Source organism: Equus caballus, chromosome 8 (assembly GCF_041296265.1).
Source record: "Equus caballus isolate H_3958 breed thoroughbred chromosome 8, TB-T2T, whole genome shotgun sequence".
Taxonomy (NCBI): domain Eukaryota; kingdom Metazoa; phylum Chordata; class Mammalia; order Perissodactyla; family Equidae; genus Equus; species Equus caballus.
In genome coordinates, this window is record NC_091691.1 from 95,979,121 (window position 1) to 96,267,478 (window position 288,358).

Genomic DNA, 288,358 nt, shown 5'->3' on the forward strand with positions numbered 1-288,358 from the left:
CTAACACAATTCTGATATTACAGACAAAGCAAATATAAGAAGATCCTGACAGGTGGAGAGAGGAAGGCAGACCACCCAGTGACCTCAAAACCTAAGGAAGGAGTTAACGGGGCTGAGGTTTTCTTTTTCCTCATATTTCCCAGGCTTAGAGCTGAGTAATGATACCAGCATCCCAGAATCATGAATGGGCATAGTCAAAAAAGACCCTGAGGAAAGCCAGCTCTCTCTGGTGAAAGGATCTGGGAAGGGTCATCCTGGAAAATTCAGAATATTTTTGAAAATAACCTCTCTACCCCAGCAAATACCACAGGAAAAAATGAGGCCCCATCCTACCACTGCCATCAGAGGGAGTAGGGAGCTTTTTCTGCCCTAGTGAGACTCCAAACTCCTCACTGGATGGTGTCATCCCAGCTGGACAATGACAAGGCACCCCCACCCAGTGGCCTGTAAGGACAGGCCCCTCTGCCTCCCTGCTGAGCTCTGTCATCACTGGACAATGGCCCAGCAGTAACGAGGTCAACTCCTCCACTGCTCTCAATGTCACAGAGGCCAACGGGGAGCAGTAACAAGCACCCCTGCCCTCCAAGCCCTGAGGCTCTACTAGGGAACCGGAGTAAGGAGCAGCCTATCCTCCTCCCAGAGTCAACAGAGATTGAGTGGGAACCTCAATATCCAACCCCACGTGGCGGTAAGGAGGTGCTGCTCCCTCCTCCTGTCTAAGGCTGTAAGGGGAGGCCAGCTAAAAGAGAAGATTGAAATAAGACCCACAGTGTCACAATGTAATACCCAATGTGTCTTGGTTTCAGTTAAAAATCACTCATCATACCAAGGACCAGGAAAAGCTAAATTTAAATGAGAAAATTCAACCAACAGACTCCAAACACCAAAATGATACAGATGCTAGAATTATCTGAGAAGGAATTTAAAGAAGCCACAGTAATAACGCTTCCACATTGTAAGCACGAATGAAAAAAGATAGAAGGTTTCAGGAAAGAAATAGAAGATGTAAAGAAGAACCCAATGGAAATTTCGGGACTGTAAAATATAATAACAGAAAGAAAAATCTCCTTGGATGGGCTCAACAGTAGAATGGAGAAACAGAAGAAAATCAGTGAACTTGAAGATAGAATAATACATATTACCTAATCTGTAAAAAAGAGAAATGGACTGAAAAGAATGCACAAAGCAACAGGGGCCTGCGTGATTATAACACTGAACATGTCATTAAAGTCCTAAATGGAGGTAAGAAAGAGGGCAAGACTGAAAAAATAGTCGAAAAATCATAGCTAAATAGTCCCCCATTTGTCAAAAGATATAAACCTTCAAATTCAAGAAGCTGTGCAAACTACAAACAGGATAAACCCAAAGAAATCCATGACCAGATACGTCATAGTCAAATTTATAAAAACCTAGGGCAAAGAAAAAAATTTGAAAGTAGTGAACGACATCTTATTTATTAGCAGAAAAAAATTTCTAACTACAGGATTTCTCATCAAAAATCATGAGGCCAGAAAGAGGTGTCACAAAGCTTTTTTAAGTGTGGAAAGAAAAGGGATATCAACCTCAAATTCCATATACAGCAAAAATATCCTTCAGTAATGAAAGGTTAGTCAAGATATTCACAGATGAAGAAAATGTAAATGTATCTGTTGCCAGCACACTTACCCTAAAGGAATGACTAAAGAAAGTTCTCTAAACAGAAAAGAAGTGATAAGGAAGCCATTTTGGAATGTCAGAAGCAAAGGAAGGACAAAGTAAACAAAATATGGGTAATACAATAGCCTTTCCTTCTCCTCCTGAGTTTTCTATATAGCACTGTCTGATGTGGTTTCAATGCATGTAAATGAAATATTTAAGATGATATATTAGAAACAGAGAAGAGTATAATAACATAAAGATAGGGGAAGTTTCTGTATTTCCTCAAACTGGTAAAATGTTGGCAAAAGTAACTGTGCTATTAGATATAAACCTAGTGCAACCACTAAAAGTTGTATCAGGAGATCCACCCAAACACCAGAGATAAATCAAAATAAATTCTAAAAGTTCTTTAAGTGAGCCCCAGGAAGGCAGAGAAAGGAAAAACAGAGAGGACAAACTGAAAACAAAAAATAAAATGGTAGACTTAAGTCCTAAGGCGTCAATAGGTCGTTATATCTAAATGACCTCAAGAGACCACTTACAACACAGAGATTTGCAGAATGGATGTATTAAAACAAACAAGCCAACCCAACTATCAGCCGTTTACAGGAAACTCGTTTCAAATGTCACGATATGTGATATGGGGAGGTGGAAAAGAAAAGGAAGGAAAAAGTTATCCCATCCAAATATTAATAAAAAGAAAGCAGAACTGGCTCTGTTAAAATCAGTGCAGACTTCACAGTAAAGAAAATTGCCAGGGTCGGAAAAGGGCATTACGTAATGATCCACCAAGAAGCAGCCACAGGAACCCTAAAGGTGTGTGTGCCAAACAACAGACCTGCAAAACATGATAACGAAGAAAAACTGATCAAACTCAAAGGAGAAATAGACAAATCCATGGCTCTAATTGGCGATTTCAACATCCCTCTCTAAGCAGTCGCTAAAACAACTAGACAGAAAATCAACAATATAGGAGAACTCAACCCCACCGTTATCCAACAGGATTCATCCGTGATTATAGAACACTTCAAACAACAGTGGGATACTACCCATTCTTTTCAAGCTCCTGGGACACATTTACCAAGGCAGGCCATACCCTGGGTCAGGAAACAAACCTCAGTAAATTAAAAACACTGGATATCATATAGAAGGAGCTCTTTGGCCACAGCGGAACCAAATTAGAAATCGATAACCAAAAGATAGTGGAAAAATCTCCAACACTTGGAAACTAAACAAGATACTTCTCAATAATCCTTCGGTCCAGGAGGAAGTCTCAAGGGAAATAAAAGCAGCACTTTGAACTGAATGAAAATACTGAACTGAATATTTTCATAGGATTTAGAGAATGATTCCTAGAGCATTTTTTTAAAAAGCCAGTAAACTAAGATGTATAATAGCAAGCTAAGGTTGAATCACTCTCTCCATCATAAAACGTCAGTTTCTTAAAATTATGATGTGATTGTCCAATGTTTTAAATTGTCATTTTTTTCAGTAATTAGTAATAATAATTGCCATTAAGTACTAGTTTTTGTGGTGGTTTAAATTTTTTATTATCTGCATAAAGAAGAATTTAAATGGAAAGTAAATACCTACCGTACTTTAAAGAAGTAGTTCAACTTGCAAGACCTTGCGAGACATTCCAAGTAACTAAACTGTTGTGTCATGTGAACTTACCTCCGTCACATCAGAAATGCCTTCCTTTTGTGAAGGGCTTCATTGTTTAGAGAAACAACAGGCTTTTAATTCCACAACCCTGATGACAATAACAATTTAACTTCAAAGGGGAAAGGAAGGGAGTTGACGTAATTTCTAAACATCTGGCAAAACATTTTAAAACACTGAGTTAACACATTGGGAGGGATTACAGAAGCTGTCTCTTTCGTATATAATATCAGATGGGATAATTACTAGGTTCTTTCAATTTAAAGACAAAGTTCTGGCAAATTGATGTGGGCGTGTGCCCTGAATAACTCCCACTGACCCACTGTAATTTATTGGTTGGTATGGCTCATGGGTACCTGAAAACCCTGCTACTAATTGTTAAATAAGAAAAAGAATGAATATGCCATCTGCTATTTCCTAACGGCACGTGAACACCATGAGCTCTACTTAATGCTGTTGATGTAAAATGCAAGGGAGATGTTATAAAACTCACTGGCAGGTATGAATACACTTCAAAATATATATAAGATCAATCAACATAACATGCTTCTTTCACCAGCCAGCTGCTCCGTGCAGATGAGACAACTGTAGAGGCCCAGCAGGAGCCATGCCAATAAAGTGCCTTCTCTTTGGAGCCCTCCGCAAGGGAGCGGCCACTGCTGCCCTTGCCTGCACCCAGTCCACCAGTGAAAGCACACCCTCATTCAGGTGAGAAAACAGGGCAAGCAGAGAATGATTTTGAGTTATGTGATCCATCAAGTCGGCAGTCAGTGCAATAGATAGGATAATTAGTATATAATTAGTATATCACTAATCTAAAATAAATGAGGGAATGGGGAGAGACAGAGAGAGAGACTATTATTCTCAAATTGCCTTAGGCAGTTTATTTATTGGAAAGTAGTTTATTGGGAAACTGTGAACAATATATTAGTGCCTTTAGGCAGATACTTTCAATTTGAAATATAAACTGGATCTTAGAGCTAGAGGGGCCTTGGAAATCATTTGGTTCTTTATTTTACACACGGGGAAATCACGGAATTCCGTGATTACTCAAAGTCCCAGCAAGTTAGTAGCAGATCTGGTGAGGGATTAGTTACCAATTCTAATTTGTGTCTGATCAGACTGCTTATCCTTATTCCCAGGTTGCTAGTGTCAAACAGAACTCTGATTGTTTTCTGCAATTTTGATGCACAGGCATCTACTTCCTTGGGCTGACACATGAGCTGGTTCAGGCTTTGCGGAGAAGTAGGTGTCGTCCGCCAGCCGGCGAGAAGCCAGGCACTGGGTACTGGACCATAAAGACCTGTGGAGTCTCCGTGTCTACTGAGAAAACACTTTGCTGTGTTGGGGACAGAATATGCACTGGGTCTTTGCTTTTCCATCAACAGGCATGGCAAGAAGACAAGGACTGCATGCGGAGGCAGGCAGGTAATAAAATAGAAACAAAGAAACCCTGGCTTTCCTTTTTGTTCTGCACAAACTGTGCATCTCTCGAAAACTAAGTTCTAGACACTTTATGGTCACTAATTAGTTAGGCACATCGTATCACCACTTAGATTCTTAGTTTCTTACTCTTTGAGATGATTAGATGTATGTATGTTTATGTATCTGATTCCTAAATCTGCAAAATCAGGAATTCATTTACCTTTCTAGAGCCATGCGCAGGAAACCATGATAGACCGCACAGAGAGCATCCCCTATGATAGGACAATGTCAGACAGTAGGAGGGAAACCCTCATGAGGGCCTGAGCCAGGTGGCACTCAGCCAGGGCATTTTCTCAGGGCTTCATGATCATCCATTGAATGCCCTTAATCCGTATCCAGAGAACAGTTCCAAATGCTGGATCTGGTGTATCTGCTCCTCCATTCAGCTGTTATTATTGGAAAGACTGTAGTGTGCAGGCACGGTCCTCTCTCCTGGGAACAGAGCCGCGAGTGACACAGGCAGGGCCCCTGCTGGGAAGGGGCTACCCTCCTATGGGGGTGAAAGGGACAGATCACATAAACCAGGGAGCGAATGCCAAGCAGTCAGAGTGACAGAAAGCCAAGGTTTCAGGTGGAGACTGGGAACCGTGTGGACAAGAGTTTTCTCTGAGAAGGAAATGTGAGTGAGATCTGAGTGACAAGACAGAGATCGGGGGGAAGAAATTTCCAGGCAGAATGTACATGTCAAAAGAAGTCCCACTAATGGAATTATACTATTTATGCAATTCATTACAAATAATTACTATGCCAATATATTTACTTGGTATTTTAATGTTTGTAACCTAGGAGTTATGGGTTGAATTGTGTTCCCCAGATTTATATGTTGAAGTCCTAACCCCCACCACCTCAAAATGTGACCTGATTTGGAGTGAGGGTCTTTACAGAGGGCATCAAGTTAAAACGAGCTCATTAAGCCAGGCTGTAACACAATATGACTGGTGTGCTTATGAAAAAGGGGCAATTTGGACACAGAGGCAGACACACATAGAGGGAAGACAATGTGAATAGCCGTAGGAGAGGGCCACCTGCAAGTCAAGGAGCGAGCCTGGCACAGATCTGCCCTCACAACCCTCGGAAGGAACCAACCCGGCCAGCACCTTGACCTTGGGCTTCCAGCCTGCAGAACCATGAGATGATAAATGTATGTTATTTAAACGATCCAGTTTGTGGCACTTTGTCATGGCAGCCCTAGCAAGCTAACACACCGGTGTGACAGGAAAATTAAATCTCCCCAAATTTGTTTTTTTATACCAACAATAATAAATAATAAAGTGACAAAAAATTTTGAACTGGAGAATAAAACAACAGAAAATGAAGGTGAGAAAGATTTTGGGGAAGCGTGGCTCCCCATTACCTTATGTACAATAGCTATTTCATTATTCAAACCTGGCCAGCAATGATTACGGGCTTAAGCAAAGCTGAGTCAGAATGCACCACTTGGCGAAGCTACAGGATTCGTAGGTTCTGTATAGAGATACGTGTATATGCTGTAAACACGAACACACATCCTAAGCTCTAACCAGCTAAGCCTAAAAGGAAATTAGATGGCCCCCTGACAGTTCAGTTCTTGTAGATAAGGTAGTTTGGAATTGAAGGTCTGTAGTTAAAGCCGCCTGCAACTGGGCTCCCACGTTCTGCCATCACACCCAGAGGAAGTGCTTGGCAGGCTTTAGCGCTCTCTCCCTGGATCAGGAATAATCTGGCGGAAAAACAAAGTCCTGGGTAGAATTTGGTGCTCTGATGCTCAGGCCTACATTCTAATCCCATTGCAGCCTCTTACCACCACTGTGGTCTCTTACAAACATTTAAAACTTCTCTGGCTCTCTCTTTTCTCAGGGGTAAAATACCACAAGGATATAATTTTATGATATGTGAAAACCTATCCTAAACAACTAAGCATAAAAACACAGAGCTGGGGGCTAGCCCCGTGGCCAAGTGGTTGGGTTTGTGCACTCAGCTTCAGCAGCCCACGGTTTGCCAGTTCAGTTCCTGGGTGCGGACCTACACAGCACTCATCAAGCCATGTGTGGTGGCATCTCACATAGAAGCACTAGAATGACCTACAACTAGGATATACAATGATGTACTAGGGGGCTCTGAAGAGAAAAAAAAAAAAAGATGAGGAAGATGGTAGAAAAGAAAAAAAAGAGGCAGCAGATGTTACTTCAGGGCCAATCTTCCTCACCAAAAAAAAGAGGCATACCTTTAAAAAAAAAACCAACACAGAGCTGGTGTTATTCTCATAGCACTTTCTAATTGGTTCCCACACATCCAAACTTTTCCAATTCTAAACAGTATCACAATAGTTTGCAGAATAACTCTCTTAAACTGTAGCCCTGATGCTCTGATCCCCTGTTTGCATTGCTCCTCTTGCACCATCTTCTCTTACCTTCTAATCATCTACAAATAAAATCTAAATGTCTCAGCATTCCATAGCACGGCTGTGGAGACCCTTCCAAGTCTGCCCCCACACACACCATGTGACAGCTATGGTGGCCTGAACACGACTCCCACCTTATCAATTGCACATTGTCTCCCTGATCATCTCACCCCTTCCTTCTCTGCTCAGCTGCAGAAACCTCCACTTCTTTAAATGCCACCTGTCCTGTGAAGCCTTGTTGGGACAATTGCAATGTCAACATTGGACATAGAAGCATCATGGCAACATCACATTCGGGTACCTCATTTGGGAACTATTTTGTAATTAAAATACATTGAACAGTGACTTTTCATCATTTATTAAATGTCCTAGCATAGTTTTCAAGATGATTTCACATTATATTGAATAAATTCTGGAGGCTGGTAACAACCAGCCTCCAGAATAATATCATAAACTATTTTGAGTTATGATGACAGAAAACTCAAGATTTAACAAAATCTAAATTTAACTGAGGACATAACTTAGAGCAGACTTAGTCACATTAAAATAAAATTCATCGTTTGCTTCTTGCAAACAGCGATTTCCCTGAGTGGCTTTAAAACACCATTTGATATGTATTGACTTCTTCAGGGGCATGGCAGTGCATAAAGCAAGATCCAGATTGTTGATTCCATATTTTAGAGACAGTGGTTCAGTTCTTAGAGCTGGCATGGCAGAAGTCAACATTTTAGAAACTACAGTGGTCATACTAAATTGATATTTCAGGAAAAAATTGCATTTTCCCAAAAGCTTGGTACAGCTTTTATTTGTAAATTGAGAAGTATTGTTTCTGCTTTGTGGGTAGCTCAACTAAGTTAACAACATAAACCCAATAATTCTCTTAAATATTACAGTAGTATTTGTACTTAATGACAATGCAATAATTAGTAAATATACCTTGGAATCATGAGAATCTATGGCTGTAGCTTTTTACTAATGATAAAGGACATAGCTACAGACATAGACATAGACATATCCCAATGTCTTTGTGTACAATACCATTCTACCGAAAATATAAAGGACTAGACAACCTGGGACATAATACATACACTATTATTGGTCATCAGTTGGCATTTCGTGGAGTCAAGGCACATTATCCCATGCCCTTTGGATGCTAATAATCAATTAACAAATCACTTGACTTCTGATTATAATAATGGTAACCCACTACATTTATATAAGGAGTTACAGCACATGATGGCAATGCAGCTTTCCTGAATATTATCCAATAGAATCTCCCAAATACTCTATGCAATCGGTAAGACAGACTCATATAAACAAAAGCAGGCTGGGCCACCAGGAAAGTAGAAAAATATATCAAGAAGGAGCCAGTGAATAGATGGCCATACTTACAGTTTGAATTTGAAGAGCTACTATTGTTATTTTGAAACCAGTGACACTGGAGCTGTAAACCCACTGGGAGCAAAACACACAACACGTAAGGGAGTGTGCATTTGCTGAGCACGTGTGTGTTTCTTGAAAACCAGTGAGTCTTGAGAGTCTACACCTGGGAAGCCCACTGCTTCTCAGCTGGCCCAGTCCCTGGAATTCGGTGATTTCTAACTGCTGCAAGCCAAGGGCATTAGCGCCACCTATAGGCTGGAAAGGATGCCTGCAACTTACATTGCAAATTTTCCACGCAAAACTGTAAGGTACATTATTTTTCTCCGACCACAGAAACATCTGTTAATTGCTAATATTTGTAATTCTTATTTCATATAGTAATAGAGAACATAGAAAATTGAAGTGATATAATGAGATTGGTTGAGAGAAAAATCGAAATGGAAAAAATAATGCATCTAAAGGCAAATATCCTTACTGGTTTTAGCTTACTTTTTATCATCAGCTAATGTTGCAAGTGATTAAAACTAAAAAATTAATAAAATATAGATAATCCTTAAAAGAGAAATAAGGTATATGTGGTGGTTAGGCATAAAATATATTTTTATAATTTTATTTTACTTTAATGTTTATTTCACAATATTATCCTTGTTTTTATTCTTCTTCTCTTCCAAAAGTCATCACAGATAAGTAAAAGTTAATAAATGTATCCTAAAAAGAAAATATTTGGTTACTATAAATATGACCGTCTGGAGACAACCAGTCTTAACCTTTTAGTGTATATATTTCTCCATTTTTCCATGCTGATTGTACACATACAAATGCATATACTTATGTATACAATGTGAATTACACACACTTTTTACAAAAGTATGATCTTACACCACTACTTATTTTCTAACTGAATTCATCAAGAATATCTTCATATAAATAAAATACAAATACGCAACAAAATTTTGAATGCCAGCATTATATTTCAATATATGGAAGTAACAATTTAATCAGTTAGTTATTTGGGTTGGAATTAGTGCCTCCAAAGGAGAAAAATTTGTTCTTTAACCACTGCCTTCAAGCTGTCTGCTCTCCCTTCCCTATCCCATAGAAGGAAGATACCAAAACTTTTTCAGTTAATTTTCATTTTATAATTGTCTTATTTTCAAGTATTAAAAAATTCAGTGCAATTATAATAGAAAATTTCAATTACATCTGTTTCAAACCTTGTCCCCTCGTCTCTGCTCCCAGATTATGTCTAAGGAACGCTGAGAGAAGAGGAACTCTTCTTTCATTGTGCTTGTTTCTATTCTTTTCCCCCTCCCTGACTCCCTCTACTGACTCTGGCTCCCCTGGGCCCCAGTGACCAGCTAGAGAGGAAGGAGGAGACGACAGAGACTGGCTCGCCAAAACCTTGCTGACTGCATTCCCAGCCCCTACAGAGGTGGGACCACATGAGCGCCAGTGGGGTGCAAATGGAGTGATGACAGCCTTCCAGGATGCCCTCCAAACTGAGTGCAGAGGGTCCAGGGAGATCCTCAAAGATGGACAAGGTGTAAGGTGAAAGAAACCTGGGTCTTGAATGACTGTGTTGCATGGAGCCCCTTCCCTCAGACCTCAACAAGATTGCACATATTAAACCGTGAAGATGTGGCACGCCTGTTAGAGCAGTCAGCTTATCCTCACTAAAGAAGAAAGCAAATCGCTTACCTGATCCTTTCTATACATTTCAGAATACAAATATAGTTTGTCTTAGCAGGTGTCAAATAGTTGTCTTTTCCTTTGGGATGGTATCTTTTTTCATGTGGCATTTTACCGTTTTTTTCCCAAAACATCACAGTCCACCCTGCAAGTGGGAACTTACAAGGGAACACCTTCTCCAGGCCCTGCTGGATCCACACTTGCCATCCTGGCCCAGGAATCTCTGTTGCGCAACCCATCTCCAAGCAACGGTTTCCTGCAGCTCGGTAAACATCCTGGAGGCAGGAGGTCAAGGCTCTGTTTCTGTTTTATTGTTATTGTTTGTTTTTGATTTGTTTTTCTGCAGAAACCCTGCTGTCTATCAATAGTTTTCTTGTTCCCACCTGACTTGGCTTGGGGAAGTAAAAGAAATATCCCTTTTTTCTATCCCAGATAATTGGGAGAAGGCAACCTTTCTTGCAATCCCTAATGGGTGATAACTTTCTTCACAGCAAACCTAACCTCCTTCTGATCGTTCCCTTCAACATTTCACCCTCTCTTAGATCAGCGGGAGATGCATGATAAGGCTGAGGATCTCAGGGCCAGTGTTTGCATTAACACACTGGAGACTCCAGAATAAAGGACCAGTCCCCTTACCTGTTTATTGCAAACCAACAATATCCTGTCATTTGGATATTTAAAATAATTTAATGATTATTTAGCATTTAGTATTAACATTAGCTATATTAGAGAAAACATCTTTAGAGCTAAATCTTTGTTCACATCCTTAGTAATTTCACTTGGATAATTTTTAAAATGTAAAATTGTTTTTTTGAAAAAGTTTGAATTATTGGATTCATATTGGATTCATATTTTCTCTCCATTAAGACTTTACCTGCCTACCATCAGTCTATAAAGAACCTGTTTCTGTATCCAAAGCATCAATAATAGATATCAAAATTGAAAGAAAAATATTTTGCTTATCTGATAGATGAAAAATACTTCAATGTTTTGTTTATTTGTTGAATACTAATGAAGTTGAATATTAATCTATGCATATGGGCCATTGGATTTCTTCCTTAGTGAACTGCTTATTCATAACAAAATAAGAATTCTTGATTTTTCTCCCCAAATTGCTCATACATCTTCTCTATATAAGGAAATGATACCAGTAAGCCATTACTGAAGTTAAAAGTTAAAACCATGTGAGTCATTCTTGATTTCCCTCTTTTCCTCCCTCTCCCCATCAAACCTTTCAGCCTGTTGTCTCCGTTCTATCTCCAGAATATATCTGCAAGTCATCTTCTCCTAGAGCTATTCATCACTTGTTTTGTGGACAGCTGCTATGGCTTTCCATCTGGTCTCTGTGCTTCCCAGAAACTCTCTATATAGTCATTTGCTTGGAGAGTTTGGCCTGGAACAGTGTCAGCTTGGAGGACGAGCTGCCGTTTTGCAATGTGTCCTCCCAGAGGGGAATCTTCCTGTGATTTTTTCCCAAAAGGACAGCACATGCCAAGAGTGTTAACACCCTTCCACTATCCCACTCCCCAAATATACTTTCCACAGAGCAGCCAGAGTAACCTTTTAAAGATAAAATCTGATTGTGTTACTACGAAACTTGCACCTTCCAATTATTATCCAGTATTTAGAAAAATTCTAGCCTCTCTTTTAAAAACTACTTTTATTTTGAAACAATCTCAAGCTTACAGAAAAATTGCAAGGATGGTACAAAGAACTTCTGTTCCCCAAATCATTTCAGAAAACGTCAATATGTCATCCATCATCCCAAATATTATAATGTGTATTTCCTACAAATAAGGACTTTCTCCTGCATAATCACAATATGACCAGCAAAAGGAAGAAAGAAAAATGAATATGTTACTACACTATCATCCTCAGACCCCATTCACGTTTGTCAGTTGTTCCAACACATACTTTGTTTGTTTGTTTGTTTTGTGCCTCAGACAGACCAAGCACTTGGTAAATGTTGGCTGTCATTTTTGAGAACTAATCCAAGCTACTTATTTTACAGAAGCAGAAACTGAGGTCTGGAAAGGAAATTTGATTCCAATAGCATTCTTTATAGGAAAAAGATCCAAATAAAAATCACCCCTTAAAATTAGTAATGTCTCAGGGCGCTGGCCCCATGGCATAGTGGCTAAGTTCGCATGCTCTGTTTTGGCAGCCTGGGGTTCACAGGTTTGGATCCTGGACATGGACCTAGCACTGCTCGTTAAGCCATGCTATAGTGGCATCCCACATAAAGTAGAGGAAGATTGGCACAGGAGTTAGCTTTGTGGCAATCTTCCTCAAGCAAAATGAGGAAGATTGGCAACAGAAGTCAGTTCAGAGTCAATCTTTCTCCCCAATAAATAAATAAATAAATAAATAAATAAATAAATAAATAAATTAGTTATGTCTCTTTCTCAATCTTTCCTTGACTTCATGACCTTGATGCTTCTGAAGATTACAAGCCAGTTATTTTCTAGAATGTCCTTTGTTTGGTTTATCTAATGTTTTTATATGATTTGACTGAAGTTATGCATCTTTGAAGCAAGTATCACAAAAATGATAGTGTGCTCGTTTCACTGCATCCTGTTGAGTTTGATTTGTCTCATCTCTGGTGATGTTAACTGTGATTCCTTGATTAAGGCAGCATCTGCCAGGCTTCTCTGTAAAGGTACACATCTGTGTGACCAACACCCTATTTGAGAGCTGGGACATTTCCCTCACTCCATTCTCTCTCTCAATTCTTGCTGCCACGTTAGCTAGAAACCAGAAGTCAGTTTTGTCTTCCTTTTCCTCTCATCCAATCATCAAAGAAGTACAGTAAGAAGAACGACTTTGGGCGAAACGATGGTCCACTTCTCAACGTTATTGGAGGCATCGAGGTGGAGCTGGCAGCGCCCTGACTGAATGTAGGAGCCTGAATCTGAGAGGAGAGGGCAGGGCTTGGGAGCTGTTAGCACCTGGATCATGAATGAATGGAATCATTCATTCATCCGCTTGGGGGAAATGCATGGGACAGGAGAGTGATGGGACGAGAACAGTCCTTAGAAACACTAATATTGATGGCATTATTGGAGGACTGAAAGTTGAAGAGCAAATAAAGAAATTATTGCTGAAAACTTACATGAAGAATCATAAGAGTGAGGAAGTTGGTAGCAAGAAGAAAGAGCCTGTCAGAGCTTGATCAACAGCAGGTGTAACTGCAAAGTATCTAGAGGTGACTTAGTTAGACATTGAAAGGAGAAAAATTAGAGATTTAAAACATTTGCTGGTTTCCTGGATAAATAAAAACGTATACATCTTGCTTTGTGAAGAAAGAAAACTAACATATTGGCTACCCAATGTACATCTGTCATTTTGCTAGATGTCTTAGAATAATCTTATTTAATAAACTCTCATGAGGAAAAATTTAAGTAGGCATTATTATTCCTAATTTATAGTTCAAACAGTGCTCAGTTGGCAGCTGGCTTATTCATATTGCAACTCAGGTCTATCCGAACCTCAGATCTACACCAGACCGTGTGTCCCAAGGAGAGCTTAAAATGAGCTCAGAAGTACATGTACATGATTAGACTAATACTAAATCAGAGACCCATATTTCTGCTGCCCTCTCTTCAGGTGTTTATACGACAAATTAGAATTCTATTTTCTTGAGTTATAATTGTTTTGTAAGATTTTCTGAAGGACAAGATTTTTCTCTACCTTATAAATGTCAAAAATCAAATGTAGACCACATTAGTGATTACTAGAAACAGACACTAGAGAAATAAAGAACGAAGAATGTATAATGCAGGAATATTCCCCACTTATTTATCCACTTGGTCAACATGTATTTAGTGAATGTCTAAAATGTTCCAAGCACACTTTTGATGTTGAGAACATAGTAATAAGCAAAACATACAAATCCCCTGCTCGCAGAGAGCTTACCTTTATAGAGTGGTATGATAGAGAATAAACAACCAAAAATAAAATGCTAAGGGATCATGATCATTATGAAAAAACTAAGGCAGCGTAAAGGGCTAAAGACTGATGGGGATGGGGTGCAGAAGAGGATGGAGTGATGCTCCTTCAGGTAGAGATGTCCTGGGAGTTGTCTCTGTTTGGATGACAATTGAGCGGAGACCTGAAGGCAGTGAGTCACTGCTGTGGATAGCTTAAGCAAGAGATCACCTGGCAGAATCAAAGGGCTTTGCTGTTTGAGTGCCAGCAAGGAGTCTTTCCTGCTTGAGGTGGAGTAGATGAGAGATAGAGTGTTAGGAAGGTGGGGAAAGATTGTGTAAGAACGACTATAGTAATGATGAAATATAAATAAGTGATATTCAATAGTGAATGGCCTAATTTGAACCAATCAGACCTTGTTTTGTGTTTTATTCTACTTGATTTCCACCAACAAGGACACTCTTGTGCAGATGTTCAAACTCTTTGAAGACCAACTGCTTAGAACAGAAGAGACCCATTAGCTCATTGCCTCCATCCCTCTGGCAGGACAGAACAGAGGTTAAAAAGATCCTCAGCAATTATCTATGACTTTACCAAGCCAAACCCTTATAATTAATCATTCACAACATCCCACTGTGGTATATCTAAGCATTATAATTTCCATTTTCTAGATGGAGAGCTGGAGACAGTAATAAAGCTGAAGGCAGCTGAGGAAGTTATTTTCAAGCCTAGCTTAAATTTTGGGCTTACTAACTTCATGATATGTTATTAGACTGGAAAACCCCAAATCATGAATTGGAACAGATGCAAAACCCACATGACTCCTTATGCACAAAGACACTTAATAGCTTTTAAGTCAGAAGAGGGGAGTTACAATCACAGGCTCCTCTCCTGGGATTTTTGCTTCAACCAGATGTGCATGAGTTTAAGGCAGAAAGGCCAGCCCCACCACATCAAGAATTTCACAGTATCATTCCTACAAGGCATGTCATTTTGAATGCAAATTCAAGGATGCGTCTCTGTAGGATTACCTTGTTTGAATCAAGAAGTAATTTCAAACATTATGTTCTTATCACATAAATTTCAGAAACCATTTTTAAAATAGTAAAGAAGAGTATTAGCCAGAAGCACAGAGAAAAAAGTCTTGTATTAAAAAGAAATAAGGAAATAAAACATTGACAGGACACTGCAGGAGAGCACCCATATCGCTAAGAATATGAGTTTTGGAGTTAAACAGATGTGGGTCTAACCTCAGCTGAGCAACCTTGGGCAAAATTCTCAGTCTTTCTCAGCCTCAGAACTCTTGTCTTTAAAATGGGCAAAATAATAATACTTATTTCATAGGGTTGCTGTGGGTGTTAGAAAAGATAATGCCTGTGACTTGGTGAGCACATTTCCTGGCATATAGGAATTCCTGGCATTCCTTGACAATGATTCACTTAATAAACAGCTATTAGAAAAAATATTTAAGTGATTACACCATTTTGTACATTTAAGTAATAAAATATTATTATATTATAATAAAATAAAATATTACGTAAATGTATAAAATAGTGTAATCATTTAAGTATTTCTTATTATTTAAACTTTAAAATATGTTCTTAATGTATTTTTATGGAATCATACAATGTGGGTTTTATATATTATAAAAGTATAAAAATACTTTAGCAAAACTTCTTTCGTAAAGAATTCCTGCTTTCAAAAGACGTCATTATATCTGCACGATGTTGAGTCATCAGCTTCCACCTAACATTCCACCATAAAGGACACCTTTCGGGAAATAAGTCATGAAATAGTAGACGGTTTTCATGTTTAAGCTATTTTTTTCGATATGGCATTTCAGCATGTGTTACTGGGATTGGAAAGAGACGTTCTGCATGGTGAGAAGAAGGCTAATATGACCACCGAGATGTGTGTTTTTTATATCAAGAACATTTTAAATCCAAAATTCCTAAAGCAATATACACGCCTCAAATATAGATTACTCCACATCTCATACCAAAATAATTGGGTAGTAAAGGAAAAAAAATAGCTTACCAAACTGGAGGAAGATATAAGAATTTCAAGATGAGATTGGAGTTTTCTTTCTTGCAGAAATTTAAAAAATGTGAGAAACATTTATCTATTTTTATCTATTTGTGTGATTGTCTGTTACTTCTGGAAAATAAGCACAATCAAGCAAACGCATTTCTTCTTTCTGGATTATGAGGGTAATCTTGACCATGATTCTAAAACATAAAGGCTCAACCCTTCCAGAGGGATCAAGTGATAGAAATTTACATCACATGGTAGCATAAGCTCTAAAATCTAAACAGGAAAGCTTCCTGGTTTTGTTCTGCTTGCTGTCTCTGTGGGCTGGTGGGTGTTAATTTAGGTTAATGATTGTCAGCTGCATTTCATCATATTTTCATTTGCTTCTTCTCACTTTAACTATCTACAGATGATTCTACTTGCAGAAAAAGGGAGAACTTTAAAATGAGTCATCCTGAAGCTACTCCGGTTAGGGTGCTGGTGGTGGTGCGTCACGTGAAGAGTTTACAGCACAAGAAAGCTCCATTTTGAGTCTGTTTGAGAGTGCTCCTTGCCCTTCGTGTTCTAGTTAACTGTAATCATCATATGGTCACGTGCTGCCAAGTGGCGTAGTTATCAGGACCTGGGATAACACGCCCATCTCCTGAATGAATACTCAATACACTGTATACTGCAAATTCAAATTTAAGGCAAATGGTAACTAGCAAAATTCAGATCTAGTTTTGCTTAAAACGTTATAGAGTCCACAAATCTGAAAACTAAGATTTCTCGTCTTTCTCAATAGAAAATCAACCACAACAACTCTGCCATTTTACAGCATTTCTTTGTTATCTCAGGCAGCCTATATTTATAGTCTCCTTAATCTTGGAAGCCATATAGTGACCACAGTGTCGTTATGTCTGTGTAATAGATGAAAATTCAGGGAGATGCAGAGATCTGAGCGGTTACACAACAACTGAGTGCCTGCCAGGCTGTCTGAGCTTCCCACTATGCAACACTTCCTGCCTCTTCAAAGTCCGCTGAGTTTCTACTGATATTTAAGAAGCCATTTATAAAGACTATATCTGCCCTCTGAAGTAGAAATTTAATTACTAGGGCCCTCTTAAATATACATGTTTAGAAATATAAAATGACACAAATCCATATGAAGATGTATGCATAAATTGTTTCTTACAACAAAGTAAAAACAATCCCTTTGTTTTAATGACTGCTACCAATATGCATCTTAGCAAAATAACAATAAAAGTTTTCTGAATAAATATAAACAAACACATAACACTTTAATGCACAGTTGAGGTAGAAAGTCAGGCTTTGTGTTGGTATCATGGCTTCAGAAAGAAAAGAGTCAAACCTTTGCTCATGAGATAAAGAGAGAGAACGGCTTTTAAGCTTTCAAAGAGAAGCTATATAAAAACATAAAAGTGAGAATTGAGGGATGGAGAAAAGATCCAATGGAGGGTAGGACCTAGTCCTTACAAGGAAAATTGTCGAGAAAATCTCCATTTTGTGAGGTCCAAGACAAACAAATTAAAAATCTCTCCTATGTGATTTTGAATATGTGTTGGGGTTCAACAACACGAAACACTCCCGGGGATCCTTAATTGTTCAGTAAAGTGTTCTTTTTTTTTTTTTTTTTTTTCTGGAGGAAGATTAGCCCTGAGCTAACTACTGCCAATCCTCCTCTTTTTTGCTGAGGAAGACTAGTCCTGAGCTAACATCCATGCCCATCTTCCTCTACTTTATACGTCGGACGCCTACCACAGCATGGTGTGTAAAGTGGTGCCATGTCCACACCTGGGATCCAAATGGCAAACCCCGGGCTGCCAAAGCGGAACGTGCGTACTTAACCGCTGTGCCACTGGGCCGGCCCCAGTAAAGTCTTCTTTATTCACAAGTGAGAGTAGATTGTGGGTCTGGTGAGCAGAAAGTGAGAGGCTGGATTTTCTCACCTGTCTGTTCAGGACAGTGAGCAAACTCATTATCACCTGCAATTAAAGGTGACCAATAAAATACAAGACTTTTTTGACTTAATTGACAAAAATATTCCAAGGAGAGCTTAGACATCCATGGGGTTTGAGTATTAGCGAGGAACTGCTTAGCCGAACGAGGCCTGGAGTCTTCAGTTACAGTGGCCAGCCCAGAGCGGTGCATGGAGGCGCGAGGCCATCCAGTCTTGGACTCTGTCCATTTTTCTGCTCTGCCACCATCATCATGGGGATTTTGTCCTTATGAAATCAAAATAATCACTTCAACTTCAGACACCATGTCAACAGTCCAAGTGAGAAGAAGGAAGAAGTAAAAGCTATGGGCCACCTGAGTTGTGTGCTTTGTGGTCAAAAACAACGGTGTTCGCAGAATCCCTGCAGCAAACTTCTGCGTGCATGTCACTGACTAGAACTGGTTCATGGGGCCATGCCCAGCTGGGGAAGTGAAAACTTAACTAGGCACATGGTCTGAACAAAACTGAGACCCTGTTACTAAAGAGAAAGGATGAAATATGGGCGACACTCTAAAGGCCAAGAGACTCTAGATGGTATTGGGGCTATTATTCCTTCTCTTAAAAAAGAATTCTTAAATTTGAAGAGTCTAAAGGTGCAGAGAACTGAGAGTTTGTCATTCTCACCTCAATGTTAACAATCTTCTAAATGTTTCCCATATTCATACCATAGAGTTAATTAATGCCAATGGTAGTTTCCTGGAATAAACTCATTAGGTAAATCCCAAATGGATCTCAGGCTGCCAGTCAGGAATAAAAAGAAGTAGGCTTGTGTACAGCTGCTGCATTAATTAGAACCCATCTGGTTTCATGAAACGACTCCAGAATCTCCACAAGCCAAAAGGATGTGTTTTATCTGCGGTGACAATAGCAACACCTAAGGCTCTGTGTTAACTGATTTGATCATTAGTATGCCAAAGTGGCTGCAGCTTACATTTCCTCTGGGCCTCCCAAGGTTCTCCACCTCCAGCATGTTTCACGAAATCATAAAATTCCATAACCTTATGACTAAAGAGACCTAGTATTTCTTTTTTCTTTTTTTGAAGAGACAATGTCTTCCCCTTTTAGATTTTGTTGGTATTGAATAAAATATGGTTTTAGAAAATGAAATCTGCTTCGCAGACGCATTTCGATCTATCTTCTTTCTTCCTAACAGAGTTTACTTTGTGGGATGCTATGCAAGCAGCACCAAACTAGTAATTAGAGAATGAAATTGTATTCTCTGATCTGTTGAAAGACCTTTGAGAAGTAACGTGACTGTTCTGGCCGTCAATTTGTCATCTATGAAGCCACTAGCCTGCACTAGATGATCATTACTTTCAGCTTGCACACTCTCTCCACCAAAAGGCAAGACCCTGACTATATACTCTCTAATACATTTTTTAAAATGCCCACATTTATGCGAGGTAGGTCATTTGATATCGTTTCCTTTTACTAGAAGGCAAAAGTTGCTTCCCCTTCACTTCCAGTCAGCGTCATTCCCAAAGAAGACTGAGAAGGTAGTAAGATTTTGGCAAAGATGAAAAAACAGAAATAATGTAAAAATGTTAGTTTACATCTGGATCTGATACTGGGTGCAACCTTAATAATGATTAATTAGAGCCGCTCACTGGCAGTTTACCTTTTCTGTTTTAGCAATTAGATCCCTCCAATTATTTATAAATATGTATAAATAATTAAATATTTATTCCTGATAAGAGAAAAAGTGCACTACATACAAAAATGTATTACATACAAACTTTCCACTGACAAAATATTTGTAACTGTGGTACCCTGATGTGGCGGTGCCTGGAGGAAAGGAGTTTCTTTTTCTGGTGCGAGGGAAGCAGTGATGGGGTAGAAATGAAGAAGTTGAAAAAAATGACAATAAATTATCAATATAAGTGCACTATGTTTAATAACATAAATTAATTAAAATAGTGATCTCCATCTTTCTTTCTGAAAGAAAGAAATATCCTTATATCTATACTGTTCCATTTGTTCCATAAATAAGCTGCCAAAAACATAAATAAATAATGCTAATAATTTAAAGAGTTGAAGAAAGTAGAAGTTAATAAATAAATATGATTCAAATGTGCTAAATTCTATATTAAAGTTTTACTATGTTGCTTCATCTTACCCCCTTAAATCTGCATTCTCTAAAACCACATATTTTCATTATCACCTCCAACACCTCAATTATCTTTATAAAAAGGAATACTATAATTGCTATAATTAATATTGGTTAACAATTTAGTTATTTAGGGAAAGCTTTTTAGTCTAAATTCTCTCTGCTATTTCTCCTGAAGGGTACTGCTTCAGTCCCTAGGTTCTAAAAGGGATAAAAAAATCTCACAGCATCCACCTTGTACTTGGGAAACTTTTACAGCAGAGAAACAAACAGACCCAACCACTCTGTCCCTCTCAGTAATGCAGTTCAAATGGGTTAATTGATAGAAACTGTCTACTTATTCATAATGCATGTTAGTTATTAATAAATGAACAGTAATTTTTGGAGAAAAATGTAGGAAATCATGACAAGAATACTTGGAAAAATTTTCTTGTAAGACTGGGGTGAAGGACGTTGACTTTCTCTTAATGTGTCATCATTTGCTCATAAATTCTACACACGTTTATTGGACATAACCTACACCAGAAGTTTTGCTGGGTTCCAGTGGTAAAACATAAATAGGACCATCTCTCATCTCAATATTCAAATACAATGGAGAGAAGTAACCAAGGAAACCTGTCATTGCAAAACACACTATGGAGGATGAATTCAAACCTATGGGAGTGGAGTAGAGGGGCAGCCACACCAGACTGATAAAATCAGGTATTCTGGAATGCAGGAAAGACACAGAATCTCATAAGGGGTTGTCAAAAGTCAATCTGAAAAATGAAGGAGGTAAGATGACACTAAAGACGTCAGGTTAAAACAGAAGTTGTAAAGCAAACCGGGTCTCTGAAAAGCTAATTTGGTACCAAAGAAATGCTTAGGCTGTCAGATTAGGAAGTTTAGATGTCTGAATGTCAGTAATGGCAATTGATGGAAAATAATATACATGGTGACTGAGAAAGGAAAGGCCAGAGAAACTTCAAAGATACTGAGAGTAAAGAGGAATTTATTTTGTTGCAAGTTGATCAAGTGAAGTCTGAACGGATTGAAGCTGTAGGGAAGGAAGAAATATTCCTCTACCCTTCTAGGTTATGTTGGCTGGTCTAAAAGTTAAGTCTACATGAGACAGAATGACAGGAGAAAACCAAACAAATTTAATAACATGTATACATGGGAGAAACCCAGGAAAACTGAGTAACTCAACAAAATGGCTGAAGCTACCACCTTAAATACTATCTCCAGCTAAAGACAAAGGAGGATGTTGAGGGTAGTGACTTGGGACTTCAAAGGAGAGGAAGGCAATTCACGTAGAGATGGAAAAGCAAAGGTTTGGTAAACAAATGTTTGCCATGCCTTGCAAAGACAATGAGACATGGAGAAGACTTGGATCAAATGGGCCTTACTAGGTTCTCCCTGCCTACCACACCTGGCTCATAGTATATTATAGTTATGTGTGATGATAGTTCCTTCCGGAAACAGCTCTTCTATCCTAAAGTCTTTTAGGGAGTTAGGGAGAAGGTCAAAGTTTCTTTTGTTATTCAAAATAATTAAACCAAAGAGACACATTTTTGGGATGGCAAATTCTGATCCCCCACAAAGCTAAAACAAACATTAGAAAATCTTTGGAGGTTGCAGAACAAGAGATGGTGATGGAGGCAGGGAGCATTAACAGCATACAGATAATTTGAAAATGGATCCAGAAAACCCTGCCCAGCAAAAGTCACAGAAATTTCAGAAATTTCCGAGAGCATCACTGACATACAACTGGTTCAGACTAATTAGGTTTCTACTTTCTGGTCTCAGGGTAGTTTCTCTCACACCAACCTTCCAAGAATGAGAGCTTGTCCTCCCCATGATCTTGCATTGGTTTGTGAGACTATTTGATGACTTTCTTCTCCTCTGCTAGTGACTATAAGGCTCTCAAAGTCAGAGAACCATTCCCTTTTTGTTCATGATTGTCCCTGCACATCCAGTATGTTGTCCAGAAAAGTTTGAATTGCAAGAGTGAATGGTGAGTGGATATAGTGATTTACAGAAAGGTAACCTGAGCAAGACCATCACAATGAAAATTAGACAACCTGGCCTCAACCTACTTACTGCCTGGTCTCACCTCCCAGGCAGAGCACCTAGAACATACTGTTCCCTTTTACAAACTCCAGCAACAGTCCCCTTCCTTGGAGGGCACTTAACAAGCCTCGTCACCAGGAAAACTCCTAATTTTCCTTTGACTCCCAGCTTAAGAGTCATTTAAGTGGCACAGGTTTTGCAGCCAGGCAAACTGCATTTGAATGTTACCTCTGCCAGAGAAGATGATTGTCATTGTGTGATCATAAGAAGACAACATATATAAAACATATGTAAAACAATCAGACCGGTGTCAGGCATATTAGAATATATCTTTCTAGTTTTCTTAGGGAATTAGCTGCTTTCACAATACTCAATTTAAATTATATTATGTATTTATATTTCTGTATGGTTGAATCTATGGTACTATAATTAAATTCACAATACTCAATTTAAATTATATTATGTATTTATATTTCTGTATGGTTGAATCTATGGTACTATAATTAAATATTCATTTGTCTTTCTCTTGAGAACATGAATGTTCATATTTACATTTCTGGATCTCAATATAAATGTCTGGCACAGATCCTACACTTTATAAATGTTACTTTAATGTGTGAAGCCATGATTGAAGAATTAAATAAACATATATTTTTTGAAACATAAAAATGAGAAGGCTTTTACATGAGCATAATTAAATTACTTTATGGCAAAACTTTATTATAAAGTACAATAGCTACATATATCATTATGCATACATTATAACACTTCAAATATTTACCATAAAATTTATTTTTTGTTGTTGCTAGTCAAAAGTCAAACTAATAAACACTCTTGATTTCTACAAAAAGCCTGAGAACCAGCACAGCTAACCGTCAAATTGTCACGAAGCTAGGTAAAGCCTATGTATACAGCGTTAGTTCTATTTGTTAATTTAAGTTTCATATTTTGATTTTAGTTTAGATTCGTTTCAGAAGCAATCTGTCAAATTATTTCAGGTTGGAAGATGGCACACACAGACACTTTATTCTGAGATGCTTTGAAAGACTGTGGGTGGAAGAGAGGGGAGATTTTTCTTCAAGAAGGAAATTGAAAAGTTGAATTTCTTGCTGCTGGTAATTACACTCTTATATAAGTTTCTCAATACTTTTCTTATGAAGGAGGATATAGGGAAACACTGAAGGAATGACAGACGCCTAGCTGATCTCTAGAGTTAAAAAGGAAAAACAAAACCACTCCTTTATTTGTTTCTAATATTGTAGGTTGGAAGAATAGATTGCCTGAAGGAAGACAGAGAAAGCAGCTGAAGCCCCAGGACCTGGAGGTGGAGAACAAATCCCAGCTTTCAATATCAATGCCAGTTGGTGATAAGTTAGCTAAGGTGTTAAAATGATAGGAGAAAGATTTCACAGAGTCAAAAGTTACCGTGCAAAGCGATGAAACTAAGTGTTCATTCCAGCATAAAGATATTCAAGAGAAAGGAGCGGGAGGAAGAAAGAGACAGAGCAAGAGCTTCTCTAAGTCTGGAGCTGTGCTTGGTACTTTTTTACATGTTATCATACCATTTCCACAAAAACTTTCTAAGGTGGGTATTTTAGCTCAATTTTTTGCATATACTGACGCTAAGATTTAAGGAGGGCAGGTAACCATGAATCTTAGAAAGATCACAGATATTTTAATTGTAGGGCTCAAATTAAATGTGTTGGATGCCAAAGACCTTTCGGATTTCTACCATTGTAATTAACAAATTCTGGTCCCTGAATGTCATACTTAAAATGGAAGTACCTTTCTGAAAGATACCTCCTTTACAGGATCAATTTTATGGAGAGGTGAGCTGGATTGTATTATTGTCTCTAACTGTTTGCTTCCCCTTTCTTTATGAGACAATTTTACACCCCTCCCCACTGATTCTGGGTTCGGCCATGTTACAGGTTTGGCAAATGTGGCGTAAGCCGAGACTAAGCAGAAGCTTCAGAAATATCACTTGAGTTTCCTCTAACTCTTGTTTTTTCCTCCCCGATGGGAATAGCATGTCGTCAATAAGGTCTTCTCCTTCAGACTAGCTTCTGTAATAAGAAACATGGGGAGCAGAGCTGTTGGAGCCCCTGACATGTAAGGAGAGTGAGAAATAAATGTTTGTACGTATGAGCCTTTGAATCCAGGGGTCACATCTTACTGCTGCCAAGCTCACAACTATACAATAAAAATGCACTGGTGTTGGAAACCACAGACTAAAGTTAAATATCTTGAAGTCTTCCTAGAATATTCAAAATGCATGCTGATCTCTCGACATGAAAAACAAAAAAAAAGAAACTGAACATAAATTATTATTTTTAAGCGTATTTTCTCTAAATCACCTATATATTCATTACCAAATACACACTGAAAGCCTGCTGTATTCCTGGAGCTATATTAGACACAGTATATGGAGCCAGAATTAAAAGGTATAAAGCGGGGCCAGCCCTGTGGCCAAGTAGTTAAGTTTGCGCACTCTGCTTCGGCAGCCCAGGGTTTTGCCATTTCGGATCCTGGGCGTGTACATAGCACCACTCATCAAGCCATGCTGAGCTGGCGTCCCACACAGCAGAGCCAGGAGGACCTACAACTAGAATGTACAACTATGTACCGGGGGGCTTTAGAGAGAAGAAGGAAAAAGCAAGAAGGTTGCAAACAGATGTTAGTTCGGGTGCCAATCTTTAAAACAATAATGAAAGAAAAAAAAAGGTAAAATGCATGGTGCCTGCCCTCTATGGAGTTTTCGGTCTAGCAGGATGGCTATTTTCTATCCTAATTGCTGGCTCATTGGACTAATGTTTAGCTCAGTAGGGCGGTGGACTGAGGAATGCAGGAGTGAGAACCACCCAACAGGAATACACGCAACGGGGTACTGAGAGTGACTGGAGAGCAGAGACAGATAGTGTCTTAGCCAAAATGAAGGTTAAATAACACGATAAGCAGGAAAAGTGGATATTATAGAAGCTTTAAATTATAAAATTAAGTAACCAAGATAGAGTCTCCCAAGAACACAACAACAACTTTTTTGAGACAATTGTTTTATTCTCTGGGTTTATACATTAAAACTTGGCATAACCTTGTTGAACATACACGGAGGCAAACACCACCAGGTAGGTTTCCTCCTGGGCATCTGTGCAGTTCGTCCCCACTCCTTGTGATGGTGTAAGAGCTTCAGCATTTCAAGCAAAAGAGGCAGAAATTAGGTACTTTGTTGTCATTGTAAGTGATAGTCTCGATTGTCATAGGCCTCAGACATGTTCTCTGTGACACAGTGCGGGAAAAGTTCACTACACATTTACCATATTATAGATCTAGTTCTTTTTCATGCTGTTCTTGGAGCATGTATTATGCTTAATAAATTAGATTTTGAATTCACAAATCAGTATTCACTCATGTTCACAAAACATTGTCTAAAATCTGTGTTATTCACAGATTGGCAGCATGGCATGTAACTGTTTTGATCAAATTATTGAAAGTCAAATAAAATATTTGTAGATACATCGATAGTAATGCCATTCAATAGCAAATTCACAGCAGTCCCATGAACAAAGATTCTTTATCCATATCCCTCAGAGACACAGAGAGAATAGAAGTGAGTAACACCTGTAACAGAGAGCAGGCTGTTAATCTTGATTTACTGGCTACTGATGGATGGGGCTAGATCTCATAATGGTAATTGCATCGAGCACTTAATAGCAGGACTTGTTTTCAAAGGACTTCTTCTGCATTAATCTTTATGACTGCATCAGTAACAGTCCTATCATTTTATATGTTTAGGTTTGTATACTGTTCACACAAGTTGTTTTTTTCCACCGTATATAATTTAATATGCTGCCACTTGCTGCATAGTTAGATCTTATCTTATGATCTATGATCAAAAACTCCAGGCTTTTAAAATATATGCTTACCTGAAAATGTTGTTTTCTTAATCTTGCCCTACATTACCTATCACAAAAAATATTATATATTTTTATATATAAGAAATTATATTTCTTATAAACTTGATTGGCTCAAACTTTGTATACACTCAATAAATGGTAGCCATATTAATAATAAAAAGTGAAATACATTTTCTAGAGTACAAACTTTTAAAATATAGTCAATATATAATATACTAATATCATTATGCATATCAATAGCACATGAAATCCTTAGTCTCATTCCTAGATAGTAAGACTACTTACTATTACTATAATAAGACTACTGTTACTATTTCTGTTTTTATGATCTCAAAATCCTTTTGCACATGCGTGTGTGATCCACCTCATGTCAAAGCCAACACACATCATTACTCTTCTCTCGACAGCACCACTTGGCCTGTAAAAGCAATTAGGGTCATGCATTCACCTTATCATTTCCACAGGCTTCTTGGTACATGTTGATTATTTCTCTGATGCCTTCTATCTTTTTTTCCCCCACAATCAACCAGGTAGAATTAAGGAAACATTGCGATATATTTAATTTTTTAAAATTTCAAGTGTGTTCCACCAAGGACAACTCTTTTTCTTTCAGGAAAGAATCACTGCCCCTATGATGGCAACACCACAATCTGGAAGAGGCCATGGGATATCTTCCACTGTATTATTCTGTGCTTAGTCAGGAAAGCAGAATAGCATTACAAGAATAAGGAATTTAATATAAGACTTGGAGATTCCATGGAGAGAAAAGTCTGGAAGGCAGCAGCTGAAGGATTGGAGAAGCCGTCCAGAAGGACTTAAGACTGGAGCATGGGGACTGGAAAAAAGCCACAGCTCACTGAGGTGCTTGGAGTCTCCACGTCCGGTCACCACAGTGGAGAACTGTGAGTGGAGGCGGCCACGAAGCTGCTGCATCCGCCCGCCGTGACTTCCTGAGAAGAATGACTTCCACTCCATTCCTCCTTCCAAATCCTGTCTGAGTGCCCTTCATTGACAAACTCTAACCCAGAGCCAGAGAGGGAAGGAACACCACAAAACCTAGTTTCCGGTCCTGGTAAAGAGTGTTGGTGGTGCTTCATTAAAAACAGACAATCCAACAAAATTCCCATAAAGAGAAACCAAATAAATAACTCACTGTTGATGAGAAAAATAGTTTTTATAGAGATGAGGATGCTTGCATATTATCATTGTTGGTTTTTTACCCTCCAAATGGTTTTAAATCCTAATTAAATTAGTCATTTAAAGTCACTGAACATCAGTTCCCTCAGGAAAAGCATGAGATTATTTATACCAACCTGATAATGTGGTTATGAGGACTGAATTAGATAGTGTGTATTATCAGTATTAGCACATCTCAGGGGTTCAATATGTGAAGTCATCCTTTTGGCAGGAAATGAGTTTGTCATCGGGAAACCTAGATTAAAGCCTGGGAGTCCCTCCATTTATTGGCTCTGGGAATTGGATAAATCAGTTGACTCCTTTAAGACTCAGTTTACTTACCTGTAAAATTGAGAATGTCATAATATCTTCCTTCAGAATTACAACGAGGATACAATTAAGCAAAACAACATGTGTCCAAGAATCTTCGTTATAGTCAACCTGATTTTATTTTGTAGAAACGTGTCATTTTCACGATGGACACTTACTCTGAGACATGAGAGAACTAGGTGTCCATTGTTGAAAAACCAGACCCTTCTAACAGATGTGTGTGTTGTCTGCCTTTGCTGTGACTCCAGCTGCTGCTGTGCTCTCACCTGCCTGGGACCATGAGGTAAACTGAGACTGCTCCATGGAGAACAATGGCATCAAACCCAGTTCGAAAAGGGTTTTGTTGTGTTTGCACTGTTGTGTTTTAATAAGTACAATTTCCAAAATATTTTATAGTCTTTAGATATATCCTTTCAAAACTTGACAAGAAGATTGAGCTGTCTATCTATAACATATTGCAGCAAGAAATGTAATGGTATCTGAAAAAAAAACAAGCATATCAATTCAATTATACTTGGTAAGCCTTGAGGAGCCTATATATCTTGAATCATTTTTTTCCCAAGTCTATCATGAATATTTGAAAGATTCCCCTGATTAAAAAAAAATACTAATAGAAAAAATAAAATGGTCTATTGAAAATGTTTTGTAGCTGTTTTAAGCCTGGCTGTGCTCTGCACACATTTTTACAAAAAATTCCTGCTGCTTTTTCTGCTATTTTTCTGCTCTTCATGTCCTGCCCGTAATGTCCAGGACTTCCTCCACAAACTCTCCCAAATTCGAATCATAATTTTACGTGGATCATTTCTCTCAGTGTAGATCACTTTACTATATGCCTTTCTACTTGCTCATTGTGATTCTCTTAGCATATTAGCATTTAATTTGCCCTATGATGAATCTTCTTATTATGGAAAGGTTTTTCATTCAACCAAAAATTGTTTATCATGCATCCAATATATTTCAGGAAAGACTCTATATTCTGGGGATACAAAAATGAAAAGGATTTCTACTTCCCTCAAGAAGCTGGTACACTAGTAGGAAAGAAAGATACAAAAATAAACAATTTAATTATTTAATTAGTTAGGTACATTGGGGTAGACTTCTACTTCCAGAGGATAGACTATGACCATATATTTAGCTTCCCTCTCTACCAAGCCATTGAGAAATGAATGACATATAAAAAGATTACACTGAAAGCAATGCTACAAACAAGTAACGATTCTGATTTAGGGAATTGTAGAAAATATAAATTAGGGATAGAATTTGTCAGTGATAAGCACTCATGTAAGATTTGGCAGACGGAAGAGGTGGAGAGGGCATTGTTCTCTACAGGCACATACAGCCAGAAGCATGGGCACATATGACATTCACATATGTGTAGGCATGTTCTTCAGAACTACCCTCCCCACTCCGTTTCTGTAGACTCAAATAGTTCTGTGGAGTTTTCCAGAGAATCTTGAGAATTGCAGAATCTTCTAGGCATCAGACCTACTTCAGCCTGATCCTTCTCAAAGCTTCTCTGGACCTTTGCTCCTTTAGGTTTTCAAAGCTTATTTAAGCCCTGAATTCCTAGATATCTTTCTACTGCCCTGATATTTAGAGTGGCTTGGATTTTTCTGACTGCCCCTGACAGGTGTGCCACACTTCCTTCATCTCTCAGCTGCACTATTATCCCTCTCGTTGTTCTCACTGATGTCACTCTCTCTCCTTTATAGACTGATCCCAACCACAGCAGACAGGGAAAACCAGGTGAAGCACAGCCATACCGTCACCGCCCTATTAAAACCCTTCAGTGGCTTACCATTTCCATCAGAATAAATTTTATTTTTTTAGCACTGCTTGATCATCCCGACCACATCTCCTCCCCATCTACTTCTCCCTTTATCTCCTACAGCTATCACTCTCTCAGTCCATTCCTACCACTCTGTCTTCTCAAACACATCAGGCAGACTCCTTTTGCCAGGAAATCCTTCCCTGAGATAAAACACATGTCTCAGTACTTTCCTTCATTAAACTTCTGGTCAAACATCACACTATCAGAGATGCTGCTCTTTTCCACATAAAATATCAATTCTGTATCTCATCACTCTCTATTCCCCTAATATGCCTCATTTTTTTAATCAAGGCACATTCATAACATGACATACGATTTTTCCCAACTCTCCAGGTCCTTTATAGCTGCAGTAGCAACCCTGCCCCCACCGCTTCCCCTCACCCTAACAGTTTAAATCTAGGAGCTCTCTAAGTGGTGTGTGTCGGGCATTACTTATACAAAGAGAGATATTTCAGTGATGAAACATTGTCATTTATTACTTATTCACATGCTGACTCTAATAGTTTTAAATAGGCCTTATACCATAAATCCATGACTTCTAAATTTATTTACCATAAGCAACCTATACAGACTAGGTACATCATGCTAAAATCGTTCCATAGACAAAGATTCTCCATTATTTTTCTCCAATAATTCCCAGCAGGAATTCCTAAAGCATGTTTTCAAGGAGAATTGACTATCTTTTGTTCCTTGTCTCTCTCCTCTGTCTCCCTGTGTGCTCAGTAGTTTAGGAAGCGTGGGTTTCCAATCAGTGGCTAAGACTTTCCTTCCCATTTATTAATTTTAATAAGTGGGTAATCAACTAGAAGCAGTATGATGCTTGGTTAAGTCTATAGATCCTGTACCCAAACTTGCGAAGTTTACGCCCAGGGCTTACAGTTGATTAGTTACATGATCTTGGGAATGTTATTTAATATCTTTGGGTCTCATTTTCTCACCTGTAAAATAAAGCTAATAATAATTACCTTATAAGATTGTCATGAGGGTTAACTGGGTAAATACCCGTAAAATACTAAGAACAGTGTCTTAACAAAAACTGAACATTCAACAATGGTTACTTATTTTTAATACTTCAATGCAGAGCTACTGTCTCACAGGTTATCTCTGTTTTGAAATGAAGCCCATTCTTCTTTTCGTCCCTTCAGAAATGGCAAAATTTGTTAGATTTACTAGGAAAACAGGAATATACATGTGAATGTTCTGGTAAAAGTCCAAATTTAAGTAGTGTCAAGAATATTTTTTTGTATGAAACGATTCTATCTTAACAAGCTAAGCTTTCATCTGATTAAGGCAAAAAAGCCCAGATCTTTCCCCCTGTAAAATCAAAAACTGGAGGGAGTTACAATTTAAACAGAACACAGACTGAGTCAAAATCACTCAGTTCACCTGTCAGCCTCATTTAGTTGTCTCCCTGTTCCCTTGAGATAAAAGTTTGATGATGGTTGACTTTAGAGGTATTAAAGTTCTTTTCACCAGTGATTAGATCTGAAGTCATTCCCTGTAAAATTAAAGTTATAAAAATTTAACTTTCCAAGCTCTGTGGCTGATTAGGCAGAATTTAAGTCATTAACCCTCCTAGGAAATGCTCTGAAACTTCTAATAGGCCGGGTCGGGGTGCCTAGGCTCTCCTGAAGGCATCAGCAGGCTCATACTGGTCAACCATTTGAAAAGAACTTTATTTCTAGAGAATAAAGTAAAACTTAGAGACATGCAAGAATTAATTGTGGTCCTCATAAATGAATTATGAAGTTGCCTAGAGCTGGCTAGGTCAGGAACGTAAATTGGAAAGAGGATCCACGATGCTTTTTCATTTCAATATAAATGATATTCCCCCCTTTTAAATCCTCATGAGAATTGAGAAATACCCACCCCACAAAATGAACACCTGCTCACTAAAGGTATGTATCATAGTCACACAAAATTTAATGTCTCATGCTATAGAACTAATATTCAAGAAATAATTTAGCCAAATATTTCTTTCTAGTGTGAAACTTAATTAGGCAAAGGTGTCAGAAGTTAAGCAAGAGTCTCAGGGAGGAATTTTAAAATGCTCTTAATGAGGAAAAAAATTCCAGTTAAAGTCCATCATAATCTTCTGGTCAGTAAAACAGAAAACAGACTCGATCCGTCAACAGAGGGACCATGATAAAGGGAGTCTGTTACACGGGTTGGAAGGCTGACAAACCAAAAGGGAATTAGGAGGCAGCATGTAGATAATCAGCTTCTTTACAGAGCCTGACCAGCCTTGGGACTCAGGAAAAACTTGGAATAAATTGGGGTTTTCAGAATCTAGAACCTAGAAATTGTCCATTAGTGGCAAATCTGGGAGCTTCAAGGAGGACACAGCTGGCTGGTGCAGATACCTCTGAGGGGTGGTAGGAGGCTTGGTCTCCAAGTGCTAAAGGAAGCTGCAGGCTACTTGAATCCAAGTGCCCTTTCTTGGATGATGCTGACAAGAACAGGAAGCGAACGAAAAAGCAAGTCCTTTATGTCCCCTCTGTCTTTCCGTCTTCCTCTACTCCCCTCTGTTAGGAAATCTGAAGAGGGATCAGCTGGCAAAGGAAATGATTAGTTTGCAGAGTCCCAGCCATAGTAATTCAGAGCACAATCGATTAGAAAGTGAGATACAATATCTTACCAACTCACACAGTCCTTAAAAAAATGATGCTTATTTACAAGTGACCAAAGGAGAAGCATGTAGTCAGAACATAGCTGTAGATTTTATGAAAGTATCCAAATAGTTGGGAGGAAAAGCTCTGCTAGAGCAAAGGAGTAGAGAGAGAAAGTGTTCTCCCCCAAGTTCATTAACATTTTATAAAACATTTTAATATTATATGACTATTTTCCTATCAACAATTTAATATTATCAATTAATAAGAATTAATTCATCTTTTTAACACATAAAGACTATCCTTTCAGAAAATTGGGTAAGTATATTATATGAAATGTGTTCATAGGATGCATCTTAACAATAGTGATCTACTTGGAAAAGCTGCTTTTTAGAGTGATATTTAAAAACGACACTTTTATTCATAAAGTTAGCAAATGAGAAAAGCTAAAACTCTGGAAGGATCGATAGTTCCTAAGTACACTAAATTGATATTTACTTCAAGTAATTCTATTTAAATGTTATTCTAAGCATTTGTGCTTTAAACTTAATATTTTGTGCGTGTTTATTTTGAAAATACAACCTGAGAATTAATTTTTTTTAAAAAAATGAGAAAGATAATGTTCCCATAACAATGATTGTTAAATGGTACTTATTCAGGCTTACTTTAGAATCTGGCTTAGTTCTGTAGTTTCTAGAAGGAAGGACTAATACATATAAGCCAGGTGTCAGGTCAGGACAGTGCTTCTGTGACAAATAAAGGAATTTATTTACTTGTTTAAATAAAATTCTTCTGCTCATTTCCTCATTTAACAGACCCGTATTGACTCTGCATTTAGTTATTTTGAAGGATACGGAAATTGGTCATTCGGATACCCAAACTGTCTTCAAACACTTAGGTTCTAGAGATTAGCAATTCTCACTGACACATTATTAATAGCATATCTGTGTTGGTGCCTCTTCCAGTATCGCTCTCATTGATGCCAAATGGTGGCCCATTAAGATCTAATAGTTAGTGTCTGACCCCTATTCTTCCACACCTAACACCTACATTCCTTCCATTTGGTCCTGTGGTAATAATCCCTCATACACTGATGTCAGCTGACTCGTGCCTATGAAAGGTGAGGTCTTTTCCTGGGTTGTCTAGACCCATGGGGATCACAGAGATGGCGTGCTCCACTTTTGTCAGCAATGCCTGGTTCACAGATATAAAAGCATGGCATATAGGAGACACTATTCCCTCTCCGAAGCAAAAACTGGTAAAATACAAATGTAAAAATTAGAGCCCCCAGGTTGGCATCACTGATTTCTTGCTGTTTGTTTATGGACACAGTCTCTCACTGTCACACAACTTTCTTCATCAGGTATAGGCTCTCTATTCTACAGATAAAGAAAGTGAAGCTCACAGGAGCCAAACAACTATTTTAAGAGCACATAAGCAGTATCAAGTGAAATTAAATTTGAATTTGTCTTGTTGAACAGCTCTTTTTTACTGCATTGCACCACATTTTTACGTCATACTTACAGTTCTGAGATTACGGTTATCTGGATAACTATAGACATACTTGCTTATCCAATATTATGACATCATGTGAATTTGTACCAAACAATTGTCTGGGATTGAAAAACAGGACTTTCTTTCCAGTGTTGGTATTTCTGTGTACACCTGATGGCTAGGGCTTTTGGGGTCACCCAGGAGCATTGGAGTTCAACGTTGTTCAATAAGATGATGAAATAAAATAAGCATTGGTGAAAATGTCATTCATTTGAAACAAGAATTAGTAGGTTCTGGAAGTCATACATTTCACTGTGGACAAGAGAAGGCTGGAAGTTATTCTTCATTACTGCTCTTTGTAGACGATGTGTTTGCTCCCTATCAATTATAAAATGAAGTTTACACAGGACTTAGGAAAAATTGTTTATTTATAATGTATTATAGGGTATAAAAAATATCTTCCAATGCATTGTCATTTGATCCTCAAATGCCATAGGGTGGAGAGAAGTTGCTATAATACATATTTTTACAGATGAGAAACACAAAACCATGGGGTTACTATGAGCAAGTATCAGCTTCTTTCAGTGAAACACACTATGTTGCGTAGTCAAGGGTTGTACTGCACGTCAGTGAGGCTGCTGGCTGACTCTGGGGTTAATCGGCTCGGGTTCAGAGCAAGATTTGTCACACCCTATTGTGCAGTCTTAGAAAAGCTAATAAAACTCTCTTCCGTTTCCTCATGTGTACAATGGAATAACAACAACAACAGCCATAACAACTAGTATTATTATTATTAGCCACAGAATTGCTAAGATGACTAAGGAATTATTTACATGTAAAACACTCAGAATGGTGTTGAGTGTGTAGCACTCAACATGTTCACTAGTTAGCCAACCATAATCTTGAAATAATAAAACATGATAGAAAATAAATAGAAAAGCAAGACAGATATTTCTGGATATCTAACAACCCATCAGTTATTCTTTCTTAATGTCTTTTTTCTGTATTGTATTGATTTCTTTTATTTATTCCAGTCTCATTCAATTTAGCAAACACACTGCTGTCAGAGGATTCTACTAAAGTATAATTTTTGAGCCATACTCTGCTAAGAGACATGAAAATACGCTCCTTTGAATAAAGTGTGAACTCTTTTGGATGGCATTACATGCACTCAGAAATCATGATGTAACTGCCAACCTATTCTTCCAACTACATTTACTATCACTCCTTTTGTCTACTCCTGTGCTCCAGCCAACTCAAATACATGGTCTTCCGAGACTGCCCCTGCTCCAGGTTCTCAGGGTGCAATGCTTCCCTGAGACACTATTTGACAATGGTCTCCAAACTTCCAGACCTGCTTAGAAGGGTAAGTGTTCATTAAGCCTCTCTTGAGCTACTTGAGAATATATTTTTATCCACATATTTCTGCTTCTAACTTCTTTATTATAAAACATCATCTGTATTATACTCTATTGAAAGTTGAATATATTTTATCTTCCATACAAGTTTGTGAAGGAGGTAACTAATTAGCTTTTCAAGATGGAAAGCTTAGCAAATAATTTTGGACTTTATATTCCTTATTTAGGGCCTTCTAAGCGCCCTTCCTTCTGCGAGGATCCAGGATTAAGCTCCCCACTGGACTGCTGCCTTTTCTTTTTCATCCCCAAAGCACTTAGGAAGAAGCCTGTTATATATAGAGATTGAACAGGCTCAAAAAAGGCTGGCTATGCTGCTATTAAACTTAACTCATGGGAAAGTGAACAAAGAGTACAAATGTTATAAGGTGATATAATAAGAATGTTTTCTTTTGAATAATTTACACATCATGTTTTCAGGTCACATTTACATTTTGTGTTTATATCTGTGACTACTAAGAGGAGGGCAAAAAACTTCATAATTTTTCAAAGAATGAAGCACTGTAAAGTGACTTGACTCAAAGTCCAGAGAGGTGGTAGATGTTGGGGAGAAACAAGAACATGTTCGTCAACATTATCGGTACAATTATCATGGATATAAAAAGGTGGTTTAACTGTATGATCATATTGGTTCAGGAATAAAAACCTTCTGGAAATCAGCCCTAGTAAATGCCAGAAGTCTGAACCAGGTTGAGTTTACTATTCCTACTTCTGAGGAATTAAAGGCAAATTAAGGGGACATTTACTTCTTTAGTCACACACAAGGAAGTACAGAACCAGAAGCCACAATAAAAAATGATGAGATGTTATGAGCGACACCTGACATCGGTTGCCTATATTTACTATTTTATTTATTTTATTTTTTTAAAGATTGGCACCTGCGCTAACAACTGTTGCCAATTTTTTTTGTCCTTCTTTTTCGCCGCAAATCCCCTCAGTACATAGTTGTATGCTTTAGTTGCGGGTCCTTCTAGTTGTGGCATGTGGGTCGCCACCTCAGCATGGCCTGATGAGTGGTGCCATGTCCATAGCCAGGATCCAAACCAGCGAAACCCTGGGCCTCTGACGGAGCACGTGAACTTAACCACTCGGCCATGGGGCCGGCCCCAATATTTGTTATTTTTATTATACTGTTGGATTTACTTGAATGGTATAATTCAGTTAAAGAAATTTGCAGTACAATTTTAAAAGATTCATTAATAAAATTAATCAGGATAATTCTACATTAACAAAGGGCATCATACTTACTGAACAGGATTATTTATAAAAACATGTCTGGTGATTTAACATTATACTTTATTTTGCTAATTTATTCAATCTTTATGAGAGAAATGGGAAATATGAATTAAATGGATGAGATTAATAATTATTTCAAGTCCTATTTATTTTATTCTTTTGTATATTTAACAATTTCTTGGCTGACCCTCTGTAATAATAGAAGTGAGCACAGGGAGGAAAGAATTCATAGGTCGACATGATATAGAAAGTAACTCGCTTCAATGAAGTTGGACAGAACTGAAACTCACTCTTCAGATCAGATGCATTTAGGATCCAGAGGATTTTAAAGATTTTATTTAATCTGCCTCCAGAGTTGGAAACTGACAGGACTCATTTTCGTCATTGAAATATACAAACTTCATAATAAGATAAAATGCTATTATTTATTCTATCAACAAAACATCAATAAATTATTTGCCATTATTTTGATTAAGGTAACAGGAACCAGTATCATATTTTGCAATTTATTATGATATTCTGAGGTCAAGGAAAATCCATTTAAGGAATTTTTTTAAAAAGCTATCAAATTAGAGGAAAACCCAAATTCTTAAGGGACAAGTGTAGAAAAAGTTGATGCAATAGCTTAAGTGAATAATCAAGTAATGTCGAAGACCTAACTTTATTAAATATCGGGAATAACAGCTTATGGAGTCGGTTAGACTCAGTGAAATCATTTTCACAGAAAAAAATAATGTGAAACAGAAAAACCAGCATCTCTACAATGTGGATTATCCTCCTTTAAAAGCCCAAAGACATTGATCTCCAATTAGATTTATAGCCACATTTTAATTATCTAATCAAGTGGAAGTTAATTATGTCAAATCAAACATTATATATGTCTATTTTGTAATATGATGTGTAAAATGGCATGTATATAAAATCAGGTACAAAAACTCCTATTTCCAAATCGCCACACCGACCTTGAATTTGGCGGGTAAACTGCACTTGGACAGAAGTAAAAAATTTAATTCAGATTTCATAGGTGTTGCCCATAATCATGATACGTCTCCCAGACTTGGAAAGTGAATTCAAACAGAGAGAAATGAAATGAAAAGAGCTATTTTCAAATTAACTTACATAGTCCGTAATTATGCCATTGGAAAACATCTTATGGAATTAATAAAGCACTTGTGTCAGTAAGATTTGAATTCACTTTATCAAAAATATATTTATTTATTAAAATAACTTGATTTGAAAGTCTTGAAGCATCTCATTCCTTATCTACATGTATCGCCCCGTGTGAACGTAAATCAAAGACTGATAGTCAGGTGATATGATCTGACGTAACCAGTAGATAGAAGTTTTTAATATATTGATAGATTTCCACACTGGCTGTTAAAGAGCCTCCTCCAGGGGCCTCCCAGGTATAGTGGAGCCCCACGTTCCCAAGATCCAGCACCCAGAGTTACTGCCAGGGACGACAGATGCCTCCCGCTCCCTGCCCCAGCATCAGCACTGTCTTCTTTTCTGATGAGTCAATGCCCATTTTTACATATTTTTGGTATTGCCACTGAGGAGGCCTATTTCTATTTGAAATATTTTTGTTTACCCATGGAGCTGTTGTCTATTAAATACATGTAAGCAATCCGTCTTTATCATTATACTTAGTGAAGTTGGATTTGGTTTTAAAAGTCTCCATTAATGGATCTCTGGTGCAAATATCTTTTAAGCAGTGAACCAGCAGATCAGAAGCACTCTATATATTTAGGAAGAGCTGGAAGAGATGGAAGGCTGTGGACAGCTACAGGACAATAAGCGGTTCACCTAATTTATTTTCCTGTCATAAATAAAATGTCTTGACATAAATATCATACTTTTTTGAGATTATTCCTTCAAAGTGTAAGGAGTCCTATGAAGATTTCTAAATAGAGACAGTAGTATAAAACATAACTAGCACTTCAAAAAAAAATCTCTGGATGCATTAACTTTGAATTAAAGGGCATAAAAGTAGGCATGGCAATAAATAAATCAGTCAAGTCAAACAAAAAAGGCTAAATTTTAACATAAGCAATGTGTATAAAAATATACAGCAAAACAGTAAAAATACCATTTCTTTATCATGTTCAATATATTTTTTCTGTTCACCAGTTTATCAAATTCATGCAAGCGATTCCTTCTGTAGATTAATATTTTTTCAATATATATTATTCAGAATTGCTATGGTAATTCTTTAATTTTTTATCATAAAATTTTCTTTCTCATTTATTTGTTTTTGTAACGTGTATGAAATTGAATTCCTAACAGAGGTGTATGTGAGCAATTCACCTAGTGGATTCATGAAGCCTGCTGGAGTTACGAGGTTTGGATTGTGATAGACCAGACTGCTTTGCTATCTAAAGGACAGAACCTCAGAGAATTCAGCAGTTTTGGAAATGCTGGTAAGCAGATTTATGCTAATTCTGATTTTTCAAATTTATTTTCTAAGAATACACATTCAATATTTTAAAAGTGCCCACCCACTAAATCAAACTTTATAGAGTGTATATATAATTCAACAGCAATTAAACATATTATATGATTTTACTTTATTTATATTAAACACACCATAATTAGTAAGCTTTCAGGTATTGTATGTGTGCCTGAGTATGAGAACAACTCAGAATGGTATAATTTGGGTCATAAATTGGCCTGGTTTTTTAAAGCATTTAAAAAGGACTTTCCTATTCTAAAAGGAGAACATATTCCATAAAATTTTAGAAATCAAATTTTGGAGAAGTAAGCCTCCATACTAAAGGACATCCTGTAGCCTAAAATGTGGAAACAGTTGATATAAAGTGTGTATTTATGTGAGTGAGTTTTTATCACTCTAATAGAAGAAAACATTTCTCTTAACTCAAGTTAGGAAATTATTATACATTTTTATATATCTTTATATAAAAAGTTACAAGTAGCAAGCATGTGACACAAAGAAATGGAAGAGTTAACAGCAGTATTCAAGAATGCATGCTTTTTACAATGTGTCTAATAAAAAGGATATTTTTCCAACTCAAATATCCAGTACTGACATGCAATTCAATCCTATCGCTAAGTATTTAATCAAAAAACATTTCTATTCAAGGGTATGAATGGTAAAATACCTAATTTCAAAAACTACTTCTGAAACTCGGTATCTTCCTTTGATATAAAACAAAAAAGAAATCGGGGGTATATAGGAAAGGCCAAAAAAAGAGATTTTTCTTATTGCAATCTAGCAGTTTTACTCGTTACTTTTGGCTGCGTTTAATCATAACACAACAATAGATGCTTCTAGTCCATGAAACCTCTAGCTGGTGTCTCCATGGTCCATATTTTCATTTTTCACTGGAGCATGTTCAAAATCACTCAGGAACGCACTATTCTCAATCAGTCTATATAATGAAAACAATGTACATGTAACATAAAGTTCATCCCAAATTGTGTTTTTTCACATATCACACAATGTACAATTATCTAACAAAGACATAAAACAACATAGAAACAAAGTGAAATTGACAGTAAAAATAAAGTTGGGAGAGTCTTAATCAGGAACTAATTTCTTCTTCAAGTTTCCAGTAAATCTCAAAATGTATTTAAAAACTAAGGAGCACTTGGTGGCCAGCAACCAAATTACGAAATGAACATATCATTGTGCAGCGGGGATGTCTTGCCGAAGAAATAACAAATGTCTGTAATTCTTAAGTTTGGATAAAGGCAGTGGAATGAATTTAGAAATATGTCCACTTTTCACAATTCACTATAGAATTTTCTTTTCACAGTCCCCATGTTTGTATAAATAGTTCTTCTCTGAAAATAAAACACAGTTAAAACATTTTCTCCCAATGAAAAATGCATACAAATACACCAATTTATCAAGGTAATACAGAGCATGGAAATGCATTCACCTAATTCAAGAATAGTTGGTAGGCTTGAAGAGTTTTGAAGAGATTAGCTGTCAAGCAAATTTAATTGGAGACGAATTAGTCTAATATAGATATAGACTTATCAAGTGGTAAAAGTAAAGCCATTATGATATCCGATGACAAAATAGATGTACACATAGACAACTGGTATTTATGGAACATTGTACATTATCAAGCATTCAAATTTTATCTCATAAAATTTGACATAACATGCTGCATTTAATTTTGATGAAATAAGCTACATATTCATGCAAAAATAAGAGTGCGCAAATTGTAAAAGTACCACCAAATACTTAGTGTATGAGTTTTGAGTAAAATATTGCCAAGTTAAATCAATAAAATTATTACCGGTTTTATATATTGACTCCAGTTATATTGAGACAATATTCAGATTTTTTATTATGAAAACCTTGGGTTTATTCTGGTATTTCTTTGAAGAGTTCACTAATTTTTTCCTTAAAACACATAAAATTTAACTTGTTAATTGAACATCCCTCTTAATGACCTTGCAGTACAAGGCCTGATGGTAAGAATATTAACATTTATTTTAAAGATACATCTACTAAAAGGCATCTCTCCATCAGCATTAAATCCATTATATTTCTAATTATAAAATGTTATGAAACACACATCTCAAGAAATGAATAAATAGCACATTCCCTAAAAAACTACAAGACATTGCAACAAAACAAAACATAACAGAATACAACAAAGGGAGAGAAGGAACCGAGGGCATTGGCTTACCTTGAATTTTCTTTTTAGACCCTAGTTGTGTTGTATTCAGATTCATGTTTGCTTAGAGACCCAATGAGGCAGAACCTGGAATGTTATGGCTATTTCATTCAACAAAGTAATATTTGCACAAAAAATAAATATGCATACAAACATTTACTTAAAAGCATTCTTAAAAATTCATAGAACTGAGGAGATAGATTTTTTTTCCATCAGCATGCAAAAGTACTAAATCAACTAAAAATAGTTTAGGCTTGGAAGATGTAGAATGAATTGAGAAAGTATGGACATTTATAAAACAAACTAAATGCTAGGAAACATGCAAAACAAAACACAAGTAGATTGGATTGGGAGATTCAAAATAAATTTTTTCTAAAATTAAATTTTCGTTCCTCAAAAGTTTATTAATTTTAGGGCTAATAATACAATACAGATAACATTGTCTTTATATTAAAAGGAAAACGTTTCTACTAATTCTTGCTATGTTTAAATATAAATGTTTAGTATTTTAGCATACTATGTTGTCATATGCAATTTGTAATGTAAGTATTATGCGATATGTGGAAAAAAAGTTTTTCACTTTCATACCAAAAATATAATACATTATATTGCAAAATATGTTATTTTTACATTAAAATTATTCAACAAGATGGCTTAACCATCTTGGTAAGGCATTTATGTCCAAATATCATTTCATATCTTAAAATATATAAATATTGATTAGAGCAACATTCATGACCATGTGGAAGCAAATTAGCAATATAAATTTGTGATATAAATTAAAGCCATGATTTCTATATAAATGTTACATATATAGAAATAAATGAACTATCTTTGGTCTGTGTGTGCTCACACACATACACATATATACATATATGGGATTTAGGAAGAGTATGGATAGCACTGAAAAGGAAAAAGAAGAGGAAAAAGTTGAGACACTATGGTTTAAATCATTAATAAAAAGAGAAACTGAAATATGAAGACAAAATACAACACAATATTCTGGAAGCATTTCAGTCCTCAGGTTATAGTTGTCATCAAAAAATCGATTGATACTGACCGCTGGACGGCTTTATCATGTCGGGACAGCCTGTGACTTGTGGTGGGCACCTCCTCAATCTCATCGATGTCACAGGCATCTGCAGCATCTTGTGAGTAGTTGTGTTTCATGACGAGGATATTTCTTCTGTTCATGGGCGGGATGAGGGGTTTGACGGGCTGGGGGGGCATCTCTGTCAAGACAGAAGCATCTCTTGTGCTGAGGTTACTGCGGCTGCCTTTCGCACTGGACAGTTGTGATCCACAGTGATGGTCATGAACGCATTTGGAAGAGGACCTCCGCAGTTTATGGTAGTTTTCAAAGTCATCTGCCACATCTGCAAAGTCAGCTGTAGCTCCTGTCCCTCTCAGTGTGCATAACTCATAATGAGGAGGTTCAAACACCTCCTGGAAAACTGTCTGGTCAAAGTCCGATTTCCTTTGGACATATTTTTTACGAGGCTGTTTGATCTGCACAATGACAGAAATGATAATAAGGATGATCACAATGCAGGAAGTCACTCCAATGACAGTCCCACTGGTGTTGGTCAGCTGGTCCAGCAGGCTGGCTTTCCTCTTTTCTACAGGTCGAGGAGAGTGAAAACAACAAACAAAACAAGAAACAACCCACCACGTATTAATATGGCAGTCAAAGTGTATACCGAGAACTTTAAAATGAAATAGGCTGAGCACAAAATTTTTATAGGCTTAAAGTAACATAAAAATAATCTTTAAAAATATACAAAAATTTTCACTTTTCACAAAGGCTTATCTTCTAGCCTTAGAAACAGCCCTCCCATTGCCCAGCATCCCTATTTTAAATGTAAATATATGTTTGGAGAAGATCTTGTAAGACCTTTAGCATGACATTTGGGAAGGAACTGGCAATGTTAAAAACAGTAAATTCTTTCTTCTCATAGGTGTAAGAAAACCTCCAAACTCCACTATTGAGGGTGCTAATATACCTATATTGTTCTGATTTTCTTCCTGATGCAGATAAGTCAAAGTAGCAACAATATCCTGATACCAAAAGATAATCAAACTTTATGACAGACACTTCTGGAATGGTGGCCCGAGGGCTTCTGTGGGCCTTTCCCCCAACGAAACAACCATAACTAGTAAAAAGCATTTACAAAAAAAACCCCAACCATTTAAAGTTTCTGGAAATTGTCCTAATGGCATACAGCTAATAGAGGTACAAGAAAATCTACTAAATTTTTTTAAGAATAGTGAGAGTTTGTGGCTTTTGAGCTCCCCCAACTCCAGTTTATCATGATGGAATGTCTACTCAGGGAAGTTTCACACAACACAGGCCTCCTCTCCCTGCAGCTCCCAGCCTAGAGTTACAGTATCTCCCCAGGAGGACCAAGCCGCCAGCAGTTCTCAATGCCCACCAAGCCCAGATCCATACCGCAGATGCTCTATTCCAGACAAGAGTGGCTGAGATGTCAGGGGCTCCCTTCCTCCTCCCAGCCCCCACTGGTAGGGCAGAGCGTCTACACCAGGCACAGTAGGCTGAGAATGCTTGGCCGCAATCACACTTGCCCCAGCTCACTCAGAGAGCAGAACTGCCTGGAGAGGCAAGCTGAGCAAACCAGATGTTGCCACCTTCACCCAGTGCCCTATTCACAAAGCAAGGGTGTTACTCTGAGAAACTGAGTCACTTCCCTGCCCCCTCTTCACCCAAAGCAGTAATGCAGACGTCATGCCCATGAAGAGAGGCAAGTCACAAAAACAGAGAGCACTATAGCTTTCCCTAAACAAAGTTACTTTACTTGGAACAGAGTGTAGAGAAGTTCAAGCCTAAGGAAATCTCAAAACAATGGAAATTTTCTGGTAAGCAATTAGGAGGAGGTTATTAGCTCCTTAGTAGCCACAAGCCAAACCTCAGAACAGCTAGAAGGTTAACATAATAAACCAAGAAAGTAACAGCCAAGAAGAACCCTCTTGGTTTGGAACAAACCAAAAGTTTGGCCTCAAAAACTACCCCTGCAAAGAAACTGAATCTAACTGGATCAGATCATAGGACAATTTATGTTTCTGGGCATTGTCAAAACAAGAGAGCAATCATCCAGCAACTAGTGGAGAGTAATAGCTGGGTGTGATACCAACAGAGGCAGACATCTAAAGAGAGAGAACAGGGAGAGTCTTGTTAAACCATGGTCACCTGAGGGTGAGAGTAAGGTGCTCAGGGCCATGGTCTTCACGGAGCAACATCAGGGACAGAGTCACCGAAGTAGGCCAGCCAAGTCTACTTGTTTATACAAGTAAATAAGAAAACAATGATAAGGAGCCCTGGGGAGGGGGGAATCAGTATCCAGAGTTGTTACAATATATTATCCATGTCCAGTTTTCAACAAAATGTTACAAGGCATGTAAAGAAACAGGAAAATACAAGCCTTTGAGACTTTGCAGACAAAGATTTCAAAGCAGCCGTTATAAAATAAGTTCAAGGATCTAAAGGAAAGTATGATCAAAGAAGTAAAGAAAAATATGAGGATAATGCCTCATCAAGTAGAGAATATCAATAAAAATAGAAATTATAAAAAAGAAAAATGGAAAATCTAGAGTTGAACAGTACAATCACTAAAATGAAAATTTCACTAGAATGAGGATATTTCAGCTGGAGGAAGAAAGTATCAGCAAACTCGAAACAAGATAAATGAAAACTATGCAATCAGAAAAAGAGCAAAAAGCCTCAGAAAAATGAGGCAAAGTATCAGATGCACCAACATAAGGTAATGGAGTATAAGGAGAGGAGAATGAGAAAGCAACAGGAAAAATACTACAAAAATAATAATAAAGGATGAAAACGTCCCAAGTTTGATGAACAAATTCACATCCAAGAATTTCAACTAACTCCAAGTAAGCTAAAGGCAGAGATCCACACTTTAACATATAGTTGGAATGTTGGAAGACAAGGAGAAAATCTTAAAAGAAACGAGAAAAATAATCACGTAGACAGGAACCCCAATCAGATTAACAGCTGATTTATCATCGGAAATTACAGAAGCCAGAAGGCAGAGGATGACATACTCAAAATTCTGCAGGCAAAAACAAACCGAAAACTGTCAACCAAAAATCTAATATTCAGCATACCTAACTTTCAAAAATGAGAATGGAATAAAGATATTTCCAATAAACAAAAATAACATAATTTAATGCTGAAAGACTTGCCTTAAAAGAAATATCAAAACAAATTTTAGGGATTGAAAGCAAATAACTGCAGACAGTAATCCAAATCCACATGAAAAATTTAAAATGACAATAAATTAAGCAGGAAAATAAATGTTGCCAATAAAGGCAATTATGTAAATAATGACAAAGGACAGTATAGTTGCATATTCTTCTGCATTCTTCCCTTAATTTTTTAAAAAATCAATATTATATGTATAAAATCATATTGTTGTGCTTATAGGTTATAGAAATGTAATATAACAGTACAAACGAGATGGGTGGGAGGAAAACTCCCAGAGTAAGGAAATGACATTGGATGGTAATGTGAATCCACCAAAACAAATGAAAAGAATCAGAAATGGTAAATAATAAGGGTTATATAATGAACTATATTAATATATATACTTGCTCTCCTTTCTTCTCTCACCTTCTTTTAAAGACATAAGTTTACATAAAATAATAATTATAGCAATGTATTCTTGGATTTGTAACACACATGGATATAAGATGTATAAAGTAATAGGTAAAAAAAGAGATAATAGAGCTATTAGAATAATGTTTTTATATCTCACTGGAATTAAGTTAGTATAAATCTGAAATATATTTTGAGAAGTTAGGCTCTCGCCGTAAAGCAACTACTCAGGAAATAACTAAAAAGATACACTGAAAAATCACTGAAGGAATTAAAATGTTACACTAAAACATATTCACTTAATGCAGAAGAGACCAATAAAGGAAGAAAAGAGAAACAAAAAATACATGAAACATATAGGAAACAGAAAGTAAAATGACTGACGTAAACTCAACTCTCTCAATACCAGCATTAAATACAAAAGGGTTAAACACTCCAAAGAAAAGGCAAGGATTTTCAGAATGGATCAAAAAATAAGATCCAACTAATGCTACATACAGGAGACACACTTTATATTCAAAGAGACAGATAGACTGAAAGCAAAAGGATGGAAAAAGATTGACCATACAACTCACAATCATAAGAAAGCTGGAGTGGACAGGCTAACATCAAAGTATACCTTAAGACAACAAAAATTTACTAAAAATAAGGAGATAGTTTTATAACAATCAATAGAAGAGTCAATCCATCAGGAAGATGGAACATTTTAAAATATATATGGATCCTAACAAAAGCTTATGCAATTGAAGAAAGAGTCAAACAATTCAACCAGAATAGTTGGAGAATACAATAGGCACATTTAATAATGGATAAAACATGGTAGAAAATAAAAATAGAAATAGAAGAGCTGAACAATCTCATAAACCTACTTCTAGAACAATTCACCTAACAACAACAAAATGCATTTTTTTCAAGGGGACGTTTTTTAGGATCCGCCATGCTGGGCCATACCTATGCTAGGCCATAAAACTAATTCCAATAAATTCAACATGACTGAAATCATGAAAGGTATGTTCTCCCATCACAAGACAGTGAATTAGAAATCAGAATAGCGGTTGTGCCACCTGGAACAGATGAACATGGGAGTTCATGATGCACCTCCATTCATATCTTCTTGATTACTGTCTCACGTCAAATGTTCCTGATACGTGTGGGAACAAAGCCACATTAGCAAACAAAGCTGCTTGTGACTACTAAGCATTAGTAGTGCTGTATTAAGATTCTGCACAAAATATTTAATTTCCATCCACTCCAAAGGGTTTCCTTGGACACAAACTGATCATTGCCCATATCCCACCATCAAGATAGTTGATCCAGGATGTGCCTTTCTTATTGACTGTATGAACCAGGGCTACTGTGGCAATGCCTTTCATCTTCTATCCACAGAAGACATTTTAGTAGATAATATTAGACTTGCATGAAAGAGTTATTTGCCTGTTTCTTTTCCTTTGCAAATTGGCTAATATTGGATCTGAATAAAAGAGTATATTGGCATTTTCAACTTAACTAAAAGATGCAACGTTTATAAGCAAGCCAAAGATTGCTGTCTACATAAAGAAACCTTTGTGTACAGTCTACCTAAGGGACTGAGGGGCGCTGCAAGCTATTTTTATTGGAAAGGAAGAAATGCATTTTGGTAACAAAATTTAAGTCAAGTTAAGTGGCTGGAAGTACTTGAAAGCACAAATGTTCCTTCAATCTGCTTTATCTTTAGAGTATGTGCACAATGTCCAATGAAGACAAACCAGAATAAGTGAGAGGTGCAGCCACAGATTGAGGGGCACCGGGTCTGAGAGGAAACAATGCACTACACTGAAAGATGCGACTCCCTTTCCATGGCTCTGCGGGCTCGAATAAGGAGATGTCTGGGTTTTTTTTTCTTGGAAGACGGTTTACGTTTTTTTTTTTTGAGACATAAGAGCAGTTTATTTATTTATTTATTCATTTTATTGAGGTCACATTGGTTTATAGTATTGCATAAATTTCAGGTATACATCATCATATTTCGGCTTCTGTATAGACTGCATCGTGTCCACCACCAACAGTCTAGTTTCCAGCCATCGCCATATATATGTGCTCCTTTACCCCTTTTGCCCACTCTCCATCCCCTAGGAGATGTCTTTAATGAGCATTCAAGTGTTAAGGATAGTCCACTGTGTATTAACGAATGAGGAAACAGCACAAGCAAAAGCAAAGAAAAAAGCTTATAAATGGATGACAAAACATGCATGAAGTTCATAAAAGCCACTCTACAGTCTGACTCTCTGATACATATAAACATTGGAATCAACTTCTTCCCACCCTACAGGCAGAGCGATTTTTAAAATTTCAAGGACTCATCATTACCTTTACAATGATTTTCATCCCAAGGATACACACAGTTCTGGAGTCCATTGCAGACCAACGTATTGTTAATACACATGTTACTATGGCAGAAGAATGTATTGCCTTCACAGGGAGCTAAAACAAGAAGAAAAAGACAAAGAAACAGTGTTGCAACTGAGGCGCAGTAGTAAATCACTCATATTACAAATCGAAAAACAAAAAGATTACAATGATAATTTGCTGTCAAATCAAATGATCCGACACCCCATTCTCAGAAGTGCTGCTGTAGTGATAATTACTTCTTGTGTTACTAATAGAGCTGGCATTCCTCTGGCTGTGCTCAGCTTATAAAATTGGCACGGGGATGTTTTCAATCGTAAAAATGAAGTATGTCATCCATACGGGGTTTTTTTTCACTTGGTGCACTCATTCAGCAAAACTTCCGTGCCCACCACATGCATAACAGTATGCTTTACACTGAAATTCCATGTGTATAAATTTAGTTGTACTGTGCAAACATACTTAATTGAAATACTGAAATAATTTTGAAAAGTATATGCTTACAAAATACTAATGAAGAAGATATATATGAAAGGAAACTCTATAACATTATTTAAGCGTATGAAAAAAACAAAGAATGCCATAGAAATTCAGAACGGGGAAATTAATCCTGAACAACCTAAGAAAAACACATATCATTTTTGTCAACATTTAACATATTTGTGGTGATGAAATTAGCCTACTTTGTATGTATTTCACACATTATGGTAACTTTAGGTACGATGATCCATAATCTCCAGATTATGATGCACATTTAGGGCACTGGGAGGTAAAATAAGAACTCCAAGAAGGTGGACAATTTGGCTACACGAATATGAGAAATAGTGAAGAGTTCAAGATAGCAAAGTACGATGTTAGATATGACTTCAATATTAGGAAAAAGATTTCTTTCCTTATCAGAGTAAGAGGATACTTAGAATAATCAGTCTTAGGGCAATACTGCATTAGGATTAGAGTTTCTGACAGTGCTTTAAAGCTAAGCTTTGTTTTTGCCTTTGTAATCACCCCACATATCTCATAAAATGTAATTTTAGTGTTTATTTTTTTCAATAATAGTTCTGTGAGCCTTTTAAGGATAGGCATTCTAGAAAAACATGTTAGACACAAAACAAAATTTACAGTGGTTAATCAATCAGTAAAGGTTTATTAATGATCAATATTATCTAAATACAGCAGTCACAGTATAAAGGATTTTTCACTTTCAAAACCATATATGGTAGACATTTTAGAAAGCTACCTTCTTTAAATGTATATCCGATATTAACCAAGATGGTCAGGAAAATGCTTTGCATAAGGCAACTTAGTTTATTTTAACACACCTACAGGAATCCCCAACAAAAACCCCCAAACACTCAAGTTTTGAAAATCAAGGTACGGCAAAGATGTAGCTAACTCAAGCAAAGTGAGTCTTGCCGGCTCTCTACACCCGTCTCCTCCGCCCACCTTCCCGAAAGAACAGAATTTCTTCTTCCCTTCACTTGGTTTGACTTTAGGTCCCTGGTTAAAGAGTGAAAAAGTTCTAACAGTCATTTTGGAAAAAAAAAAAATGCATTGAAGAGCAGAAAAGGGGGCCGGCCCGGTGGCGCAGCGGTTAAGTTCCCTCACTCCGCTTCTCCGCAGCCCAGGGCTTGCCGGTTCAGATCCCAGGTGCAGACATGGCACTGCTTGGCAAAAGCCATGCTGTGGTAGGCGTCCCGCGTATAAAGTAGAGGAAGATGGGCATGGATGTTAGCTCAGGGCCAGTCTTCCTCAGCAAAAAGAGGAAGGTTGGCAGCAGTTAGCTCAGGGCTAATCTTCCTACAAAAAATAGAGTAGAAAATATACAGTAGTCATTTTGAAATGGATAATGCTTAGCATTTTATTGGGCTAGTGATTTGTCAAGCATTGTACAAAACTTCCATAATGTAAAATTTAATTATTTGATAAATTATTGAGAAAATCTGCTTTTTAGTAAGGAACTAAATTCAAATTTCTGTAGCCCACCATAATGGCTTTTGCGGAATTGATATGGTCTGTTAAACAGATAAAAACTGTTGTCAAAATGTGTACACAGAACAAAAACGTGTTTTCTGCAAATAGATTAGAGTGACTGCAACATGCTTTAGTAAAAAATTCAAAAAACATTTAATACCTAATAAATTGTGGCGGCTTTGAAGTTACAGTTAACCATCAAGTACAGAATATCTTTAAAAGAGCATATTTAAAAGAGCAATATTGACTTTCCAGAATGAATTGGAAAAGTTATTATAATTACTATTCAATAGGATGGGTTAGTTAAAAAAAATTAAGGTGGTTAAAGTTTTGCACGCTCCGCTTCAGCAGCCCAGGTTTGCGGGTTCAGATCCCAGGTATAGATCTACTCCACTCACCAGCCACGCTGTGGAGGTGTCTCACATACAAAAAAAAGAGGAGGACTGGCAGTGGGTGTTAGCTCAGGGCAAATCTTCCTCAGCAAAAAATAAATAAATCAATATGTAAGTAAAAATAAAATTGCACTCTGCAGTTGAGTGAAGTACAATAATATGTTGCTAAAAGCATTGAGATTTGAATTCCAAGTTCTCCAAATGTGATTTTGTTTCTTATTCTGCTGCTTAGTAGTCATGAAAACGTCTTATAAACTATCAGTCAATGTGCCAGAATCAGTTATCATTAAATATTGGTGGTCTGGGTAGGAATGTACCCAATAATCCAGGACTGTCAATAAATCACATTCCTGAAACCTCGTGACACTAAATAATCATGCAAATGTGCCAGTTAACTGAAATAATTCTTGCTTTTTAAAAAAATTATTCCTGGTACTATTCTGCATCTCTTCTCCCTTACTTTCCTTAATATTTATAGAATTGCTAGGCAAACATCAACAACAACTAAATAAACAAGCAAATCTTGCAATGGCTAAGAAACAAATCTATAACGACTTACATTCTTTGAACAAGAACACATTTTGTTGCATAGACGCTAAAAATGAAATCTATTGTATTCTGAATTTTCTTGGTATGGTACGTCTTTAACCTCTTAGCATTTCTAGGCTTGTAGTAAATATTCAACAGGTATTTTTAATTGATTAGTATTACTGAGCAAAAGTTTAGCTCTGGCCAGGCTGCATACCTGAGTACCCCGGAGAACGGAAGACTCGACAGGTGTGTTTATTGATGGAGAATGCACCTGCAATGCCAGAGTCTTCAAACACAGTACATATTGTGATACTCCCAGAAAAGAAAGCTCAGCAGCATTTTTTTTGGCTCTCTTACTTTTGCTGAGAAAGCACATATTCCACCAATTTATAGAGGACTTACTCTGCTCAGAAGTTCATATGCATTGTCAAAAGCCATTGCCTCTTAAAAAGCAGCTGCCTTATTTACTAAGGTTATCTAGAAGCAGCCCAAAGTTGAGGTTTACTTATAATAAGGTTGCAGCTAATGAAGCAATACTCAAAATCCAGAGTACCTCACACGGGCAGTTTCCATGATCAGAAGAATCTACTTATTTCTGAAACTAGGTCTTCTGTTGCTTTCAGAATAGCAAATATAGCTTCACATTGATGTTAAAAAATTAAGCACACAGAAGAAACTACATATTTGTCACTGCTTTTCGTCTCCGAACAATTTTAAAGCATATTTAGACATGATGACCACAGCTATTGCAACTTCTCTTCATTGGAGGTTTATCAAACATCACTATTTTATTATCCATATCTAATGCCAAGTGTTTCTTTTTAAGAAAAAAAATGAAAATTGAAGGTAGGGAAATATTCTAGTCAGCCAAAAGAATGTCATATGTGCAAGCACAGCCTTGCTCTGGATTTAAATCTTTCATGGAATATACGAGATGGAAATGATAACAGCAAAATGAGTCTTGCCTGACTGTCCCTTCCTCCCTCGTCACCAATACAAACGCTTTTGGCCAAAGCATTCTTTTCTGGCTGTGTAAGAGACTGGACGTGAAAATGAAGCTTAGAGAGGGCTTCTGCAGACCCTTTGTCCCGGGATGGTAGAGTCCTGGCAACACTATGGAGGGTGGAGCTGCATCTAGGCCGATAAGAGCGATAATCCCCAAGGACAGATCTCGACTTCCATGAACACATACTCAGGTACAACATGTGTAAAACAGGGATAAAAGTAATACTTACCTAAATGATTTAATTATGCAAAGACTGTAGGATAGTGCCAGCCGTACCATGCAGCTGTAATTGTAAACTGTTCTAGAAGGAGAGTATTGCACAGGGGTTTCGGAGTCAAAATGTCTGAGATTGAAACCTTCGTCCGCCACTTCTAAATTGCGTGACCTTGAGCAAGTTTTACTTAAATTTTTCCAGTTTCCGCTTGCCTCTATATATTGGGGATAATCTTAACTACTACATAGAGTCATCATGAGAATTAAATGTGATAAACTTTAAAAAACCATAACACAGATATTGTCATATGGTTTATGATAAATACACGTTAACTGGTTTTGAACTACTACAGTTACAAAAAATCTTACAATGTTTGAGAGATATGAGATATAAAACTTGAGTGACTTACTATTAAATTTCCTAATTTATAAAGTAAGGATTGTCATTCACAGATCTCTTGCTAAAACTAAATGAGAACGCAAATTTGAAAGAACAGAGTAGACACTTCATACATAGTAGTGTGCAATAAATGCTGTCTAAAAAGATGAGTTATACATAGAAGCGTTCACTCTCTCATGTAACAAAAAAGCATAGTTCTTCTCTAGTTAGCACAATATTGTAATAAAAACAATATAATTAAATGGGTTTCAATACATAGATCTATTAACTATTGTGTCTAGCGGTAATATTTAAAATATTTAACGATCAGCACTTCACCGAAACCCAGCAATCAGAACAGATAGACGCTGGCCAACATGCCATCCAGCGTACTGCACCACACCTGAATGCACCAGCTCTAGAACGTCCCACGTTACAGCCACTTGGAAGAAATTGGAAAATAAAGGAATCTGTAATGACACATCTTTTTTCTCAAAAATGTCTGGAGGAATATTTACTTTAAATTTCCCTAGGATGTATTTCTCCAAGCCCTTATGCTAGAACACCAGGCATTCATTTCACAGAGCTTCAATCCCAAGTGCTAAGCTGATAAATCCCTTCTCTGATTCGAAAATGGTTTTAAATTAATTCTGATATTACGTGAAGTAACACAATGAAAGGCAATACAAATAGTTAACCTTACAACTTGCAGAAATTGAAGTTTTTACCCCTTCTCTCTTCTGAAAGTAATTATATGAATTTGTAATATATTTAATGTGAAAACAAAATATATTTAATGTGTAATGTATTTAATGTGAAAACCAGAGAGCTGCAGCTCCAAGCTCTTTGCTTCTGTTTTGCTGTATTATTTACATGTAGAAGGAAAAAACCAAGTCAATAACCAGTCTCCATTTTTTATAGCCAAGTACACAATAAACACACCTTTCTAAGAAATGTCCAGAACTTTCCTGAAACTAAGATGTCCTGACTAAGTTATTTTAATATCTTGGGGAGTATATTCCTTTGCTACAGCCATGCTCAGTGTACAGTATCATTAAAAATCAATTCTAAAAAAGAAACAGAAAACAGAATTTATTAACGTTAAATACAATGGCAAATGCAGATTTTAAAGTGTGTTTGTACTAGTTTATAGAAGCACGGCTTAGATGTATATGATAGTTGTGATATTCCTTTATTCACAGGATAACAAGACCATCAAGGTAACATGCATTTTCTAACAACAAGTTGTAAAAAGAGATATTCAGTTTCCATCCTGGAAAGTCAAAACAAACACTGTGTAGAAGAGAACAGATCTTAACCTTTTGGCTACAATATAAAGTCCACGAAAGCTTTTCTGAAGGTTTTAGTGATCCTATAAAATTGAGATTTGGCCGAAAGTGACAGCATTGTCCTACAATTGTAGTAACAAAATTTTCAGAACAGAGAAACACAATACACAGATGCAGATTTTGAGATATCTACCGGTACTTTAAGCTCAATTTTAAAATTCCAATTTAATGCCTTAAGTGAATACTTATCCAAGTATTTTATAATAAATTTTTTTGAAACACAAATTTAATATAACATTTTGTTCTAGCAAGGAAGAAGTGTACTGTGTACTAGCTAGACTGAGAAATCCCGTGTGCTCCTACATGTCACCACTCTGGTGATTTTCAGGGTGTTGTCCAGAGAAGTTGCATGCCAAAGAAGCCTGTTTAACTTTGCTTAATCCAAACATCTCCAATTTTATTTGTTTAACACTTAGACAAAACAAAAACAAAAGCTTGGGAAGTATTGCCCCAGTGTTCAAAAATCATTATAGGGAAAGAATTGCTAATTCTTAAGGTATCATACAATACTGTGGGAAATTATAAAGTTGGGTGAAAAATTAGGGTACAAATTATTTTACATTATAAAATCTCACACACAAAGACACACATGGAAAATTTTACCAGAAATACTAAGCCAGAATGTTAGTGATGGCTATTTCTAGGATATTTAAAAGTTATATTTAAATTTTATTGATAAATTTTCCATGTATACACATACACGTAAAAGTATGGCTATAGACATATGTTTCTATATACATACACATACACACACAGTTGCTTTTTATAATAGGGGAAAATATAACTTTTCATGAAGAAAACCAAATATTAATCTAAAAAGAGTCTATTTTCTCTTTCATATTTTAACCAGTAAAAGAATAGATTTTACATAGCATTTGTATTTTATTTAAAAATAATTAACGAACTTAGTATGTCACTGAGTTCATTGCCTTCTTTGGAGTTCCATTTTTAAATCCTCATATATTCCCATTCTTACCACTAGGTGGCAAGCATGCACCATACTCCTGTGAAACAGTGTTTCAATGCATCAGGATGCTTCCATCATGAATGCATCTGAGACAAACAAACCTTTACACCTATATTGCTGATTCTTAATAAATAACGTCAGCAGAAGATAAGCATAACAATTTTGAGCATAGTTGAATTAGATAAGGGAGGACAAGAGAAAGAACAGCAGCCACAACATAAAGGAAGTTTTATTTAAAATTTTAATAAAGAATCATAAAACATACGTTATAATCTAAAAGTTTAATCATAGATATATCATCATTTTTCAGTACTGTGTTACGTTTGTAAATATTGCTCCAATTCTGTAATTAAAAGGTTTTTAATTTATAATTGCTTTTTAATGCTCGTCACTAGCTCATTCTATTAGGGTTATCACCCACCCCCCCCCCAACCCGCCCCTTGTCCCCCGTGCCCTGTCCCCTTTCTTTTTAAATCCAGAAATCTTCTAAATACCTCTCAGGAAATATTAAAACAAAATGGAACTAAAACTGGCACCTCTCTGACACATTGATATTTCAAATACTTGAGCTTTGTGGTTAGTAAAACTAACATGGGTAGATTAGTTCAAAGTCAAAGAACATCGTGCTTTATCAAGAAAATTTGGAAATAGAAGTGATGTTTGATCTTATTTTCCTTTAAAAATCCTTATATTATCTAAATAACAGCTTGGGGCTTAAGATCAGATGCTTCCCTTCAAGTCTCTCAGCCTCCAGCCCAAATCTTGTTCTTTCTCACACATTCTCCTTGCTCCTTGCTGCCCTCAAATTCTTTCCTTTTAACTTTAATTTGATGTTTATCAAAAGCTCCCCAGCTCTGTGCTGGCCTGTGTGGGCACAGCCTCACAACACACGCGCGCACACACACACACACTCTTTCACTCACATCTTTGGTTCTTCTCCAGCTCTTTTTTATTCTCCATTTTTCCCCCCATCTTAAATTGTAAATGGTCACAGAAATGTGTGGAGAAGCAGCAGGAGGAGGAAATCGCTTGGAGGACATTTACATGTCCTTGCTTCATTTTCTGAATTCAACTTTCATCAGCCTTGAAGACACTGATTTATTAAAACTTTCTGACACTCAAGATGCTCTAGAGTCTATCACTTTCCTTGCCTGAGAGATGGAAATAAAGCTTAAATTTATTGTAAATATGTAAATATGATAGATATTTACATTATATATTTAGGTAAAGAATTCATACTAAATAGCAAAATCCAGCATACTTAAAAACTCAGATGCTTTTTTTCAATAATACTTTTAATCAATTCAGGTGACAAAGACAATAATTTTCCCCTGACTTCTCAGACACCCCCTCCCGCCCCCCGGGTCAGGTTCCTGGGGCCGTGGGAGGTCCCTTCTCTTCTCTATCCACAACCTTTTCCTGGGGGATCTCAATCAGACTTAGAGCCTCTGACATTGTTTCCTTGTGGGCTCACACTTCCCTCTCTGACTCCTGTCTGACATCCGGATCTATCCCGCACTTTCAAATTCCTCTATAACATCTCCACGTGGACTTCTAATTACCATCCCAAATAGAATATGCTTGATGGGCTCACAGAAAATCACCCTACTCATCTTAATCACTCCTTCACCCCACCTCAACGCTCCCCCGACACACCTTCCTGATGTTAATATGAGGCACGACTATCCCCATCCTTTCAGCTGTTCAGGCTAAAGGCTCAGGATCATCCTTGAGTCCTTTCTCCTCGACACCCATATCAAACTGGCCTTCAGTTTTGTCAGCTCTATCTCAACTCTGAGCTCTTGGGAACGTCTCCATTGGTATGAATGAGCCAAAACTACCTTTCACCTACTGGTCTCCTACATGGATCCAAGGACACAGCGGCCAGAGGAACCGCGGTCATTTTTAAGTGTGAATCAGACTTTGTTTCACTCCTGTTTAAAATACTCCAAAACCTTCCTGGGTAAAGTTAGAGTAAATCCCCAGCTTTTTAGTATCCTTTCTGCTTGCCCAAAATCTTTACCCAGCTTCCTCCTGAACTCCAGTATCACCCACCACAACCCCAGGGCACTCATATCTGCATCCTTTTCCGCCACACTAGCCCATGTTGGGTTTTTTTCCCAATACACTTATTAAGACTTGAGTGCGTCCTCTTTAATTAACTAACCTGTAAATCGTTTGCCTCCTCTTATAAGAATGTGAGGCAAGGGAGTTGTTCTATCCCCGACTTTATCACTAGGGCTTAGAATAACACATGCCATTTTGTAGGTGCTTAATAAGTGTTTGTCCACTGACTAGACATCAGAACAAAAATACTTTAAGCAGTAAAAGGAATATGACACGCCATCTTCTCATTAAATTCTGACAACGATTTTAATTTCTAAGGAATAGATAAACTTTTCTCAATGAATTTGATGGAAGAAAATATGTAAAACATCAGAGATCTTGGTGATGAGTAAGCATCTCAGTAAGGTTTCAAAGACTTTAAAGACTAGATTCAAAAATGGATAGCTTTTGCTGCTAAGTATCATTTTTAATCATAGTATTCTAACTACAGAAAAAGAAAATGTAAAAAAAATTAAATATATTTGGCCATCAGAATTGCCCCCAAAACAAATGTTTTGTTTTGTTTTTCCCAAAATAAATGGAAAATGTTCCCCTACCACCAAACTTTAAACTTAAAATGGCCCTTGGGCTATGCAATTAGAGAAAATGTCATTTTATTTGAAAAGTGCTGACCAGATTTGAGGCCAGAAATAGATTTGTGTCTCTTCTCTTCATCGCCTTTATCATCTTCATATATGTTTGCAAAGATCAATATCTGCTTCAAAAACTCTATGTTCCAATGTTACTTAGTTATCAGTCAAAATATCCAGTATTATTGAGTAAGACATATTTTAACCTTTTTTAATACAAGAAATTCTTGTTCACAAATTTCTATTTAATCCCATTCACATTTATTGGATTCTCCTCTTTCTGCTAAAATTGCACATTCTACTGTTCCAAAAGACATCATATTAAGCAAAGAGACACATCTTCATGAGAAAATTATATTCCATAGATAGACCATTTCTTTCTGCACAAAGAGCATGAACCACAGCATGATTTATGCATTCGATTTGATTCTAAGAAACTATCACACATTTTTATACTATGATTATGTCTGCCTTGGGTCAGCTACACAATGATTTATTCATTGTATGCAATTAGACAGGACGCCAATTACAACAAGGAGGAGATGACGCTTCTTTGGGGTCTGTACTCTGATCATTAATAGGACTTGGACGTGTGGCCCGGGGTTTGCTTTCATGACTGATGTACACATATCTGCAAGAGTTGGTTAGTTTAGACACTCTGTTCTATTAAAGTTACTATATTTGGTTTCATTGTTGAACATGCCAAGTCCCAAAAGGGAGAATTGCAGTAAATAAAGATTAGAGTTGAGAATAAATTGAACACCGTAACCTCAAGCTTGTGATTCAGCTAGTTCAAATGCTAACTATTCAGAATAATAATTTTCTGTCTCCATGCAACAAACATATACTGCCTACTTTCAGTGACAGACATTAACTACAGGAGCTATAAAGTCAAAATCAAAGAGATTAATATACATTATCCCCAAGGATCCTACCAAAAATTACAAGGACTTTGCTGCCTTTCTTCTTGTCCACAGGATCCCTGGCAGACCCACACTTTAAAGACACTGTTGATCTAAAAAGTTCAATGAAAATCCCACAAAATTTTCTAAGTAATTCAACAAACACACATAAAAGTCAAAATTATTTAAGACAATTGTTTTAGTCTAAAAATTTACCTGAGGAAACTAATTTTATATCTTAATTATTCCACTAAACTATATGTCTATATGCATAAATTTTTTCAATGTTTTGAGTTAAACGACCAAGTCAGTAATCAATGTCCATCACCTTCAATTTTAAGATATTTCTGACTGTTGTTTTCTTTATGGTGCAATTGGACTCAATCAAATGCTTAAAAAGAAAGAAGGAGGAGTGAGTCCCTGGCAGATTATACAATTTTGTATCACTGTCCTTTGCTCAAAAACTGTCATTATATTTGAAAGTGAGAAACAACTGACTAAAAAGTTTCTGTATGTTGCTTTCCCATTAATAGACACAACAGTAGCCATCACTTGCTCTGTTCCAGACACATGCATTTAAAACTTACAGCTGCCATGTAGTGTCTCCTCCATTTTCTGGGAAAGGAATTGAGGCTTAACGTCAAGGTGTTACAGGTAAGAAAGTGGCAGAATTAATTGACCAGCACCAAATGGGTACTCTTACATATTTTCTCACCCTATTTCAATTTTTTTTAACAACAAAACAATTTTTTCAAGTGACTTATTTGTGGTTTCATTTCTGAAAATGTTTAACACGAATTTTAAAATTCTAAACACAGATATACTTGCCAAAAATTATATATTTATGTTTCTTTGTTACATTCCCTTTCTGTGTTTTTTCTATCGTAATAAAAATATTTTATTTTTAAGTAATTTCTTTATATAGAAGCATATTTATTCAATAGCAAGGTCTATGTTATAATTGGTAACATTTCTCCCTCTAGCACATACGATTTTCTTTTCTTGGCAAAATTCACAGTGAATACAATGTCTTTTGATCTTAGCATTTACCCCAAAATTGTAAATGTGTTTGGCCTTGCTTTTTCCAGAGGGAAAACTAAATTTATTGCGAGTTTATTATTATCAATATTTTTTAGTGTATATTCTCAGCATTAGTGAACTCTGAGCACTTTTATATTAATCATCAAATTACAATCTATTTTTTCCCCTTAGGATCCATCAAGTTTACTTTATTAAGGTGACAGATATGACAATTTTACTTGTGTATTACAAAATAAGGAGTTTGCACTCTCCAGGACAGAAGGCATACTGTATACACAAGAGGCAGATGGCAGGCCAAAGCATGTCCAGACAAGACCAGATTACAAAACTTAAGAGTGAAATAACAATCAATCAGTGTGTTCTTCTCGCAGAAGAGCAAAGATCCTACTAATATAAACAAATGATAGAGAACAAAAACTCTGCAAGAGAATTGGGCTCCTTAAAATACAGCATTTCAGTGGACAATTTACTAATGCAAATGAGAAAGTTTGTGATGGCAGTGTGGGACACGGTGCCAGATAGAAATGAACATCTTCTGAAGTGAGAAACACACTTGAATTTAATTTGAACGAGTGTAGTAGCACCTTACGAGGAGCAGCCATCTTACTCATCCTTGTGCTGTTAGAGCCTGGCTGCTTACATGTTTACTGAAGGACCAGAAGCATGAACGGAGGACTACAAATAAGTCTCAGAATGAAAACTTATTGATGACTAGGTTAATAAAACATTAGTAGATACTCAACGTTTAGGGTCAAGCTGAGGTTTGGAGCGACTATTTTTCCTATGTTGCCTACAATTATTTCTTGCCACATCTCCTAAACTACCAAATTTAGGAATAGTAATTAAAATATTAATAAATAATACTATATTAATTAATATATTTTAGTGATATCTTAAGTAATCCATTGCACTAAAAATCACAAATCATCACCACAGAAATATGTTTTAGCTTTCTATCACTGAATAACAAATGACTACAAACTGACTGGCTAGACAACACCCATTTAATATTTCACAGTTATGTAGATCGGAAGTCTGGGTCAAGTGGGTTCTCTCCTTAGGGTCTCACAAGGCTAAAATCAAGGAGGCAGCTGGATTGAGTTCTCATCTAGAGAATGGAGGCCTTTTCTGAGCTCATTCAGGTTGTTAGAAGAATTCAGAACCTTGAGGTTTCAGGACTGAGGTTCCTCCTTTCTTGCTGGCTGTCAGCTGGGGAACATTCTCAGCTCCTAAAGGCCACCCACCATTCTCTGCCACATGGCCCTCCTGATAGCACGGCAGTGTGTTCCTTTAAGGCCAGCAGGAGTATCTGCCACAGCTTAGAATATCTGACTTCTTCCACCCCTGACCTTTAGACCTTCTTTGAAAGGGCATAAAGATTATTATCAATATTTGTTGATAATAACTACAATTCTATCTACTGCATCTTATGTCTGCATATTATGCTTACATGCTATAATCATACAGTATACCACTTTCACATGACTACAAGTATTAGAATAAAGTAAAATTATAATGAGGTTCTTCTGTTCTGGAACATACTAATCTGGGGACTAATGATACAAATAGGAATATATTTTCAAATCATCATATTTTTACATTTGTATCTGAATAAGTTACAGAAAAGGGAAAGAATGAATATACATGAGAGGCACAGAAATTCTTATTACAAATGTCACCGGACTTTTAGGTTTCATATGTATGTTAGAAGCATTTTGTAAAGTCTGAATTAAATGCCAACATTTGCGGGGCCGGCTCCGTGGCCCAGTGGTTAAGTTCTTGCGCTCCGCTGCGGCAGCCCAGGGTTCGGATCCTGGGCGCAGACATGGCACCGCTCGTCAGGCCACGTTGAGGCAGCGCCCCACATCCCACAACTAGAAGGACATGCAACTAAGACATACAACCGTGTACAGGGGGCATTTGGGGAGATAAAGCAGAAAAAAAAAAAAAAACATTGGCAACAGTTGTTAGCCCAGGTACCAATCTTTAAAAAAAAAAAAATGCCAACATTTGCAACAACAAAATATATTCTATAATACTGATAATAGGAAGAATATAAGATCACTGAATAGAAGTATTTCCCTTCAACTGAGACTTGAGGAATGCGTCCTCCCACTATTGCTCCCATAAATATCATACTTCTGCCTCCTACCCTTGCTAACTCTTCCCCTCAGCTTTGTCTGAGCTCTGCCAGAGATCGCTGCCCTGATTAATGATATCATACTGTCTGTCGTTGGCTGCTGCTAAAAAATGTTTGCTTCAGACGAATAATATCCAGACTGCATCTTATAGAGAAATTTTGAAACCTAGGGACAAGGGAGAAAAATCACTATTACCACCAAAGGGGCACTGTCTTATTTAATTAGGTTATAGTCTTTTTAATTTCCTAAATGGCACTGTGCACTTGGATTATTCAAAACGCTCAGTTCACTCTTAAACAATTTATCCAATGGAGATGAACTCACATATATGGGTACCCCAAGAAAGACTTCACAAATTAAGTATTAATTTTGGCTTATATACTCTAAGAAAGATGACATTTAACATCCAAATATATTTTTAGACTAATGGCAAAACTTGTTAACCACTGTAACTAATTTGCTTTCTTGGAGCAAAAATCAACAAATATTAGGGAAAATCAGGTTAAAAACATACTTGCAGATAAAGAAGAATAAATCCAACTTGAGAAAGATAAGTGATACATTGAATAATTCCTACACTGATTATAGAAAGTGTGCTGTATTTTATTTTAGTTACTCAATCTGAGTGACTATAATATAGTTTTACTTATTTGCATCACTTTTTATAAAGTCGTTGATCTTGCTCTAAAGAATTACCCAAATTTTAAAAGATTTTGATTATTTTTAAATTGATTATATTTAGTTTAAATTTGACTATATTTACTATAATTTCAATTTTGAGTATACTTATTATATATGAAAATCCACAATCAATTATGATAGAACTGAACATGGAAGTATTGAATATACAGAATGAAGACATTAGTGAAACGTGCTGTTCACATTGAGTCTTCTGCCAAATTCCTGCCAAATCTTTTTTTGGGTTACAGGAATTTGCAGTACCTAGATGGATGAATAACGTGAGTAATATCTAGTTTTGACTTCTGAAGTCATACCTTCAGCTGCTCTTCTGCTCTCATTCAGAGCTTTTGCACAATAAAGTCTTGATCACTTAATATCTGATTAATGAGCAGCAGACATGCAAATAAACGGAGACGAAAAGTAAATTGTCCACTTTAAGGTTGTGGGGAAATTGTCTACAATAATTTGCTAAAATGAGATAATTTATTTAGTTTCATATTAATTTGTAACCAAAGCCTATTTATAATATAGACATACACACACAGTAACATTTAAGTTCAAAGAGGAATTGAGTTGGAGGATTCTGAGGAAGGGAGAATTCTGAGATGAATCAAGATTCCTGCCTCTTGGTGTGGAAGTCTCTTAAAACCCTCTCCCCTGGAGATAAGCAGAACCTGTGACTAGCTTGGGATATCATTCAGTGATTAAATTACGTTATATGGCACAAGTTATTTTGCAGATGTAAATAAGGCCTTTAATCAATTGACTTTGAGTTAACTATAAGAGAGATTATCTTGGGTGGACCTGACCTAATCAGATGAGCTCTCTAAAATAAAGTGAAGTATGAGTCAGAGAGACTGCAGGCCGGGAGGAAGAAAGCAAACAGATGGGTTGTGAACTGCCTGCCTGTTAGAAAGGTGGACTCCTTGAGCTGAGAGCATCCCTGGCCGACAGCTAACTAGAAAGTGGGACCTCAGTCCTCCAACTGAAAGGAACGGAATTCCGCCAACAGCCTGAATAAGCTAGGAAGAGAACCCTGAGTACCAGATGGAAACCAGAGGCCCAATTAACACCTTGATTGCACCTGGTTAGATCCTAGCAGAGGATTCACTGCTTGGGCTTCTGAAATTGTGTGATAATAAATGCGTGTTGTTTTAGGATACTAAATTTGTGGTGATTTGTTACACAGCAATAGAAAACGACCACAGATTTTGGTACTGAAAGTGAGGTGCTGCTGTAACACCCAAAATGTGGAAGGACCTTTGGCATCAGGCAGTGGGCACAGGTTTGTTGAATTTTGAGAAGCATGGTAGGAAAAGCCTAAATTTCTCCAAACTGATGGTTAGTAGAAATCTGGACTCGGAGGGCTGCTGGTGAGGGCTCAGCTAGAAGTGAGGAACATGTTATGAGAAACTGGAGGAAGGGAGATCTTTGTTTTACAGTGGCAGAAAGCTTACCAAAATTGTGTCCTGCCAAGATATGGCAAGCTGACTTGTAAGGGACAAGCATTGGCTTTATAGCTAACTAAATTACTGAGAAAGCGTTGAAGGTGTAGCCTGGTTTCTCTGGCTGCTTAAAGTAACACATGGGAGGGAAGAAATAGTTAAAGGAAGAACTATTTAACAAAAAGGAATTAGAACCAGATGATTTTGAAAGTTCCCAGACTCTCCGGGTGGCAAAGATGTTAAAAATCAGAAATGAGTGCTGAAAGGGTGGCAGAGAGGAAAGGCTGAATGTGTGACTGTACAACCTTTGGTAAACCATCAGAAGCATCAAAGGATCATAATGTCGGTAACTAGAAGGCCCTTTCAAGAGGTTAAAGAAAGTTGTGACTTACAGACCCTCTGAGTCAAACGAGAGGTCCTTTAGGAAGGTTAAGGGCAATGATGTTCAGCCATCTCAGGAGGAGCCAAAAAGAGAGAAAGGATTATCCTAAAGAGATTTATGGTTGTGGCATTTGTCTAAGAGAGCAAAAACCAGTGAATTTCAAGCCAGGGCCACAAGGTTCTTGAGAAAATCATTTCAGCAGAAAAATGGTCAGCTTGGACTGAAAGGAACAGAGAGTATCGAATGAAGAGAAGTTGTTGGAACCCCAAAACTCTAATGGCATGAAGCAAACTGATAAAACTACTGATAAAACTACTCAGCTGCAAGCATATGCTGTCTTCCATGAGAAAGGAAAGATGACTCAGAGAGCAGAACCAAGAGCCTAGAGGGCAAAGTCTGTAGCTACAGAGGATTATTCCTAGAACTGGAAATATAATCAAGAAAAATCCAACACTTGCCCTGCTGGATTTCAAAACTGTTATGGACCAGGACTCCTGTTTACTCTCCATTGTCCTGTTTTTGTTTTTGTTTTTGCTTTTTTTGATGAGGAAGATTGGCCTTGAGCTAACATCTGTTGCCAATCTTCCTCTTTTTTTTTTTTTCTCCCCAAAGCCCCAGTCTATAGTTGCGTATCCTAGTTGTAAGTAATTCTGGTTCTTCTATGTGGGATGCTGCTACAGCATGGCTTGATTAACGGTGTGTAGGTCTGCACCCAAGATCCAAACTGACAAACCCTGGGCTGCGAAAGCAGAGCAGGTGAACTTAACCACTCAGCCATAGGGCCAGCTCCCCATTCTCCCGTTTTTGAACCAGAATCTCTGTAACTGTTATCCTATGCCTGTCCCACCATTGTGTGTTGAGAGTGTTGGGGCAGGCAACTTGTCTCTTTGATTTGATGGATCCACACACAGAAAGGAATTGTACCCAAGGGGCCAAAGTTCAGAGTCTTTCAAGGACTCACCTAGGAGCTTCATCTGCACCACATTCAGAAGGTTAGAATTTGGACTTTGAGTCAATGCTGTAATGGGATGCTCTTGGGAGCTTTGGGAAACGATGAAAGTGTTTTGCATCTGCAGGGGAAGTGAAGCATTGGGGGTCACCAGGTAGACTATGATAGGCAGAATTTTGTGATGACCCCAATATTTTCACCCCCTGGTATACAAGCCTTGTATATATTTTTCCCCTTGAGTGCAGGAAGAATCTGTGAATATCACAGAATATCACTCCATGATCATGTTACATTATATGACAAAAGGGATTTTGCATAAGCAGTTAAGGTCCTTAATCAATTAACCAAAGGGAAATTATTCTGGTTAGTCTTATTATCAACAAATATTTTGTAAAGTATGTAAAACAATGCTGACATATATGAGCTATATGAGTGATGCATAAGGTCTACCTATTGTTATCATCATCATCATCATCATCGTCATCATCACCTTTAGAAAATGCGAGCTCTGTCCCTAACTCAAAAGTGGCAAAGTTATCCACAAGAGACTTTATGAGGCTGGAAGTCAGGCCTTACATTCTTGCCTCAGTGCTGTCAACAAATCATTAAGCACAGGGTTGAGGGTGTGCAGGAGAAGCCAGTTAACTTCCCTGGATCTTTTGCTTTTCTGTTTGAATTCTGTTTGAAGCCCAAAATGTTTGGGATTGAAATAAATGGCCTCTAAGCTCTCCTCTAACCCCTAAAAATATCTGATGGTCCCAACCTTAGATTTTTACTCATATTAGAATATTGTCGAATATGCTCTAAGCATTTCTCAACAATGCAGTGGAGATACTATCTTATAAATGTAGGAACCAAGAAAAATATCAAGGTGGTTTCTTATTACTTGAGTAAGACAAAGCTGGTCATTGCTTTCACATCTGTAATCTTTACTCTATATGTGTGTGGGTGTGTATGCAGTAAAGATTAGAACCACCCATTTCTGAGTAGTAGCATTGATTGAAGTCTATTTCTTGTTTTGAAATTTTCGTCTCATATCTGAATATCTTGATTTCAATACAAAAAAATTGGTCTACACCCACATACTTCATCACAGGATGACTTTGATCTTAGGCATATAATGGTAGAATTCTGCACAGTTGTAGCCAATGCAGAAAAAAGCCATCATAACAAAACTGCATAGGAACCGTGACACAGAGGATAAATCTGTTTCAATCATAAATGTAAATTTGTAAATTTATGAGATAATCACAGAGAATGCCATTGTAATACTCATCATTCAAATGAGAATGATAATCCATCCACTGTGTAGGAGCATAAAGGGTAGGGTGCTTTCTTCCTACGGAGGAAGAATGCCCTATTTCTTCTTCTGGATTAGTCATTAACAAGTCCACCCATGTGAACGACTTCTGGAGATCAATTAATTAGTTACATGGCAACTTTATCTTTCGGCTCAAATAGAAATATTTCTAATGATATGTGCACAGTACGCTATACGACATTTCTTGTATAAATAGAATTTTAAAGACTCATAGCACTCCATCAATCTTAGAGTTGAAAAGGATCTTAGAGGTTAGCCAGTCCTTTCCCCTACCCAACATAGACATTTTCCCTATGCCATTCATGCTAGATGATAGTCCATTTTTGAACCGAATCACCCCTCTATCCAGAGTCAATATCCTTGATGGGAACCTATTCACTTTTGGAATATCACAGCTCCCATGAGCTAGACAATTTTTCCTAAATTGCACTTAAATGTTTCCCTACAATTAATTTAACAAACATTGCCCTTTTTTCATGATTCTAGAAGCTTCTGCATCCTGGTCAACCTCTTCCAATTGATTGCTCTCCTCCTCATTAATAATACCCAGAAAAGAACAGACTATGCAATATGCATTTGACTAGTGCAGCTTCCCATGAGATTACCTTCTTTGAGCTGTTTATTGCACTTTCCTTAATATAAGCTAATATCGCATAAGAAATTTTTTGTCACTTGTACAGAAAGTATTGGCTCATATTGAGTTTGAATGAAATAAAAGTTTAAGAAGTCCTAGGAGTCAGGGTTCCTCTATACTATTGCTGTTTACTTGATATTTGAAACATAAGAATATGTATTATAATTTAGCCCTACTATATTTTATGGTGTAGCTTGGATAAAAATTGCAGATTTTTGTGATATTTTTAAAAACGTGATTATATCACCTAACATACTAGATTGTTGTTAGTGCTGTCAAGTTAATTCCGACTCCTAGTGACCCCACGTTAGCCCATATTAGCTAGCCCTTCCATTTTTGTGTCATTTAAATTAGATAGAAGTTCTCAATATATTATTATCCAAGGCTGATAAGAATATTTAATAAAGTACACTCCAACCCCTCACCAAAGGCACGATCTGTTGGAAACAGTAGAGCAATCAGCAGTGAAAACACCAAATGTGCTATCCTACAGGCTGAATCTCTTCATATTCTAGTCAAGAAAATGACAAGAATTTTGGGGGGACAAATACCTTGCTGAAATAAAGACACACTTCCTCTAACACTTTGATCGACTACTGGAATAGAGACATAGATAGCAACATGCTGTTTAAATCCGCAATAATGCTGGGAGAATATTTAACACAGTCTATGATGGTATCAAGATTGAGAAAGACTGAGTGACGTTCAGTACTTCTGTGCCCTAGAATTCTCCAACTGCATAATTAGAAAGGAATTTAAAGACAAAACTTTCTATTCACTATATATGTAAAAGAATTGTCTAATACATTTAACATTTATAAATTGAAAAAATATTGGCTACTATGCCTATCATTGAGAAATCCTTGAAATTCTAAAATATTTTGTCTTTTCTATTTAACAAATGTATAGTTTCAAATTACAAGGTGCTGATTCCTTAAAGATGCATTTCTCAGGATTATTTTTCATTTGTATAAATTTATTAGACATGAATTATTCAAGGTTTCTAAAGAACACTCCAAATATATATCCATTAATATGACTCATTATTTGTTAGAACACAATTTTTGAAAAAGTGCTGTGCTTTGCACATAATCCTGAGTATAACCCATTGTGCCATTTTAAATATTTTCTGAAGCTTTTTCTATTTACTCTCTTCCCAAGCAATTCTCTCTCTTTGCCGACTTTAATTGGAACTCTGCAGCCACAGACCTACTTCAAATCAATGGGACTGCAAGAGAAGCCTACTAAAGAGAACCCACCAAATATTTTTAGGCAGGTTTTTAAGATTCAAACTAAAACTTCATCACAAGCTGCTGCATCGGTTCCATATGCTTTGTAAGAGTGAAACCAAAGACAAACAGAAGTCATCCTGTCCCAGTTGAAGGATGTGATCTGTCTTTAGCAAGGCTATGATGCATGTGCTGAAATCAGGAATCAAAATGTAACATGGAACTCCCTCCTGTCCATGGATCAGAATGAAGGACAGAAGCTCTCAGTGATTTTAACCACTTATTAAGGCACACCTTGCTGTGCTCAAACGACATAAAGAAAACACCAGGAGCAACAGCTTATGAAGACTTATATCCTATGGCACATTTGAAGGACAAATAGTCAAGTGCAGAGAATCTTACGTTCTTGAAAGGATGTGAAGAGCATCTGAAATCGGCTGTTTCGACTGCCCTCATCTGCCCACAGGCGGATGACCCCGAGCCCCGTGCGGAGCATGACATCGTTCGCCACCGTGCTACAGAACTTAGCTCTCAGATCCTCCACAGAGCTGCTTCCGTCATACACGGCCACAAAGTTCCTTTTGCATTCATTGGAATTCTGCATCTCATAGTCCAAGAATCGCAGGTAGATCTGCAAAACAGCAACACAGATATTATAATTTCCCTGCATCAAAATAGGAAAGAGTTCAGTAAGTACCAGAATGTCCTTTCTCTTTCTCACTGTCACAAGACTGTCTTGATTGCAATCAGTCTTATTATTTTTCCCCTGTGGTTAGTAAGAAGTAAAGATGTAAGACTAAAATCAAATTGTGCTTAATATTTTTTCCAATGTTATTATTCTTTCTTTATTTCAATATACCATTTCCCATAGTGGAGCATTTTTACTCAAATGATCCTTATTCCTTCTCATAACTTAGTTTTCCTTAGTTTGTTTAAGTGAAATAATGTAATGTGAAATCAGAGACTATCTTTTGATACTATTTGTATTAATACAAATTATTTATTTCCATGCATTTTGGAAATAAATTAGTAAATAACTACACTGCTTCATTTTTGAGGCAGAGTACATAAAAAAACAAACAAAACAAAGCTAATCCATCATCATTCTCACTATAACATAGTCAAGACATTTAGCTAAGTCCACATAACTGACATTAAATTGACATTTAATGAATAAAAAGTACTGTGCAACTTACTTTATAGATTATTTTTAATTACTCCCAACAACACTATATGCTTCTATTGTCATATTGAGATGAAGAAATTCAGACTATGATGGTATAAGTTGGAAATGAGAAACGAGGCCCATCTGACTCCCTAGTCCATAATCCTCCCACACTATGATACTGCTTCTGACATACTGTTTCATGATCAGCAGATGTTATTTGACTTTGTTCCAGTGTGCATTAAAAAGTCACAAGCAATTAATTCAAACAAATAGTATTTCAAGCAAATAATAAAATGTCAATTGTGGTAAATTATATGCAATAATTCACAAAACAGGGTATTCATAATATAAATCTGAACTATGGCATAAAAACATAACACAGTATGTTGCAGACTTACAAGGAAACAAAAATAAAATGTGAAGTCCCAAGTCAGGAAATCTTCATTTAACTTTGAGAAAGAACAAAAACAGAGAAATGTCGGGAAATGGACAAAACTGAGAAACAATATTAAGTGCTTGAGTTTCATTATGCTTCATGGGTGAGAAGGTTTTCATTGTAGGCAATCTGCAACATTTCAGTTGGAAGTGTGGACAGCAATAACAAAATGGAATAGCATATGTCAAGGCTTCTAAAATGGAGCTGGGAGGCCAGTAAGCAAGTGGGCTTATGCGTGTCTCCACCCAGAGGGAAGGTAACTTTTGAACTGTGCTTCAGTGCTGTCACCTTGACCTTCTGTCAAGAAATATGCTTACTCCCATAGATAAGAACCTTTTCTCTTAGAGATGGCCGGAGCGACCAATCATGTAGAGCCAAGAAGTAACAATTGTTGCCTGCACCAATCGCAGATCTTGTAGAACAATCTACTTGATTTCTCTGTTTTTGCCTTTATAAAGGCTCATCTCCTTTGTCTTCCTCAGAGCACATTTTGGGTTTCTACACGAATCCGTGTTTCCCAAACTGCAATTCTAATTGCCCAAATAAATATCCACTGTTTAAATTGTAGTGGATTTTCCTTGGTCGACAGAAGCTGTCCTAAAATTTCCAGATACTTTGATGCTGACTTTAAATTCACGGCCATTACTATAGCCTTATACAACAACACACTAGGAAAGCCTGCATTTTATTTATTCCCAAGTTATTACTTTAGTTTACTATATTTTTTCATAGAAAAAATATTTTATTTTATATCATACAATTTTTAAAATTTAAAATATTTAAAATTTATATATTATTGTATATTTATTCTATCAAACGTTCAAATGTTACTCACATAGTCCATCTGTGATCTACCCTTCCCAAGCAATATTACATTCCTGAACAGTATCCAGAAAATTCCAAAAATAACCACTTTACAAGGCATATCTGAAAATATTAAATCTTTCATGTTTTTACTAAGTAGTTTGATTTTCCAGTTTTCACATGGATTTGTAAACAGAGATTGGGTCTTTCAGATGACCTTTACCAGGAATCTGGAGCAAAGGAGCCCAAATGACCTGCTTAAGGATAGTAAGCCAATGAATGTGGGAGACTTAAATTGGATTAAAACCTGTTAAGTCTTGTTTTAAGGCTCTTTTCACTACACCCCATCGCCCCATCCTGACTAAAAGTAAACAAATTGAAAACACTATAAAAATATAAATATGTGTAAAAATCTATGTACTCATAAGGTAATAAACTTGTTAAATGCAACAAAAATGAAATAAAGTACATTCTTCATCAAATAAAGAAGTATACTCTCAAATACTATCAATAAGTCTAACCTACTTTATTAGCCCTCAAAACAATATGCAATTTCAATTGTAAATATATAAAGTTATCAAAAGGAGAAAACGCTGACTAGGGGAAGTGAGACGCTTCCTTTTGAGTGTCATGTAAAGTAACCCCTCCCTCCGATGTTCTTACAACCAAGACCAAACACTTATAAAAACCAAATGCTATACCCACAGGAAGAAAAACAATTCCTTAAAGTAATCATTTGACTAATTCAAGAAAGAAAGATATTTGAAGGCCTCATGTTTTCAGGTTGAAATGTTTCAGTGGCCTAATGTGTCTGAAGAATTATTTCAAGTTTCTTTCTTACGCTGCATGTGGCAAACAACTGAAAGTACTTATCTGTTATTTGGTTCCTATTGGCAATAACGTAAGTCTTTGTGCTAAGGCATTATTTCACTCAAATCTCTCAACAAGAGACACTTCTAATAACCACTTTAAGATGAAAACACTGAGGTTTGGGAAAACCAAATAACTTTCCCAAAGTGACATAGGTCGTGAAGTAACGGATTGGTATTGAACTCAGATCTGCCTGACACGTTGCTCCTTATTATCACGCTATGCAGCCTCACATAAAGTTAAAAAATATTCTCTGACTCATAGTCCAGAAAGAAAGTTAAAATCTTAAGAAAACAAACTAAAACAAAATAAATAAGCAAGCCAAGCAAAACCATTTCCATTTTCCTAAGGCAGCTAGGAAACATGTTGAGTATCAAGATATAAATGAGATTCATAGAAAATGTGTGTCCCTCTGAAATAAATGATTGCCTTAAATTTTCTTAAAAAAATAGGATTATTTTATAGAGGAATATTGCCATAGTTAGAAGGGCCATTTGCTTATTTGGCCCATGTTTTTTCATTTGACAGTTCTAGAGAGTGTCCATATTTTCCATGTGAGGTGAGGGATTTACGTTCTTCCATGAAGCACAATGACCGAAGTCTAAGGACCTCCTGTATTTAAAGGCCATTCTTATTAGAAAGAATACCATTTATAGAGGAAGTGAACAATTACAGTCACTAGATTTTATATATTCACTTCTGAAGCATTCAATTATTTTTTTAACTTCATTTTTTTTAATCCTTCAAGAAAAGAAATAAAATATTCCAGTGGGTCTTAGCTTTCCTGAGTGCAGAGCTGCTACTGCAAAACTTACGTCATTAGCCAGAAAAGTGGTCTCCCACACCAGCTCTAGTACACATCATATATCCATGATCATAGCAAAGCCCTCCCAGTACCATGATGTAAATGATACTGTCTCGTCAGTTAAAGCTTCTGCCATAATATCACCAAGGGGAAGAGTGCCATATGACAGGGTTTTTATTTAAGGTAGAAAACTGCAGAAAACTCTTTAGTTTCTCTGCTGAAGAAAAGGGAAAATGAAAAACAGAATAATATATAACTCCAGTAAAATAGTCAGATTGCAATCTCTTCTCAGTGAATCACTTTGATGCATTCTTCTTTCTAATCAATCACAAAGAGTTTGAGCCGACACAATGATTTACTGAGCAGGACATAGGAAGCTTCAGAACACATAAGCAATTTCTAGTAATATCTGTCTTCCAAATCACACTAAAATGGAGAGCAGAATCCCTTTTGTATACTTAGAGCAAGTAAATCTAGCTAAGTAATATATTTACAAACATTTAATACCAACCATTCAACCTGGTTCCTCCCCTTATGTCACAATGATACGCAGATAACAGATATTTTGGGGGGCAATTATTTAGGACTTGCCAGAACAGTTTTCTCCATGATAAATAAAAATTACACCTACCACAACCTGAGAAAAACTGCCCATGGTTTCAATACTACTTTACACTTTTATAAATAAAGCCACATTCTAAAATGTGTGTAGTCCGGTACTTCCGTGGTTGCTGTTTTATTTGTGACCAGACATGCCAGGCCCTATAATTTTAGCTAGGCTATCCCATGAATTTGGAGGGTTGCAGCATCCTTTTTATTTGGAGGAGAAAACCAGAATATTATATTCTTTCCTGAGATGTTTATAAAACACACACTCTATGACAAATCTGAAATAACAATATAAAATGATTTTCTCTTACACATAAAGTATCAAAGTATTTAAAGTCCATCTGAGTAACCCTTCCACATCTGGAGGCTGGTAAGAAACTGAGATTTTACTAAAAACACAAAAGTTGAACCATAACATTTTTATTGGTAGTTACCTGGCCAGTTAAAATTTTCCTTTTGTTTACCCAATTTTATTCTCATTTTTGGAGATAATGAGGGCAGACTCGATCTTTAGAATCCTAAAATTCATGTTGTAATCAATTATAGTTTCTACGTTTCATCTATTCACTGGTTTTCTCCTTGCTCCATAACCAAGTCCCACAAATTTAGCAGCTTTAAACACCCATTTATTATCTGCAAGTTCTGAAGGTCAAAAGTACTTGTGGACTGGCTAACAGTGTTGTCTGCTAAAGGTGTATGAGGCTGAAAACCCAGCTCCTTCAGTTCTGGGACTAAGATCCCTGTTTTCTTGATGACCATTCACCAGGGATCACTTTTATCTCCTGGGAAACCTTCTTAGTTCCTCTGACTCTCTCACTTCACTTTTGCCCACAGCCAGAGAAAACTCCGCTTTTAAAGGGCTACTGTGATTAGATTAGGCTCATCTGGATAAACTCCCTTTTGATTCACTAAAAGTTGACTGATTGGTAACCTTAATTGCATCAGCCAAACCCTCTTTGGCCAGGTCACTTCGCATATTCAGGTGTGTGATGTTTTATCATAGTCACAGTCCCAGGGATTGGGCTGGAAATCTTGGGTGTCATCTCAAGATTCTGCCTACAACAATTAACTTCATCATATACCTTTAGCAAAACCTCATTGCAAAATATTGACATTATACTTGTCAAGTTTTCATGTTTATTTTATTCTAATTTTATTCAAAACATTTTTGAATTAACAACATATTAACTAATTTGAAATTTTAAATGGTAGGTAATTATTAAAAGGTAGAGTTTTATTCTCCCAAGAGCTTAATCATTAAATTAATTATCTTCACTTGTACTTTTATAAGCCTTTTGACTTATCTCTTTTCCTCTCTTAACAAATTTGACAATATCTCCAAATAGTGTGGTTCTAACATCACACTGGACAGGAAGTCAGGAGATGATCTTGCCTCAGCTCTGTTAGTAACCAGCCAAATATTTGGACAAGTCACTTATCATAGAGTCATTGAGTTTTTGTCTTAAAAGGAGTTTAATATTATCTATGCCAAAAAAATTACTTGATTTTTAAAATTATTATACAAAATCTCTGCCAAACTTTACTTGGATTCCTCCTGTGGAATCTCATTTGATCTTTGGGCTCATTATTAAAACAAAAACAAAAACCTTCTCTATATTGAACCAAAATGGTATTTCTCTAGAGAGGTTCAAGCATTCAAATAAATTGCAGTACTTAAAACCATGCAGATTAAGCCTTATTCTCTTATTCCTCTGTCATATGACAGGGCTTCACATGTTTGAGGATTGGTACCTGGTCCATTTTTCTATGTACTTAGCAGTTTATTTTTTCCATGAGTTTTAACTGAATGGCAGACATTTTGCTTGGCACTGAGAATCCAGAGAGAAATAAAGCCCAGCCTGCATGGATTGACATGCAGAGGGTCACCAGGATTTCATCACCCAACTGTCTTTTCTGGTAGTTCTTTTCTGGGCCATATAATCCAGAACTGGACCATAATACTCTTCTACCATCCTTGCTCAAGAATCTGTATAAATACTGAATAGAGGCATATTTCACAGGCATATTTCTACATCCCATTGTTAACACATACAGAAACTCATTATCCTGACTCAGCTTATTCATCTGTTAAATGAACTAGTCAGTAACAAGTTTTTAATGTTCTTTCTGGCTTTGCTGTTCCAAACTCTAAGAAATCTGGATTAATCGCTTTCTAATTAAAGGCAATTATCTATATCACTATTCTCAAACAAAAGAGAGACCAAATACTATATTTTCTATTTGTCAAAAGGCTAAGAAGCAATATATACTTGATATAAATTTTAATAGAACCCAAGTAAACTATTTAGCACTTTCATTGTGCAATATGTTTCAATTATCAGTTATCATTCAAATATTCACCACGAGCCATTTCAAATGTAACCTGTGCTTTGATAGTCTATTCTCATAAGCTTCTAGGAACTCCATAAAAATAGAAAGCCCACATAGGCAGTCAGCTCCAGTTCTTGCTTTTCTTCCCACTTATTCAAAGCCACTTCCTATCCTCTAACCTTTAATTTAGCAGAGAAACCCTGTCACAATAGAGCCATCTTTGTCCAGCTCTGCAGGCAGCTTCCCCTTTGGGTCATAGAATGCCAAATTCTGTAACAGACAGGTACACCGGGTATTGTTGGTCTGGCATCGTACAAAAGACAGCCTATTTACCAGCTGGAAAAAAATGGTGTGTGTTTGCACTCTCATAAAAGCCCTGTCTTTAACACTGCAGTGACAAGGATGCTGGTTACGACAGTGCAGTTGGGCTTGAATGTTTCCTGTCGAAAAAAATGTAAAAAAATCTTTCATTCATACAGTCTAAGAAAAATGAATAGCACTTGCCCATGAACCCACAGATTATGTAAGAAAGCATAATAAACTGCAGTCTAGCTCCCTTATAATCTATGTAGTGGGTTGGGTTTTATGTCACTGATAGCGCTTGATTTTTTTTAAAATTTTTTTCTTTTTTCTCTCTTTTTTTTTTGTGAGGAAGATTGGCCCTGAGCTAACATCTGGTCCCATTTTCCTCTATTCTGTACGTGGGACGCTACCACAGCATGGCTTGACAAAGGGTGCCTCAGTCCGTGTCTGGGATTTGAAGCAGCAAACCCTGGGCCACCAAAGCTGAGTGTGCCAACCTAACTACTATGCCACCAGGCCAGCCCCTGATAGCGTCTGATTTTTTTTAAAGGAAGAATCACTGTGTCTTTCTTCATAATAATTCATTTTTTCAAAGATTTGTTCAGATGTAAAGAGACCTGCAAGTGGCAAAGCTGGAACCTGTACCATGGTCTCTGAATTCCAGGAACTGGGAGTTTGGGGAACGTGTGCCACGCTTCCAAATTATATGCAAACCCCAGAGACATATTCATGGCAAACCCAAGTGAAGAAAGACAAAAATATTTCCTGACATACCAACTTCCTCAAGGATAGCTCTGATTTTTCCCTCTTCCTGAATATCCAGCCAGCGAATTCTACTGTATCTATCTTGAATAGTTCCTTCGTCTGTCTACCATCATGGCCTGGCCTCAGTCACCAGTGTCACTGCTACAACTTCCTGGTGAGTCTGCTGTTTGCCGTGTTAACCCTTCTGTCCTTACATCACAGGCAAAAACTATTTTTCCAGGATGCAGATCTGATCACATCACCTTCCTGCTTCACACTCTTCCGTATGATGAAGATAATAAGAATAATAAGACGTTTTCATATTTTGAGGTAGACGGGGAAGCCGTTCTGGTTTAAACCTGATTTGGCCTAAAACTTGTTTTTCCCAGAGCAGCCTGATTTATGGTCCATTGAACACGTATTGTATGTCCACTTCAAACATTTTCCCAAAGCAGAGATCGCACTCCTTAAACACAGGGATGAACGTCACCCTTCCTCTGATGCCAATACCAATACTTCTTTGAAGAAAAGCTTTTCTTCCCAGAAAACTGAGGTCAAGTTGACCTGCTGTCTATGTGGTAAACTGCAGCAAAACATCTTGTGACTTTGAGAAAAAAAAATTGTAGTCCTCTCACATATATTCTTTGTTCTGAAGCAGAATGTAACCATGCTGCAAACCACGCTTCTCTGGACTGCTTTCTTCCCTGGTGGAGACTGCACTTCCGGGCTAGTCCTCAGCTTGACTCAGATAAATATCACCGTATCTTTCCAAGCTATAGATTGGTTATTGATTATTTTCATGGACATATATATCACTAATGTTCTCAGTATGAATCCAGGCTCTTTAAGGGGGACCTACGAGCCCTTTGGCTTAATGACTCATCATCCACTTCCATACTCATACTCTTACTTGGTCACATGCAATTACTTCAATGCCTGAGAAAGCATAGTGTCTATTCCATGACCTTATAGATGCCACCGGCTCTACCTTAAGAGGCCTGCCCACCTTGTCTACGTGATACAAGACTAGTTCTCATTAAGATTCACCCTGACTGCTGTCCGATTCTCCCTTCGGCTTACCTTACCAGGTGTATGTGGTCAATTCCCTCTCTCTACGACACCTTATAAACACATCAATGATCTTGTCTTAGTCGTTCAATTATTTTGTTACAGATCTATCTAAGGACTAAACTGGAAACATGAGGACAAGGGCAAGCATGCTTTTTCATTTCTCCAGCAGGAGGATTGAGACTTTATGGGGTCACTAAATCTATTAATTAAATAACTAACTGTTTCAACCTCAATAAATAGTCAACTACAAATCTAACAAATCAGTAGTGCTTGGTTGTAACTATGCTCAATAACTGAGGAATGACAATAAAGGGAGAGGGATAAGCAGAGAATCAATACTCCACATCTATGACAGCTACCAGTACAAAACTATTCATCCCCAGTATTGCTTAAGATATATCCATAAGAGGATGAATATGGTTGTTCTAAAGAAGTCTTTGCAAAGTAATGGCCTGAGTCTGGTCCATAATATATTTCTTTTAATACATATATTTTCAATTTTCAAAATTTGTTGCTAGCGTTTTTGTTTTTTTTGCTGAGGAAGATTCACCCTGAGCTATCATCCATTGGCAAGCCTCCTCTGTTTTTTGCTTGAAGAAGACCAGCCCTGAGCTAACATCTGTGCCACTATTCTTCTATTTTGTATGTAGGACACCTCCACAGCATGGCTAGTGACTGGCATAGGTCCGCACCCAGGATCTGAACCCATGAACCTGGGCTGCTAAAGCGGAACACTTGGACCCTTAACTGCTCGGCCATGGGGCCAGGCCCTGCAAGCATTTAAAAATCAAGGATCAACACAAAATCTCGATTCTGAGCATGTTATTAAAAAAAAATAGAGGACTCAGTTATGCTGGACTGACACTTTCTCCTGATGACAATCAAAAGGAGCTTGATAGGCTGTGAAGTACTGGCTGGCCCCTTTGCACGGGCACTGGCTGTCCTAGGTCCTGTCCAGCACTGTCTCCCAGCCTTATCACAGGTTTATTTTATATTCCAGAGATACATTATTTTGTAAGTCTGGACAATTTCATCTGTAAATATGATTTTAGGTTAAAAAGCAAACATACTGCAGATGCTGACAACAAGGGCATAAGTATAATTATACTTAGAACCCATTTCAGTCCTTTCTTCAGAGAGGTAGTTACATTAGAGTCTCTCATCCAGGTTATCAAATGATCTCTTCAGCCCTCTCCGTATTATTCATCATGCTGAAAGTTACATTGGACAAGGGAAGACAAGTTGCATTTCAAAACCAAAATAAAATGATAGCTTATGTACTAGTGTACTAAAACATGTCCAGTTGGCTCAAAGCAGCGCACGCCATAGGCTATAGACACTTCCCAAGTCAATCGCCAAATTTGTTTCACCTGAAGACTGACCTTGGATCGTGGAGGCGCTCGGATGTACCACTTGCAATCAACGGCCTCGCTAGCAGAAGCTTTGCCTTCCTTCATAATTTGTATAGACTCCACAATTCCTTCAGGACCGCCCATCTCAAACTCACACGCTAAATAACAAAACGCCAAACAAACATACAAAAATGGAGCTTGAATAATAAACCAAAAGTATATTTCATAGCAGAAAACAAAAGCCTCTGAACATTATTAAATATCTATTTTACCAACCTGGTAATGGTTTCAAAACTCCGAGGTCCTTAAAGTCAGGATCTTAAAAAGTGAGAAGAAGACAGTTAGTCTTATTCTGCATTTATGTCTTAAAATGATGCTGAGTGATGTACCATTAAATTATTCAGGAATCTGCCTAAAAAACTGCATTAGGGGAAAGTAAGTGGTTAAATAGAAACTGTGTGATAATGTTAAGACTGAAATGTTAATTTACAAAACATGTTATCATTACTACAGGGTTTTTATCAATACAGAAGAAGCTATTTTTAAAACTTTCCAATCTCATTCCTTCATCTAATCATCAAATAAAAATCTTACTCATTATCTCTAACTCCAGAATCAGACAATAGAAGTTTTTGTAAAATGTATCCATAGGTAATTCAAGGTTTGGGTAAACTTTTATCTATTCTAGATACAATTATTTTGTCTGATTTCAAAGATTCTGTAAATTGTTGAAACAATTTTCAATGGAAATATTGGAAGCACGAGGTTAAGACATAAAATCTAGCGTTCCTCTCCCCTGGCAGACTGCACTGTCCTGTTTTCATCGAAGCTTCTTTCCTAACTTTTCATGCCACGCTAGCCTTCACAGTATTCCTCAGTATTCTGTGTCCACTCAACAGCCACTCTCCTCCTTGTCTTCCTCTCACTCTCCCCCAGGTCCAGCTATCTGACATTCTCCACTCAAGTACGCACTTTGGGGGAAACTTGATTTTTGAGCCTCAGACGTGTCCTCACTGCTATAAGCCAAAAATGGTGGACCCATTTCCATTTCTGGAAATGATGTTGAGATAGGTATACGGCCAGTGAAATATGAAGGGGGTCCTGTTGGAGGGCTTCTGAGAAAGTTTTTCCCGATAATAAAGACAGACAAATCATGTCTAGTTTTCCTGGCTCATGTCGTGGTCATGTTTGTACTGGACCCTTTGGGATCGAGTGCAGTGGCCAACTTGTGATGTTGACAGGTGCTAATCTGAGAAAATGGACTGTTATGATGAGCAGAATGGAAACACTAACTGTGAGTCCTTACCTATATCACTGGGCACCGTATTAACCTAGTCTAGAGTTGCACTTCTCTTGGCTTTTTGCTTTTTGAAATAATGCACATCCTTATAGTCTCAGTTACATTACATTGGATTTTCTTTTATTTATGGGCAAAGGCATCAGAGGCTATGATTTATCTTGGAGACACATGTATCCAATTTAAAAGATGATTGTGAAATTTAATTTCTTTTCACTACGATGGTATTAGCTATAAATTAACAACCTTATAAAGTTAGAAATATTTTGTGAGACTGAGCAACAGTGATCTAGGACTGAAATATAAAAGGCAGCACTTTTTCTGGAGGGAGTTAGTTCTGGACGTTAAGACTGTGTGCATGTGTGTCTGTATGTATCCAAGTGTGCCTCTTCACACGCCTGTGTGCGTGGATGCACTGAGCCCATAACTGCAGGCTGACTGGATTAGTGTACTTATCTTCATTACAGTTCTTTTATTTTTAAATTTTGTTAAACAGTAATGTGTACTGATTTGTTGAAACTGAAAGGCCTGGACCAGCTGTGCTACCGTTTAGTTCTACCAGCCGTGCAGATTCACTTTGCTATAGGACACAATCAGAATGTGGTGATACATTTTGAATCAAGATACAAATTCCTTTGCATAATTGTTTTGAAAACAATTTTTTTACCTTTTTGGAAAAATAGAAAGAAGGAAGTACCTGTATGCACTTTCCATGAAAGAAGCAGAAGTGAGGACAACATAGCCAATTTGGAGGAGGATATCCCCTCGTAGGGGTTCTCTCCTTCATCTATCACTCAGATTGGTTTTCACCATGAAGCGGCTTTATTGGTATTGAAGAGACCCATCCATATTTTCCTTCTTTTTGCATCAAGCTTGTCCACTTCAGTTATCAGGATTCTTTATTATTCATTATATCATTTTTACTACTTTGCATAATGCTTGATAGGTATTATTGCTACTCACTATTTCCTTTTGGATTAGAATGTTTCAGCCTTGCATGGCTGTTCCCATGATTCTTGTGGAAATGTAGCTGGTATTCTGTTTTCTAGTTTGAAGGCCAACATTTGTTATTTTTATAACTCATGCGAGACAAAGTTGAGAGAATTGTCAGTTCTAGGAATTGAAAATGCATTTTTGACTGTGCATTATTGGTGAGAGCACTGATGCCTTAAAGAAAACTAGGAAAAATTGGTTTCTGCAAGTCTGTTTGAATTAGCTGCCTGTAATATCACAACCACAAATATAGATGGCCAACATGACCTGAAAAAATAAACACAAAACAATAATTTCCCAAAACAGCCTTCATTGAATTTAAGAATATTAAAATCGATCTATTGCCCCAGGTTACTTGGCAGAAGCACAATGAACTTGGACTTGGTAAGCTATCTTCTACTCCAGATCTCCCCAAATCGATTCTCCATCAAGCAACCTGGATCAACTTTAAAAGACATAAATCCAATCATGATACTCACCCGCCTTTCCATTGCCCTGAGAATAAAACCATGACTCTTAATGGACTCTAATGCCCTGCATGTTCTTGGGCCTGACCACTTCTCCTCTCAAAACGTGCTGACCCTTTCTGTTTCTCCAATGCTCAAGGCTATTTCCATCCTCTGCACTTGGAGCTTGCTCTTTTCTCTGTCTGCCATAGCTGTCCCCCAGCTGTTTGCATAGCTGGATCTTTCTCATTCTTCAGTTCTTGGCTCAAATATTATCTTCGCAGAAAGCCCTTCCTGGATGACCCTCTCTAACACAGAATTGTGTCCCACTTTCTTTTCTCCGTTCATGGTTTTTTAAATCACAATTCACTATTATTTTGCTATTCGTTTACTTTTTTTACTGACTACTCCCCCTAGACTATAACGTAGTATGCTCTCTAAGAGACGTTATGTCTACTGTTCCTCTCTCTATCGGGGACCTAGAACACTGCTTGGACATGGTAGATGCACAATAAATGTTATTGAATTTAACATATTTCTCTGTATATAAAAAATACAGTTATTTTGCACCAAGTCAATTTTCTTATATTGTTGATGCATTTGCATTTATACCTGTGGCTTTCCAATCCAGAGTTTCTCACGGTAAATGTAGCAAATGAGATGCTCTATTAGAGACTGGCCTCCTGTTTACCAAACCTAAATATTTTTCTTCCTGGGCACACAGTGACTAGGTTTCCCAGGCACCCTTGCAAGTGTGGGTAGCGGTGTAACTGAGTTCTGCCCAATGAAATGTGGAAAAAATGGTTGAACTTTACTTGAAGGCTGGGCTCATAAAAAATTCTCCACTTCCTTTTTCTCTCTTCCATGGTCAACCTCATAAGCCATACTTCGAAGATGGTGAACTCCATCAGCTTCAATTCCTAAATGAATATGTGGAACACGGTCTCCTCCTTGACTGATTAGACTACATGAGCAAGAAACAAACTTTATGTGAAATGACTGAGGTGTTAGATTTCGTATGTTATTATAACTATGACTCCCATTACTCAGAGGTGTTCAAGACTCATGGTGTGGTCAGGGGCCCTAGGGTCTATGAGACCCTTTCATGAGATCCAAAGGTCAAACTGTTTTCATACTACCACTAAAATGTTGTCTTTTTGCATCCTCATTTTCTCAAGAATGTATGGCAGAGTTTTCCAGATCCTACAGGACATTTGATGATATCATCACTATTATCTTTAATAAAGTGTTTGCTTTTGTTTTCAAGAATATTCTAAGGTAATAAGCTTAGGATATAAATGATATATATTTTTCAGAAATTAACTTAGTTTATTCTCAATGATTTTATTGGGCACTTCCTGGCTATCTTCAATTTTCTCTACTATAATCCTCGTAACTCCATTTGTGTCCAATACATTCTTATTTTGAAATCTTGACTTTTATCTTGAGCCTACATGGAAGCACAATTAGAATTAAATACATTTGCTGTCTTATTTTATAATTATATGTACATTTTTCAATTTTAAAACTTTTCTAATTTTTAAAATTTTATCTAAAAATATAAGTATTATGAACTTTAATAATATTTCTCCTGAAATAAAAAATATATATTTATAATATATTTTTCTTACTGTGAAGGATGGACATTTGTCAAAGATGCAGGAGACGGAAAGACTTGCTTTCTCCACCACATTACACTGTCTATGTCTAAAGTTGTAGAAAAGGATGAAAGTGATATTTTAAAGGGGTCCCTTCCATACCAAAAGGATAAATCTACTTCCAATAAAATGCGAAAGCTGTACATAAAGAGTGAAAACATGACAAAAGCTATCTTTCCTTCAGCTTTATAGATGTTAATAACTTACCTTATTGTGATTTGGGCAGAAAAATATGTTCTAGTAGTTTTACAGTGAGAGTTTGACAAATTATTTTGAAACAAACTGTTTAAAAAGTATTGAATATTTTAAATGTAGACATAATTTGCTCTTTAAAAACTGAAAATTGTTACACTTTTCACACTAAAAATAAAGTCACCGAAACATCTTACAAAGTAAGCTAATGTATTGCATTAACTGGAGAAGCACACACGGAACAGAGACTAATAACGCAGACACGGCTGCCATCGCTGAATGTCTACCAGATGAAAAGTTGGTAAAAATCAGGATACTCATGCTTTCCAACCAGACAGTAACTTGCTGATTGAAAGTCTGAGCTTTAAACAAGAAGACAGAGTTAATATCTTATCTGCAGAACTTTACTTTTGTCTAACAAACAGACAGATGTATAGACGTGGCTCAGCTTGCTTAGTTTGCTTGAATTCGCCCAGTGTCAGCATGGCCCAATCATCAAAAATCTGCTTTTATGTAAATTCTTGGCAACAAGTGCAAGTAGTGCTGAAATATTCAAATTGTTGGATAACTTTTGAGTCATATGACATACTGGAACATCTGTGTTGACATTTGTGTTGATGGTGCAAAAGCAACGGTGAATAAAACTGCTTGTGTCTTAGCACGAACCGAGACAATGGCACCAAACCTGAGCCGTTAGTATTCATTGTATAATTCATCCCCATCTGTTTCTGGGGGTGAAAAACCATTTTACTTAAAAATCTTCTTGACGAAGCAGTAAAAATTACTAATTTTTTTAAAATCTTAAATTTTGAGTACATGTCTTTTCTGCAGGAAGAACAGAGTGAATCTGTTGACTTTAAGGAAAACAACTGATGCTATTTGTTGCCAATGCTAAAACTCAAGATTCAAGCAAAGGAGAATGCGTCCATCACTGTGTGTCTGACAGCTTCTCAATACTTAATGCATTTTTAAATGTGAATTGTTGATGATGTGAGCAAATATGGTTTTTGCTATTGAAAAATGAAATGCGTCAGCATCTGCAAGATCTGCATAAAGTGATCCAGTAACCGCCGCATGGTAAAGTCTGACGTGAAACAATCATGCCTCGGTGAAAGAGCCAATCGGAGAGCGAGACACAGTGATAGACGCCAATGCAACGGAACACAAAAAATCACTGATACAGTTTCACCTTCCCCATTGCAGCTAACCTTTAAGAAACTACCACCATTTGAGGTTTGGGGTAGTATTCCTCTAAAAAGGCCGTGAAAAGACTCCTCCCTTTTCCAACTACTATCTCTGTGAGGCTGAGTTCTCTTCATATACTTCAACCATAAGAATCCACCGCAACAGGTCAGTGCAGAAGCACATGTGAGAATCTAGTTATCTTCCAATAAGCCAGACGTTAAATAGATTTACAAAAAGTGAGGCAGTGTGATTCTCCTAATTATTATTTTAATATTAATTAATATTTTAATGTTAATCAATGTTTTTAAAATTTGCTTTTTATGTAATATATAATTGGTTTATTAGTGTAATTTTTCTATGAATTAATAAACAGCTATTTAAAATTTTATGTTTAAATTTCTAATATGATAAATATTGAATGATATTGCTATAGAAGCCAAAGCACTTTGAGGTCTTCAGTATTTTTTGAGGGAGGATGGGGTTCTGAGACCAAGATATTTCAGAAATTTTGCCCTAACCAACCCCATCTTTGTATCATGGATAAGTGCCTTCTCCCAACAACACTCTAAGTTACAATTTATCAACTTGGGAGTACACAATGCATTTATTTCATATCCCAAATAAATGTCCACAATGCTAGCCATTTTGTAGACGGGCTTGCAGTAAATTATGGTTTATCTGATTAGACTATGATGGAATCAAATCAGAGGCATTTTCCTTTTATAAATGAGCAAAATGGGAGTTCAACAACTTAAGAAAAATGCAACTTGTTTTGACCTAAAACTTAAATAGCTTTATAGCTACCTCTGTAACTGTGAACAAATCATTAAATATTTCGGAACCTTATTTTTCATTACCTGCAATGAGGACACTGTTGGTTTAGACTTTTACAGCTCAAGTATGCCGATATACTGCAGAACGCTGAGATATTCCTAGAACAGTAGTTTATGGGAAAATGTAATTGCTTGACCTCGCCATGTAACTATATCTACAAAACCCGCTGATTCTAGGAATCAAGTCTGATACTTAGATATGTTTGCAATGCACAGCTCAACTACCTGACAGGCTAATCTTAGAGCAAGTTAATCAATATTTTCCTCAAATTTCCACAATCTCACACATCCTGAATTATGCCATGAGCTCCATAAAGCTCCACTTCTTATCTCTACTTACTTTTGAAAGCCATGTAATGTCTGTGGGCATATCTTTATTAAATCAGCTCTTACATTGAAACTAAGTGCCCACTTCAATGGCCACTTTCCTAGTCCCATCCTTTGTTCCCTTTGTTACCTCCCATCACAGTGCGGACACCTTGCTTTCTACTCAAGATTGAAAACCTCTGCATTCGTAGTTTTTGAAATCAGTTAACTAAATTTAAGATGCTGTTTTAGAAATGAATTGTAAAAAAATCTTGACAGTACAGTACTAAAATAGCTTGCATCATCATATTATTTTAATAATCTGACTTCTTTCACTCTTTGTCTAGAAGCAACATCATTCTAGTATAAAATTCATAGCACACTATTTTAAACTTCTTTCTGAGGTTCACTGTTATCTATAAGTATGAGGTTGGCAATTATAGCTTCACACTGAGCTTTCCTTCCTAAGGGTCTTAACATCCGCACAGAGTTTACATATCATGACTTCTTTTTGCTAGTTTAGCATAAAACTTACTCGTACATGAATTTTAGAAATCAAAACTTACCAGAATTTCAGGAAAGAAATTTGCAAGCCCTTTAAAATATTATTGATGTTTGCACAGCTTGTACCAATGTTTTGCTTCCTTAATTAATTAATTACTTAATTAACTTTTTTTTGAGGAAGATTAACCCTGAGCTAACATCTGCCACCAATCCTCCTCTTTTTGCTGAGGAAGACTGGCCCTGAGCTAACATCCGTGCCCATCTTCCTCTACTTTATATGTGGGACGCCTGCCACAGCATGGCTTGATAAGCGTTACATTGGACAGCACTGGGGATCCAAACCAGTGAACCCCAGGCTGCCAAAGTGGAACGTGCAAACTTAACCTCTGTGCCATTGAGCTGGCCCCCTTCTTTTATTTATTTATCTGTAATATATGAAGTTTCCTCATGATGCTTTTATTCATATTTTTAAATAAATTGAGAAAATGTAACTTTCTTTAAAAATGAATGCACAGAAGTTGCATTTTGCTTGTGTTCACAGTAAATAGGCTTTTACAATGGTTGTTTTTGCTATATAGTCACAAGGCAATCATATTGTTCTATGGGGAAAATATGCATTTACTATACAGAATAAAGGAAAAATTTGAGGGAAGGAGGGAAGAAGAAAACATCACAAGACCAAAAGAACAAAAAAGACAATAAAAAAAGCCCCTAAATTGTGTAGGGGCCGGCCCTGTGGCCGAGTGGTTAAGTTCGTGTGCTCCGCTGCAGGCGGCCCAGTGTTTCGTCCGTTCAAATCCTGGGCGTGGACATGGCACTGCTTGTTGAGCCACACTGAAGCAGCATCCCCCATGCCACAACTAGAAGGATCCACAACTAAGAATATACAGCTATGTACTGGTGGGCTTTGGGCAGAAAAAGGAAAAAATAAAATCTTTAAAAAAAAAGAACCTAAATTGCGTAAAACTGGGGTTTGGTGTTTGGGTATTTGAATTAGCTATCATAGAACATATTTTTTTTCTGTTCAAGGGAAATCAAGGAAGTTCTTGATTGATTATTAGCAAACCACCCCCACCCCCGCAATGCTCTCAGAACTTCACTCATGCGGTAAGTACAACCTAAATCACACAAAACCTAAAATAAAGTCCATCTTCTCAACCAACTTTTCCACCAGACTTGGCTTAATAGGACATTTCTTGCTGATACAACTGTGGTGCCAACACTGTTGGTGAATAAAATACCTCCAGTGCCCTCCTCTTTCTCTCAAATACTTCACATTCACTCCTTTCCCAATATCCTTTAATGTTTATTGATATGCACAAAAAGTGTTGTTTAGTAACCAGGAAGAAGAGAAGAATTGTTGACCATAGAAGAGTTTGTTTTTTTTTTTTTTTGAGGAAGATTAGCCCTGAGCCAACATCTGCTGTCAATCCTCTTCTTTTTGCTGGGGAAGACTAGTCCTGCGTTAACATCCATGCCCATCTTCCTCTACTTTACACATGGGACTCCTGCCACAGCATGGCTTGCCAAGCAGTGCCATGTCTGCACGCGGGATCCTAACTGGCAAACCCTGGGCCACCAAAGCAGAACGTGAGCACTTAACGGCTGCGCCACCCGGCCAGCCCCCATAGAAGAGGTTTGAGCAAATACCTGGCAGGTAGAGTGGGACTTGACCTGAGGTTTTATGCCTAGAAGAATGAATTAAAAAAATGACTTTTCATGAGAGTGATGTGAGAGTCTAGGAACAATTAATGGCATCGCTTTGGGACCTGTGTGTGTGGCAAATGGCTACAGAGAGTAGAATGCTCCTGGGCCTGACATGCCAAGAATCGAAGGTAGGGGTGGCACCAATTTGTGTGTGTGCAGCTTGTGTGCGCGTGGTGAGGGATGGCATTATCTTCACATTAGCCTCTTTCATCCCAATTATGTCACTCTATACTAAATAAATTATATCACTGAAATGAGAAAATAAATTTTTTTATAAGAAAAAGTTATATTGTCCTAATTTTATTTAAAAATACAAACGCAAGTATCCTGAGGAAGCCCTATAAGTTACAGCTAAGTAAATAGACCATGGACGAAATAAAGCTGCACAAGCCATGCAAGCGTAGCTTCAAGATGAGATCTTTTGTGCTTCCAGTGAATTTGATGGCCCTTAGCCCCTTCTAAATAAAGCTGGAACAGCCTCTAATTGGAAACTTTGGGAACGTCCTCTGTTGGTGCCCTTGGCAAGGACACTAGAGTTTTCATGCCAGGTATTAGCAGTGCACATGGGCAGGAGCCATCATGGGACTGGAATGGAAGAGCAAATGCAAAATGCCAAGTGCTGCCCTGCCAACAGATTGGGCAGGAGCATGCACAAAGTTCCTTGATAAATCCTGGAGAAGCCCATGGAATGATGTGAACAGGATTAAGTTGTGCCAAACTGGACAAGGGGTTGAAGTTAACATACTCTGTCTTTAAAAATAAGTGTGTTCTTGGGGCTGGCCTTGTGGTGTAGTGCTTAAGTTCATGCACTCCACTTCAGCAGCCCAGGCTTTACGGGTTCAGATCCTGGGCACAGACCCACACACCACTCATCAAGCCATTCTGTGGTGGCATCCCACGCATAAAATAGAGGAAGACTGGCACAGATGTTAGCTCAGGGACAATCTTCCTCAAGCAAATGGAGGAAGATTGCCAACAGACATTAGCTCAGGGACAATCTTCCTTACCAGAAAAAAGCAAGTGTGTTCTTACTTCTAAGTCCCAAATCTCATCTCCTTTCACCAAGGTCAGAATCTTTGAGTTCTAGCCATCCTTCTTCTCTTCAAATCCATAAAATCCAGCCACACACTTTTTTATAAAAGCCATGTGCAATGTGTAGTGATGTGGAAAGATTAAGATTAAAAGAACACAAAATGATATGCTAGTCAAGTTATAAAAAAAGGAAAAAAACTCCATGATATTATGTTAAAGATACAATCAAAAAGCAGGCAAAATATTAATTTCATAAAAAAGAATTCACCAGAAAGATTTAATGCTGCTGGATATGTATTATGGTAACAACAATTATTGACAAAATTTCACCTGTAATTTCATCAATTGCCTCCTTTTTAAATGATTAAGATAAAATTATCAGCTGGGCTTGGTACAAAGCAGAGGCCTTGAGAATATCAACCACATAATGGATAGGATATAGATTTCCTGAAATATAAAGTGGTATGCAAATGTAAGGTATCCCATCCTTGTACAATTCAAAATTTTAGCTCCTGGGTGATAAATGGATTAAAAAAACACACCTAAAATATTAACTTTAAAATATTACTCTTGCTCTAACATTGTTATTTACAAATCAAATCCCATTGTTGCAGCCTCACTGTCTGTTCTTCACACTGCTCTTACTTCCACTAGACGGCATTTCACTTTGGGGTTAATGAGGAGGAGTTCTCACTTTGTCAAATGCCTGAGCTCGGCTGGAGAATTCCCACAGAAAATTCACACCATAGTACTGACTGCATGCTTACAAATGTCCAAGTACTGCTAGATATGTGGTAAACATTCATATATCCACTTTTTTCTCACTATATAAAAACATAGACTAGATAGAAAAAGCCCTTTTATGTGTATTTAGCTCAAAGATTATACCCAAATTTTAGATAATGGTAAAATTGAGCTAACTTAAATATATATGAAGCTATTTTAAAAAAGCCTTGTGTCTAACATCACAACTGGCAATGTCAGAGGTCTTCTCCTAGATGTTTGCAACTATCGGACAACCAAAAGGATCCTCGTTTATTTGTATTCTCCACTAGCAAGTCACCTTGCCTCATTTTAAGTCTAGGGGGATTAACTACAAAAACATTCAGAATCCTTCCATCTCCATTTGTCACATCTCTTTTCATCCCGCTGGTACTCATTTTCCCAATATCGCAGTGTTCAGAAGGTTTGAATGGGTGTCGGCAACTGGCGCTTCTAATGAGTATTCCACTTGAGAATACAAGTGATCAGATTCAGGTATCTACTTTTGAACCACACGTTAAGAAAGTTAGACTAGAGCTCCTTGAACCCCTCTGCCTCTGAGAAAGAATTATTTCTCAACAGTGTAACCTCCATCTTGGGGGCTTGGGGAGAATTATAGATGCTGGAGCTCCAGCCAGAGCTGGACTATCAGTGTCCACCTGGCCCCCAAATCTATCATCTCCCAAGGATTGTAAGACTCACACACATTCCCAACCTGTATCAAGCACAACTCGAAGTGTTCACTGAAATGTAAGCTATAGTTTTTAATAGCATTATAGTCACATTTATTTCTGTTGGAATTTAAAAATATTTGTGAAATTGTGAAAATAGTGTTGCATTATAAAAACCTTGAAAATGCCCTTGCGCTGCAGTTTAAGACACAGCCGTTTGAGACATTGTTAAACCTGGACTCCCTTTGCTCATTTTCCTGTCATTCAAATAGAAAAGCACCTAAACCTATTTCATTAAAAGGTGTGAAAATAATCCAAGGTTTCCCCAAGGTAATGATCTAAGCAATATAAATCAATATCATAACTTTTAGGTTGAAAGGAGAGAACTAGGTCTCTCTTGTTTAGTCAGAGAGTATGATTGATGAGATCCCATCAATTTTATTCCCTCAGACTTCATTTTTATCAATCATTAGGCTTCTCCTGATTCCCTGTGCTGAAAACTCCAAAAACAAAATCAATCTGACTCCTTCATACTTTCTTTTCATCAGAAAGATACCAAGAGCTTTCAATTATTTGACATATATTCAATTATGGAATTGAGATATAATATACTCAATGATAAAATCTCTCACTGCCAACTCCTTTTCCCGTCTACCATGGCCTTCTTAGCACCAGCCTTCATCACGTTGGGGCATCAGAATCCTAAGTGTCTTTTTGCCTTAGTCCCTCCTTCCTCCAGTGCTTTGTATATAATTTTTGAGCTAAATTGACATAAAAGGCAGAAAAAAATCCTCTCATATATGGTCAAATGATTTTTGACAAGAGTGCCAAGACATTTGATGGCAATAGGACAGTCTTTTCAATAAATAATGCTGGGAAAACTAGACGTCTACATGTAAAATAACAAATGTGAACCCTTACTTAATATCATATACAAAATAGATCAAAGACCTAAATGTAAGACCTAAAACTATAGAACTCTTAGAAGGAAACATAGGTGAAAAAGTTCATGACATTGGCTTTGGCAGTGATTTCTTGGATATGACACTAAAGGCACAGGTGACAGAAAAAAGTAGACAAATTGAATTTAATGAAATAAAAAATTTTATGCATCAAAAGATAGTATTAACAGAGTAAACCCATAGAATGGGAGGGAAAATTCGTAAATCATATATCTGATAAGGGATTAGTACCCAGAATATATAGAGAACAACAAAAAAACAACACAATTCATGGGCTGGCCCTGTGGCCTAGTGGTTAAGTTCAGAGAGCTCTGCTCCAGCGGCCCAGGTTCCATTCCCAGGCATGGACCCACACCACTTGTCAGCAGCCATGCTGTGGCGGCAACCCACATACAAAATGGAGGACGACTGGCACAGATGCTAGCTCAGGGCGAATCTTCCTCAAGCGAAAGAGGAAGATCAGCAACAGATGTTAACTCAGGGTGACTCTTCCTCAGCAAAAATGAACAAAAAACCAAATAATGCAATTCAAAAATGAACAAAAGACTTGAATAGACACTTTTGCAAAGAAGATACACAAATGACCAATAAGCACATGAGAAGACGCTCGATATCACTGATCATTAGAGAAATGCAAATCACAACTGTAATGAAATACCACTTCAAAACCATTAGGATGGCTACTACCCAAAAAACAGAAAATAACAAGTGTTGTCGAGGATGTGAACAAATTGGAACCCTTGTGCACTGTTGGCGGGAGTGTGAAATGGTACAGCCCCTATGAAAAACAATATGGCAATTCCTCAAAATATTAAAAATAGAATTAACATATGATCCAGCAATTCCACTTCTGAGTTTATATCCAAAAGAACTGAAAGCAAGGTCTTAAAGATATTTGTACACCCTGTTTATAGTAATATTACTCACAATAGCTACAACATGGAAGCTACTCAGGCGTCCATCAACAGATGAATGGATAAGAAAAATGTAGTATATATATACAATGGAATATTCTTCAGTCCTAGCAAGCAAATTCTTCAATGTGCTATAACAAGGATGAATGTTGAGGACTATGTTCTAGGGGAAATAAGCCAGTCATAAAAAGACAAATACTGTATGATTCCACTTATACCAGATACATAAAGTAGTCAAAATCATAGAAACAGAGAGTAGAATGATGGTTTCAGGGGCTGGGGAAAAGGGGAAATAGGGACATATTGTTTAACGGGTATAGAATTCTAGTTTTACAATTTGAAAAGAGCTATAGAAAGGGGGTGGTGGTGATGGTTGCACAACATTATGAATGTTTTTAATACCATGTATTTAAAAATAGTTAATACAGTAAATTTTATGTGTTTTACTCCAATAAAAAAAAATTGAGGGGCGAGCCTGTTAGTGCAGCAGTTAAGTTTGCACGTTCTGCTTCAGCGGCCTGGGGATCCCCAGTTCGGATCCCAGGCACAGACCAATGCACCACTTATCAAGCCATGCTGTGGCAGGTGTCCCACATATAAAGTAGAGGGCCAGTCTTCCTCAGCAGAAAAAAGGAGGATTGGCAGAAGATGTTAGCTTAGGGCTAATCTTCCTCAAAAAAGAAAATTTGAAAAAATAATTAGGTAAAAAAGAGTACACTCCACAGACAGGCTTCCAGGGCTGGAATTTGATTCTAGCTCTTCCAGCTGCAACCTGTGAGACCCTGGGCAAGTACCTAACTCTTCTGTGGCACCATTTCTTTACCTTGAAACAGGACTAATGATTACACTTCTGTCATGGCATTGTTATGGAAGTAAATGAATTAATAGTTGTAGAAAAGAATTTAGAACAATGCCTAGTAATGTTTATAAAATGGAAAATGTATTTATACAGGTGATAAATTAGCTAACATATGTATTGTGTGTCTATGTGTGCGTGTGCATGCTAGATAATGCCAAAATGCATGAAATGATTACATAACTTGACAGCATCCTTGGAAGTAAGCCTGCTTAAATCCACATTTGCACACAAGGAATCTGAGAATTAGAAAGATCAGCTGAGTTACCAAAGTCACAGAGCATAAAAGAGAATCCATTTCATTCAAAATGACTCCCAAGCCCAATTTCTCCATACCCTCTACATGTGATCATGATTTATCCACATAGCGACTTAAGAAACTATGCTTTGTGCTTGAAAAGTAGAATATAACTCAGCAATTTATTCTGAATTCCAAGCAACAATAAGTCCTCCAAATAATATCTCTCTTCTTAAGTTTCTCAAAATTTTGAGAATCCTCACACACTTAAAGATAGGTTGAAAAGCTCATTGAATTGATTTCATCTCTACTGCTTTTTATGGAAAAGATAGGCAGAACGAATATGAAGGCACATACATATGTATATATACATATACGTATTTGTATAAAATATACATTTATATATACATATTTTATCTACATATATGCATACATATATATGTATATAAAATAAAACTTGGACTTTACTTTTTCTAGTTCCACTAATTTGCTATAAAATCAAATTTAAATACAAATGAAAGTAACAGGTATCTAGTATTACAGGCCTTAATTTGTTATATAAAAAATAAAACACATAAATTCCACTATTAATAATATCAAATATAACAAATCATCACTTTCTCAGCTTTCACTGAAGTAAGAGAAGTTCAGATTTGATAAAGATGACAAAAATGAATATAAAATGAATCCAAATTTTTCCTTATGAAACAAACTCAGGGAACATGAATATAAAATTTTCCATGAAATTATCAGTGTATAGTACACTTTCAACTCAAATTGTCCACCATGAGTTAATCTGAAGAAAACAGCTGCTGCTATAATTAACCCCCCTTGTTGTTATAACCTGTGTGGTCTGAGCCACAGGAAGTCTTGAACGTGGAGGGGGACCAGGAGGTAAGGAGAATAAAGAGAGAACAGAGCTAGGTCTATGGATCCGCTTAATGCATGGCTGTCACCCAAGGGGCCTACACCAGGGGGTGTGAATTAAATGGAGGTATAGCATGTTGAGAAGCTCCAGAATTCCCACTGCATGATACGGATACCATGTATCACCAGTAATGCCACTGTGCAAGGCTTCTTCCCTGGTGTACACATCCACAGCTGAGCCACTGATTGCCATTTGGTTACCACACCACAGGGAAAAGTCAAAGGAACTAGGAAAAGAATTCAAAGAAAGTACAAAAAAGAAAAAGAAATAAGCACGGGAAGGTTTCTTTATGAAGATGTATATATAAAAAGGATAATTGAGTTTGAGAAAAGTGATGAGGATGAGGGGATGTCCTGGCAATGGCACAATGAATAACATAAAGATGATAAATATGTTCTGGGTTGACAGTTATCAAGATGTAAGGACTAGAGTACGTGCCTGGAAAAATAAGAGGCAGAGATATAGCTGGTGAATACCAATGTTTAATAACAAGAAATTCAAGCAGTGTGTAGATAAAACGATGAAAATATATTCACATTGGATTCATAGGCAAATCGATCCCTTTAATTTATAATCCACCTTATTTTCCTCCCCATCAAAAAGGGGTCTGAGGTTCCTATGAAAGGAAACAAGAAACTGGACTAGATATATCATAGCGCCCAACTGAATGTAAGTGTCTTCCAATTCAAATCTTCTGCCCAAAGTAAACACCGTCATATATATAAAAGTTGATTTTATATATCCAAATGTGCTGAATTCAACATCCAGACAATCAACCCTATACTACGTTTCCTCCACATATTACCATTGCATATCCTTTGTAATTAAAAATCTTAATTTTGTCTTGCCACAGTCATCTTCATTTGACTTGTGTGTTTGTGTGTGTGTGTGTGTGCACATGTGTTTGCAGATGTGAGGAAAAATACATTAAGAACTTCAGTTTTAAAGCACTTCCGGAATTTGTAAATTCCCAAAATAGCAGCATCTGATCTGAGGACGTAAGGTAAAGTGAGAAAAAGTTAACTGTCTTCCATCCTAATTAAGACACTTGGATGGAGAACTAGCTTTTTCAATGGGAAAAACAAAACAGAAATTCAAGTAGTTCAAATTTCTAACTCACATTATGAGGCAAAAACGGGGAAAATTATAATATGTATGGCAAATAAAGAGTTATCTTTTCTAATGGCTAAAGCATTATGCGTGCTACCAGCAAATAAAAACTTCAATAGAAGAATAAGCAGAGGGTATGAAAGGTGATATAAATTGACAAACACCTAGAATATTGCATATCCTCCTGCGGAATCTATTCAGCAAAATCACTAAACTAATTAATTACCATTTTTTGTATTAAATTAGCAATTGAAAAAATAAATACCAAGAATTAGAGCTAGGAAAATGGACTGTTATACAAAATTGGGAGAAGTAACAATTTGGCGGAAGTAAATTTTGATGTTTACTCTCTGCAAAGCAACTGGCAACAAAGGTATAGAAATGTGTTTAACCTTTGTTCCATCAATTCAGTTTCTGAGGATTTATCTTAATGGAATGAACTAAAAACATGGACAAGTTATTTAAGTAACTTTTTTTATAATCATTGTTTTTAGGACCTCACAAGTCATGTGGCAGAAGACAAAGTCTAGGACCCATGCAAGGTTGGCGATCTGGTGAGAGACCCACGCTCCACAGAGCAAGAAATGGGCAATACACCACTGTTTAGGTCAGATGAACAAGGGACGTCCAGCTCATTCTAACTCCCATCCCAGCCCTAGAGGAGGAAATAAAACAGAAAAAGGGCCTAGGCCTTGCTGCTGATCCGAGTGAGAGAGAAAAATACGCATAAGAAGTTTTAACAAAAACTTGCCATTCCAGTAGAAATACAGCTCAAATACAAATTACTTGGATTACCCAAATACTTTAAACCATACATTTAATTTACCAGGGAAATGGATGTGCTGGTCACTCAGGCTGAAGCAAATACAGCTGCTTGCTGTAGAAATATAGCTTATCATAGGCATCAATTTTCACAAATAATTTTCCAAGGAAAATGAGCTGTTGATAGTAAAAGTTAACAACATGAAGTCAAGACCTGAGTGAGAAACACTGCAAATAAAGATAGCAAAAATAGAACTTCAAAGACTTCAGAAAATGGAATTACAATACACAGACTGTAAAGGACTATACTGATCATGGGGAAAGAAACTACAAACACTACTGAAAATACCTGAGGGAATAGCTAACTATCAAAAAGAACGCAATATTTTCGAAAAATAACCAAATAGATTTAGAAATGAAAATCACAATAACTGAAATTAAAAACCCAATAGACATATTTAACAGCAGACTAGAATTAATGCATTGAAAGATGCTAATCATATCAGATTTCCAGAAAGAGATAAGAAAATGGAGGGCGTGGAATATTTAGAGAGATCATGATTCACCGTTTTCAAAACTATTGAGAGAAGAAAAATCTTTAAAACTTCCAGAGGAAAAGAAAAGCAGTTTCCTTAAAGAAGTCAATTATATTGATACTTGAGTTCAGTGGAATCCAGAAGACATTGGGATGATGTATCTGGCATGCTGAAAGAAAGTGCTAAACTGAGTCACACCTTGCAAGAAGATATTATCAACACACATAACTTTCAAATCACTACTATCCAAAATATCTACAGACTGATGGCATGTGAGAAACAACGCAATATAAAGTGAGCAAAAGTCCCAAACAGGTATTTCACACAAGCAGTCCAAGTGTCCAGGAAATATAACACTGGCTATTGAATCTTATATATAATCAATAAAAGGCAAGTTAAAACAACACTGTGATCCAATCACACAGCCAACAGACCGGGGAGAAAAGAAAAAAACTGATAATATCAAGTTCCGGGAGTGTGTGGGGCAATGAGAACTCTCATCCACTGCTGGCCGTAGTGGGCATTGCTATGACTCTAAAAAGAATTTCATCCTCTGCTTTGGGACTGGGTAGGGATTGGAAGCCAGAAAACTGTTGAGAAAACTATCAGTGGTGCCTGGAGAAGAGTCAAGAAAATCTTACTGGATATAACACAGGCAGCTGTGCTATTTAGAGGTGGAAAGTCAGGCAACACTATTGCCTGCACAACACGGAAGACATGAAATATATTAATAAACTTGGGGATTTTACTGTGACTTCCAGGCAGAATGTTGAAAGCACCAAACGGTTTCTCTTGGGTGCATATGGTAGGGTACAGATAAAGGTCAACCTAATCAGACTTTTTAGTCAGAAGCAAGGGGAAACTTTTCCAATTTAGGAGTCTCTGTTTTTGGTTTATTTCCTACTTCTTCAGCCTGAAAATTATTCTAAGAGTAGAATAAAATCTGGGGGCAAAAATCAAATCAGATCATTGGCAGTGAAAGCTGGCTTTAGGAGGAAGACCAGACCAGCTATAATACTCTTGGTTAAAACTGTGGAAAGATGTAAAGAAGCACCATAGACAACTTCTCAGCTCTGCAGTAGGCTTGAAGAATTTTAGGGGCTTCGACCCAAAGCATGCTGGAAGGTGCCTAATGGAATTGTGCCACACAGTAAACCACAAAGTTCTGATGACTTTTATAGCAGCTTTGATTCAAAGAGACAGAGATAATTTAAAATGAAAAGAAGTCCCTAAGGTGCCAATTCCCTATAGTCAGGAAGAAGGCTGAGAAACCTACTTACCCACAGACATGGGCCAAAGGACGGATGACTCAGAGAGCAGAGCTTAGAGTCTAGAGGGCAGGGCCAACAGCAGCAGAGAACCACAGTAGGCACAGAAAAGGCCCAAAACAAGGAAAATTCCCAGCGGCCAGTCAAAGGAAATGGCAACTTATGTCAGACTGGATTGTAGAATGACCATGGACAGTCATTACAAGGAGCTTCCTGTTTTTCCTCTTTCTAACAGATGAGAGCATTATGGTTATCCTTTCCCTGTCTTGCCATCACAGGTTGGGTGGGTGGGGGCAGATAACTTGCTCTTGTAGTTCACAGCTCTTGCCATCCAGGGAACCACACTTGAAAAGTTGCCCCAATGGGGTGCTGCCATGTAGTCCCATCTGCACTTGGACCCAAGATAGATGACGAGATACTGGACATCAAGCTGTGACATAACAGGATGACATTTTGAGTATCTTGGAAGAGGGTCAGCACCTGTAGCTTGTGGGAGGTATATGGACTGTTACAGCCAAGGGCACACTGAGGTAGCCGATCTTCAAAGATACTCTCCAGCAGCATGTCTGCCTCTCCCTTTAGGGGGATGACAGTTCCGTATCAAGAGGTAGAGGTTGAATCTCTACCTGAGCTGTTCCCAGGACTGCTTTAACCAATAGAAAGAAGTGCTGTCCTGGACTTCTGAGGCTAGACATTAAGCATCTGGCAGTGTCTGCTTCCTTCCCTCTGGAGCACTCCTTCATGGTATGCTCTCTCTAATAGAACCCAGCAAACATACCAAGAGGAAATTCAGTTGACCACATGAAGAAGCCATGTGGAAGAGAACCAAGTCTCCCCAGCCAAGAGCCCCTGCTGAATTCCCAGCTTATGGCCAACACCAGCTTCATATCATGGGAGTGAGGGCACTGCACAATGCCAGCGCTCATCATCAAATGAAACAAAACCAACTAGTCAGTCAACAAAAATGGGAGAAATATGAATAGTTATTGTTTTAATCCACTAAAATTTAGATAGTTTTTCTTTTACCCAACAAATGTTGATATAAATACCAAAAGATTGTTGATATTCACAAACCTATATACAGAGAATGAAATACTACGTAATAAGTATTCGCAAAGAAGACTCTCAGCATTCCTCACTTCCTAGTATCTGTGCCCTCATGTCATTGCTTCCACTGGAGTGTGAGCTAGACCTAGTGACTCACTTCTAATAGTGACTTACTTCCAGCAATAGAGATGGAATGTTATTTCTAAGATATCTTAACAGAAATGGTGACTTCAACCTTGTTCTTTCTCTGTCTCTCCCTGTCTCTCTCTCTCTCTTTCATTTGCTCTAAGGAAAGTCAATTCTCATACTGTGAACCACCCAATAGAAAAACACACATAGCAAGAAATCAATGGCTGGTCTCAGACCAACGGCCAGTGAGGACTGAGCCAGGGTAAAGCCATCCGAGTGAGCTTCTGCATCCTCACCCAGCTGAGCCTCGGGATAACTACAGTTATCCTGTACACTGAGCTGTCACTCTTTTTTTCCTTAACATCAGTCTTGGGTTAGTATAGAGTATGAAAATCTAATTCTTATACCTGTTAATTTTTAGTAGTTATTACTGGTCAAAAATCCCATAAAATTATGAAAAATTAAACTAAACAGATACCTACACATTTAGCAGTAATTGTTTGGAAATTAGCAGGAACACTACATAAAATAAATTTAACCATGCCATCTATTCACTTTTAGAAGACCTGTGAAGTCAATAAAATTTTCAAGTGGAAATACAAAGTTCACTCATGCACTTGCCTCTTACAGTTTCAAGATATTAAGTACAATATTGACAATATCATATACGATGCATTCTGCCTCTGGCAATGTTTCTCCATACTTAAGAAACAGCATTAGGGCATGATGAACAGTTTGCGACATTTCACCAGGGGGTGTTCAAATCCTTAGGCCTCACAAGCATGGTGGAAAGAGTGTAGAAGTTTCTCATGTACCTCCTCCTCAAAATAAAAATACATATTTCCGTAATAATTAGTGATGTTGACCATCATTTCATGTGTCTGTTGGCCATCCGTATATCTTCCTTGGAAAAATGTCTGTTCATATCCTCTGCCCATTTTTTGATCTGGTTGTTTTTTGTTGTTGTTGAATTTCATGTGCTCTTTATATATTTTGGAGATCAACCCCTTGTCTGATAAATGATTTGCAAATATTTTCTCCCAGTTGGTGGGTTGTCTTTCCATGTTGTTCATGGTTTGCTTTGCTTTGCAGAACCTTTTTAATCTGATGTAGCCCCAGGTGTTAACTCTTTCTTCTGTTTCCCTTGCCCAAGTAGACATGGTATTTGAAAAGATGTTGCTAAGACCAATGAGACATCACCTCACACTGGTCAGAATAGCTATAATTACCAAGACAAAAAACAACAAATGTGGGAGAGGATGTGGAGAAAAGGGAACGCTCATACACTGCTGGTGAGAGTGCAAACTGGTGCAGCCACTGTGCAAAACAGTATGGACACTCCTCAAAAAATTATGAATAGAACTACCATATGATCCAGCTATTCTACTGCTAGGTATTTATCCAAGGAACATGCAAACAAAAACGTGTGAATATATATGCACCCCTATGTTCATTGCAGTGTTATTCACAATAGGCAAGACTTAGAAACAACCTAAATGCCCATCAAGGGACGAATGAATAAAGAAGATGTGCTATATATGTACAGTGGAATACTACTCAGCCATAAAAAAGACAAAATTGTCTCATTTGCAACAACATGGATGGAGCTTGAGGGTATGATGCTAAGCAAAATAAGCCAGACAGATAAAGACAAATACTGCATTGTTTCATTCATATGTGGAACATAACAAATTCATGGATAAAGAGAACAGATTAGTGGTTACCAGAGGGGAATGGGGTTGGGGGGGTGGGTGAAAGGGACAAAGGGGCACATATGTATGGTGACGGGTAAGAATTAGACTACTGGGGGTGAGCACGATGAAGTGAATTCAGAAACTGATAAACAATAATATACACCTGAAGTTACACCATGTTATAAACCATTATAATCCCAGCAAAATTACTTAAAAAATTTAAAAAATAAAAGCAAAAAATAAAAATACACAGTTTCATTTTCAGAACAAAACACTCCCTTTACCATTTTAAGCCTATTCTTTACAAAACAATACTTTATTCAGCCTACTATTTTCAGATTTTAAGATTAAACGTGACATTTTTTATCCTAGAGGATCCGTTGCTCATTGAGATGTTATGATGACAATGATAAAAAGGTTTATATTCCAATAATACTACTTATAATATTTCTTTGGGAAAATCCAATACCATAAAATGTTACATTAATTATAACTTTATAAAAAGATTTTCTTGTTTATCTGTTAGTCACGTAAAGCAAATAAGCAATATATTCTTTTGAAACTCCCATGATAGTCATTGTAATTTTATTATATGTGTAATTTTCTAATATTAACCGCACAGAAAATTAAAAATTAGCTAAAAATATAAAAATGGAAATGTACTTAATGCATATATATATTCTATTCCTAAAACACACACACATACCTCTATAATTAATTGTATTTTTCCACTGATTTAGATGAAAACGTTTTTGCATAAACTCCATAGAGTTGACCTTTCTTTTATTTCTTTCTTTTATCTGCCATTGTCTGCAAAGTCATGGCGAATCTAAATTATTGCTCCCTTTTCTCCCTCTGTCCATCTCAACTTCCTTCCTCTTACTTTCTCCCTTTCTTTGTTTCTCAGCTTTCTCTGCTGAGAATTATTCTGGAAAACCTGGACATAAAGCCACAGCAAATGTGTGGCAATCACGTCCAGTGCAGCAGGGATAAGAGAGGTCTGCCCATAAAATTGTGCCACAGGAAAACAGTGACATGGTTCATTCCAATGATGTATACACACTTACAGTAAGCCCCAGTTTATTTATACATTTGATATCACTTTTTTTATAGAAAATGGTGAGCTTCTAAAGAGCTGTATGATTGCTGAAATTCTGAGAATTGATTAACCTTTTACAATGAAATAATGCTAGGATTTCAAAAATATTTGACATCACTATAGGATTTATTTTAAATAAAATATTTTCATAACATTCCTCAGTTTTATTCTCATAATAAAGCCTTTAATTAATCTTTAGAATGCCAAAACTAAAATACATATCAAAATCTGTATTTAAAGAAACTAACTTGAAATATTTAAAATTCTTAATAAAATTGCAGTTTAATTTCTTAATTTGCATGCTTAATTGTATATTTTAGCTGTGGGTCGTTCTAGTTGTGGCATGTCAGACGCTGCATCAGTGTGGCCTGGTGAATGGTGCCATGTCCATGCCCAGGATCCGAACTGGCAAAACCCTGGGCCTCCGAAGTGGAGGGCGTGAACTTAACCACTTAGCCACAAGGCCGGTCCCTGAAATTTCTTATTGTCATGAAAATTTACAGATGGTGAGACATATAGCAAAAATAAAATAATATTAATCATAAAAGGCAATGTTAAATGTAGAGAAATTTCTAAATGAAATATACTGAAAGTAAAAAGGTATACATTTTTAGTTACATAAAATTAGTTTTGAATTATATTTGATATGAAAATATTGTAATTTCAGATAACTTTAGTATTAAATTTAAATATTATATCAAAACCTGGTTTCTCTTAGCTCATTCTATCTAATGAAACCATTCCCCATTTCTATTTCAAAATTTATTTTGTTGGTGAGAGACGCATGCAATGAAAACTCAAACTTACAGGTGGCACTATTCTGGCAACAGAAAGAACAGGTTTCTGACTTTGTTTTTGTACTAGAAAGAACTGCATATGTTTTACATTCGCACTACATAAGTGGAAAAATTCAAATTTGTGAGCTACTCAAAAAAAATTTAGAGATGTCTTTTGACACATGGATGATTCATTAAGGTTCCTTAAACTTATATATAGACAATGAGAGAAGGTTAATTGATCTTTGTTTTTCATGTTTCAGGAAATACCAACAATCAGTGTGTGAAGATTAGATTTTATAAGCACCTGTTTCTCAAGCTTCAACTTATTACAATGTACCTCGATGGCGAGCAGTTAAACAAGGAGATTAACATGTTGGAACCCACGCAGACTGGAAAGCCAAACCAATTACAGAAGGTGCAGCCTGCCGTCTCCTTTGCCACATTTATCAACTACACAACAGAACTCTGCCCCTCCCCAGGCCGTTCCCTGTCCTACTATCACTGCTGTTTGTTCATCAGACATCTGATCTCCGTGAGGCAGCACTGAAAACATATATGATGGTGTGACGGTAAATTTTAGGCGCCAACTTGACTGGGCCGTGGAGTGCCCAGACATTTCCGCAGACATTGTGTCCATGAGGATGTTTCTGGATGAGATTAATCTTTGAATTGGTAAATAGAGTAAAGAAGATTGCCCTCCCTAATGTGAGTGGGCTTCACCAAAGGATTAATTGAAGACCCAAATAGCACAAAAAGGGGACTCGAGTAAGGGGGAAGTCCTCCCACCCAGCCCCCTGAGCTGAGACATCAGTCTTTTCCTGGGTTTGGACTCAACGTGAAGAAGTGGCTCTTCTTGGGTCTCCAACCTGCCTGTGTTCAGACTATATCTACACTATTGACTGTCCTGGTCCTCAAGCCTTTGGCTGCAGATTGGAAGTGTCCCCATCAGCTCTCCTCGGTCTCCAGCTGGCTGACTGTAGATCTCTGGCCTTCTCAGCCTCCATAACCACGTGAGCCAATTCCTTATAATAAGTCTCATATATACAATTGATTCTGTTTCTCTGAAGAACCCTGACTAACACAGATGGCGCAAAGCCCCTTCATAATGTGCCCTTGCCTCTATCTCCCGCCCATCTCTTGCTTTGGAAACAGCCCTAAATCCCCTTGAGCTTTGCAACCCTAAAGCAGCTTGCTCTGGCTGCCATACTACATGTTGTCATTTCTTTAGCTTCCGATGTTTTGTCTCCTGGAGCTGAGGCTTCTGTGTCCTCTCTGTCTTCCTCTTTATAAAAATACATCAAAGTATGGAATCAGCCCAGAAGAATCATACAATATGTAGTGAGCCCCTCCGGTATGCCAGGCCCTGTGTAGAAACTTTAACAGTGATGGTCTCATTAGTCCTCAAAGCAATACCTGTCTCCTAGGCTGGTTATCATCCCAATTTTTAAAGTTGAAGAAAGTGAGATTTTGGGCGACTGAGACAATTGGTGAAGGTCATAGAGTGAACAAGTGTCAAAGCTGGAATTTGAATGCAGGTAATCTTATCCTAGAGCCCACCCTCCTAACTGTTACACGATTAAAGTCTCCTAAGATTTAATGTGAAGGAATTGTAATGGAAAAGGCATGAAACATTAATAGGACACGTCGCTCACGTTCACTGCTCATCTAGGAGACACACAGAACATTCGCTGCTGGCTTCCTGTGAGTCTCCTAAATTGTCCCCAGGAAGGTGGCGAGGGGAGGGGGGGGCTTTGAGGAGCAGAGCAGGTAATATTTCACTCCCTGCTGGGGTCTGAGGGTTGAGGAGCGTGGCCCAGTCACCTCTGTCCCCACAGTTGCCGGGACCAGACCCAGTGAGGGAAGATTCTGTGAGAGGAGAACAGCAGAGGTCTCGTACTCATCCTTGACTTGTCCTCACAGCTAGAGGGGAGTTTGTGTGTGACCCACAGTACAGGGAGGATGACAGAAGTTACCTGGGAGCTTGACCGGGGATCCAGTTTTGAGAGGCTGGAGGTGGCAGGGTGCCAGAGAGCTAGCTGGCCATGAGGTGGGCAGGTGGACTGGGCAAGGGAGCCTGACTCCTATGGGCCCACAATGCCAGGAAGCTGCAGCCTGTCCAACCCGCCATGTAGGAGAGTGAGCACTGGGCACAACCCAGGCCACCGGTCAGACTGCAAGGACAGCATCAACGATGTTATGACACAGATAACAAAGAAAACGAGGTCAGCAACAGTGCCCCCCTTGTACTCCCTTGCAGGCCTTGGGGAAGTGGAGCAGAGAGCAGGACCCATTTGCAGAGGGGGCATCAAAAGAACCGGGTTGAATCTTGAATACGACTTAAAAAAAAAAGAAAAGTCACTGGATATGACTAAGTTGTCTATTGCCAAGCAAAACCATGAGCTCAGAATCAAGAAAATAATTTTAGTTATGAAACAGAGTGACATTTTTCTATCCCTGAGTTTCGTGCATCTTGCAACTGTAAAATAGATAATAATTGTGCTACTATTATCAAAACAGCATAAATTGTTATAGGAATAGAAGCTGAAGACATCTGATGGCAAACACTGTTCTGTAAGCTTTTTTATAAATTATTAAAATCATATATATAATCACATTTCTAGAAAAATGAGAACAATGACAGCAGCAGTGGCAATAAATTCTCCAACCTCCCTCTTTCCAAAAAACAAAAATGATATTCAAAAAAACTTACTGTCCGCTAATAAGTTCTATTGGAACACATCCACACCCACTCATCTATGCATTGTCGGAGGCTGCTTTCTTGCAGAGCTGAGTAAAAGCCACAGAGACCGCGTGGCCTCAAAATATTTACTATCTGGCCATTTACCCAAGGTGAAGCTTGGCAGTGGAAGGACTCTGATGGAAAAGAAGACGGTTGTGTGGAGGAGTGAACCTGACTATCTTTTTAAAAGATCAATCTGGCTGTTATGTGGAAAATACTCTGTTGAGAACAAGGGCTTGACTTTATCATACAATTTTATGTGTCTTTTATAACATTTTGCTCTACAGTAATAATGCTTACTCATCCAAGACTCCTGATGGATTAGATATGCACTCTGAGAGTAGGTAGAATTGTTTTGGTTTGTTTTAATCTCAGTAAATATTGCTCCCTGAATTCCTAACATTTAGTGGGTACTCATGAAATAACTGTTAAAGAACCAACGCATTCAAATCATGTGCTCGGACTTGGCTGAAGAGAACCTTACTTCTAATTATATTTCCATGGCATTCTACTACTAATACGTTTCTCTTCTCATAAATTTTTGTTAGCCTCAATCTTAGAATTATGATCTCAGATGGAATTTATAATTATTTGGCTCTGAATACTTGGTACAGATGAATTAGCTGCCCCTTCTGAACAACAGAAAATGTTCTGGGAAATACTTATTAACTACAGAGGACATCAGCATATATGAATAGTTCCCAAATATTTATTTCATTTCTCGAGACTGGAAAAGCAACTTAAATCACCATACCAGAGATTTAGGATTAAATATAAAATTGTGTCTTGATTTTAGAATAAGAGAAGAAAAAAAGTCGCCAAATGTTCTTGTGGGAGTTCTAATAAAGAAATAAATCTCCAGGGGGCCAGTTAAGTTCGTGCACTCCACTTTGGCGGCCCTAGGTTCACAGGTTTGGCTCCTGGGAGCAAACCTACACCACTCAAGCCATGCTGTGGCAGTGTCCCATGTACAAAATAGAGGAAGATGAGCACAGATGTTAGCTCAGTGACAATCTTCCTCAAGCAAAAAGAGGAAGATTGGCAACAGATGTTAGCTCAGGGTCAATCCTCCTCATCAACAGAAAAAAAAAAAGAAAGAAAGAAAAGCAAATAAGAAAGAAAGAAAGAAATCTCCAGCCATGGAGTCATAAGTCAACCATAATAGACATGAAAAGAGATCACAACACATGGCTTTCTTTTAGTTTAGTTAATGCTTCTCTATCTTTGTGTAATCCTTATATTTCAATCTTCCTGGACGTATGCATGTGTATTTTAATTTCAGGTGTGTCTCTTGTAAGTATTATGTTGCTGGATATTTTTCCTTAATCTAATCCACTTCTCACAATTTTTCTAATTGATGAATTTACTCTGTTTATATTTATATTGATTAGTAACATATCTGGGTTTATTTTTACCATCATATTTTGTGTTTTCTTTACCCTCTTTTTTCTTAATATTTCCTTTTTTCCTGCCTTCCATTTGATTTATAAGATTTCTGTATTCCCTTCCAATTCTTTGATTTCTTGGAACTAGAGGCTGTATTTCTAGATATTTGTTCTCAAACTTTTCAGCCACCTTTTTAACAAAACCTTCCAATATTTGTAAAGGCTCAGTCGTGGGTTTGCAGAACTTTATATGTATTCCCTATATTTTTTCTTGATATTTAATATATGCATGGTAAAATAGTTATTTGAAAATGACTCAGAGGACTTCTGTTTCTCGTCATGTGAATTGACCGGAGTTCTGAGAAGCACCACACATACGCACACACCCACGGAGATGCACACATACACACGTACACACACTCCCCCTCAATAGTCCCTTGACAGTCACAGTCATGGAGGCCTCGCAGGTCTCTCTAGCTGCAGGATGACTCTCAGGCCCAAACGGTCCTATCACCCTGAGCTGAGCCCCTGCCGCGCTGATAGAGCCTGGGCTGGAGAGACTTGCAGGAGCTGGAGAGAAACACCCAGAATCTAGGGCAAGTAGACAGGCTCAGAGAAGGGAAATCGCTCCATGTGAGAGCCAGCAGAAACCCCGCACAACAGATCCTGGGAGTTTGGAATCATCAAATACAGAATATAGTTTCTGTAGATATCTGTGCAATGTTTTGAAAGAGGCATTTGCAAAAATAAGTATACAATAAGCAATTCTAAAAAACAAAGATTTAAAATGGAATTTCCATATAAAAATTAGTTAAAGAACAGAATTGAAAATTGACAATATTTAAAGAAATAATAGCTACAAATTTTTCAGGATTGATGAAAATTTGAAGCCACTGATCTGGAAGATATAATATCTTCCATGAAAAAAAGTAAATACAAGGAAATCCATGCCTAGACACAGCAATGTAATTGCTAAACACAGAAGATGAAGATAAAACCTTGAAGGGGACAAAAGAAAGGCCGCGTCAACAAAAGGAAATGACAGTTAGAATGATTGCAGACAGTTCAATGGCAAAACATAAGCCAACAGACATTCAATGTCTACTAAGAGCTGGGAGAAAATACTGTCAACCTAGAATGTCGGTCAGCTAAAGGATCTCTCAAGGATGAAGGAAAAATGAAAACATTTAGAGAGTAAGTAAACACTGACGGATTTTATCCCAAAGAGATCTATTCTAAAGAAAATTTTGACCATGTAGTTCCAAAAAAAATCATTTGAGAACCGTCTTAAACAGAGAAAAGATCAGCAAACAAATTAAATGGTAATGAGGAACATTCCATATTGTCTGATCTCAATAGCACCTAAATTAGAAATTCATAAAGATAAATTAATTTCATTTAGAAATTGACAAAACATTATCGTAAGAAAAGAATGGATCAGAGAAGAAATTTTAAGAGACTTAGAACTGACTGACTTAAAAGTGGTTAAAAGACTTGGAACCGGTAGAGGAAGACATCAGATAAGACCTAAACAGGAGGAGAGTCATACCACGCACACTGTTCTCGAAATATAAGACTCGGCATGTTAAAAATGCTAGCTCTCCTCATCAATTTGATCAATAGACCAACCAAAATCCCAAAAGTGATTTTCTTTAATGGAGCATGGCAAGCTGATTTCCATTTTTTTGTATGGAAGAACAAAGGGCCAAAAATATCCAAGAAACTACAACCAGTTATTAAATCTTATTATAATGCTATTTATTATTATTATCATTGTTGTGTATTTTCACAGTCCTAGCACATTTCTGACACAGCTAATACGATTCAAACGTGTGAAATTTAAAAGTATATTTTAACATCCAGCTTCTACTTTAGCTGTTAAAACAGATCTATGTCGTTTTACTCTAGCATATGTTTACTTTTTAGAATACAAGCAAATTATTTGTTCCCTTGCCAAAAAGTAGGCTGAAAAGTAAATGGAATAATAAAGACAGAATAGGAACCCTAGGGAACAAAACAAGGTTTGGCCGGCATCTCTCAGACTGAGGCAGTGCCCACACTGGTGCTCTTTAGTTGGGAGCATAAGGTATTGCTGCTTTTGCTGTACTGTCTATCCCATTAGTGTAGCTCTAAAGGCAACATGCCCGTATGTAGGGATGAACATTGCCTTGTTGTAGTTTAAGGCTAAACTGCATACCCTAGGCTTAACCTAGGCAGGTTAAGACACTTCTGAGTATATTTGAAGTGTATCCACAGGGGAAAAAAGTAAACCCCACTCCACGAAAAGAGAGACTCCCATTGTACAAAAGAGGAGAAGGGTGATTTGGAGGAGCCCATAGTGTATGTCTCTGAGATTGCCTCAGTCCAGTCCCCAGATGTACATATGTGGCTGAAATGAAAGAGAAAGCACTAAAAGCTCTACTGTTCTATCAAGCCATCATATGGTGCATGTATGTCACCCACAGAATTGAGGAAGCAGCAGCATGGGTGAGGAAGCAGCCTCCACATGAGACAGCAGCAGTGATGCTGTATGCGGGGGGGGGGGGGGGGGGGGGTGCTTGAGAGTAGAAACTGTGCTTCTGGAATTGGCAAAATCTGTGGCATCTGCATCCACAGATTCAGCATCCTGGACCGTATCCAGACACCCGAAGCTGGGCTTGGCAGTTAGGCGTGAACTTCAGCAACATCAGTAGCACCACAGATGTCTTCAGAAAACCATTGCTAAATCAACTTCATTGGGCGCTGGAAAGGACTGGGGCCTCTAAACAAGAATTCCAAGCAACAAGCAGAAAAATGACAAAAATAACAAAGGTCATAGGGGCTAGGGGTTGGCTTGCAATGAGCAAATGTAATAAAATAAGATTGCCAAAATTTTTCAGGAACAGACTTCATTTGGGGGGTTGGATGGGTGAGGAGGAGGTGGATTTCACCAGCAAGGCATAAAAAACCTGTCTTCCAACACACTCCTAGGGAAACCAAGACTTACATAAAGAAGTGATGAAAGATCAACCTTCAAAATCCTCCCTTGACTCCTCATTGCCCCCCAAATTCAACCATCCACTTTTTCTTCATTGACTCATCACATTATTCCTTTCACTGACAAAGTTCTTGAAAAAGTATTCTGCACATACAGGCTCCAGTGGCTCAGTTTTATTCACTGCTGAGTTCTCTGCAGTCTAGTCTGAATTTTACCTTAACCACTGCAGGAAAATTGTATTTTATAGGAATATAAATTACTTCTTCTAATCACATAATCTGATTGGTAGTTGTATTCCATTTTATGCGTCACAAATTATGTGACTTGAATAGGTTTCTTTCCCTCGGTTACCAGGACCCGACTCCAGCACTTGAAGCCCACTTTGCCCTGCCACTCGCTAGCCACCCATTTGACGATTTATTTTAGCTCCTCAAACAGCAGCCTGTCTATTCCCTTGCCAGTACACCTACTCACATGTTCTGTCTTTATCTTTCTTAATATTTCTTCGCTGAGAAATGCCATCCACACCCGTGATTTCTGCTACCACCTCCATGCCAATGACGAACATATTTGATTCCACCGTCCAGATTTCTCTCATAATTTAAAATTCTATTCAACAAGTGGAGCTACAACAGTGAATTAAAAATGATCTATTTTTTCACAGAATTACAGTCAGGTGTGTCAGATTATAAAAGACACTGGGTTACTTCACTCCTATGTATCAAAGATACCTCAAATCAAAGATATACCAACATAACTCACTGTCTTTTCTCCTCACATATAATCAGAAAATATACGCTATAAATTTTAACTTCTCCATAACTCTTGAAGCTCTGTCTTCCTTTTCATCTCCAGCACTACCACTAGTACCAGCATTAATTCACCTGGACATCTCTTGCAACTCCTGATTCATAAACAATTCCACTTTCTTCCAATTTACTTTCTTCTCATCCAGTGGTGTTTCTATGTTAAAAACTATGATCACATCCACACATAAAATCTTTTGATGGCTTCCATTGTTTCAAGACTAAACTCAAATATATTAGCATAGCAAGTACTGACTTTCATCTTGGGTAACTTTTCCAAACACATCACTCATGATGTTTTTGTGCGGAGCCTTTATTTCAACCAAGCCAAATCACTCGCAATTTCTTTGGTGGAAAAGCAATAGTACCATTTCTATCTTTGGGCATTATGGTCCTAGAGCCCGGGAGGCCCATTCATACCTTCCTTCTAGCTCGCTCTTCGAAGTGCTTCAAGATCAGGTTTGGTTTTACCTCTTGATAGTGTTTCTCTAATGCCCAATCTCATCTGAGTCCAGGGCCCCCTCCTTCCATAAAGCAATATGCTACCCTTGTTTGGACATATATCACATTGTTCCCCCATCTCCCCAGGTAGGGTATGGGCAGGGTCTGAGTTCTATTTATTTATTATGTCCAGTGCCTAGCACATGAATAAATGAATAACTGATAGATGAACTCAGTTATATCTTTAAAATTTCTGTGCACTTTACAATGTGATTATTCTTAAATTTTGATGCAATGTAAAATATTTTCTAGTTTTTAGAAAATAAAATGGAGTCCCTAAAATTGACTTTAAAACTTATTTCACAATATCCTAGAAATTTTAGTGTGACTCAAAATATTTTTAGGAAAAAGATTATTGTTTGCAATAGTTAATAAGGTCTCAGGTCTGAAATGAGTAATTTGCATCATTCTCATAAAGATCGAATTTCTTTCAGGGAAATATAAACACTTCAGATTTTATTTACTTACATTTATTCTTTAGGAAGAGCCACTTCTAAATTATACTGCAAATGAATTAAGAAATAGGCAAGTAGTCTTCTTTAGGCTTTTATTAACCCATACACTGCAATAAGCAGATCTGATAACTGTCTCTTGAGTTCTTAGGTAACATCTGGCAGTTGATGCTTATAACTGCTGTTACACAACATCTTCTGGCTTCTCTTGCGTCATCCAAGAGATTGATATGTGACTAGACTAGCCTAGTATATTCTGCTGGCTGCTCTCATTTACACAGGCTGTTAGATAGTAATGGATAGGCTAAAGTACGGTTTATCAATTCAGTTTTCTATTTAAAACTTTGTAGTTTTGGTGTTTGTATATTTTTACTTATATAGTAGTGCAATAAAAAACTGTTCTTAATATGGCTATATTTTTACTGGCAAGTGATATTCTTTTATTCTATTTTTTTAATGTGAATTATAATGCTGGTAACTTAAAGCAAATAAAATGAGCAAAAGTTAGAAATGCTCTTAGTTTGTACATTGTTTAATGGAAATAACTGTTATTAATTTAAAGATTGCAGAAGTATTTATTCTGCTTTATTTTCTCTGATCATTAACCTATAATCATTACATTGATTCCAAAGACCCATGTTAGGCACTGTGTAAGATACGGACTCAGATCAAGGGAAGGAAAATTTACGTTGAAATATTTAACACATCAACATGACAATGTACCTAGAATAACATGCAGCACTAGATAGCAGCTACTGCCAAATCCGGGGGTATAGACTGCAGGGGGAATGCGATAGAAATTTAAAGAAAAGAAAAGTCACCAAGGTAGGAAGATTTGAGGAAGACACATTTTATGAGAGAAGTAGAACGTTTTCTCTCAACAGGGTAAAACGCAAGGAGAGCTGCACTTGTGAAAACTAATGGTGAGGAATCTGACAAAAATGAGGCAAAGGGTGGTAAAGAGGTTTTCAGAGAAAACAAAAAGCCACTATCTTATCACTTCCCTTCTAATTTTGTCTCTTTGATGGCCATGACAATCACCAAGTAAATTTTGATATACAAAATCAAAAGAGGGAAAAATAAGACAAAATAATCACTTAACTGAATAATCAATTCAATCACCACAGAGACTTTGCAGGCTGCAGTTAGCTTTTAACTAAAAGTGCCTCCTAGAAATGTTTTCCCCACCCTGGAGAAAAATGCAACCATGCTTCTTGCTCAGATGTTCACTAAAGATTCAGATCTTGACCTGGACTCTAGAGAAGAATGATGATCTCAATAAATAGCTAGTAAGCAATATATGCTATATAATGTACCAAAAACTTTGCATGCCTTGTATTTTAAATTGCCACAGCAACTCAAAAAGCTCAACACTATTGTTCCCACGTTATAGGTGAGAGATCTTAAGATCACCAAAGTCCACATGGCTGCGAAGTGATGGAGCAGGATTTTAACCAAACTCTCTGAGGTGATATACTTCCCTCTGAAACACAGGTTATATTTTGCTGTAGCCAAATCTTTAGAACACCAGGTAAAAGGATCAGAACATGTGTAACTTTATGCCAGATCTTTAGTATTTAACATAACCAGATCCACATAAATGCAGTCTATGCTAGCCAAAATCATAGGAAAAAATATTTGAGCCCAAGCCTCAATTTGACTTTTGAGTTACATATTTTAAAAAGTTAATCAACTATCTGAACATTAATTTCTTTATAAGCAATATAATAATAATGAAAATAACGTAGTTGTCAAATTCCTAACGTTGTTCAGATTCTAATGAGGTTGGAGCTAGATAAAATTCATATTTTTTTAAATTTATTGATGTATGTATTTATTTTTGATCCTGAAATCATCTCCAACTTTCTCATTGACTGGAGACATAAAATACTGTCTTGAGTTTTGACTGGCACATTGCTTGGACAAAAATATGTTATATATATGATAATTCCCAGGTACCGGTGACAAAAAATAAGGCGTAATATCTGGGCTGAAGAACGCACAATATGTGGGGGTGGTGGGGGGAGAGTTACTACTGACATTATATATAATAGGAAGATCATGAACACCAGACCAGGGTTAGGAATGAGAAGGACCTCACAGAGGAGGGTATCTTCATCTGAGATTTAAGCTTGGAGTTGGAATTTGCTAAGTGTGAGAACTTTCTAGATAAAGCAAAAAGTGCTTCAGTGGCCATTTTCATTGGCACAAACTGTGGTGCACTGGGTGGTCTGAGTGTGGCTCAAGATGCTTTAGGTCAAAGCTCTGGGCACTGGAGCATCCAGAGAGAAGACTGGAGAAGGAAGAAGATCACAAATGCTCTGTACGTCCTGCTAAAGAGTTTAGATCTTATTCTGGAGGCAAAGAGCAGCCAATAAAGGAGTTTAAGTAGACCAGCTTCAGGATCAGGTGTGAATTTTAGGAAGTCCACTGTAGTGGACGTTTGGGTAACATGGGAGGGGCAATTCTGAAGTAGGAACACACACTAAAACCTGTTCTAGTAACTAACTCAGGTAAGAATTTAGGAGGGGCTTGAAATTAGTGATGAGATGGAAAGTAAGAGAGATTCAAGAAATAACTGGAAAGCAATTCTGAAGGACGTGGAGTTATATGATAGGCAAGAATAATAGATAATTGCACAATTTACTGCTTAGGGAACTAGGGACTGGTCGCGCCCTTACCCCAAATGTGAATGCAGAAGGAAAATAATTTTCTGGAAAGGAAATAGTGATATTCTTGAACTTGAAGAAATGGAACATGCCACTAAAAATATCAGTGGGTTGAGAAGTAAATGGATGAGAAAGAGGTAATATTTGAAGTATATTCTTCCATATGTTGACACTACAGCTCATGTTTGAAACACAAATATGACTCACAGTTACTTCCTTATAAATCTCACAGTTTCGTGGGAGAAAAAATATGTAAACAGATAATTACAAGGCAATGTGAAAGATCAACAAGAGAAGGATATATGTATACATATATATATATCACACACGCATTACAGTGTTAGCCTTAGAAGAAAGGATTTTTCTCTGCCTTGAGACAGGAAAAGGGAAGGTGCAAAAGGAAAGAAATGACCTGGGGGCAGTATTTAGAAATGATTCATCAATGTTTTCACCACAAAAAAGAAATGCTACTTGGGTAAGGTGATGGAGGTGTTAGCTAACATTACAGTAAAGACCATTTCTCGGTATATCAGTGTATCAAATCAGCTTGTTGTACACCAATTTACACAATGTTATATCTCAATAAAAATTAAAAATAAATAAATAAGAGCTTATCTAGTAGACCAAGGAACCAGAATAATCTTTGTAAATTACAGATAAAATTATGGCACTCCCATATTTCTAACGTTTCAACACCTACCCATTTTCTTAAGATTTAAATTAAAATTACGTCATACCAAAGCTACGCATAGTTTGGTTCTGTCTCCATCATCTTCCTCATCTTCTGCTACTTCACTTGAGTACTGTCCATACTTTAGTCACACCTGCCTTCTTTTAGTTTCTGGATGTGTCATGCTGCTTTTCACCTTTGAACTTTTGCACAGGTTCTTTCCACTGTCTAGAATGCTCCTTTTATTTCTGCAAGCCCATGATCCACCATTTTTCAGCCTGGTTGACTTCCATTGACCTACCAGCCTAAACTCAAAGACTGTTTTTCAAGGAAGTCTTATCCTATCTCATAAACCAAGTCAAGTTCCTTTGTCATATACTTTTTATAACATTTTCGTCTTCTCCTTTATCCCACTTACTTGTAACTAATTAACACTTAAAGTATGTTATTTAATATCTGTAACTAGACATTTAAGGTCTTTAAGACTAGGATCCATATTTGTCTGGATTATCACTGGATGCCCAGTGCCCAGTATAGTAGAACTTTACTCAGAGTAAATGCACAACACTTACTTGGTTAGTAAATGCATAAAGAAATGAAGGAGTTGAGAAAGACATTCCAGGCAGGATGAACATATGTAAAGGCACAGAAAATTGTAATTGAAAATAGTTTTTTATGAATAGATGACTTCTGTCTAAAGGAGAGTGGTGGAAAAAGACTAGTTCTACAGACAGGAATCAGATTGTTAAGGTCCTTGATTGCCATGATAAGAAATGATATACTAAGCTACTGAATGGTTTTAATCAGGGAATGGATACAATTTGATTTTTGTTCCATATAAGTCTGGCAGAAATGAGTTAGATAAGTGGGGAAAATTTATCTGAGTGAAACAAGATAGGCTATTATACTTGGCCAGATGAGACATACCAAGTGTGGGAACAAACATTATACAAATAGGAAGGGAGAAGAGAAAAAGCACAGGTCAAAGGGAAAGAAGCAAACGTTTGCATGTTCAGCTGATGATATTTGTAGTTATCTCTTGAATGTTGATGAATCACTAAGAGTGGCTGGCATTTAAATAATGTTTCTCACACAAAGGTCACAGTTATGTGAGCAGTTTGGACTCTTCTTCAATGACACATTCTCTTTGACTGATATCTTGAGACAATTCTTATGACACCGCTAGGTTTTATCTCCTTGATAGTCTGCCTGGTTGGGCAGTGACCACTTGGCCCACAGAAAACTTAACCATTCTTGCTACACCAAGATGTGGGAGTGCAGGCTCAACCTACTTCTCCCAACATACTTCGACCACCAGCACAGGCTGCTCCATTCAGACTCCAGCCTAAGAAATTCTCCCAGTAAAAGTAGGCACTGTTCCTTTTGCTAACATATGCTTCCCAACTCCAGGGCACAGAGGTCCCAAGAACTCTCTCGCTGCACTGCTCCAGTTCTTCCTGGCAGGAGATATTCCTAGTTCCATTTCTTGCAGGAATCCATAATTTCTAAGACTGATTTTCTTAGAGAATTCTTAACCAGGATAAAAAGTTCTCCTATTTTCAGATTTTGTGAATTTCCAGTTTTCTATTTAATGAAGGCTGTTGGGAAGTTGAGGGTGAAATTTGAAGCATAAGCTTGGTCACTTAAATTCCACATGGATATATCTAACAACCGTCTTTAGAGTTTTAGGATTACTTTTTTGCCTATTTCTCTCAACTGGAAGGTTTTGACTAAAATTTCCAGTCAGCAGGAAAAATTACATTCTATTATATTCATAGTAATGCTTAAGTTTTTAGGGTGATTGTGGAGGTTAAAGGAAACAATGCATAAAGTAGATTTTGTCTATTGTTATTATTTTTCTACTGTCCCACAAAGTATTGACAACCATACGATGTTTAACAAATTTAAACTTCTGTTATTATAATGTCAAAAGAAAGTAAATAAAAGAAATGATCAATATTTTCTTCTTGCAGAGCTATTGTTAAGAACTGTATGGCAAGGGAAGTTCTGCTGAATTTATAAAGTGAAGAACTGAATCTGTGGTCTCCCAATTTGAATAAAAAGAAACAACGTAGAATTCAGAGTTAGAAAGAATAGGTGGGATTATTAGCTCCTCCAGCTGTTGGTCATGTTGGTGTGAAAAAGGCACTTTGCTTTGCTATACACTGAACGTTTGTGTCCCCTCGAAATTCATAAGTTGAAATCTCCAAGATGATGGTATTAGGAGATGGGGTCTTTGGGAGGTGATTAGTCATGAGGGAGGAGTCCTTATAAATGGATTTGTGTCCTTATAAAAGAGATACCAGAGAGCTGCCTTTCCCCTTCCACCATGTGAAGACACAGCAAAAAGACACCATCTATGATCTGGGAAGTGGGTTCTCCCCTGAAACCAAATCTTCCAGTGCCTTGATCTTGGACTACCTCTTCTCCAGAACTGCCAGAAATAAATTTCTGTGTTTATAAGCCACTCAGTCTATAGCATTTTGTTATAGCAGCCCAAACAGACTAAGACATGCTCCAAAGTTCAAACTATTCATCTATAAATCAGGGGGAACAGGGAAAACAGTACAGTTTTGTTTCAAAAAATCAAACGATTAATGTTTCTAAAAACAGTTTTAACGGACTAGCAAATGATTCTACGGTTTTAGAATGCTAGAGCTCCAGTAGTCTTGGATGACGTCAAGGTCTACTCAGGCTCTTTATAAATGAGAACACGGAGGCCTAAAGGGATGAAAGAGTTGTCCAGGATCACACGGCCCACTCTGAATCCAGAGCCCACGGGACCACGGCGTTAAGTGCCTTGAAGATGCAATAACGTCCTCTCATTTCAGCAGAACACTTCAAATGCTTTAACATGACCACTTCTTTTATTTCTTGTCACCAAAAAAGGACAGACTCTCTCTAAAGGAAGAAGAGTGTAAATAGAGAGATCCTGTCCACATTAAAGAAACAGAAAAGGAGGAAAAGAATAACTTTTCCCTTGGCTCCAATATTCAAGCATATTTAAGAAAGGTTATTATTAAGCAGTTTTTGTTTTTAATTCAGCCATGGCCCTTTGTATTTACCATGATTATGTCTGTCTGTCTCCTATTCCTGGAGGACAGGCACAGCCTTTGGATCTATCATTTCCAGTGCCTAACACATAGCAGGTGCTCAGTGAACACCCAGTTAACGAAGGCAGAGTCTATTAGCAATGGACTTTGCAATGCTCTCATAGTCAGAAGTTGTTTCTCTCTCCATAGTTTGTCCTATTGCCTAGAAGTATAATCTCCATGCCTCGCTCCCTGGAGACCAGCAGGCTTTTCAGTTCTTGTAAGCAGTCATCCTTTAAAATGCAGATTGCCCTACCCAGGGTGAATAAAATTCCTCCTCAGTAGAGGTTGGTTTATAGGGCCATTCTTCAGCCAGGACAGGACTCTAGCTCAGAATGAATATCTGCATGAAAGAGACATCAGATAGGTGTCTGTATGTCAGGATGAAATGGTTCGGAGAACAGCCTGTAAACATGCCCAAAGGGAGAGAGGAAGCTGCAAAGGATCCTATCAAATGGTGACACATACGTTATCTTATTTAATCCTTGTAAAATTGGATCAAACAATGATAACAAGCACTTGGAACATGAGAAGTCTCGAGCTCAGAAAGGTTAATTGTTTTGTTTTAATTAGTAGCTGGACAGCGTCCTAAGTGCAACCTGAATACAGGCTCCCCTTTTCCCAAATCTGTGGTCTTTTAGCAACTATGTTGCCAGGCCCCTAAATCTAAAGTCTTAGGCTTCAGCCTGGCTGGCTCTAAAGCTGTGTTCTTTCTGCTGTGTCACATGGCACTTTCACCTGTCACCACCAACTAAAACCAGGGGTTGTACCACTTTGATGTTCATGGTCAAGAAAGTGCAATAAAGAGAAAAGATATGGATCTTTTTGAAATTTACTGAAAAGGTATAGCTGATTGATGTTATTTTTCCACTTAGTAAAACAAATAAAATGTAAAGAGAAAAGGTTTGGAGGAGGAAGGGAAGATATTTTCACTGCATTTACAACTTTTCTCTAAGTTTGAAACTGTTTCAAAATTAATTTTTTAAAAGTCTACAGAAACATAAAGTAGTGCCTATGGGGTGGAAATATTCAAAATCATGATGGCTGAAGCCCATTATTATTTCAGCATTTAAAATTGTTATTCACTTTTTTTTTATTACTTGGCAGCATATGGATTAAGTGAATTAATCATTTTCTATGGCAAATATACATTATAATGTACTTCACAAATATGAATATTATTTTATGGGTTTAAAGTTGATTCATAAGATATAAACTATAAGCAGTGATATTATTATTATTTATTACTAATATTGCTGACTAACGATGAGGATGCCGATGACGAAACTAATAATATTATAATTGAGATTTTAGAAATCAAGGGGAAGAAATTTGCTTAATTATGATATAGGGACGAATGTTACTGTTGTATGAAAACGTTAGGGTATAAAGAAAAGATAAATTCTAGGATTACTGAAAATGTCTGAAGGCTCCACAATAAAAGCACAAAGAGTGAAAAGAAATCAATGTTTTTGAGATGTTAAAGCCCTGAAACAAATAGGTATTTACTTGTTGACAGTAGGGCATAATACCTAAATATACACACTTCCTGCGTTCAAATCTCAGCTCTGCTGGGGGATGACCTTGAGCACAGCATTTAAACATTTTAAGTCTCTCTTTTTTTTAAACCTAAAGCAAGAATGACAATGATATAATGCCTCATAGGTGGGCTATAAAATTCAAATGAGATAATGCATGTAAAGTACTTAGAACAATGCTGGCATATGATAAGAACTCAATAATTCATTATTTATGTTAAGATGAATATCTTGTAACGAGATTATAGAAAGCGAGCATCATTGTCTAATTATATCATTATTTCGTTTGAATTAATTTTGAATGACTGCATTTATTACATATTATTCTGCTGGACAATTACATGGAGAAATCTGGGAGGGAGGTGTTTTATCTAACAACCAAATCCAAATATTTTTTATAAGAAATAAGTTATTTTTGTATGTATGTATGTATACCTACATATCTATGCATATGTATCAGAATACGTGTATGTATCAGGTATGTATCGGAAGATTATTCAAAATATTTTCCCCTTAAATCCTAATGGAGAGAATCAAGCAACAGAAAAAGCAGTAAATACTGTCTGCAGACAAGGAAATAACTCAGTGAACAGAAAAAAGTGACTCTTTTCCTTTCTCTCTTCCCCTTTTTAAGCTGGACCAAATGTGCTTCTTCAAATCTTGCAGGACACCTGAAATTATCCTGATAATAGAGAGATTATATTTCCAAAGTAGGTATAGATAAATGAGGTCATTCCCAAAAGGAAGTACGGCAAAGTCACACAGGGAGAAAAGCTCAACATGATTAAACAAAATATTATTAAATAACCTGGTCCTTTAATATGCACCACAACTCATGTCTACCCTGCGCCTTTCAAAAGTATTCCAAGCTCAGTTTTGTAACCGGCCTCATGGAAGTAGTTCTCTCCATAATTCAGGAAAAAGTCCCCACTCTTGGGGAGGCTCCAAGCACAAGAGAGAAGAAATATTCTTCCCTTATGTCAAAAAATAAATTGTATTACTAAAGTCCATCCAGACCCAAAGAAAAACTGATGCCAATTGATAACCTGCTAAAACGTCTATAAGAGAGACGCCAAGACAGAATAAAATGTGAAATTACAAAATACACAATTCTGTATTCTAATTTACTTAGACAAGAGTATTGGTTCAAATGCACACAAGGTTCTATTTTAATACGTGCATATCATAATCCGTCAGAGTTTTGTGCCTAATTCTCTAATTAGCTCACTTCTTCCCCTTCCCTGGCTGCTCTTCTGTGCTTTAGCTGTAAACTGCTAACAGACTGTGTAATATGTTCACAAAGATAGCACATTGGGACCTCTCTTTTGAAATCTTTAAAAGTAAACATAACATCTTCTGTTCTTTTATTCTCCAACATAAGTTATGACAGAAGCCATCACCAGGCCATTAAGGATAGCAACCTCAGTCATTTCTACTTCTCTTCTCAAAATGCATGCCTAACGAGTGACTAAGCTTTATTGAGCCACATTTGTTCTTTGGCGATATTGCCACACATACTATTATAATCTTGGCTCTCACAATTTCTTACCTGCATTATTTGAATTATTTTAGTTTTGTTTTCTGTGCTTCTATCCTCTCTCTACTTAATCCAACCTCCATTCTGATAAATCACATGCCTGCAATAGATGTCTCAAAGCTTGCAACTGAATTTAAAATATTAGTATATTTCCCACTTCTCCTGAAATCATGTTTGTGTCATTTACATGGCTTACAGAGCCATGCATTATCTGAACCAGATTACTATTTCAGTCTTATCTCAACTCAACTCCTCTCCCTTCAAAGTCACATACCTACTTCCCAAATGGTCTTGACTACTTGCTACACATTTTACCAATTTTTTCATACCTAGTGTCTCACTCATTCTATCTTCTTTATTTAACTCTATTTGTTCATTCATTTATTCATTCATTAGCTCAGTTAGATATTCATTCAAATAAATTTCAATAAGCACCACCTAATGCTAGACATGGATGAGGCAGTGGAAATTTAAAGACGTAAACCAAAGTTCCTTCCTTTTAAGAAGTTTGGTGTTAATGAAGAGAAAATATCTCTTGTAATGCACTTCACAAGGGCATGATGGAGCTATCCTTGAGTGAGCACAGGAGGACACTTGATCCATCCTGTGGATGCAGCAAGGGCCAGACAGGAAAGTGCCACTGAGGTACAGGTCTCATGTCACATCAGGTGACGCCCCCACTCATCCTCTAGATGCCAGGACTTTGTGCACCTGCCAAATTGGGTATAAATATTTATTTCCTCAAATATACCATAAGCTCTTCAAGAGTAGATGCTGCATCTCAATCATTTTTATATCAGCATTTAGTGTAGAGTCTGGACCAATTATGGATCAATAATTTTTTATTGTTGTTGAATGAATCTATGAAATAATGAATCAGAGGCCTAGAGGTGATCCAGGGAATATCATTTCACATGTGAAATAATGTCAGTATTTTGACTGTATCAACTGGTAGCAAAATCCATATTGATCACGTGTCAAGTGCTGGTCTCATGAGGAAACTGAAGCTCTAAGAGATGAATTAAATTGTTGTTGCCAAAAGTCACACATTAAGAAAGTTTCCAAGCCAGGATCTGAGCTTAGACAATTTGGCACTATGGCTCATGTCTGACCATGTTTCATGAAACTATGAGAGATATATAGATATATAGATAAAATACGAAATTATTTATATTATGTGAAACCATATATTATTTGAAACTTCATGTATTACATAAAAACTATGAAACCATGATAAAAATGGGTTTATGCAGAGATGAAAAACTAAAGACCTATATAAATAGACCATAGCAATGATTTGGCATATTGCCAATATCCTCATGAAGGAACTGAGTATCCTCCAGTATATTTTGAGGAAAAGGCTTAAAATCTTTTTAGTTGAATGTGTATTGTAAATTATGGCCTCAGATGATTAGTATTTTTTTTCTTAATAAGGAAACATAGGTTATATTGAAAATAACTTGAAACCATTGAGGAACTTCTCTAGAACATGGGTACATCATAGGCATAAAAGAATACCTCGTCCATAGATAACGAGAAAAAATGCCAAATCACATTTCTATAGCCATTTTACCTTAAGTTAACAGAAAGTTGAGCTTTATTCTGGATTACTTTATGATCTAAAATAGAACGTGTAAGTTGTTCTTAGAAGAAAAAACTACATCCAATTCAAGCTGGGTAGTGTAAAGTTTAGCACAATGAACATAAATGCCGACACTGGCATTTTGAACAGGGAACTAAATATCCTGTTTATTCATATAATCACTACATTTCTCCTATCTTAAGGGCTCATAAATAGTTCAGATGGAAATGGTATCTGGATGTTTTTGTCTAGAAAATGTGAGAGCAGACCAAAAATAAATGGGGCTGGCAGAGTCCAGAGGTGCGACATGGAGCCTAGAGATTCAGCAGCCTAGAGAAGCAGCAAATAAAAGGTAGGGGGAAATGCATTGCCCAGGAGTTGTCAAGGAAAGAAGTATGCAGCCCTGCCCAGGTGACTGAAAGGCACTGGGGGAGAATGGGGGTCAGGCAGAAAGCAGAGCAAGAATCCAAGAGGATAATAAATGGAATGGACAGGATGGAAATGACATAAAAGGTAAAACAGCTGTCAACAAAAAGACAAGGACAGTTGTATTAATTTTTAAATAAACATTTTCTTTCCATTTAAAATTGAGGTGAGAATATTATTTGAAGATGATTACTAAAAGAAAGTAATATGCACATGCAAAAATGCTAGGAATAATTTTCTCATCAGTTAACCAATTATCTACGACAGCAGATCTCTACAAAGCTGATTCATTGTAATGCCCATGGAAAACCTCTATTTCAGACTTTACCTGTCATTGCCATGACAACCCTCATCTGTGCTTTCCTGGTTCATCAACACAGCCATTGACCGTGCTACAAATTCTACTTCGTTTGCCCGCCAAATCTGCTAAGGGAAATGCACTTTCAGACTGCACCAGCAAGCACAGGATAGTCTGGGAATGTTTTCAGGTAGTACTTATTTCTGTATCACATTTCTCTCTGAATCACTTAGAGAAACTCCTTGGGGCTTTGAAGTGCAAATTTTAGAAGAAAAGTTCCCAGGGAATAGTAGAGTCTTCTGATTTGGGTTATGATCAATAAAGAACAGTGTAGAGGTGACATACTTATGACTAATATGTCCTACTGCTTAAAAAAGTCAAGTTCAGTTCTTTTGGGCGTACATGCCCTGTTGATTGTGAATAGTCCTACTGTATTATAATCACTCTAATTCCTGTGGCAGTCTAGTTGAAGTGAGGTGGCTGAAAGTAGTTGGAAAGGGAAAATGCCATAAGGATGTACTGAAGCAGAATTTCAAGCAAGTCAGCATCGCTGTGGAATGGTGGGACGCTGGCCAACCGAGCAAGCAAGAACAGACAGCACAGCTCTTTTGAAGCAAAGGCATCAGGCAGATACGCCATGAAGAGGCAGAGGCTTAAAGAGTGCCAGGTTCTACAAATAGCTATTATTGCCACAAACAAAAATACCACCATCCCATGCACATCTTTGGAAAAGATGGCAAGTTGTTATTTTGTTAGAGTTTCAGCCATATTTATACATAAAGACGGAATTCACGCAAAATCGAATGATATATATATAGACATATACATCCATCCATATAGAAATAGGGTATCAATATATGTGCAGGAAAGTCTAGTTGAGAGAACTGGGTCTTCTGCATTACAACAAATTTGTTTTAAAAATTTGAACTGATAGACCCAAATAATTGCACTCGCTGTCCCACTGGTGAATTCTTACATCATTTGTTTACTTTCTATATCACTTCCCAAATTCTAACACATCTTTTAAAAACTGGTTATATTCTATACTAGTTTCCTTTTGCTCCTGTAACAAATTATCACAAATTTAGTGTCCTAAAACAAAAGAAATTTATTATTTTACAATTCTGGATGTTAAATCTGAAATGGGTCTCACTGGGTTAAAATCAAGGTATTGGTAGGGCTCTTCCTTTTCTGGAGGCTCTAGGAGAGAATCCATTCCTTGCCTTTTCCAACTTCTAGAGGATGCCCACATTTCTTGGCTCATGGGCACCTTCCATCTTGAAAACCAACAATGGCCATTTGAGGCTCTCTCACGTTACATCAGTCTAACATTGACTCTTATGCCTCTCTGTTCCACATTGAAGGACCGTTCTGATCACATTCGGCCCTTCCAGATCATCCAGGATAATCTCAACTATCTTTGGATCAGCTAGTTAGCAACCTTAATTCCATCCACAAACTTAATTTCCCTTTGCCACATAAAACAACATATTCACAGGTTCCAGCTTTTTGGATGTAGACATCTTTGTGGGTCATTATGCTTCCTACCATGGTCCAACCTATGTCTCACTAAAATTCAAGTCCATCTCACAGGCAAAATGCATCACCCCATTCCAAGGTGCCCAAAATTCTCAACTCATGACAGCATCAACTCAAAATCCAAATCCCATCAGCTTAACAGTCCCACATCTCAGCATCTACATCATCTAAATCAGGTATGGATGAGATCCTGAATATAATCCACTCTGAGGCACAAATTCTCTCCATCTGTAAACCCGTATAACTTAAGAAACACCTCACCTGCTCAAAAAACACAATGATGGGGCAGGCATAGGATAATATTTATAGACATTTGTGCTCAAAAGAGGAGAAAACAGGGCCCAGACTAAGGGCATAAGGATTAAGTTTGCTCTACTTCGTCAGTCCGGGGTTGCCGGTTTGGATTCCAGGCGCAGACCTATGCCCTGCTTATCAAGCCATACTATAAAGTAGAGGAAGATGGGCTCGGATGTTAGCTCATGGCTAATCTTCCTCAAAAAAACAAAAGGAGAAAATAGAAGAAAAAAGAAATCCACCAGTCCCAAGCAACTTTGAAATCCAGCTGAAAAATTCCACTTGGTTTCAAGGTCTGGGAATAATTCTCTGTGATTCTTAGCTCTACTTTCTGGGCTTAAGGCCCCACTCTCTGGGTGTAAGGTTGTGCCCTCTGAATCAGCCTTCCTTTTTTATGAAAGGTAGAATACATCTACCGCAGCTGAGTACTTTTATCAGCGTGTTTCTTGCTTGTAGATATTTAGGTGGTCTGACTATTTTCTTTTGTTTCATCCTCTCTCTCTCTTTCAGTTCAAGATGGCAATGTTTCTGCTGATATAACATTGTCACCAATCTCGTACTTTTCCAGTGTATGTCATGGGATTCACTCTACTAGCCAAGAGTCTTTTCAGATCATTTCTAGATAATCCCATCCCTATTTTTGGCTTCTGCTGAGATGATGGAAGAGATTTATGAGTCACAGGTCTAATCATTTCAAAGAGCCTTTTGTGAGACTGAATACTCTGATCTTTTTATCTTTCTTAGAGATTAGCAAAAGGTTGTCTAGCTTTACCTTCTCTTTTTTCTTTAGAGCATGCTTTTCCAGTCTCATCCCAAGATCCCCTAAATTTCAATAGTCAGTGAAGCTCTTAATTTTAGAATCTTTTGCCATCTAGCCAGTCATCAAGCCTTGGTTCTTTTTAATTTAAAAGTTCTTCCTTCAATCTGTCACTTCCCTCTTGTGTTTTCCTACAAGCAACAAGAAGAAATCAGGCGGAGCCTTCAACACTTTGCTTGGAAATCTCCTCAATTAAATATCCAAGTTCATTGCTTAAAAGTTCTGCTTTCCACATACCCAGGATGCAATTCTGCTCAGCTTTCTCACTCAATATAAGGATTCTCTTTCATCCACTTTCCAGGTACATGTTCCTGATCTTCTTCTGAGCCCTCAAAATAAGCACCTTTAACGTTCATATTTCTACCAACAGTTTATGACAACTCAGGTATTCTCCAAGATCTCTGTATTTTCAATACCATGCTCCTCAGTTCCTTGTGAGTCCTCACTGGCAAAGTTGTTAACATCCATATATCTACTCACAGTCTGTTTAAAGCAATATAGGGTTTTGCTTTCATCATACTTCTCAATGTTCTTCAAGTTTTTGCCCACTGCCCAATTCCAAAACTATTTCCACCTTTTTTCAATTAGTTTTTACAGCAGCATTCCACCTCCAGGCTCCAAAATCTGTATTTGTTTTCTATTGCTGCTGTAACAAATTACTACGAACTTCTAGTGATTTCAACAACACAACTTTATTATCTTACAGTTCTGGATGTCGGAAATCTAAAATGGGTCTCATTGGGTTAAAATAAAGGCGATGGCACGGCTGTGTTCCTTTCTGGAGGCTGTAGCGGAGAATCCATTCCTTCCTTTCCCAGTTTTCAGGTTTCCCACTTTCCTTGGCTCGTGGGCCCTTCTTCCAGCCTCAAAGCTGGAAATGGCCTTTAGAGTATTTTTTCTACCACATCATGCTGACACTGGCTTTTCTGCCTCCCACTTCTACACTGATGGACTTTTGGGATTACATTGGGCCTTCCCAGATATCCAAATTAATCTCCTTGTATTAAAGTAAACTGATTAGCATCCTTAATACAATCTATTAATGTAATTTCCAATTGCCATGTAACCTAATATATTCACAGATTCCAGGCATTAGGATATAAACATCCTTTTTGGAAGGGAGGCATTACTCTGTCCATTACACATGATTTTTCACTTCTTATAGGCTCTGAACTCATTGTAGAGAAGATAGGGTCTTATACATACTATAATTCAATAGTGTTAGCATAGTGGGTCGAGACATATTTGCTAAATAAATGTAAGCAGCAAATACAGTCTGATGGAAATTAAGTTATTCTGTGCATTCACTTTAAGAATAGTTACACGAGCTCTACTTAAATTGCTATAATGCCATACAAATTCTAAAATAGAGAAACATTTTTAGCCAAGAAAATAACACTGTGAGGTGTTTTCCTGATAATGCCTTGATTTATTTTGCACATAAATAAAATTACAATAAGCTTCAAATTATCTGCAAATTGTTATGAAAGGAAATGTTTAAAAAAATGAGCAGCCTAGATAATAATATTTTCTTAGGCAAAATATACAGGATGCTTAAAATTTGAAAAGCGTACTTCTTGAATATGCAATGATAAGTTAAATGTTAGAGTTTTCTAGAGATTTTTATCAAGAAGCCTAGTAACTACAGACACCCAGAAAAAACGAGAATGTAAAATGGAGATAGAGCATATGCATTATTTCTTTCATTTGTTTTCTTTCTTGAATTGTCCTCTTGCTCAAATGATACAATGTCTCTTTTGGAGAATTTAAGTGAAGGTTGGATGCTGGTCCTTTGATGTTGGGACGACTGTGGGATTGAGTGCAGACGTGATGTTATAATTGATTGAGGCACGGCCTTGGCTAGTCCATAAGACACATTTGTGCAAATTAGTAAATAGTAATCATTTCTGGATATGACTCTCTCCAGGGCAGCTGAATGTGAATGGAATCAGCCTTTGTCTCTCCCTCAGTTGAGTGTCCTTAACGTGGACAACTATAAACATGGCAGCCCTGGAGAGAGGGATGGTGTTGGTGAGTGGAAGCAACTGGCATCACAAGAAATTAAAGTTTCCCCTTGAGTATTTAGCATGCGAGCCACAGGTTTCAAGTCATGAGAGCATTATACATACAACTGACCATGTCAGTAATAGCAGACATTTGAGAAGAACAGGAAATTAATCATACACTTCAGGCTTAGATGGACTGAAAAGGCAGACTTTTATAACAGAGGCAGAGGGAGGGGAGACAAATCATTGCCTCTTTGGTCATTGTGAACTGAAAGACATTTCAGACAACATGGGGAAGGTGAATTTTTAAATGCACACACCAGTTAATGGTGAAATGTGGATGATATAGTATTATCTCTTAATTAAATTCTTGAATATAACTGTAGGAAAAGTGCTTGCAATATGTGATGTAATTAAAGTCATAATCTCTACCCTTTGTAGGTGCATCAGCACAGTGGTTATATAACTGATAAGCAGTAGCTTAACTTCTGCACAGAGTTCACAAACCTGAGCAATGCATTTTCTCCAGACCTTTGATTTCTTTATCTTTAAAAATGAAAAAGTTGAATGAGATGAACTCAAAGATCTCTTTCAGATCTAAAGAAAACACACATCTATGATGGAAATACACCTGAGACCATTTGGTCCAGTCCCAGATGAACCATATTCAAAAATATGCAGTCCAGCAATTAACCACTAAATAAATACAGACACTCCTCAACACTATTCTCTGCCTCTCCAGGAAACAACAAGAGGAGGAAGGCATTCTTTCTGTACAGAAAACTTCTTAAAAATCTTCTTTCTCCTTTGCTACTGCTTTCAATATTCTCTGCACAGATGGGAGCTAATCCTGGAAATTTTCTCTCCCACTCTCAACTTCTCTCCTGAACACCCACCTAAACCAAACAGCATTTTGTCTCTCTGTTTATTCTTCATCCCTTCCCCCGAGCCTTCTATTGTACAGATCTGATCAACCAAGTCACAGGCTGGGTGGCAGGCAGTACGGAATAGATGAAATTGCCCTCACGTGAGTATCTTTGGTACCTAATAGGCACCCTGCTATGCCTCTCAAGTTTTTAAATTTCATTTCTTGAAAAATATGCCTCAAGAAAAAACGTGATTTTGTCCCATACGCTTTCCATTTGAGAGCCTTTGCTGGGGCTGAAATTAGAATATTTGGGATCCACAGTGAAAATATAATACAAAGACAACACAATACCACCTGAACTAAAGTTATTCAGTCTTTTATTTCTGTGTGGAAAACTAATCAAATAAAGTCCTACTTTTAAACTTAAGCTTTAAAACCTTTTATTCTTTCATCTTTTAGTGCAAAATCCAAATTAAATTTTAGTTGTTCAGGAAATGATATAGATAGATAGATGTATGATTTTTTTTTCTTTCTTAGCAGAGCATATATCAGAACACTGGTATCTTGACCAGAAAATTTAACAACTTTCAACATGGTTAATACTCAATGGACATATACTTTTCAGATACAAAAAAGAAAAGCATCGTGTTGGATAACTAAAATAACATCGACTCCATGACAATATTGTACCCAAATAATATATTCCATTTAATACACATAGAAATCTTTTTAAAACACTCAGTTTAAATCAATGCAGTGCAGTGTATCCTTTCCACTGCTTTAGAAGTCAATCAGCATGGATTTTGAGAGGAAGCTAGGAATTGGGCAGAATGTTCCTAAAACACTTTGAGCTCCTCAGATGAAAGGTGCTATTTAAGTACAAAGTATTATAATAATTTCAACATATTTAACAACTCCACTCACTTCCATGCCAATACCTAACTTGACCTCACCTATTTGGTACTTTGAGATGCAATCCTTAAGTTAAATTTCTCCAATAGGGTGTGTGTAACTTCATTCCATAAAACTAGTTCAGAAAAAGTATCATCAAAAGAGAAAGATTCCATAAATATCACATTCTATGTCCGTAAATAGCAGAAAATCTCTCTATTAGAAAGGAAAGTACAAGGCTAACAGAAGATATTTGTTCCTAAAGAGATTGAAAGGGTTACTTCCTCCAAGAGTAGAGCATCCTTTCTTAATCTTGAACAAAGTCCCTGGTAATACCAGTGGACTGGGGGTACAGCAGATACTTTTACATATTTTCTCCTTAGTTTATATGTTCAAGTGGCAAATAAAATTGAGGTATGCAGGCAGCTGGCTGTAGGGGAGAGTTATTTTCTACTCAAAAGGCATTCTTAGTTTGAGTAAAAAGAAATGTGCATTATGGAGAAATGGTATTCTCCCTTCTAAAAATTCATTTAAAAATTACCAACTACGATATTTTCTCTTTTTTGATTTTTTTATCTTAAATCATTTCCTTTACACAAGTAGTACCAAAAATACAATGTCCTTTTCAAAAATTAAAGCGTTATTGATAACGCTGATCAATTTTCAATATATCTCCATCTTGCCCCTCAATTCCTCCTCATTCCTCTCCTGTTCCCTACCTCTGCATAGGGTAACCATTGGTAATGAGTTTGGTGAATATTATTCCAGTATTATTAAAGTTCTTTCATTATAAAATATTTTCTTATTATTCATTTTTCTACAATACATTTGGCTTAAATCATTTTTTAAGAAAAAAGTCTAATTAAGATGAGAAAACAATATCATTCTTTTATAATGAGCAGTTTTATATGTTTTGTATAGTTTCTTATTAAATTATCCACGGATTATCAAATTTTCCATCATGTAACTTTTAACATTTTCGGTGACTCTGGAACTCATCTCTCTTCTCAGAAGCAGCAGGGTATATTGTTGAGGATACCTCACAAGCAACTCCGTTTACACAGGAAGAAGAGAGGGTTTCCTTACAGGCTCATCCAGGAGCCCCCCACCAGGGCTCTGGGTCCCTTGGCACTTCTTCAAGCCTCACCCTTGTCCTTCATTTCTGCAGACCTCAGGGCTTAGACCAACTGACTTCTCCCTGACTATTGCTCAATCCTACACTCCTCCTTATGCATGCTAGACTATACGCCTAGGTGATTAATCACTGCATTGTGAGCCTGTGTAGTGACACTGTATCCAAAAATAACCATAACCCATGAAATAAAAAGTGAGGAATCATCAAAATGTGTCAGGAGATACCGGAAAAAAACACTTTAAGAATGTTTCCACTGCATCTTCCCTGGCTCTGCCCTCCTACCTTCCATATCCACACATGACCTCCAGTTGGCTAATTCCCATCTACACCAGTTCAGAAGCATAGCTATTGGGAACAGAAGCCAGGGATTAAAAGGCTATTTCTTTAAATTTAGTAGAAAAGAAAGTCAAAGAGACTCAGATATTATGGAATAGAGAGTTTTGAGGTAAGAGTTGACACAAATTAGTGTCCCGATCAGGCAGAATGGAAACTGAAGACTGGACAAGGGAACTGACCCATGGCAGTTTGAGAACTTGAGCACCATTGGACAAAACAATCCATGTCATGGAGATGAATCATCAAGCATCTTAGCTGGATTCTATTAAACATACATGTTGTATAATTAAGCTTCAATATTTGGATTCCACACTTGCTATACAATTTTCTGATTATAATCTGGATAATCATGTATGTTTGCTTACAAGAAAAGTTGACCTATATGATTCTAAGAATTCTTATTGAAAACGTACATATGTTTATATGTAGATGCATGTATATAAATGTATAAATACATATATTTATATTCAGTGTTTTTAACTTGATGAATGTGATTCATTCCTAAGAGTGGGGACATTATTAGTGTGCTGACATCAAGTTTCTGAGACTGTAAATTAAATTCCAGATTCCAGATTGTGGTAAATTCACAATAATAATAAAGACCACCTGGCTTCCCTCTGCTAGCTCTGCTCTGACATATTTTACGACTGCATCAGAAATAACTATAACTCCCACCTGGATGCCTAGGTGCATTTAAACAAACCTAACAAGGAAAAGTACCATTATGTAGGTATTAGTTTTGCCCATCTTCCCCAAAAAAATCAGGGAGAAAGTGGCTGTAATTTGAAAAATCTGGGACACATGTTCTCCCAACAAACTATACCAAACCTACTCCATTGTTCCAATGAAATCAATGAAACTGATGGGTACCAACAGATGAGATCTTATAGAAAGTGAAAAACTTCATAAATATCCATTGGTTGGCAATCAATCGATCTTCAAATAATCCTGTGAGGTGGTCAATATTATCCCTCATTTATAAATAAAAATATTGAGGCACAGAATACAAAGAAACATGTCCAAAGTTTACAGCAAGCCAGAAGTAAGAAAGCCAGGACTGGAAGCCAGATCTGATTCCAAAACTAGCGCTCCTCACAGCTGTGCTGGAGTCCTGTCTCAAGGTGACCCAATGGGCAGATCTTCCCCTCCAACGTGCAGTGCAGTCAGGGACCCTGATCTCGGCAGTGCTTTATATCCTAAATCATTACATTGACTTGAGGAACTCCACCCGCTCAATTTCCCCAAATCACTACTTGAAGCATACTACCAAATCAAAATTAAGCCCCAGTTAATCTGAAGCCTGCCTGATTCCCTATTCCCTGAGTGCTGTCTGAATTATCACTAATCCCTGCCCCCTTCCTATTTCATTAACTAATTGGCTTCCTCAATACTGCCTCTTTATAGAACGAGTTGTAGATTATTGTGCCACTCAGGCAATGGCCTTGGGCCACAGAACGTCAGCTTCAGCAGTCATGGAAGTTTTACAAATCTCCTTTTCATGGTCCTACTTTTCCCTCATGTGCCCAGTGTAGGTGTCCCTGTCCTCTTTCCTCTAGTTTATCTGAGCGAAAACAGAAGCTTCAGTCCATCCTTAACTCATCTTAATATCATGGAATCATCTCCTCACTTTCCCTTCTCATTCAGTTGTTCCTGGCAAGTAATAAAATCTTCTCCTTCTATAGATGAAGTAAGGTGGCTCTAAAGAAAGACTGGGCAAAGAACAATGTACAGGGAACAAAGTGGCTTTTTCAAACCTAGGATTGCAGATTAAGCTCCACCATTTATGTTATCTCAAGTAGAGATAGAAATGTGACTAGCATTGCATATGTTGATAAAGCATGTTAGTTGACGCTACATCCTTTATGAAACCACAGTTTTAAATCCTAGATGTTATTCCCATGATCACCAATTCCAGGATGAAAATACAACTTAAAAAAGCTTAGACCATACCTGATTATGCTCAAAATTATCAGATAAGAAAAAATACATATATTTCCATTTACAACTTTAGCACTAACGATCTGACAGATGAAGTAATCTCAGCGTCTGCACCTTTTTGGAACACGTCAGCTTAGTTTGATCACCACATGTGAAATGGCCAAGATTTCTGTGAACAATCCAGTACTAGCAAAGCATAATTAAAACTACAATCTTTTAGTGATATTATGAAAATACCCCTTATGTTTAAGGTTAATACAGTTAATATCTGACTTATTTAACAGAAACCATAATCTCATAATGAAAGTCATCATTAATCTTACATTAATTATTTTTAAAATTTGAGTGCTTGAACTGAGCATCATAGCCTGCTTTGACGTTACCGCTGTAACATGCAACACAAACTTCAACAAATTTGACATATATTCCCACTTCATCTGTTGCCTGTTATAACCTAAGTAAAATGATAGGTGCAAACTGAAAAAATACGTAATTATATATAAATGATGTGCTTTATATAATTTGAGTCATTTTCCCATTAAAAAAATGACCACTTCATCAAATCTCAAATTGCCTAGCCTGATGTTCTTGCAGTTTAAAAATGTGATAACGGATTTTTATTGTAATAAATGATAGCTCATCATGAAGTGAGCCAGTCAACATCACAGGCCCTTTTTAATATTAGCAGGTTAAAAGGAAAATTGACATAAAAAGCATAATTATATAATTACAGATAATGTCTGCCAGACTTTGCAAATGAGTATTTGGCTGCTACGGGTCTCAGTCTTCCTTTCATCACAACTCTTAGGAATTTGCATTTCTAAAAAGAGATTAGACTGCTTTATGCTAAGATCCATTTGCTTTAAAAATTATAATTTTCAGAACAAACAAATTTTTTATTCAAGTTCACCAAAGATCATTTTGATGGATACATTTTACAATACTACAACTGCCTTTTCAAGTTTATTGGGATTCAACATATAATTAGTCTCTTTATTACAGACTACCTCTCAAATCACACATTTCAGCATAATGGAAGTCCATTTAATTAACTGTATTGCTGATGGTCATGTAGACCTCTGAGTCATTATACTTTACCTCGTGTAAGCTAAATTTTAAGGAAAATATATTTTTGTTTCAGAATTTGTGAAATTAAAAGAGCGTGCATTATAGGTTTGGTTTGAAATAGAACTGCAAAATTCTTTGAAAAATTATAAAGTTTCTTACAAAAGTTCTTGTACTGTGAAGATATAAAACTAGGAAGAGAAAGATGTAGGGAAGAAACAAGCCCCTACTCACCAGGTGTGAAATTGTATCGAGCTGAAAATCCCATAGATTCCAGCTCTCCATCAGCAAAAAATTTAATCCATAGGAATCTTCCACTGGATTTTATGACAGGTGGATTTTGTTGTCCACAAAAACGTCCAATTATTGGAGAAAATCCAAAAGGTCCATCTCGAACTTCAATGTGATCAAATTTGCACTCCCAAGACGGTTCAATAGAGTACTTCTCATCAAAGTAGAGTTCAATGCACTGTCTTGGGGCAGCTGAAAAGAAGAAAGATTATGTCTAGAAGGCCTTTTAAAATCTTTAGTTAGATCTTTCTGATTCTACTTCAGATTTTATCTGTACACCTTCTGTGAAACTTTGAACATGATATCCAAGGAAATGCAAAGCAAGGACGCTATACTTAGCACTCTAAGGGTTAATATTTCCATAAGAATGTTTAAGGGGTGCTCCTTAAAATTGATGATGTTGCACAAAATATTATCCTGATATAAAATGACCATTTTGATGTCTAACACAGAACTAACCAAACACAGTATTTTTTGTGAAAGGCTGCCAACTCAGGTTTAGAAAGTTGAGAGGCATCTTTTCGTGACTTCTCCTATATTTTCTGGAGTACCCAGTTTGAAGGTCAGAAACCACTCGAGAATTGTTCAGCATAAAGTTATACAACCATTCAAATAGTCTCAATCGGATGCCTTGATTAGCTCAAAGTGCATATACAAGGATATTAAGAGTAATTTTTCTAGAATACAAATTTTATCATGTTACTCTCAGGTTTAAACTCATTCAGCAACTATCAGCTATGGGAAAATGATCAACATAATTTACATATAGGATCCTTAAGGGTATCCTATAATCCTCACTTCTGAGGTCTTCTCACCTCACCTGCAGACCAAGCTCAGACCACTTCAGATGTATCATGTTTCTAGGATACAACCTCTTTTGGACTCTCATGTATTTTCCCACTTTCTTGAGTATCTATGTACCTCTAATTTGTTAACTCTTGTTTATGGAGGCAAATCTTACTTAAAGGAAACTTCCTCTCTAAGTCTACTCACTAAAGACAAAACCTATTCACCTTGTTTTTAGGACTCAGCACAGTACTTGTCATTGAGGATTTCTCAAAAAAATCTTTCTTGGGTGAAATGTGAATGAGCTTATCTTCATAAATGTTTTTATAGTTCTCCAAAGAACCATGGAAGAGACTTCCGGAGCTAGCAGCTCTGCAAACCTGCACTTGGATGCACTGGCTAGGCCCCTTCCATTCTTCCCTTGTATGTCCAAAACGTTCACAATTCTGGCATTACAGGCTGACATTCAGCCAGGATACCCCAGAATAGCCATAACATTTGTTGAAACATCACACACATTTATCCCAGCTAGTAAACAGCTGTTGCCTGGAGTCCTTTGAGTGTTTCCCAGCCACCGGGCCCTCTTCAGGGACCAAACCCCTCCAGAAACTGGAAAGTTAAGACCTGGCACAGCAGAGCCTGCTGCCCATGTGATCAGCAGTCACTCTGAATGACTGCTGTCCACACCACACCATCATCCTTGATGGCTTTAAAACCAAAGTCTTGCAAGCATGGATGTCAAAAATTCATACAGAATTGAGATACATGATGACTTGGAAATTAGAGACTTATAAAATACAATGCAATCCTGATGTTCTGCGAGGATAAACTTGAAGATCAATTGGTTAAAGACCAATGCAGGCTAAAAGACTACTTTAAGGATTATTTTGAATCTCTAAAAATGTTTCTGACTCTTTAGATATTGAAAAGAGACATTTGTAACTCTTACAAGAAAAAGCACAAATGGTTTTATCTGCCACTAAGGTATATCGCGGAGGTTAACAAATATAGTATCTACCATGAAGATAAATTTGAGGGAGTTTCAATGAATTTTTAAAAATCTGAAAATTGGAAAATATCCTAAGAAATTGCCTGGACAACTATGTCTTTCCTCCTTAAGTATTTGTCCAAAAATAAAAAGGCAAATGCCTAAGAAACTGGACTATTTATGTATTAGCATTAAAGTACATTTATATGTATCATTATCATATAGAATATGTCTTTGTTTTCCTTCTCTTTGAAAAGGCAGTATGGTGTTTTATGAGCAAACAAACTATTTCGGAAAGTAGGATATTTCTTTTACATGTAAATAATGTATGGCTAGCAGACAGTAAAGCAATGAGAATAGCCCTGTGCTAATTTATATAAAACTCTAGATATAAACATGTATCTATTTTCCCTATCAGGAAATATTTGGCCATCTAACATGCATTCATTTATGCATATCTTCATTTTTCATTGTCACTTAAGTGCTGTCCAGCATAGATGAACAAGCATTTCAATGTTCCTTCAGGAAACATACTATTACTTGGCTTCTGATAGACCAAGTTATACGTGGACAAGTCCTTTTCCTTTGGTCCAGGATGTTGAAATTAACTCCACACACTCAACATACGAAATTCCATAAGTTGAATTTTATAAGGTAATAAAATCACTTTTAAAAAGTAAGTATGTAGGGGCCGGCCCTGTGGCCGAGTGGTTAAGTTCACACACTCAGCTTTGGCAGCCCAGGGTTTCGCCAGTTCAGATCCTGGGCACTGACATGGCACCACTCATCAAAGCCATGCTGAGATGGCATCCCACATAGCACAACCAGAGGCACTCACAACTAGAATACACAACTATGTACTGGGGGGCTTTGGGGAGAAGAAGAGGGAAAAAAGTAGAAGATTGGCAACAGTTGTTCGCTCAGGTGCCAATCTTTAAAAAAAATATATTTCTTGTTGTAAATTTAAAAATGAGTGATTATGGTACATGTAAACCATTTGAAACTACCTAGGTCCAACTCCTCAAAGTCACAGTTCCGCTCCCTGCAAATCTCTCAATTCACAGTTGCCTTTCACTTTAACATTTTTCTATAAGCCATCATCGATCTAAAACAGAGGCTCCTTTTCTAGAGGTCTTAACCTCTTTGAGAATCACTGGACACATTGAGAATTACGAGCACCTTCACCTGAATGTGCCCAAATATACAGAATACCGCTTCCTATTTGAGGGAGGTTTAATAGCACCTGAAATCCATAAAAGGGACCCTCCTTTCCATGACTGACTCCACCTGTATTTATCACAGCCTAGCTTATCCCAAGAAACCTGATCAATTATTTATCTCTCTTTCTCTTGTATTTTAATCATACCTTTTTCTACAGGTTACTCTGTTCAGAATTTAACATGACAATTTACCCCATTAAAAGAAGAAAATAAAAGAAAGAATGAAAGGGAAAATTGCCTTTCTGCTGGTGGACCATCAAGATCCCTCAGGTACTCCCGCATCCACAGCGAGCTGGCCCCCACCCGCACCATGTCAATGAAAGCACACATCCTGAACTTCCTAAAAGCTTCTTAATTGTCTCATTCAATAGATGCATTTGCTTTTACCTTATTTTTCTTTGCTGTAAAAACTAATACTTTGGCTCCTCCCTGAAAGTTGGTCCACTCTAGCTCCTGTAACATCTTTTACCTGGTTCTCCAGTTGATCACTCTCGACTTTCCTTCACAGTCCTTTTTACCTTTCTCCTTTCTCTGCCCCTCCCTGACATTATTTTCCAGAATTCTATTCTCCCTCTTCTTTCCTCTCTTTCTAGACCAGTGCTCTGGGCGCCACAGTGCAGTGGCATCGTACTGGAGAGCTATTATGATACAATGATGCCTGCAGCTCCATCTAAGACCAATTAAATCAAAATTCCTGGGAGCAGACCCAGGCATCTGTATTTTTTGAAAGAGTTGAAAAACACTGCTCCAAATACTCCCTCTGGATAGTTTTATTCATTCTAACAGCCTCAACAACAATCTCTATATTTATGAACTATAAATTATATTTTCAGCCCAGAACTCTTCAGTGAGCTAAAAATCTATATATCCAATCTCTTTATGAGACATCTTCATAAATACAAAATCGATCATATTATTTTTCCTTTAAATCCTCTTTCTCTACCTATATTCTTTATCTGCCATGGCCATTTCATCTAATGTCACCAAACCAAAATCTTTAGAATAGTCCTGGGATTCTTATTCTCTCATCCCTACATCCAGTCATTCATGATTCAGTTTCCTAAATAGCCTTCATTTCTTCCTTTGACTCCATCACCAATGTCACTTCTGTAGTTCAGGCTTTTACTATGGTTTACTTGGTTTTTCACAATAGTTCCAGCTAATATTCTTTTCCTTCAGGTACTTCATCAAAATCTCACTTTATTAGTTCTTTACTTGAATTATTTCAATGGCATCCCATTGTCTATAACACAAAGTCCAAACTTTCATGGATGGAAGAGATAGAAGACCAGGTCCTTCTTTACCTAGACTGCCAACCTCTTCAGTCTCCTCAGTTGTTCCCCTCCTCACTGTATGCAGCAGGCCTTTGATACCACATGTGGGTCCTGACCGCACCACTGCACGAGCTAGTCTATACACAGAATGATATCTCCTGGATCTTCTAAAAGCTAAGAGTAAGCTTCTCCTCTTATAGCCTTCTCTTCCTTCTCCCTATTTCAAACACCGTGCTAATCTTGGGGCCCCTTTAGACTGTTTTCTGAAAGGGGTGTGTCCTCCACCATACTGAAAGTTCCATAGGGCAAGTACCATGTTTGTTTTATTCAATGTTCTCTACACTGTATCTAGAAGAGTGATTATCTCTTACTAGTTGTTCAATAAATATTTGGTAAATAAATACATAAATGAAAAAACAGCTAGTATGAACTATTTCCAAAAGGGTATAGAAGTGTCATTGATAGTAACAGGAGGTTCTGTTTATTTCCCAACTTCAAGTTTTGTCATTGACATAACTACAAATGAATGCAAATATGTGAACCATCCTAAAATGAAATGTTAGCAATGCTTTTTAATTATAAATAATAATAAACATGAAAACACAATTAACATGTGAAGATTTGCTTCTGAATTAATTCTTTAAATAAGAGAACTATTTGACTTTATTGTTTTAATAATTTGGAGTTTTAAAAACTATTGCTCCAAAATGCAAATTATGCTATGTGAATTTAAGCAAGATATTTAACTCTCTGTGCCTTAGTTTCCTTATCTGTAAAGTAGGGACAACAAAAAGTACCTACTTCCTACAATTAAATGTTTTAATATACGTTAAGTACTTTGAAAGTTCCTAATATATATATACAGTAGATATGTAAATTAACTTGATAAAAAGAACAATGAAGTTTATCCCAGGATTTCCATATTTCAATTTCCTTTTCTATCAAACATGAGGAAGAAAAACTGTCAGAGCTCAGTTTTCTCAGCTTTATCCTTTTATTATGCGAGCTTATTGTTTTCCCTTCTTCTTGTAATGTGCTGTATCTTTGTTAAAAGTTCAACTTCAAGCACAAAAAGGAGAGAGGAAAGATCCCTGGCCCAAAAATCATTTCTAGATAGAAATTCTTGAAACGAGTTAAACAGAAGGCTTTTTTCTTTGAAAGAGCTACCAAATGAAACTGTCCCTCATTTACAAGTAAATACTGAGCATTCATATCTTCTTCCTTAAGGTGGCTTGTCTGTCTGTATGTGGGGTGGGGGTAGGGGGCGAGTTTTGGTCTACCAGGTATTAACATTTCTATCAAAATCTTCTATCATTAGATGAAATGTTGATATTTTTAACAATTGTACTTCATCGAATGGTGTCTACAAGGGGAAGAGAAATAGGAAAAGTTCAAAAAGAAGTGAATCTTTTTCAGTACTATTTATCCTTCGAGGTGGGAGAAAATGATGAAAAGAGTCACCATAATTTGGAATCCCGACTTCGGCATTAAAGTATGATAACGTACCTTGTTAGCACAAACTAAGGCAACTGTCATTCAGACTGATGTTCAGAAAACATGATTATAGATTTATTTCTGACATTAATATGTTACTTGTGCTTCATATTATTAAATAAAAAATAACAAATGTATAGGTTATTCTAATAATTGTTAAACTGATAAAATACTAGTTTCCAAATTGTTACACATTAGGAAATATTATGCCAACTCTGCATTCAACCATTACTTTAGAATTCCAAATCAATCAAATCAATAGCCAAATAAACTAAGTTGTTGTTTTGTTTTTATTTCCTAGAATTTACTTGTTCATAGCCTATTCCTAATAATTTCAATAATTATCTTTGATTCCAGATTTCACTGCTGTTTGCTTCACTCAGAGATATTTACATGCATGGTCTCAAAACCAATTTTTGTAATGTTTATATGAATATTGTGCAACAAAACTCAGAGATGGCCAGGTCCTGCTTAGCATGCCCTGGGGCTCTGGCACTCCCTGCCCTTACCTTCTATGATGTAGATGCACTCTCGGTCAGGGGGGTACTTGCTGGGATAGTTGGGAGAGGTAAAGATACCTCCCTCCGCATGTTTTGTCCAAGTTCCACACTGCACTGATTTCTGTGTTTCTGAGGTGGTTTGCTTTTCTGTAAGAAATTTTAAAAAGAGCCATTATCCAATTTGCTATACAACTAAAAATAGAGGACATTCTTATAATATCCATTAGTAAATTAATTTCTAAATGTCATCTTAGTCAAAACCAATCAGTTATACACACCATAAAATGTTCAGACATTCTGGAATATTAAGAATATGGGAACAATAAGACAATGCAAATAATTAGAAGTCTTCCACTCCCATTTTCCAAAGAAACACACCTGTTCCTTTCTTGGTTGCCCCAGACAAATGGAGGATGATTAAACTTGCTACAACTGAAACAGAAGAGAAAAATTAGAAAATGATATTAATATACACTGAAATGATGAAATTCTATAACAACATAACATAATTTAAAGTTAAATGATATCAAATCAGATTAATTTTGTTATCGTTAACTGTTCTGAGTTGACTCAGAACTTGGAGAAACTGATTCAAAATGTACAAATCAGGAAAACTTAGGATTCCCTTCAGGAAGTAATGCAAGTTAAAAATGGATGAAACCCAAACTCCTAAAGCAAATGCACCCTTCAAGAGGCAATATTGTAATGTAATTCACATTACAATAGAATTTCAGGACCAGCACTGTTTCCAAGCTGCCCTTCATGAATAGCTTTGCTAGCATCTCTAAAGAAAGAGTGACAGCAGCTGTAAGGATGAAAAGGAAAAGCTAACAATGAGAAAGGACTCCAGGACTGATCCTAACACATTGCCAATGTTGTTGTATTTTAGAAAATAAATACTTAGGCAAATCCTATGGCCTGTGGGGGAGGGGCACAGGAGAAAAACAGATTAATGTGGATCAGAGGCATTAAGCAGCACTATAAAAATGTTTCTCATAAAAATGTACTGAACTCCCAAGTAATCCCAGTCTTCAGCATTTTCTAAGCTATGAAATTAATCTCTTTGAACCTTAACCTTGATTTAATATTTAGTATTATTCAAAAATAGATTATTATCTTGAGAAAGGTGTTTTCTATGAGCATTTCATTGATTCATTTTTTCAGTATCAAAAAGAGACTGATCTGTAATAAGAGTAAATCTTCAAAGACTACTGTAACCTGAACTTCTGATTTACTGTCATCTTCTTGATTTACTCAACATTTTTACAAAACCTAAATCTAGAAAAGTCTTAAAGCAATCTAGTCTTCCTGATTTCCGATTTTTCCTCCTCTACTTAATTTTTGTAACTTATTTTGTTGCCCAGTTACCCAAAAGCTCTAAGTTCTATTAGGTGTATAATCATATTTCCACTTAAAGTGAATTTGGGGAAGGGAGGACATAATTCACAATGATTTCCTAAACTGAAGCTCACTACTAGAGCTTATAAATTTACACTTAAAGATTATTCCAAGAAAAGTATGGGGGCTCTGTTATTAGCATTTGAGAAATTATATCAATTATATTACTGTGTATTCTAGCCTGGTCATCTGCTTTTAGATTAAAATATTAGTCGCTGTTACTGTCTGCATTTAAAGAGAAAAAAAATCTTATTTTAACTTGCCATACAAACAGACAGGTATATAGCTGTCAGTGTCAGGATGTACGTTTGCTGTATTCTTTACTCTGTTTTTCCTAGTTTGGTGGAATCACATTGTGGAACACGTACTACGATTAACACATCAGGAAAGCTGATCCTTCAGCTGCGCGGCACAGGATTAACCTCTACTTTCTGCTTTATAATGTGAAATTCCCACCACACATTTTCTTCTATTGGCTTTTACTTGATGACTTCCGATGCTATTTTCCTCCAATTCCTTGCCCCCTCAACTGCACGCGTTACCGCACACTCATAAAGCAACACTAGAGATCTGCCGGCCAGAAGAGTTGAGGTTGGCACCGCTCTCCCCTCAAGCGCTGCGTTCCAGTGCGCCCTAAACTACCTACTGGAGTGGGAACATGGCCCGCTGAGCTCCAGAAGCCCCTGAAAGAGAAATATTCCTCCTCATCCCACAAGCTCTCAGCCCCGCTCTCCCTCTCTCCACCTGCGCTCTCCTTCGGGCCCACTCCCCAGCCTCGTCCGCACGTGCCCATTCCTGAACTACTCGCCGCGCTCAGCCCCCAGGATGTCGCTGCGCGCGGAAAGGCTGTTTTCCTTGGCGGATCCTGACATCCAGCGACGACTGACGGTGCGCCGCCCCCACGCCCCGCTCTATTATGCTGCAATACAGAAAGTTTACATCTGCCCCAGACTCGCGGGGACTGCGGGGTCCGGCTGGAGCGCGGCGGCGAGGCTCGTCCCTGCGCGTTCGGCCACGAGGGAAGAGAGGGAGGGAGGGAGGGAACCCAGAGTGGACCGGCGCGGCGGGAAAGGTACTCACTGTGAAACAAACTGCGTCCATAGATCATGTCTGTTCGTTACACCAGAGGTTCCGATCTCCACTAATTCCATTTAGAGACGGGAAGACTTCCAGTGGTGGGGGAGAGGATGGAGTCGAGAGATTTTAAATATGCAAACCAAGAACAAAATGAAGGTGGGGGGGGGGAGGAGAGAGAGAGAGGAAAGAAAGAGATCCGAGCCCACACAGCAGCAAGATCCGAATTCGTGCGTCCTCCGCCCCTGGGTCGCTCTGGCTGGCTCTCTCACCGCCGCGAAGCTAGCATCCCCACCATGACGCTCGCATCACACCCGGGCGCCGATCGCCACCATCAGCACCGCCGGCGGCAGCACCCTCCTCCTTTGCATCATCGCCGCCGCCGCAGCTGTCAGGAGGACGCGCGGGCAGTCGGCGCGCAGGCGGCGGCGGGCGCGGGGCGAGCCCCGGGGTGCCCCGAGCCGGGGCCGGGGCCAGGCGGCGGGCGCGGCGAGGCCGGGGCCAGTCCAGACCGACGGCAGCGACGGAGCGGGCGGCGGCGGCGGCGGCGGCGGCGGCTGGGGCTCGCTCAGTCCCCAGTTTCATACACCACGAGCAGCAGGTCGGAGCAGCCTCCCCGGGAGGACGTCCAGCAGCAGCCCTCCTCTCTCCAACCCTTGGGGATCTTCCGCTGAGGCATTGAAGACAGGAGGAAAGGGTCCGTCATCGGCTCGCCGGGCTCCACGCCACCTCTGCGATCTTGCGGAAAGAGGAGCGGGTGGGTGGGTGTCTGGGAGGAGGGCTTGAGGGTGGTGGAGGGGAACGGGGGTGGCAAAGGGGGGCGGGGAAGGGAGGTAGGGAGGGGAAGGAGCAGGAAGATGGCAGAGTTACCAAGTGGGCGCCTGAGTCATAGCCCTGGGATACGCGACCCTGCAAGAAGCCGGGAGCCGGGGTGAAATTGCGCCGCTCCGCGCGGCCGGCGCCCCTGGGGCTAGTGCGCGGCGGAATGGGGCGGCGGCGGCGGCAGGAAGGACATCACAGGCCCTCGGATCCTAGGGGGGAGGGGAAGGGGAGGGGGTGAGGACCAAGCTGGGATCCGTCACTTGGTCAGCCCGGGCCGAGGGGGCCAGAAGGGAACTGGCAAATCCGGAGCTGGATCTTCGTGCCGGACAAAAGGCGTGCAAGGGGGAGGGGCTATCATGTGAAAATCCCCTTCGGGGGTTAATTTTTCACTTTTTAAGGGTTAGAAATTGCAATCGATCTGTTTCCCATCCCTTATAGTCCAGCTATCTGAAGGAAGCGGATTCTATCTCTTCCCGGGGGTGAAGGCTCTGCCGTTTACTCAGGTCTCAGGCTGGGAGAAAAGGCAGGTGTGCGCCGAAGGCAAAGGCGGCAGGAAAAGTTTCGCGGTTTACCACCTGGCCTGATGTGGAGGTCGCCCCCACCAGACTGCTCCTGCGAAGACCCGGGCTTCTTGAAGTTTGCCTTCATCCTCCCCAAGATATTTGAAACCCCCAAGGCAAACAGATCACCTACCACCTCAACATGGAGAAACGCGCGCGCGCAAGGCGTTAAACTTAGGGGAGAAAAGACAGTTGCTGGGAAACAGCCCCGGAAAAGCCCCGGCTTGTAAAATGCGAATAAATGAATCCGAAAGCACAGTAAACGCGGGGCTGGCGATGCTGGGCAGAAGCGCGCGGGGGTGGGGGGAGGCCCTCTCTGGACTCTGCAGCAGCACTCCTCCCCGCCCGCCTCCGGCCCGCCTTCCCCGGCATCTGCGGACCTGCCCGTGCCCATCAGCTACCAACCGGACCTTTGGACCACGCAGAGGCCGTCGAGCCTCGGCGGCGGCCTCGGCGATCCCGGACCCTAGGGGCACTCAGTCGCAAAACCTCCCGCTCTCGCTGCACAGCCCAGCTCTGTTGGGGAGGATGGCGGTGAGGAGATGGGGGTAGGAGGGACTAAAGGAGGTAGAAGCGGAGGGACGCTTTGCTGCTAAAACTAGCGTCACCTCAGATGGCCGAGGAGAAAGGAAAGGGCCGTGAGAGAGGACAGAAAGGCACCTGAGGCTGGGCGGCTGCCGCTGGGCTGCCGGCCCTGCCTCCACCTGCCGGCACCTGCTGCTGCGGTGCCGGGCAGCCCGCGTGGGTGCGCGCGCGCGGGCGGGTGTGGGTGGACGCTTGCCGCTGCCCTCCCCTCATTTCCCCCAACAAAGCGGCTGGGAGAGGGTGAAGGTCTCCTGACAATTATTTGAGACCAGGGATAATGAGATGCCCCCAAGTCTGGAGGGGATTCCGGAACCTCAGACGCAAACTCCAAGACTCCTTCCACGAAGCGTTTGGTTCCTTGATTCCAGGCAGCTGCAAGTCCTCGACGGTGCAGTAAAGTGATCAAGTAGAGGCGCGCGCGCGTGTGTGTGTTTCATTCATTTAATGAAACATGGGTAGATGCGGCAAGAGGCGATGCAGAAATAGAGCGAGAGCGAGCGAGAAAGGGAGGGAGAGAGAGAGAAAGAAATAAAGAGGGAAAGAGACTGCGTGCCTGCAGAATGCTACCTCCACCAGAACTCGGCGCCAGCGAGAGGAGCTACAAGCTTGAGAAAAGAGCAAGGGGTGAGCAGAGGTATGGAGAGTCATGAGGAGCGTCTCGGAAAACGGGTGTGTATCTGCCCACATGTGTACTTGTACAAGGATCGAGGGGGAAAAAGAGGCAGAAGGTCCCGCGGGAGTCGTGTGACCCACGTGCGATTCTTGTGCTAGCGCGGAGGCTGGGTTTGGCGGAGTGGATGGGAGTGGAGTTGAGGAAGAAATTCCCCAACAGCAAAGACGCAAAGGCTATCAAAGAGTGGATAGTAGGTAGATAGAGCGGTTAGCAGATGACAAAGGACACGGGTCACCAGTGGGGGAGGCAGGGTCCTCACCAAATGGCCAATGAGGCAAATTGATAGTGGAATGTTGAAATCTTTAAGATGGATAGTAATTATTTTTTACATCCAGAAATCTGTCTTCTTTACGAAAATGATAAAATCCTGCAATGAAACAGTGACAACGTTGAAAATTGTCTTAAGGAAAATGACTGCATTTCTCAATTGCAATTTGAAGACGGAAGAATGAAAACCTGGTCTTTGCTAAATCTGTCCACTCAAGTATGTCTATTTTTCCTCTTCTTTGCCCAGGTCGGTTTCCCAAGACACAGATTTTTTCATTTGTCCAAGGAAGTGGCCCCCGGGATTTTGTTAAATAAGTGGTTCTTATATCAGGAGGGGGTATCCAGGAAATTCAGGAAGGAAATCTCAGGGAAAAGAAGAAAAGGTTGGGGGGGGTGGAGGGCTTCAAACCTTTTGTCATGTCCTTCCTCTCATACCCTAGTGGCCAGTCTGTCTGTCTGAAATCACATTCTCATAAATAGCGGCCTCTCTGATCTTTGAACCCTAGTGCTCCCCTGGCCCTGCCTGGGGCTGAGGGATTGCTCTTCTGCTCAAACCTCAGTGCTGAGGGAGTGTGTGTGCATGTCCTGGACCTGGGCCATGACAGAAGCACTCTCAGGGACTCTGTTCACTCACCAGGGGACTAGACAGACAGATGCTGAGGCTTCTGCTCTCTCCCAGAATCCTTCCAAGCTATGCTGCAACTTTTTCCTTGAAGGTTCTATTCATTCCCCCCCCCCCCCACACACACACACATACGCACAAATACTTTTAACCAACCGCCACATCTTGCTTGTTTGGCAAACTATCTTCTCACTTTTGAATTCAGAACCACCACTTGCTGAGTAATTCTCTCTCCCTAATGGAGACCCACAAAATTTTCCTTTCTGAGAAAAACCAACATATGGGAAAAGTTCAGCTTCTCCAAGGGAAGGTTACGCACACATATGGTCAAATTTCAAGATGTGATTATTTTGAAAGGGTGACCTAATAAACTGATAGATTTTATAAGTTAAATGTGCTGTCCTAGAAGAGGGTATTTTGTCACAGTTCTCCAAGGGTAGCCCTGAAATAGAGACTACTTATAGAAGATAAGATAGAATTCACGCTTCTTGAACCAAATTGAAGAATCACTGGTTTCCTTTAAGATACACCTCATAGCACTGAATGGTAGGGAGGATTTCCAAAACCCCAAAAAGAATTCATATAGGGCATTTGCTCTTCTGCTTCAAAAGCATGTAGTATTTGCTACTCAGCCATAAAAAAAAAAAAGAAAAGAAAAAAGATAAAATCGTCCCATTCACAACAACATGGATGGACCTTGAGGGTATTATGTTAAGTGAAATAAACCAGAGAGAGAAAGACGAACTCTGTATGACTGCACTCATAGGTGGAAATTAAACATAGAGACAAAGATAACTGATCGGTGGTTACCAGGGGAAAGGGGGGGTGGGGGGAGGGCACAAAGGGTGAAGTGGTGCACCTACAACATGACTGACAATAATATACAACTGAAATTTCACAAGGTTGTAAACTACCATAATCTTAATAAAAAGTTAAAAAAAAAAACAAACCATGTAGTGTTTGTCTACGTACACATAGTTCTCTACAGAAAATAATGAGCTCCAGGTCCACTAGGGCAATTTCATGAATTCTTCTGCAGGATTGGCATCTTCAAGGTCATTTTTCTACGACTAAAAGAGGTGATGTTATAAAAAAATAACCAAAATAAAGTAGTGCTTCTGATACATTCTATATGACATTAGTTCCCGAAAATTTCTAAACGTATTTAAACTTTTTTTCCAGTTATGAGATGTAAGCTTGTATTTTCCATTTTATTAACTCAACAATATACAAGTGATAATATTGCTTATTTAAAAATTTATAAATAAACAATTTGCTGCCAAATATTGGAATTTTTTTTAAATATCTGTATTACTTTAACATGAAACTGGCTTTAAGCAATATTAGTGAAGCCATTTTCCTTCAACAATGCCAGTGTATCCTGACAGAGTAGAAAATCTTCATAAAATAAAAAGCAGTTGAAATCTTTGAAATCCTACGTTTAAACCAGACAGGATGTTTTGTGGACATGACAAGAGAAGTAAAATATGGTTTTCTTAGAAGTATGAATATACTGTATTGTTAGATATCTCAAGAACATTAGCCTCCTGTAGGCAAGGACTATCATAGGCCTGCATTACTCCACCAATTGTGATCATGACTTCTGCCTATGTAGGCATCACCTGTGCTGTTTCACAGCCAATGGCAGTTGTGCTTCAGGAACAATGTGTTATTCTCTCTGTTTGGGGAAAGGTGAGGGGGATAGAAATAATTCCATCATCCACCAGTATGTGCTAAAATTTTAGAAAAAGTTTATTTTCCTTCTGAGTAATATTTAATTGACAGCCACTTAAAAAATAACATCAAGATTCTTTAAATAAAAATCAGCCTAATTAATGCTAGTAATCTGTAAACCAGCATTAACTACAGGAATATTATTTATAAAGAACTATTCTGAGATTGACAGGCGTACTGCTGTGTAAAGGGTCTGCTTTTGCACTGAGCATCATGTCAGAACGTCCCTCACTGTCATTCTGGGGAGAAAACAAGTTTCCATCCCTAACTGGAGAGGGGATGTAATCATATTTGGAAAATATAAGTTAAGCTGATGAATAAATCTACATATTCCGTGTCAAACCATCCATTAATGAATAGAAACAAAACTTACTTAAAACTGCTAAATCAGATATGTGAGTGTTACTTATGAGTTAGATATAAATTTTTTATGTTTGGTTAAAAAATTTAAGTCTCACTTGAATCTGCTTGCTTTGCCTGTTTAGGACAAATCATATTATTACTATGATTTATTGGATCCTATGTGGATGATGTGAAAAATAATAAAAGCCAAGATTTGCTTGTTGAAAATAACCCTGAATGTTAAAATAGGACAGGACTCATATTTGACTCATGAAATAATTCTGAAGAGGGAAACAATGGGAAATGTCCCAAATGTTTGAATTTCCTTTTGCAAGACAAGAAGAGAAATACGGAGTAGCCCTTTCCCCTTGTTTTAAGGCAGACCAAGTTGGAAAAACATACAATTTCAGAAAGGAGTGAGGCTGCAGCAGATTTTTGCCAAGCAGATATGGTTATGATAATTTTTAAAAATCAAGGGAAAATTTCATCCATTCTTTTTAGTAAATGTATCATTTAAAATAACAGTCTTCAAATTGTTTTCTAATTGACGTATGACGTTAATTTTTCAATGTATTTCTCTGGGAAATAAAAAGATTTATTAGGATTGTTCCAGGGCTATGTGCAATACATGATTCCTGCCACAGTTGCACTTCCTTCTAAAATGTTGCTTTCTAATAGAGTGAAAAGAAAAGAAAGGTTGTTGGAAATGACAAAAACCAATAACATTCTGAGGGGCACTCTGAAAGCTGTCTTAACACATTCCTCTGAGCAGAGTGAGCCTTTATCAAAGGGATAGACAGGTAGCTAAGGGGAAAAGAATTGTTACGTATGCATAAGACACACATTTGAAGACTTTACTAGAAAGATGTTTGTTTTTAAGTTTTGCTTGAAGACTAGGATGAGAGGCAAGCTTTGGTATTACAAGAATTGGACATTCTCCCTAGGTCAGGGTATGACAACTGAGCTGATGTCTGAGTTAAAATCAGAGACGATTAGGTTAAAATCATTTTAATTCCCAATTGAACAGCACAGCAGAGTTCTTTTGGTCCAAAGGTTATAAGCTGATGCTTTTGAGTAATGTATTTTATTAAGTCCAATTCTGGATAATTCTTGCTTCACTTAAAAATCCTGATTGGACCACAATTAACCAACATTCCCAAATGTCAGCAGCCCTTTTAATCAAAATGAACGACTGATAATTCACTAAATCTCCACCACCCTCAGCTACTCCCTGACACTATTTTATCTCTGTCAACATCTTTATGACACTGGTTCTGACTGTTTAAGACATAGGATAGATTTACGGTTTGTTAGCCTCTATACACATTTGAGTTAGCAATCCTTGATCTTATTCCATCCTATCATTTTAAAAACGGAGAAAATGAGGCCAAAGGAAGTGCAGTGATTTCCACAATGTCACTTTATTTGTAACATAGTAAATGATCGTATCAGGTCTTCTGACTCACAGGGAAAACAACAAAAACAAAACTTGCTACTCCATTTAGATTGTTTCACCTGAATTCAAAGGAAAGCCCTAATACTTTTTTCCATTTTTCCACTTACTAACTTTTATCTAGAGTGTGTATGCCTCCAGAGCCATGGCTGGACATAGTGTGCTCACGTGGGTTAGCATAAAAAAAGAAAACTCTAGAGAGCAATTAAGGAAAATAGCAAATGACTTGTAGGAAAAAGCATAAAGACCAGAAATTCCTTGGTATATGCAACATAAAAGTGGGGAATGGCAGAGATTGCCGTGTCGTTGTAAAGTTTTACTAAAATAAATGAGTAAATACACACACAGGCATATAGACACACACATGCAACATAATGAGAAAGCAGGTGGGTACCCATTGTATATATCCAAGCTAAATCACATACTACCTGTTAGAAGAAATAACAATTCCTTAATTAGATTTTTACAATGTTCAAACGTGATGTGTAGAATTTAAGAACTTTGGAATCAGGAATATCTTATTAGAATACCAAGTCTGTCAGTTAGTAAATATATAAAAATTAAACTTTCTCTGCCTATTGCTTTCATCTGTACAACAAGAATAATAACACATAGGGCTCTTTAATAAATAAGTTTATTGACATATAGAGCACTGAGCACAGTGATAGATATATAATATATTGATATTCATATTTATATTCATATAAATAAATATTATGTTTTGTTAACACAATGATCTACCTACTTTTGTGTCTTTCACATGGAAGCAATTTCATAAAAATCTGGTACCTAGATGATATCTATACCTATTCCTTTATCTATGCATGGACCTGTACCTATATCTATATCAATAGGTATAGTATAGTTATATCCTCAAGCCAATGTTTTTACGGTTTAATATAACAATGCTGATAGATATCTAAGCTGAAAAAGGTTGGTATATATCACAGCCAATCTCAATATCTGATAGAAATAATGTAAGAAAGTCTTCAGGAAATAGAAGATAGCTGTGTCCTGAGTTGAGAAAACTGAAGCTTGCAGCAGAGATGGAGAAGGCTAGGGGCTGTGAGTGGGGGCTTGCTGAGGGAGAGCTATATAATGACGTCATAATTCTCCCTTGCCTTGCTCTGGAGGCTTCTGCCAATACACTTTTATTAAAAACTTTGGATTTCTTATAGATTTTGTTGGGGTCTCCTCCATCAGATAAAAAAAGTCTCTTTGAGAGATTTCCCTCTCTGCTAAGAGTTAGATTCTATGAAACACTGACTTCAAGACCATTGCCTGCCCTGTTGTCTGTTTGAGAGGATGTACAAGGTACACATAAGATTCTTGAGGCCTTTTCCTCTAGGTGAATTTTTAATCAAGGTTCTTATAGCTGCAACCTGGATTTGAACTTAATCTGAAACCCGGTGTCACTGGCCAGGCCCCAGATTTGATTTTTCTTTTGAAGCCATTTCTTAACTTTGAGAATATTTTGCCATCTGGAAAGACTCAAAGTGACAAAAAGTTTTATTTTTTAAACTTAGTGAGTTCTGGCTTCTTTCTGTTTTCTCTAAATTCTCTTTGAAAGATGAAAGTTTCATCTTTAGCAGTTTTCTCTCTAGTTGTACCTTATCATACACAGCTGAAAGAAATCTGTTGGCATTTTCTCTGTAAAGCTCCTTAGCCAAATCTATCACATCATTAGATATATTTCCTATTTTCTACATTAATGCAAGTGACAATTTTGTTAAACTTTCCACCAATATACAGCACGTCAACTTCTCCCCTGCCTCTGATAACAATTTCTGTATTGTCTTTTTCAGCGCCCACCAACAGTCTCCTCAAGGTCCTTAAAGCCTCCAACTTCTGCTCTGTCCCAAAGCCAAGGCCACCTGTTTTAACTTTATTTTTACAGCAGCACCTTCTCATTTCCAGGTACTAATTCTGTTCTAGTTACATATTGCTGTGTGACAAACTAATCCAAGACTTTGTCTTAAAACAAACCATCAGGATGAGTGTGGAAGGGTGGCTTGTTTCTGCTCCATGTGGTATCAGCTGATGTGGCCAGAGCTAAGGATCAACTTCCAGGGTAACTTCCTTACTCATAAGTCTGACGCCTTGGTGCTCTTTGTTCTTTCTCTCACCTCTCACTCTTTCACAATGATGTCATCCTCCCATGTTTTTTATATGGTTTGAGCTTCCCACAGTGTGGTACTCTCAGATTATTTGCACTTCCTACTGTGGTGTCTACCTTACAAGTAATAGGGACTGGAAGCTACAAGGCCAGTGAAAGTGTACACCTCAAGCGGCACATTATCATTTCTCTCATATTATACTGATCAAAGCAGTAACAGGGCCCACTCAGATTCCAGGGGTTAAAGAAATAGAATCTACCTCTTGATAGGGGAGTGACATGGGCACATTGCAGAAGAGCATGTAGGACTGGAGATATTACAGAGGCTAACTTTGAATAATATAATTTGCCATACCTACTCCATTGCTACCCCCTGGCTGGAAAGAATCAGGGTGAGTGTGAGACTGAGTGCAATATCAAGGGAGCCCAGGGGTGTGGCTATTGTGGAGAGCTATTGGAACAGTGCAGAGTCACAGTCATCCATCAGTTTACTCCACATCCAATCCTTCTTGGTTTGGGCAATTACAAAAGAAGTTGGATGACATGGGACAAGAGTAGTTCTTGGGACAGGGGTTTTCCGAGGTAAGGGCAAGGTATAGGGACAGGCTAAATCAAGATGAAAACACTAGAGTCTGTCTATCCTGAGACGTCCTCCAAATTCCCATCCCCTACACTCAGGTGGAGAAGAACAAGCTAGGACTTGATTTTTTGCTCTTTCTTTACATGAGCATCATATCAAGACAGCTGCTAGTCCCAAGGGACTAACGAATGATTTAACAGTTACTGTGCAAGCACTCTGAAAAGAAGATCATACGTAATACTTATATGAGCATAAGAAAAAATACTCACCATAAGGGAAGGTTATTTAAAACTTTACAAAGTTATAAAAGTGCAGTGGATTGTTCTCATACATGGCTACAACAATTTCTTCCTATCTCTCTGCATTTTGCAATATGACATTGATGCTCCTTCTATAAAGATGTTGGAGTTTACTTCCCTACCACCTAAATCTGGTGACTGACTTTGGCCAATGAGACATTAGCAAATGTGATGCAAACAGGGACTTGGCAAGTGTTTACAAATTGGAAGTAGACTTCTTGCTGGTGAGAAGTCTTCCATCATCGTTGGAGAAATCTGACAGCCTTTTGGAGGAAGATATCACCTGGAGCACAAATGAACCATCCAAGTGGAGGCTCTTAAAACAACAAACCCCCAACCAACTGCCACCACCATCTGCAAGGCCTCCCTGTGACATAATCTCACCATCCAGCACTAGTTGGGCCAGCAAATGACTACTGTTGAATGAGTGACCTCAGTTAGGACCAGCAGAAAAAAACCAACTGAACCCAGTGCAAGTCCCTGACCCACAAAATCATGAGCAAATAAATTGCTTATTGTTTTAAGCCACTAAGTTTTGAGTTGGTTTATTTTATAGCAATAGATAACTGACACAGAAGGAGAATACATTAGAAATATTGGGTGTAACAATGATCACTGTTGAAATGTTAAAGGAAAAAAAAAACATGAGTGGTTTGAAATGGTCAAAGTTGAAGTAATTTCCCAGAAGGCATCAAGAAAAATATTAGATATGGAGGATAGACATATTAGGTTATGTACACATCTCAGAATGAGAGAAGGTTAAAATAATAACAAAAAATAGGAGAACTATTTCAAGTTAACAATGACATAACTGAAAAATGTTTAGGACCTCAAACCAAAAACACATATGAATACTGAACAGAATAATTTGGAGAAAAAACAAACAACCAGAATCACAATAATAACATTTAATAAAATCGTTTGATAAACATTTAATAAAATAACGTTTAATGAAATTTAATAAAATGCAAGGAAAATTCTAAAAGATTATGAAGAAAGGATAAAAGGAAACAATAACCAACACAGAGCAACAGAAAGAAATATAGATCACCTCAGAAAAGAAGAATTATATTGACGAACAATCTTCTGAAAAGTAACGCTGGGCACAAAAAAGTCAATTGAGCTATACTGTCAGTGTTAAAGGAAAACACTTTGAAACTGAAAGGCAAATGCATGTAAACTATCACTTGAATTCAAGAGTGAAAAGAGAGATATTTTTAGCATACCCAATTTTAAAGAATGCTTAGATGATGCATTATAGCAAAAAGAAGAACTTCAGGAAGATGAATTGTAATATGGAAGTAAAAGTGAGTAAAGTCTTAGGAAAATGTATTCTCTAAATGAGCAATTGATGTATATTGTGTATGGGACAGGACGGAAAGAACAGAGAGAGGTAGGTGGGTTCTAAGTTTCTTGTTTGGATGAAAAATATAGATATTGACTATCATTAGACACTGGTAGGGAATATAAGCATAACTGTATATAAATAAGTTAGAGGTAATCATTATACGAATAGACAATGTAAATGTTCATGTCAGCTGGGGAATATTTAACCCATCCAATGGAAGATACACGTAAAAATGAACAGATAACTCAACAAAGCAAGACAAGATAAGTTATTACAATAGATATATTTTAATAATTTAATTTACTATGATAAACATATATGCATTCAATATTAATGAAAAGAGTGTTTCTGATTAGATAGTAAATGATATCAACTAAAGTGAAATCCTTCAACAAGATGTCTGGAAGGGATGTATATTTGACATATTTACAGGCATAGAATAAATGACTGGCAAATGATATCCCAGATATGTATACTGCGATGACAATTTTAATATTAAGCAAATGGAATCAAAGCAAAATAAACATCATGAGGAAAAATGCTGTTATACACTTAGAGAAAAAAAAGGATATGGCAAGTTGATATAATGTTCCTGAACATATAGGCACCTAAAATTTAACTTCAGATTAACGTTTTTAAAAAAAGGACAAATGAAAACATACTGAGAGAATTATATCAAATAATAATGGTAGTTGAAGATTTTTAACACAAATCTCAGAAACTGACTGATTAAACATTAAAAATTAGTAAAGATTGAGAACACTTGACTATAAGGTCAATTTATTTGATATAAGTGGAAATTTAAATTCAATAAAAATAATACATTTTAAACTCTTATTAAATGTTTATTAAAAATAAATACATCCTGTGCAAAACACAAAGCTGGTAAATTCAAAGAATTAACATCCAGACTTAATATCACAAAACAATAATATTAGAAACATATCGATTGTATAGCTTAATGTCACATGCCTGGAAACTAAAACAGTAATAACATTTTCAACAATAATAAAGTTATTTGTATTTAATACATGCTTCTTAGATCAAAGATGAAATTAGAAGTTCAAAATCTAGAACTTGGTGACAAGTATAGCAACAAATGTCTAAGTTTGTGAGCTGCTAGACAGTAATAGGTAGAAGAAAACTCAGTTTTTAATACAAAAATCCAAAACCCCGATATATAGAACAACATCGTAAGCTCAAAGGAAGAAACGGAAAAAAAAAAGAAATAAAGAAAGTGCTAGAAATCCATAGAAGAGAACAAAAGAATCAGGATGACTATTAAAAACAAATTCTAGTTCTTTGCAAACTATTAGATAAGTGCCTGGCAAGGTTGATCGAGAGCAAAAAAGGCAGTAAGAGTCATATAAACATCATAAATAATGAAAATGAGACATAATAGAGATATAAACAAAGCAGGGACTATTATGAACAGGTACATATAAACAAATTTGAAAACCAGTATGAAATGGATAAAATTATAGAAACATATAAAATGCAAACACTTCTGAAGGCAAATTAAAATTTTGCGTACATAAATAACCATAAATAAATTGAACTGCTGATCCTCCTCATCACGTCTTACCCCACCACCACTCAGACAAAAAATGAATGAAGGAATGGATGAGGAAATAAACAAATAAATGAGTCCCTGGATAAGAGGATACTGCATCTAAATTTTACTTTATGAGAAGTTTTACCTCTAAGGACATGATAATCCACATTTTATACAAGAGTTACCAGAAACTTTTTAAAAAAGAGAGAAGGAGACAGGAAAAGTTATAAATCTCATTTCATCAAGCTAGGAGAACCTTGGCATTAAAACCAGATATACTGAACTCTGGTGCTGTGTGTCCAGCGTCATTCTCTTAGCCCTTACCATGATGGTGCACACTAGCTTGAAATCCAATTGCTAGCACCTGAAAATTTTTCTCAACTCAAAGAATAAGAGAAATATTTGTAATAGGTGTTACAACTATGGAAACCTACAACACATATTAGGGATGATTTCAGAGAATTCAGGGAAATAGTCAAATTAAGGCCAAATTGTACAAATTGGTGGTCATGACAATCATCTTAGTGAATGGATATTTATCTTTACCTTTGTTTTGTTTTTGGAGTTTCTCCCAAATGATTTTTCAAATGACAAAGTCCTTCAGGGAAGAGCAAAGCTCATATAAAAGACCTCCTCTCTTCGAGTTTTCGTTTTTTCCTTTCAAGAAGATTCTGTATTGAATAAACAGAATAGATTTGCAAGGGAGAGAGAAGAAGGTCGGATTGATTCATGAAGACCTGGTGTGCTGTACTAAAATAACACGTCCTGCACAGCTAGAGGCTATGGTTTGCACAACCAAGGCCAACTTAACTAGGCGGTAATACTAACAGTATAGACTCATTTGGAAATAATAAAAGTTACAATTTTGATGCCCCCAAACAGGAAAAAAGCATTCAATAAATGAAAATAGATATAGGTAGATAGGTAGATAGATAGATAGATAGATAGATAGATAGATAGATAGATAAAAGAGAAAATGAATGTTCATACGTTGGAATTTAATACCTTATTTTTATCTATCTAGAATTTACTTTCAAGTACTATTCTATACATCTTTTTGAAATAAACTATTTGCCTTTCTCTAGTAAAATCCATATATTATTTTAAAGATAGAATACATTGTTCTTCTTAACCATAGCAATAGGATTTTTATAATTTATTCTTAGTGTATACCTTTGACTCATATTCTTTTATTTTAAGCACACAAATCAGGATTCATAACTACATACATATGGATAGAGGTGCTTGAAAAGAAGCTCTGCTCCTCTGGAATACTGAATGTAAAATTAAAACCCGTCACTACAAGCAGAATTTGGAGAAATGAAATGAAAGATGGAACACAGTCTTTAAAGAGATGATTAAAATCTAACAAGTTTGCACTTTGCTTAAACAATATAAAAATATGTCACTCCACTCCTGCCTCCAGGGTCCAGGGTGATTTAGGGTCAGCCAACTAACACATTAAATTCTATGGCCAAAGTGACTTGTCAAGGATGAGCATGTGACCAAATCAAGCTAATGAGATATAATGACACTATTTCTGTCAAATATTCAGATAGAGTCCATTGGTCTAGTAGCTGCATATAATAGGAGCCAAATGGATGTTTATCTTAGGGCTTTACGGATACGGCTAAATGATCTGTTGAGTACTATTGAACCTACTGGACTACTTAGTAATTATAATTTTACACTAACATACTGTATTTATCTATATTATATAGGATAATACAGATGTGCTAGAAAGAAGCATGCACGCTTTCAGGGCAGGACAGCTGGCCGAGAGGAAGAAGTGAGCCTGGGATGGCAAGAAGCCTCAGAAAAAAAGCCAGTAGAGAGAAAAGCAGAACAGAAACAAATTATTCCAAATAATTTGAGCTTCTGTATTAAATTGTGCCTAAAGTACTACTCCTGGGTTTTTCAGTTTTATGAGTCAATAAGCCCAGTTTTGCGAAAGTCAGTTTGCATTGATTTATTGTAGTTTGCACAGGAAAAGAGTCCTAGTTGATATAACATGATTTAAAGTAATTTCGTCTGATGAAATCTTGTTCCGGTCAGGTTGGACAGCAAGTGGAGAAGCACATAGCCTAACCTCTTAAGATCTTGGATCAGGGTAGAAACTGGAAAATGGAAAATACATATCAACAGCTGATTGGTGGATAGTGTGGGAAATGCACCCAAAAGAACTCCAGGTTTTTTGAGTTTGAATTGATTGAACTGATTTTTTAAAATTGTGGTAAAAAAACCATAACATGAAATCTACCCTTTTAACAAATTTTTAAGTGCACAGTACAGTGTTGTTATTTATGCGCACATTGTTGCAGAGCAGATCTCTAGAACTTTTCATCTTGCCTGCCTGAAACTTTATTCCCATTGAAGAGCAACACTTCTTTTCTCCCTCCTCCCAGCCACTGGGAAATGCAATTCTACTCTCTGCTGCTATGAGACTACTGTGGATCCTCCTATAAATGGAAATAGGCAGTATTTATCCCTTTCTGACTGGTTTATTTCATTTAGCATAATGTCCTCAGGATACATCTATGTTGGCACACACAGCAGGATTTACTTTTTTTTTTTAAGGCTGACTAATATTCTATTGTGTGTATAAACCACATTTTCTATAGTCATTCATCCATTGATGGGCGTTTACTTTGTTTCCACCACTTAGCTATTGTGAATAATGCTACAACGAGCATGGGAGAGCAGAGATCTCTTCCCAATCTTGATTTCGGTTCTTTTTTCATAAATACCCAGAAGCAGGAGTGTTGGATCATATGGTAGGTAGATATTTAATTTTTTGCGGACACTCCTTACTGTTTTCTGTAGAGCCTGAACCATTTTATATTCCCACCAGTAGACTATAAGCGTTCCAATTTCTCTGCATCCTCACCAACACTTGTTATTTTCTGGGGTTTTTTGATAGTCGCTATCCCAGCAGGCATGAGGTGATATCTCATTGTGGTTTTGATTTACGTATTCCTGACTATTCGTGATGTTGAGCATCTTTTCATATATCTGTTGGCCATTTGTACGTGTTCTTTGGAGAAATATCTATTCAAGTCCTTTGCTCATTTTTAAATTGGATAATTTGCTTGTTATTAAATTATGGAAATTCCTTATATACTTTGGATATTCATCTCTTATCAGATATATGGTTTGAAAATATTTTCTCCTATTCCATAGGTTGCCTTTTCACTCTGTTGATAGTTTCCTTTGCTGTGCAGAAGGTTTTTAGTTTGATGTAGTCCCCCTTGTCAATTTTTGCTTTTGATGACTGTGCTTTTTAATCATACAGAAACAGCTAAATGTGGCACTTATGAAAAAATATATCTTTTCCTTCAATAGTGTCTATTTATTTGTTTCTTTGTGTTTAACAATAATTCAGTAATTATTAGAAGCCATGAAATCTTCTAAGCAATTTACATATATTAACTTATATAAAAATGATAACCCTATGAGGTACGTACATTTGATCTCCTTTTTCCAGATAGAAAAACGTGGGCACAGTGAGATTGAATGACATGCCAAGAAATGGATTGAAACATAGGCAGTTTTGCTGCACAATCCATATATTTAAACATTAGACCATGTTGCCTTTCCACTATGTTATCATTTGTTCCATTGAATAAATAAATAATTGCATTATGTGAATTAATTAATGGTTAAATTAATGAACAGTGAATTGACATGATACAATATGACTAGAGATAATGTTTAATCTCTTAAAATAATCAATTATTAGAATTGCCATTTAGAAATATTTTAGGAGTAAGTCCTAACTTTGGAAAATTGGATTAACCAAAATATTCCTTACACAAATACAGAAATTCTGCTATTTTCTTATTTAAAAAGATAAAACATCATCTCTAAGTCTTAGTTGGTTATTTATAAATAATAGCTTTGTTTTATAGGAAAACCCAATATTAAGCCCTAAGATGATATAATTCATTATTTTTGTATTATGATATCAGCCCAGAGGCAAATCCACAGAAATTATGAACATTCTCATATAAATCTTTATAAGAACATGTTTTCCTGGGGATATAAAAAGGGATGGTTCCAGGGCCACTTTGAACATGAGGGAACAAGCTTAAGGCTAAATCCATATAATGAGGATGGCAATACGGAAAGATTGAAAGAAACTCGTTGTTGATGAAATCATTGGGCTGTTGAAATTGCCTCCAGAATTTTCAGTAAGTGAATAATATATGCTATTACTGTTTAAGTCATTTTGCTTTTCAATAAAATACACAATAATATTTTTCCAATGCACATTAAAATTTAGATTCTGATTATACAGCTTTTAAAATCACGTTTATATTGGGATTCAACATTAATGATGAAAAAAACATTTCAGAAATATTGATGTCTTAAGAAGTACCCCATGACACGCACAGAAAAAAGGCATTAGATATTCAAAATACAAAACATCAAACGCATAATTGGCAGCTAGTAATGCCACAATTCACATCATCCTTTATCCCATCCTCTTTTTCCTAAATCAGTTTCAAAAATTATCAAATAGCAAAAAATTGTTTTTAATAAAGTCATCGTCACAAGTTGTGTGTTGCAGAGACTTGCTGGGAGAGGAACCAGGTGCCTCAAGAAACGAAGCAGGTGGAGGAGCAGGAGGTGGTACCCACCAGTCAGGCTTAAAACAGTCTTGCAGTATTCACATGTATATGTTCATGAGAAACATAGGTGGGGTGGAGGCAAGCTGCAAGACCTTTCCTCCCTCTCTCTTTTCTTTCATATTCACTCTCAAGCTGTATGCTCCTTTGTGTGACGTAACACCTTCCTATTTTCTCATTCGAGGTTGCTGGTTTTGTTCATTTAAGATATATTTAGGCTGTAGAAAAATGAAGAGGAGCAGATAAACTAATTTTGATCTGTTTTCTTTCATTGTCACCATTACCTAAGGTCAATTTCCAATATCTGGTGGGGAGGTGAATGATAGGACTGAGTATTTCATTTCATAGATGATAGAAGGAGCCATGCATGGACGCATAGATACAATGGCTCAGACCTCCATTTATCCAACCAATTTTCCATGTTCAGTTGTTGATCTGTGATACCCAAACTTGGACTGTGCAAACTTTGGATCAACAAGAATATAAGCCAATTGCCAGAACTCAGCATTGGTGGAATGCAAGAAGGAAAATGGTTACTTTGTTTCCAAATTATTTCTTGACCATATTTTCTTGAGCAAAAGCAAATTTAAGGAAGAACAAAAATTTACTCATTATTAAAAACATGACATAGCATTAGCTGGTTCTTAACTTGAAAGCCTCTGGTTCTGGAGCTGACCTTGGACCAACAGAGACTCTTTGAGTTTATGTTTAAAAAATAAAGTTAATTTTACCCAAACAATGCATGAACATAGATAAAAATAAAACAATCATGAAAGAGTTTTAATGGAAAACAACCCCTTTATCTTCTTTCCTTCTTTGCCTCTTTCCCTCCAAGGCAATAGGTTTTTCATCCTTCGGCTTTTTATTTGGGTGGTTACTCCCATTATCTCCAAACTTACTTAGGCTGCTCTAGCTTGATCTCTCAAAGTTAGACAATACCCACTTACTTCTTGTTATGAGAGCTAAAGATTTAGCTACCTTTCACCACACACTACCTCCCCTGCTGCATCCTTTGGTGAGATTTGTAGTATATCCACTCAAATGAAAAATGAATATTTAGTGTTACAACAATATGATCATGTCAATAATGTTCACTAATGTCACAGACATGTGATATCAACATAGTGCACCATGATTATATTTCTTTCACTTAGAAACTTTGTTTTTCACTGGAGTTCCTCACTGTTTTCTTCTTACTGTGATGTCCCATCTAGAATAAAACTGTTTTTTTTAAAAAATTGATCTAGCGGGTGTTCCAGGGGAACGAGCTTTTTTTCTTTAAGGTTTCTAACCTGAGTGTTCTGTCCTCCAACTCCAGACTGATGCAGCTGCCCTCCAGATTATAAATCTGGAGATCTTCCTTCACCCATTTGTTTTTCAAGAGGATCCACTATGTCTTGTTTCTTAGGTGTAGTGGATATTTGGCATCTGTTGCTCTATCAGCATCTGTTCTCCTCCCTGGCTCCAACCACGATTGCTTTTGGAGGAAATCACTTTGTCTCACTCTCCGATAATGTGATTTCATTGGGAACGACTCCACCTTCATAACAAGAGGTGGATTCTGAACAATTTAAACCACGTGCTCTAGCTAATCCTTCTTGTTGCAGTTTTGCTCAAGTAGCCAGTTTTGGTCAAGATGAGTAGCAGGCCTTATCCTATTGTTTATTTTGTGTGAGAAAGAAGCTCTAACTTCTCTCATGAACATAATGCTAAGAAGATACCGTGTCTGGATCTGTGCATTCTCTTGCAGTCAAAAGAAGAGAGCATTACGTTAACAAGTGGATGAGTGACCTAAAAGAGGAAAAGAATCAGTTGTGGATGTAACTTAACTAAAACCAACCATGCCTCTAAACCATTACACAAATGAGTAAAGAACATTCACTCTGTTTTTATTATTATTCTCATTTGCTTATGTTATTTTTATTAGTTTTCAGTTTTTTAGAGGTAAAAGTTACCTAATTGATACATCAGATATAACTTTTTTTGGATTAATTCTGTATTTGGCTGGAACACACTGTCATGTAATTTCTTGAGAAAAGCTTACAAGGGGAAGGAATTTTTCTTTCATTTAATTGATAGTTTTGTGAGGCATGAAATTTTAGATTGAAAATATTTCTTTCGTTCATATTTTAAAGCCTTTAGAGTCTGGTACTGAGAATAAAAAGTAAAAAAGTAAAGATCTGAAACTCTTCCCTGTGTAATTTAACTGCATTTTTATTTCTGCAAGCATTCAATATATTCTCATTATTCCTGATTATCTGAAATTTTACAAGATTGCAACTTGGTACATTTGGTTGGTTTGGTTTTCATTCATCTCGCTAGGAACCTCAGTGTGTACTTCAAGTTGGAGGCTTCCTCGTGTATGTTTGTCCATAGTTTCTTGATATTTTTAAGAATAATGTGAGTAAAGATGGTGAAAAATTGAGCATATTTATAAGACTTGTCAGATTTGCTTTAGAATGATTAGAAGCAAGCTAGATGTAATTATGCTGAGAGAGAACCAAATTCCAGACTACTTCCAGATTGCTCTTCTATTAAGAAAGTTTAACTTCCCCATGCAAAATCCTGAGCATGGAGATGGGGCATGAAAACCCACAATTATATATACAGATTTTCAGTTAATTCTCCTCTTTTCAGCCCTGATGAATGTCCACCCCTCTTTGTACTTTGCATCTCCAGCACTAAGTTTAAATACCTGAATTACATAGCAGATGCTGGAAGAAGGGAATGGGGGCACATGGAGCCAGGTGACAAATGTCTCTCATTGTGGAAGGCCAACCAGAAACCTGTGAAACTGCCCCTCCACCCTCAGCCAAGGTAGTGAATCAAAACAATACTGCTTTGGAGTGGTAGGGATGACAGAAATCAGAGCCATCTGTAAGAATCTAAATGAGAGGTCAGCAAGCTACAGCCTGTGGGCTGAATCCAGTTTGGGACTTGTCATTGTATGGCCCATAAACTAGGAATGGTTTTTATATGCTCAGAGGATCCTAAAAACAAACAAAGAAGATGATGTCACAGAGATCACAGGTGGTTCACAAAGCCTAAAATATTTGCCATCTAATCCTTTAGAGAAAAACTCTGACACCCTGATCTAAATGATTCAGGGCCCCACTTTGTTTCTGTTTGATGCCCATTGACTGTTCTGGTCCCTGCAGAAAAAGGATAGGTCCTGGAGGATGCGAGTACACTGCTGCAGAAGTGACCCAAATGCTAGGGCAGACAGATGCGGCCTCAGTTACGAGCCATATGACCATTGACTTATCAAATATATTATTTTCTGTTCTATTAGAAGAGAGGATGCTGTCAGCACAGGACATCCAGATGTCAGCTCCATTGGTTTGCTTCGGCAGCTCACCTGGGGTAGCTCGCATCCAATAAAATCAAAACCAGGTGACAAAGGCCAGGCCATTTCAGCCCTCTCTTGGAGAACTCTGGCTGGCTGGTTATGCTCCAGATTGTCCCTGAGGTTGGCTGGGGCTTGACTGGATCTGCACTGCACTTTGCCTTTTCCACTGAACCGATCTTGCCTACTATTTCCTCTCTGGTACCCACAGTTATTGGTTCTTAATAAATATCCCTCAGACCACACGGCATCTCAGCTTCTGCTTCCAGAAAAGGCAACTTATGACAGCCATCAATTGGACTTTACATGAGCAATAATTAAACTTCTGCTCTGATTTTGTGATATAGCAGTTAGCATTACCTTAATAGAAAGGCTTAAATATATTAATTCAATTGAAGAAATAATAGAAATAAATCACAAGCAAGCAAATGAATAAATATCTGTCAGTTAAGTCAGAGTAGCAAATACATCCTGCTCCTTTAGGCTGAGGTGTCTACCCTTCTTGTCTTCCCTTTCATCTAGGTCAAGCCATGAGGCTCGCTGAGCCGTATTCCCTTTCCTGTAAAATGTCCTGATTCACTGGATTGCCTGTGGTAAGATGAAGCACTGAGTTGAAGCTTCCACATCTACAATAGAATGTGATTCTATTCTTCTCATTACAGTTTGAACATCAAGAAACAAAGCTTTTCACCCTAAAGATCAAGATGTTATGGCATAAAAAGTTTCTAAAGCTCATTGATAAGTGTTAATCCATGATTATAGAATGTGGACTGTCCAAGCTGACTTCAGGATATTCCACTTCCACGTTTTGTCATAGATTTTCCATGTGATTTGCATGATGTTCATACATAACTATTGTCAACACCCTTGAAAATAATTACCACGACCTCAAAGAGATGCACAGACGACAGACCTTGATCATGTAATTTTCCAAGTGGTACACCCTTTTTTCCCTTCTTTTTAAAGATTGAAGTAGAGTCTTGTTGCATTGTGATTGAAAGCTAGTAGAGATTATTTTTGTATTTTTGAATCGAATAAAAAAAAATTATTAAATCATATGACGTACATACTGGGTTTTTTTTGACTTTTTCCCTTTTCAAGTAAGTGCCATGAGAACAACTTGGTAACATGGGTTTGAGTTGGGTGCCCACCCAAAGCTGCCCTGTGCTCTGAGCCATCACCACGTGGCTGCAGGTAAACATTAGATTGCAGCCGACTGGAGTCCTGGGAATGCGTTCCTGAGAATAAACTACACAAGAATGAAAGACTTCTTCACTGTGTGTGTCAGCCAGATGAGGAGTTAATTTGGAAAGAAGAGCATTTCATCCTATCGATTTCCATTGCTTTTTTAATGTCCTCTTTATTTTGACCAAATAAAAACTTCTTTGATTAGGATAAGCTACAGAAGCAGATCTATTTCATATTATATAATTCTAATTAAATGCAGTTAATTGAAAAACTTAACCAAGTTTTTATTTGGCAGATTTTATGACTAGAGCATTTTAATTAGGTAGAATTTCCAAGGGATATTGATAACAGTATTTAGTTTTAAATTGAGAACAAACTCTCCTTACCTCAAGAGAATGAAAGTAGTAAATAGAGACCATATTTCTTTTTCACTAAAGAACCATCATGTTGAATCTGTTCCTAGGACTTTGCAGGGCAGTAGATACTGGCGTATTTCAGCAGTTGACCTTTACAGCAGGGAGACAATTTCAGGCAGGCAGAGGTAGAAGATGGTTTGTGAAGACTTGGCTGATTCAGTTATTCAGCAAAACCCTTAATTGCTGCAAACGCATTCTTCTTGTTCCGAAACTGCACATGCAAAATGGAAATCAGCAAGTTCAAGACAAAAAATTCTTAGCAATTGACATTTGGGCTAAGGTGTTTATGCTTCTTTGCTATTTTTTTATACTTGCCTCTCCAATTGAAGAATTAGTTAAAAGTGATAGATACCCTACAATGTGCTAGACTCATTCTTTTGAAAAGCTCAAAATTCTCTCTATAGGTGCTGTTTCATTCATTCTCACAACATCCTATCTTATTCAATTTCATAGCTTTGCTATGGAGAGGTCAAACAATCTTCTCTGTCCTCCTTGCATTCTCAACACAGAAAGTAAGGACTGAAAAGATAAATGACTTAATCGCAATAAATAGAACAGATGGTGAGAGGAGAGTGGACAGCATTTAGTCGCTACCCAGAGATTTGAGATACAGGACAGGGTTTGGGGTGGGGGTGGGGGAGGGAGAATGATCACCATTCAAAGAGCTTTTGTCAAATGCTCTCTGTTTCAAAGTCTCAATAGGTCTTGGTTGATGTAAGAAACTACAAATTGTATTCTAATTGTCAAGCATTGATTTGAATACACCAATAAATGAGTGCCTTAGAGTACCATGAATAAAAATGAAATTATGTAATTGTAATAATATGACAAAATCAACCAAGCTAAAAATTATTTTACTTCTCTTCTCTTCTTTTAGTTTGTTTAGATATGGACCCCTAAAAGATTAAGCATTATTATTCATATTCAATATCAAAAATTCTTGCTCACGATATCATGTTTGATATAGTGGGATCTGATAGTGAAATAAAAACTGTATTTATGTGGTAGTACATTCAATGAATATTATACTCTATCAGAACATTCTAAAGTTATCCTTTAGCATATTACAAAGGAAAGAGGGTTTTTGAGCTTCATGCTGTAACTATGGAAACAGTATAGTCTTAAAAACAATAACAAACATTATTAGAATATGAGGTGAGTCTGTGTTATACCCTATCTTTAAACATAATAGCCACTTTACAACTCCCTGGGCATTTTTCACAAACACTACTATATAAATATTGATAATTAAATTAAATAATCTCCCTGGATTTATGGCATTAAATCATGTGGCACATGGGACACTGACATGCATTCCTGAACATTATAATGTAAATTTTGACAGGAAGCAAAAATTATTGAAACTGACATAGTTATTTTAAATATTTTAAAATATATCAAGTATATGTAATAGCTGCTTCCCTTAAGAGAGGTTTAGTTTTAAATATATTTATTCTGTCTATTGAGAAGATTTTAAATAGCCTATAGGGCAGGCTTCTAATTAACTTATTTAGGTCTCCATTGTTATGAATGGATTGAACATTTCAAAGGATAGATTGTCAATGAAAACATTCAGAATGTTTAGTTACCATAGACCATATTTCACTCAAATCAACAAAATGAAGCATAAAATATTTATATAATTTTTATGACATTGACTTGAAAAGATGAGAAATTGACATTTTTCTTAAGATAGAATAGAAAATATTCATCTGGCTCTAATTTTTTTGTAACATGGGAGATACTTGTTAACAGATGAAAACCTCAACTCAGGAGAAGCAAACTTGCAATAAAGAATCAACGATATTTTAAGTCCTGGTCAGAATAAACTTTGGATGTTAAAGTGAGGTCAGATATCTTTCTACCCGCACTTTCTATGCCATCTTTATTCTAGACTCAAGTACAGATTTAGATAGCTCAGACTTTTATGTTTAAGTGCACAATATGCTCTTGTACATAATTACAATTCAATTTATTCAATATATTCTGCATAAGTTGCCTACAATGAATAGCATTTAATTTTATCTATTATTTTCCTATGGACCAAACTACGCTAATAAAATTAAGAAGCAATACAACAAATAATTACTTCTGAGATTCAGAATAAAGTGCTGTTCTAATTAAAACAATTATCAATACTAACGGATTGCTAGTCACCATTATGCACTTTCCAAGGGTTCCCTTGGTCATGAGAAAGCCATTTAAAAAAGCATATTATTGTTTTAAATCTATTTACTTAATAAACTTAGAGGATAAATAATGCTTGTCAAAGGAGGATTCTGAAAGAAGAGTTGGAAATTATTAAAGGAATAATAGAAGCTACCATGATTTATCATTCAGTAAAAAATGCATATTGAACACAACACGCATTGTGTTTACTGAATAACAATCAAGCTAATTAACGTATACATGACCTCACGTAGTTACCTTTCTTTTTATGTATGTGTGGTGAGAACACTTAAGGTCTACCTCTTATCAAATTTCAAGTGTACAGTACAGTGTTATTAACTCTAGGCACCACACAGTATGTTACATCCCAAGAACCTACCTTTCTAATAACTGAAACTTTGTGCCGTTTGACCAACATCTCCCAAGCCCCTGGCAACCACTCTTCTATTCTCTGTTTCTATGAGTTTGACTTTTTTTAAGATTCCATATATAAGTGAGATCATACAGTACTTGTCCCTCTGTGTCTTGTGTATTTTACTCAGCATTATGTCCTCCAGATACATCCATGTCATCACAAATGGCTTTCCTTTTTTTGAAGGCTGAATGTTGTGTTTATACACCACGTTATCCGTTCATCTGTGGATGGGCACTTAGGTTGTGCCCACATCTTGGCTATTGTGAATCATACAACAGAACCTTCCACAGACTCTCCTCTCTCAAGCTCACCTTCCCTGAGCATCCTTGGTGTTATGGACACATCTTTATTCAATTCCCAGCTACACTCTCTTATAATATACATTGTATTATAATAATATTTTATAGGCCTGTTTTCCTGTTAAACAATGGGGACAGGGACTATATTCTTTGTATTTCCTCTGCTTTGAACTGTGTCTGAAAATTTCAAGTTGAACTGAACTTCATTTTTCTCCCTCATCTCAAACTTGTTTCTCTTTTTGTTAGTGACAACACCATTCTTTGGCTTATGGCAGTTTACACATTCATAACAATGTCCTAGGTCCTCAAGCTTTCAGCTCATATCTGATTACTCGTGGTCCTGACCTTAAATAAATATCAGGCAGTTATCCTTTGAATGCAGACAATATTGTCAGCAAAAGTGGTTGTGCCCCTTAGTGTTTTGGCTGTAGATTCACTGAACTTTAAATCTTTACTTGATCTATTTCCTGCCAGACAGGGAGCTTAATGCACAATGGCTGTTATCAATTCAGAATCTGCATAGTGGATTTATCTCTTTAACATCTGGTAAATGGAGTGTACTATCTGTGACAAATATGGCTAATATTTTATTTGTCTGGTGGGTGGAAGTAGTATATACACTGTTCTGTGGGGCGATATTTGATCTAAGGAAACACTTTGTGGTGATTCATACAGCTGTGAAATATCAAAACTGATGACCCCAATTCTAGAATCTGAGGTACAAGATAGTCTATTTTCATACAGAATGACATTTTTTCATTTATTGGCTTGTAATGGATCCTTGTCTTATGGATTCAAAACATATTCTAAAACACATTAAATAGAAAATACAATTTGCCAACCAAGTGAAAGTATGAAAAAGACTCATCATAATTAATAAACTCATTTTCATTTCCATCACCACAACAGCATGATTTACCAGGACAGGAAAATAAACTGTCATTTTTACCACTTATTTTTGGGAGGAAACATTGCAAGCTGATTTTAATTGTAATTAATATTTTGTCCCCCACAAATTATAAAAAACGAGGGCAGGTTATCAATATGGAATATGGTAATTTCCACTATAGAGATAGAGAAACATATGATGGAGGTATTATGATTTTGAAAATAAAATTCTTTTGAAATAATTGTAGATTTAGAGAAAAGTTGCAAAGATAATACAGAGAGTCACAGTACACTTCTCACCCAGTGTCCCCTCATGTTAACATCTTCCATCACCATGGTATATTTGTTACACCTACGAAACCAACATTGGTTGGTACACTGCTACTAACTCAAGTCCACAATTTATTTATATTTCAGGTTTTCCCCTTCAATTAATACCTTTTATTTTTGCCTCCAGGAGTCAATCCAGGACAGCACATTGCATTTAGAACATTATGATTTTTGATAAATAAATTCTCACAAGTGTTAAAATGTGTATGCATTCATAAAAATGACTACAAACATGACAACAATATATAGAAATTTAGATAAAATAAAAGAGAAAGGGAAATAGTAGACTGTTTAAATTTAAAATGTTAAAGAATAAGAATCTTCAAATAATTTGTAACAATTTTTAAAATGTCTTTCTTTAATGGATTTTATTTTTATGTCTGTATTATGTGTTTGACATTTCCCTTTTAATAATTTTTTTCATCTTAATTATATTTAGATATTTAGATATGAAATCTGAGAAATAATTTTTGGAAAATCTGCAAAAGACGGGAAAGTTCAGTAGTTTAACCTACAAAATAACAACTATATTTAAAAAATAAAACAACTTTACTATATAGCATTTCCAAATGCTGAAAAGTAATCACCACTTCTATAATATTCAAAGAGCTGTCAGCCAAAAGTCACATATTCATGTCATACATTCCCCCAAATTGTGTGCATTTGAAACAAAGCCTTTTTACATCTGAAAAACCTTACTAGGAAACTCTGTCTTTACTTTTAAAAAGCTGGTGTGAAGACTATATTTCAATAAATTGGACTTTATTATACAAAAGGAGAAATTGTGCCTTCATCCTTCAGGCTAACTGCAGAATCCCATCTAAATGCAGAACTGAGAGATTTCTTCTGTTGGTGTTACATGGGAAGGATCAGTTGCTCATCAAAGATAGCAGTTCAAAGTTTATCAACTTTGTAAGACGTAAAAGGTCAATATTAAGCATGGAGACAGAACCACGACATCTATTTGTAAGCGCAGAGGCGCTGTGACTTCCTCAAGACGGCGACCAAGCATATAGCCATTGAGGGGCCTTGCATTCATCTTGCATGCTTCAAGTCTGTCTCTAAAAGTTCACTGAGGAAGAGCCAAAGACAAACTAACTTCTTAGAATGAAACGAACATCATTTCAAAGTATGACAATTTCAAACTGTAACAAAATAAGAGGCAGCTGTATATATAGATGCTTTCTAAAGATATATTTAGTGACTTCTTCACTCTGCATGTAACAGCATATTTAAAAGTGAGTTATATTAATCTTAAAGGCATTGGACTTCTCTTAAAATAATATACAGTACGTTTCAATCAAACAATTGCTACTATTCATTTATCCCTTTAAAATATGAAAAATGGAAAAAGTTAACATTATCTCCACTGCTCAACACTCCCATTTCATTTATCTGGTCGCTTCGGATTTGCCCAAGAGGAGCATTGTTTGAAATGAAGGCTTACTTAGGTTGTCCTTATACTTCAAAAGATGCTCTGGAACAGGTAGGTTAGGAGACTTTCTATTTTCATCTTTCGCTGATCCTAGAGGGCTCCATTATTTCCTTTTATGTGTTTCTTTTAAACTAGCTATTAGCCCTCCTGCATTAATGCCACCACCACATGGATTCGAGGAGTGCCAACATATTCCTAAAGTGTGCCTTCTTATCTTCGCAGAGTCCTAGCACATATTCTGTAATAAACCTGGGTTCACGGTAAAGTTCTCCAGCCACCGTTCCTCCTGTGCAGCCACAAGCCTTTCTTTGACACGACTCTCATTCGAAGCTTCAAGCCACTAAATAAAGCTGAACAAATGCAGTGATCCACCTGACTCCAGAATAATGAGCTATGAAGGCCAAGAAAAGAATACGGATTTGTTTACAGCCTTGTATCAAACTAGAAAACAAAACAGAATATCAATCTACCTCGGTCTGTAGGAGGGCCATATTTCACGTGTGGTTATTCTCCTTAAATGCCATATTTTCCTAGATCCTCAATCCAGAATTAAAAGATCCCATTTTAAAGAGGACAAAGTTTTTACTTCCCCAATTTCCACCATTTTTATGGTACTACCACCTTATCTCAGTCAGTGACGATAACTAGGATGCAGTTTGGCTGGTAGATAATACCACCTGGACGTGGATGCCCAGCAAAGGCTAGAGCATTGGACTTGGAGGGACACTTTGGAATTGTTTTCTTAGATAACTAGAGCATCACTACTTAATTTACTATCTCAATTAAAATTTGTGTTTTGGGGCTGGCCTCGTGGTGTAAGTGGTTTGGTTCAGCGTGCTCTGCTTCGGCAGCCCAAGTTCACAAGTTCAGATCCCAGGCATGGCCTACACCACCTGTCAGCCATGCTGTGGTGGTAACCCACATATAAAGTGAAGGAAGACTGGCATAGATGTTAACTCAGGGCTAATCTTCCTCAGCAAAAAGAAAAAGGAAAAAGAAAAGAAAAGAAAAATTAAATTTTAACATAACTGATCTAAATATTTTATTTATAACATATCATTCATTGTATAATGCCTACACATTTAAAACTCTTCAAATGTTTTTCCCTTCAGCTTTCTTCCTGTGGTTTTATTTTGGCCACAGTTTTGGGAAAGAGAGGATGCTGACCCTGGGTAAAGATTCCGATTGTTCCCTACTTCCTGCCCACATTTGAAATCTGAATAATGTTGGCAATATAGAAACATTTAAAAAAATCTAACTCAACATATATATATATGTGCATATATGTATATATATACACACACTTGGGGCCCCATCTTTTGAAATTCATGCATACATTCTGTACCTTTGATGAAGCAGTCTCTAAAGGAAACTACTATTATTAGGGCCACTTGTAATCTATTTAATAGTCACTCTGGCAGAGAAGCAGAAGCCAATGTGGAAATGAGGCAACATCAGAATAAGCCAAACTATTCTGACGTGTGGTGTTACTTCATTTAGAATAATTTAAAAGAACTAGGGGTTATCAGATGTTCATTTGCTTATAAACCACTACTTCCAATTAAAGTCATATACTCCATAGATGTATATCCACAATAAATTATAATAATATAAATACCTAAGATTAGGAATAAAGCATGACGTACTATTCTGAACAATGAATTCAGTATGATGAAGAATTTGGCTGTGTATCTGACTCTTAGAATCTCATAGACTTTTTCCAATTTAGTTTGCTGATACAAGATTTAATATATTTTGTATCTTTGGTTTTTAGAACATTCAGTTTATCTATTACAGTAGCCATTTGGTAAATTGATTTGCATTTGCTTAAGTCTCAATTATTATATGATAAGTAGATGTTTATGTACTGGTCTCACCTACTTTTGTGTGTCTAAATATTTCAGACTTTTAACAAGATGACATTAGCAAAACCAAGAATATAATAATCATTTGTGGTACTTTTACTTATGACATTGGCTAAGTATCTCAAATTAGTCTTTTTAAAAAATTTTTTTTTTAATTTTTCCTTTTTCTCCCCAAAGCCCCCTGGTACATACTTACATGTGTATTTTTTTAGTTGTGGGCCCTTCTAGTTGTGCATGTGGGACCCCACCTCAGCACGGCTTGTTGAGCAGTGCCATGTCCGCGCCCAGGATCTGAACTGGCGAAACCCTGGGCCGCCAGAGCAGAGCACGCAAACCTAACCACTCAGCTATGGGGCCAGCCCCCCAAATTAGTACTTTTAAGTGCCTAGAAGTTTCCTATTCCTGAAAAATGTGGAAGAGGGGGAAAAACATTATTTTTCTTAAGATTTAATAAATTATTTATAATGCTTTTCACATAACTTAAATAAGGAAAATTAATTTCTATGCTACTATACCTAATGCCTTCTATTATTTCTCCTGTCATACGGACAAGTTTCTGATCTTTTAACTTCATCACTTTCCTTGAAATAATGTCTAATGTCTCAGTATTCCTCAGATTTGGTGCCTAGCATGAAACATACACTCCAGATTAGTTCTGGACCCTTGCTAAGTTCCATACCCGACCAGCATCAGCATCAACTGGGAGCCTGACACACAGACTCTCTGGCTCTCTCTTCAGCTAGACTTATGAAATCGTCTGCTATAATGAGCTTCCCAGGTGACTCACACCCCCAGGTTTGAGAAGCACTAGGCCATGAGCTGACAGAGCTTGTTTACCTTGAGGTAGCTGTGTTTTTTCTGATAATGTAGCGTAAAATTGATTTACCTTTTTTAGCAGCTGAAACACATTATAGCTTACATTGTACTTGTAATTAACCATTAATCTCAGACTTTTTTTTCCAAATAAACTGTTTTTAATTTTAGTCTCTCCCATGCAATAACAATGATGATGATAATAATAGTTACTATGATTTCTGGAATGTTTACCTAGTGTTATGTACCAAGCTAAGCATTTGATGAATATGATTCCATCTGATCCTTCCACATTTCCATTTAAGAATGAACAAATTGAGTCTTAGGAAATATATAATTGACCAAAGTCACAAAAGAAATAGTGGTATTTCACTGATATGATGCCCATTCTATCTAACTTCAGAGTCCACTTCCTTGAAAGCTGTAAATACTTCCTTAAACACACACGTACACAAACAAACCCTATATAAAAGACCAGACTTTTTTTTTACCTAACACCTTTTATATTTCTTGCTTTGGTATTTCACTACAGTTTTCCAAAGTCCATTGTAAATACTGCTGTTGCCATTCTTCATGACAGCCTCCTAGCTTTGTGCTGCTGATATATTTGTTTAACTGGCACTTTACATCCTAGCAAGTAAATGATAAAATATTACAATAGACAGTCAAGGACAGAACCCATCTGGCTGGTGCCCACACATATTAAGAAACACTCTTATGGAATGCTTGTTAATCAGGTACACACTACTATCTGCTAGTATTCAGTTCACATGCTTATTATATTTCAAGATGAAGACTTCGCAGTCTCAAGATTTACATCTGCTACAGAGAAGAGACAGGAAAATGTGGCTTTATCAAGAGGTTGTAGTAAAGCTGGGAATGGATCAGAGTTGACGTTTGTAGTAATTGAAAGAGCGTCTGAGGCAGGTATAGAGAGACAATCAATATTATCAGGAGAAATTCCCAAGGGCTATAGCAAACTCCATTCAATGCAGGAATCGATGATGCCTGCTTTTTGATGAGAACAAGAGTGTCTTCGTTGATAAGCAAAACGGAGGGAATTTAATGAGTAGTAACTATTCTCAAATCAAAAACCTAGTGAATCTGTGAAAGGTGTGGCCACCATAAGACAAAAGTTCAGTAATCAAAAACAGGATATGCAGTAGTAACGGAGGACAAGAAGACTGAGCCAGAGTCTCGCGTAAAGAACCACTAAGAGGGCATTGACCAAGATGGCGGCTTAAGAGGCTCCTGATCTCCCTTCCCCTAGTGGACGCACCAAATGTACAGCTACAAAGTGAGCATTTACCTCTGACAGACATCCAGAGAGTAACCAAGTGACTCCTACACATAAGGAAATTGAGAAAAAACCCACATTGAAACAGGTATGAAACACTGAGACACTCTCTTGCCATCAACCCCACCCCTGGCGCAGCAACATACAAAGGGTTGGGAACCCCCAACTCCCAGCTTCTCCCTGAAGAGTGAAGGGTTTGGAGTCTGCATTTAGCACCACAACTTTTAAGACTCTCACCCAAGGGACAGGCCCTCAAAACACTTCTCAAAGCCAATGGATCTTGCATCCCATTGGACCAATGGTCTTTCATCCATGAGACCCACAAGACAATTACCAACAAAGAAGCTCTCCTTAACAGAAGCATGAGCACTCTCCATGGCTATATACCTAGAGCTCAGAGCAAGGGGATCTGCGAAAAACAACCACATTCGTCTTTCACTGAATGGGGTCCATTTGTGTACTTTAAAGCTGGCACCTGAGGGTCAGGCTTGTAGTTTGGCACACATCCAGGGGTCGAGCTGGGCAGCCGTGAGACACCACCCCCACCATCTCCCTCTAACCCATGCAAGTTACCAGTATCTTCCTAGAAGGAGCTGGCACACACGTCTGGGCCACAGCTTTTGCACTGGGGGGACGGGCCCCAGAATCACTTGGCTCTGATAGCCAGTGGGGCTTGTGTTCATGGCTCCCAACACTTTTGTTTGAAGACAAGGCTGACAGAAGTTTCAGACTATGAAGTTTATTTTATAATAAACATTCTTTTTGCCCTAAAAAATGTATATATATTAACTAATTTATAGTGAACACATGTGACAAGAAATAGCATATAAAATAATTAAATATAAACATGGGTAAATAAACTTGTATTATAAATATGTAAAGTCATAAATTTTTATATATTTCATATAATACATTAGTAAAATTATATATATAACATTTTACATATATATATATATATAGTGGATTTGAGTTTCCTGGTAACCAGAGCAGAGGAGAGGCTTTATGATTTAGTTATGGGAAAGAGAATCATAAGAAGTTATTTAGGGGAACCTTTTTCTCCTAACTTTAACTTTGAAGAGGAGGGATCAGTCACGTGCTACTTTAGTCACACGGTAATGAAATGGTAACAATTCTTGACATGTCTTAACTTTAAAGTCAGAAACTGGCTTTGCTTGTTTATTTTATGCATTAATCTCCCAAAGAAAGCTATCAGTAAAACTCACTGAACATGTTCGAATGTTCTAAACCTTTGTCAGTCTTTGAATCTAATCATTTGTACTCTATTTAAATTTGCCTCTTAACTCCCTTGTATCAGAAATTATAACCTTGTGCCACTTAAGAGGCTATTAATGTGATGAATTAATGCATTTGTCATAGATCACATAGTTTTAAGCCTGAAATGGAATTTGGATTTATGATACTTGCTGATGAAATATTTGATCCCCAAAAGTAGAAATTAAGTCAAACTTATTTTAGGTAATATTGGAAAAGTAAAGCAAAAATGAATTTTAACCTGCTGCGATGGGTTTCATCCTGTGACAGCTGAATTCAAACAGAAGAATGAATACAACCAAATCAAATACTAGTCAAACTAAAAATGTGACTTCCGTGATATTCTTTCCTTCATCAAGTTTCATGTTTAGTGCCTAGCTTTTAGATACAAAAATGGGTGTTGATTAATAAGTCTTAGAATATAAAAATAGATTAAAAATAAATAAATAAATAAAAATGGACTGGAATACATGTAGATAGTTATGCTAATGCCAAAATAATCTCAAAATAATATCACCTTGTCCCTAAAGAGTATACATACTAGACATAATCCTGAGAGTGCTAGTGATTGTCAAAGTATACTGTGACAGTCATGTGTCATAATGTCATGGACTGTGAGATTCAAGTTTTGGTGTTTTTTCTAAGTTTCAGGTCCAAAAGTACTCTACTGTTTAACCATTAGGAGAAAGAATCATTCTTCATTTTGTGGATTATTCTCAAGATGGATTATGCTCACATTCTCCTAATGCTTCCTACCCCCATCACCTCATAAGCATACCCTGTTATAGACTTTTCTATTCTTGGAAGCTGCCTACATTATAAGTCCTTTTCAGTGGATACTAATGTGGAAATAATCAGGATGTCACTTATTTCTAGAAATGTTTTTACACCTTATCACTTTATAATTTCTTTAAAAATCATAGGAAGACATTTTAAGACAGTGGCCTTAACAAATAAAGATTATACTCCCTAAAACAATTGGAATATGATTTCCTAATATTTCATTTTCTATAATTTAAAAAAAATTATATTCCTGCCAAAGACTGAATCTCATCAAAGATACCCAATACTTATTCCAACTATACAAATTTACTCTCGGTTACAAAACAATTATAATTGCTAGAATTAGTCATCATCTAATGTCTTGTGTCACTTATGTGAATGAATATAAACACCATCATTATAGTATGTACTATTTTTTACTCCTTTGCTGGGAAAAATGATGACTTGACATGAGTCTTATCAAGTACTTTGCAATTTTGGTCTCATATTTAAAGATCATGAAGTCTTATAACACCATGTTAGATATGTTCCTATGAAGTTAGAAGGGTTGCATGATGTTGAAAATAAAGGACCCTCCTAAAGTACAAGTGTGAGATGCTGAAAATTTCCAGCAGAAAAATATTGTTAAATTTATAAATGTGAAAACTATTTAATATTAAATTAATGCCAATGGGTATTATGTACAAAGACAATAAAATGAATAAGAAGTATGGCCATAGGGAGACATTACAGCATTCTACACTGAAGAGTTCCCTGAAAGAAAAGGACGGAAATTAATGGCACTCACATTCAATCCAGGAATGCATAATGACATTTCAAAAAAAGGAAAAGGAATGTTTTTTACGTATAAAAAATAGTTAAGATATAAATACCACCAAGAAAATTATCTGAGAGTTTAGTAAAATGATAAGATGGTAAAATAGCAATTCACGGCACCCTCTAGACACCTAACATGTTCTCAGAATCAATACCCTGTTTTACAGAAGGTCATACAAATCTTGATACAGATTTTAGAGCTAAAGAACCATATAGATAAGAAATAGCAAAAAATCATTTGTTTATCTTCTTGAAAACAGTTAAGAGATGACAATCAAACTTTGAATGACATCCGCTATAGTCAATACTCACCCTACCTGGGTGATCCTTGCGTGGTTTTATCAACCATAATCTGTTTAGAGACACGGAGACAAGAAGAATTCTTGGTTCTGAGAAAAACTGCGTATCAAAGTAATCACGCTTTTGATGAGGCATTTAAATGCATGTGAAAGCCATATTCCTTTGATTTTTTTGGTGTTAACAAGTAATGTATCATGGCAAGGTTAATACATGGTGTTGACATTTTAACTAAGGCAGTCAGCAGCATTCACTGGGCATCCTGTTAATAATAACTAGTAACAAGTTAAATGATTTGGGAATATAAAAGTAAAAATGTATATAGCAATACATGTAGTATTATGGAGTTTTCTTGCTAACAATGTTTTACCTGTGTTCTAAAAACAGGGGAAAAAGCAAAGTGGAGAAATCCAGAATGTAGGGAATTCTTCAGCATAAGCAATCTGGACTGCAAAAATGTTATTCTCATAAAGGACAAAAAAATATAAGGACCTTCTCTAGAGTTGAGTAAAATAAGGAGATGTGAAAACCAAATGTCATGTCTGAATCATGAGGAAAAGAATATTGTGGGGGGTATTTTGAGACAATTAAATACGGACCTCTGGGGATAGAAAGAATTAAGCAGCAATTCTTCATTTTATTCTGTCCCTTTCCCAGTGGGAAGCACCCAGGAAAGAAAGAAGGTGAGTGAACTACCTGGTTGTAAACATCCTATTAGAGTTTCTGACAAGAAGATACCAGTTTTCGTCAGCAAGAGTTCTTATCTATGAAGGGCCTTAAGCAGGATGTACCTGGTTGTCTAGAATTATTTACAGTGAACAGACCTGCATTCTCAGGGTTGATGGGCATGGCTCCTTGGAAAATATCACATAAGCTGAATGAACTTACAAAACTAAGGATGAAATGTTTTCATGACTAAATAGCTGTCTTCCACGTGAGTGATATGAACTGCACAACCTGCGCAGAGACCTCCCATGTTCCTCTAGACCAGAGGATGCCAAGGTGCTGAGAAAGCACTTAGAGAGCTGAGCCGATGGTTCCAGATCTCTCCCTCCTTTACTTGTGTCTTTGAAACCACTAGTAAATCTTATACCTGGTAAGATGTCAGATTCCTGAGAGTAATTTAAAATCTGAATCTTTGTGTTATTTCAGTAATATATTTGATGACATGGTTGACTTAATATTGTATTTATAGGTGTGATGTTGCAATAATATTTTATATAATGTCCTATTATTTAATGTTTTCTATATCTGTGGTTAGCTAACTTTTCTCATTAAAAAACTTCTGCTTTTTTTTCCCTTTTATTTTTTTCCAGGTTTGCTGCTATCCAGGCAGCAAGAGAGAGTCTATGCTTCCTGGTCTCCTGATCAACTGCAGGCTCAGGAAGACAGAAGCCTCATCATGCTTTTTAACCATCTCTTCTGCTTAGGGCCAGGGAGTTCAGACATATTCCAGTGGAAACAAGTGTTTTACTACCCTTAGTGAACACACAGACATATTCAGTCCCAACTGGGATGGTGTGTCATCAATCTGGGGTCCTCGAATGCCTGTCTGTGCCCTCATATCTGGCACACAGTGGGAAAAGCCCTGAGCAGGGAGGGGCTAGAAGGGAATTGTTAGCCCTGGGACTTGCCTTTCTCTTCTCCATACCATCAGAATGAAGAAATAGGGGCTGACCCGGAGGCCAAGTGGTTAAATTTGTGTGCTCTGCTTCAGCAGCCCAGGGTCCACTGGTTTGGATCCTGGGCGCGGACCTACAGACGGCTCATCCAGCCATGCTCAGGCGTCATCCCAGATAAAAGAATTAGAATGACCTAAAACTAGGGTATATAACTATGTACTGGGGCTTTGGGGAGGAAAAGAAAAAGAGGAAGATTGGCAACAGATGTTAGCTCAGGGCCAATCTTCCTTACCAAAAAGCATTAAAAAAAAAAAAGGATGCAGAAATAGCAGCGGTCCATCCTCTGATATACAAAAGTGGGTATCTCCCTAGGGGATGGGAGAGCAATTCAATATAACAAACCTGGATCCCTTAATGACCTCATGGAGAAGAGTTGCATAGCTATCCTGAAATGAGTGGACATTGACATGATAGAGACATAAACTTCTATCCTTTTCAATCCTTTGTGTTTTGTGTTCTTCTTGTTTTTTTAATTATCCCTTAGTAACTAATATTGAATACAAGAATGCTCTTTCCCCACACTTTTGCCAACAGTTATCAAACTTTTTGATCTTTGTTAACCACTAGATAAAAATATCTTATTGTCCTTTTCGTCTTCTTTCTTCTTGTGATGAATGAGGTTAATAATTTATGTTGATTAAAAGTCATTCCTGTTTTCAGAGAACTCTAATATTTCCTGTCCTCATTTTCCCAATGGTTTATTTAACTATTATTGTCATTATTAATTATTATTGATATTTAGGAATATAAAAGCTTATAGTGCCAAATTTGTCACAATTGATTTTCTTCCCTTTCATCTTTACTTCTTTTTATATTTGTGATAATTTTTTGCTATACAAAATATTGCAATATTTTAGATAACCTTTATCAAGTCTTTTTAAAAATGATTCTTGATTTCTCTTTCATGCTTACAAAGGTCTTCCACACTCCAAATTTTTTCATAATCTATATTTTCTTCTATTGCTTCATGATTTGTTTTTTTTTCACATAATCCCTCTTAAGGATTTATTTTGTTGAGTTGTAAACTTGAGATTCATCATTATTCTTCTCTAAATGGCTACCTGATTTTCACAGCATTTATTGAATGATCCATTTTTTCCCCATAGATTTAAATGACCATTTTATAGTGTTAATACTGAAACTTAATATTCAAATAAATATGACCCTGCAGACTAAACATTAGAATTTAATATTAGTGGTACTAATGGTGTAGGATGTCAGTTTAGGTTTTATTTGCCCAGGAAATATTGCTCATTATTAGCTCATACTTCCCTGGGAGTAGATTTTAGGATGATGTTGAGGGGGATGGATAGGAAATAACCAAAGTCAACACTAAATATTTAGACCTAATAAAATTTTATCGTAGAAGATATTTTGTGTTCTCACTTGTCCCTTCACTTTTAGAAAACATTTCTAGAATATCTATAAATTTTTTTGAATTTCTATTTTACTAGCAAAGATCTAGATTATTATTTCTTGAATTAATTCCACAGTGTGAATTCACTGAGAATTATCTACCTTTAATACATATAACTTTTGTTTTGATTTAAAATGTATTTAACCCCTTTCATAAAAATTTTAAAAATTCAAACAGAAATAAATTATGATTGATGGGTCTTTATACATTGCTTTGTATCAATTTCCCCCAGATGCCATGTAGGTGAGTGGCTCATACAAGATAATCTACCTAAAGGACCTTCAGGAGTTTTTGGAAATTGTGTGAACTTTTCTTGTATGAATCTACTTTATTCAGTACCATCAATGGACTGTGATTGCTACTTGCTTAGGGATGAAATGATGTAATATCACTTTCAAATTATTCTCTTTCAGACAAATAAGCATTCTCAAATCACATGAAACTGAGAATAAATAATATTGTCAATGAAGTATGCTACATTTGAGGTATCTGCCAATTAAAACATTGTTTAAATTTAATTGAAGGATCTGTCAACGAGAAGGGTGTATAAAAGTTTCCCGTAAGGAGACTCAATCCCTGAATGGAAGTGTGTATAACAGGGCTTTTGTAGGTAATGGTTGAGTCTGTGAAGGTCAAAGTTCACGCCGTGGAAACGCAGACTGTGTTTTCTAAGTGGAGGGATAATTTAGAATAATATCATATCCATATAGTAATCAAACGCAAGATTTTGTCCAAGATAAGTGTTGTGGCTCCCTAATTGAGACTTTTAGGTAATAATAAATAATATATAGTTTTTCTTATAAAACTAGTGGCTCAGGTGGTGAGTTGAATATTCCAGTTCTGAAGGCCCATCCCCTTGACCTCCAACCTTGATGGCCTGTCATATCTTCCAAATTCCATGATAGGATTCTTGGTGATAGAGGAATCTATGAAGGGTGGCCCCAGAGATGTCTCTGTGACCCTCATATTCCCCTTTCCAAGCGTTTTGAGGATACAGACACTAATGACATTTTTGAAAAACAATAACAGAAACTAGGAAGAGATCTTAAGCGCAAAATTCTACGTAAGCCATGTTAAGAAGAAATGAGAATTAATCTCCTGTTCCTTTCTTGACATAAAATCAGAAAGCTCATGGTTTTATTTTCTCAGAAATTTTTCCTTCAAAATAGTTTCAACTTTTCTGAACCTGCAGAACCATCAATCTAATTCTTGATATTTTCATCTTCTTTCTTGAGTCACTTGACTGCAGGGATAGGCTTTGGTTATTTTTTCAAGAACTATCATGAATATGTTTCTGAGCAAGCCAATGATTTATGTTTCCCCAGAGACACTGGAAGGTGGGCTCCTCACACGACCCTCCTTCGGGAGCCCCTGGTTCCGGGCACTGCCCTATGCTCTGTCTGACTTTTCCTTTCTTGCTTTGGGTGTTCTTGACTGTCTGTCAGAGGGGTTGTAAAGGCAAATTAATGTCCCACTCTTTTTTATGCAGTTTCTCCTAGTCATGTATTCCCTCACAAGATCTGTAGATCGCTGACTTTCTTTTTTTATTATTCCCAATAGAGATATACTGTATAAAAGCCAAACAATTGTCTTCCCTGTATCATGTACTTTTACTATCTATTTTCAAATGTTGACTATTAAAAGACAAGGACGGTATAGAAACAAAGGTATAAGCCTTAGGCTGCTATTTTGCAGTACTTCAAATAAAGAGAAAAATGGGCTAACGTGTTGAATTCTTATTAAAAAGGCACTCAATTTTCCACCATATAGGAATGATAAAATGTTTCTGATAAAGTAAAATTTTGGAATCATTATTGTTCAAAATAGAATTTAAGCAGTGTGCTGTTTAGTTTCTAGTAAAATATTACATATTGAAAATATATATTGGTGACTATATACTGACAAAAATAGCAAAGAGACTAATTCAGTCACCGCACAAATATTTATTGAGCAGCTACAATGCTTAGGCACACTTTTTTTTTTTTGAGGACGATTAGCCCTGAGCTAACTACTGCCAATTCTCTTCTTTTTGCTGAGGAATACTGGCCCGGAGCTAACATCCGTGCCCATCTTCCTCCACTTTATATGTGGGACACCTACCACAGCATGGCTTGACAAGTGGTGCCATGTCCACACCCAGGATCCGAACCAGCGAACCCCGGGCTGCCGAGAAGCCAAACGTGCAAACTTAACCACTGGGCCACAGGGCCAGCCCTGTTTAGGCACACTTTTAAGTGCTGGGGACAAAGCAGTGAACAAACACCCTGTAGAGCTTAAGCATCTAGCAATACTCATTTAAAAGGTCAGATACTGGTAAGTACTATGAAGAAAAATAAAGACGAGAAAGGATAGAAAGAGAAGGTGGGTTAAACATTAGCTGGATTCACAGGGAAAGTTGTTCAGAGTCCTGAAGCACGTCAGGCTGATTTGGGAAGAGCTCCTTTCAGTACAAAAGAGACGTCCCTTCAGGTCAAAAGAGATGTCCCACCTTCTGAATGTCTTGTCTCTGGCAAGTTCATCTGTTTGTTCCAAATATAGGACATGTCTTCTCTTAAAATTAACTGTACAAATAACTGTTGGACTTCCACGTTAACTCACAAATCCTAAACAGTCACTAATTTAACTGAATTAGTGCTCTTTGCAATGAGCATGTGAAGAGCAGTTAATAGTAAATATTCACAATACGTTAAACATCCACCCGTCTGAGAAGAGGCAGCCCAGTTCAGCTAAACTCAAAACTCATTCAGGCTGAAATGTAAATAGAAGTAATGTTCTTGAGCTGATGAAGACAACAATGGAATCAACTGGTCGCTTGCCCTCTTCCAAAGTGAATAGACACTCTTTTACTCTTGGCATCTTGTATGTGGCACTCCATGATGTCTTCAGGGAATGCACCTGACAAGTTGGGAAAGACTCACCACATCAATTTTAGGCAATTTATCACCCCTTTAGCACTGATGGGTGGCTTGGTGGCATTCTGTAAAAAGCAGCCACGAGAGGTAGCTTGCTTTCTCAGAATGTGTGTGCACTCACACATCTGGCTCTAAGAGATTGTCTTCTGTCCTATGGGGTAAGATATTTTCCATCTTCATCATCCCATTCTATGGCACTTCTAGTTTTAGTGATTTATAAGCAATCTGTGCATTCTGAGAGATGTTTTACTCACATCATCTGCATAAGAACATCATCTCAGTCGATACTGTTTCCCCTTTATAGATGAGAAAACTAAGCCTGAGAAGATAAGTAAATGAGCAGATGCTATATACATAGAAAGTTTCAGAGTTGGGATTCCAATCCAGGCCTTGATCACTCCGAAGAGCTTGGACGTTACTCCAGGCCAGAGGTTTGCAAAACTGAGTCTGCATGAACATTCCTGGGAGGGCTTGTTAAAACACAGACTTCTGGGCCCCACCCCAGAGAGGCTGACTCGGTACTTTTGAGTTGGGGCCCAAGAATTTGTATTTCTAACAAGTGCCAGGTGGTGTTGATGCTGCTGGTTCAGGGACCTCTCCTTGAGAGCACTGATCTGTTCCATGCTGGTCTAGAGGCTCACTTTTTCTTTTAGGAAGTTTGAAATTTGGACTTTGAAGTTTCCATCTGCTTTTTTCTAACCTAGGATTACCTGGTTTGTGTGGGAAAAAAAAAGAAAAAGAAAAATACAGTGGCTCTGGGAACTATTTTCATTCTCTGGGAATTGGCCCCTCTATCTGCCATGAAGTGGAGTTGAAGGAACAATTGTAGGCAAAATTCTCCACTGTTGGAAAGCAACAATTCCTTCTTTTGGAATTATGGTATAAAGGGAAGTAAACAGCTCTGTCACAGTGACAGTGGCTTGTAGAGTGCACCTAACTCTCATGAGCAAACAGTTTCAAATAATTAGCATTATTGAGTCATTCTTGGTTAGCTCTTTCTACAGAATCTGTTTTAATCTGAATTTGGAATTCTGCTCTGGCAGCTTGCCAGGCCATAGACAGTATAAAGCTCTTAACAATCTTGGAAGATATGTTGCCAAATATTTTTTATAAGTGACTTACAATGGTTGAACCTAAGTGAAAATGAAAAGGAGAACAAGTCTCTGGGGTCTTGTTTTCTAAAAAATTATTTGCTGAGATGTCTCATCTGCAGACACGCATCACGCTGAGGAACTGAAAGGCTCATCGGAATGTGTCCTGCAAAGATACAGACCTCCGAAACGTCCCGTAATTTAACCATTATAAGCTAATTCCTTATACCCTGGAGCTGAAGAACTTAATTAGCAACTCATGAGCAATTTATTTTTCCTAATACCCTCTGGGTGGTTATTTTTGACCTTTTGTTATATGGGGCTGAATTGGAGGTCATCTCCCTTTCCTTCAGTGTGATGGGAAAGAGATAGGAAGAATACAGTTTCTAGGTTTTGGAGGGAAAGTAGGTCCTTTTACTAAGTGCTTAAGCATCATCCTCTTGCATTTAAATTGGCATCTTGTTTTTCATCAGAAATTTAAATATCTATAAATGACGTATTTTGTAATATTGTAAATATTAACATAATAAACTACAACTGTTTTATCTCACTTAAATATCTGCCATAGGTTATAAACAGCAATGTCATTCAATACTCGTTAGTCCACTTAAAACACACAGAAAAATGTTTTGTTTGACGGTGGCGAATTTTACATTGTTGCATTCTTCTGTTGGAATTCCTAATTGTATTTTACCTTTCTCGCAGTATCCCATCCTAATATCATATGCTGTGAACCCCGGACCACTGAAGCGGAGTGCATGAACTTGACTACTACACCACCAGGCCAGCCCCAATGCATTGATTTTTGAAAATATTTTACTGAACACCCATACTATTTCTCTACAAATATATATGTGCACACACATATGTAAAATTATATATATAAAATTTAAAATCTTCTTATGACCCCAAATTATTAAGTTTTTTCTTCTTAATTGGTATATCATTATAATTATTATTGATGTACAAATAATTAAAAGAATTTAAGTGCATGAAATGTTGGAAAATAGCATAAAAAGCAACATTTTTTTGGAAATGCACCTTTTAATGAAATAGGAGGGATAAACATGAATATCAAGATATTTAAGGATTTTTTGGTTTGTCTAGCATTCCAGAGAGGTTTCCTGCGTGGGACAATGGCCATAGGAAGACTCAGGAGACAGATTACTCTGCACCATCAATTATTAATTTTTTGATTTGGGGAATTTGATTAACATCCCTGTGCTTCAGTATCCTTATCTGCAATATGGAAATGGGAATAGTCCCTAGCTCATAAAGTTGTTATGAATACTACATAGGTTAATATCAGAAAAGCACTTAAAATGATGCCTAGTATATATTATAGGTGGTACATAAGTTTTAGTTATTATTATGATTAATGCTATCATGAGACTTCTACCAGAACCTCGCCTGGTTCCATCCAAAACCTTATCCTCTTCACTTCAATAATTGCTACTCTTCATTAATCTTCTGTTTTAAAGTTAATGTTCTTTAAAAAACCATTCTCTTATTTATGTCTTCTGAAGGCTATATTCTCCATCCCATAGCAGTTGATCACAGTTTTTTAATGGCATAATTAAAAATGGTTCTCTTTTTGAGTGAGTGACAGCAGCATCACGGCAGAGTGAACTCGCCCAGCATTCTCATCCTTCCAACATACAACAAAAAGGGACATCCATACTCCAACACAGGACATCCTAACACAAAACAAAAAATGTTGGAGAGACAAGCAGCCATGTAATGGAGGGCGGAGAGGCTGGAGCCCCCTTGGAGGAGCTGGAACAGAGTAAGAGAAAACTTTGCTCCCTCCCCTAAAGACTGCAATCTGGGACCATGGGAGGCTCTGAGAGGGAAGGAACAGGTGAGGGGATGTTCATTCAAGGGAACATCAAGTACCCCCAAGGGACTGTGCAGCCTAGAGGGAAGACTTCTACTAGGGCAAGAGCTTTCGTGGGGGGTGACCTCATCAAGACAATACCCCAGGAGACCTGATAGAGAGAGAAGAGGGGGAAAGCCCAGAGTGCACCCCCAAGAGAAAGCACCACTCCACTGCCTGGAATCTTGGCCGAGGGTGGGGGGCTCTGAATATGTGGCTCTTGACCACCACCCAGTTGCAATAGGCAGTAACTGCAACCAAATAATATCAGGATGCATTTAAGAAGCGAACCACCTCCTCGAGCAATGTCAAACACTATATCAAATCTCCTGACCACAGGAAAAAAGACAAGTATCCAGAATTCAGTCCTGAGGACACAGAAATATGTAATCTAAATGACAATGAATTCAAAATAGCTATCACCAAAAAACTCAATGATGTAAAAGAGAATGTAGAGAAACAATCCAATGAGTTCAGGAGCTACTTCACAAAAGAGATTGAAACTATAAAGAGGAATCAGTCAGAAATATTAGAGATGAAAGGTGCAATGGAAGAGATAAAATAAAATACAAATTCCCTGAATGCTTACGTGGACATCGTAGAGGAGCATAACAGCATAATTGAAGATAGACATGTTGAAATGTTCCAGACAGAGGAGGAGAGAGAACTAAGACTAAAATGGAATGAAGAAAGTCTCCAAGAAATGTCCGACTCAATTAGGAATGCAACATAAGAATTATACGTATTCAAGAAGGAGAAGAGAATGGAGAAAAGACAGTCTCTCCAACAAATGGTGCTGGGAAAACTGGACAGCCACATGCAAAAGAATGAAAGCAGACCATTATCTCACGCCATACACAAAAATAAACTCAAAATGGATCAAAGATTTGAAGATAAGTCCTGAAACCATCAAACTCCTGAAAGATAATATAGGTAGTACACTCTTTGACATCGAACTTAAAAGGATCTTTTTGCATATCATGTCTTCTCAGACAAGGGAAACAAAAGAAAAAATAAACAAGTGGGAGTTCATCAGACTAAAGAGCTTCTGCAATGCAAAAGAAACTAGGATCAAAACAAAGAGACAACCCACGAATTGGGAGAAAATATTTTCAAATCATATATCTGAAAGGGGTGAATCTCCATAATATATAAGGAACTCACACAACTGAACAAGAAAAAAAACAAACAGCTTGATCAAAAAATGGGCAGAGGATATGTACAGACATTTTTCCAAAGAAGATATACAGATGGCCAATAAACACATGAAAAAGTGTTCAACATCATTAATCATCAGGGAAATACAAATCAAAACTACACTAAGATACCAACTTATGCCAGTTAAACTAGCTTTAATCACTAAAACTGAAAATAACAATTGTTGGAGAGGATGTGGAGAAAAGGGAGCCCTCATACACTGCTGGTGGGAATGCAAACTGGTGCAGCCACTATGGAAAACAGTATGGAGATTCCTCAAAACACTGAAAATAGAACTACCATATGACCCAGCTATCCTACTCCTGGGTATCTACCCAAACAACTTGAAATCAATAATCCAAAGTAAGAAATGCACCCATATGTTCACTGCAGGACTATTCACAATAGTCAAGACGTGGAAGCAATGTAAGTGCCCATCGACTGATGATAGGATAAGGAAGATGTGGTATGAAAATACAATGGAATACTACTCAGCAAGAAAAAAGGACAAATTCATCCCATTTGCAACAACATGGAAGGACCTGGAGGGAATTATGCTTAGCGAAATAAGCCAGACTGAGAAAGACAAACACCAGATGATTTCACTCATATGTGGAATATGAACAAACACATGAACTAAGAAAACAGTTCAGTGGTTGCCAGGGGAAGGGGAGTGAGGGGAAACTGGTGAAGGGGAGCACTTACGTGGTGACAGTCAAGAAATATGGTACACCTGAAATCTCATACTGATGTGAACTATTATGAACTCAATAAAAAAAATTAAGGAAAACATCTTCCCAACAGAAAAATTGACCCCCAAAATAGACAATTTATAAAATTAGAAATAAAGATCATTAATAAAAAAAATGGTTCTCTTTTATATGAACTGTGTCTTAAGAACACTTGCATCTGTTCCACTTGAAGGCTGGAGGCTCTCAATATAAATTATTTTACATGTATTTAAATGATATATGGTCCACTACAAGCACTTGATCTTGGTCTTGGTTGATTTGTTCTTAGCATTTTCCTCAGTGTGTTCTTTCTCGATGTCATGACTAGTTGAATAGAGGCATCATGGTAACATAACTTGATGTATTTTATGGCACTCTTAGAAAAAATGCTGGCTACAAGGGCTTTGAATATATAGACTGCTACAAAGTGATGATGTTTCTGGAAGAAGGGAAGGCATTTGTTAGCCTCTGCTCTGTTTTCACCCAGTATGGCCACAAATGGAATTGTGACTAGCAGCAGGTGATCTGGATGGAAAGAGTTCTCACGTTCCAACTGAGTAGGGAATGATAAAAACTCAGAAGGACATTTCTGATGACAGCCATCATTCTGTCATCATCCTGTAGCTACATCATCATCAGCAAAGAGCTCAGAGGAACTAGTCAGATGATTAGTGCAGAGAGAGCTGCAGACTGGTTCTATGTTAGGTTCTACACTCTAGCATCCAAAATCAGCCCCGAGAAAAGCTCTTCAATGACTAATTGAACTCCACATCTCAGCAAACCTTCTGAGGTTCCATCTCCGCTCACTTCCTTATCCAATTGATTAAATAAGACCCCTTTTTTATTATTAATATTTTTATACTGAACTACTATTGGATCCACAAAACTACTCATTTTTTTAATTAGAAGAAGTGATAACTTACTCAGAATCCCTCAACAAGAATTTCAAAGACGTAACGTCAAAGTATTTGGATGTGGTTTTAGTTGGACAAATAAAAAAGTTTTCAGAATGCATTCATGACTTTGAATACACTGCCTTATATCTAGTCATGAGTCCGTGTTGAATAGTACTGTATATACTTAAGGATTTCCACACCTCCTTAATTTCCGTTTAAGATACCACAACTTAAAAAAATAATCCCCTTAGCTTCTTGAAAGGAGAATGTGGCTCATTCCTATTATAGTAACTGATCATGAATAATTTTGAATGGTTGTCTTCCATATGGATATATATTTCATGCTAAAATGTAGCAGTTTAATCTGCTTAGAGTTCTCTCAAAATGAAATTCACTCTAAAATAAATAAACTCATCAATAAATAAGTATAATAAATGTAAAATGACTCCCCAAATCACTAGAATTAGACTATTATGAGCTAACGATAGTTACTTTAATGATTTCTGTTCTTGCTAGAATGGAAAAATATTGTTGACTTCTTCTCTTAAATCAATGGGAAAGAAAATGTGTTTATGTGTAATGGATAGTAGCATGTACTAAAGCAATAGAAAATTCTCACTAATTTTGTGATTAAAATAAGGCATGTAAAATCAATTTTGTGGGTTTTTTTCAGAAGTTGCTGTGGCCTAGGGTCCCCAGATATGCTGAAGGTACACCTTCAGAATTTTGGGAAGCAGTGGCTCCATATGTTACCTCATCCAAATTAAGTTTAGGTGTATAAAGGATACATGGTATCTCTTTTTCTCTTGTATGAAATCACACACATACACAATTTCTACAGACAATTTGACATTCTTAAACAAAGGAGTGAGACATTAGTCTTTAGGAATGTCCTTGAAAAAGAAGGATGGTAAGATATTTTTGGTTAATAAAGTCCCTGAAATCATAGAAGGTATGTTACCACCCGTTCTCTGAGGATATATAATAAACACATCAGCAAGGAAGAATTCCAATTTTCTTCTGGAGGTGTAGAAATCCACCATTTCTGCTATGTTCTACAAGAACTACTGAGAAGTTTGGTTTATGACGTTAGACAGTAGTCAAGCAAATATTTAGGAAGACAGCCTTTTATTTGATCGGACCAAGTCAAGCACTTGCTCATTTTTCACTCTCATGGTTGTTTCCCTCAATGCTTAGCAAAAATTGGTAATATAGCAGTGAAAAATAGCATTTATTCATAATATAAGTAATCAGAAATAACGGACAATGAAGTGACACCACCACAAACTGATATTCAACGAATATCTGTTAAAATTCGTTATGAGCACAAGTCCTGGAACCGAGAAATCTGATACTACTCTTAACATTATCGGAATTTTTATCTTGATTTTCTTCACTAACCAGTATTTTCAGTGGATAGAATATTTAGTACTTGAAATTATAACTTGAAAAATGCATTACAAACCTATGGGCCTCTAAATGACCATTGTTCACGTGTATTGAATAAATTACAGAACTACCAACTCAGATTCAGAAGCACGAGGCTGAGTTTGGTGATGAAAGGAAAGGCAAAACCAGATGCACCACGCAGGATCTTCACAGCCTGAAACCAGCTGGAGTCGGAGCAGGCACTGAAATGCTCTGGGGTGAGGAGAGGGAGGCACCAGGAGGAGGTGTCCATACATTTTTGCTATTGCCTTTGGTAAATACTAGAAATCCATAGTATGCATAACATTCCATAACTTCCTGATTGAAATCTTTTTGAAATTACAGTAAATCATGCTTGACAGAGTTTAAAGAAACAGAGAACCTTACCAGGTAATTTTTTTAAAAGCATTTCCCAAATAAAAGCCCCCTATTATTGAAAATGTAAAGACACAATATGGAAATAATCACTTTTAATTTTATTAAAAGCATTTTTAATACTAGTTATTTTATACACTGGAAACAATAGTAGTAAAGATTCTACTTTTCATAGAAAGCATTTCTGTGCCACTAAAATATAGAGGCACAATGCAAATTTCTACATAGAGTAGAAAGTGGGAAATGGAACGAGAAATGATGTAACTTCATTGATTTCAAATTGTTTAGTTGTCAGTCACTGAAACTGACAAATTAACCTTTTACTAGTAATAGTAATTTAAATTTACTTAAGAGCTAGTTCAGCATGATAATACAAAATTTCACTTTAAAGTTTATGAGTCACTTATTCTGAAAGCTTTAATTTCAGGAGTATTATTGTGAATGTGAGTTCAAGGTGAGCTAGCTTGTGCATATATTTCTCAGGCCTTGAGTCTCTGTAGTATTTTTCATTTTGCCAAGTGGTTTCTCTTAGATTCTATGGCCTTTTCTATGTTTACATAAACTTTCATGGCAGTTTATTTTCATTTCATTCATTATGCTTTTTATTTTCTAATGTCCAATCACACTCAAGATGTTTTAAAGGCATTGTTAGAAATTCATTTTTATTGAAAGGACAATAATATTTTGCTGATGACAGCATCACCAAGTTACTTACTTATTTTAAACATATGATCTTTTTGGTCCTCAGTTTTTTCTCATCTTAATTACATATTTAAAATTCAACAAATCATGAGAGCATAATTACAAACTAAAGATGTGACAGGGTTGGAGTAAATTGTTCCTATCCTTTGGTAGTCATTTTTAATTAGTTACTGTAAACTGCATGTTAATGTCTTCCACTGTGACTTTAGATGTCAGGTTCTCTTTTAATTTTTTTTTCTTTTAGCTTTGGATAGTTTGAAGCTGTATTATTAGGTGCAAACATATTTAGACTTTTTATACCTTCCTAATGTATTGATTCTTTCATATTGGAAAGTGTCTCTATCTTAGTAATATATCTTTTCTTAAATAATGCTGTCTGTTTTTTTGTATACTGTTGCCAGCTTTCCTTTGGTTCATATTTGCAACATGTATCTTTTGTGATATTTTTTATTTTCACCCTCTATCTGTATAGCTTTATTTAAAGGATATGTCTTACAAGAAGCTTATAACAGATTTATTATAAAGTCTAGCATAATAAGGCTGGAATTTTAATTGGATAATTTGATCCATTTATAGTTAATGTGATTAATGATATATTTATGTAAATCTACCATCTTATTATTTGCACTATTTTGGTCCCATCTGTTCTATGCACCTTTGTTTCTTTTCTCCTTCTATTTTTCAAATAATTAAACTTAAGTGTATTTTACTTTCTTCCTCTATTATACATATTTTACCATTTTTTAGTGTTTAACATGGAAATTATAAAAGGCATTGTTGACTTATTAAAGTCCAATATATAGTAGACTTTTAGCGCTTCTTAGAAACTGCAAGAACCTTAAAACACTTTAGCTCTTGTTTTATTCCCCAAGCCAACTCCAAGTTTTTTGTGCAATTGTGGTCAATTATTTTGCTCTCTATACATTTACACACCCGAGACCTCATTGTTGTTGTTTTAGTCAACCAACATTCATGTAGATGTACCCACATATTTGCTTTTATAGGGCTGTTTATTCCTTGTTGCATATTTAGATCTCCATCAAGGATCATTTGTCTTCTGTCTCAAGACCTCTACTATTATTTCTTTCATTTGGGTTTACTGTTCATCAATCCTCTAAATTTTCGTTTATCGGAAAATGTACTCATTTGCCTTCTGTTTTTCGAGGACACTTTTGCTGTGTATAGAATCCCAGATTGGCAGTATTGTTGTCTGGTACTTTGAAGGGATCTATCCGTTTCCTAAGTCTTCTATCTTTATCTGTTGAGAAGTCATCTATATCTTTAAAGGCAATGTTTCTCTGGATGCTTTTAATTCTTTGTCTTACATTTTAGCAGTTTTGCTATAATGTGCATATGTGGTTTTCTTTATATTTTCCTTGCTTGGGGTTACAGAACTTTACGAATCTTTTCATTGAGGTTTTTCGTATTTGGTGGGAAATATAATCTATTACATCTTCAAATATTGCTTTTATCACATTTTTTCTCTCTCCTTTTTTCTCACATTCCAATCACAGTTGGTTCAGATCTTTTCTTTATATTCAATTTCTATCTTCCATTTTTTTCTGTATATTTCATGCTTTTCATCTCCATTCCTTGATGTGTATATTTTCTTCTGACCTATTTCTGGCTTCCTATTCCTCTATCCAGGTGTGTCTAAACTAACATTAAAAATTTTTATTGACTGATTTCAGTTTTTATTTTCTTTTTCACTAGTGGGAATTTCTCTTGATTATTTTGCACAGTGTTTTATTCTTTCCTGATATTCTGTACTATTCATGGTTATTTTAAATTCCTTGTTGGTTAATCACAATGTTGTGATGTTCCATGGGTCTATTTCTGCACTTATTTTTATCTTTTGATTTTGGTCAATACTTGTCTTTCTTATGCATTGCTATTTCTGAATAATGACAGACCATGTCTGAAAATTTTTTAAGATAATTTAAGACTCTAGATGATGTTATTTTCCCCCAGAGAGGAGTTATACTTCCAGGGGTGAGTTACGGTAAGGGGAGATAATTGTGTGCCAAGTAAGGATTGAGCTACCTGAACCTGGCTTTGAGACTTTATAAGTGTTCTTACCAGGTTTGCTTTCATGCTTACATTGTGGTCATTATTGGGTCCAAACTAAAATCCTAGTGTGTTTACTGAGGCACATCCTCCTTGAAGAATCCTGAATTCAATCTTTTTTCAATCCCACTATAGCTCCTTGAGGCTACTGAAAGCTCTACTCAGTTTCACCTGCTGCTTAAGATCAAAAATTGCCTCAAAAGCAAAAATACAGCCCAAGGTGGGACTCCCCTCCAGAGGCGTCCTTTCCTTCTGTGACATTGCCCTCAATGTCAGCACTGCTTTGGTGGTGCACTGATGCCTTTAAACAGATTATTCAAATCACTTTTCCAGCTGTTCTAACTGTTCTTGGTGAGAATGCTGGTCTTCTGCATCAAGAGGTAAAATTTTAAAATATCTATTTTAGTAAAAAATCTGAAATAGTTCAATTAGCCAGTATTCTTACTCTCTTTTAGTTTACTATGTATAATGATCTAACTTTTCCATTACAATGTATTGCAGCAAGTAATAAAATAGGAAAATAATCAGTATTGTATTAAATCTCCATTTGACTGACCAATTTTAGAAGTCTTGGGTAAGATTTTGATCAATATGCCCAGGGAAATCATTGGCTCTCAACTGCTGAGTACTGATTAATGTAAAAGGATGCCAAGGACTTTAAATATTGTATTCAATTAGCATTAGGAATATAGGAATTGATAATCATTTCCAGAATAATTACCCAAAATCATATAATGTATGTTAGTCTGGCAACCTTTTATAGACCATTATACAATGAAAATTAGATATTGCAGAAGGAAATATGAGAAAACAAAAATAATTTGTTTTTAGGAAATCAAATAAATGAGAACAGTTATATTCTTTATTGAAACTATGAGCACATAAGGACAAGTAAGAATTTAGAAAATCTGAATTTACTAAGCAGATTTCTTATGGGTGATTGCTTTAATTATAAATTAATTTCCTTATTAAAAGAGAGGTCCTTTTTATATATAAAATTGCTTAGTACATTAAATGATTGCCTAAACATTGCTATTATTTGACCAAGTGAATATGAAGAAGAAAAAGCTTAAATTATTGCCCTTATAACAATAAATGTCTAATATTTATTCAGTGCTTCCTATGTGTTAGACAATTTATTTATGGGAAACACTTAACAGAACAATGAAATCAATTCCCACATTTTACAAATATGTACACTGAGGCTCAAAAATGCATCCCATTTTAAAGGACGTTTCTCTTTGATAGGAACAAAATTGAATCCAGTTTCTGGGAGTACTAAGCCATTTTTCTTTTCCTTCCACTAGACTGTTTTTGAATTTTAAGGTGTTGATAATCATTGCTAATTGATTATTAATCAAAAATGAAGACAGTGCAATATTAATTTCATTAAGTGAAGGAATTCCAGTTGTCTAGTGATTTTTCTTTCTTCATAGATAGGGTGTGTTCTTAAATGGCAATAATTACTTTCAAATATATGGAAAAATAATTGTTCACAATAAATATAAGATAAATAGGTAAGCATATATTTTCAACTTTGAAATAAAACTGTATATTTTCAGGCTTTGTGGGATGGACTAAGCTGGGAAAAAAGAAAAGGAAGAAGAAAAGAATATGATATAAGTATTACATTTTCAGAGATACGATATTCCTTAAAAAATGTGTGGGGACATTATATTCAAAGAAAAGTAACATTTCCTTCCACAAACTGAGATTTGTGTGTGTCATTCATTCATATACATCATTTACAAACACAAATGTCACTTATCATATTTCTTGAAACACAATTGGTAAGCAAATACCTCATTTATTATTATCCCAATTTTCTTACCACAGATTTTTGAAAATAATTTGTACAAATTACTTGAAGTTTATGGTTTTAGGTAAAATAAAATTAAAATTTTACACAGTAGGAAATTAAATATAATATCAACACATACATTAATCTTTGACTCTATGCAATTTCCTCCTACAGGATGTAGATCTCTGACAGCTCAAGCTTTTTTCTCAGACTAAATGTGCTCATGGTTTCATGCATTCAGCATGACGCTGAAGGTTCTGTGAAGTTTATGACACTGTATTCAGACAGACAATAGCACCACTCTTGTTAATCTGATGGGAACAAAATCTCAGATAAACAAGGTTAAAAATAGATACTTTTGATTCTTACTGTTCTTATTTCTCAAGAAAATCAGAAAAATAATCTAGGATTTTTGTGTGTTCAGCTTTAAGCTGCCCATGAGTATTACACTTTAAGAAACATCGTCAAGAGCACTGTTCTGTGTGTTGCTAGGAGAGCCTGTGAATAACAACGACTTCCACTCCCCTAGCCCATAGCTTGTGGGAAGTTCTGTATTAAGCATTTAGGCATGCATATCTCAATTCTTATTTATGACACAACTGTGATGCCCATTTCAAAGAGAAATAAATAAATTTAGAGAGGCTAAGGGACTTGCTTAAAATCACACAACTACACAACACAATTGGAATACAAACCTAGGTTGTCTGACCCTGAGTGCTACATTAAAGCATTACGCTACATCCAGACTCACGCCTAAACAGTTTTCCAGATTTTATATCATAATACTCAAACTTATTGATCTCCTTGAATTCTCACAACAAACTTGAGCGGGAAATGGTATTGCCCTTATTTCACGGGCAGAGGAGAGACCTGGAAGTCTAAGCATCGCACACAGACTGAAGGCAAAGTAAGAGCTCAAATCCACGTACCTGCCCGCCAACCTGTGCCCCTCGCCGCTGCACAGATCAATTCATTTCCCAGCACCCAGCCGGCTACCATGTGCTTGAACATCTGCCTTTCTGCTATTTCCTGTCCTAAACACTTTACCCTGCACACATTGTTGGAACAATTGAGAGAGGAAGCCCACAGAGCAGCAAGGTTTTGGATCACCCTTTTTATCACTGCTCCTCAGGCTTGGCTATTCATCCTCAGAACCCAGAAAGGTTTTACAAATGATTATACCCAGGCCACACAATTCGACCAGCATGCCTGGACATGGAGCTGGGCACCGGTGTTAACTAAAGCCTCCAGGGCATCTAGAGTTCAGAACCGCTGGTCTATCAGCTTCAGTCCCTGAGGCTGGCCGGGCTGTGGGTAAATCGTGAGAAAGCAAACTGCGCTCAGTCAGGGTCTCCGTGAGGTTCGGAAAATCCCGGAGCTGGGCTAGCACATTTGTTCTGCTTGGGCAAGGGCCTTGCCAAAAGAGAGTGGAATTGTCTTTTCTAAATTCACTAAAGAGTCCGGAGTTGTCACATTTGATTGATCCCTCTTTAATTAACCTGGAAATGCAGAAAGCGAACTAACCTGACATTCAAAATGAGGATATAAGAAATTTTCAGGAGCCAGCCCCGTGGCGAAGCAGTTAAGTTTGCACGTTCCACTTTGGTGGCCCGGGGTTCGTGGGTTTAGATCCCTGGTGCAGACGTATGCACTACTTGGTAAGCCATGCTGTGGCAGGCGTCCCACATATAAAGCAGAGGAAGATGGGCATGGATGATAGCTCAGTGCCAGTCTTCCTCAGGAAAAAAAAGAGGAGGATTGGCAGCAGATGTTAGCTAAGGGCTAATCTTCCTCCAAAAAAAAAAAAAAAGAAATTTTCAAGGGTTTTGAAGATTGAGGCTAATAACCAAAACCATCAAGTTTCTTTCTGCCAACCCCACCCCTATTTCCACCCACATTACTCTTACAGGAGACGGTCATACTTTGCAAGGCTGTGGTCTTGTTGTCAAAATGAGCTGCTCTACATGAGCTCCCTTCTGTCTAATTTCTTATGGTCAACATCTTTGATATCCCTTGGAACATGAGGTAGGAAAGTTACTACTAGAATAATACTCTAAAATGTTATTTGAGTATTATTAATTTAATTCTGGGTGATAAAAAAGAAAATGTCAAGGTTCTCCACTTAAGGAAATTGCCAGTTGAAATGCAAATAAAATGTGCATAACATACAATTAAAAATGACTAAACAGTTATAAAAACATGACAGTGCGGAGTGGGTTTGGAGCAATCATCTAGTCAGTACCTGGTACCTTTCTCCTGAAAATCTAGTTATACAAATGATAAGTAATACATTTTTTTGTTAATTCTTTTACAATATGCTATGTCATCTCTCAATCACTTAATAGTCAAAGTTCAAAAATGTAGATTATACTTAAATAAGGCCTAAAAAGATGCCACAGTGTTTGAAGTCAAAGTGGTAGTTCTTTTTATTTAAAGCAATTTTTAATACAGTTAATATGTTGATCGTAGAACACGTAATGTAAGTTAAGAGATGGAATGGGCAAAATAAGAACCTGGAAATTACATGAGGATATTTTGAAAATGAATTACAAATCAATCCATGTGCTTATGCTATTTTTAAAAATATTTTTTAATAGAGCAATTTCTTACAGAATTATAAAACAACAAATTGATATATGAAATAAGGCATTAATGTTTATTTCAAAGACAGATTTTTCTAAGCTGGGCCCTAACCGTGACTCCTCTTCATTGTTTTTTACATATTCTAATTTTTGAGGAATCACATTAATTATGTTTTATTTTTCTGGGGACATTTCATTCTCTGTTCATAGAGCTTCCATCCATTTCCAACTGAGCGAGTGCGCAAGAACTCGCATGCATGTACTACATGTGAAAACAGGCTCACACAGAAAGGTATCCACAGACAAATGGATAATTTTACTAATTTTGCTTACTGTGTTAGAGGGTCCTCAAGACTACCCTCACATTTGATGGTTCCCTAGGTGGACTCGTAGACTCAGCACATAGTCGTACTCGTAGTTATGATTTGTTACAGTGACCGGACACAAACCAGAATCAGCAAATGGAAGAGGCACCTGGGGTGAAGTCGGGGGAAGCCAGGTGCAAGTCAGGGGCCTCCCAGGGCCTCTCCCAATGGAGTCACACAAGGTGAGTTTAATCCCTCAGCAATGAGGGGGGACAACACAAGACTCAGCCCCCAGGATTTTTACGGGGGGCTGGTGGCATAGGCACCCTCTGTCTAGCATGTGCCCAAATCCCAGACTCTCAGAAAGAAAGCAGTTTCAGCATAAGACATATTATTTGCATAAAAACTTTAGGCACAGTGAGGCATCCTTATCCAGGAATGGTGGGAACTCTCCTGGAATCCAAGTTCCCGGACACCAGCCGAGGGATGACTTTGTAAGCAGGGCTTTCTGAAGAGCCCATCTCAGGTCTGCTGTCTTAACATTTTGTGCAGGTCCCTTTGAGTTTTGGTCTTGTTTTACCTGTGACTTAAGATCAATTCACACAGATACTCATATTTAGCTATTACAGATACACTAGTCAACATAAGGGTGGAGAAACAATAGGGATGTCCTCATATCACTTTAAAGAATTTCTTAATGTAGTACTCCAGAGAACATTTATTGTTTTTTGTGGGGTTTTTTGGTAATTAGCAAAATATGGTATTAAAATTTTGCTTCACACAACACTAATTACTGAGTTTTTCCCAAAAGCAAGTCTTCTACTCAAAAGTATTCCAGGGGCTGGTCCCATGACTTACTGGTTAAGTTAAGGGTGTTCCACTTTGGTGGCCTGGATTTGGTTCCCAGGTGCAGACCTACACCACTCGCCATGCCGTGGCAGTGACCCACATACAAAATAGAGCAAGATCGATACGGATGTTAGCATAGGGCAAATCTTCGTCAGCAGAAAAAACACAAAAAGTAATTCAGCTGTATTGGTAATACTCTCCACATTTAAGAATAATCCTTTCTCTGTATATATTTGCAAGAACTATTTAAATGGTCCAATTCAAATGTGATAACTCTATTCAAGGACTTTTGTGAAAAAAAGTAGTGATATATGTTGTGGATAACGGCTAAATTTATAAAAAATTTTCATCACTCATAGGATAAAGCAGCTAGAATGTCTGCATAAATGAATTTTTGAAGTACTGATTTACTTGTTATTTACTTATGTGGCATATCATTATGGAGTATTAGCAGGTCAAGATCCCAAATTATGCATATGAAACTGACTTCATGATCTTCATGTAAATGTCTCCTCAGAAGGGGAGTTTATTTTTTTGCCTTGACCTTTAAATTCAGGATATCTTTGATTATAATTATTCTCATCATGAGATTGAAGTTGAGGTGGTACTTAAAAATTCAACATTAATTTCTCCAGCAATGTTAAATTTTAGCAAATCATTCTTTTGTCCCTAAACAAGGCTCTAAGTATTCCCATGAATGAAGCATGGACAATGAGCATTAAGCTCATTAAGAACATATGTATTTCCTTCAGAAAAATTAAAGCTAACTGTGTAACATTCAAAGCACAAAATCTCATCGGTTAAACACAACAGTACTTATTTCATACTTACACAAAGTCCCACATGGGTCTGCTAACTTTCACAGATATTTGGGTTATCTTCTTCTTAAAATTCATTGTCGCTTCATCCTGAGACCTCTTGCAAGCACTGCCTAAAGAGAAAAGAGAGATAGTGGAAGCACACTGGATTTTTAATCCCTCAGCCCCAAAATGACTCCAACACCATGCACGAGGCATTGCCCAAACTGGTCACGTGGTTGAAACCTGACTTCAAGGGAGGCTGGGGAAATGTAAGGAAAAAAATGGAGTCTTTGGTAAGCATGCTCTTTCCTATAGCTGTGCATAATTTCCCTTTTCTTTTTTCAAATGTTGAGCAAAAACTCCCTTTTATCTTTTTCAGATCACTTATGTTTTGAGGTTTTCATTCAACAGGGACCTAGGAGGAAACACAGACGAGGAAACAGACAATTACCCAGCCCATTGGGGTGATTGTTGGGATAGTTTTAATAGCATGCGTCCAAATAGAGGCAACTGGATTGCCCACAGAGAAAACGTCATTTAGAATAAAATCCCATAAAAATGTTTGCTGTCTTCTGCATTGATGCTTTGCCCTGAGATATCGTTGGCCCACACCGCAGCCCGGTCATGTAGCTCCTGCTGGTCTCCACAGCACCAGCACTCTGTTACTTATGCAGGAACAAGCGAAAAGTGGGGGCTGGGGAGTGCCTTCACTTTAGCCTTCAAAGTGATCTTGAAATTATGCAGAGAACCAGGCTGTTTGTATGATTCCAGGAGAATCTCCATATAATTAAAAATAACAGCGCATAACATAATTTTCCAACCTTATTTCTCTCTCCTCTCCTAAGTGAAATCTATTTTCTGTCCAGACAGGTTTTCCAGATGCACCAGAAACAGACTATGGTCTCTGTTATATCCATATTTTGCCCAAACCACTCTATTGCCCCGGAATTTGCTTTCTCTTCCTTTCCTATCCAAATTTTAGTTTTCTTTAAGATGAAATTCAAATCCCATATTCTCACATACGGTTTCCTTACTGTGCAATTTTTCTCACCTCTCATGACTTCTAAATATCACCTCTTGAATTTCTTTCCAGGCTAAACTCTATTTTCTCCATATCAGATCACATACTTTTTAAAATAGAGTATGAGAGAATTATGTATAATAACGCCTCACTAGTTATTAAATAAATATTCATTTTAAAAATTCAGCTATATATTTCAAACACTGTCTAATCTAGATCCAACTTTAGATTTTGGTTCAATATTCATATTACACTTTTGTCTGTCCCTGTGTAGAAAACCTTAAAGTAAATAAGTATTTCTATAATCGAGTATTTTAGTAGTAATATTTTGATACAAGGCTATCGATGCTATTTCACTGACATATTAACTACTCTTTGAAGAGTTCTATGTATTTACCAATCAATTATCAGCTTTTGCCGTGGTCAGCATCATCCACCACACACAAAGTTATAAATCTTAGGGAAGAATAGAAAATCAGTATTTTTAGTGAAGTAAAAGATTATAAAGTACTACAAAAGAATTAAAAATATATGTGATATGCAAAATTCAAAAAAAATTTAATTGAAATGCAAAGAAAGTTGACATTTTGGTTTACAGATGGAGTTTTAGGCAATGATGAATTATTAACTCAAGAGCAAATGACACATCAGTCTCCATACTTTAAATGGTTTGATAACCATTTTAAACTCTCATTCACACCTTTCAAGATGAAGCATGATGTTGAACTTGTCATATAATTCAGAATGGGAATGGGGCTTAGAAAATAGAGAAGAAGAGAAGATCATGTTTTTATTCTTCATTTATGCTCAACTTTTGCAATCTGTGGTGCATTTATAAGTAATTTTCTACATTTATAGCACTGTGTTAAGCTACAAAAACAGAAACCAGTTTAAGAGGCAAAGAGTTTATTTGGGATCTAAGACTGCAATTCAGAGAGTACAGATTCAGATAGAAACCTAAATAATGTCCCGTTTACAGGAGAGCGGCTTAAGGTTTTTACAGAAAAAGGGAGGATGAGGTGAGTTGTGTTAAAGAAGAGTTCACTGGTGCTAGCTGAGGTAAGGCTCTGTTTGTCCTTCACGGGTTGGCGTGAGATTTGGTCATCAGGCAAAAAGCGAGACTTGTACTTCATTCATTGGTTGAGATTCAGTCATCAACAAAGTGCAGTTTCACCAGTCCTTACAAACAGGATAGTCTTGTCCTTACTGTCTTCTTGGAATGTTGGTGACTTGGTCCAGTTTGGAAGATTAATAAAAACCAAGACATGCAAGGCAATTCCTCTGAAATGGCTGCTCTGGCTCTATTTTAATATGGCCCCGCTCATGTTGTGTTTCACAATTGTATCATTTTTAAATATTCTAATCTTTATTATTTTAATTACATTCATTTTAGAAAGAATAGCTTGTCCATCTCTGCAGTAGTGAAGAATGCACGTGGAGACACTCTTCTCAAAACATATTTCAACAGAGCATGCCAACGCTTATCCACACTCAGTCAGGGGGAACCTTAGCCTTCCATTTAGTTAATACGGGCCTGAGACACGATGGGCAGCAATGGTACCTTCCAACGAATAGATAGAACTTTTCCCTCTTTCCTAATCCTTTTCTCATTTCGAGTTACAATACAACTTAAATATCTTGCTTGGTCTTGAAAAATGTGAATAAAAAGGAGTATGAAATGGCTATCAAACCATTGAACTGTCTGAAGATTGATGAGCTATTTGTCCTTGAATTAATAATTCACCATTGCCTAACTTCCGCCTATAGACTAAAATGCCAACTTTCTTTGCATTTCATTCAATTCAGATGAAAAGATGCATATGGCAAAGTCTTTAAGGCTGTCTCTTTTCCTTTTGTAGGGGTTAAGAACAGATGATGAGGTGAAAGCATTAACGAAACTTGACATTGATCTGAACCATTCGGAGACTTGGTCTGTTGGCAATCTTGGATTTGTAGAGACCGGAAGCCATCAGCTCTAGATGCATGAAGAGATTTAGGTGAGCACAGGAGATGGGTCATTTGAATCATGTATCAGTTATGCCTACTGAGCAACTTCCACTGAGTTACATTCATTTTGGTTGGTTCTGCTATTGCATATTTTATTCTAGGCCAGAGCTGACTCAGGCCCACAAATAGGAGCTTCATGCACATAGCGATTCCTCCAAGTAAGCTGCCTTCTAATCTTCTAAACTTTAATTTCTCCTCTTTCTTGCTTTTTTTTTAACCAACAAAAAGATAAAAGGCTGAGCATATATGGAGTTCAACAGAGCTAACTGAATTAGATCGTCAGGACTTGAGCTGTTCTGTACAAATAACTGGTATAGACTGAACACGCTGACAGCTGTTTTCCGGGATGTAAATCATCGTGGATGGAGAGATTCCACACAGCATATGGTTACTTGCTTCCAGTAGAGATCGGTTGATTTATGAGTTTATCAAAAAGACTTAACTAAGAAAATATAGTGGGCAATGTTTATGAAACATTTAATGAAATAAGAACCACCAAATTCTTTATATTAGGAGCTTTATATTACAAAATTTTTCAGTGAAAGTATAATATGTTACATTTACTGAATGTCTAGTCAATCTACTAGGCTCTGGGGATACAGAGTGACAAGTCATGTTTCCTTCCTCCAGGCAGCAAAGTTTAGTAACGTCAGTGAAGGTTGAATGTGTGGCCTCTAGAGAAGAAGGCTTGGGTTGAATCTCTCCACTGTCCCCCAAGGGCTGCCACTTACTGGCTCTGTGATCTTGGGCAAGTTACTTAAAATTTTAACACCTCATTTTCCTTATCTGAAATACAAACACCTACCTCTGGAGCTGTTGTCTGGAGTAGATGTGTTGCTAGCTGCAACATGTCCCGAGCAGTGCTGACTTGCACTATCATTTCAGATGAAGTCTGATATACTCACAGCTTGGGCAGCTGCACCATTCTACCACCATGTGCCCTAACTGCCCCCTTAGAAGCTTTTTATCCAAAACTGCATTTAAAATTGGTTATCAATTTATAAGAAGTTCTGATTACACAGACTAGTTGCACTTATAAATGAATATCTTCTGTGGTCATTTGAAAATAATATTAAATATTTAATAATAAACAAGGATGACCGATAGAATTATTTAAATAACAGAGGGGGAAAATGTAATTCTGACACAGTCATACTTAGCTGATCAGATTTAGCTTTTATGATGTACAACTAAGTTGGTTGGATTATCTACTCAGCTGCTACAATCAAGTGGCCCAAAAAACCATGCCACAAAAAAGAAAGAGTTGTATTTACTCAAAAGAAATGAAAAATGTATGTCCACACAAAGATTTGCAGTAAAAGGTTTATAAAAACTTTACACATAATAACCCAAAACTGGAAGCAACGCAAATGTCCATCAACGGTTGAATAAACAAACAATCCATACGACTGAGCACAAAAATTCTAGTACCAATTTCAATTCATGGGACTGTTTTTCCATACCATCAAGCAATTCTCAGACACCAGCTGAGCGGCCTACAATTTAACTCAATTCTGACACTATCTACCCAGAGATAGCATCAGAGTCCACAGGTCAAGGGCTCAGTCCCACAAGACTGCCCCCTACTTCAGATGCCAATTGCAAGTCTAGGTTGTCTCCTGGGCTTCTGACAGACAGGCTATAGATTGGAGGTTCCAGCAATCCCCTCCTTGTGTTTGATTAATTTTCTAGAGTGGCTCACAGAACTCAAGAGAAACAATTTTCTCACTAGATTACTGGTTTATTACAAATGGATATAACTCAGGAACAGCAAGATGGAAAAGATGCATAGGGCAAGGTATGGGGAAAGAGCTTGGAGCTTCCATGCCCTCTCCAGGTGTGCCACTCCCCCAGCACCGCCACGTGCTCACCAACCAGGAAGGTCTCCCAACCTTGTCCATTTGGGCTTTTATGCAGCGTTTGTTACGTAGTCATGGTTGATTAAATCACTGGTTATTGGCAGCTGATTCGACCTCCAGCCCCTCTCCCTTCCCCAGAGGTCAGGAGGGTGGGACTGAAAGATCTAATCTTCTAATCACATGGTCTTAAAATATGGTGCCAAAATCACCTCATTAATATAACAAAAGACAACCTTGTTGCTCTCATCACTTAGGAAATTCCAAGTGTTTTAGGAGTGGTGACCCAGGAACTGTGGAAGAAAACTAAATATATATTTCTTATTATAAATCACAATTTCACAACTAGTACTCAGCAATAAAGAGGAGCCAACTACTGATGCATGAAACAACATGGATGAAACTCAAAATCATTATGCTGCATAAAAGAAGCCAGTCACCATATAGGGTACATATAGTGTATACATATGTGCATCATGCATACCACAGGATTCTATTTATATGAAATGGACACTAATCTATAATAGCAGAAAGCAAAACAGTGGTTGCCTATAGCTAGGGGCAGAGAGCAGGGAAGACTACAAAGGGGCATGAGGAATCTTTTGGGGGTGATGGAAATATTCTGCATCTTGATCACAGTGGTGGTTTGGTGATTGAAACAACCGTGAAAACTCATTGAATTGAATTCTGTAAGTAGCTGTTCTCTTTGCTTAGTGCACCTTTCCTTCTCTCCTAGTTACAAGTGACAGTTTGCCATTGCAGGCAGCACAGTGTCCTTTGCATTTACATGCCTCTCTTCCCGGTGAGACTCTGAGCAAGAATAGGGGCTATTGATCTTTCTACACTGATGTTTAATCCAGTGACTTATAGCATAATGTTTGAATAGTACTCATTAAAGCAAACTAGATATTCAGGGATAAACAAGGCAAAACTCCTGCCCTTGAGGAACTCAGAGACTGAAGGGAGACATGGCTAATACAGTCTGGGTTAATATAGCACTCAGCCTGGGTGGTGAATGAGAGCAGAGAGGAGTGATTCTTCAAGGTCGAGCTCAAATTCCACTTCATTCTGGAAAGCTTCACTGAGTCTCATAGGGAATTTCTTTCTCTCCTTTCAATTTTTATAGCACTTATAGATTATAGCATATATTTGGTTCTAATGAGATAGTGCAAGTAATGTCATTTTCGTGTGTGCATGACTTATCCTCTGCACAAATGGGAGTTCATGATGAGCTGAGAGCTTCTTTACAGTTCTTTCTATCTCCAGAAGAGCATCCTGCATTTAAGTGGAGTCCAGTAGCCATTTCTTACTGATGTCTATGTTTCTTGATGACAATAATGATGACTCATTTTACTAAATAGGCTTTTATATATTTGAAAGGCTAATCTGCCAAAATGCATTATAAATAGCATGATATATAAAAAGATATATGTGGCTTAAGGTCAGAGTAATTACACTGTGATTAACCCTCCTGTCTAAATTTAAGATGACTGTGAAAATCTCCTAAAGGAGCCTGGCATTTGAATAAGCTTTTGTGGTATAACTATGCTTAAGCAAATATTTTATGTAAGTTTGCAGCAGAGGAACTATATTTAGTCACGGGTCTATGATAAAAATACCAAGACTCCTGCATTAATTTTGAAATGCAAATTAAAATTAACTATCATTTTATAAATAAAATTTAATATGAATTATACATCATGTCAATTAAGTTCTGAACTCTTTTTGGTAAATTATAGCATTTTGAGAACAAAATACTTAATAGTAGCTCCTAATATTAGTTGATTTCAGTTGAGGTAGTGACTCTTATAAATAGTTGCACCTGTGAGAACAATTTCTGAAGGTTGCAAAAAGGCCCTTTGGGTTTCTGGAAATATAGCCTCAGTGAGCATGGTGGTTTTGAAACTACTATCTCAGCTTCCAACTCATCCTGGCATAGTTTGCTTTGTGACGCAAGGGCTGGCCTCTTCAAATCACATTTCTCCTTTGACAGATAAATGGGCTCCCTTCTTTGAGCCCCGAGCAAGCGTCCTAGGCAGAGAGGGCTCTCCTCAGACATGTGTATCCCAGCTCAAAGGGCCTGTCTTTCAAACTTCTAAATTCTAATAATCCCAATCCCTGTATTTTATTCTCTCAAACTTTTAAGAAGTAGCTGCTTCCTGCATTGCCACATGACGATATGCCAGTGTTGCCTTTTTGTTTTCTCAGATCTCAAAAGCTGGCTAACAATGATCTGCGTATTAAATTCTTCCTAAATTCTGTTAAAATAACTGGTGTGGTTTCAGTGTCCTAATTGGACCCTGACTGATACAACTAAGCAGGCATCCTGCAGATGAATGTAGTGTGTGTTACTTGGACTCTGCTGAAGCCTCATGGTTGCCAAGAAGGATGGCTCAATGGTAAAGAACTCAACATTACGGTCACTTAGACATGGGTTCAAATCCCTTTTCTTCCTGCTCTATGACTGGGAAAATTATTTAACTTCTTGCATTTCTTGCGGCTGTAGTTCCCTTCATGTGTAACAGATGTGTTTAATGATATGCAGATTGCAGATTAGTACAATAAACAAATGTACGTGAAAACTCTGAGCACACAAGCCTGGGAGATAGTAGGTTGTCCCATCATCCCTTCTGCAACAGGAAATTACTACTTCCTGAATATCCTTGCACTGTCCCTGTAATTTCTACAGGTAGCTACGGTGCCTCCATGCTAATAAGTTACAGGCTCAAGTCTGAACTCAGATAGATGCCGGAGCACCTGTCAGGAAGGCCTTCATTTCTGTGTTGCAAAGTCCTTAGGGATGTCTCCACATTCCTATTGTATTGTGGCCATGTAACGCATTCTTTTAACCATTGTGAGGTCCTTGGAGGCAGTCATGTGTCATTGGTACTGTATATCTGCCATTTTGTAATCACATTGATTTTATCACATTGGTTAACATTCACCCTAAATTAGCTGATATCCCCGGCCTTAAATTAAAAGCAGGTCCTTGACTGTAATGGGTCAGTTTAATTTGGGCCACATTCTCTGTTTGAAATGTTAGAAGGTGTTTAATTTGAGCTGCTAGATTGTACACAGCCTCTTTTCTGCCTTCAGCCTCAGCTAGGTCTTTACTAAGCTGGTAATAGCCAAAGCCCTTTATAACCCCTTGGGCCAAGACATTCCACCTACCTTTCCAGTGGGTTTACGGGAATAAAAGGTAACATTAAATCTGGATTTCATGTTGCTCATTCTTTAATAGTCTATTGCTCTGTGGGGCTAGAGGTAGGCAGAAGCAGATGCTGTCTATATCCTGTTGAACCCCTCAGCCATCAATATGCAGAAGTTTCAGTTAACATTGAACCATGCACAATGAAGCCTGCCTGTATTGGCTAAATAGTTTTTAAATATTTTATCTATTTAAAGTACACTTTTGATTAATTTCTTTTGAGGAAGATTAGCCCTGAGATAACATCTGCCACCAATCATCCTCCCTTTTTTTGCTGAGGAAGACTGACCCTGAGCTAACATCCGTGCCCATCTTCCTCTACTTTATGTGTGGGACGCCTGCCACAGCACGGCTTGACAAGTGGTGCATAGGTCCACATCGGGGATCCGAACTGGCGAACCCTTGGCTGCTGAAGCAGAACATGCGAACTTAACTGCTGTAGCACTGGGCTAGTCCCTTGATTAATTTTTAATTAATTTAAATTATACTAAATAATTTTTAAATGGGTCAAAAAGTCAAAACTGGCAAAAATCATGCATCTATGTATTTGTCTTAACTTGGCACTGTCCACATATCTATGTTGTGTGCTTTCTCTTAGATTATAAGATTCTGGATAGACTAGAGTAATTTACTTTAAAAATAAATAATCTTTAAATAAGAACTTGGCAAATTATTTTCCATGATGACTTTTCTAAAATTGAAATATGGCTACTTCTGGCATGTGATTCATATCTGCTTTGTAAGCCTGAATCTTTATGCTAGCTCATCCTAGAGTAAACATTAAAAAAGTAAACACTTTTCTGTGTCTGTAAACATCAATCAAACAACCAAAACAATTTATGTGTCATCAACTATGCACTCGGCTAGCAGTGCATATGCGTTACTGGAGGCAGAAGATAAAATTGAGCAGCGTAAACATGAAAACCTGCATAAATGAGTCATGTGAGTGACAAGCAATAGAGGGAAAGCACATGGTGGGCTGGGAGGTGAGTTAAACAGTTCTCTTATTCAGGAATGGGACAGCCTAAAGGTGGGTAAAGGATATGGCGCAGAGTATTGAGAGAAACACTGAACATGAAGAGGGAACACGAGAACCAGTGCGTAAGTAAGATATTCATACAACTAATGTGTATTGAACATCTTCTGTGGAGGAAATAGTGAATGGGTTGGGGAAAATCTTATAGATAAGTTCAGCCAGTTTGGTGCCTGTTTGCGGAGATCCTAAGAATCTGAATTTCCTCCTGTATGTCTTAAAATGCTTTGAGTTATGCTTTGAAATCATGAAAATGGGGCCTTATATTTGGGTTAACCCTCTTGATGAATTTGACATGAAAATTTACTGAAATAGTATAAATTTCAGATAATCATTTTCAGTGGTTGCGTATGTATGTTTTCTTAAGTAATCAATTTATTTTAAATAATTTCATCATACAATGTGTAGTTATTTTATTTATACGACTGATGAATCAATGAAAAGCAATAGGCTATATTGGAGTATATGAGAAAGCCATTTGGTTTAAAACTAATTTGGCCTGACCTTGATTTTCCACAAAGGCCTGACGTGGCCTGTTGAGCATGTACTGTACATCTGCTTTAAACATTTACAATGTCCCAAAGGCAAGAACGATACCCTTAAAGATAGGGAAGTAGCTTCCCCCCATATTGTCATTTCCTTAAGGATAAGCATCTCTTCTAGAAACTAAGGATTAATTACTGACCTGCTGTGCTCACCTTGTGACCACTGACCTGCTGTGCTAGCAAAGCAACTATGTGACTGTTGTGAAAGAGACATTCCTGTCATATGTGATGTATGCTCTTTGTTCCAAGACAGTATATAATTTCTCTGCACACCCCACTTCTTTCGTGCCCATTCTTCCTTGGGGAAGGAAGCCCCAGGGCTCTAGTCCTCAGATCTGACTCATAATAAACTCACCCCAGTTTTGATTTTTAGATTGGTTATGGGTTATTTGCATCAACACAACAAATTTATGTCATGTGTCTAGTGCATATATTATCAAAGTGTTGCTTTATCCAGACATTCTAAGAGAAAATCAAGCTCTAAAATATTATTTGTAAGTTTATAACTTTGAACACCTACAGGTTTATCTAGGAAAATTTATAGACTTTTAAAACTGGGAAAAAAAAAATCACCTAGCTTAATATAATGTATATTTAATATGTATTCCTTTTTCTAGTTATTTTCTTTAAAACAGATTTAAATGAAATTTTGTGATATTCTTTCAGTAAAATTCCTACCAGGAGAAAACACGTCTTTCTGATCTAAATGACCGTTAATATCCATTTAAAATGTACTCATAAACAGGGGCCAGCCCTGTGGTCAAATGGTTAAGTTCACATGCTCTGCTTTGGCAGCCCAGGGTTCGCCAGTTTGGATCCTGGGCACAGACCTATGCACTGCTCATCAAGCCATGCTGTGGTGGCATCCCACGTAGAAGAACTAGAATGACTTACAACTAGGATATACAACTATGTACTTGGGCTTTGGGGAAAAAAAACTATGTATATACTTACTAATCATTTACGAGAATAAAGAATATACATAGAATGGTAAGCTTTGTCAGTAATAAACACGTTTTGAAAATATCTTAGACCCATAAATAATTTATGGAATTATATAATTTTAGTGTGAGAAGTGACCTTTGGGTTTTTTTAACTTTGCCGTTTCAGCAATATGGTATTTTTCTGGGAACTCACACTTCCAAATTCTGTATACTTTAAAGTCATTATTTTGTTAGAATACCTACAAGATGCCACATTAAAAAAAACTCAAGATATGCATGTAGAGGTACCACGTGCCGTATTTGAGTGTGCTACTGTGATCCATGTGCAGAGTAACCCAGAAGCCACCTGCTCTGAGGGACGCAGAGCGAGAGGAGGCTCTGCAGCAAGCGCAGGCTGCAGGACACGCTACTCTGCCCTTCCCAAGGGCCAATGACACTCCACTCCATGACTCATAGGGACATTGTATGGAGCCTCTGACAAGCACCAGTCCTAGAGTCACTACACAGAACTCTCAGATTCTGGAACAAATCTGTTCCCTCTTCTGCAGATAACTTTTCTTTTTTGAGAAACAATTTTTGGCCTTGTAGAAATTGGACACTTAACCGTGGGCTATCAGGTGACCACGGGAGCTGAGCTTCCATCATGAACTGGTTATGCTCTGACCCACCTAGTTATACAATTAGGTATGTACAGCAGCAATCTATCATCAAATGGAAGTGGTATACAAGAGGCCAAGCTCAGGCAGGTCCAGAAGGTACAGGTAAGTTGCAAGAACAGGTGGCCCAGGTTCCTTTGACACTAACCACTGTGGCATTGCCCCCTCTCTCAATCCAAGCTTGAAGACACCAGCGGTGTCTTTACAACCAACTAACTAGGGAACAAACTTGAGCCTGGTTTACAGATGAGTCTCCACGATATACTGGCACCATCCGAACATGGAAAGCTGCAGTCCCTCAGAACCGTTCAGGAGTGACCCTGAAGGAGAGTGATGAAGCAAAATCCTCTCAGTGAGAAGAACGTTGAGCAGCATATTTGATTGTCCACTACTTCTAGAGTGAAAGGTGGGCAGAAGCACTGATTCATATTAATTCACAAGCTGTTCCTAAAGGTTTGACTTGGAAGGAATAAGACTGGAATGTTGATGACAAGGAAGTTTGGGGTAGAGATATGTGGATGGACCTTTCAGAATGGGCACAGAGTGTGAAGATATTTTTCTCACCAGAGGAACATTTACTAGAGAAAAGACTCTTAAAAGTCAGGAGGACAAAATAACACCTCCTGGGGATGTGAGTCAGCCTCTTTCCCCAGTTATCCCAGTGCTTGCTCCATGGGTGCATGGACACAGTGGCCACGGTGGCAGGGATGGAGAGTGTTCATGGACTTTGCCCTACAGAGACTGACCTAGCTCCTGCTGAGTGCCTAATCTGCCGTCACCACAGACCAACATTGAGTCCCCTATATGGAACCAATCCCTGGGTAAGCCAGCCCGACACCCGATGACAAGAGAACACATTGGGCCTCTTTCATCACGGGGAGAGCGACAATTTCATCACTGGAATAGACATATATTCTGGATATAGATTTGCCTTCCCTGCACGTGATGTTTCTGCTAGCACCACAATCTGCGGACTCACAAAAGCTGGATCTGCCACCATGACATTCCACACAACATTGTGTTGGCTCACATCACTCATTTCACAGGGAGAGAAATGCATCTTCAGAGCTAGACTGCTTCAGGGAAACTCAGTGAGGACTGGAACAAAATAAGAAAAAGAACAAAGACCTGTGAAGGTTCAGGATAAAAACTTTCCACATAGAGAAAGAGCAAATGCAAAGATGCTAAAGTAAGAATGAGATTGACTCGTTAAAACGACAGCAATGACAATGAAAGAAAGCCGTTGGCCCTGGAGTGGACAGAGCGAGTACAAGTGGATTAGAAAAGAGTTTGAAATGAAAGGTGGAAGCCAAATCATATAGAGTTTTGCAGATTATGATAAGGAGTTTGGATTTCATTATTGCAAGTCATTACATGTTTTTTGTTTTAAGTTAACTCTACAGCTTTTTCTGTGCCAACATATTTTAATGGGAGAAAAATTTCAAATTATTCAACCTAATACTGAGATAATGGCTGATGGGCCCCAGGGAGATCGTAGTGTAGGCAGTCAGCGGATAATTCTACCCACAGTTCTCCTCCTTTGCATTTAGGAGAAGACACTCTGCTCTTGTGTTCCTAAAGAAAACAAAATTTAAAATAGCATGATGCTTACTAAGCTGGAGGCCTGTGCTCGTAAGAGAAAAAGAGAGTAAACATTTCTTAAATCTTCAGTCTTAAATTTCCAAATAGAAGGGATATATGCGTTTTCTAGTATTTCACACATTTTTACATTTCTTTTGAGACAATAAAGTGGCTGGTAAATTATTTAAAGGACTATGTCTGCATTATGCACGGAAACAGATTCCATAGTTCAGTCGAACATCAAGTCAGTGCTTGAATTTGCAGCAGCGCTCAAGATCTTGCCCATAACTGCCTTTAGAGTAACAGTGGGAGCAGCCTAACTCCAGTTGGGAGCATAAATTCCCAGACTGCTCCACACACAAGTTTGTCACTGTCAAATACAACCTCACACTAATAAGCAGCACTTCTATGGCGGTTACTATTCGCCAGGCCCTGTTCTATTTTTCCTTTATTATCAATGATTCCTTACAACAAACCAATGTGGCCACTATTATTATGATCTTCTCAGAGATGGAGAAACTGAGGCACAAAGATGTTGCGTTACAGTCCAAGGTCACACAGGTTATAAGTGGGTGGGCTGTGATTCAAATCCGTTGGTTCTGCCTGATCCAGGGCAGAAAGAAGATATGCTCTTGACTGTTTTCAAGGATAGCTTTGCTGTTTAACAAAAAATAAGCATGGATAGTGACAGAGGGCTTTAGAATTTTGATGCTTTGTTGAAACCATAACTCAGCTTGACAAAGATGTGAGAAGCAGCGTGGTTGGTTGAAAGAGAAATGGTCAGAGAATCTTACTACCAAAAAAGCTATTGAGTTTTATTTTTGACTGAAAAAGCCACTGACAGGATAGTAGTTAGGACTTCTCACTAACTACCCAAGAGCTATCTTTTACGGGTGTTTTCTTTTTCATTTTTGTCATTTGAGTAGTTGCTTTCCTGGTTTTTCCTCAGGTTGACATTTAAGTTTTAGTATAAAGATAACAGAAATGTAATGTTAATCTACACATTCATGAGATTTAAACTTGGAGAACGCTATGAATGTTAACCATTCATTCATCAATTCAACACAATCAATTTAAAGACTGTGGTGCATCGGGATATTCCTGTGAGGGTGAACTGAGCTGGAGCACTGTGCGATAGAGAGGCCAGACTGGTCCTGGTCAGCGGTGCACAGTGGTGACGGATGTCTTGGACCCTTCAGCTTCCTTTCTGTGCTCATCCCCTCAGATTGTTAATACTTTTGTGTTGCCTTTGGACTGCCCACACACAATTGCTCTAACACTGCAGCCAGCCCATCCTATAGCACAGACCTTGCTGCCCTGCTCTCTATCTCGCCCCTCAAAACTCCCCTTTCAACAGTGCCCAAAAGATGTGCTTCCTTCAGACGGCACAATCCTGTGACAGCAGGACATGACAGCCAGATGGATTGTATGCATTTCAGACAAACTCTTTGGGGAATGATTTGAATAGGTCAATGTTGTAGTACCACCCAAAATGTGCCATGTAGGGGGACTTCAGTGTACATAGCTAAACTTCCTGGATGTTAACATAGGCCAGTTAAACCAAATTAGCGATTCACCGCTAAACAAGGAATCAACAGACCTGAATGTCTTCCAGGCCCCACCTCTTGCCTTTATGATCATGGGCAAGTCACTTAAGTCCTCTGAATAGCATTTTCTTTATTTATGAAAAAGCACCACTTTCCCTACTAATTTCACCAATTTGTTTTAAGGACAAAAATATATTTAAAACTATTTTTAAAAAAGGAAGTGCTATAATGTATTCATTTAAAACAAATAAAAATCTCTTTCATGTTTTAATATAAAAGAATTATTTGCACCAACGACATTAATAGCTAGAGAATTAACATTAACACAAATAAAATTTTGCAGTCAAACAGAGTTTAATCAAGTAATTCCCAGGGCAGGAACCCATTAATTAAATATGTTAGCTGGAATAATATTGATTTAGGATAAGTAAATCACTTAAATAAAATGAATATTTTTAAAAATCTTAGGTCAGTTAATAATTACACCCTTTTACATCACTGCTACTATAGCTGGCCATTCTCCTACCAGCCTAAACTCTCTCACACAGTCTTTCCTCCAACCCCACACTATTCTTTATTCTTTTTTTTTTTTTTAAGATTTTATTTTTTTCCTTTTTCTCCCCAAAGCCCCCCAGTACATAGTTGTATATTCTTCGTTGTGGGTCCTTCTAGTTGTGGCATGTGGGACGCTGCCTCAGCATGGTTTGATGACCAGTGCCATGTCCGCGCCCAGGATTCGAACCAGCGAAACACTGGGCCGCCTACAGCGGAGCGCACGAACTTAACCACTGGGCCATGGGGCCAGCCCCTCTTTATTCTTTTTTTTAACCATTGATGATAATGTATTAAATCTGCTAGTGGATGCACAGGCAATATAAATATGTTTTGAAGTCCTCATGGTATCTTAGATATAAGAGTCCTCAAATAATAAAACACAAAAATGGTGCTAGAAGATATATGGAGAGAAGTATGTTTGAATTTTACAAAAAAAAAAAAAAAAGTACAAGGGCATCCGTAGTGTTCCAGGTTTCATTAAGTCTCTCTGAAGTGCATCAGACCAACCCTGCTTGTCCACACACCTTGGAGGGTGAATTTAGAAGAAGGATCTCAGTCCCACGGCGCGCATTAATCTTAACTAACGCCAAGGAAACACAGTTCCACATGAACCCAATATTTTCTTTCCTGAAACAGTACCACATATTTAATATAACAGTGAGGACGGGAATGTGAACTCTTTCACTGACAAAGATTTAACATAAAAACTTTTAAAACAGAAAATTATGTTTAACAATACTTTATTAATTCCATTAACAGCAGGGCAGTGTTCGTCAAATCGTAGATCTCCAACGCCTTGTCCCAGGATTCTTCAATGAGTTGTGTTAGAGAGAACCGTTCCTGAGCTCCACCCTCAGAACTTCTCCTCCAGCAGGTCTCCTGTGTAGTCCTAGGAATCTGCATTTTAGCAGTACTCCTAGCACTTTTCATGCAATGAAACTCGTGAATTATTGACTCTGCTCTGCTATCTTCAGACATGGATTCAAATAATGAGATTCAAACGCCAGCTCTGCCATACTAGCTGCAGAAACTTAGGAAAAATACTTGACCTTCTTGTATCTCAATTTATTTGTTTGAAAAATGAGAAAAGATATCTTCTTCATAGGACTGTAGTGACTTTTACATGTGTAATGCCTGTAAAGACTTGATCATATTGCCACCTACCTCTAGTGTACTCAATTAGCATAGTCGTTATTATTATTAATGTTGTTTTAGTCTTTTCAATTAAAGTAAGTATTAGACAAAATGAATTTATTCTTTGGGAAAGCAATTAAAACATAATGAAATAACTTCCAGTGTAAAACTCTTGGGAAGATACCAAAGGAAGGTTGACATTGTTTCTAACGTAATGTTGTGAAGTTTCAGCAGACACGATATGTGCACAATTGGGCCTTAAGACGCATAAAACTTCTGTTTACTAAGTTTTCTTCAAAATAAGTTTTCAAATAAAACTTTTATAGGTGTCCCTTAAAATATTCTTATAGCAATTATGGATGCTCATTTTTAGTATTATCCATCTGCATTTTACTCACTTTTTGGTGCAATAATTATTTCAACCATGATTACTCATCACAGTAGCCAAACAAAATTTGTTCCACCATATGCAGAGTGTTGGATTTGCACACACAGACAGATACTCCCCTATACTTGATGGAGGATAAAATCAAGTAACATTTTCCTGGTTTCCATTGAAGTTAAAAGCACAATAATCTACACAGGTTACCGGTGACATAATAATGAAATAATGTGTTAAAGGGCTTTAAAATGCTAAATGAGTCAAATCAGTATAAGGTATTATTATCACTTCTACTGCTATTACCACTTGTACTGTTAACGGTAATGGCAGTCACATAATGTCCTTTGAATGAGAGACAATAATAATACTACTGTCATTTATTAAGAACCCACTTTGAGCCTGGTTGACTCCTAGATACTTTGTATGCATTATGACATCAAATCTTCTCAAAAACTGAATAAGGTTAGTCATATGCCCATTTCTAAGTAAAGAACCTGAAACCTAGAGCTGTTAAGTAGTGTTTCCAAAGTGCAGAGCAGTGGTAAATTTGGACAGGGACCTCTTCTTTCTCCCTTCCTCTTATTGTATCCCTAGGGTGCCTAACCGAGGTCTGACACATGGCAGGAGCTCAATAACGAAGGGACGCAACTCCGGGTAAGGTTTCTCCTGCTTCCAGCTGGCTCTCCAGCTGCCTCTTGTCTGTGGTACACCAAAGAACCTTGTATTAGTTGGGGTTCTCCAGAGAACCAACAGATGTATACATACACAAAGAAAGAGATTTATTGTAAGAAATTGGAGGCTGGCATCTCCAAAATCTGTAGGGTAGGTCAGTAGGCTGGAGACCCAGGTAGGAGTTGTGCTTCGAGTTTAAAGACCATCTGCTGGCAGAATTCCCTCTTCTTCTGGAGAGGTCAGTCTTTCTTCTATTTAGACCTTCAACTGATTGGATAAGGCCCACTACATTTTGGAGGATTATCTGCTTTACTCAAAGCTTGCTGATTAAATGTTAATCTCATCTAAAAAGTAGCTTCACAGAAACATCTAGGATAATGTTTGACAAAATATCTGGGTACAGCGACCCAGCAAAGTCAATACATGATATTAACCATCACAACTCTGTAGCAAGTTCATCAGATCAGAACAGTACAGTTCAGTCATTATCTTGACTGCAGCAAGCCACTTGTTTTTTGGTAGAATTTCAAATAGCAATGATAAAGTTTAAAAATCTAAGTACTTTTCTCCACCTCAGCTGCTACCATCTTGGTCCAATGCCTCTCAAATTTGTTCTCTCCACTTCTACTATTGTTCCTGGGCAGTGTATTCTCAATATAGTAGAAATACAAAGTCAATTATGACATTTCTCTGCTTAAAAATGCAATGTTGTTTTCCCGTTTCACTCAATGAAAGTCCAAAGTCCTTACAACGACCTCCCAGGTCCTACGTGATCTGCCCTGAATTCCTTGTTCGTTCTCACCTCCCTCGCTTTCTTCCTTTCTCACTTCCTTCCAGCCCCCTGGGCCTCCACATGGCTCTCAGGATGTGGCTTATGCTCCTGTACTGGCTGTTTCTCTGCCTAGAACACTTGTATTCCCAAATATCCACACGACTGATTCCTTTACCTTTGTAAACCCTTGTTCCAAGGCACCTTCTTAACAAGCCCTACCCTGACCACATCTTTAAAAGCTGCAATCCATCACCATCTGTATTACTTTTCTGTCCCGTGTAACTAATAACCACAAACTTAGCAGCCTAAAACAACACACATTTATTATCTCATAGTTGTAGGTCAGAAGTGCAGGTGGGCTCCACCAGGTTCTCTGCTTAGCATCTCCCAGGCCAAGTCAAGCTTCTCCTTTCAGGAGACAGCGAGTAGAGGCAACCCTTTGAGGGATTTTCCAGTAAATGGGGGCAAATAGAGTGGAATGAGAGAAGAATAAGGGGTCAAAGGAGATTTTATTTTTAATGGTGTGAAGTTTCATATCATGTTTTTATGTTGATGAAAATGATATAAATGAGAAATTTTTCCACTGATGCTGCAGAGAAAAAGGAGGATATTACAGGAGCAAAGTCACTAAGTCATCAACAGTGGGTGGGGTCTAGCGCACCAGAGAGGTTGCCTCTGGTGGAAGCCAGGAAAGGAGACACGGGTCCCACGGGTACAGATGCAGGTGGACTGCAGGATTGCTAGTGGGATTACTTGGAAATTCTCTTTTGGTTCCTTCTTTTTTCTTAGTTGAGTGAAGAAGAGTTGGTGGGGGGAAGGTTGTTAGAGATTTTTAGAGAGAGGAGAACATGGGAAATATCCTTCCAGTTGCTTGGGGAGGAGGGTATGTTGTAAGGTTGTCAGACAAAGGTGAGGGTTTATTTGAGGTTGGTGGCTGTGAATTTAAAGTGCAGCCGTTTAGCACCATTGTCGTTTGTCTCTAACCATCAATGCTGGGGTGCAGGAGAGGAAAGTTAGATTTAAAATTGGTTGAGATAATTAAAGGAAAGAAGTGTAGTCCAGAAGAGAAAAGAAAAACAAGGAAATCACTAAGAACCAGCATAAACAACCAACTGAAGAAACACGCATTCTCCCTAATGTATGAATATATAGAAACAAAGGAATATGCTTAATATGTATCTATTTATCTGACCCAAATTCTCACCCTTGTACAACTCTGCCAACTGTGCCTTCTAAAATTCACAGTTTTGCTGTTATCAGCAATATTTTTCATTTATGAGAAAAGTTTCTTGGTCAACTACACAGCGTTAGAAGGGAATGTTTCTTAACAGAATTTCTGACATGATCTATTATATATGTATACTGTGATTCTCCAAGCAATTTGCATAATATACAGAATTTTTCACACCAATTTGACCAGAGGAAAAAGATTTTCCTTCACAGATCTCAGGGGGTACTAATGTTCCAGGACACACCTTTAGAAGGTATTAACGTTCAGGCTTCTCACAGATTAATATCAAGTCACTACTCTGGATCTTCCAGTGTCTAAACTCTCTCCGCCTTTTTTTAACATAGTGATATTTCTCCTTTGGTTTTCTGTCATTTTAATAGTTTCCTAAGTTCTCTCAAAGATTTATTATTCCCATGATGATGACTGAACATTTTTCTTTTCCCAGCAATCTCGAACTAAATTATATTAATTTAAAAGAGCAAAGCATGATCTTATTAGTTTCCAGTGGTGTTAGCCCTGGGCTGCTGTAACAAAATACAATAAACTGGGTGACTTAAACAACAAACCTTTATTTCTCACAGTTCTGGAGGCTGGGAAGTCCAGGATCAAGGTTCTGGCAGATTCAGCGACTGGTGAAGAGCCCATTTCCTCATTTGCAGACGACCACCTTCTAGTTGAAGCCTCACACGGGGGAGACAGAGGGCGCTCTGGTCTCTTTCTCTTCTTATAAGGGCACTAACCCCATACTGGGGTCTTCACTCACATGACCTTATCAGAATCAAACATCTCCCAACCACCCTACCTCCAAATATCACATCAGGAAGTAGGGCTTTTGCTTACTAATCTGGGGGAAACACAAACATTCAGTCCATAGCACCCACCTTTCTTGAGCTTCAACAAATATGCTCAATCTGCCTTTTCTAAGTGTGTCAATATTCTTTAATGAATTATTGAAAGAAAATTGGAACGCTTATTCATTCACCCCTCATTTATTTGTCTGTTTAGTCTCACTTTTTTCCATGTAAAGTTGAATGAAATTTCCAATTAAGATTTTTTTTTCTTGCACAAGTCTTGAATATGATAATATCCTTTCAATTTGAAAGGAGTTATTTGCAAACAAGTTGGTCTAATTCTTTACGAAAATCAAGCTCACTGTTTACTTGCATATGTCTTTATGTCTTGCTTAGCCGTATTTTTCGGGTAATGTGATTGTTTCTAAATAAACATCGAAGCCTCTGTAGGCAATGGAATGCATCTTACAATTCCAGTTATTAGTACTAAATGTACCTTCCTTATTCTAGGCATTTTTAACTACCAACATTTATTTATTTTATGGGGTCAAAAGAAAAAATTCTTTACTTTTGAGAATTTTATGCATAAGATATCTTCTCACGATTTTTATGAGACCATTAAAAAAGTTTAAATTAAAATGTAGACTTTTGTAGCAGGAATGCAAACAAAAGCTATTAAATTAGAAGATGTTCTATGGTAGGTAGCTGGCTATACAGAACAAGCACGGGATCAGAGATCAGAGGACTTGGAGCCCAGTCATTGGTACCTGCCGGTAACTAACAAGGCGTTTTAGACAAGCCAGGACATATGGGGTCAGTTTGCTTTCATGTCTTAACGCACTTTGTAAATTGATGAAGTGACCATACTGAACATCGTTGCCTCTATTATCTTGTACAGGCTTTAAAAATCTCAGATTCTATAATTTATGGCAAATGAAAAACAAATCCAAATTCTATAGACAGCCTATTAAAGATTAGATCGTAATGGTACCTTGAACTTATAAAGCACAAACTTTACAAAGGACTATACACAAACTGTTCCCTTAACTTACCCTGGCAGCCACTGTTTTGTCAGAACTAAATGAGGAAATCAATATAAATACAGCACTAGGCACTTTTCCAGGCACACGGCGGTTATTCGATGTTAACACTGCTGCTGTTATTGTCAGTAATAAAATTTTGGAACAGTGCTTCTCAGCCCGTGGGAGTCATATTTTCTGCTACTAAGGCCAGGCTCTCAAAGGACTCATATGTATAATATACGTATTAATTGTTGGAGAATGAGCTCAATATACTTGAGCACTTTGGCTTTCCTCTATATTTTAAATGTAATAGCAATTTCTTCTACTTTTGCCTCCTAAGTCACTTGTATATTTCTCATATTATACTTTTTTAAAGTGAATTATCTTGTGATCACAGAGCCTGAAAATAGAGTTATTTTCTAATATAAAGAAATTATTTTTTGATGGTCTTATCTTCATCATGCTATGAGCAATTTCTTGGAATTTTTCTATGGAAATTATCTTTGAATATTTTGTAACAAGAATCTCTAGATAATAGGAGTTTAATGAAATACAGTTTCAGTTCATTAAACCATCAGTCTTTTTAGGTATATAGGTACATTTTCATGCATATAGAATTCATAAAAGCAAATTCCTTACTGTCTGAGTTTTGCCTAAGTACAACTTACTATAAATTTTATGTGTTAAAAATGACGTAAAGTTGTGAAATGCCTTCCTATTTGGGAGAAGTGACAAATATGTAAAGTAAAGGTTTTAATGATCTAATTTTTACCACTGGGATAGGTTAGTTTATGTGGCAGTGACATAATGATTCCAATTTCTTAGTGGCTTAACAGAAAGGTTTTATTTCTCCCGCAGTTACGTGTTCTTCATGGATAGCTGAGGTACTCCACCACCTTACGATGCCATTGTCTCAGCACATAGCCTCCAGGGTCCCTGTGGCATGAGAACAGAGAGTTGGAGGGTCACAGTGGGCTTTTGTGGCCACACCTGGAAGCAGCAGTTACCATTCTGCCCACATCCCCTCGCCTAGAACTCAGAGAGACTGCGAAGTGTTACTTTACTATGAGCCTAGACAGAGGAAAAGAAAATGGAATTTGGTAAACATACAGCCTGCTTTCTGCACAACTGTGCTACTTTTAGGGAAGCTTGTATGACAAATTTTCTTTTCTTTTCTTTTCTTTATTTTGAGGAAGATTAGCCCTGAGCTAACATTCGCTGCCAATCCTCCTCCTTTTGCTGAGGAAGACTGTCCCTGAGCTAACATCCATGTCTATCTTCCTCTACTTTATATGTGGGACGCCTAGTACAGCATGGTTTGCCAAGCAGTGCCATGTCCGCACCCGGGATCTGAACCCGCGAACCCCGGGCTGCCGACACAGAATGTGTGCACTTAACTGCTGCATCACTGGGCCAGCCCCACAAATTTTCTATTGTTCATCAATTCTATGGAGAAGAGAGATTTCATAGCTTCACTTTTTCGCATTTACACACCTAGATCCACTGAGCTAGCTTCATCCTACAATAAACTTTATTATTTCTTTCAGCTCATTTACATATAGAGTAACTTTTAATTTCTTATGTTAAATTGTAAAAAACTCATGACCTACATTGGGCCCATGTTCCCACTTCCTCTCTCCCCGTTATCAGATCTCCCATGAATGACATTCCCCGCCTTTGGGTTTGCTTAAACAATGGCATTTTAACAAGAGTTATAGCATATGTGCTTTTGAAAATTGAGGGCTGAAGTTATAAGGTATGTTTTAAAAAATGTACAGTAAAATAAATCTTCTGAACTCCTAGAAGATAACAAAGGAGAAAATCTAGAGGACTCCGGATTTGACAGTGTTATTTAGATATAACACCAAAGGCACAACCCACGAAATACAGAATTGATAAGCTAGACTTTATTAAAATTAAAAATTTCTATTCTGTGAAAGACACAGTTAAGAAAATGAAAAGACAATCCACAGACTGGGAGAAAATATTTGTAATACACATGTATAATAAAACTCTATTATCCGAAATATGTAAAGAACTCTTAAAAATCAGTAGTAAAAATAACCAACCAATTAAAAAACGGGTCAACAGACACTTAACCAAAACAAACAGACAGATGGCAAGAAGCCCCACAGCATGTATCATCAGGGAAACGCAAATTAAAACAATTGTTGGTAACAATGCAAAAAGGTAAAGCCACTTTGGAAGACAGTTTGGTGATTTTTTACAAAAGTAAACATACTCTTACCATATAATCCAGAAATCATGCTCCTTGGTATTTACCCAAAGGAGTCGAAAACTTATCTCCACAAAAACATTGCACATAGATGTTCAAAGCAGCTTTATTCATAAGTGCCAAAACTTAGAAGCAACCAACATGTCCTTCAGTAGAAGAATGGATAAATAAACTTTGGTACATCCAGACAATGGAATATTATTCATTGATAAGAAGAAATGAACTATCAAGACATGAAAAAGCATGGAAAAGTCTTAAATGCAATTTGAAAAGGCTGCATACTGTATGATTCTAGCTATATAACAATCTGGAAAAGGCAAAAAACTACGGACAAAGTAAAAAGTTAAGTGGCTGTCAGGGTTTAAGGAGGAAAGAGGGATGAATAGACAGAGCACAGAGGATTTTAGGGCAGCAAAATTACTCTCTATGATGTTATAATGGTGGATACATGCCATTACACATTTGTCCAAACCCATGGAATGTACAACACCAAGAGTGAACCCCAACATAAACTATGGACTTGGGGTGATAATAGATTCATCTACATAGAATCAATGTCGATTCACCAATTTTAAAAATGGAGCAGTCTCATGGGGGATGTGAATAACGGGGGAGGCTATGCATGCGTGGAGGCAAGAGGTATATGGGACATCTCCATACTTTCTGCTCAATTTTGCTGTGAACTTAAAACTGCTCTAAATAGTAAAGTCTATTTTTTAAAAAATGTCTCGAAATGTGATCCCATGTTAGTGTCAGCTGCAATTCAGCTTGAGAGGGCCATCTCTCTTCTGGTTTGGATACTATCTCATACAGTGGAGAAACACTTAGCTTTAAGGAGCAGAAATTCAGCTTTATTAAATGACTTCCTGAGGCTGGCAATTGCCTCTGAAGGAATGTGTGCGCGTGTTGCGGTTCAGCGATGTGAGAACTTGCGCTCTGCTTTCCCGTAGTCACATTTGACATTATTTACAAATGAGATTTCACACCATGTAACTATTTAACTTTAGTGAAAATGAGTGAAAATAAACTGTGGCATTTGATAAAATAATTCGTTTTTTCTTTATCCTACACATAAAATATGCCCCTATGTTATTTTCTGTAAATTATATATTGTATGCTATAGTAACATTTAAAAAATCTTTTTAGCATTTTCTGGTGACAGTTTGCTTGTCCTTTTATGCATTCAGAAGCCGTAAGTGCCATGCATTTATGAGAGTGGCCTCAGGGTGATATTTTTGTCATTTCAGTATTAGCATCGCTTCATTGCCTTTTACCATCCTTATAGGTTTTGCCATATACAGTAAGAAGCTCACAGATGCGTATAATTTACCCGACATGGTTTGGATACACCACTCACTCTGATAATCTTTGGTGCTGCTTAAAGCAGTATTGGGATATCTTTGGAGAGTTACTTTTGATCACCAGGTCTTTACATTCAACGTTGTTACACTTCTCTATTGCAGGGATTTCTATAAATTTTTTATATATTCTGCACTTTCACACAACTACTGTAAATGGTAGTCAAAACATTTTTAACATCAATCTTGAAAGAATGCAGATTTGGAAATGTCTTCTCAATCATCAAAGCCCAGTTCAATTATAAGCAGTATAGAGAAAGTTGCATATCTTATTGACAAAACATGCAGCGTAAAATGGCCCATTCTCCAAGTATGTTAAATGACAAGTTTATATTTGGTAGTTATGCATGGCTAAGCACAGATTAAACCAAAGCCACTTAAATAACCAAGAAGAAAAGAAACTTTTCTTCAAAATAAATTTCATAACTAAACAGTGAGATGATTTAAAATGTAAGAGATCATTAAAATGTCTATGACTCAACCAGGAAAACGATTAAAATGGAGATGGCTGTTTGCAGGAGCCATTTTTCTCTGCAATGAAGCTCAGGCTACAGATTCCATCCCATTAAGTTAGCAGGTTTGTATACCTCCCGTGGTCAAATGAACTACTTGTCTTCAATGCTAAGCCACTAAACAGAATGATTGATTATGGATGTGGAAATAAACAAAGGCCACCCAAATGAGAACAAGCAGAAGCTATTTATTCTGTTTGCTATAGCGAGGGGATCAGCCATCATCACTACCGGCAGAGACCAAAGGCGGGCAGGGCAGGGGGAAAGTTTCATAGTGAAGAAAGAAGGCAGGCATCAGGTCTGCGCTGATTGGAGGTTGCTGGCAGGGGTAAGCTGGAGGCAGGCTAAGTGGAAGCAGGGCAACTTGTGTTAGATTTGGGAGCATGTCTGGCTTTCCTGACTTGAGAGTGGGGCCCAAAATAGGGAAGCTGGCAGTCATTGACCAAGTCCTGACCATTCTAGGCTGATTACTGCAGAAGTTGTGATTTGGCTGGACTAATTGCTGCCAATTTTGGGTCAGAGTTCTATTATCATATATGGTCTGGCTAATATTTGTTTGTATATTCAGTCTCTCATGGATGCCATTATTATTAAAAAATATCAATTGTATGCCAAATAAATATAACACTTTCTCCCACAAAATATTTTCTCTCTTTTCTTTTTTACCCAAACTTTATGAAGGAGCTTAGTAACTCAGCATACGCTAAAGTATTCCCTGCGCCTGTTCTCAATAGTCTGAGTGTATTAAATGTGATCTACCACTGCCAGTGGCTTTTAAAATGTCGGTCGTCACGATCCTTTCTTCCTAACTTGGTCATGGGTAAATTTGCTCTCTAGTTTAGATGCCTTTCTCTAACAATGCTTGAAAATGTTCTTTACTCACTAAATGTGTAAGAACTACAACAAAATGTATAGTATGTATGGTTGCCCATGCCAAATATAAGTTGATTCTCCATTTTCCTCCTCAAAGGGCTGAGTAGTACCTGAAAGACTCCTGTATTACTCAAGTACTCCTCCTGTCTCTCCCAAGAAATGTTTCTGCTGAAAATATTCTTGTTCGGGGGAACCAGCTTATTAGAATTTTGTTATTGAACTGTTTCATGACCTCTGTGTGGCTTGCGTAACTGTAATTTTGCCTTAATTTTGTGTTCATTAGTTAATCCATTGTTTGTAATTAGAATGAGTTAAAGAAATGCAAAATTAAAATACAAAGGAAGAGTTGCTGAATTGTCTGCTTATTTAGCAATTATTGATTCATTAAAGTTATCTTTATAATTAATTGTTATAAACTAATTGAGAAGACTTTCAGAGGCTTGTTTTTTAAGCTTTCTGTCGATCTTCCCTGAAAATCTTTTAAAAAGTCTTCATCCAAAGAAAAATAATGTCTTGTTTTAAATACCACTTTGAATTTCTTCTGCAATCTTTTATTTTCCCCAAAATGGGGATTGATGGATGGGGGAGGAGAGTCAAAGATGCATTGTTTGGCAGAGGTGATAACTTGTTCTTATATAACTTGTTATTCAAATTTGGTTGGTTCACTATGAAAACTTAGAATATTCACGAGCTTGAATTTCAAACTGACTTTGCCTTTTGTGATTTCCTCGCTCTCATTGTGTGCCAGGTTTTGAGGCAGTCAATTGGAAAGAGAATGTGACCAAGATAGAAAGCTCCAGTTGCTTTACAGGAGATATTTGAAACAAAACTGTAAAGTTTTATGGTTGTTGCTGCAGTTGTTTCTTAACCATTACTTTTCTTATGAAAGTATTTTTTTCTTGTATGCACAGGAGACGTTTTGAAAGGATGATACAATAGTTCATTACAATGAAGCTAAGTGAAAATAGTGCTGAGGGTTATTCAGTGACTGAACAATGGAATTAAAGTACAACCATTCGGATGAATGACACTTACTATTCAACCAGTGCCACCCTTAGCAAACTGAGGTTAGAGTACAGACTTGTCAACGGAATGATTTACATGCCTGATGACACGTGAGCAAGAAATGAGCTAGTCCCAGAATCAACGGAAGACTGAGGTGTATTTCTTATTGCCAGGCGTTATGAAAAGTTTGTGAACTTTCGAAGCTTCGTTTATAAGAAAAATAACTGATTGATTTTCTAAAATGATCAGATATTTAAATTAAGATTGAGAGTATTTAATGAAAAAGTGTAATATTTCTATTCTTTACTAGACAATCAGACTTGTTTTAAACTAGGTGTATCGATTTCATGGGTAAGATCTTATATTTCCAAATGAAAAAAAATGCATAATTTTTGTCAGTTGTTTCAACTACATGTTGATGTATCTCATTGAAATGCAGCAAATTTATGTATTGTTAATTTCGAGCAGGAGTACAATTTCCTTCTTTTTTTATTAAAACTTTGAATATGTTGCATGTTTTTTCTGTTAAAATTATATATATCATAAACATTTTCTAGGTGTATATTTCATATGTATAAATATAACTCACATAGTTTTATCCAAGATAATGGTAATTGCCCAGAAAATTCACAATATTGGGTAGTTAAAATCCTTTTGTATTTGCTTCTGCAAAATATATTTTATAGAATTGAAGAATAATTCTGGTATTTTTCAAACCAAATAAATTTAAACTTTACCTATTTTTTATTTTTTTCAGTTATAAAAAGTTCATACTCAAACTTTGATAAACTAAAAAATGTTTGTTTTCTTTTTCTCTGTCCTATCTCTGGCTTTCACTTTTATCACCCTACCAATAAATCATTAAATTATCCACTAACTTGCTCATTGTGCAAAATAAAATGAAACTAGGTAAGATTCAGTAAATGTTAACACTACTTTTTCTTTTTGTGATGGAAAGTTTATGTAGATCTGTTCATATGCTAATATCCTAATGGATTGTTTTGTTTCTAGTGAAAACTTCAAACAGATATCAATTTATTTGAGTCCTTATTGATTAATGTTACTCTAGGAAAAAAATGTAATATAAGGGTACTTAGCATCATAAAAATCATTCTTTATTAGACTATTTAAAAACACTAATTGGAAAAAGGAAACTATCTTCGCTTAAAGTTCTCTTTCAGACTGGAGTAAAAGTGAAAACAAATATTATGACATAAGTATACAAAAGACAGCAGAATGGTACCTTCAAAAGATTTTGCGGGTCCCGCCTGGTGGCGCAGCAGTTAGGTTTCAGTGTTCTGCTTCAGCATGCCAGGTTCGCCGGTTCAAATCCTAGGTGTGGTTCAAATCCAGACCTATGCACTGCTTGTCAAGCCATGCTGTGGTAGGAGTCCCATATATAAGGCAGAGGAAGATGGGCACGGATGTTAGCTCAGAGGTCTAATCTCCCTGAAAAACAAAACGAGATTTTGTGAGAGGGTGAGCTTGGGTATCTGAACAAACACTGTTCTTCAAACAACTTTTATGCTCCTTTTTAGCAAACTGGAAGATACGATAAACTCAATTAAAATGAGTAAGCCCGTAAGCTAAATAAGTGATACCAAAAGGTCAAAATTCTACAAGAATTTATATATAAATATATATAATAGCAAAACTTACAAGAGGGTGAAAAGTGGAAGATACTTAACAAGAAAAACACGAAAAGAATAATCGCAAAACACAACAGTGTATCTACATAGGTGATCCGCTGAGGAGTTTGGACCACAGATTGTCATTTAAAAACTAGGAGGAAGAATCAATGGTTCTTAAGCTCAAAAAGTAATCAAATGAGAAAATCTCTGAGCTTGCCTTATTCTTTACCTGGAATAATTTTTTTTCATGTAAAATCAAACAAGCAATCAAACTAAAGTGAAAATAAAATATGCACATTCAGTCTAAGGTAGTTAAGGAGATAGCAAAAATACATTCAACTTCAGTAAATGGGTACAATGCCTGAGATTCAGACTAATTATATGTCATGGTGTCAACCGAAATTGAAGATTTAATCAGAGCCACCTGCACATTTGCAAATTTCTGAAGATGGTCAATATAGCCTAGAAGCAAACCAATCTCCCAAGTATTACAGCTGGAGAAAAAAAAGAATATTCCTAAAATATAGCCTGATGCCAAATTATGGAAAATTTCCAGAACTTATCAAGCAGATAATGTGAGAATATTTTGCCAAGTTGTACTAGTTAACAACTATTGTATTGTATTAATACTTTAAGCCATATTCCTTTGCCATTCACAGAAAATAATGAAACACATAGTAGATCATAAAAATATTAGAAAAACATTGCATTTCATTTGGCCAAAATGCGTATGTTCGGTAGAAAAGAGTGACAAGAGAATGAAAAATGCAAAACTATGGAGACAGTAAAAAGGTCAGTGGCTGCGGGGGGCTGGGCTGGGGGAGGCGGGATGAATAAGCAGAGGACACAGGATTTTGGGGTAGTAAAAGTACTCTGTATGACACTATAATGATGGACACATGTCATTACGCATTTGTCCCAATCCATAGCATGCACAACACCAAGAAGGAATCCTAATGTAAATTATGGATTTTAGATGATAATGATGTGTCAATGTAGGTTCATCAATTGTTAAATATGTTCCACTCTGATGGGGGATGTTGATGATGCGGAAGGCTGTGCATGTGTGAGGGTAGGGAGAATATTGGAAATCTCTGTGCCTTCCTTTCAGTTTTGCTGTGAACCTAAAACCGCTTTTAATAAATAGTCTTAAAAATATATAGAATCTGTGTTTCTTGCTCTGGATTTTTAAGTTAATTGCATAAGTTGTTATGTATTCCTTTCTGTTTAAAAAATAAAGCAAATCTCATTCCAAAAAGGATTAAATAAGTGTAATAGTAACCTAAAATTTTAATGTTTTTTTTTTTTAAAGATTTTTTATTTTTTCCTTTTTCTCCCCAAAGCCCCCCTGGTACATAGTTGTGTATTCTTCGTTGTGGGTTCTTCTAGTTGTGGCATGTGGGACGCTGCCTCAGCGTGGTTTGATGAGCAGTGCCATGTCCGCGCCCAGGATTCGAACTAACGAAACACAGGGCCGCCTGCAGCGGAGCGCGGGAACTTAACCACTCGGCCACGGGGCCAGCCCCTAAAATTTTAATGTTTAATTGGCCAAGTGAAGGTTGATTAATGGCTTTACATAATCTGTAGATATGAGTGGTTCTCACATTTCTATTTTGGCTTTAGAAACTTGCACAACCAGAGGCACTCACACCTAGAATACATACAACCATGCTCTGGGGGGCTTTTGGGAGAAGAAGAAGAAGAGAAAAAACGATTGGCAACAGTTGTTAGAGCAGGCGCCAATCGTTAAAAGAAAAGAAACTAGAAAGCATGAGATAAGCAGCACCCCAGCAATTCACTGTGTCCCTTTTCAGCAGGAGAAATGTCACTGAAAAGAAAAAAGGGAGGTGAACCAATTAAACTTTTTTATAAACATGCTAATGACCAAACTGACAAATGCACTGAATACATTTGCTAGCAGGAGGGTCTTTCGCTATAGAGTGCTTTTAATCAAATATGCCAACTCTGTCCCAGAACCTGAAATCCATGAATTGTTGAGGCATGGCAGCCTGGAAAATGTCAGAGGTGTTATTTTACTCTTTGAGTATAAAATGGCGAAGTTTCACTATCCCATCATGCCCGTTCTGTGGTGGTGATGTGAGTGCACATATTACTCAGAGTCTTTACAAACAACCTGGGCCAGAGGATGTCCTATGTGTCAAGGATAGACCTGGGGAGGTGTACTGGCAGTCCCACACCTCTCCCTCGCCCTCTTGACTTGTTTTTTGGGATTACTTATGTCTTTGAAATTATGAACAAAGTTTGATGTTAGGTAAGATGCCTGATTAATGTGCGTCTTAATTTAACAAACTAGTCCTTTTGGATACCTTAGAAAATTAAATGAATAAATAAATTCTATATGTATATATGGCAAATACATATATATGTCTGATAAAAATAGAACTAATTGATTACTGAAGATTTAATAAATAAAGGGAACCCTTCTACGTCTTCCCCTCACAACTTCTTCATTCCTATCTCAGACGAGGTTCAGTGGAACAAATTATAAATATTGGTGTCATAGAAAGATTTAAGTTTTGCAGTAAAGTAGAAGAGATTCAAATTTGCCTCTTGCTGAGATTTCCTAGAAAAACCTTAAATTCTGTGAACTTAAATTTTTCCATTTGTAAATTGTAGTTAATACTGGAGTTGCTATGTAGTTAAAATGTAACCATTTGTAATATGCCTAGCACATGGAAAACCAATTGTTGGAGTGAATGTCCAGTTGGAATGCCAGAGGATTTGTCTTTGTTCAAGTCTTGTTTTATATTTTCTTTGGTGTCTTAGATAAAGATATAGCATTATCAGTATTTTAGAACTTAGAATATCAGCATTATATAGAAGATCAAATTATGAAAATTTTACATGGTACGAAGTTGGGATGAAAGGCTAATGCAATAGATGGCAGATCGACTCAAGATTTGGAAAGGAAATCTTGAGAAAGCAACCTTTGGAGAATGAAATTATAGGCTCCATTGAAAACTTTGGAGTTTGAGACTTTTGAAAAGCCTTAAAAATTGTCTATTCTGAAAGCTCCTCTTCTACTGATGGGGAATGGAGATTCAGGGAGGAAAGGCTGAGCAGAATTCATTATAAATTATAGTGTAGAAGAACATTTACTTCCGCACTTACGCTACGGGGCATGGAGTACCCAGTAATTGTATAAAAGTGTTGTTTGGTGGCTACGTGTTATACAAGGTCAACCTTTTGACGTGATTTATGAAATCTTCACTGGAAAGTTCTCCCTTTCTAAAAATCATATATCTCTACACATTGTCCCTATGGAGATGAAACCAATATTCATTTGATAAGAATTTATTCCAGTTTTTAAAAACACGGCTACAATAATCTTGGTTTAAATATAAATCCGCTAGAAGGCTAACACATTGAGCTATCAACTATTAACACCGTTTTGTCAGAGTATAAGCCCTAAGCACAGCTAAGAACAGGAACTCAGCAAATGGAGTATATACCCAGGAAATGTAGATGTTGTGAGTGGAGACGCAATAATTTTAGAGCATTAAATAGCAGTAGGCCACCCCACTCAGGCCAGGCAACAGAAGGAATATGTGCTCAGCTACTTTACTTTGTTTCCTTTCCTCTATTAGGGCTGCATAAAAATCTGTCTGGAGCTGGTGTTATGACTATAATATGTCCTCCACATCTTTGTGCATATCATGTTGTTCCACAAATATAGGTAGATGTGGTCACTGAGACGGAAAGTGGAAAGCTTCCACGCTGGAAGGTTTCCAAAATTCTGAGAAGAAAAGTACAAAGCTCTGTTCATTACTATTTCCCCCTGGATTCCAATGTTGATCTTCTCTTCATTGCTGCTTCTAAGGCAACATTAACCAAATATAGTTATCAGATTAATTTACGTCTTCCTATCTCGAGATTCTATATCAAATTCTTCGTAACTGCGGACTCAATCATTCTCTACACATCCTTTGGTCATTTTTGTAAAGTACCACTCTAAACAGCTCTTTGTGGGATTTGAACAGAATCTGGAATGAATAGGAAGTGCCTTATGTAGTCAAGATTCTACTTCACAAAGTGAGTAAACCGAGGGAACTACCTAGAGAATGTCATTTTAACACACCTTAGTACTGGGTGTGCTATGATATTTAATAGCAGTAGCACGGAAGACTTGCCTTATATTCTGACGCTATGTTTACAGCAGATCTGAGGCCACCGTATTCTACCATCTATAATGAGCAGTTGATTATTTCACAGTCACCTGGTTAGTGTTGCTACAGTTTCAAAGCTGTGGAAAGTTCTTTGAGCCAGAAACCACCAGAGAAGTGTTATCCTTTCTAAGGGGCTAGCGGCTCTACCTGCTTTCTCTCTCTTTTATTGTTATTTCACACCTTAAAAATTCAGGGTAATTTATTCACTCCCTAGATGGTAACAATTGTGTTTCCTAATAGGTCAAGGCATTTATTATCCATTGATTCCCTTCTATTTTCTAGTATCAGGTCACCTTATTATTTCAAACCTGGGGATTTATCACTTGATTTGGAAAGAAATAGGTTTTATTAACTCATTTATTCAAGAAATATTTTTGTTTCTGGCAAACTACTTCTCTTCAGATGCAACGTCAAAAAAAAAAAGTCTTGAAAATTTCCCCTAACTTATATTGTATTAAAGAAAGCATATAATGGAAAGGTGCACAGATATTTAGAGTTAAATATTTTCATAATATCCAACTTATTTATCTAAAATAAACTACTTCAAAAATGACAATACTCTGACCAATCTACAATGAGTTTGTTACAAGAATGATGGCCCATGAGTAAATGATGAGTGTTTTGCAGTGACTATACTCTTGTTTCCTGAGTCTCGTGTTCATATCACCCATTTTACAGTCATTTCTTCCCTTTCACTCCACAGCCTTTGAGTAAATATAAGCTGGATCATGAACACCTAAGACTGTGATAAATTCAGCTAGTAATTCCCTTGTCAAGTACGTTTTCCACCCAGTGGATAGATGGGGCTGGTGGAAATAAGTGCTGGAAACATTCCACCTGTATGTAGGTGTTACCGGCTATCATGGGCCAAAGGGAAGGAGAGAAATGATTATACTTTTCAAAGCAGTCATTGAATACCTACTATGTACAAGGCATTTTGAAGAAAATATGCCATATCTCTCTGAAAAAATGTCAAACCTCAGACAATTATTTCTTCAAAAATATTATGTGGTCAGGCTACATCTATTTCACTCTTGGCAATTTATTTTCAGTTCCACTAAAGAACTGTAGCAATGTTTATGAAATTTCATTGAAATAGAACATTTTATGTGCCTCAGCAAATAAACTACACAATTAAAAACACTGACATGACGTGTTTATTTTATTTTATTTTGCCCGTAAATGAATGTCATCCAGAGAAAATACCTTCATATTATACAAGGACATAAAGCAAATTATGAAAAGGCTGAGCCACTCAGAGACCTTTTTAGCCAATTTAAAATATTTTAAAATTTACACTTATTTTGTACTTGTAAGAGTGAATCATCAATTTTAGGAGAGAAATAATGAATTTCTTTAAAGTTTTTCAGTACAATTTATGAACAAAAGAGGCAACAAATAATGGCATATTTCCTATGTTTAATGTAAATTAAAAACCTAGAAATGTAACTTAATACGTGTATTTATGTGTATTTATTTTCAGAAGCCAATGCAAAAAGTAAGTATATATTATAGGAAAGAAAAGTGGTGTCGAACAGGGTAGTTTGTCTTCCATCACAATGTGGAACCTCCCTTGGTGCAGTGCAGTCTACCACATGGCTATGGCACAGGCAGTCTCTTCCTCCTTCAGAGCCTCTGTGGCAGATCCCTCTCTGAGACACGGACTGTCATTCAGGTTTGATTACAGGCTCTACACATCCATCGAGCCTCGGCTAGGACATCTTCACCAATCCAAAGGAGATGTCCTTCTTCATGAGCCACTTTCCTCTTTTTCGTCCCCTTTGGAATTGCCCTCACAATTCTGCATTCCTCGCTCCCCAAAATTTAGTTATCAAAGAGCATCCCAGAACGTAAGTATACCTCATTCTAGTGATTATCCAGGCTCTAAGTTAAAAACTGCTCTTGGCCTTGCTTCTGTTCTCTAACGGTATTTTTCCAGGATTTCTCAGAGCACACCCTCCCTCGAAATTCCCTGTCTTAGGGGCTGGCCAGGTGGCACAGCGGTTAAGTTCGCACGTTCTGCTTCTCGGCGGCCCAGGGTTAGCCGGTTCGGATCCCGGGTGCGGACATGGCACCACTTGGCATTCCATGCTGTGATAGGCATCCCACATATAAAATAGAGGAAGACTGGCACGATGTTAGCTCAGGGCTAAGCTTCCTCAGCAAAAAAGAGGAGGACTGGCAGTAGTTAGCTCAGGGCTAATCTTTCTCAAAAAAAACAAAAAAAAAAAGAAAAAAGAAAAAAAAATTGCCTGTCTTAGGAAGCATTTGATTCTTCAGTCTAAGACATCATTACTTAACTGGATTATTTTTCTGCCTCAGAACGTGATCTAGTACGAGTTTTGTAATTCCCTAAGACAGTTGGTAGTAAACTATCAAAAAGAATATAAATGATCAAAACAAAAGACACAATGCTCTACCAAACAAAGCAAACTAAAAGTTGCAATAATTATCCCTACACTGAGCATTATTTGTAATACAAGGTGCTTTGTTGTCAGTAGCTGTGTAACAAACGTCTCCAAAATTTAGCGGCTTTGAAGAACAACAATGTATCGTGTATCTCATTTTTGAAAATTGACCGGGCGCTTCTGCTTTCTGTGGTGTTGGCTACAGCACTGGGATGGCTAGAAGGACCACAGCTACCCTCTCAGATGGCAGGAAGTTGGTGCTGGCTGCTGGCTGCTGGACTTGCGCACAGCAAGGAAGTTGGGTTCTAAGAAAGAGCTGTCCAAGAGCAAGAAGTGCATTCTGCCATCATCAGAAGCCACAGGCTCAGAAATCTTTGAAAGCCGCTTCTGCAGCATTATTTGTCAAAGCAGTTACAGGGCCAGTAGATATACAAGAGGAGGAAAAATCTCCATCTTTTGAAGAGGGAACACTGTGTGTGTGTGTGTGTGTGTGTGTGTGTGTGCTGCAGGAAGCAAATGGTGACAGCCATATTTGGAGACTATCTACTACAGATTGCCTGAGAAATAGTTTTCCATGTCATCTCTCCTGAGAAAGTATAGGTTTTACCCCTCAGACATACTTTACAGTCTAATTTATCTTATAATTTCCTTCAAAATCTACAATAAACTTTCTTCCAAAGGACTCTGACTCATGGCAACATGGTTCATTCCTCTCACACCTGACAAAACAATGCCTCTCCTTTGGGTTTCAATACATGAAGCCTATCCAAGACATACATTTCCCTGGGCTATTAAAATATTATCCTGCTACAAAATACAAAGCAAATACAGCATGCACTGATTATCTTGTCATCAGAATGCCTCATTATGTCTTTCTTTTAATGAGGACCTTATTTATGAGATTTCTGAGCTATGAAATGCATTCTAATTAATTTCGGAATATTAATTGGTTTTAAATATTCTACGCTTATAACAAGAAGAATACAGTTCTTTACTTGGCATAATCAATTCCATGTTATCAGTGATTTATGTTGGCTGACCATGCCTATAAGTATGGTAACATCCAAAATTAAAATAACACAGATATTTGAGAAAACATATTTTATACCAAACTAAGTTTTAATTGGAATCTTTTTTTTTTCAAGAAGATTAAAAATGTATCAGTACACATACGGGAAAATCATTCTAGAACAACTTCTATTAAGGTTATTAAATCATCCGTGCTTACATTGTTAGTAATACTAGTTTAATTGGCCAGTCCATCTATCTATCTTTCTAACTTCCATCTATCTATCTTTCTGGGGTTTTCTTCCATGACCCTGTATCATGGAGCCTCTTACCGATATGCCCTTACTTGCTATTAAACCAAATTTTCCCTTTTTCATGGGCATTTGGACATTTTTGATCAGGACTCAATCCTCACCTTTGCTCCCCAGCATCATATTACCAACATACTCAGCTGACATCAGGTATAATCATAACTTAAGAGAATGCAAACACTAACAAGCACACACAGATTAACAATGACCTTTATAATAAGTACACACTCGTTCATAAACTAATCCTAATGTGATTTTAAGGATAGTCCTACAACTTTTTTTTTTTGAGGAAGATTACCCCTGAGCTAACATCTGTGCCCATCTTCCTCTACTTGATATGTGGGGTGCCTACCACACCATGGATTGACAATCGGTGCATATTTCTGCACCCAGGACCCGAACCGGCAAATTCTAGGCCGCAGAAGCGGAACGTGTGAACTTAACCACTGTGCCACAGGGCCTGCGCCCTACAATTTTTTTATCTGAGTGCAAATACACATGGAGGTATTGGAAGCTATTAATGATTTAGGATAACATTATTGAACAACTGGATGTATTTTTTAGCAATATATTTTAATTCAAAATGTTTCCTTTATGAAAGTATAAGCACCAAAATTCAATATAGGTGACCTTATGAATTAGCTTAAGTCTCCAACAAAGTCAATTCCCAAACTAGCGTGAATAAATATAGAAGCCACAGGACTGCTATTTGAAAAAGTGAAAGTCACTAAACAGTATGTTAACTGCCCCAAAAGGTCAAGAATCTAGTGGCCACCTTGCCTCCGACGAGAACCTCCACATAAAACCTTCCTTATCTTTAATAAAAATTAATTATTGAAAGATTTAAGAACAGATGTTAACCTTTACGGGTCACATATTGAGAATCATCTGCACAAACTTCACATTCCAAATCTCACTTTTGTTTAGGAAACAAAAGATTTCCGTTGTTTTAGCTCTCTCGACTCTCTTCCTTTGTAGCTGATTTTAAAAATTTCTTCCTGCAGCCACCCCTCCATCTTTTCAGGGTGGATTTTTAGAAGAAACTACTTGTACTACTGTTTCAATTAAATGTGTAAACCTTGATCTCTGCAAATAAGATGGAAGAACATTTTTTAAAAGTAATTATCTGAAATCCAAACTAATGGACAGATGCCTCCATTATAAAATATAACTGATTTAAAAAGCACTGACAAATGCTTTCAGATAGTTACATTCTGTGATTTTTTTAGTGGGAATAATGTCAGGCTCTACTGACTTTCCATGAGAAACCCATTAGCAACCTAAATGGAACAGGATTCAATGAGTGATTGGCTGGGTAGGAACAAATATACATGGCATTGATGAAACAGCGTTCAGCCAAAGTATGCCATGAGAAACATATCGTCTTTTAAGGCTCATTTCAGTGATAAATTTGCAGCCTCCTCATCACAGGATTAGTTTAATTTTTCTTATCTTATACACATCCTTTATGTTTTCCCCAAATCGCTACCTCCCTACATCTTAAAGAAAGTCCTTTTGAAAGCAAGCTCTGTAGCTGCATCAGTGTGTCTGTGATGCAGATAAATAAGAGTGTTCTGCTGTAGTAAGTGAAAATAATATCAACAGTTGTCTACTAAGCAACCATAATGATGCAACGTGATCATCACCGAGAGCATGCAATCTCTTCTGACCTCATTTTGAATGGTGTCTGTGACAAAATGACAGAATAAACCCCTGTAATCATTTGGCTAAGTCTAATGTACAGGCTAATATTTAAAGTAGATACTGTGTACATATTAAAATAAATTATCCATGTATTGAAGAAGAATACAAGCACACTGCAGCATGGTAAAAATAATGTGGACTCAATATATGTACATTGCTCTTGATCTTTCTTCAGTAGCTGAAAAAGACAAATAATTTAGGTGAATATAATAATTTTAAGTATCAATTATTTTGAGTTATCCATAAATATAGATGGAATGTCCTACATTTTTGGAAGGAGAACCACACAAATTTACCTCTTTTTAATATTCAGATTAATATCTCATCCTCTGTATGATGCTCAAAGTAAGCAGAAAGTCCACACTTTCTTCCTCAATGTCTTTTCTAACTGCTGCACTGAATTGTCCAGAAAACTGGGGACTTGCTCAGTCCAAAAGGACAGGGCATAGTTCAAGCAAGAGCCATGTCTTAGCTCACTCAGGCTGCTCTAACAAAACACCACCAACTGGGCGGGTTTACACAGCAGAAATTTATTTCTCACAGTTCTAGAGGCTGGAAGGCCAAGATCAGGGTGCCAGTGTGGTTGGGTCCTCGTTCATAGACAGCGGTCTCTTGCTGTGTCCTCACAGGGCAGGGGAGCCCTGAGCCTCTTTTATGAAAACCCTAATCCTATAGATGAGGGCTCCACCCTCACGGCTAAATACATCCCGAAGGCCCCACCTCCGGACACCATCCCATTAGGGATTAGGTTTTCGGCATGTGAATTCGATGGGACACAGACATTTAATCTGTAGCAAGTAGGTTCCTAACGTCTGCTTCTACTGTTTCCCATGGCATCACCATTGGAAACATTGGAGGTGGTCACTGGGTTCTGCCCCCAGCCTCTAGACTTTGTCTACAGTGTTTCCCAGGAAATTGTAAAATTAAGCGAAGGTTTGTGAGGATGTCTCAGGCTCGGCTTGATTGCCCTGCGCCCAGACAGGGCGAGCTCCCTGACGTTACAGTGGTTGTTGCCTAAGTGCCAGCACAGGTCCCTGGAGAAAGTATTGTGGTTCTTGGAGAGAGCACATGATCTCTGGCTCAGCACTCCACTTGGTTATGAGTATTCTGAGTTTGGGCTCTGGATTTAACCCTCATCTGTTTCTTCCACAAGAAAACACACTAGCCCAGGATGGCTGGGTGATCAGGAAGGGCTCATTTCAAACACCCCCACACCCCTCAGAAATCTCTGAACTCTATGTCAAGGGGGTGTGAGACACAGCCCAAGTAGTCCCACACAAAGTGGTCCTGCCACACCAACAGCCTTGTAAAGGGCACTACTTTCCTCATATTTACCCAGCTGAAGAAGGAATTGAAGCATTCTTGTTTAGTAATAAATAAAGCATCTGATTAACAAAGACCATGGATAGATTCTCCTACACTAGGAAGAAGCAGCAACTTTTGAATAGTAACTTCAAGAACTTAAAAGTCAAGCTACCAGACCAGAATCTACAACATGTAAATAACTCCAGAACATATATCTTATATAAGTGGGCTTTAATTTACATGTTCCACATTTTTTATCAGGTTTCTTATTTCTAGTCTCAAACTCATGCCTTTGAATTCAGTATCTCCTTGGGTAAAATCACATTATCAACATTCATTGTTTTGGGAACATTCAATCTAAACACCACTGTCTCTTTCAATGAGCAGTTTGTGGATATTAATATCCTGTTTAATTTTAACTGAAATAGTGTTTTTTAATACCTAAAGAAATTATATGAAGTAATGAAAGCACACTTGTACAAACACCTGCTTCCATACATACACTCACATGTACACAGAGAATATCCCAGCTCTGCTCAGGCTGGGCTGCTGGAGAATTGGGCCATGCATGCAAATCCATATACAACCAGACATACCCTCCTTAGTCTGTCAGGGCAATGGAACTGTTGGCGGTGCCCTGGGTTCTTTGTCATCCCCTAGCATAGAGATCAAGAGATATAACGAGCAAGAGTCAAGCGTTAGAAAATTTATTAGCGTGCGCACTATGGAGCCAATGATGAAGAGAGAGGAGAAGAGAAGCAGGGAGAGAGAGAGAACCGAGTGGCTCCCCAAATAGCCATACTGCAGGTGTTTGTATCAGGCTGGGGCAGGGAATGTGTCTTCTGTCATGGCATGTAGAGGAGGGGTTGTGCTTGTGCTTGCACTGTCACTTAGCATACACTACTACATGCCGCACGTGTATCATTAGCATGTAGCTCTCCACCCCTGGGTGTGATTTTTACTATGGTAATGGGGCTAGTGTCACCTTTCGCCCACTCCTGGGTGTTAAGGCGCATGCATAAGCTTGGGAAAGGCCCAAGGGTGCAGACTGTGGATCTTGGTGGTCTCTATCTGATTCTCCTAGTTGCCAATTGCTTAGGGGCCTTATCTTGTTAGGCCAGGGGCCTTGTGGATGACCCACCTGGTTAGGCTAGTTCTTGTCTCAGAACACTGAATGAAATTCGGTGTGTGGCATCATGTAAATGAGGCAAATTACTTGAACATTTACATTCTTGTTTGGCCATAGCAATTTTGGAATGAACTGATTTGTAGTTTTATGGTAATGTTAAATTCCAAATATTGAATAAGACTTAACTTTTAAATATTTTAATACTCAACAAAGTAAATCATGAAACAGATCTCCTGATAAGTTTAATAGGAAATGTTTTTGGATAAAAAGGAGATATTGGAAGACAAGTGATGTTTCATCACAATAAAACATGTTCAATTTATGTAGGAAAATTATTCTCTTTATAGCCAAACTTACATTTCACTTTACAGTGAAGAAACATAGCTATACCGATATCTTGATCTCATTCAAAAAGTAATTATTTGTCATATTTATTTAAAATATTTTTATCTTGCTACATAAACCAGAAAAATCAAGAAAAAATTAATTTGAAGTTGAAAAGATATTGTTGAATGCAACAAGGGGTGCTTAGCTCTCAGACTTGACATGATTTTGTTGACAACTCCTATAAATCAAAAGTGGTCTTTTAATAACCTTATTAAAATATGGCAATTAATAAAAAATATTATAAGGTCATGACATAATTCATGATTGATAGAGTCTACGTCTTTCACTTCTTTAATTACAGTACACATGTGACTAGGTATTTCTAATATTTAGACGGGAATTCCTGCTTTGATTTTTTTAATAATAAATAACCAAAATAGAATCAGTACACTTTTAATGATGTTTTCAAAGCCAAGAAATATGGTGAGTCGTATATTGACATTTTCTTTTTAATGAGTTCATTTAAACATTGTTTAAGACTTTATAAGGATATTGTTATCTACCCAAAGTTTTATTTATTTGAATAAATAGAAAATCCATGTTTGCAAGATCAACTTGAGAGAAAAACTGGAAAATACAGATAATATTATATTCTAATGTATTAAAATAATTGCTGTTTTGAATTCTTTTGCTTCCTGTTTTTGTTGAATATCTCATATTAGAATATTTTTATTGCATTTTTCCTAAGTTTTCAAGTTTAATCACTATTATTCTTTTTTAATTAAGCATGTTTTCCTCTGTAGAAAGTCCTAAATTGATTCAGGGCCAATTTATCTGCTTGCATAGAGAAATTGGAAGAGCTATAATTCAACAAAATAAAAAACAACAATAATAGCAAAAATAAATAATTTTTCTTTCTCCATGTGATTTCTCAAAGTTGTCTTCAACTTAAGGCTTTGGGATCTGTGACAATGGAACTACCATGGTGATAGTATTGACCATAATGTCTATCTTATTGTAATTGTGGGTCATGGAGAGACTTTGGCACAAGAGTTGGGATTATTTCCTAGCAAGGTTGTGAGAGAGGAATATTGTATTGAATGGCAAACGTTTTAGCCTCAGAGCAAAATAAAAAGAAAGTAGAACTGAGGAATCAAGGCCTTAAAGACAAACACTCCTTAGTGCGCAGTTCTTCCTCACATCAGCCTGGAGTCGCTGAGCATTTTGATTTCTTGAGTTTTCCATGATTAAATGGTTAAAATTTTTTTGATTGGTAGATTTTTGCTTTGCGTTACTCTATGAAAAGGAGACTTAGTGCTGAAAAATAATGGTTCTATGAACGTGGTGTGAGATGAAAAAATTTGTCAGTATTTTTAATCAAAAGTCATATAAAGTACATCTAAAATTATATGAGACTTACACAGAAAAAGCTTGTCTCAAAAAATCATACAAGTCTGTATATAAAATAAAAGGGATCCATCTATAAACCAAAAGTTGTTTGTATTTCCTAAAGCATTTATAACGCCTCATTATTGATCATTGAAAAATGAAAGAAAAATGTAAATTTCATGACATGTATCAATATATATCTAAACTTGTTTATAATGGAAAAGAATCATAAAAATATTCTATCTCATCAGTCTCATAAATAATGTAGAAAACTAAAAATAATATTTAGAATGATTCTGGCAGGTCAAAAGCCACACTGACGAGTAATAATTTAGGTAGAAAAAGAACAAAAGACATAATCATCATTTGTTTATAAGTCTATGCTTATCTGTCCTGTCGAGGAGACAGCAGCACAACACACAGAGTCTCCTCAGTTACCATCAACTTCTTGAATATTCCATTAAAAAATTCCTAACAGCAGTATTTCAGGTTTATCCAGTTTTATGCTCTGAAGTTTTAAGGAACGTGATACATAATAACATGGTAATCCTCATCGCTATTTTAGAAGTGGCAAGCATTATTATTATCATTAATATTACTATCACTACTACAGATTTTGGGGTAGAATGCATGAAAGTTTGAATTGGTTAATTACACATCTCTCAGGTAAAGGATTAGCTCTATAAGTTGTGCAGATTCAACATCACAATCAAATACAAGGAGAAGCATTTCCTTACCTCTAGCGAAGAACTTTCTGCTTTCTCCACCTGAATTAGCAGAATGTTAAAATGCAAATAAGTTCATGTTAGGCGTTTTCAGTGTTCCAATCAGGGTAAAAGAAAGCATTTCTAGAACCCAATGTTCTTTAATATTCTTGGCAATAAATGGTAATAGAAGAGGTCATATATAATATTTCGGGTATCAATGCATAATTCTATACAGAAACCCAATGATGTTCTAAAGTTAGGACTAACTTGCATCTTTTTTTAAAAAACACTCTCTGTAGTAATTGGCCAAAATTAATTTAAAGGAGCGACTTTGTCTGCATATCCACACCGCTGTTGGATTGAACATCACTTACTATTTTGTCCTATAATATCAGTAGCTACGTTCCCTTTATGTTAGATGTAGGGTAACAATAAAGATGAATAATATATTTCTCAGGAAAATACAGGTTTTCTCAGGTGACTTGAATGAATACTCAACATTTAGTGTATGAATCTTTATATATGACATTTTACGTAACAACCACCTTGTTCTTGCAGTGCAAAGGATCCATGTTGTCTTCATCAATATTTGGAGAAAATATATATATATTTATTCTGTAGTTGGAAAATATATTATTCTTCAATAATTTCAGAGAGTACGCTTACACATCAGAGCTAAGTTGATTGAGCCATGTCTTCTCTAAGGTACAGCTGAATGAAAGAACCATGTCTGTAGTTTAAGCAGCAGCTATCTTAATCCAAACAGCAGAATGATAAACGAAAAACGCCAACAACGTCAAAGACACTAGGCTGGTAGGTGATTCAATAACTACTATTTGAAAACCCTAGGGTATTTCCCCACTTATGTACAAGAGAAAATAGATACTGCAAATATTTTAATACAGCGGTTTTCTGTATTTCTAGTAATAAACTATCATAACTGGTCCATATGGTAGAGCTATAATATTATTTCATATAACCTTGCTCTAGCTCATTTAGTGGGTTCGAAAAATACTTTTTGGGGGTAAGGTTTTAAAAATCTGTTTAAGACAGTAATATAGAGGGTCTTTTGGTAGTCTATATTATTCAAACATTTTACGTCTCCTTTAGTTGCTCATTGGAACAGATAAGTGCCACCATTTTCCCCATTATTTCAAACACCCCTTTCCGGGGTTCTAATACAACACATCTACATGTTCTCTGGGTTTCATAGCTTTTCAAATGATTAATTTTGCCCTTTTTTAGTTCACTTAACCATTAAAATGTGAAGAGTGAGTCAGCATATATTAAATAACTGCCAACAAATTCTAACCTTGTAAGATAGAATATGTTCTATGACCTGCAAATTCCTTGGTAAATTTGAAGACAATTTTCTTAGCCTGGATTCCTAGAAAATAGAATCCCAGGCAAGGTTTTTAGGGGACAAGGAACCCTAGGGTAGCAAGAGTGAGAGATAGGAGGGCAGGCGGGTAGGCATTTGCAGGGTCACACGTCACTGTGCTGGGTACTTCATGAGATGCTACAGAGCACTCTGCTGTGTGCCCAGCAAGTACACCTATGCTGCCTACAGCAGCGTCTTGAGAATGGAGACACTGCCCTCTAAGGTGGGTCTTCATCCAATGCAGATGTGGGAAGACGAGCCATGGACTTGACAAAGAAGCTGGCCAGCCTCAGGCAGTGGAGCTTCACTGGGCTGAACAGAGTTGGTCAGCTTCAGCATCAGCTAGGGATGAGCAAGGTGGCTGGGGGTCAGGAAGAGAGGTGTGACCAAGAGAAGCTCTAGAGGTACCGAAGATGCCTCTGATACACATATCATATTAGATTTGGTGCTTCATGATTCCCACATTCCATATCTTTTTCCTAAATGTTCAGGACCCTCCAGTGCTATATTCCACTTTTGCTGTGTGGGTTTGCTCTGTGATCTGGACTTTAGATGTATCCATAGCACGGTTTTTCAGACTGACATTAGGCCCGATAATTCTTTACTGTAGGGGGCAGTCCTGTGCATCGTAGAATGTTTAGCAGTATCCCTGGTCTCTACCCGTTAGCTGCTAGTAGCCCCCTTAATCCAGTTGTGAAAACCAAAAGCGTCTCCAGGTATTGACAATATTTCATGGGTGGCAAAATTGCCATAATTGAAAACCACTTACCTATACAAGCCACATACTCACCAGAATCTACTTGTCTAGTTTCCCCATTCCCCAAGTCTATATTTACTTTCCAAATGTAGAGCTGATCTATGTATCAGTCAATAAGCTTATACATAAGCAAGTTATAATTACCATAAATACATTTTGGGTCTCAAGGCATTGTATTTTCCTTATTTTCCCTCCCCTCTCTGAGCATCTCTGCTCTAACTTTTGATTTTTCATCTTCCAGGAACATAAATAATGGATAAATACAGAGACCATGTCTACAGTTCTGCACCAAACTAACTTGGTAAGCTGAATCTCCTACTCTCTTAACCACCACTTATTTTGCACAGAGTCACACATGTGTAAGTTCCCAATATGACTGGCTAGTTATGAATCTTCCTATGAACCACTTAGGGCTGTTTTGACCTTAAGGGAGATGCTAATAGTAAATAATAATATCTACCTTTTAGAGTCGAGTCGTGGGGGAACTATATGAGGTAATAAACATAAATGACGGCCATAATACTTGGCATATCTCAGACAATGAATATTAGCTATTATCGATATCTACATTCATATTCTGATTTCTCATGTGAACCTCACCCTGTAAAGCAGCTTCACTGAGACATGCTCCCGTCTCACGTGAGGTTTGAATAATTCAGGAATGTACCCCTCATGATCCTCCGCCCGCAAGTTCCTCTTTGTACTGCTCTGCCAAGGACGTGTGCTTTTTTTCTACTCCCAGTATTTAAATCTTGGAGATGTCTTTAATGTTACCCTCCATGTCTGGTACCCTTGTTCTTCCTTTAATACAATCACACTTCATATTTGGATTGTGCTCTATGATTTGAAAGCACTTTCAATTTGCTCTTTTCAAAATTCCAGTGAGTCAGGAAAGACAAGTGCATTCAACATTAATTCAAAAGAAAAAAGTTATTAATAACCTATTATGAAGCAGACACTGTTCTAGTTTCCAGACAATGAAAATAAGGCTCAGGTCCCTGAATTACTGTAAAGTGGCTCACTTGTTACCTTGACTCTGGGTCATTCCCTCCTTCCTATCCTTCTCCCACGTCTCTGCTACACAATCTTTAAAAAACACTCTTGTTTCAAAACCTAAAGTCATCCAAGGGGTCTACGTAAGAGTTCTCCACCATCAACTTGGAACATAACTCCTGATTTTTTAACAGGACTTTTAACTCTTAAGCTTCATACTGATTAGGCAGATCTGCCACTTTCTTTTATACGGTCTGTGTTTATTTCATCATTTCCTCCCCATGCCTGGAATTCCATTCTTAGTCTTTTTGGATTGTGTAAATACTACATATTATTTAAGAATGTAATCCTCTACGCCTGCTGTAGGGTGGGATGGTATTCTATGCATCTTCACTCTTTCCAGCAGGGAGTTTCACGCTGTTTAACTTTTAACTGTTCTTCAATTATTTCATATGTCTTAGTTCTGCCTCCTGTACTAGACTGTCAACCCGACAAAGGATGGAGCCACATGGAAGAGCACTTTTATATTTATCAGATACCTAGAATATAATAGCTAGTCTATAAATTCCTCCTGGATGAGCCTTTGATCTTCCCAGACACCAAGGGTAATGACTCTGTCCAAGGAGAAGCCATCACAGGGAGAATTTCATGTTCGTTGGTAACCTGGGGTTTACGGTGTTTCTAAAGATGCAGCATATCCCATCCACCTCTTCTATTTAATATTCTTCTGCTCATGCTTACTTTAGACGTGTATTTTTGCCCTTCAACAAGGCTAATCACAGCAACACCACTCCTAGGAAGAACTCTCACTGTCGTCTTGGCAGCACCTCCTCTTCCCCTAGCCAAGCCAGGAGTTACATCAGAAATTCCAGAGCCGTGTGACTCATTCATAACTAGTGCTTGGTTCCATTGCAGTATGTTTCCAAAGGTAACAAATGAACATTGCATTTGGACACATACGTATGTCTAGGGCATTCTTTTAACCTCAGACGAATGATAACTTTTGGAGAACTGGGAAAGAAAGAGATTTACGATTCTATAAAATTGGTCCTAACATAAACAAACAGGTATACTTGCATTTTTTTCTGTCTGTAAGAATCACACTGGGTTGTACCTGTTATTCTCAGGAAAAGATTAGAAGTGACAGCGGCAGTTAAGAATTGGTGTTAGTGTAGTTTCTGTTTTCACTTACAGTATTCTTTTGCATCAGTCTCAAGGATTTTGACTTCCAGATCAAATTCAATTTCCTATTACATGCATTTTGTTATAATATACAAAAAGAACATCAGTGTTGATAGGGTTTATAAAGATAAAGATGTCACTTTTTCTCTTTCACAAAGAATTTATAATACTGCTTTGCTCTTAAAATACATCATTTTATCTAATTAAAATGCATGATTTATATAAAATGAATTTGAGAGTTATGGAAGGAAACATACACAGTTAGATATTCTTTTCAAGCCATTTAAAAAATTGAATCATATTTACTCTACAAGAAGTTTAAAATTACAGTATGTATTTCAGAAGCATGTTACTGAGATGTTTTCCTGAATTGTTCCCAAAATTTACGTCATTGCCGATTTTTGGAAAAAGTGAAGTTAGTTTCTATAGCCTATTCACATGGTTCCTCAGAACACCAAAATCAAAGTCTTGATGATTTCCTCTTTCCTATTTTCGTATAAATATCAAATATTGAGTTTCAGATATAAAAGATGAGTAAATGTGGAAGAAGGTGACAGAGTTCCTCTTTTAGCTATGGGAGCCAAAAGTTAGTCTCATTGAGTGAAAAGCAAAAAGAAGCTGGATCCATAGCAGGAGCAAGATTAATATAAGGACTCTCCTCACTGGGCAGCATCTTAAATTGAAAGTGTTCTCAGGTCACCACGGTTAATGAGCCTTATTTACAGGAAGTAGTTTAAGTAGCGACTTAACTTCCACATCATGCAGAGCTGTGCCTTGACCTACAAAAGTAATAAATAAGAGTTGTCTAGATCTATAATAGAAACTGCGGTTACAATGTACGTCCTGTGAACTCATCGAAGGAGCTGGTAGATGAGTAATTATTTCTTCCCCAGTGAATAAGAGGATGCCAGCCAGGAAAACCTACTCAGAAAGAAAAATAATGTTCTTGGGCGCCCAACTCCTGGTTCCATAAGATGTGTTAACCAAGTCAAAAATACATTGTGTGAAAATGGCACCTGAACAACGAATTGAAAGTGAAAAATGTGTTAACTAGCTAAATGTTTTATCTATAAGAAATTAGGATGATTTTATTATCAGATTACTGAGTGCTCCCCACTTTGAGACGCTGCTGTACAGTGGTGACCACGGCCAGGGACTTCTAAGAAAAAGAGGAAGAATAAATAATAGGTATGACAGTGAGGAGTCTGCTGGATCCAGCTTTTCACTTCTGTGCAGGTGTGATGAACGTGCTCTTACCAACTATTCCATAACTAGTGATCTCACTGGCAGAGGGAGGGGAACATGGCAATTGACAATTTTCTTCGTGTCATCTGAAGTGACAAGGTGCAGATAATTTCCATGAATTACTTGAGCACAGTAAATATCATAGAAGTTATTTGGAGCTTTCTAAGATTCTTAAAAATTGATTAGTGATCACTTAAGAGTGACTGCAAATATGCTCAATAAATTAGATTTTTAACATGTGAGCTGAAATCCTTGTTTTGCTAAGGATAATATTTCTCACTAGTGTGATAGGTAACTCTTACTCACTGTAAAATCTCAAGACTCTTAAAGTATCATCTCCTCTGCAAAACCTTGCCTGACTCTCTCCTACCTCCCGCGCCCCCCCTCCCACAATGACTACAGAATAAGACAGCTCCCCTCTTCCTCTATCTCCTTGTAGGGAGCCTACCTGTTAATCAAATTTATCACAATATAATGCAATGAATCTGCCTGCGTCCTCTTTTAGACAAGGACTTTCCCTTGCAAGCTTGTTGTACAAGTGCTGGTGGAATAAACTTTGCAGCTTAGCAGGGTAAATGATTTTTTGAATTGATGAGCATATGTGTTTTTGCTGAACAAAACTTAATCATTTCCTTTTAATCCTACATTTTCTTAACATTTTGAGATTTTTCTACTTTATTAGAAGCCATACTCCTGAGGATGTGGCACGTGTGTGTATGTACGTGTATGCTTGCACATGCATGTGTGTACCAAAGTAACTCTTTCCTGTTACTTCCACAGAAGTCTAGAAAATCTAGACACAACTCTGATGTGCACAGAAAAAGCATATTGGACTTGGAGTCAACAGTTAGGGAAATATGCCAGTTTTTCACTCAGAGGGTATATCACCTTGAGGAAGCCACCCAACTGCTCTAAATGTTCATTTCTTCTTTTACAAACAAGTGATGGGAGCAATGTCCACCTCAAAGAGTTACTGTGACCTTAAATAAGATAATTTTTGTGAAAATTCTTTATCAAATGATTCACTATATTAAAGTCAGAATTTTTTTCGGGCACAATCCTTTAGATATACTCTTTCATCAATAATACCACTGTATTTTAACTAGTATTTTCACTAATATATCCCCTGTTATTTTGAGAACTTTGCAAGGGCAAAGATTTTGTTTTTCTAACATTGTGACAGTATGTGACATGCAGTAGATAATAAATATTTGTTGAGTAACAGATGTACCCAGGACTATAGAGAAAGAAAACTAAAGCAGAATGTTGTATTCTAAAGTAGATCATTTAGCTAACATTTCTATCCACTGCTCTGTAATGCTAGCTCTACTTGGAGTGACTAAAGATACCCTAAGAAAAGAAAGTCATCCTTCTTTGTATGCACAGATGCCCATTGCCTGCGCCTATGAAAGCACAGCAGTGTGAATCCCCGTCAAGCGGGAAAATCAGCCTGAAAGTAACATCTATTTAATTTCCAATCTACTTAATTTAATTATATTCAGCTATATGATTTGTGGTTTATCCAAAATATATTTAATTCGTTTCATAACTTAATTAGCATAGTACTTTTAATTACCCTCTTCCACTGTGCACTGCCTTTTATTATATTTTGTATGAATTTTGGAAGCAACATTGAGGCGGGTCACTCTAGATGATTAAAAAAAGTCTTCACAAATTAAACTACTCAGATTGAATGGTTTGGTAACAGCTGGGCAAACAGTTGTGATGAGGAGATAAAGTGAGAGTTGACTAGAAAGAGGTGTTAAAAGAAAACTGAGAAGTAACAGAAGTCTGAGCTTACAAGGAATGATTAAAGAAGTAGGTCACTGTGAGGATGTGGATCAAAGACATTATTTCTACAGACTAAGGTTAAGAATATTGCTAAAGGAGGGAGAAAACAAATCCTGAAAATGATGAAAATCTGCAGATTAGGTAAATCCTTGTAAATTAATCCCCAGATATTTCAGACTACATAGTACCTTTTATTGAAATATTTGAACATCTGAGATCCAACAGTTGCTCCTGAACTCAGTTATGTACATATGTCACACAGTCTAACTGATTCTACTGAGTAACTATTTACCATCCACTATATGTGCTTTCAACATGTTAGGAATAAAACAATAGGTAACCATATACTATTTTAGTCCTGAAGAAACTTACAAACTTATCAAAAGGAGAGATAATAACAAAAATCCTGATTATGTATATTGTGTTTTTCCTACAAAATGATATTTACTGAAGCGGTTTCCAAATGAGCTGATCACAAGAACCAGCAGGACAGTTTATCAAAAATACGGATTTCTTTTGTAATACCCAAGATCTGCTGAAATTTAATGGAAAAGTAGACATTAAGATGCAAGTAAACTGTTAAAAACCAAAAATCAGCCATAACAGGATGAGATAGAGCTGTGAAAATAAATTGAAAAACCTTTTTGCAAGATAGCCAATAATAAATACTTATGACAAAATGTAGAAAAAAGTGGAGGTATTTACATAGAAAATAAATAGATAATAAAAAGGTAAAAGGTTTATAAGGCCACACCCAGGTATTTTGAATCTAAGGCAGTGTGGAGCCATTAAAGACTTGGGGACGTTGAGTCCCTGTGACAGGGCTGTGTTTCAGCAACATCACAGTAATGATAGTGTCAACAATGGATAGGAGAAGGAGAGACATTGCAGAGAGCTGGCGTGAATTTTCAGTGGTTCTACTGAATCCTGTGAGAGCTGGAATTTGTTTAAAGGCACTGTAGGTGGACATTTTAGGAGAGATTCCTAGGAAGAATATCGGGAATGGTTGATAGGATGAGGGGTAGGAAAGAGTTTATGACTTGAACTTTATAGCCTGTGACTTTGGATTATTGCATTAAGTCCACTAAAAGATAGATGTGCAAGACAGAATGATAAATTTAGATTTGAGAGTTTTATGTGTCCAGTACTCACAAGGTATTCACATGGAGGTGTGTGGCAAAAAAAAAAAAAGCTGTGTTGGTTAGAAGTCCAAGAGAGATGAGGACTAGAAATAAAAGTTTGGACATCATATTTATTAAAATGCAAGATGAAACAACGAAAGAAAATGAGAAAAGTCACAGAGGGTCATCAGAAGTGTGTATTTGCATGCACAAAAAAGGATGATAATAGTGAAGAGCATTATGAAAAAATTTAATGGAGCGAAGCGTAAGAAGTCACAGGATTTGGTAAATAGGAAGTAAGTGGAGGGCTTTCTTTTTCCAGCTTTATTGAGATGTAATCAACATAACCTCTGTAAGTTTAAGGTGTACGATGTGATGATTTGCTGCATGTATGCACTGCAAAATGTTTACACAATAAGGTTAGCTAAAACATCCCTCACTGGTTATAATCACCGTTTGGTTGTTACGGTGAGAACATTTAAAATCTACTCTCATAGCAACTTTCAAGCAGAACTTATTTATCTGACAACTGGAAGTTTGCACCCTTTGACCAACATCTCCCCATTTCTCCCATCCCCGAGCCTCTGGTACCACCATTCTACCCTCTGTTTCTTTAAGTTCGACTTTTTCAGATTCTAAATATAAGTGAGATCATACAGTATTTGTCTTTCTCTGTCTGACTTATTTCATTTGAAGTTCTATGACTATGATAAATATTGATAGTTTTTCCTACTCAGAATCCAGTCCCCTTTCTTCAGGTACTGCTTGCTGATGTTCCTTTGGATGACTAAGCTTTCTTTGATGTAACTATTGCTGGTACTGCTGATGGAGGTGTTAAATGCTAGAGACATACCAAAAGTTGACCAATCAAGACCTTTCTGAAATGTGATTCTTGAGTGAAAGGCATTGAAAATGATTGGAACAGATTCATCCTTAGAAAGATCCCAAGTGGAGAACTGTCTCTGAATTGTTGCTACTTAGCCCCAAAGCTCTCTCTTTTCCATCTTTTCCGGGGCATGCCCCATTGGTACGGTCAGCTATCTCATTTTCTTCCAGTAAATTCCTCTTTGCTTAAGTTTGTCAGATTTAGTTTCTGTTGCCTGTAGTTACACAATTCTAAGTTATATAGAAATTAATATAAGTAAGGGCTGATACATAACAGAACAAAGATGCTAAAATGTCTGAGTCGAGGTGGGTAAGAAAGAGATAAGGATGGTTCTATGCTGATCTGAAAGTCAGCTGCTGCCTTTTGTACATTAAGAGGCTCTCCTCCTACCAGGATCTTAATTATAAAAATTCAGCTTATTGAACTTTGTTGGCCAATTATTGCAGCTTCAGAAAGGTCCAACAGCAAAGAAACAAGATTCAATAGAAGCTGGCTAGTCTGATGACAAATAAGAAAATTAAAGTTAGGAATTCCTCCCTAAAGTCAATGATCTAAGATTCCTGAGAGTCAGATATGGAAACTTGTCAAATAGAAAAATGAATTCTCTGTCCTAAACTAAAGTTAGAGGCAGAAGAACAGGGAGGGAGAGATACCCATGGGGCTCAGGCAGAGCCTTCCTGCTCACACTCTGCCCTTGCGTATCCATGTGCTCAGGAGAGGCTGACCAGATCAGGGTGCAGACACCTGGGTAAGAATTGATCCTGCCTTTCCATTTTTGAGGAGTAAATAGATTATGTGTAAATGAAGGAAAAAAATGTGTTACTCAAGATATATTTTGGTAAAGAAAGGAAAGAGAATTGTGGCCCAAGGAGTTATTTGTTTGTTTTCAAGCATGAAGAAGACATGATTATGCTTGCAGGCCTAGAGAAGGAAGCACTGGAGAGAAAAGACCAATGCAAGAAGAGAGAAATAAAGCCAGGGGCCCACAAAGACAGAAGGAGATGAGGAGAGAAAGGGGTAAAGCACTCATTTAACAGGCGTTTACTGAGAGCTGGTGAAATATCCAGATAGACTGTGGTGCCCCAAAGACAACCCTACTTGATGCCAGAGTTTTTAAAACAGTGTGTTTGATATTCTAGTGTCTTTTCTAGACAAGCTGATAGCCTTTTGCTTTCAAAAACATGATCTATTTTAGTCCCTCTTATGTAGCAATTTTGGAGCCACTGCTGCTGAGTGTCTGCTTTGTGTGAGGCTGGGGGCCACACTCCATGAAGGAACAGCCCTTGCCTCCAGGGCCTGGGGTTGTGGGAGGTGGTGGGCTGTGTGTGTTGATGAATACAGAGTCGCGTTGCAGTCTGACGTGGTCCAATATTCAACCCAGTCTTGGGGAAATTAAAAACTTCTTGAAAGAAGTGACATCTAAGGACATTTAAAGGACATGTTGAAATTATTCAAGGAAGGGATCTGGGATAAGAAGAGTGTGTTTAAGGCAAAATAATGCCAGGTAGGAAAAGGAGACTCATAAAGATTGCTCTGAGAAAATAATTGCACATCTATATAAAGTAACAGCGTGTAATCTAAATGGCAAAGTGAAAAGCAATCTGTTTTTCTAAGTACAGGAAGTCCATATAAAGAGACAAGATAATTTAAGGAACATAATATGATCAGGTGCAACAGTTAAACTGGAAAGTTTACCTTATTAGAAAATGTTGAATGGAATTTTTTTCAATGTAATGAATAAGTTATGTTCACCCTACAAGGAAATGCTATTTAAGTTGTGTAAAGTAATATAATTTCCTCACTAGACACAGTTATTCTGTGACATAAAATGATCAAATTCTATATACACATAACCATTTATCTTATTTTTCGTCATCTATTTTATCGTATATTTTATGTTTATTGTGTGTTACTCGTAGTTTTTACTTACAATCATTTAAGCTTGACTTTGATTTAGACTATAGATGCAAATACACTTTGTATTTTGTTGTGTTTAAATACATGCATTTACGGCTCATTTTCAGGCTGGATTTCTAAATTTTATGTAGATACTAGTCATTCTCTTGTTTTGAAATCTTAAATCAGTACACTTTTTAGCATAGTACTTCATTCTATTTTTCCAATCAGGCTTTAATATTTTCTGTTCTTTCTCTGTTAAGTGTTTGGTGTCTCATGAGTCTATGCAAACTTTGTACATCCTTTTATCTTTCAGAGAAGGTCACTTTAGCTTATTGAAAAGAGCAACCGCTTTGGAGCTAGAGACACTTTACTCTATGTCACTTTTCTGTCTCTACCTCTTATTGGATGATTCTGGGGAATAATACTTAATTCATCTCAACTTCAGTTTTCTTAACTCTTGTATGGAAAACACTTTTTCTCCTCGAAGTTAATCTGGCACTTCTGCTTGAATTAAAAATTTGCACATCCAGTTGAAAAATTCAACTTTAAGGAAGATAACCTGCGGAAATAAAAGCACCAATAGATCATAGGTGTGTGCAGATATGTTTGCTTCAAAAGGTTTCAAATAACAAGAAGTGGGAACAACATACATGTTCATAAAGAGTGAAATGACTGAAAAATATACTTCATATGTATGATGTGGTTATCACAGACATGTATGCTGTCAGAAGCTACTAGTTAGGCATAGTTACTAATATGGAGGGACATGCATAATATGGTGAGGTGAAGACAGTAAAAAAAGCCACCATCAAATAGTTGTTCATTGAATAGCCCTAGAAATCAATGCACTGATGGACTGAGGTGTGTGCACGGATGGCTGGGAGCACAGCCTCTGGGAGTAGACCCAGGAGGGCTCCCAGAGGTCAGGGTCACGATGGTCATTCTCAGGAGTGGGGGATGTGGTTCCCCTTAGGTTTGCTGGGGCAGAAAAGAAATGTGAAACCAGCTGCCACAGGGCGGCAAGTCCTGAATGTGTGCACTGCATGTCCGGGAAAATTTAGACAAACATTAGCTATCACCACAAAATTTTCACTTCATTTTGAATTTTACCAGAGGAAACTAAAAAAACCCACCCTGCACTCTATTATTACTTCAAAGCACACAAGAAATAATATTTTACTTCAAAATTAGCAAGAATCATGGGCTACAGGGTGATCCTCCAAATTGTATAAATATACCTTGTGAAAACGCTACTGTATTGTTCTAATTTTTGTCTTTTGGACTCAGCTGATGAATGCATTGTCATAACCACAACCCAGCCCATAGACGTGAGTCCGGGGGTCCCTGTCATAGTGTCCCCGTTATGGATCTGAAGAATGGATGGAAGTGGAGGAGGACACGACTTAAGGGAAAATTGGGAAGCTGGCATTCCAGTCTGGATAGCAAATGTGTCATGACCCCCATTTGTGTTTCTCTGACCTCACGCATAAAATGCTATCGATGTCCTTTCATCTCTTAAGATTCCTTCCATCTCTAGTATTTTACAGTAGCATGACTTATCTTACTTGCTTTTAACAGATTATTTGACTCAAAATGCATAAAAGGAGGAATCCAGAAAATAAGCCCAATTTCTAGAATCAGACTAAAACCATCAATAAAGCTATAGATTCTTAGCTGATCATTTACATGTGACATGTTTTTTGTTGTTAATCCAACTTAAAGAATCAGGGTCGGAGGAAGGTATGAAGGCTGAACTAAAAGATAAGAGTAAATAATTTCAGCTGTAAAGATAACGGATCCAGAGGCAAGAGTACAGGCAGGTTATCATACGATAGCCTAATCCAACTCATTAAAACGAAATACCAGGAACACTCCTGCCACAACAACCACCGCTAAGAGGACGCAAAGCAGGTGTTCTTGCGCAAGGGCACATGCACCCATGTGAATACACCATGTGGGAATCAGAGGGCCGTGGACACTGACATTTGTTAAACATAACCAAGGGTGAAGGATTATATTTTTAATTTAATTGTAAACTGAATACTTCAGAGAGAAACACCTTTGTCATAATCACTGCTGCATCTCTGCTTATGATTTCAGAAATATTGTTACTGGTCTTTACTTTTTAATTAACTTTTGGTTTGACAGCTGAAAATTAAAAATAATATATGAGTCTTTCAGAATCTCAGGTCAGGCTTGTTTTGATGCTATCTTTATCAATTTGTTTATTTTATGTGTCAGTTTCCCTGGGTGGTTGACGCACGTGCTTTCACAATATAAACAATACTAGGAAGTAAGAAAGAATGGTCTCTTTTCCGTTTTCATAATTCGTGAGTATTTACTGGTCTTATATTAGTCTGCTGAGGCTACCACAGCAAAGTGCTGCAGACTGACTGGCTTCAACAATGGAAACTTATTTTTTCACACTTCTGGAGGCCTAGAAGTCCAAGATCAAGGAGCCAGCACATTCTGTTTCTGATGAGCACTCTCTTCCTGGCTTGCAGATGGCCACCTTCCCCCAAGTCCCCACAGGGCATTGCCTCTGTGCCCATGTGCAGAGAGAGAGGTCTGGCTTCCTCTTCTTATAAGGAAACCAATTCTATGGGATTAGGGACCCACCCTATGATCTCATTTAACTTTAATTACCTCCTTCAAGGCCCAACTCTAAATACACTTACCTTTGGAGTTGGAGCTTAAACAATTGAATTTGGGAGAGACACAGTTCAGTCTACAGCAGCTCTACAATGAGATATTTGTATTATTCAAACTTCTCAAAATTCAGTAAAAACTTATGAGATCTCTGGTTTGGATAAATAGCTTGAGCATCCCTGGAGCTTGAACTTTGGGCCCCAAACCCCCTGAAACTAATCCTGTATAACCTGTTTGTGATATGTTGTGTATTTGGTGGCATTAAAATATTTAGAAGAAAAGCAAGCTCAGCAAAATTTATAAATTTATGTTATAAAATGAACAAATCATTCACCATAAGCAAGGAGTACTAAGTGTGAAAATTCAGAATCAAATGGCAAAGAGGTAGTATATACTAGTTAGGTTAGGCCCCCAAAAATGGCTTTGGAGACAAGAAGTGAAGGGCTATTTGACCAGATAAGGTGACAATGAGGGGATAGAAATCTTATTCATTTTATTTCTTTGCATAGTAAAGAGCAATAGTCTGGAAGAGAGAAACAAGAATCAGAAAAACTGTACTTAGATAGGAAAGAAAGCAAATATTTTCTTTATAAGAATTAAGGCATCAACAATTTCTTAGGTGGAACTTAGGAGATCTCACTTCTTTCAACTACTTTACTGGAATATTTGTTGTGTAACTAAAAAGCTGGAAAAATTGCTTTTATGTGTTTCAGGAAAACAAATTGCATTTTAAGACAAAGCACAAACGAGAATATTGGGTTTTATTCATGATACTTGATTATAAATACTCAAGATCTCCCTCAAAACTTTGTTCCAGATAGTCTAAACAGAAATTAATGGCAGTTGAAGAAGAATCCAGAAAAGTGCCTGTGAGGAGCTTGCTCATTTTCATAAGACTAGATTAGACCCCTTGACCTATAATTACAGAAGTATTACACCTGTCAAGTTATGGCCATCAGTACATTGTTTTACTGGGAGATCCAGCTAGCTTCTCACTTACAGTGGCAGCTTCAAACAAACCTTGATCTAAATTTCTCCTCTTTTTTTTTTTTTTTTTTTTTTCCTACTTGGGGAGGATTGGACTTGAGCTAACATCTGTGCCAATCTTCCTCTATTTTTTGTATGTGGGATGCCACCACAGCATGGCTTGATGAGTGGTGTGTAGGTCTGCACCTGAGATCCAAACCCATGAACCCCAGGCCACTGAAGCAAAGCTCACAAACTTAACCACTATGCTACCAGGTCAGCCACTATCCTTTTTTTTAACATACTTGCTGCTGCTTTCTCCCTAGATTTGTGTTATCTGTTCCTGGCCTGAGTTTCCCTAAAATGCATGTTATTTTAAGAGAAAACATTTATTATTTTCTTGCGATATCGATTGAGAGATGGCAGAGTGAATTTTATCTATGTTGCCTATGCTCTATGTTCGGGCTGTGTTTTCTGAGTCCTAGAGAATCAGAGACCACCCCACGGAAAGTATAAAAGAATAGAAATAGTAGCAAAGGAATTAGCTTCTCAAAACCTCCACTGGCCTCCACTGGGCACCTCATCCTGATGACTATATAAACAAATTTTAATTTTGACCTCTCGCCCACTTTGGAGCCCCAAAGTCATGGGCAGAGCTGTTCCTGCCACACGGTCTCACTCAGGTCTCACCCAATTATTTTCCTCCTGCATTGTTGCAAGGCATGATCCTAAAATCAGGAACAAGGTGAAGATGTCCCCTTTCATCACTCCTTTCAACATTGTACTGGAAGTCCTTGCTAATGCAATAAGGCAAGTAAATGAAGTAGAAGGTACACAGATTAGAAAGGAAGAAATAAAATCATCCTTGTTTGCAGATGACATGATTCTCTATGTAGAAATTCTGAAATAATTGACGAAAAAACTCTTGGAACTAAGGAGTGATTATAGCAAGGTTCAGGATACAATGTTAATATGCAAAAGTTAATCATTTTCCTATATATCAGTAATGAACAAGTGAAATTTGAAATTAAAAATGCATTACCATTTACATTAGCATCCTAAAAACGAAATACTTAGGTATAAACCTAACATAATATGTATGAGATCTATATGAGGAAAACTATAAAACTCTGATGAAAGATATCAAAGAAAGACTAAATAAATGTAGAGATATTCCATATTCATGGCTAGGAAGACTCAATATTGTCATGGTGTCAGTTCTTCCCAACCTGATCTATAGATTCAATACAATCCCTATAAAAATCCCAGTAAATTATTGTGTGAGTATCGACAAACCACTTCTAAAATGTATACGGAGGGGCCAAAGACCCAGAACAGTCCAAACAATATTAAAGGAGAAGAATGAAGTTGGAAGACTGACACTACTCAAATTCAATACTCCCCATAAAGCTACAGCAATCGAGGCATTGTGGTATTGTGAAAGAATGGAAGACAGATCAATGGAACAGAATGAGTGCCCAGAAATAGATCCCCAGGGGTAAAGTCAACTGATCTTTGACAAAGGAAAAAAGGCAACACAATGGCTCAAAGAAGATCTTTTTAACAAATGGTGCTAGAACAACTGGACATCCACATGAAAGAAAAGAAGAAAGAAGAATGTAAACACAGACCTTACACTCTTCACAAAAATTAAATCAAATGGATCACAGACCTAAATGTAAAACACAAAAATATAAAACTCCTAGAAGACAGAAGTAAACTTAAATGACCTTAGGTATAATGATGACATTTCAAATATAACACAGACAACCCATGAAAGAAACAAATGATAAAACACACTTCAAGAGAATGGAAAGACAACCCGCTAATGGGAGAAAAATTTGCAAAAGACACATTTAATAAAAGATTGTTATCCAAAAAAATACAAATAACTATTAAAACTCAACAATAAGAAAACATACAACCTGATTAAAAATTAAACAAAAGGCCTGAATAGATACTTCATAAAAGAAGATAGATAGGGGCCAGCCTCGTGGCCGAGTGGTTAAGTTCACATGCTCCACTTCAGCGGCCCACGGTTTTACCTGTTCGGATCCTGGGCGCGGACATGGCACTGCTCGTCAAGCCATGCTGAGGCAGCGTCCCACATGCCACAACTAGAAGGACCCACAACTAGAAGGACCCACAACTAAAGATATACAACTATGTACCGGGGGGCACTTCGGAGAGGAAAAGGAAAAATAAAATCTTTAAAAAGAAGATATATAGATGGGAAGCAAGTATATGAAAAGAAGTTCAATATCATATGTTATCATGGAACTCCAAATTAAAACAACGAAGTATCCCTGTAACCTTCTAGAACTACCAAAATCTGGAATACTGACAACAGCAAATGCTGGCGAGAAAGTGGAGCAACATTCATTGCTGGCGGGAATGCAGAATGGTATAGCCACTTCGGAAGACAGTTTGGTGGTTTCTCATAAAAATGAACACACTCTTGCCATATGATCTAGAAATCATACTCTTTGATACTTACCCAAATGAATTAAAAACTTATGTCCACACAAAAACCTGCAGAAAGGTGTTATAGCAGCTTTATTAATAATTGCCAAAACTTAGAAGCAACCAAGACGTCCTTCAATAGGTGAATGGATAATAAACTGTGGTATACAGACAATGGGCATGATTCAGCACTGAAAAGAAAAGCGCTACCAAGCTATAAAAAGACATGGAGGAACCTTAAATGCAATTACTAAATGAAAGAAGCCAATCTGAAAAGGCTACATACTGTGTGATTCCAACTAAGCCGTGTGGGAAAAGGCAAAACTACCACTCATTCACATTTTGGGGCTTTTGGGATTACTTATTTCCAAGCTTATGGAAATGCCATCAGTTGTTTTTACTATATTAATTGATTTTTCTATTTTAAATGAATAAGAAGACAGTGAAAAAATATAATAAAGCTACGGACTTGTTTAATGATTGGAGATTTCAGAGGCTTCACACCTTTTTTCTAACATACCACTCAGAGGCTGCGACATGGCACTGCATGTGAGGTGATAAGAGGTCCTTAATGTTCCCCTTGGCTTAAACAAACTTCACACAGGCCAGGACCTCTCCCTTCTTAGAGCATATCCTTTGGGAATCTTGCAATTGTAAATTCTTCCTCTGCCCCTTGAGATGTAAACCTTCTCCTGGCCTCTTGCCAGTTTTATAGTCCAGGAATGTCATTCTCAAGGACCTGGGAGGGATCCTTTTGAAATGTAACCACCTGGAAAGATAACTCCCTTATCTCCCAGTCCCTGTGGTGGGGCAGGAGCCTAATTTTGTTAAGTAGCTATCAACAAACAGAGACGACTAATAACACTGACCAACCTCCCTCTAAGTCCTCCAGGACTTCCCCACTAGCTCCCACTTGCACTTTTTACTCTCTCACCTTTTGTTTCAGAGCAGTTGAGTTCTCCCTCTCTCCCCTGTTGCAGTAGTCTTGAATAAAATCGTCCTCGCCATTTAACTTGCCGGGGACGATTGATTTCCCTTTGACAAAGGAGATCCTTCACAGGTTTAAAAAGCGTAACACAGAGGGCTTTTATCTCTGCCTGACCCTAAAGGAATGTTTTTGCTTTCATGATTCATAAGGTCATTTTAAGAAGATTAAAGCAAAGGTTTCCTTAAATTTGGAAGCTTGTATTTCTCTTGGCTAAAGACAACACCAAAGCTCTTTAGTTTTCCCAGATTCTTGAGTACATACCAAATCAGGCTGAATTATGTTCCTGAATAGCATGGTAATAACATAGTGAGAACTACACTAGATGGATCACAACTTTGTATTTTTAGAAATGAAATATCTTAATGGGATTGAGTTGAACTACAGGGCAAGAAATGAAATTATTCAATTCTCTAAGTCAACATACCCACACCAAAGCAATTCTTTTCATGTACGTCTCATATTTTTAATGTGTTAAAAGGATCATACACGGACACACACACATTCAGAAATAAAATAAAAAGTTTGCTTAGAAAGTTTCTGTTTATCATTTGGGAATCTTTAATGAATGCCAAATCACCAGATCACATCTGGCAGGCAGTTTTATTTAAATTAGCTTTCCAAACCCATCTTGACAGGGATAACTACCCTTTACAGCTTTAGAAGGAGATACATTGCAATTTCTATTTTAACGTAAAAAAAAAAATAACAGAAGCTCCATTTGAGAGGAAACTGCTAAGTAAAGTAGGAAATGATCCATTTTTTCTCTCCTTTTCTTCCTACTTCTTTCCAGAACTTTCTTAGAGTAGCTACTTTATTTTACCCCCAATCTATATGTTTAGTCAGGGGTGTGTGTGGTGTTCCAGGGCCAATTTTGTGCAGCAGACGGGATTTCGCTAAATCTATTTATAATACGGTCAGACAATTGTTTCCATTCTAAGGGGAAGGACTCAGGGTAATACAGCTAGCAGCCACTTTCATTTGGGAAATGTAATAAAAGAGACTCTGTAGAAGGGCTTTTGCATCTCATTATCAAACATTCTGCTAAAGTCGTTCTTTATAATGGACAAAAAGGAATCTTTCTCCTGAGACTATCTAAAGCGCCACGCTGTTCATTAAAAGGGCTGAACAGAGAGGTCTCACATCTTTATTCAAAACCAACATTAGACAAGTCTTTAAAAAAATTATTAGAGCCCTCTTTGTTACCGATGCTACCTCGTTTCTTTAACCTCGTCCTCTGGCCGTGCACAGAGCACTCCAGAGAGAGCATATTCAATTCCCTTTACTGCAAATGAAGATGGACTTGCCACTGTGCCACATGAATATTAACCAGTCAGTGGGCACTGGCAATCTGGAAGTGTGTGCTGAGTTTATTTCTTTTCATTTCTGAAAGAAGCAAATCCACTAAAAAAAAAAAAAAAAAAAAAAAAAAAAAAACCTTGACTGGGGCATCTGGGCCTAGGAACTCAAATTATGTGAGCTGTAAAGAGGGAATTAATATGAGGTCTTGAAACTTGAAACTAAAGATATTCCAAACTGGCCTGGCTGTGATGAGGACAAGGTGTCTGATGATAGCGCGGGTCAGGCCAAACTCATTGCTCAGAATAGAGTAATGACATTATTTTTCCAATTCTGAAGATGAAACATTTTCTGAACAAAACAGTTGAAATTAACAATGCACTTTCAGACTCCGCAGAGGATGGGTAATCAAGTTCGCTTTCACTCAGGTGGACCAGCCTCCTTGGCCTTTTCTCTTAAGTCTGGAAGAACAATCCATGCCCATGAATAAATGAGCAGCTGAAGATTAACATATTTCACGTAACTACCATTGAAAATGCTGAAAGTTCCACCTGGGAAAGGTTCTACACCCATAAAAAGACTGCAAAATGTTCACATGCTGCTCGCAGCAAGAATCTGAAACTCTCCTTTTACAGTGAGAGAACGCCGTGGCACAGGGTCTGTGCGTAATGAGAGGAAAAGTCTGACTGAAAGCTGGTTTGTGTTTAATACTCTATGTTAATGTGGAGACACATGGGGCAGGGACTTGTCTTTCAAACTCTGCTCATTTGTCGGCTGTGCATGGGGCTAGTAACCCAGGCTCTAAATGCAGCCTGCCGAGGGGCAAAGCCTGATTGCCTCCTTAGTAACTGAACAAACAACTTACTTACCCTTCAGTTTCCTCATCTATTTAGGAGGCTGAGTAACAGCTGGTATCTCATCAGGTTGTGGAGATGAAACGAGTTACTGGAGGTGTAGCACTTAGAATGGTGTCTGGCGCATTTTGGCACTCCGTAACCATAGCTATTGTTGTCTCTAGCCACTTGGTTCTACAATGACACTTTTTTTCTCGCTCCTTCCTTTACATTTTAATAGGCAAATAGCAATCATTGCAAAAACCTTTTAAAATACGTGAGTAAAGAGAAAATAAGATCACCCTAATTCCCACCAACCAAAATACACATTGGTGTATAATATCGCTGCTGTTTTTCACTGCCTCTGTATGCTTTCATTGATTTGATAGATATTTTGGGGGGGCTTATCTATGCATTGTTGTACATGATGTTCTAGTAAATAAAGCAAGCAGATACCCTGCCTTGAAAGATTTTATATTTTAATAGACACAAAAGACTGTTTAATACATACATGCATGCATGCATGAATGAATGAATACATACATACATACACACGTAAAATAAGTAAGGGAAGAACGCCACAGAGAAAAATGCCTATTAAGTGAATAGTGGGTGAACAATGTTGTTTTAGAAAGAGTGGTCAGGGAAATGTTTTCTGTGGTGACACTGGAATAGAGACCAGAATGAAGTGAGAGGGAGCACCTTGAGGACATCTAGGGGAGTAATTCCGCAGGCGGAGGAAACTGGAGGTGAAGACGGCTATGTGCATGCTTGGGGTATTTCAGGCGCAGAAGTGTTGGTGGGCCTGGAATTCTGTGAGAGGGGAGAAAAGGCGAGAGGGAGTCCAGAAGCAGTCAGTTATCAATCCTCTACCACTTGCAGCCCATTGTAGGGGTACGGGATTTAATGTCTGCAAAGCCATATTTCCTTTCTTGTCCCTTGAATTGACACAGCTTCATGAAAGGAAATCCTGCCGTGGACACCACAGGGAACTGCTTATCTAGGTAGTGGGTCCTTGTGTGCCCAGGAAGCAGAAGAGATCCCATCAGTGAGTTTAGAGTAGGAAAATCCAAATATTCAAAAATAATATCCTTATGATTTTGTCAAAAATACATGTTATTTTGTAACTTACTTCATACTTTGATGGTACATATAAACATACATACAGTTAGCCATTGAAGCCGAGTCAATACTGAGAAAAGGGTGCTGTTAATAATTATGCTGGACTGAGAGTAAGGTTCGCATTAGGACCCAAATGCCCTCAAGCATACAAGCTCAGTGTATACACAACCAAGCGTTATCCTTTAGGACGGGTGAGATGGGTCGTTCCTCTCTTCATTATTATTTTTATTATATTACTACTTATTTATTATTTTATGTTTGTGTAGTTTATATTTTGTTAATTATATAGATATACACTTTTTATTGTAATAAACAGTGCCAAGTTGAAGATTTTCACTCCTACTTAATTTCCTACTCCTGTGTAAATATTTTTGATTGTTATTAATCAATGGGAAATGCATTTCATTTTTATAATCTATATTTTGAGTTTTAGACAAGTCAATATGCCTATCGAGAATCTATATTTGTTCACTTCTGAATGCCCTGCTCATCTCCTTTGCAAATTTTCAAAAGTGTTGTTTATTTATTTCCTTTTGATTTCTCAAGTACTACTTGCATATTACAGATAGTATTCTTTATATATTCTAATTGTGAGTGTGCTTAATCTGATTTTCTATGCTTGCTTTTTAAATTATTGTCTGCTCAAAATGTATTTATTTATAGCTTTAATGTTTTGAGTTATGTTCAGAAAGCCTGTCCTCCATCTCAAGATTATATAAATACATATTCTTTTGTATTTTTAAATATTTCTTTCAAATTATATTCGTATTTAGGTCTTGAGCCATTTGGATTTCCTTTGTAATATGATGCAACATTTGGATTTGGATTTTGTAAATTAACACCTTAAAACACATAGTTTCCTGTGTTGGTGATGTCTCTGGGGCTTCTCAACTTTGACCCTGTTCTTCAGCATCCTCTCCAGGCCTGGAGGTGGGGAAGCCTGCACACCATGCTCCCCAGACCCCTTGTCAGATGGCTTCTGGATAGACTCTGTCCATGGGAGGCACTGGCAGGTGCTTGGAAGGCAGAGGAAGGAAGAAGCCATTTCTTTTCCTCCTCTGGTCCTTCCCCAGAGCAGCAGTGGCCGTGCAGAGGCTGCGGACTAGGCAGCGTGGATCCTGTTTGAGCAGCAGAAGCAGCTGGACTGCCCCTGGGTGCTGGCTTCAAGGCTGGGCAGGTCCCAACAGTGGCAGCTGCTCCCCCAGAAGATTCTAGGTTTGTGGGGGCAGACAGGCTCCACCCCAGGAGTGCAGCACCTTCCCGATCCTTTCTGCTCATCTAGGACCTCTCTTTCCCCAAACCGCCTTACCAGTGCTATTATTGTTGATCAGTTCATTATATTAAATATGTGTTTCAAATACCTAAAGTGGCTTCTATTTTCGTGCCTGGACACTGATGAGTTGCACCAATTATTTAGCAAGTCGCCTTTTATCTTATGCTAAATCACCTCCACTCTCCTTTATACCCTTCCTCAAAGCTTGGGCTCCCTTTCATGTGTCCTACTGCAAATGACTTTCATCTCAGAAGGCTCTAATGGACCCCTCTGCAGCCATAGGGATCTTTCCCATGTACAAAGCTCATATTGTCATTCTCAGCTTTGCTGAAAACTTCCAATGAATAACCAACCATTTCTTTTCCTATGAAGACCAACTCTGTGAAAGCGTCTACATGATGCTGTGTGATCCGTCTTTCTACTTCACTTCCTGCCTCACCTTGAACTGTGTTCAGTCTCACTGCTCATACAAACTTTCAGCTGGCCTTCTTCCAGTCTTCCTACCGCGTGCTCCCCTCCAGCCCAACTTGTTTTCACCTGTTTCCTCTCCCTTGAAAGCTCTTGCTCGCCTTCGTTCATCATTGCAGTCCTGTGATATGCATCACTTACTAAATCAAGACTTCCCACATCTCTCTGATTAATCAAATTCTCTATTAGAGTTAATTTTATTAGTGTGTACATCTCCTACATCACACCTGGCAAAATTACATATTTATATTTGCTGTGGAAATTATTTGATTACTATCTGGCCTCCCTCACTCAAATCCCATGCACACAAACGTTGTGTCTGCTTTTGCTCATCCTTTAATCCCCGAAACTAGCACGTTACTTGGCACAGTGGGTTCTATGATTACTTGTTGGTGCTAATTTCCCTAGATTCTCTACTGGAGACGTGTGTCTGAACCTGTACCATTTCTATACTAGGATACTCTCGTTTAATTAGAGGAGATTGTAATAGCTTTTGCTAGATAGTATGGGCAAATTTCCCGCAGTATTCTTCTCTTTTTCAAAATTTTATTGACTGTTCTTGCATGTTTTTTCAAGGTGAACTTTGCAATTTTTTTCTGGTTCAAAGACAATAACTAAAACAATCACCACATTGATAGAAATATTAATCTTTAGGATTTGAATGAGAGCTGAATTTTTTAATATATGAATTTAGGATAGGCAATATTTTCAAACAACCCTTAATATTGGGCATTTGATTTGTTTTCAGTTGTTTTATATTTTACATAACTTGTGTCCATATGCATGTATCTTTGCAGCTTGTATTTCTTTAGATTCTGAGAAGTTTAATTGGTAACAACATTTGAGTTTTTGTATTCGTATTGTCAAAACAACGTTAGTAAAACAAGGGAATCTGAAGCACAGCCCTTCTCTTAAGATGGTATATCCTAGACATAATGTAGCTTTTAAACAATATCTTGAGTGTACCTTTTCCATTGGTACATACCAAGAAGCGATCTATTTTGTTCATCTTTGTATGCACATAAGAATTACCAACGGCATAACTTTATTATATGTCTTCCTCTGAAGAGTATGACTATATCAATAAAATTTTAGAACACATAAAGGTAGTGTCAGTGAATACAGATAACATTCTATAGCGAGGGAGGAGCTATAAATCAGACTTCTCTACTTCATTTTGTTTCTTTTTACCGTCTCTGAGGAGTTGCGTCACCATTGCCATAGTTGCCCCCATAGCTACATGGAAAACAAGGTCGTCTTCACTCTTCAAGGATTCATGATGGTTTTATCCAGTTTATATTTCTGTGCAACACGGTATTTTTGCGTCCTACTGTTCAAATAGAGCTGTGCATCCTGAACTCCAATTTTAGGTCTGGCTTAAGTATTCATGCTTAAGAATGCTCCTGGACCTCAAGAAAACCGAGGATGTATCTGGGCATCAGCTTCAATATCCCACAGCCATCTGTACATTGTGATTCTGATGCTCCGTAAACCTCTCTGCCCACAGCTCACAGAGAGTCTCTGGTCCATGTGCCCAAGTAAAAGAGAATGATATAGAAAGTGAAATACCATTTGTACACTACCTTAACCCTAACTCTCGAGTATTCACCAAATGTAGGCAGTATTATTCACAGTTTACTGGTGAAAAAATTGGGAGTCTGAATGTTCAAGAAGCTTACCTAAATTTTAAAAGTAAGTAAGGGTCATTGTCTGGATTTGGAGCCACATCTATCTGGGTCAAAGTTCTATACTCTTTTTTGCTAGATTACTCTGCTAATTCATTATCTGTAAATAGTAGTTTGGTACCCTGCCTATTGTATCACCTAACGACTTCTATGATAACACCAAATGCAGCCGGAAAAAGGGCTGCGTTTCTGAAAAAGCAAGGGTACTGTTTCCTTTTTGATGAGGTTTGGGTACCTTTTGTAGCCTTTCATTCTGATCTATCTATTGGGAATCTTAGAGTCACATTTCATGTTTACCAGGGCAACCATATTAACCTTTACTTGAAGTATATTTAGTTTCTCCTTCTTTCTTTGATTGTAATTTCTATTTTCATTTAATTTGTCATATGTTATTTATGCACATAAGCTTTGCTCTAAATCACCTGAAATCCTTTTCAGAGAGGGGAATGACATAAATAAGTTCAATAAAAAGAATAAAAACTATTCAGTTTTGGTTTTCTCAGTGAAGAGCGTGATGTAGTAAAAACACATGAGATGAGGAGTTGAAATAAAACAGTCAGACTTTTGTCTTTAGTGAAAGTATTTATTAGAAAACCAGGGCTGTGATGGGTCGCACGTGTGATAAGAAAGCTGGTGAGTACAGACTGAGCTCGAACAAGGGCGAGGGTGTTCTCTGGGAGTGCTTAACCAAGGACATGGAGGACGTGCATATTTGAGGCTTGAACTATTTATCCTATTAAATACCACACATTTTCTATCCCATTAAGTCTGAATTTTTTTTAATTTTCTATTTTTAAAATGCATTACTAATGTGATCGAGGAAAGCGTAAGCTGAAACATTAACACAAACATCCAGCTCACATTGACAGTAGTAACTTGACAAAACCAACTTGGAATTGCATGCCTTCAATCTAGGCTGCCAAGTGTTTCATGGATAAACTCTGCTGAAGACAAAACCACAATCTAAATTATAATTCACATAATGAGACTATGCCCAATAACTAAGAGCAGCAGGCACATTAAAAGGGGGTATAAACTCAGAGGACTTCAGATAACAGAACCTTTTACATGGAGAAAGCCAAAAAGTGTCATCCAAGAGGTTAAATTGTAAAAAAAGAAATCATGTAAGAAATTTATAAGACGTATCAAAATAGAATCTGTGGGCTCAAAATGAAAGAAATATGATATCTACAGTTGAAGAAATTTAGTCTGAAATAAAAATTCTATCAAAAGATAATCAATATAAATAAAAAGGTAATATATTATAAATATAAAAAACCTTTCATATCAATAGAAGGTAAAGTAAATACAAAAACTTGAATAATCAAATAGAAAACAGGAAAGGGGAATAAGAAGAAAAGAGAAAAATCTTGGTAAACAAAAAGCAAAAAATAAAGTATATACCAGAAATAAATTATGTCAGGAAAACTAGTAAACTGGTTAAACTCCTATTAAATATATAAAAATAAAGATTTTTCATATTGGATTTTTTTAAACCAAATTATATGTTGTTTAAAAGAGATGTCTCCAATTTAAAGACATAGGTAATCTGGAAAATACTGATCAAGAGAAACTGGGTTAGCTCTGGTAACACCAGACAATGGGAGAGGTAGCAGGTATAGGTGGGTAGAGACTCAGGGTTGAAAGCAGTTCAGACACCTATGAAGGGAAACAGTGAAGGAAGGAAAATTGAGAAGAGCTTCAGACTGCAGGGCAGCTCTGAAAAATTGGTTGATGGGGAGCCCTGGAACACAGATAGCCCATTAGAAGGTATGACACTGGAGGAGACTGGCCCAACTCTAGATCCTTCCTTCTACTCAGTCACAGCTGGTGGCAGCATGGGGAGAGCACGGCTCAGCAGGATTGCTGTGGTGGATACACTCTGAGTGACACTTAGTTCCTGGAGCCTGGATTTCTTCCAACACTGTCTCATATAGAGATCTGGGATTTAGTGCATGTGCTGCATCCTAGATGATGGTACCACGCCCAAGCTGGCATGTTAGGTGTGCCTTCAACCTGCCATTCCAAAGCTTTACCTGTGAAGCTGCATCCAGATGGAGCAGCGTGTGATACAATCAGGGAATCCCATGATCACGAGCCCACTTCCTCACATTCTTCTCTCTGAAGTGTGTCCCCTGAGCAGATGCAAGTTGTGTGGGTTTTCATGCCTGTGCATCAGACACTATAAGCCTCCAGTTAGTGGTACTGACTAAGTAAGACTCTGTGGGCAAGAAGGGCAAACCTACACCCCGGAGAGAGATTTATTCCACTGAGGATGAACTATCACTTCTTCCAGGATGGAAGGGGACCAAATAATCAACTCTCCATCTAGAAGCCAGTTGATATCCTTGAGGAATATTGCTTACTAGGGTTCAGCATTGGTCTCTGTTGCTGACAGTGGACACTTAGAGGCTGCAATAGCTAGCTTGTCTGTTGCAACCCTTCATCTCTGTTACCAAGGCCAGTCTGTTCCATTTGCCATTTCTAGGGTAGTTGATGAGGAAGTCTGGATGACGTCAAACGGCTGAGTCATAGCTTCTGCTTAGCCTTTCGTGACTCTTTGATGGGATGCTCTCTGGAGGGCATTTAGATTGGGCCTGTGATACAAAAGTCCTCACACTTGGTGCCCACTCTCATATGTCCACCAGCATGCCTTTACTCCAGACTTCTTGTCTAGGATCTTCCAGTCCTTTTCTTTTCACGCCCCTGACCAGCATCATGGATAAAATGAAAAGCCAGTTTTGAAGTGGGAGAAGATATTTGAAACATCATATAATTGAATAAAGGTAAATATCTGGATTATATAAGGAGGTACTGCTAATAGAGATGTATACATGACTACTATTTGTCATAGTCATATGACAGAATACAATGCAGACAGAAACTTTTCCCTATAAAGGGAAAAACAGTAAATATTACAGACTTTGTAGGCATAAAGTCTCTGTCACAACTACTCAACTCTGTTTTGCTGTGGTAGCATCAGACAATACGGAATGAATGGGAGTGACCACGTTCCACAAAACAGGATGGGGGTCCAGTTTGGCCCTCAGGCCATGCTATTAAACAAATGAAATCAATTCTCAAAATGATACAATATGCTACCAATTATTTAAAGTTTAAAAATATAAAACAGTAAGTATTTAAATATGTTAAAACTATTTTTTAAAGTGCAGGATAAAACCTAGAAACTTCACTTCTAGGAATTTAAAAAAATAAAAATGAAAACATATATCCCAAAAAACTTATATAAGAATATATTTGGCATATTTATTCCTAAAAGCCTCAAACTAGAAGCAGCTCAAGAGTCCATCAAGAGGCGAATGAGAAAACAAAATATGACACGTGCATACTATGGAATTGCACTATACAGCAAAAAGACCTACACTACAGCATGGATGAACGCCAGAAACATTTTGATAAGTAATAGAAGCCTTGTAAAAATATGGTATGTGTCCCACATGTTTTTGTTTATGTAAAGTTCTAGAACAAGTATCACTAATTTATGATAGAAAAAGATGAGAATAGAGGTTGCATCTGGGTAGGTGGGTGTGGAATTTGGCTAAAAAGTGGCATCAGGGAGCTTTCTTGGGGGATAGAGACGTTCTACATCTGTATAGGGGTTTGAGTTACACAGGTATATGCATTATCAAAATTCATCAGAAGATAAATGTAAATTTTGTGCATTTTATTGTATGTGAATTTTACCTCAGAAGGGAAAAACAGTATAAGCACATATTGAGCCCTAGATTATATGTTTGCCAAAAATATTTAGGGGGTGTATTGATATATGAAACTTAGTTTTAGTGCATCAGAAAATACATTAATAAATGATAAAAAGATGGATGATGGTTACATACATGATAAAGAAAATTTTTTAAAAATTGTAGTTGCAAAATCTAGAAGATTGGGACACAGGCATTCACTGTAAAATTATTTTAACGTTTATGTATGTTTGGAAATGTTCATAATAAAATACTGGAAGAAAAATAAATGGGAATTATGAACATCCTAGTCAGGATAATGATATTTGCCATTATAATTTTGTTTCTAAACTATACTTTTGAGAGAATGTTAATGCATCATGGTAAATTTATAGAAAAATTATATGAAGTTATAATTTTACATTTGGCCAAATTTCCATTAATATATTCAAATAAAACTAGCCCACAATTTATTTTCCATTGACTATCAATCTCTTGTTCATGGGTTTTCATGGATTCCAGCAAGATTCTGTTAATTCATATGTATTTTAAAGCAATTTTTCCTAGATAAATAAATCCATTGTATATTTTCTTATAATCATACATACCACCCTTATTCCTGTATTGACCTCTAATATAATTTGCCTCTTTACTATAATAATTTTGCTCATGTTTTCCATATGAAGCAAATAATAGGTTCTACAATGGCCTTTGATAAATGCATTTATTCAAATATGACTTACTAAAATATTTATGTAACTTTAGTAATCAAAATAGTGATTTAAACATTTTTGGCAATAATGTTGATATACATTTAAAACAATTGGAATCATTTACTTACAATTTGGGTAAACTATTGCCCCTTTATCTTCCTTTTTTCTTGATATTCAAATTCTCCTTATTAGAAGCTCTAGAATTTACAACTTCAAATCTTCCAAATTTAAATATATCTAGATCACTTTAAAAAACAGAGAGAGGTCTTACAGCAACACATTTTAAGACTGTCAATCTTTTGCAACCTTAAATTGACACTATGTCTATTTTAATATTATTCATTAGTTTATATTCTTCTAGATGTTTAAGCTATTCTTTTCACGCAATATTGGAATATGAGAAATTTATAGCAATTACCATATATTATGGGCTGAACTATGTCCCTCTTGCAAATTCATATGTTAAAGTTCTAACATCAAGTACTTCAGAATGTGACTATATTTGCAGGGAGAGTCTTTAAAGAAGTAAGATAAAATGAAGTCATTAAGTTGGTCTCAAATCTGACCGGTGTTCTTATAAGAAGAGGACTTGAGGACACAGACACACACGGTGGCAAGACAGTGTAAAGACACAGAGAGAAGGGGGCCATCTAGCATCCAAGGAGAGAGGCCTCAGAAGAAACCAACCCTGGCAACACTTTGATCTTGAACTGCTGTCCTCCATTACTGTGAGAAAATAAATTTCCATTGTTTAAACCTCGCTGTCTGTGGCACTTTGTTATGACAGCCCTGGAAAACTAATATAATGACTACCATTTCCAAATTATCCTGCAGAATAAAAAGTTCTTAAAATGTTTTAAATTTTTTTCAAATTTGAATATATATCATTTATTTTGGAGAAGATCAAAGTACTATTTGAAGAAGACACGGTTTGAAATGGCATCAATAGATGCTCATATAGGGCTCCTGAGTGAATGGATTAAAAGGAAACAAAAAACCTCAATCTAGATTTATCTATTTTTTATTCTTGGTATGACATACCAATTGTAAAATTTTAAAGATTAATTTCAATAGAATAATAAGTGGCAATATTGTGTCAGCTCCTACTGTGCTGATGGGTATTGTGTTCGGATGTTAAAATATCCAGTGACAACGCCATACACAAATTTAAAAAGTGCTATAAATCAACCAACCTAGATGGAATGGAAGAAAATGTACTCTGAAAAAAATGTGTTAAATTACTCACACTGATGCCATAGATGCATGCGAATACCTTGAATAAAATTATTTTATGTAAGAGTGGACATATGTTATATATCTAAGTTAATATGTCATTTATATAATATGTTAATTAAATACATAAATGAACCTTAAAATTAGACATTTAACTATTTCATCTACACCCTTAAAATGTAGATATCCAGGTTCACCAAAAGCCTTCAGTTTTAACATATATATGATTTAAGCATTTGAATAAGGCTGCCAATATATATATGTCATATATATAAAGCTTATATATATCATATGTATATATATGTCATATATGGCAGACATCTGTCATTCTAACTATCTGATGCATTCTTGTTGCCTTTGGTATCAAAGAAATTGTTCTGCTTATTTTTTCAAAGAAAAGTTGAGGAAATGTTTCAGCAAAAGCAAAAAACAGCTTGAAAACATTTTAACTTGTGTTACCTTAAATCGTTGCCTCTCTGTTGTGTTTGCAATTCCTGTGAGCTTTGCAAAGGCAACAAGCAATTCCAGCTCTTCCCCTTGAGCCGAAGTCTAGACAGTAAGTGACTTCACTTTCCGCTCCTTGCTTGCTAGTGCAGTGCAAAGGCAATGGGAAGAATTAATGGACAGAGCGTCTGTTGTTTCTGTGGCCTATTTGCTTTGCTCATCACACATTTTTCCCTTTTCACCTAGACTTTGAAATCCCCTGACTCAGGAAAGGGAGGCTGTGACATAAATGGAAAGGGAAACAAAAGAAGTTGGTGCTCCTTCTGAGTTTTCAAAAGTCGAGGACCTAAACAAGAGATCTGAGAGCCACCTTCTTTAGACTCTCCCTGTCTCTCCCCTTGACCCCTTCCTACCCAACAGGGATAAGGGATCAAACCCTCTCTTTGCTGGGGAAGAAAAAGTGTGAATAGCTATTGAGAAAGCCAAGGAGTTCGCCGCTCTGATAAGGGACCTTGAGTCCTAGGTGTCACGGGCCAGGATGAGCTGAGAGGGAATGATAAATCTACGCGACGAATTGGGTGATGTGGGGTCACTGAAGACCGAACATTCTTCTTTGCTGAGATTTGAAAGGAGGAGTAGCTGACTGTCCTTCATGTGATACCAGCATCTTGCAGCAGCAGCGGAATTCAAGAGGCATCACTGTCTACTGCCAGAAAGAATCCAAAAGGGACGCAGGAGTGGCTCAGCCAGAGCCCTTAGGACCTCGAGGAAGGTAGACACAGACTCCATGGATCAACGAGCAGAAAATTATGGGATGTAACAGTCCTGCAGGTTGAGTGGAGAAGGGAGTTACTACTACAACAGTAAAGGAAAAATAAGACAAAATCCTTTCTGTCTGCCCAAGGGAAAGAAAAAAACAAAACGAAATAAATGGTTGGACCTAAACCATGAAACCAAACTAAAGACAATGCTGAAGTTATCAGGACCAAGAATTTGAGAACTATGTGTCAGCCCATCGTCACATCAGTCTCTCAAACTCCTTTTTCTTAACTAACTCATCGGGAGCTGCACACAGTTTGCCCGATGCATGTGGAGGGGTGTTCACCCAGAGCACTGCCAGCGTGAAGTCACCGCAGACTGGGTTTCATCCCTACTGAGACTCACGTGGCTGCTTTGATAATTTCTCATCGGTGAAAAGTAACACAGCTCTCGTTTAAAGGAAAGATTGGAGTCGTTAATTACTCGTACAGCAAAACTGTGAAAGTAAAATTGGATTGAGGAATTGTTCCAATACTAATATTTGGTCTTAATTATTTAGCAGGCAGCCCACAAACAGAGGCAATACCATTTATAAACTTGCAACTATTAAGGAGCAAGGTTATTTTTATACACACAAACCCAAGCCAGCTAAACCCACATCAATCAGACAGTTTATTAAAACGGCTACTTTGTAGACTTTAAAAGAGAATTCCATTTGTTACAGAGCCAAATTATTGTGGTTGCATTGTAGATACGGTGGGAATGGTCTTCTGTCCTCCAAATGTACCTTTGGTTCTTTAAACTTGTATCCAAACCACTATGTAATGCAAAAACCATATATGCTACTTATAAAAGTCGTAAAATACCACTTCTTTTTATATATAACTATTGAAAAGACTTCTTAGGTATTTAAAATTGTAGAAGAAATGTTTGAGCAATGCTTTCTCCTAAATATTCTCTCCCTAATGTATCAAATGACCTGGGTCCCAGAATTGTTTAAACGACAGATTAGGCACACCTAATGTGGCTATCAGGCCTTGTGTGCCTGCGTGCTACAGCCTTTCCCAACCTCATCTCAGACCACCTGCTCCCAGTTTCCTGTCCTCCCCAAAATACAGGTCTTTTTTTTTTTTTAGCTTCTCAAAAATGCCTCGTTCTTTCCCACTGCAAGTTTTTGCACATGCTGTTCCATCCACCAGAATCACTGAGCCCCTGCCCACCATCACAGGTGACTCCTTTTCCTTTTGTAGATCCCAGATAAATGCCTTCATCTGCTCTTTGCTTCTCTACTTTGCCCACCATGGGCTGTCTCATACCCCACCCCCATTACTCCATCTCCCCATCACCAGACCAATTTACATTTCTCACAACACTCAGTACATTTTTTTTCCAAAGCACTTACCCAATTTTTGAGATTATAGTACTTGTGGAATGGTTGTCTAACACCTTTTATCTTCTCCCTAATTTGTAAGATTTTTGATAGATTTTAGTGTTTCTTTGTTACTGTCATGTGTTAAGTGTGACACATGTGGGAGATGCTCAATAAATATTTTCCCATACTGTCTTAGGCAATTTGGGCTTCTATAACAAGTTACCATAGACTGGATGGCTTAAGCAACAAAAGTTTATTTCTTACAGTTCTGGAGGCTAGAAGTCTAAGATGGAGGTGCCGGCAGATCCACTGTTTGGGGAAGGCTTTCTCCCTGTGTGCAGACAACCATGGCCTCCTTGTGCCCTCACGTGGTGGAGAGCAGACAGCATTCATCTCTCCTGTGGCTGTTTTATAAGGGCACTAACCTCATTCATGGGGGCTCCACCCTTGTGACCTAATTACCTCCCAAAGGCCCCAGCTCCAAATACCATCACATTGGGGGTTTAGGCTTCTCCATATGAATTTGAGGGGGAGACAAACATTTAGTCCATAGCACATATATTTACAATACACAGCCAAATGGCAAATATAAATAATCTTAGATGTTTCCACAAATCTCTGAGTTTATTACCATTCTTTGAAAGAGTGAAGGGCAAAGATGATTATTCTAAAAGCACTTTGAACTGTTAAAATCTGACCAAGTAGCTGGTCAGGAGAATGAAGCATAAATGGAAATCATTCATGAGGGTTTCCTGCTTGGACCTCTTGACCTTTCCATGCCTGAAGATTCTGGAGAGTCAGAATCTGAAGCATCTCCCACCACAGGGGCAATGAAAGAGAGGTACATCCATCCTTTACAGGCTGCCTTTGGGTATTGAGAATGACAATGGCCTTCATGCTTACCACAGGAAAACCCAAGTCCCACAACAAGGCTTGAGTCCCAGCCTGAGATGAGGAAGAAAGAAATACATAACATTCTTGAAATATTATTTAGGTTTTAAATGCTTTTTTAAAACTAAGGATCATTCTGTTCTTATTTTCTGATAATCTGACGTTGGTTGATGTGTTATATTCGTGTCTATGTGATTTTCCCATCTTGCAGTCCACACTCAATTATCTACAGTATTAGTCTATTAAAGTAGGTTTATAGCTACAGATAAATTGCAATCACAGTTTCAACAAAAGCCACTGAAGATGCAGATCACGACTTCATATCAAGGAATGAATGTTGATTTGTGTTTCACCTTTTACCCGTACCTTGTTCATCTTAAGGAAGTTGCAAGTGAGGGAGGTGCCAAAAATAGTAAGAGGAAAAAATTAGAAGAAACAAGCTTATGTGTTTAAAATCAATATATAAGCAATGTATAGACAATACACAGTTTTCAGTAATATATTTTGTATTCCTCTTTGCTTTTCCTTTGTATTTTTAACATTACTGTCTTTCATTTACGAATATTTTCTCTAGTCCCCATGGCAATTCTTGCTACCCTATGTCCCAAGGTCACCTTTTCTGGCACTATAAGCTAATCTTAGTGTCTCATCAATTTATTAATTCACAAAAATCAGCACAGCTTTCAAACCACCATTCTTCTAACAAGGCAATAGATCATTTTGTGCAAGGATGTGTTGTCCTATGATTCAATGTAAAGCACATCAGGGAGAAGTCAAATTTGTCTGAAGCAAGATCACCATAGAGCATTTCCATTAAACCTCCTCTCCTGCTCTCACCCATTTCTGTTCATCATGAGAACACTTCTTAGGTAATAGAGCTATTTAAAATAAGGGTATCGTCATCTTGTTTGTTGTTTATTTCATTTACAAATCTACCCTGAAGAGGTCTAGGAAGTTACCTCAGAGGGTGGCATTGAGAGGTTAATGGTGTGATACATGTTAAAAGGATTTGAAAATACTTAAAAGAGCTAAAAAAATATAAAATATTATTCTTGTAAAGACATTTTAATTTTTTCCCACAATATTTGTAAAGGTAACCATAGAAGTCAAAATAACGCCACAAGGCAAGGTAAATCTCATTTGAACAGGAAGAGCTTCTGTAGAAAGGACTAATGGAAGCACCCAAAACGTAAATACCCAAGCAGATACCAGGCAACCACAAAAGAGAGACAGCCACTGGGGAAGGGGGATTAAGACAACTTGGAAATAGTTTGATGCAGCTCAGAGTGAAACCAGCTATGTCTTTTCTGAGCATGAGAGTCATGTGTGGAAAGGGTTTTTATGCATAAGGGAATATATAGCAGACGCTTAGTTTTCCTGTTGTCCTTTAAATTAGCTTTGGGTGCCACAAGCTAGTTGGCATTGGTCCTTGGGGCCCTATGGCCAAGAGGAACGAACACTGGATCCAGTGTGGAATAGCCTCAATGTAGGTGCGGAGTTTAGAGGAGAACAAACACTCCCATATCCGTCTGAGAAAGAAGAACGCAATCTTATTTTTACCTTTTGCCACATGAGATCTGGCAATGATGTAGAAAATGCTTTCCTCACACTTGGACTGTAAACTTTTGGGCAAAATATCATCTTTCTTACGTTTTGAGCAGTCAAGTATACAATGGAACTTAGCAAATAATAAGTGAAAATGAAAGGAAAACAGCTCTGTTCGTGTTATGCAGAGATAATAAAATGTGCTCGAAAGGAGAAGGTGCTAAATGCCTCACGACAGGAGAACATTCTTTGTAAACCTCGAACTGACTTTTTTTGTGTCATTCCAAGAACAGGGAAAGTAAAAACGCTGTGATTAAGGACTCAGCAGTGGGCGGTGGATAAATAACATCCAGAAGGATCTACTAATGATGGTGTCTTAAAATAAGTAAAGGCAATTTTTTTGGCCAGAAGCCATACCCTATAATTTATTACGTTCGATCCAAACACTGTGTGGCATGATTCATTAAGAACAGTGAGAATGAGACGTGACGTCTGCAAGTATTCATGCTGAACATTAAAAGCAAAGTTAGTTATTTAACGGAAAAATAACGTAAGCAATGCCCCAATCATTTCCACTTGAAGCCACTAACCAAATTCAAAGCAAGGCTTCCGTCACTTCCTGGTTTCTTCAATAGGGTTAAGGAGATGTTAACTCTAGAAAATATTCTGTCAAAATGAGTATTATTACAACAAACTCAACTTCCTGTCATTAACTTTTAGATGCTATGCCTATTTGTAATTCTAACTTTTTAAGTCTTTTTCAATGTGTTAGTTGATTCTGTAAAAATTTCCTTGTATTATATTGAAGTTTTAGAAAGACTCTAGGAAAATAAAAAAATATATATGGTTATTTGTCTCAGCTCACATGTGGTTGGGGCACCCTTACGTCACTGCTCAACTCTGAAATCTCAACTTGGCTTTCAGAATGAGTCCTCTTCCAGTTTGGTGTATGGTTAATCAAATGCATATACCAGTTTTCTCAGCACATATGTTAATTGACATAGAAGTATCTAAAAACATTATATGAATGTTAATACTGTTATTAGTCCGATTTGTAAATAAAAAAATTATATTATTATTAAATGACATGAATTTTAAAAGTTATTTCAACATAACCAAAATAAATGTGTACTTTTTCACCTTATCATTTCTGTTGACTAGGTCCCCTAAGAGGCAGGGTAAAGTGTTCTTAGTCTTCCAGCTTACAGAAGTCACCTCTTCTTTTTAGTTCTTTCTGGCAATCGTAATCCCTAGAGCTTCTGATAGATTGGAAATTCCTGGAAATCAGGGCATTATTTAGATTTGCCATCTACTCTTATAAAATTATCTACTCAAATAAGTAAAATGCACAGGGTGGAAAATGTTCAGAGCCAATGTAATATTATGTTTTGATAATATTGAATTCAGTCTGTCAACTTAGGCTCAGGTAATAGCAGAGTCTGGGGAACTTCAGAATCTTCTGAGGACACTGAATATTGATCATTCAGATCTAAATAAGTTCCTAAAATCATCATTCATTCACAAAATATTTGTTCAGGGTCCAAGTTGTTCCAGGAATCATGACATTATACAAGAGACCTAGACATAGACACAGATTATACCAAAACATTATTTAATTTTTGTCTTTCTTTATTCGGGCTACTGTATCTGAGTTACTTAGTATGAAATTAAATGCTTAGGAGTACGCAAAATGAAGTGGATACCATGGTTCGTACAAGTAAAAGCAATCACTAACAGCTTCAGTTTAACAGACAAGAATCAACATTGTCCATAAAATTCGTTAGGGGGTTGAGGAAAAAAAACCTCAATAGTTTCTAATACGAGTGAGAAAATATCAGATTTAAGAAAAATCTGAACATCTTAGTTGTAAAATGGCAAAGATTCTTTATTTCACTAAAGTTTGGCAGTCTTTATAAAGAAGCAATTCTTCGAATGAAGCAAATAAAGAAAAATAAATCTTTATATAATTCAGCACTTACTTATACTTGGCTACAATAATATACTGTAAGAATTTTGAAATAATTGAATTATTTTTCAACGAGTCTTTTTATGTAGATCCTGTACTGGAGCATGCAAAAAATCAACCTAAAAATTCTCAGCTACCAAAAATATCTCAATTCTTTGTTAACTGCCTTCTTAAAATACAACAGACGATTTACAAATACTTTAAGGAAAGAAATTATATGTTCCAAGTAACATTTCTCCAGTTGCTAAATTTTGTTATTTTCTGGGAAGCACTAAGCCCTATTTAAAGGAATTAATTAGAGCTTATACTTAAAAAAATACAAAAGATTAAGTGAATGTTTTAACTTACACTTTAAGATTTCAGAAAAATGCTCAAAAAGTGAGATTGGCCTATAAGCTTCCCAAATCAAATAACCTTAAGTCCAAAGATGAAAACACCAAACTATTCACTCACTGTTGTATCACATAAAAGGAGTCTGGGCAAAACATAAAGGGAATTTGGGCAGTAGGCAAAAATTTTGCACTTTCACAACCATGATTTGACTCTGGATGTCCACAGAAAGTGTTGACAATGGATGAGAATAAATAACAACAAAAACAATTCAGAGCTTCCAAACACCTCAGCATTGTTGACACATGAACTCTTCTCACTCCTGACAGACATGATCACTGGAAAAGTTACCACGGTGCTATGAACTGAATGTTTGTGGCCCCCTGGATTCCTATGTTGAAGGCCTGATGTGATGGTATTAGGAGGTAGGGTCTTTGGGAGTTAGTTTCGTCATGAGAGTGGAGCCCCCATGATGGGATTCATGTCCCTATAACAAGAGGAAGAGAACTAATCCTCTCTCTCCTCCATGTGAGAACACAACAAGATGACGGCCATCTGCAAACCAGGACGCAGATCTCACTAGAAACAGGAGCCCTCGACACCTTGATCTTGGACTTCTCAGCCTCCAGAACCCTGAGACATAAATGTTCACTCTTTAAGCCACCAAGTCTATGGTGTCTCGTTATAACAATATGAAGTAAGACATACAGATTAGCCAAACTCATTGGCTCCCATCACTGATTACTCCTGTAACTCAGGGATGTCCAGTCTTTCTGTTCTTTCTAATCTGGTGGAGTGAAGTGTCTCCATCTTATATCTACCCTGTATACATTTTGTGCCATGATTAGTGATTCCATTTTCTTAAATTTATGACTCTTCCTATTATTCAATAAAATTATATGTGAAATGGAGAATAGAACACTTTCATATCTCTGATATCAAGAATAATAATAATAAAGTTATTTTATAAGTCAAAGAAGTTCTTAAGAAGAGAAGTGCATGTGTGTATAATCAAAGTTTAGTGCAGTCTTAGAGAAAGGGGATATACCATGCTTAATTCATGTAAGATATAATTACCCACACTTTGATCTCTCCACATCAATTTAGCACCATTGATTTAGCACCTTTGTGTAAAACATTTGCCTTTCAATGAAAAGTAAAAAGTAGTCTCTACTTTCATGGAGAGTTTGTTATTAGAGTGACAATTATGACGCAGAGCAGAAGATTACATACATTATTTTTAAAATTTAAAAATATATAATACAATTAAACATACTATATATTTATATATGTTAGTTTCCTTTTTGTTACCTTTATTGACATATATTTATATGTAATAAAATTCCTATATTTTGATAAATTTAGATAATTATATATAGTTATGAAGCCATCACCCCATCAGCAGTCCCATAAACCTAAAAAGTCTCCTCATTCCCCTCTGTGTTGCTTAATCCCCTCTTCTTACGGCAGGCCATAGGCAATCACTGATTTCTTTCTATCACCATAGTTTTTCCCTTTTCAGAATTTCACGAAAATTGAATTATAGAGTATGGAGTCTTTTGTGTTTGACTTCATTCACTTGTGTTTTTTCATATAATATGTTCCATTTCATTACTAATTAGCATTCTATGTTATGTTAACACACATATGCAACATATATATGTATTTATTACGGATGTATACACACATATATTTGTATAAACATATTTTATATATATATTACTTTTTATTTGTATAATTGGTCATTGGAAGTTCTGATTTATGTGGAAATGTTTTTATAAAAAGAAGGAAAAGATTCTGTTTCCATCTGCTCCAGTCATTCTGTATAAATATACTTTTAATTATTCCAAGAATAAACTTTAATGTTTTTAAATGGCTAAAGAAACACTTTAAAATCCCTTCTAATGTTTAATGAAGTTCATTTTCTGCAGTTTTTAGACTTCAATTTAAACCAATTTTCTCTTATCCTCTCAAATACTATTATTAGTGTTAAAACCACTATACACAAATAAGAAATTGTATTTAATACTTTAAAATTTGTGTTTCTTCCGTTTCTTATCTGGGCTGAATAGTTCTACTTTTTTTTTAATTCTTCTTCATAGGTGTGATTCTGAGATAAGACTTTCTTCAGTCTCATCTCAGAACTTACCCACCTTTCTTAGTCTGCCTTTGTCTATAAAGCTCACAACTGCAGCGTTGATATCTGCTGAGCCTGATGAAATTGTACTTCTCCTTCAGCAATAGGGTTTCTTTACAATATAATTTTCTGCTCATTGTAATTCACAAGGAATTCTGTAAGTTTAAAACACTTAAAGATGTCCTTTTCAAAATGTGCAAGATTAGCAATACTGTAACACTTTTTTTTAATTTAAAAAAAAAACATCATAAAGTAAAACTCACACCAGGCTGATCTTTCAAGAAGTTTTCTCTTACCTCTCTGCCAGACTCAAACCAAGCGGCTTGAGTCTTAAAGCAGACTGGATGGATTAAAGACTTAAATGTAAGACCCGAAATTGTGAAAATCCTAGAGGAAAACATAGGGGAAAAGTTTTCTGACAATGATCGTAGCAATGGTATCTTGGATATGACACCAAAAGCACAAGCAAGGAAAGCAAAAATAGACAAGTGGGAGTGCATCAAACTAAAAAGCTTCTGTACAGCAGAGGAATTAACAGAAATTAATAAAGTGAAAGACAACCTACGGAATGGGAGAAAATATTTGCAAACCATATGTCAGATAAGGGGTTAATATCCAAAATATATAAGGAACACCTACAACTCAATAGCAAAAAAGCAAATAACCCCATTAAAAGATGAGCCAAGTAGTTGAATAGACATTTCTCCAAAGAAGCAGTACACATGGCCAACAGGTATATGAAAAGATAATCAACATCACTAATCATCAGAAAATGCAAATCTAAACTACAGTAATATATCACCTCTAACCTGTTAGGATGACTCTTATAAAAAAGACAAAAGATAAAAAACATTGGCGAGGATGCAGAGAAATTGGATTCCTTCTACATTGTTGGTGGAAATGTAAAATGGTACAGCTGCTATGGAAAACAGTATTGAGGTTCCTCAAAAAATTAAAAGTACCACTGCCATGTGATTGAGCAGTCCCCCTTTTGGGTATACGCACACAAAAAATTGAGATAAAAATCTTGAAGAGATATGTGCACTCCCATGTTCATTGCAGCAGTATTCATGGTAGCCAAGTTATGGAATTAAACCAAATGTCTATTGACAAATGAATAGATAAAGAAAATATGGTGTATACATTCAATGGAATATTATTCCGCCTCTGAAAAGAAAGAAATTCTGCCATTTGTGATAACATGGAGAAGACTTCACTAAGTGAAATAAGCCAGTCACAGAAAGACTAACACTGCATGATTCCAGTTATATAAGGTATCTAAAATAATCAGACTCATAGAAGCTGAGACTAGAACGGTGGTTGTTACCAGGGGGTGAGGGGTTGGGGAAGTGGGGAGTTATTATTCAATGGCTATAAAGTCTCAGTTATGCAAGATGAATTAGTTCTAGAGATCTGCTGTGTAGCACAGCACTTTCAGTAAAAAATACTGTATTGTGCACTTAAAATTTTGGGAAGAGGTTAGATCTCATGTTAAGTATTCTTACCACAAAAAAATAATAATAATAAACAAACAAAAAGACAAAAAGACAGAAGGAAACTTTTGGTGGTGATGGCTATGTCTATTACCTTGATTGAGGTCATGGTTTCAAGAGTGTGTTCATATGTCCAAACTCATCAAGTTATACACATTAAATATGTGCTGTTTTTTTGTATATGAATTATACTTCAACGTAACTCTTAAAAACAACAACAACACACACACAAAAGCAGAGTGTAGGCATACACAATTCACATTCCATCCCTATAAAGCCACATCCTCCTCTTCTCAACTCTTCAGGTTGATGATGCTGCAACCGTGTCCCATTAAGCCCCTAAGAAAAGACAACACCCTGACGCTGTCCCAAGCTGGGGTCTGCACATGAGCTGGTCTGGGGACGTATAATAAGTCTGTTTGCCTAGACTCTCCTTTTATTCTGCTTCAACACTAAAAAACAAACAAACGAACAAACAAAAAACCTATGGGAATTTTCCTAGGCTGTACCCAGGAAAACAAGAATAATTGTGTATTCTAAAACATTTAAATTCTCCACAATGGCTTGGGATTCTGTGGCCCACCATTCTCACTTTTCCCAGAAATGGGCCTGGGAATGGCAACAGGATACAGTGTCCCTAAAGGTACCATCACATTTTATACCTCTTCCTCCTGTACTCTCCACGTTTTTTGCCAATCCATAGAATCGTGCCTTTGACTTTGGACTAATTAAGCATCCTTTCAAATCTGTATCATTCATGGAAAAAATGTTTATACCATAATTTCTTCAGAGGCCAGTAATTTGTCCCCTGACATTGCTCCTCTGAGACAAAACAAATTGCAAGTGTGATCAGCCACACGCAGATGTTGGGGGGTAGTTGGGGCAGCAAAGGATATTGTGGAAAGGAGTGCTTCTTGCTATTTCGAAATATCCCATTCCTATGGTGACACATCCACCCAAATTACTAATTTCTTTATTTGAGTATCTTAAATTAATATATTAAAACATGTGCTTTTTCTTTATACATATCTTTACCTGTGAAACTCCTTTGTGCAGAATAATATAACCATAACCTGTAACAGTTTATTAGACAAAACTGTTCAAAGATGGACTTTACCTCCAGTTAATTTCACTTATTAGGCTTATTAGGAGCTCTGGCTGTGAGATCTTTGAAATGTTCGCCCACGTAGGTCTATGTGATTTTTACTATATTTATTATCTATTTATTTACTGAGTATTTACTCAGGAGAAACACATCATGCATATAATCTAACAAGTAATCAGTTCTCTTTCAAGTACTATTTTTACGAAGAACATTTTGATGCTTTCTCTTTCTTTGCATGTTCTCTTCAAGTGCAGACAGTGAAGGGAGAAAAAATGCTGCTTTCATGCACAGGAACAAATCTTCCACACCAGAGCGGTGTTTAAAATAGACAGAGATCATTTTATTTTGAGAGGCTACTTTAGGAGGGAGAAGGAATGTACAGTATACTGCAGATGCCATCATCTTTTGTACCCTTTAATCTAATTATACAAGAAATGTATAAAATAACACTTTTCTCTCCAGTGTTTGCGTAATATTACATTCTTTTCATTGCTCTTGTCATAAAAAAATGATTTGAATATTACCCAGAATCAAATTTACCAGTCTCTGAAGTATCCACTCAGTTAAATGACTTTTTATCCAAAACATAATACAGTTTATATCAACATTTGGATAACTAATATGATTAGCACACATGTCAGCACTGAAGAAAATGGGTGAATCATGGTATCCTTAATTTCCGCAAAAAACTTTGTGATATAAAATTTTTTGGCTCTTCTCTCCATAGTTGAGTGGGTTATTGGCTACCTCTTGATCTTTTTTCTTAAGATAAAGTTTCTCTCGTTAAGGAAAATTAAAGAGGTAAAGAGTTTTAGGTTCAAAAGTGATATTGATCTTTGGACTTCTGGCTTCCAGTTCTGCATGTAAGGAGCTTGGAAGTCATCATTCCATCCTAACAACATGTTAAAAACCAACAGACTGAAAAGGCAACTCTTTCTGGATCTGTGAGAGGGGAGGACACAGGGCAAACTTCTATCCCCAATATTGGAGAGATAGACAGGAAAATACAGGAAATCAAGGCTTACCTGAGCAGAGACTCACAAGCAGAAACCTCCGTAGGAACCAGTGGTGGGGGAGGGAAAACTGAACTGTAATTCACCAATTGCTGGAGGCTCAGTGCGGACAACTCTGAGAGTCAAACATTCCAGGAGGACCCCGTCATAGTGGCGCTGTGAAAATATTGTGAGATCTACCTCCAAGAACTTGACCAGGTTTCCACTGTAAACATCAGAGAAAAGTCCCCTCATGCTTCCAACAGGAAAGAGGAAAAGGAACCATAGTGAAACACAGCAGAGTGCTCTTCTGCTTAACAAGACCCGACCTCAGGAGAAATTAGTTAACCAGAGCCTAACCTGCTGGGATATCATCAGAGCCTAACCCAACTGCAGATATTATCAGAATACCCAATTCCAGCCCTCCCTAGTCATCCTGTCCCACCAGAGGGGGGAGAAAAACCTGAGA

General features: G+C 37.3%; 1 protein-coding gene and 1 long non-coding RNA gene across 27 annotated transcripts; one reads left to right on the forward strand and one right to left on the reverse strand.

Moving 5' to 3' along the window:
• Nucleotides 1–39,238: 39,238 nt before the first annotated feature.
• On the reverse strand, nucleotides 39,239–143,544 carry NETO1 (neuropilin and tolloid like 1). Of its 26 annotated transcripts, none has more exons than XR_011441612.1 (12): nucleotides 142,910–143,044; nucleotides 141,146–141,199; nucleotides 140,777–140,914; nucleotides 134,449–134,697; nucleotides 79,021–79,062; nucleotides 78,775–78,941; nucleotides 69,818–69,868; nucleotides 68,654–68,882; nucleotides 47,984–48,097; nucleotides 42,071–42,519; nucleotides 41,023–41,097; nucleotides 39,239–40,162 (listed from the first exon to the last, which is right to left on the reverse strand). XR_011441612.1 is itself a non-coding variant. In XM_070275848.1 (12 exons), the coding sequence occupies exons 1-11, from the start codon at nucleotides 143,271–143,273 to the stop codon at nucleotides 41,037–41,039; spliced, it is 1,653 nt and encodes a 550-aa protein (XP_070131949.1). In that variant the 5' UTR covers nucleotides 143,274–143,544; the 3' UTR covers nucleotides 39,239–39,747; nucleotides 41,023–41,036. The 26 variants fall into 26 exon arrangements, 20 of the variants coding, with proteins under 20 accessions (XP_070131949.1, XP_070131943.1, XP_070131941.1 ...); XM_070275848.1 differs by lacking the exon at nucleotides 142,910–143,044 and adding an exon at nucleotides 143,246–143,544 and having other exon boundaries at nucleotides 39,239–39,747; nucleotides 42,071–42,629; nucleotides 78,775–78,902; XM_070275842.1 differs by having other exon boundaries at nucleotides 39,239–39,747; nucleotides 42,071–42,629; nucleotides 142,910–143,038.
• Nucleotides 143,545–145,426: 1,882 nt separating this feature from the next.
• On the forward strand, nucleotides 145,427–153,820 carry LOC138925441 (uncharacterized). The gene is made up of 2 exons (XR_011441618.1): nucleotides 145,427–145,875; nucleotides 152,103–153,820. It is a non-coding gene; the product is annotated as an uncharacterized lncRNA (long non-coding RNA).
• The last annotated feature ends 134,538 nt before the right edge of the window (nucleotides 153,821–288,358 follow it).

Coding starts and splice junctions, on each gene's coding strand:
- NETO1 (XM_070275842.1), bottom strand. CDS start 142,958: ATGGGCACGTGCGGACGAGGCTGGGGAGTGGGCCCGAAGGAGAGCGCA. Junction 78,942..79,020: donor AGTTTTGAAACCATTACCAG/GTTGGTAAAATA, acceptor TTATTATTCAAG/CTCCATTTTTGTATGTTTGT. Junction 42,630..47,983: donor GGATGAAAATCATTGTAAAG/GTAATGATGAGT, acceptor CTCGACCTGTAG/AAAAGAGGAAAGCCAGCCTG.